This window comes from Chionomys nivalis, chromosome 7 (genome assembly GCF_950005125.1).
Source record: "Chionomys nivalis chromosome 7, mChiNiv1.1, whole genome shotgun sequence".
NCBI classification, from domain to species: domain Eukaryota; kingdom Metazoa; phylum Chordata; class Mammalia; order Rodentia; family Cricetidae; genus Chionomys; species Chionomys nivalis.
In genome coordinates this window covers 83,065,128-83,288,750 of record NC_080092.1, presented here as the reverse complement: position 1 = coordinate 83,288,750, position 223,623 = coordinate 83,065,128, and the positions used below count along the sequence as shown (strand labels likewise).

General features: G+C 49.6%; 7 protein-coding genes across 22 annotated transcripts in view; 4 read left to right on the top strand and 3 right to left on the bottom strand.

The window, feature by feature from the left end:
- Positions 1 to 8,313, top strand: part of Arhgap27 (Rho GTPase activating protein 27) — a 29,386-nt gene extending 21,073 nt beyond the window's left edge. For all 4 annotated transcript variants that reach the window (XM_057774892.1, XM_057774891.1, XM_057774894.1 and 1 more), the window contains 14 exons: positions 76 to 258; positions 447 to 527; positions 598 to 681; positions 912 to 979; positions 1,260 to 1,350; positions 1,974 to 2,078; positions 4,425 to 4,523; positions 5,442 to 5,547; positions 5,696 to 5,818; positions 5,891 to 5,989; positions 6,158 to 6,235; positions 6,338 to 6,472; positions 6,563 to 6,668; positions 6,781 to 8,313. In XM_057774892.1, coding sequence (XP_057630875.1) covers positions 76 to 258; positions 447 to 527; positions 598 to 681; positions 912 to 979; positions 1,260 to 1,350; positions 1,974 to 2,078; positions 4,425 to 4,523; positions 5,442 to 5,547; positions 5,696 to 5,818; positions 5,891 to 5,989; positions 6,158 to 6,235; positions 6,338 to 6,472; positions 6,563 to 6,668; positions 6,781 to 6,958 — 1,536 coding nt within the window. In that variant the 3' untranslated portion in view covers positions 6,959 to 8,313. The remainder of the gene's footprint in view (positions 1 to 75; positions 259 to 446; positions 528 to 597; positions 682 to 911; positions 980 to 1,259; positions 1,351 to 1,973; positions 2,079 to 4,424; positions 4,524 to 5,441; positions 5,548 to 5,695; positions 5,819 to 5,890; positions 5,990 to 6,157; positions 6,236 to 6,337; positions 6,473 to 6,562; positions 6,669 to 6,780) is intronic.
- A 58,895-nt stretch (positions 8,314 to 67,208) lies between these two features.
- Positions 67,209 to 114,631, top strand: Map3k14 (mitogen-activated protein kinase kinase kinase 14). 2 transcript variants are annotated; one of them, XM_057776697.1, is made up of 16 exons: positions 67,209 to 67,284; positions 90,782 to 91,056; positions 92,076 to 92,145; positions 93,635 to 93,845; positions 93,925 to 94,542; positions 95,581 to 95,718; positions 103,319 to 103,448; positions 103,630 to 103,761; positions 104,229 to 104,333; positions 107,457 to 107,620; positions 107,979 to 108,129; positions 109,333 to 109,665; positions 110,106 to 110,212; positions 110,527 to 110,671; positions 112,772 to 112,872; positions 113,181 to 114,631. In XM_057776697.1, the coding sequence occupies exons 2-16, from the start codon at positions 90,801 to 90,803 to the stop codon at positions 113,343 to 113,345; spliced, it is 2,826 nt and encodes a 941-aa protein (XP_057632680.1). In that variant the 5' UTR covers positions 67,209 to 67,284; positions 90,782 to 90,800; the 3' UTR covers positions 113,346 to 114,631. The 2 variants fall into 2 exon arrangements, with proteins under 2 accessions (XP_057632680.1, XP_057632679.1); XM_057776696.1 differs by lacking the exon at positions 67,209 to 67,284 and adding an exon at positions 83,141 to 83,191.
- Positions 114,632 to 116,048: 1,417 nt separating this feature from the next.
- On the top strand, positions 116,049 to 135,755 carry Spata32 (spermatogenesis associated 32). Of its 4 annotated transcripts, none has more exons than XR_009057347.1 (7): positions 116,049 to 116,177; positions 124,616 to 124,670; positions 125,842 to 125,899; positions 126,174 to 127,015; positions 135,023 to 135,166; positions 135,565 to 135,636; positions 135,726 to 135,755. XR_009057347.1 is itself a non-coding variant. In XM_057773301.1 (5 exons), exons 1-5 carry the CDS (start codon positions 116,165 to 116,167, stop codon positions 127,624 to 127,626), a joined length of 1,056 nt encoding a protein of 351 aa, XP_057629284.1. In that variant the 5' UTR covers positions 116,049 to 116,164; the 3' UTR covers positions 127,627 to 129,706. The 4 variants fall into 4 exon arrangements, 1 of the variants encoding a protein (XP_057629284.1); XR_009057346.1 differs by having other exon boundaries at positions 126,171 to 127,015; XR_009057348.1 differs by lacking the exon at positions 116,049 to 116,177 and adding an exon at positions 124,104 to 124,186 and having other exon boundaries at positions 126,171 to 127,015.
- Positions 135,317 to 137,107, top strand: LOC130877079 (uncharacterized). The gene is made up of 5 exons (XM_057773985.1): positions 135,317 to 135,398; positions 135,565 to 135,636; positions 135,726 to 135,838; positions 136,070 to 136,632; positions 136,858 to 137,107. Exons 1-5 carry the CDS (start codon positions 135,317 to 135,319, stop codon positions 137,105 to 137,107), a joined length of 1,080 nt encoding a protein of 359 aa, XP_057629968.1.
- Fmnl1 (formin like 1) lies at positions 137,075 to 163,721 on the bottom strand. 8 transcript variants are annotated; one of them, XM_057774076.1, is made up of 28 exons: positions 163,279 to 163,719; positions 154,604 to 154,687; positions 153,763 to 153,876; positions 152,890 to 152,963; positions 152,520 to 152,603; positions 151,690 to 151,815; positions 151,412 to 151,429; positions 148,732 to 148,840; positions 147,673 to 147,749; positions 147,423 to 147,516; positions 145,391 to 145,465; positions 145,027 to 145,137; positions 143,634 to 143,783; positions 143,010 to 143,111; positions 142,584 to 142,839; positions 142,067 to 142,339; positions 141,765 to 141,889; positions 141,056 to 141,258; positions 140,264 to 140,498; positions 140,099 to 140,167; positions 139,466 to 139,546; positions 139,256 to 139,385; positions 138,982 to 139,145; positions 138,629 to 138,730; positions 138,386 to 138,466; positions 138,030 to 138,150; positions 137,669 to 137,767; positions 137,075 to 137,504 (listed from the first exon to the last, which is right to left on the bottom strand). In XM_057774076.1, the coding sequence occupies exons 1-27, from the start codon at positions 163,405 to 163,407 to the stop codon at positions 137,676 to 137,678; spliced, it is 3,279 nt and encodes a 1,092-aa protein (XP_057630059.1). In that variant the 5' UTR covers positions 163,408 to 163,719; the 3' UTR covers positions 137,075 to 137,504; positions 137,669 to 137,675. The 8 variants fall into 8 exon arrangements, with proteins under 8 accessions (XP_057630059.1, XP_057630065.1, XP_057630057.1 ...); XM_057774082.1 differs by having other exon boundaries at positions 153,793 to 153,876; XM_057774074.1 differs by lacking the exon at positions 137,669 to 137,767 and having other exon boundaries at positions 163,279 to 163,721.
- A 34,608-nt stretch (positions 163,722 to 198,329) lies between these two features.
- Hexim2 (HEXIM P-TEFb complex subunit 2) lies at positions 198,330 to 203,779 on the bottom strand. Of its 2 annotated transcripts, none has more exons than XM_057775941.1 (3): positions 203,650 to 203,779; positions 202,957 to 203,057; positions 198,330 to 199,319 (listed from the first exon to the last, which is right to left on the bottom strand). In XM_057775941.1, the coding sequence occupies exons 2-3, from the start codon at positions 203,017 to 203,019 to the stop codon at positions 198,441 to 198,443; spliced, it is 942 nt and encodes a 313-aa protein (XP_057631924.1). In that variant the 5' UTR covers positions 203,020 to 203,057; positions 203,650 to 203,779; the 3' UTR covers positions 198,330 to 198,440. The 2 variants fall into 2 exon arrangements, with proteins under 2 accessions (XP_057631924.1, XP_057631925.1); XM_057775942.1 differs by having other exon boundaries at positions 203,744 to 203,759.
- A 13,818-nt stretch (positions 203,780 to 217,597) lies between these two features.
- On the bottom strand, positions 217,598 to 221,109 carry Hexim1 (HEXIM P-TEFb complex subunit 1). Its single transcript, XM_057776412.1, has one exon. The coding sequence runs from the start codon at positions 220,337 to 220,339 to the stop codon at positions 219,269 to 219,271; it is 1,071 nt and encodes a 356-aa protein (XP_057632395.1). The 5' UTR covers positions 220,340 to 221,109; the 3' UTR covers positions 217,598 to 219,268.
- Between the last annotated feature and the right edge of the window lie 2,514 nt (positions 221,110 to 223,623).

Genomic DNA, 223,623 nt, shown 5'->3' with positions numbered 1-223,623 from the left:
TAATAGGTGGATCTGGTACAAAGTTGGGGAGGCAGGAGACAGAGAACCTCTGACTCCATCTTCTGCTCCCTGCAGCCCCCGACTCCTGAAACAGACTACCCCGAATTGCTGAGTAATTACCCCGAAGAGGACTATTCTCCTGTGGGCTCCTTCAGTGATCCTGGCCCCACTTCTCCCGTGGCTGCACCCCGTGGCTGGTCCTGTCACATTACCGAAGACAAGCAGACGCTGTACACCAACCAGTTCACTCAAGAGCAGGTGGGACATCGCTAGCAGCCGAACCTAGACAACCTTGCTGGCACGGCACTCCCCAGACTTCCTCCACTAGGACCTCCCCTCGAGACTAAAGGGCAGACCCACGCCACTCAGTCCTAAGTCTGGTACTCCAGCACCTAGTACCATCCTGGACTCTGGGCTGAGGGTCCTGACCATTCCTGTGTCCACAGTGGGTGAGGTTGGAGGACCAGCATGGGAAGCCATATTTCTACAACCTAGAGGACTCCTCTGTGCAGTGGGAGCTGCCCCAGGTAAACAGCTGGGGAAGGGAGAGCTGGGGAAGGTGGAGGGGATGATGGGTGACAGTGTCTCTCTCCCCAGGTCCCCATCCCCGCCCCTCGGAGCGTTCGCAAATCAAGCCAGGATAGTGACACTCCAGCCCAGGCTAGCCCTCCGGAGGAGAAGGTGGGGTCAGGGGTTGATGAAATATACCCCTCCCTTCCCTGTAAGACCCAGCGTAGAGGGGGCATGGAAGCCCTGGGGGACATCACCCTCCCTCCCAGCAGGTGGGAGGATAGCAGGGTGCGGTGAGCCTCAGGCCTAGCCTGTAAGGGAACATCCAGCTGAGGAGATGCTAGCGTTGTTCCTTCCTGCTTTCCTGTCATGACCATTTCCCCTTCCCCTCATTCTCTTAGATCAAGACCCTGGACAAGGCCGGAGTGCTCCATCGTACCAAGACAGTGGACAAGGGGAAGAGACTTCGGTGAGGGCCTGTCCAGACCCCAACCGTGGCAGAGTGGGCGGTGATGATACGGTTCCCCAAGTGCTAATCTCCCTTATGCCACGCTCTTACCAATCCTCGTGGTGAGGTGACCATGCAAAGTCCTGTGAGGAAACCGAGGCACCTAAGGTTCCTTGCCTGCCAGCTATTACGTGGTGGGGATGCAATTCTGTGGGGCCAGTGCCCCAAGCTCTGAGGACTGGGGTGGGGGTGAGTCCTCTAGATCTCAACCCCGCCCACCCCCACTTCCCTCTGTCCTCAGGAAAAAACACTGGAGTGCCTCCTGGACGGTGCTGGAAGGTGGCGTCCTGACCTTCTTCAAGGACTCGAAAACCTCAGCTGCGGGCGGCCTGGTGAGACCTGTCACTGAGCAAGGGAGACCTTCTGCTCTTGTTTTCTGAGCTGGCTTAGGAAAGGCTGGTTTAACTTTTTTTTTTAAATATTTATTTATTTATTTATTTATTTATTATACAATATCCTGTCTGTGTGTATGCCTGCAGGCCAGAAGATGGCACCATACCTCATTACAGATGGTTGTGAGCCACCATGTGGTTGCTGGGAATTGAACTCAGGACCCTTGGAAGAGCAGGCAATGCTCCTAACCGCTGAGCCATCTCTCCAGCCCAGAAAGGCTGGTTTAGAAGATGGGTTCCCAAGTACCAAGGTAGCTGGATAGTGGCAAAGAGGGACAATGCTGGCAGGTTCGCCACAGTACAAAGCACTCCAGCTACTGGGCCCTGCAGAACAGGGTCCTTGGTGATAGACAGCTCCAGTCTGGAGAGCTGGGAGGCTGGGGCCTGGCATACCTGCTCACAAAATGGGATTGGGCTCGTTCCTCTTTTCCTTTCTGCTGGCTAGCAGGTCCTAGGACAAAGATGCTCTAGGATCCTGGTGTGTCGGTCCACGTATTTTAGCAAGCCCGTCTGGGTGAATACCCCTTGTAATTTTGCCTCCTCCATTCCTTCCTTCTCCACAGAGGCATCCTTCCAAGCTCTCGACCCCAGAGTACACAGTCGAACTGAAGGGGGCCTCTCTCGATTGGGCCCCCAAAGACAAATCCAGCAAGAAGAATGTGTTAGAGGTGAGTGGTAGGATTGGGGGAAGGGGCCCCTAAATCCCACTGCAGACAGGGCCCAGGAATGGGGTCCTACAGAAAGTGGGGCTGGAGTGCTCAAGACTCAAAGTCAAGGCTGCCCCATCTTGGGTTCATCGTGTTGTCCGAAATACCCACTCTGGCGTATAGAGTCCATAGCCCTTGCCACTGAGGGTAAGAAGCAGGTCTCTGGGAGATAAAACTGCCATCCCCAGAAGGACCCTCTCTCAGCCACCAGTCTGAGACTGAGAACTGAGTCTAGCTGCTCACTGTGATGGGCTGAGCCAGAGACCTGCTTTCACTGACCAGAGCCCAGACTCTAGTTTTTATTGGGTCCCCAATGAATAGTCTAGTGACAAGTTGGTCTGGTTTCCCAGCAGGTAGAACAAGAGTACTCTGGCAAAGGCCCCGTAGTACCACGCCCTTCACTGTTGGGGCGCGGGGGGCGGGGGTGACCGTCCCTAAGAGCAGTGAGGCAGAACTCCAGAAAAGCACAGGCAGTGAGGGGCAGAGGAGATGGCTTAGTGAGTGAAGTACTTGTCACACAGACTCAGGAGCCTGGTTGGTGGCACAGGCTTGTAATCCCAATGCACGGAAAACAGACATGGATTCCCTGGGGCCTGCTGGCCAGCCAATCTAACCTAAATGTTGGATTCCAAGTCAGCAGGAGACCCTGTCATAAAACAACAACAAAGTAGACAGCACCTGAGGAATAACACCCAGGTTTGAACTCTGGCTTCTGCCTACACATGCGTGCACACAATACACACAAGCACAAAAAACCCTTTGATAGTGAACTGGTAAAAACCACCACCACCAAAAAAAAAAAAAAAAAAAAAAAAAAAAAAAAAAAAAGTAGCCATTATCTGTCAAAAACAAGTTAGGGATGGTCCAGGATGGGGAGGAGCTAGGAGCAAACAGTGAATAGGTGATGCTCTGGTGGTCTCTGAGGGAAACTTAGATCTATTTCTCCAGGCAGCAAGTGAGAAAAGGGACAGTGATTGATCACATAGATCTTTCCTGTTAGGGGTAGGGTCCTCTCTAGGTTCCTGGGAATCCAAACTGTCCTAACTCTTGGTTCTTTTTTTTTTTTTCCTAAAGATTTATGTATTTATTATGTACACAGTGTTCTGTCTGTCTATATGCTTGCTGGCCAGAAGATGGCACTAGATCTCATTACAGATGGTTGTGAGCCACCATGTGGTTGCTGGAAATTGAACTCAGGACCTCTGGAAGAGCAGTCAGTGCTCTTAACCTCTGAGCCATCTCTCCAGCCCCTAACTCTTGGTTCTTAAAGAACTTTCTAATGTGTAACTTTATGAACCTGGGCTCTAGAGGGATATGTGCCCTTCCAAAGAGCTCCATGGAAGCTAAACCGGCACCTTGGGTCTGCTTCTGATAGCTTATTATGAAGAAAGTCAGACACACAGTCCAGACATTCTGCAGGGAGCTTGCATGCTTCATTTCTGATGATTTTGCAAGCTTTATTCAGGTCTATATTTATTTAAATGTGTGAAAGTTTTGCCTCCATGTATGTGTGTATATATGTATGCATGTGCACCACATGTGTGCCTGGTACTCCACAGAAAAGGGCATTGGATTCCCTGGAACTGGTGTTGGAACTGGATGGTTGTGAGCCTCCTTATGGGCGCTGGGCACTGAACCCAGGTTCTCCGCAAGAGCAAGAAGTGTTCTTAACGGCTGACTGAGCCATATCTCCGGCCTCTGAGTTATAATTTTAAAAGGAGAACAACCAAAAAACCATTTTCTCTGACTCTAGAAGTCATTCCCCACCGTCTGAGCCAGGTTCTGCCTCACTCTGGACCAAAGGGCTAGATTGATACGTACTTCCAAAGCTAGGCATTGCAGCTGGGACAACTGTGTTTAGAGTCAGCCAATCACGATCTATTTCTACTCCCTGTAGGTTTTTTTTGGGTTTTTTTGTTTGTTTGTTTGTTTTTTTTTTTTTTTGCATTCCAGCAGCCAGACTCCCACAGGAATTTTCTATCACTTTGCCAATGCCCTGGGGGAGGCCTGCTGTGTTCGTGTCAGGCAGCAAGGAGCCCTGCAGAGCTCTGATCTGTCACTACTGGCTGTGTGCTCCCAAAGAAAGTGACCCCACTTAGTCTGCCTGTCACAAACGTTGTTGCCACAGCATTAAACAAAGAGGAAGACTTGGATCTGGCTTGAGGCCTTTGCTCTATTAGGCTCCGAGTCTCTTGGGGAGGGACAAGTCACCTCCCTCTCAACACACACACACACACACACACTCCAAGCCTACTCCCAAGACAGACCCAGGGAGCAGGGGTAACTGACTGGCTTGTGTCCCTTCAGCTGCGAAGCCGAGATGGCTCAGAGTACCTGATCCAGCATGACTCGGAAGCCATCATCAGCACCTGGCACAAGGCCATAGCCAAAGGCATCGAGGAGCTGGTAGGTAGAGCCTGGGACCTCCAGGGCTGACTGACAGGGACGTGGGCCTTTTATGCAGGACCCCAAGCTATGCACCCAGAACCTATGACACCAATGGAATGGTGCCATTTCTGCAAAAGCAGCCCATCTGCTGGTGAGAGGGGCTGTCCAGAGGCACGTGACTCCCGCTCTGGGCTGGTCTTGCAAGATTCCACGGGAGGGTACAGCCACAACCCAAAGGAACTTCTCATTATAAGGCAGGTGGAAAAGTACATAAGTACCCCAAGAACCGGACTCAGGCAGCAGTGACAGCTCGAACTGGAAGATGAAGGGTCAACAGATTGAATTCAAGGCCTCGTGTCTGCTAGACAAGTGCCCTGCCCAAGGTCGAGCCATAGCCCTGGTAGTGTCAATCATGCATTGTGACGATATAGTTTAGTGACAGAGGACTTGCCCAGTATGCAAATGGTCCTGAGTCTGGTCCCCAGCTGTGACAAGCAAAATCTACAGCTATTTAGATGGAAATGACCTCATAGTATTTGATTCTTGATTTCATATGAGTTAGCGCTGGGTCCAGATTTTGATTGTCCTAATACAGCAGGAATCCAGATGCAGGAGGTATTGGTGCGATCAGCAATGGTTCAGCGAGTTTATGAGTGAGAGCCAGTCTAGCGGGATGTAGAGAGTTGACTGAAAATTGTGAGGAGGTCAGGAACTGGGAGGCTGCTGAAGACGGCCTGGATAAGAAAGAAAGGGAGAGGGCAGAATGACCTCGCAGCTCCTGGAGGACTCTGCAGCCAAGGAAGGTGGATGTTGATTCCGGAACTTTAACCTGCCAAGAGAAATCCATCTCTTCCTGGGACGTCTCTGGGCTAGAGCTTCTCGGGAGAGGCCCCAACTGGCCCCAGGCCTGGCTTCTCTGAGGCTGTCTGATTCTAGTCCACAGACCTGCTCCAGGGGGTGGAAGGTGAGCCCAGCAGTGCTGATTTCGGGTCCAGCGATCGCCTGGGAAGCTGGCGGGAGGAGGATGTGCAGCAGAATGCAGGTGTGCAATGGGGTCAGGTGGGGAGATAACCAGAGTCCCCTCTGGGGGGGCCGGAAGTGATGCCCTGGCTAAGTGATGCCCTGGCTAAGTGATGCCCTAGGGCCAATGCTATCACTGCCACCTACTGACTGAGTTCGGTCTGTGACAGCCTCACCTTCCCCGAGCCCTGGAGGCCTGGAGAGCGACTTGAGCAGGGTCCGGCACAAGCTCCGTAAATTCCTACAGAGAAGACCCACTCTGCAGTCTTTGCGGGAAAAGGGCTACATCAAAGGTACCTGCGACTCGCCGGGATCCGGGCTCAGGTGGCACGGGGCTGGGCGGCGCTGACCAATCTCTCCTCCAGACCAGGTGTTTGGATGTGCGCTGGCTCAACTGTGTGAGCGCGAGAGGAGTCCCGTGCCACGCTTCGTGCAGCAATGCATCCGCACTGTCGAGGCCCGGGGTATGTACGCATGCACAGACAAGGCAGAGCTCCATGGCCGGCTTCTAGGAGCAAAGGGTGGAGATCCTTGGGGGAGCACAGGGTCGAGGAGAAGCAGATGGGAGGATCCTGAGTAGAAATTGCTAGGGTCCCTAGCCCTTCCAGGCTCAGCCATTCCCCTTCCCACAGGGCTGGACATCGACGGGCTGTACCGCATCAGTGGGAACCTGGCCACCATCCAGAAACTGCGCTATAAGGTGGATCACGGTGAGGTTCTTCCCCAGTCCCTACTCTGGGGGCTGAAAGCACAAGTGGATGCTGACTGCCTCTCCCCACCCCCCTCCATCCCCCGGTCTGTCCCCACCGCAGATGAGCGCCTGGACCTGGACGACGGGCGCTGGGAGGACGTCCACGTGATTACGGGCGCATTGAAGCTCTTCTTCCGGGAGCTGCCAGAACCCCTCTTCCCCTTCTCGCACTTCCACCAGTTCATAGCAGCCATCAGTGAGCGGCTAGGGAGAGGACGGGTGGGGAGGTCGGCCCGCCCTTGTCACAGCCCGCAGACTGTCACCTCTGATTCCTTCCCTCACCCAGAGCTGCAGGACCCAGTCCAGCGCAGCCGCTGTGTACGTGACCTGGTGCGCACGCTGCCCACCCCCAACCACGACACGCTCCGACTGCTCATCCAGCACCTGTGCCGGTGAGCACGCCAAACTTCCCAGGGCCAAAATGGAGGGCGCTGGTCGTGGCTGTGGCCCCTGTTAAAAGACTCCCCAGCCTCTGAGCTCTTGGCCCCACTGTTTCCACTGCAGGGTGATCGAGCATGGCGAGCAGAACCGTATGTCCGTGCAAAATGTGGCCATAGTGTTCGGGCCCACTCTGCTGCGGCCTGAGATGGAGGAGGCCAGCATGCCCATGACCATGGTGTTCCAGAACCAGGTGGTGGAGCTCATCCTACAGCAGTGCGCAGATATCTTCCCGCCGCACTGACTGCGGACCCTGGGTGGCTGGAGGCCATGAGGCTGGACCTCCTCTGAGGCTCTCCGCTTCCCACCCCGCTGCACTGTGACTTCTACATCCCTCAATTCAGAGGGTACGGTGACCCCCTTCATGACCCCAGTTCATGAAATGTGATTTCTCCCTGCTGTATCCCTATTTGGGGTTCCTTAGGGCCCTTTCTTGATTACAGCGCCGCCTATTGTGCAAATGCGAGAATGTTCCAGGGAGTCGGGGCGGATGAGTGCTTCCTAGGGCCGCGGTTGGGAGGAGATTGGATGAAGGCATTCTGGCTTCCACAGGCCTGCATCTGGCCAGGCCTTGATGGAGACTCTGTAGGCCCCGCGCTATGCAGGAGGTCCTGCGCTAGTCATGAAGCAGCTACGGACACTGTCCCTGCTGTCAGGGGAGGACTGATCCTGGCCGCCAGCCCAGGCCACTGACTGCTTTCTTCAGCCTTATGCTCCCTTGCCACACTGCTGCAGGCCACCTGCGGGCTTTTCCTCCGGGCTTTTCCTCCGCGTTGCTCTCTCCCTGGGCCACCCCTGTTCTCTCCATGTTCCTCATGCCCACCACATGCTTACCCCGCGCCCACTATGCATGATTCCAGGGAACTGGGGCTTGCAGCAAAAGTCAAACGACTTCAGGTTCCAAAGGTGATCTGAATCCCTGCAAAGGCTCTCGCCACAGCAAACCCAGCCCCTAGAGGAGGAAGTGGTTCCCCGCCCCCTCTGCAGCACTGCGGATGGGCAGAGCAGAGCAAACCACCAGGAGCACCCTGCATGGGCTGGGGGGGGGGGCGGGTGTCCCTTCAGGCAACAGGGAACCTACCACAGCTGTTCTGGGGGAAGAAAAACAGCACAAATAGAAGCCCCCAACCTCTGCCTGCACCCTGACTGTGCCTACCGGGTACTCACTTGCCGTGCAGAGCTGGGAGGTGCCCACTGGAGAAAGGTCACAGCCTCGGGCACAGAGAGTTGAGCACGTGTCAGCTTCCCCCCTCCCCATGCACACACCACCTCAGTTTATGGATCTGAGCCCCTAGCTCCACCAACCCTCACTAACTCAACAAACAATAATAGCTAATATTTATTGAGCGTTCATACCATGCCAGCCTTTTACTCCGATTTCCCCCTTGTTTCTTGCAGTCAATATTTATTGTGGGCCCTCGTGTGCCAGGCACTGTGCTCTGGGGCTTTCTGGAGCTTAGGGCCCAGTGAGTAAGGCTGAGGCAAGCCCAGCCCTGATGCTAGCAGGGCCAAGAAGAGAACAAATGGAGGCCTCCCACCATACACCTCATATTTAAAGTCTTAAGGCAACCTAACAACTGCTAAATAAAATACGTTTATTCTCCTACTTTGGCGAACGTACTTCAATAACGGCCTGCAGTGATCTTCAGTCTGTCTACATCCCACCCCACTGTACAGCTAAGGCTGGCCTTGAACTTCTGATCATCCTGCCTCCGCCTCCCAAGTACTGACATTGCATCACCAGGACCAGCAGCCACCTTTTCCTAATTATTTGCCAAATGAAGGATCTCTGGGTTATGTCCTCTGGTTGTGACAGACACTACTGCACACGTGTGTCTGTGGCCACGCTGGCTTAGTTAGCTTGTGTTGCCATAACACCACAGACTAAGCGGCTCAGTCAGTAGAAATGCATTTCTCACGAAGCTGGAGGCTGCATGTTCACGGTGAGGCTGCAGCAGGGTGGGGTGGAATGAGGACATCGTTAACTTGCAGGCAGTGCTTTCTTGCTGTGTTCTCAAATGGCCGTGAGGCTAAAGGTCCGGTGCTTCCACACAAGGACTCCGATCCCCACATCAATCACTTAAACTGTGGCGCTCCCCAAGGCCCCATTTCCAGTCACGTCACACTGGGGCTCACGCTTCACTGTGACTCAGGGAGAGTGTGAGCTTCCGGTCCGTAACTCGCTTTTCGGTCCTCTTGGGTATTGCAGCTGTTGCTGGGTCCCTCCATGATCCCTGCATCTTACTTGTTGGGGACCTCCCCTGCCATCTTCATCAGCAGCTGTGCTTTCTCCCATCACTGGCTTTCAGGAACTCTCCTCACAGCCCAGTCTGCCTCTCTCCCTCTCACAGATGGCTGGCCTCTGCCCTCAGCAATCATGGAAACCCAGCAACCACAGTGAGCCCCAGAACAACCCCTCCTCTCCTTAGCTCATCCCTGGGAATGGCGAGTTGCTTTTCTTCCCCTAAACATGCCCACGGTTCTCCATGCTTCTCCCATATTGAACTGCTGTGCCGAATTGAAGTCACCAGGAAATAGAAGCAGGGAGGTCAGCTTGGTGCCGACCGACCCCTGCCAAGAGATGAAGGCCGCAAGACTGGGCCCCATGTCTAGACTCGGCCAAGCTCCCAGAAGCTCTGGGTGAACTTACACATTGTCCCTCCTGTGGCAAGAAGCCAGGTCTGTCAGCTGCTTAGTAACCACCCACATTGCCTGGTGGACAGCGCAGACCTGGGCATCTCCTTTCAGCTCTAGGCATATCCCAGAAGGTCAGATGAGAGCCATTGGTCACCACTCCTAACAAGCCCGACCTACACCCTCTGGGGAAGCTGATGCTTCAGTCAAGGAGGAGAGGAGATTGTGGTACCCACAGTATTCACTACCACCCATGGGAAGATGCTCCAGTCACGGTCACCCTAGGAAACCCTCCACCATACACCTCTCTGTAACCACAGCCATCCCGCCCCCCGAGACAGAAGTTTTAGTTTATTACATTGATTTGTTCTCATACTGTGTACGTGTGTTGAAGGGGCATGCATGCTACAGCATGTGCGTGTGGAGGTCAAAGGACAGCTTGCAAAAGGTGGTCTTTTCCTTCACCATTGGGGTACGGGGGTTGTAAGGCTAGACGGCAAGTGGTGTCCATTTTCACTGTCCTCCACCCCTGCACGGCACAGACCATCCTGTGGATTCAGCAACACACCCATGGTGATAGACACCTTGCGTCCCCAGGTTCAGTGACTTCCTGTGACATGCAGGCCTTCCTGGAAACATCTCTTCCTCTGTCCCCTCATGTTCCTCCCTCCTCTGGCCAAACATGGGAAGAAGGAACGCTCAGAGCAGACCCTGTTCCCTGTCCCCACTCCCAGAATGACACCCGCAGCATCAGTGATGTCTGCCCTGGGACAGACCTCAGACTAAGCCTAGGTTCATGGCTTTCCCCAAAGCGAGTCCCTCTCTCGGGTTTCTCTCCCAGGAAATGGCTCTACCATCCCACAGGTGGCCAGGCAGACAAGCTAAAGCTTGGGGAAGAGGGCTGACTCCCTCCAGCCCATCTCTCATCCTTGGCACATCCCTGACCAACTCTCCTCCCTCACCAGCCTGGTCTCGGGAGCAAACACCTGCCTGGACTACCACTTAGCCCCTTCTGCATCCCATGCACTGAGCTCCCCCACCCCAATTCAGCCTTGGTTTAATAACGCAGCCCTGATTATCTTATTGTCCCAACTTAAAACCTCAGATTTGAGTCCGGTGAGGTGCCTCATCGGGTAAAGGCGTCTACTGCCAAACCTGACCACTTAAGGAGAAAACTGAGTCCCAAAAATTCCCCTTCGACCTCCACATGCATGGATACACAGTGAGATGTGTGCGGCTTGCCCAGCCCTGAACCTAGTATGGAGACATTTGTGAAGTCACATTAGTCTTTCTCCCCCAGTTCCTAGGCTAGCTTAGGTTCTGGAGAGTGACAGAGTGGTCCTGTCAGACATAAGCAGAAGGGGACTCTGGATGGCAAGAGGGCTGGAAGGGAGCTTGCTTTCCTGGGGTGTCTGCAGCAGGCCTGGAGGGGTGAAGGAGCCTGTAGATTTATTGTTGTTGTTGTTGTTGTTACTAAGAAGTGGTGAAGGTGGAGGACCAGCAACAGCTTCATCCCTGCACTACTCAAATGCACCACCAGGTGGAGATAATCAGAAGGACCGTGTGGCCAGGTTTCCTTCCAGTGTGGTAGGTACAGTGTTGAGACAGTCACATGACTGGCCTGCAACTTGCTATATAGCCAAAGGTAACCTTGAACTTCTGATCCTCCAGCTTCTACACCTCAAGTGCTGGGATCGCAGGACACCAAGATCCTTTCTCCCCCTCCTCTCCCTCCAAGATGTATTTATTATTGTGTGTCTGTGTATCTGTGTGTGTGTGTGTGTGTGTGTAGGACATGTGTGCAGGTGTGTGATGAGGAGGCCCGAAGAGAGCATTGAATCTCCTGGTACTGAAGTTTCAGGCCATCATTAGCATCCAACCCCACCATGCTATCTTCCACCCACATGAACCGTGGGAGGCCATGACTCCTTCCAGCCGGCTGTACTACAGGGCTCACCTACTCCACTGGCCTTTGCACACTCTTTATTGTGAATCTTTATGTAGAGTTCGATATTGTGTCACCAGCACAGATTCTCACAGCCATCACCACAATCAAAACAGAAGTGTTCCACCGCTTCAAAAACCCCATTTCTGCCAGACCTGATGGCACACACCTTTAACTCCAGCGCTCGGAAGCTAGAAGCCCATGGCTCTCCATAGGTTGGAGGCAAGCCTGGTCTACATAGTGAGTTCTAGGCCAGTCAAAGCTCCAGAGTGAGACCCTGTACCAAAAAAAAAAAAAAAAAAAAATCCACTCTTGGACTGGAGACAGTTTGCTTTGGTGAGTCAGGAAAGGAATTCCCTTTTACTTTATTTTTATCATTTTATGTACATGAGTGTTTATGCCTGTGTGTATGTATGTGCACAGAAAAGTGGGCATCTGGGACTGGAGTTACAGTTGTAAACTGAATGGGACTTGAACCAGGGTCCTATGCAAGAACAATAGTGCTCTTAAGCGCTGAGCAAACTCTTGGCCCCCCTTTCAGTTACCCCTTTATCCTCACATCTCCCTGATTCTTTCCCACTCGGCTTCTTCTCTAACCTGGTTCTTCTCCATTTCTCATGCCTGCCTTTGAACCTGTCGTGTAGAGCGACTCACACAGCACATAACCTTTGGGGACTGGCTCTCTGCACTAGGCAGGAGTCACTCAAAAGAGCCAGCCTAGAGGTTTATGGTCCCCAGGTCTGCCTCTGTTAGGTTTTTTTTGTTTTGTTTTGTTTTTTGTTTTTCGAGACAGGGTTTCTCTGTGGTTTTGGAGCCTGTGCTTGAAGAGTCGCTCCCAGCTGGGAGTAAAGGATAAAGGGAGGTGAACCACTTGGGAAGCCTCCGGGGTCCAGATGAATACTTCAAACCAGTCCCCAACCCTGGCAGGCCACGTGTTTCCCCCCCACCCCTACTCCACACCCCACCGTCATCTCGCACCCCCTACCCCCACCCCGAAGCCCGGAACCAGCCTAGCTTTTCACCTTTTTCCACCCCCACCCCTACTCCACACCCCACCCTCATCTCGCACCCCTTACCCCCATCCCGCAGCCCGAAACCAGCCTAGCTTTTCACCAGGCACTTCCCTGTCCCGTGGGTGATTGGGATGCTTGGAGCAGAGCTGCCAGCAGGGGGCACGAGAGGTCTTTCACCCGAGGGGTAATTACACAGACACGCCCAGAGCTAGAAGGGGAATTTTGGTACTTGTGTGAGCTAAGAGAACCCAAGTGTCTTGTCCACTGTGTCTTAGCCCCAAGGAGAGACAAAGCTTGGAAATGGAGAAGGGGGGTGACCCTCACAAGAAGGTGGGTGTTGCTCAGGCTGCCTAAGCACCTCCTCCTATCCACGCTAATTCATACCTCCATGTCTCCCGATGCCCGGTGGCTTATGCCCTCCTCTTTTTGTCCTGGTACTGGATCTCTGTTTCTCACACCACCCCGGGCACCTTCTTCTCCAGAGGCCCCTTCACTCCGAGCCTTCTCTAACACGCTAAGAATGCATCCGGCCTGGGCGGAAGATTTTCATGAGCTTTGCCACCAGATGACGCTGTAGATCAAGAGAGCCCCGCCCTCAACATCGCCAGGGCCCTGGAATGCAGAACCTCTGGTCCCTGTCCAGTTGGTGGCACATTGCCGAGTGACAGGTACCTAATATCAACCTCTGGCCTTCACAGACACACACACACACACACACACACACACACACGATCGCCCAGCTATGCAAACATACAGGGGCACCCACAGACACATGCACATACATATATCATGCACAAATGTGAGTCCCTGTCCTCTGTGATTGCACAGTGGGTACTGTGTGCATGTCAGTCATAGGTCATAGTAATAGAGCCTTGCTCACGCACTTTGCTTAACTCTAATTCACACACCTCTCTCCCTGAGAGACTTCCCTTTCCTCTCTGGTTGCCCAGAGCCTGGCACAACAAGGGGTTAAAGTTTGATTGAAAGGTCAGTTATCCAATCTTAGAAACTCCCTTTCAGTCACCTGTTTCCACCACAACTCATTGCTCCAAGGGCTGGCTGGCTTTTGGGTCTCTTCTCCTCCCCTGAGTGTTGGCCATTGGCCCCCTCACTCTTGACAGGCTCAGCCACCCACAGGGTTGTAACTGCAGCCCTTCCGTCGCCAGGTCTCAACCAAGCCTGCAGTCCAGACCCCTGCATCCATGACCACTGAGGCCCGGGTGTGCTCCTCCAGCTGCAAAAGGAAGCTTTCCCTCCTGGTGGAGCGAGGGAGAGAAAGAAGCTTGGGAAATTCTTCAGAAAGGTAGAAGAATGCACAAGAACTTTGCAAGGGACACAGGGAACTCGAAATGTCCCTTGTATGATTCATCTGACCCAGACTGAAGCGGGCCTTTTCATGATGCATCCGCCTGAGGCACCCATACAACTGAAAAGTAACCCCAATAGTCATTCTCCACAAACAAGACTCAGACTTGGGTGGTACAATCTCTTTGGGCCATTGTTGGTGCCCCATGCAAGGTAAGTACACCGGTGCTCATAACTCCCCAGGAAAGACTGTCCAACACTCCCACTGATTCCTCTTTGCTTTTCCAGGCATTGCCTTTTCCAGTCCATCTTCTTCATAAACTGGAAAGTCAATCAGAACAAAAATTTTTGTCTGTCTGACACGCTGCTGCACCCTGTGACCCACACATGTATGAATGAACCATGCGTCTCCAGGTCATTTCCCCGGATCGATTCCATCACCTCCCTCCCCTCTGCATGCTACTCCAGTCTTCTAGCTTAGAGCCCCCGGGGCCAGTCCAGGAGGTTCTCTGCCCTCCTTGCCACCACCTCACCTCACAGTGCACATCTCACAGACCCTCTCCTGTGTTCAGCCCCCATTGCCCCCAGCTCAGGAGCCCCCACCTGCTGCCACACAACCACATCACCACACGCCTTTCTGCCACACCCGATGCCAGCCAAGCAGCTTTTCTCAGTTGGCCATCTCATTCCACCAAGGCCTCCCGCAGACCCTCTTTGCATCCGCTGAGCACGCTGAGCACTTGCTGGTTTGGCAGTGTAAACTACAGGGGTGCCAGGACCTCTATGCAGACTGACAGTGGCACAGTAGGTTAACAATGATCACGGGGCTGCAAAACTGGGAAGTTGTTTCTTTTTTAACTCCGTGAAACTTTCCCATTACATCAAAAAGAAAGTTTCCAGAGGTTCTTAGAATCCTCTTTTTACTCCCTTCTTATTTTCTAGATTTATTATTTTGGTTTTTTGAGACAGGATTTCTCTGTGTAGCCTTGGCTATCCTGAAATTCACTCTGTAGACCAGGTTGGCTTTGAGCTCACAGAGATCCTTCTGCCTCTGCCTCCGGAGTGCTAGGATTAAAGGAGTGCACCACCATTGCCTGGCTTATTATTTTTTTTACTATTTTCTTGATGTGATTATGTGTGTGTGTGTGTGTGTGTGTGTGTGTGTGTATGTATGTATCTCTGTGTGTATAAACTTCATGTTGGCTTTTTTCTCAATAGTTCTCCACTTCACCCTCTGAGACAGGGTCTGGTGATTGAACCCAGCATCTGCTGATTTGATGAGCCTGGCTATCCAGTTTGTCCCAGGGATTCCATGTCCCTGCCTCTTAAGAGCTGAAATTACAGCAGCTAGCACACCTGCTTGGCCTTTACATGGGTACTGGGGATTCAGACTCTGTCTTCACACTTTCAGGCCGAGGACACTGAGCCATCTCCTCAACCTTCTTTTCATTTGCTATACTCTTTGGTGGTGAATATGAACCAGGGCGTTGACCATAGCTGCCCACTAGCAAGCTAGCTAACTAGAATGTAAGAATGGTATATTCTGGTTTTAATCTACTTATTTTACAGCACCTATGATATTTGCTACAGGGGTTCTAGTTACAGCAATATTGTACCAGAAAGTAGAGTTCACTGGAGAGATCATAACATAGATCACGTCCATCAAAAGATTAATATTGGGAATATACAATAAACTCTCATTTGCCTGTAGGAAATTCAATAGAAACTGTTGAAAATCACATAGAAAATCTGTAAAACCACTCAACGCTTCATGAAAGAGGATGTGTAAAAGGCTAATAAATGTGTGTTGATTTCCCAGGCCAGGGAGTCTAGCCTAAATCAGTAAGACATGCCTGGGAGGGATACCTGAGGTTGTGGTCTCTCTCTCTTTCTCTCTCTCTCTCTCTCTCTCACACACACACACACACACACACATACACACACACACACACACACACCACATAATTAAAAGAAAACAATTACTTAAACTTAGGTTTTTCAAAAACTAAATCACTGAAAGAAACGTTAAGAAAATGGAAGTTTAAGACACTTAAGCACCTAGCTGGCAGAATGCCCATGGCAGACAACTGGGGAGCCTGGATCCCTGGGATAAAATTCAAGTTGTCCGGCTTTCTGGGCCCTGCCATGTGTTATGGAGAAAGTTCAGCTTGGTTGGTGGTTTGAGTTCAGATTTGTTTTTGTGTTGGGGAGCATGTTTTGCTTTGGTGGAGACAAGGGCTCACCATTCAGCCCTGCCTGGACTGGTACTGATTATATAGACCTGGCTAGCCTCGAACTTGAGATGATCTTCCTTCTTCTGCCTCCCAGCATTGGTTTACAGACATGTGTCCTCACACCCAGCTAAGAGCAGGATCTTGAGACCTATATATTTACAGGAGGAAAGAAAAAGCAGGTCTTCATATGATGCAAATCCATGCAGGTTTTTTTTTGGAGGGGGTTGGGCATAGTTCCTCTTGCATGCTCATGAGACCACTAGACATGTATCCCTGCATTGGGTTCTCACCTCTCTACGGAGAACTGGACCACGAGATGTATTGTGGGTGAGCAGTTGTCACGATGACTTCATCCTCAAAGGTTAGGGATGCCCCCAAGTCATCCCAGTTCCCTTTAGTGCCCTATATGGATAGGTCACCCAGAAGAGCACCTCCGAATTCTACTTAACCTCTTGGTAGCTCAGCAGCTTCCCTAGAAACCAGGTGCTCACTGTTGAGAAGATGGAGTATTTTAAGCTTTTGGGGGTGGGGTGTGCAGGGAGTAACTGGCTCACATATAATTTCATATGTTTGCCCTTGAACTTTGGTAAATAGAGTCAGACCCTCTTACTGAGAAAAGAACCATGGTTCAGTAGATAAGATGCATGGTCACAGCCCGAGGACCTGAGTTCGGTACCAGGACCCACAGGGTGGAAGAAGAGAGAGGACTGAGAACCAATTCTGATAAGTGTCCTCCATAGTGATATTTTATTTATGTTTTAATAAATAAAGCTTGCCCAAAGATCAGAAGGGCAAAGTTAAGACACTAGAGGTCAAGAAGTGGTGACACACACCTTTAAATCCCAGGATTTGGGAGACAGAGGCAGATAGAGCTCTGTGAGTTCAAGGCCACCATGGGCTACACAAGATCAATGCAGAAACAAATCCAAATGGTGGTGCCTCACACTAGGGAGTCCTACAGCTTTAATCCCAGCACTAGAGAGAATATAATATGGGAGGAGAGAAAGACTTAGTCTGCTTAGTCTGTGGTCGCTCAGCCTTGGTAGAGGTAAGACTTAGTAGCCTAGTTGCTTTGCTTTTCTAGTTTTCGGGTCTGTCTCTGGGTTTGTTTTTGTTTTTGTTTTTTTTTTGTTTTTTTTTTTTTTGATTTTTCGAGACAGGGTTTCTCCGTAGCTTTTGGTTCCTGTCCTGGAACTAGCTCTTGTAGACCAGGCTGGCCTCGATCTCACAGAGATCCACCTGCCTCTGCCTCCCAAGTGCTGGGATTAAAGGCGTGCGCCACCACCGCCCGGCTCTGTCTCTGGGTTTTTATTATTCATCCTACAGTTCTGCATATACACATTGTGGCATGTCTATGCACACACACAATAGGAATGAATGAATGAATGAATGAATGAACATAAAATTATTTCTAATGGGCATGGTGGTGCATGCCTTACATCACAGCACTCGGGAGGCAGAGGCAGGTGGATCTCTGTGAGTTCAAGACCAGCCTAGTCTACAAATTAAGTTCCATGACAGTCATGGCCACAGAGAAACCCTTACAGGCAAAACAGCAAAAAAAAAAAAAAAAAGAAAGGAAGGAAGGAAGGAAGAAAAGTGCTATTGGAAAACGTGCACGGCCCTCCAGATCCAGCACGGCACTGTGTGTCCCTTCATCATTCTCCCAATACCCCATGCTCTCCCCACATACACGAGCATTGACGCTGTACATTGTCTTTACCTCTTACATTGTCCCTAGCCACAACTCTTTTACTGCGGAGTGCAATTCACAGGCACGGTGAGCTTCACACATGACTGTGGTGCTCACAGAGTAACATGGGAGAGGCAGGAATCCCAGCCTCCTACACGGAGGCCGATGCAGACAGAAACTCGCCCATAGGGTGATGACGTGTACATTCAAGGGTCAATGGTCTGTCGGAGACAGAGGTGATTTGGAGCAGTGCAAGTGTGAGGGAATGCTTCCTGGAGATTAGTGTTCGAGGATGTTTTCATGTGGTTGGTGCTGGGGATCAAACTCAGGACCTTTTGTGTGCTGGGCAAGCACTGGGAAGGGGCAGGGCCTGGAGACAAGACACAAGGCTAGCCAAACAGCAGGCAGTGCAACGGGAGGCCTTGTCCTCCCTATTTCTCTTAGGAAACCCCACCTACCTCACCTTGTACTTCACCCCTAAAATCCTGCTTCCGGCACCCACTGAACACCTACAGCAGACCAGGTGTGGTATTGATGCAGAAACACCTCCATAGGCGCACTACCTGTTTCCCAGAGGACTTCACATCTATCCAGAATGGTACCTCGTCCTTACAGCAACAGATAGGAACCATGCCCCCTCCCCACACCCATCTGTTAAGCTATGTGTTCATTTATTTAAAACAATATATACTGAGTATTCAACATATGTCAGGAGCTCAATATGTAATGGCAGGAAGCCCGGAGAATAAGAACCCCCCATGGGGAGGGGAAGATAAATGCATAAACCATGGAGTCAAGCTGAGAAAGTCAGTTCCATGGTAACACAACAAACAGGGACATGGTAGGGAGTGACTAGGGCAATTGGCAGAGCAGGCTCTCTGGAAGGGATACAATGGGTAAAGCTCTCTGCAAGTACAAACAAGAGTTAGCCGGTGTCCTGGCTCCTGAGGAACAGAAGGAAGGTGACTGATATCTGGAATGTTCTATGCGGATCAAGAAAGAAGTGGAAGGTGAAGAGGAAGCCAGCAGCTGGCATGGAAAAGGCTTGTGGATTTTTGGATTCATTTTGCGGTGGGATGTAAACCCATTGAAAGGTTCCACGGAAGTGAACTGATGCAGTCTGGTTGACTTTGTGTCTTTGGGGACTGGTTTTGTGATACTGTTGACAGGACCCAGGGCCCTTGACATTGCTGGGCAAGTGATCCACCTACCCATCCAGCCACCTCTGGTTGATAGTCAGCAAGACTGCAGGGCTGAGCAAGGAACAGCGACATCTCTGGCATCTCTAGCCCCAGTCTATGCGGAGACAGAAGTGTGAGGACCAACTGCCTGCCGGAGCCTTGGCTATTCTCCACCTGCACACCCCTAGCCTGGCACTTTTGTGTCCTACCTCCACCCTTTTCTCCCAACTCTCCCCACTTTGACTTGCTCTGTGGGTATTTGCATCAGGACATCAGAGAGTTCCCAATGCACACTTGTGTTGTGAGACATATGAATGATTATACTGTGCATAGATATGCCACTGAGATTGGTTTAATTAGACGCTAACTGGCCAATAACTAGACAGGAGGTATAGTTGGGACTTCTGGACAGAGAGAGTTCTGGGAAGAGGAAAAAAACAGAGACATGAGAAGACATGGAGAGGAAACAGGGGTACAAGATGGAAGAGAGGTAAAAAGCCACGAGGCAGAACATAGGTTAATATAAATGGGTTCATTTAAGTTATAAGAGCTAGTTGGGGACAAGCCTAAGCTAAGGTTGAGCTTTCATAATTATTAAAGAAGTCTCCATGTCATTATTTGGGAGCTGACTGGTAGGACAGAGAAAGACTCATTACACATTTGAGACCAGGTACCTAGGCCAGGTGTCCTGCCTCAATCCCTTCCCATTGCCCCAGCATAAGTAAGGAGACCATGGACCCCTAGAGCAAGGCTCTACTTGGCAAAGAGGCCATGAAGAGGGTAGCAATGGCCTGGATTTCAGCGAGAGGGTGATTAAAAATGCTAGAACATAAATATCAGCACGGGACATGAACAAAGAAGAACATGGAGCTTAGAAGTTTGATTCAGAGAAAGTAAGCGGGAAGGCAAGGGACTGGAAATCCAGGGCAGAACAACTGGCAGTACTGCCAAGGACCAGGGTGTGAGCGTGGGAAAAGCACTCCACAGAGGTGAGAAGGTCAAAAGCGTGTGTGCCAGAATCATCAGGAATGAGGCTGGGGCGAATGCCAGGCAGTGAGCTAGGAGCCAAAGCCCCAACCAACCCCCGTCCTGAGTGGGAGTGGCTGGGACAGAGTGGAGGCCATCACAAGACATGGGTGACTAGGGTGTGTTTGGAAGAGCCAGAGAGAGGCAGGTGCGGTGATGAATACCTCTAACACGAGCCCTTGGGAGGCTGAGACAGGACGATTATGAGTTTGAGGATAGCCTCACAGAATTTCACACACACAGTGAAATTCTGCCTCAAAATAAATTTTTAACTGGGGCCTGGCTTCTATCCTATCGCTGCAAAATAAATAAAGACAGGCCGGGAGATAGAAGGGGAACAGCTTGGAAGCCGCAGAGAGGAGCAGAAGGATCCCACCCCCACATCTCAACCCTGAGGTGTTGGAAGTCACCTGAGAAACAAAAGGGACTGCAAAGGAGTCCAGAAGGAGGCCTAGAGATGGAGCTGCGTCAAGATGGGGCCACTCTTGGCGGATTCTGCACCTGGTTGAGACAGAGGACCAGTCAGAGACCCTGATGGCAGAGAAAAGATACAGAGGTTTTGTAATTTATTCTAAAACGCCACGAAGAGATGTCATGCCACGCGACAGGGCTCACATAGGAGATTTATTGGAAGAGGAGATGGAAGTGGGCCGTGAAGGGGGCAGAGATCAATCCCTGGGGACAGAGTGGTAGAAGAGAAAGGCTGGGGGTGGGGTACTGAGGTGGGCAAGGCCCACCTTTACAAAGGGAAGGCAGCGAATATGCACAGGAAGTGCTCTTAGTGGCTAGAGCTGAGGATGTATTCTGTCAGGACCCCAAGGGCAGGCCAGTACAGTGCCTGAATACGAACAGAGGTCCTAGGTCGCAGATGTCCAGGGGACGCTGAGGAGGATGGAGGTTCCCAAGGTGAATGGAAGTCACAAGGCTTTGGTACAGATTAATCAGCTTTTCTAAAAGTGATTTGAGCTGGAACCAAGGACCTCCCAGCATCCCCAGCAGCTGCTCACCCTTTCTCCACCAGTCAGCTCCTTCTTAGCCTCCTGGTGTTTGGTAATGGCTGTCAGCAGGTCCCTTAGCTCCGACGTTGACCAGAACATTAGTAGTCACTGCTGGGGGTTTCCCTGAAGCACAGTGCCCTCACTATGTTCACAGAGCAGCTGAGGTGTCCCTGAAGAAGTTGAAGGGAGCTGAACTACGCTTGAGACCCATCCTCCTAGCCTTGTTTCCCTAGAGACCCAACCTGAGGCCATCTTTGGCAGACTACCCCCACCTGGCTAAGGTGGAAAACCAGTCAGGGCCCTAGTGGGGTGAGAAAGATGTGGAGGCCCCAAATCTTCTACCTGGTCCACTCGGCTTTGAGGAGAGAAAACATGGACACAGCAGACACAGCATCTCACGGGAAGAAGGCCCAAAGCACTTGTGTACCAGATTAATATTTTATTATTGTTTGGTGTTCATGCATGCATGGGTTTGTGTGTGTATGGGTGTGCGTGTGTATGTGTGCGTGTAGAGGTCACAGGACACCCTCAGGTGTCATCTTCGGGAACACTGTCCACCCCTTTGAGACAGGGTCTCTCGGCCCGGGGCTCACCACTTTAGCTAAGTAGACTGGCAATAAGCACAAGGGATCTGCTTGGTTTTGCCTCCCCAGAGTTAGGATCCCAAGCACATGGCACCAGGCCAGGTACATGGATTCTAAGGCTCATGCTAGCCAAGGAAGCTCTTTATGGACTAAGCCATCTCCCCCAGTCCCCAGAGCTGTCAAACACAGCAAAGATCCTTGTGCCCAGGGGGCCCCTACTCCCAGAAGGATGGGGCAGCAAGACGAACTCCTAGGCAGTTGGGCTTTTGCCAGGAGCTGGCTAGCGAGCATCGGGAATGTAGGGCTCATAGGCACCTCAGCCCCTAGGAAATGAAACTCCTCCAGGGCCTCATTTGTTATTTGAGGCTGGCTGTCAGTAACTCCCCTATGTGATGCAGAGAAGGCCTGGTGAAACCGGCCTGGGGGATGTGGGAGAGAGAGGGCCACAAGCTTTCTGGTGACCCTGCGTGGGGGATTCCCAGGGAGGGAGAAAGGGCCAGGCACTCACAGGGCCTTCTCCTTTAGCTCCACCTCTGGTGAGGGAGTGGGGACTTGGCAGGGAATCAGCCTGGGTTTTGGTGGCAACACCACCAGGAAAGATCTGTGTGACCTACAGAAGTCACTTCCCTCTTCTGTGCTGTTTCCTCATCATCAAATGTCAGGTCGGTTGATCTTTATGGTCCTCTCCTGCCCTGACACCACCAGAGACCAGTCACACTGAACCTGCACCCAGCCCCTCCACCCAGAGCCTGCAGGCTGGAAGAACGCTTTGCCCTGCGGTTCCACAGACCCCCTCCAAGTCATCACCTAGCCTCAGCTCCACCTGACCCAGCTTGCTGAGAGTGGGTGGTACCACTGCTGAGCCCCGCCCCCTCCCACCGCCTGCCCTCCTTCCCTGGGCCAGTGGATCCTTCCCAAGATTTTTCTCAGTGCTGCTGCCAGCCACTCTCCGGGTGGGGGCAGCAGGGGGAGGGAGAAATGGGAACATATGAGCCACTACCCCCAGACCAGTGTGGGGGCCATGGTGGACTGGCATTGCAATTGGGACTTCTCGGAGCTTGTCACAATAATTACTAATCGTTGTGGGAATTTAATACTCTGTTTCCTTGCCAGACTGGAAGTACCAATGAAGAGGGCACCAGGGCTGGTTCACTGCTGTGTCCCCGAGGCTTGCGACTGTGACTTGCACATAGGAGGTGTCGATGCCAAATACTGTAACTGCTAAAAGAATAAATGAATAAACACCCCATGACGTCGTCATCGTTATTATTGGCGGTGCTGAGGGCTGAGCCAGAGCTTCATGAATGCTAATGTACAGGCTCTGATACCGAGCTAGAGCCCAGCCCCTCGACATTTATCGACGTTTATTGTTTACACACCAGCTAATATATACTGGGCATTAATTCCATGGCAGGATACATTTGCCACGCTTAGCAAGAGACAAATTCAGAATGCCCGGTTAAATTTGTTTTATTTTCTTTCCAGAAGATTCCATATATTTATTATTGAGCTTAACCACTACTGTAGATCAAAGAAAAAGAAAAATCCAATTCTCAACTGAACATTCCCAGCTATTAAGACAGTATAAACTTTTGCTTGATATGGTAACATTGATTATTAACCAAGAATATTTTGAATTTCAGTTAAATAATGAACAAGTTATTTTTTTGTTTTCTTTTGTTTTTAATATAGCCGTGTACCACGCAATAGGAGTCCGGTGCTGTATTGGGTAGCCCTGGGTCAAACTCACACCATCCCTAGGACAGAGGGATTACTATGTGTTACTGCTCCCCTTAACAAATGAGCGTTCAGGGACACAGAAGGGGTAAGTAACCTGTCTAAAGTCACACAGCTAAAAGGTCACTAAACCAAGGCTAGACCCTGGGCAGTGAAAGGTCTATTTTGCTTGTTCCTTTTGTAGCACTAGGAATTGAACTGAGGGCTTGTGATTGTTAGGTTAACAAGAGTTCTGCCATCGACTTAACTCCTCAACCATTTTGTCTAGTTTCACTAGGGGTCTCATGGCTGGCCTCGAAGCCTCAAAGCCACTGTGTGGCAGAGCATGGCCTTGAACTCCTGATCATCTTGCCTCAGACTTCCCAATCGCTGGGGCTACAGGCACGCCCCACAACACACAGCTCCAGACCTTTGTTCACTTTCGTCTTAAAACAGAGTCTCACAGAATGACATCTCTCCTCTCAAAATAAGAAAGTACTGGTTCTCAAGTTAAATGTGCATGACCAGAAAGACATGGTCCACCGTGGAAGTGTTTTTGTGGGGATTTTATTAGTTACAAGACAAAGTTGTAACTCAAAACAAGTACCAAAAACTTTGTGGCACCACAGGTAGGTATGCCCAGCAAGTGGGGGAACACCTCTATGGGATTCAGACGGTGTCTGAGGACACTGTTATGCTTTTGGGATGATGGAAGCTAGTGTTTGGTTAAGAATACATTTTAAAGATTTTGATAGTCGCAGATAGCTGTTAGGTCAGACATGGGGTGGGCAGTGAATGACTTTCTAAGTGATAAAAAATAGCCCAGGACAATTTGGTTCTGGTCTCTCTTCCAAATCACAAAGTTTGGTTATTTAGTCTTTAACATGGGTCTAGGCTTCTCTCTCTCTCTCTCTCTCTATATATATATATATATATATATATATATGTGTGTGTGTGTGTGTGTGTGTGTGTGTGTGTGTGTGTGTGTATCAACTTCAGTTCACATTATCCTCAAGCTTCTGACTCCTGAGTAGCTGGGATTATAGGTCTGTGCTACCTGAAGACTTTAATCTGAGCTGGGAGCTCTTCCGTCCCAGTAAGTGCCCAGAAGTAGGGGCACAGAGCTGGGCTCTGGAATCCAACAGGGAAATGTACCAGACATGAAGAATGCTATCTTGGAGGGGGACCAGAAGGACAGGGTGACGAAGGCCCCAGGTGGAGTGGGGCAGAATCCTGCAGCAGTCTTGTGAGCTTGGCCCTGCTCTGTGAAACAGATATGAGCAGAACCAGTGTCTCCAGTTCCAACCCCAGGACCAGACTGTTTGGAAACTCACAACTCCCGAGGTTTTAGAAAGAAACTTTAGCGTTGGGGACATAGCTCAGTCAGTAAAGTGCTTGGCATGGAAGCATGGAACCTGAGCCTAATCCCAAGAACCCATATGGAAAACATCAGCTTGGTGACTCACCTCACCACTGGAGAGGCAGAGACAAAGGGTCCCTGAGATAAAAACCCCAGGATTTTCTGGTTGCCAACTCTGGGGTCTCAATGAAAGAGAGACCCTGCCTCAAAAAACCAAGTAAAAAACTGCCTGAAGAATGACCTCTGGCCTACATGTACATATAGACACACACACACACACACACACAGACATAAACGAAAGGAAGGAAAGCAAGGAAAAATTCTAAGCTTCTTGAAGTGGGAGGATGGCCTGGGCTAGAAAGACCCTGTGTGTCGGGGAGGGAGTGAGGAGAAAAAGAGAGGAGGAATAGAAGTTGCCCGTGTGCCCTGAACTTTCCAAAGGCTGAGATGGCCACACATCCGATGTATATTACATAGCACCTTCGGACTGCTGGCTGCTCCCGTCTGTATTCTAGAACAGGTCCTTCTCTGCTGCAAACCTCTCCAACATCCTCATTAAGTGGGGAAGTGAGGACCATAACTTTGCCCCTTCCCACTCCCCAGTTAGTTTAAGAGTCGGCATCCTAAATTCCTTCATGGATTCTGGATGGGGATTACAGCGTGGGTGTAGCGGTACCCGGGAAGAGACTGGCTGCAAGCGGAGGTGGCGGCTAAGGAGTTTCCAGAGAGGAAAAGCAGAGGCTGCAAGCCGGCGGGACATGGCGGGGCGAGCTGCACCCCCAATCCTGTGAACGGGCGTTCCTGGGCTGCCTGCGCCCTGAGTCACCGGCCCGCGGTGGAGTGGAGCTCAGGAAGGCGGCGGGCCAAGGGCAGCGGGTGGGTGGCGGGAGGCCGGCGAGGGCACGACCGAGCTTCTGTGACTCAGAGAGACCCCCGCGGGTGCAACCGGGCCAGACTGTTGCTGAGCCTGGTGGGGGACGCACCGCCTAGTCCCCAGCTCCTAGGGGAACGCCCCTCTGAGATCAAGGGATTTTCAGCAGCCTCCAAAATGGACCACGGAAAAGAATAGCACACTGCCGTTTCTATGTATCTTGTGCTATCCTTTTCGATGTTTTGTTCTTGTTTAAGATGGGTTCACTTTGTAGACCAGACTGACCTTTGAACGTCCAGTGTTCCTCCTGCTTCAGCCTCTTAAATGCTGGAATTATGGGCACACACCATTACACCTGCTTTAATTTTAATTTGTCTTTTACATAAGACATTCATAGTTAGAAAATGTAAGCTAACAGCGGTCTCACAGATAACTGCGCACCTGTTTTCATATCGGCACTGCTCACATGAGCCAGAGGGTGGAAGCTTCGAGCGAGCAGGACCCGTGTGTACAGACGAGCTGTATCAGCTATCATTAAGACTGGAAAACGAAAACAAAAAACATGCCTTCAATCCCAGCACTCAGGAGACTGAGGCAAGAAGATTGCTCCTGTTCCAAGCCAGCCTGGGCTACATAGTGGGTTCCAGACTTGGCCTCCAGAGTGAGATCCTATCTCAAAATAAATAAATAGACAGCTAGATAGGAAGGCAAGATGAAGATGGATAAGAATACAGTCCGATGGTAGGTATGGTGGGGACGCCATAGCTGAACAGGATGGTAGGTATGGTGGGGACACCATAGCGGAACAGCACCTCAAATGCTCTTAAATACCAGTTCCGTGGGGCAGGAGAGATGGCTCAGCGAGAAGATCTCTCACTGCTCTTGCAGGGGACCCGGGTTCAGCTCTCAGCAACCACATGGGACTCCTAACAGCCTGTAATGAGGGGATTTGAAGTCATCTGCTAGACAGCATACACCAGCAAGCCCATGGTGCATATAAACTCACATAGGCTCACAGATACACAAACAAATACATAAATTTTAAGAATAAATTTAAAAATTAAAGAAAGCATTTTTGAAATGTAACAAGAATGAAACTTGAAGATCTGCTAAATCAAGCACACACACACAGACACACACACACACACAAATAGTGGGATTCCACTTGTATGAGGCGCACAGGGTAGCCTCGTTCACAGAGGGCAGAAGGTAGAATGGGATTTGCCAGTGGTCTGATCTAAAGTGTGGCATGTCAGTGCAGCAAGATAAAAAGATCTTTGAAAATTGATGAATAGTTCCGAGTGAGTGCTCACGGAGGGAGGGGGAGAGACTAGGAGTTGATTTAATACCACTGAACTGTACACCTAAAACTGGCTAAGCCTTGACGGGCGTGGCTCAGCCTGTAATCGCAGCCACTTGGGGGCTGAGGTAAGGAGGTTGACTTGAGCCCAAGAGTTTGAGACCAGCCACAGCATCATATTGAGACCCTGCCTCAACAACAGCGATAAAAAAAAAAAAATGACTCAAGGGTTAAGTTTTGAGCATATTTTATAATTTAAAAGACATCATGAAAAGGAAAAGTCCTTTCCCCGTTCCACCTCCAACTCATCTAATCCCAGCCCCCAACACCTGTTGTTACCAGCTTTGTACAAGAATCCTTCCAGAATGATGTAGGCACAGACAAGCAAGTCATATAGACATGTATTAGCACAGAGGTGTAAATACAAACCCATGCACAGGGTCTCCTCCAACACTTTCCCCCCTTTTAAAAAATGCAAGCAGCTGCCTGAGCTGTGCCTTGCCTTGTCTATTAAAAATGCAACTTGGAGACCTTTCTAGACCTTTGCTTCACCGGCTTCCTCATCCCCTCCCCCACCAAAACAGCCCTGTTAAGAGTGAAGTCAAGATGGCGGGTGGTGGCACAGGCCTCTAATCCCAGGCAGAGCTTGTGGGTCTCTGTGAGCTTGAGGCCAGCCTGGTCTACTGAGTGAGTTCCAGGAAGGCTCCAAAGTTACCCAGAGAAACCCTGTCTTGAAAACCAAAACCCAAAAAAAGTGAAGTCATCCACAGTAAGGATACTTCCTAGTCAACAATCTTCAGCATATTCACAAAGCCATGCAACTGTTACCACCGTCCAGTTTGGGCGTATTTCCATTGTCCCATCAAGTCCCTTTGGGTTCGCCGTGGTTCATCCCACTCCCATCCCAGACCCAGCTGACCACTGATTCAATGCCTCTGTCAGCTTGCCTTTTCCTGAATTTTCATATAAGTGGAATCAAGCATGTGGAATTACATACTTTTGGAATTATTTCTTATTGTTGCATATATTTAATTATTAATTATTCAACTTTGTTCCTTTTTACTGGCAAGTAGTGCTTCATGACACACATTTCATATTCTGCATATCTCTTCGCCAGTTGATGGACATTTTGATGTTTACAGATTTGTCATGATTATTATAAACATTAATGTTTAAGTCCTTTTGTGGGTATATACTTGTATGTCCCTTAAATAGTGTCTTAGGGCTTCTATTGCTGTGAGAGACACCATAACCATGGCAACTCTTATAAAGGAAAACATTTAGTTGGGACTGGATTAGTCCTTTGTCAGTATGGCGGGAAGCATAATGGCATGGAGGCAGACACGGTGCTGGAGAGGTAGCTGAGAGTTCTCCATCAGGATCAGCAGAAAGGAGACACTGGGCCTGGCTTGACCATTTGAAACCTCACAGTGCATGGCCAGTGAAACACTTGTTCCAACAAGGCCACACCTCCTCACCGTGTCACTCCCTATGAGCTGATGGGAAAATGGGGGCTATTGCCATCTAACCCACCAATGAATAGAATTACTAGGCTGTCTGGTTAAGTGTATCTCTGTGTGGATGCGCGTGTGCGCGCGCACATACATGTGTGTTTTGCTGGAGATAGAACCCAGGGTCTCAAGCGTGCTAGGCAAAGCACTCTGCCACTGAACTACTTCCCAGCTCCAAGATCATGAGTTTTAAGAAAATGCCAAATTGTTTTCCAACATCATTAAGCCATCTTAGGAGCAGATGACAGCCCTAATGTTTCCATATTCTCACTGAATTTTTTTAAGATTTGTAGCCAAGCCAGAGTATGTGCAGTGGTATTTCATTGTGATTCTGTGTCTCCCTAACAATAGATGCCATTGGGCATTTCCGTGTACCAATTAACCATTCATAGAACATTTTTAGTAAAACATCTGTTTTATTTAGGGTTTTGTTGCTGCGAAGAGACACCATGACCGTGGCAACTCTTACACAGGAAAACATTTAATTGGGACTGCCTTACAGTTCAGAGGTTTATTCCATTACCATCGTGCTGGGAAGCATGGTGGCAGGCAGACCTGGTACTGGACAAGGAGCTGAAAGGTCCTTTTATCTACCTTGAAGTTTTTTCTTTGACCTCATTTTCTGTTTTTGTTTCCTTCTGTTTTGTCTGAAACAGATCTAGCTGAATAGCTCAGGTTAGCTCGGAACTCACTATGTTGCCCAAGGCTATCACCCTCCCAGGTGCCGGATGACAGGTGTGCGACACCACACCTGGCCATTTGTCTCATTATTACTGAGTTATGAAAGTGCATCCTTTTGTAGCTCAGTAGTAGTCCGTCATCTACATAAGCCTTAGTTTGCTTTATTTGCCTCCTGTCAGTGGATCTCTCCCTCCCTCCCTCCCTCCCTCCCTCCCTCCCTCCTTCTTTTCCTCCCACTTCCCTCTCTCCTTTTGCTGCTGAGGCTTAAACCCAAGGACCTTGTACATGCTAGGTGAACCTTCTGCCATTCAGTTCCATCCACAGCCCCAGATCCATTTAGGTAATTCCAAACACTCAGAGGGTGGCTGCCCCATCAGCAGGGTTAGAACATGGAAGCTGCCTGGCTTGTGTCCTATGTCCCTCAGGGTAGAAATGAAAGACACTGTGGTTTGTAAGAGACTTGCAGGGACTATAACCAGGACTGGGGATGGGTCCTGAGATCCCAGGTTTCTCTTTTGGAAGCTGTCCACTGGGGGCACAGGAATAAGGGGGTTGTACCAAAAGGGAACAGCTTAAGAAGCCAACAATGTGGACTGGCTCGATACAGGGCAGAGGGAGACGAGACCAAAAGGCCTAGTGTGAGGACCAGGAGGCCAGGTCTGGCTGCTGCAGCCACCAGTGGACTGGGAAGTCCTTGGAGTGCTCAGTTCTGTTCCCAGCAGTGGATTTTTGCGTTTGTCTGGAGTCCCATCTCCACTCGAGAGCACCCCAGGGTTTACGAACCATGAGATGTGTCGGTCACCATTCTGTCAGCAAAAGGGAGCCCCTGGTGCCTGGCTCTGTTGTACTGTGATGACTCACCTCTAAATCTCCATGGAAACCAACATGAACTTCTTCACACAGGTGTTGTTTTCATCCATGCAAGGCAAGATAAAACTAGCAAATCTCCAGGTCAGCTGTCTCTTGCTCAATGACCCAGGGATCCAGGAAGCCACTGTAAGAATGGTGGCTTTAAACGGTGGCTCTACCCTTTAAAGCTGTGATCTCGTTGGCTGTGGAGGAACAGAGAACACAGGACCACTAGAGAGCATGGACCACCAAGGGGGATCTAGTGCCTGCACACTGGATATCCCTCAAGGAAAGAAAACAGAGTCACACAAGGAACACAGACTTTATGCCAGATACCAAGCACGGCTTGTGCAACCCTGGGAGATTTACTGTGCCTCTCCGAGCCTTTCGTTCCTTCTGTGCAAAGTGGAGATGAAGCAAAAGTCCCTACTTCATGAGGCTGCTGCAAAGCCAGATGGGCTCACTCTAATGCCCAACGCATGAGGAGCCGCTAACAAGTAAATGGTTCCAGTTAACTCCGTATGGGAGATGTTGAGGATACTGTGGTTCAGTAGGAGAGAAGTAGCCTGCCTCACAGGAGGCCTGGGTGCAGTCACTGCTGGGAAGAAGGAAAGCAGGAGGGAAAAGAGGGGAGAAGGGAAGAGGGAACTGAGAAGGAGGGGGATTACATAGGACATCAACAAATGCGTTAGACACATGGACTCTCTAAATCAGCAGCCCCCTTTCCTGCTTCTGCCTGGGGTTCCATGCTCTCTTCTCTCGTGCTTCTAAGAGAGTCCCTTCTAACTCCTAACCAATGAATGTGTCTTCTTCCTCTATCCAGGGCACACACAAAGCCTGGTGGAGCTGAAGAAAGGACCTTGATCGTCAGCTGCAAACAGTGAACCGGTGAGATGGGGCCTGTGTCCCCAGACATTGCTCCCACTCCCACTCATGACAAATAGGGCACCTAAAGAATGGGTGCCTGCCATGTGGGTATTAAGTTTCCTGAAAAGCTTCTAGGTGACTAGAGGAAGCAGGGCCCGGAACGGCTGAGTGAAGAGGAGGGGGTGGAGGGCAGCCCAAGCCACTTCAAAGATGGAGAAAGCGTGGAGCACCCTTGATACAATGGAGTAGAAGACAAAGCCTCACTTCGCAACAGGCACCCCCAGTTCCCAAAGCGAGGCCACAGGACTGGAGAGGACTCCGCCATCCTTGATGGCAGGGGCACCAACATCTGATCGTCCTTCCTGGTACAAGTTGTCACGGGAAACCGTTAGGAAGCTGGGACATTTCCAGGCCTCTTTGGCCCTGTGACAGGTTCTTACCAATGGAACTAAATTAGCATGTGTCATGTCTAGGCTCGGTGTGTGTGTGTGTGTGTGTGCCATTCAGAGGTGGAAATCCTATGTCTTCCTCTACCCCTCTCCACCTTTCTTTTGAGACAGTGTCTTCACTGAGCCTGGCACTCACCCACCAGTTCAGCTAGACTAGTCAGTGAGCTCTGGAGTCTTCCTGTCTCCCTCCCACTACCATCCGAGGCTGAGGTTACAGGCAAACCTTGGCACACCCAGCTTTCACATGGGTGTGAGGAACTGAATTCAGGTCAACAAGCTTGCAGAGAAGCACTTTACCTGTTGAAACAATCTCCCCAGTCCCCTGGGCCTGGTTTCTTCAGCTCTCACAGAAGACTCTTCATCCCCACAGGTCTGGTGGAGAAGGGAATGACTTACAGCTTCAAACGTGAAATGTTCGGTCTCTCAGTCACTGCACGGAGGACATCCATCTGCCAAACTGGTGAGCCGGTAGTGACCAAGGGACCAACACACCATACTGGGGGTCTGTTTGTTACAGCCACTAGTGTGGTCTTAACATCCAGTGAGCGTGCCTTTCTTTAAAGGGCTTTGAGTGCATTGTGAAGGAAAATTCTCTTGTCATCCTCTCTTCCTCACCCACGCTCTTCCCATCGTGACAGTGATGGGACCCGGGCCGGGTGGGGTTGGGGCTTGTCTGGGTTTTCTGCTTCTTCAGAATCTTTCCTCATTGCATGAGCTGGAAGTTTTGGCTGCTTTGGGAGACGTGGGCAGCTGACTCTCTAACTGGGTGGAGCACCGTGAAGAAGCGGAGCTGGTGGCAGTCAAAGGGAAAGAGATGTGAGGCAGAAAGGAGCTGGGCTGTGTGCTTAAAGTAGGGAAAGCCCAAGTTTTGGCTCCCATCCCCGCCCCCCATCCCCATCCTGCAAGCAGAGACAGTCAAAGGAGGGAGCGATGCAGCTCCTAAAAGGGCAAACTATACCATCTCTACCACTAAGCTCCTTACCACTTGGTCCTCAAGGCCACGCTCATCCTAGCCCACGCTGGCAGCTCTGCCTGAGGGCTGGGGAGGTAGCACATCTAGGAGAGTTCTAGGGACAGGTGGGCTCTGCCAGGACCTCAGCATTGCCCTGACTTCTCTTTTCAGAAGAATGTTGAGGAAAAGGCACCTGCTAGGGATAGGGAAGTCAGCATCCCACCCTGCTACTCCTCCGGCCTCCCTCCCGTCACATGACTAAACATGACCGCCTTCCTCCCACCTTCTCAGAGCTCCTGCAACTACCAGTAACTGTCACCTCTCTGGCTCTCACTTCCCCAAACCTACAATATCCTGATGTACTGTCTTTTCTGCTACTGTTTTGATGTTTAGCTCTGTGACTAACGATAGAAGACATGAGTTACACAATTTCCAGTCACTGTGGGACCTTTACGTTGTCTTATTTTACTGGTTGAGACAGAATCTCCTGTGGCTCAGGCTGGCCTCAAACTTGCAATACATCTGGGCTGGCCTTGAACTCCTGGTCCTTCTATCTCCGCTTCCCAGGGGCTGGGAATACATACAGGACGTACCACCACACCCAACTATAATAAGATTGAAAATATTTTTGAATCCATTTGTTTTTGTGCTAGCTCCCCCCTCCCCGCCACCACCACACACATGTACAGCACACATGTAAAGGTCAGAGGACAACTTGTAAGAGTCAGTTCTCTCCTTCTACCACAGAGTTACTGGGGATGGAACTCCGGTCACCAAGCTTAGGTATCAAATGACCTTACATGCTGAGTTCCTTCTGCCCTACAATAGTATATATTTTTTTTTAACGAAACTCAAAATCCATAGGAATAAGTTTCACAAGAGATGTCTCAGACCTCTACAGTAAAGACTAAGAAAGGTTGCTAAGAGATATTCAGGAAGACCCAACTCAGCGTAGGATGTAGCTCAGTGGCAGAACACTTGCCCAGAATATGCAAGGCCTTGGGCTCTATCCCTTGCATCTGCACGTGTGTGCACGCATGCACACACAGAGAAAAATCTTTCCACAGACTGTTACAACAGTTGCGCGCTTGTTTATGCAAAACCAAACATCAGCACCTTCTTCCTTACGCCATTCATAAAAATCTTAGAAATCAACCAGAAACTAAAACTGTGACTTTTCTAGCAGAAAATGCAGGGGTTTTCTTTGGGGCTTCAAACAGGCAAAGAGACCTAAAATGTGTCACAAGAATCAACACGTATTTTTTTTCAAGATTGACAAATTAGACTTCATCAAAACTAAAGCACATACCTTTAATCCCAGCACTCAGGAGGCAGAGGCAGGTGGATCTCTGTGATTTCGAGGCCAGCCTGGTCTATAGAGCAAGTTCCAGGACAGTTAAGGTTACACAGAGGAACCCTGTCTCAAAGGAAAAACAAAAACAAAAACAAAAACAAAGTTAAAAAGTTCTTTTTAAAATTTTTATTTCTATATCTTACTTATTCTCTCTCTCTCTCTCTCTCTCTCTCTCTCTCTCTCTCTCTCTGTGTGTGTGTGTGTGTGTGTGTGTGTGTGTGTGTGTATACATGTCACAGTGAATGCAGAGGTCAGGGGAGAGGACAAAATGAGTCAATCAGCCTTCTCCTTCCAGGACATAGGTCTCAGGAATCGAATTCAGGTTGTCATCTCACCGGCCTGAAATAGAAAAGCTGTATATACATCAAAGGCATCACCCAAAATGCTGGACAAACGTCACACTGGAGCCGTGGTTCTCAGCCTCCCTAATGCTGCAACCCTTTAACACAGTTCCTCGTGTTGTGGGGATCCCCAACCATAAAATTATTTCCTTGGCTACTTCATAACTACAACTTTGCTACTGTTATGAATCGTAGAGTAAGTTCTGATAGTCAGGATATCTGATATGAAACTCCTGTAAAAAGGTTTGTTTGATCCCCCAAAGGGGTTGTGACCCACAGGTTGATAATCCCTGCACTAGAAGAAAGTAATTGGAAGGTATACCTGACTTGTAGACAATGAGACTTGTAAACAAGATAAATAAAGAATGCCTACAACTCATTAACAAAAAGATCAAGAGCTGTCTTTAAAATGGGCAAAATGTTTGAATAGAAACTTCATAGAGGAAGATAAACCAATGGCCAAGAAACACACAAAAAACCATTCAACATCATCTGTCATCGGAGAACTACAAAATAAAATCTGCAATGAAACACCAAACCCGCCCACCAGGATAGCTAGAATTAAAGGCTGATACCAAGTGCTGGCAAGGAAGTGCATACTGGGGCTTCTCGTGCACTGTTGGTAAGTCTGTGAAAAGAGACGCTCTACATAAGGACGTGGCGGTTTCTTTCATAGCTAAACCGATAAACAGTCTTTACCTAAGTGAAAGATGCATCTAAGAAAGGTTAAAGCTTTCTGTGTTCAATCTCTTCTTGGAACAGCCCCGGTGACTCCCTAGAGAGTGGAAATTCTCCTGATAGGATCTTCTGATGGATGTGTGACTCAGCAATAAAAGAGGTCAATGACCAAACACGAGCCCCAACATGAATGAATGTCCTGCAGTGATGACTTAAAGAGACACAGAGGTTTTCTAACCTGATTCAATTTCTGTGAAGACCCAACACAAATGAAACCAATATAGGGCAAAGCGATCAGAGCAGCCTGGAGTCAGCCGGAGGAGCATCCTGGAGTGTTCACACCGTCTCTTGATAGGAGTTTTGGTGACGTGGTGCAGGCATCTGCTGCCGACTGTGGAAATAAGATCTGTGCACTCTGTATGTGATTTTTAATCTTAGAAACAAGCTACAGAGAGGACTGGAGTGCAGTTCAGGGGCAGGGGTGTAAGATATGTGATGCTGGGAGCTTGAACCACACACGCATGCACAGCGTCATTGAACTCCAACGGTGGGGATCCTGAAGGGATTAGAAACGGAATGCATTGATCTCCATGACTTTCTGTACAACCGTTAAGACAAAAAACAAAGTGAATGATGGTGGATGGATAGCAGCTAGGAAGGAGGACGTGTAAAAATATAATCAAGCAATTAGAGCAAACTAAAGTTGATAGGATTTAGGTGATAAGTATGTAACATGTATGTTCACTGTTTCCTTTACACTTTGTGTGTGTGTATGGATGTTCGCATGTTTAACATGTGTTTGATATGTTTCTTTTTCCTATGTGGGTTTTTTGGGGGGAGGGGCTGACTCAAGCCCTCATGCGAGCAAGAGAAACTCTCAGCCACCTGAGCCACCCCCCCCGACCCTCTTCATTTTTTTACCTTGAAATTTTTCATCATAGAACTTGCATGCAGTGCCCAAGGAGGTCAAAAGAGAACATCAGAACCCCTGGAACTAATCTCACAGATAATTGAGAGCCACCACGTGAGCGTGGGACCATGTGTCCCCTGGGAGGACAAGGGCTCTGTCTCTGCAGCCACGCCACTTCCCTTCTTAAGAGACCATCGAGAGACTCGGCTTTGCATCATTCCCCAGCTGCTGGTGCTGAGTTGCAAACCTTTCTCTCCCATCAATTTCTCCTCTAGGCTCCCTGAGGCTCTAACACAGTCTCATTCTTTTCTAGAAACTTCCTCGCCTACCTCCTAGCTCTAACAGAGCCCAAACTTCCCCCGAGAGGACACCTTCACCAAAGGATGCTGGTTTCTCTCTTAGTCTCCAGCCTTGGAGGCAGCGGGGACAGCGGGCAGGTGCTGTCTTCACCCCCATTTTCTCTTCTCCCCACTAAAGAATCCTTTTATAGTCACTGGCTGCGCCATTCCTCATCACGCTGTCTCTTCTTGACTGGCCTCTCAGTTCACTGTCACAGGCTCCTAGACAGTCTCCTCTCACCCTCCACCCTGTCAACATTTGCGATCTCACCTCACTTGGGTGGTGAGAACGCTGGCTTCTCGGTCACATGGCTTCCTCATTTCCAAAGATCTGTTACTCCATTCCAAATCAGGGTGAATTCTAGCCCCTTCACACCGCCTACGCCAGGCCTTTCCCACCTCTGGTCTCTCAGTTGTAGCATCCTATACTCAGACGCCATTTTCCACCTCTCCCTCCTTTAGCCTCACCCTCCTCTCACACCAGTGTTCTATGGAGAAAACGTACATAAAGCGGCCATTCTATTCCTCCTCCCAAGTCCTTCTCATTCCCTCTTCCTTTCCCACCAAGCACCCAGCCTTCTGAGCTGCTTTATTTTTTCTTTTTTAATAGCATTTTTGGCCTTCTAACTGCAATGAAACCATTCTTTCTGCTTGTCATCTCTCCACCCAGTAGAACGTGTGCTCTGTGAGAAGTCAGCCATAGTCCCAAAGAACCACAAAAGCAGCCTTGGGCTGCTGACCTTCAGACTTCTATTTTGTGTGAGAGAAGTAAACTCAATCTTATTTCTAATAAACCATTGCATTTGGATTTTTCTCTTAAATCAGCTGAATGAACCTTAAATGATGTTTGATCTGGCCTGCGAGGGAAGCTGCAGGCAACATGAAGACAATGCCTGGATCTGTTTTGCTTCAAAGTGCTTGGCGGAACAGAGATGCTACGTAAATGCTCACTGGTGTGGCACGACACTTGACAGCAGCCAGAGGCGTAGACACAGCACACAGAGGGCCCAGCCTGAGCACCAGCCTGGATAAGATGGGGTTCCTGGGCTCTGCCTCTGAGGTCTCGGGATGGAAATGCAGGGCAGGAGAAAGCGCAAGGAGGCGAGAGTGCGGATTTGTGTTTGTTTTACTTCTGTTCGTGAATTGACCAGATTACTGGATCATGGATACAACTGGAGCGCATCTCTGAGATTCTCCTTCTTTCTGTAATAGTTTATTAAGATACAATCCAAGTCCAGGCCACAGTGGCACACGTCTTTAATCCCAGCACTTGAAAGGCAGAGACAGGTGGATATCTGAGTTCAAGGCCAGCCTGGTCTCACAGAGTGAGTTCCAGGACAGTAAGGGCTACACAAAGAAACTATGTCTAGAAATAGTACAATTCATATTCCATATAGTTTACCAAAATAAGACAGAGTTATTAGAAAAGGACCGGGGACAGGAAGAGCTGAGGGGAGGACAGGGAGCTAGATCTTCACCTTCTGCCCTGAAAATAAACAGACAATGCTTAAACCCGAAGCTTCCAAAAGTGCGTGATCCACGCGTGCTTTCAAGGACCTAGAGGAAGCCGCCAGGCTCGTCAGCAGAGCCACGTGAGTCACATGCTCAGAAATGGATAAGTGTGGAAAGCTAGGAGTGCACAGGACCACAGGCCGGAAAGGCTTTGCAGAAAGCCTGGTCTGAGGCACATGCCTGCAATCAGGACCCAAGAGTCTGAGGCAGAAGGATTATAGTGAGTTCAAAAGCCAGCTTGGGCTATACAGTAAAATAATTACCTCAAAAAAGAAAAAAAAAACCCAACCTAAAACAAAAAAGCAAACAGATGAATAAGTAAATGTTAAAAGTTTTTGCAGACATACATATCAAATATAAAAGCAACTCAAAGAACTGGGGACTCAGTTCAGTCGGCAGAGTGCTTGCCTACTGTGGTTTCATATATTCAATGCTTGGCTCTCAGTGGAACTGTTTGGGGAAGGATTAGGGGGTGTGGCCTCATTGGAGGAAGTGTATTCCTGGAGGTTTCAAAAGTCCACAACAGGCCCAGTCCTTCTCTCTCTGAACCAGATAAGGTGTAAGCTGCCTGCTGCCATGTTCCCTGCCATGATGGACATAGGGTAGCCTTCTGAAACTGTAAGCAAGTTCCCAGTTAAATGGTTTCTTTGGTAAGTAGCCTTGGTCATGGTGCCTCTCTGCAGCAATAGAACAGTAACTAAGACAGCTAACACGTGTACAGTCCTGGCCTTGACACCCAGCTCTGACGTAACTGGTCTGTGGAAGACATCTGCAGATCCCAGCCCTCAGGAGTTGGAGAGGAAAGATCAAGAGTTGAGCTATTTAGCAAATTCAAGGTCAGTCTGGGATAGAGACCTGGCCTCAAAAGCAAGCAAACAACAATGACAATCTCGAAGTGAAGAAAGGCATAAATAACAATTGTTATGAAATAAGATGCTTACTTGCGGTCATCAATCACATATGGGATTTGCAGTTTCTCCATTTCTACGAATTGCCTAACACTTTTTTTTTTTTTAAGCTTGAGGAAATTTTATTTGAGTTTAAGAGAGACACACACAGCAGGCAAGCTGTCACGTCCGCAGCCACGGAGCAGAGGGCGGATGGAGAAGAGGGTGGGAGAAATTCAGTTGTAAGGGAAGTCAGCAAGCAGAGACATGGCAGAAAAAGAGAGCTGATGAGTAAGAAAGCCCAGAATGTCAGGGAAAACATGCCCAGGCCTTGGCCAGTGGCCAAAAGGACCAGAAGGAAAGAAAAGTTAAGCTTTCCTGAACAGCGCCACAGGGGAAAACCTCTGTTAAGTGACTGCCACTTTTCACTCTCCCACTGGTGCGCTTTGACGCTAAAACGGTTTTAGTATCATTTAAAATTTTATTTTACATTAATCATGTGTGTCTCTACGTGTGCACATGTGGGTAGCATGTGTGTCTGCAGGCACATGCTTGTGTCACAGCCCATGTGTGGAGGTCAGAGGACAAATTATGGGAGTCTCTTCTTTCCTTCCACCACGTGGGGCCCAGAGATCAACCTGACATCCTCAGGCTTGGCAGCAAGCACCTCTACCCTCCACTGAACCATCCACCAGTGCACAGTTGATTTTTGAAACTTGTGATCTTATTGAATTTGCTTAGTGGTTCTAACAGTGTTGGGGTCATTGCCCCAGGTCGTCCTGAACTTACAGCCCTCTTACCTGAGCTCCCAGGTGCTGGAATTGGAGGCTTGTGTCACCGCACTTTGATCTAATAGTTTGTTTGGGTGTGTCTTTGTGTAAAGGTTGTGTGTATGTGCATGTGGTGTGTGTCCAAGCTTGTGTGTGTGTGGTGTCTGCACAAGTTCAGGTGTGCGTGTGCCCAGGGAGATTCCCGTCTCCACCCACCTACCCAGCCTCGGGCCAGCATACCTGGCTTTTCTGTAGGTGCTGGGGGTCTGAACTCTATGTCTCTGGCTTCTGCAGCAAGCACTTTACTTTGAAACCATCTCCCAGACACCCTAAGAGGTTGTTGTGTTTTTTTTTAAAATGGGTTCCTTATTCTAATTTTCTGTTTTTTAATAAAAGATCAAGTCATCTGAAAATATGGATGGTTTCACTTCCTAAAGGTAAATCCTTATTTTAGTCCTGAAATGACGGGAAAGGCATTTGATCTTTCACCGTTAGGCATGATGTTAGTGTTCGTTTGTTTATATGTTGCTTCTCCCTTCCTCTCTCTCTCTCTTTCCATCCCCTCTCTCATTTTCAGTGCCCTTTATCAAAATGAGGAAGTTCCTTACTCTTCAGTTCTTGGTCTGGTGAATGCTTTCTCTATGACAGGGTATCGGATTTTGTCAATGGTTCTTTTTTTTTTTTTTTTCAGTAAATATTGAAAGGATTACATGGCGTTTGTCTTCTAGTCTGTTGACATGATGGATGACATCAATTGATTCCTGGATGTGAGACCAGCTTTGAGCCCTGGGATAAAACACTTGGTCATGGAGTGTAATCCTTTTCACGGGCTGCTGGGTTAGACTGCTAGTGCTTTGCTGAAGATTCACATTGATGATAATAATAACATAGCTTGGTCTAGTTTTCTTAAAATGGCTTTCCCTGGTTTTAATGTTGGGGTGTTACTTGCCTCATGAAATGAGCTGGGGGGGTAAGTAGATTTCTTTTTTGGTGTGTGTGTGTGAGGGGGGGGCGGGGGGAGAGATTGAGGTGCACATGTTTTTGTGGCAAGATTTTTCTGCGGAATCCCAACACAAATGTCTACTCACCCTAGATAGGGAACCCACAGCAGACCAAAGTTCAACTTGGTGAACCAATGGGCTTTACTGGGGTTACTTACAGAAATACAGGTGAGGGGTTACTTAGAGGAGCTGAGATTATTCAAACATAGCTGCACCACCAAGGACCACTCCAGCACGGGTGGCAGTTCACAAAGCTAGGATCCTGAAGCACACTGCACAGCCTGCAGGCAGCTCAGCAGGTTGGAGCCAGGTGCCTCAGTTGGTCTAAACCAATTCTGGCAGCTCAGCTGGTTTCTGTTTCTTCCAGACTGCAGGTGGTGGTCTTCAGCTTCACTTGACTTCACTCTCTCTGAGATAGACTCTCAGTTTTTATTGGTTACTCAGGCAGGGAGGGGCCTACTGATTCTGGTCAGTTTCAGGGACTTCTTCCGGTTCTTTTGAGTTGTTTGCCTTCCTGCTCAAGGAGCTCTCCTGCAGGATGCAATGTTTCAGTCTTAGAGGAAACTATTACACCACGTGTGCGTGTGTATATATGTGTGTGTGTGTGTACATGTGCGTGTATGCACATCTGGAGTCCAAAGTGTGTGCATGTGCGTGCATGTGTGCACGTATGTGTGCATGTGTGCACGTGTGTGCGTGCACATGTATGTGTGGAGTCAAGTGTGTGCACACTCACATACGTGGAGTCCAGAGGTGGACATCAGATGACAGTCACTTTCCACCAGAAGATTCCAGAGTCCTGGGCCCCAGAAACTGTGCCTGGTTGGAGGGCTCTAGCTAATCCACACCCATTTAATCCCAGAACTCAGAGCCTGGATCTCTGAGTTTGAGGTCAACCTGGTCTACAGAACAAGTTCCAGGACAGCCAGGGTACACAGAGAAACCCTGGCCAAAATAAAAAAAGAAGAGGAAGGAAGGAATGAAGGAAGGAAGGAAGGAAGGAAGGAAGGAAGGAAAAGAATGAAAGAAAGAAGGAAGAAATAAAAGAAAAAAGAGAAAGAAAGAAGGAAAAAAGGAAGGAAGGAAGAAAAAAGAAAGAAAGAAAGAAAGAAAGAAAGAAAGAAAGAAAGAAAGAAAGAAAGAAAGAAAGAGAAAAAAGAAAATGCCCTATAGACTTTCCTACAAGCAATTCTTTTTTTTTTTTTTTTTCGAGACAGGGTTTCTCTGTGGTTTTGGAGCCTGTCCTGGAACTAGCTCTTGTAGACCAGGCTGGTCTCGAACTCACAGAGATCCGCCTGCCTCTGCCTCCCAAGTGCTGGGATTAAAGGCATGCGCCACCACCACCCAGCTCCTACAAGCAAATCTTATGAAGGCGTTTTCCCAGCTGAGAGCCCCTCTTTCTCAAATGACTCTAGCTTGTGTCAAGTTAACATAAAACTAGCCAGCACAGTAAACAAACACACAGAGCAGACTTGCCCAAGTTGACTGAACTAGAAAAGTAACATTTCATAATCCAGGAACCTCAGAGGCTCTAGCCTGTTCAAATCCACAGTGAATATCTACCTGGGGACTTAAAGCATGTATTGTTGCCTTTCCCAAACTCTGTAGTCCACACTTCCCTTGGTTTTGGAGAAGCACTCCACAGCACTGATGTTCCCTGGTACACTTTGGGATGCTCAGTCCCAGAAGGACTTAACTATCCCTGCAGCCTAATGAGAACTTTTTTCTCTCAGAACTCTCCTCTGGCCTGAACTGTGTCTGCACTGTTTCTATCCATCCGAAGTTGGCCTGGGCCTCTATTTGGCTTGAGTGACTTAGGCATCTCCCTTCAAAACTTTCAGAAGGTGGGGGCTGGAGAGATGGCTCAGTGGTTAAGAGCATTGCCTGCTCTTCCAAAGGTCCTGAGTTCAATTCCCAGCAACCACATGGTGGCTCACAACCATCTGTAAAGAGGTCTGGCGCCCTCTTCTGGCCTTCAGTCATACAGACAGAATATTGTATACATAATAAATAAATATAAAAAAAAAAAAGAGCTTTAAAAAAAAAAAAACTTTCAGAAGGTATCCCAAACTCAATAGTCAGGATAAATGAATATTTGGAAGTCATCTTGATAAGATAACCTGCCAGGCAGGCAGTGGCACAGAGGTGGGACCCAACAATACAACAGGTACTTAATGATCCCCATGGCTGTGCCTGAGCACCGGCCTGTCTGTGTGGTCAGGCCTACAGTCTTTGTCCCCATGGCTTGTTCCTGGGTCAGAGGAGGAACAGAGCCTTTCCCCTCACCTCTGAACTCGTCCCTGGAGAAGCAAAGACTTCAGAGCCCCATGGAGAAGAGGCCCGATGCTTTTTCCTTACCTCCCAGCTTCTAAGAGCATCTAACCCACGACGAGGCACAAGGGAACTTGGTCACTGCAAGTTCCTGTCAACTGGGTGGATTTCATGAAGAAAGCTATCCCAGGACTCAGAGCAGCATGGGAGGAGAGGATGTGTGTGTGCACATGTGTGTGCATGTGCACGTGTGTGCATCTGCCAGTAGAGACCAGAAGTTCATGACATCAAGTGTCTTTTGTCAGCTGCTCTTATTTTTTGAGACAGGAATTTCTTTCTTTGTTTCTTTTTTCCTTAATTATTTTATTATGTATATGAATATTTTGCCTGCATGTGTGTCTGTGTACCACCTCTGTGCCTGGAGCCCAAGGAGTCTAGAGAGAGCACTGGATCCCCTGGAGCTGGAGATGCTGATGGTTGTGAGATGCCGTGTGGGTGCTGAGAATTGAACCCCCATCCTCTGGAAGAGCAGCAAGTGCTCTTTAACTACTGAGCAATCTCTCCAGCCCGGAGGAGAAAGAGAGGGTCTTCTGTAGAACCTGGAGCTCCCCATTTAGCTAGGCTAACTAGCCAATGAGATCTAAGAGTCCTTCTGTTTCCACCCTACCCCCATGTTCCCACCCCCACCCCCACTGCTGGGGTGACAGATACAAGCTACTGAGTCAGGCTTTTACGTGGGGACTGGAGATCCAAATCCAGGTCCCCATGCTTGTGTGGCAGGTACCAGCCCCCTGGGTAGGTTTTTTTGTTTTTTATTAGTTTGTGTTTTGCTTTGTTTTGTGTTTTGTTTTTTCTGATTCCTCACTTTGAGTGTGTTGCCAAACACAAACTGAAGAGAAAGGGTAAGGAGGGCTACGTGCCAAAGTGTTCCTGGAAAAAGTCTGCCCTTTCGGGAATATCCTTCCTCTTTGTATCCAATCGAGCTTGACCTCAAATGTGCAAGCTGTAACGTTCATAAGAGTTGGGTTGGCGCCTGATTGGGCTCCGGCTAAGTGTTGGTGGCTTGTGCAATCACCATGGCCTGATGAGGTTCCAGGGCTGTGAGGACCTCAGCCCTGACTTTGGAAAAACATTGAAGTCAAGAATAGTTACCCAGGAACAACTTCCTGGCCACGCCCTTCTGTCTGACTCCAGGATGCGCCAGGGCTGCTGCTCACTCACTCCTGTATCTCATTAGAAGCCCTTTGTAAGTCTCCCAACTCTTCCTTGGAATTTCCAGTTCTTCTCTGTTCCAAGTGCTATAAAACCTTGTCAATCAGCTAGTAACCAGAGGAACAAGAGCAGACAGAGTTCCCTTGAACTACAGTACCTCCATGGTGAACTGCAAAGGAAAGGAAACACTGAGCCCTCTCCCCGTACTGAAGATAAGCCTCCAGCTGATCACACAGGAGACTTTGCAGTAAAATGCTGCTCTCCATGGCCTCGGCTTGTCGACACCTCGTAAATTTACTTGAGTTGCTTCATAGCTCTCCAAGCACAGCGGGTGTCTTCTGGGAAGGAAACTCTGCAGTCACTCGGTTGTGTTAAACAAATAAACATCAGAAAGCAGGGCATGATGGGCCCTAGGGAAGCTGTGTAGATGCGCAGGCTAGAAGCTGCTAGAAGCCTGGTCCTTACATTCCGAGCTCTCCTGGGACTGTCCTGTCCTGGCATAGAGGGTGACAGATACTGGAAAGCAGAGGAGGAAGAGATGGGATTTGTCCTTCTTTCTGTGGGTCAGAGCTGGGGTGTGGTGAGCAGTGCTTGTCTAAAATGCTCAAGGCCCTGGGTTTCGTCCCCAGCACACACACATGCACGCACACACACACACCAAACACGTGGAGCGAAGCCAAGATTAGGACAGGCGTCTCCAGACATCAGATTCCATCCACTTCCCTTTCCCTCCAGGACCAGCCCTGTATCTCTATTCCCCAGCTTTCTCAGAAGGCAAAAGAAACTTCAACAATAGCATGTGTGGTCTGTGAGTTCTTCCTCTCCACATTCTATGTCATCTATAGTCTGCACACCCCAAGAGATTTCTTCTTCCATCGGCTGAGTTTCAAGCAGCTGAGAAGACACCCGAGAGAGGATAGGATGCCTCTAACGCCAACACTAAAGGAGGCAGCAGTCCTCTCTCTCTTGGTGACACGTTAGAGTCACCAGGGGTCCTTCAAAAAGTACCCATGTCGGCTGGAGAGTTGGCTCAGAGGTTAAGAGCACTGGCTGTTCTTCCAGAGGTCCTGAGTTCAATTCCCAGCAACCACATGGTGGCTCACAACCATCTGTAATGAAATCTAGTGCCCTCTTCTGGCCTGCAGACATACATGCAGACAGAACATTGTATACATAATTAAAAAAAAAAAAAAAGTGCCCACGTCCAGGTCATACCCCGGTCTGATTGCATCACAATCTCTCAGGGAGGAGGCTGCTTCAGGGTTTCCTAAAGTTCCCCAGAGATCCAAGCCCAGTTCAGAACCATGGAGTCAAAGGATTCTGAAACAGGTGGAGCCAACTAAGGGTGGCGCTCCTTTGACTGTAGGTGATGAATAACTGTCTACCGTTTATGTAGACAAAGGTGTGCGATCGCCGGTAAGGGCAAGGCCCCTCTCCTTTTAAGGCCTCATCTGAAGAACAAATGTCTTGACAGGGCTACTTGAGGGTTAAATGATAAATATTTATAAGGGCTTGGCTCTGCTCCTGGCACACAGAACACATCCAGGAACTTGTCTTGATTACAGTGTTTACACTGTTGTTCTCTGTGAGGCCTGCCTAATGAAACCACAGCTCCTCGATTCTAGGGCTGTGTGCTCTCCATGTTTGCTTATATCTTTTAAGGTGAGGTGTGAGTCAGGAGAGAGCTCACAAGCAAAACTACTTCCTGTCACCTGAGTTTGAGCCCAGGAATCTACATAAAAAAGTGGACGTGGTGGTGCGTGTCTGTAATTCCAGCACCCCTACATCGGAGATGTGAAGTTGAGGCTGCAGAATCATCTGGAAGCTTGCAGGACGGCTAGCCTAGAGTGCGCAGCAAGGCAACAGAACGAAGGGGAGACCTGCCTCAAAAAAGTAGAAAGCAAGAACCAACTTCCAAAAATTGTTCTTGAACTTCCACAGGCACACTGTGGGACATGCATGCCTTCACACACACATGCACGCATGCACGCACACAAAATAAACTATTTTTTTAAGTGAGATGTGTCTTATCATTGATGGTCACTAGTATTTGGTGACACATAGGACATGACACTCATCAGTGCCAGGCACCACAGGCCATTTCTGCTCATGGCTATCCTTGTTTTGTTTTGTTTGTTGAGACACAGTCTCACTATGTAGCCTGGGTTGGCCGCCCTTGATCCTCCCACCTCAGCCTCCCAGATAATGGGATTACAGGCCTGCATCAGTACACCTAGCAAAAGGAGTATCTTTCCTCATGTTGCAGATTGGTAAACTGAGGCCTAGAATTCAAGTTCTTATAGTCACTTGAAGATTGGACTGGGAACCTTGGGCAAGTGATTAAGCTCCACTGGAGTCCCCTGAACAGAGCAAAGTGACCCAGATCACCGTGCTCACATCCTGCTGCTTCCGCCTAGAGTGGCTCTGAGTTACCGTGGCCTGTCTCACTCAGGCTACTTGGCTGGTTTCCCTCTTCTCTTTCTGTGCTGCCCCCCAGATCCTCCCTCCTGACCGCCACCAGAGATCAGTGAAGCTTCTTCTCCAGCTCATTTGACTTGATGGGGCCTGAGCCAACAGCACGGTATCTGTCCTCTCCTGCCAGTTCAGGTGTGTCAGGCTTCTGACCTTGTCTCTGCCCTGTCCTGAGTCGGCTGTCCTGTGGGTCTCACTCATCCTGTCACCAGAACAGTGTCCCCACCGCCCCAGGCGTCCTGCCGAGGGCTGTGTATGAACGGCCTCTTCTCTCCGCAGCTGCCCATGAAGCTAAGTGGAGTTCAGATCCCCATGCTGCTTGTTTATCTAACGCAGAGGCTCTTTCTGTAGCCTAGACTGGCCTGGGATTGACTTAAACACGTAGCAAATGTCTTCCCTTGGCCTCCCAAGAGCTGGGATTACAGATGTGAGCCACCATACTGGGCTCATTATCCCCACGGTGAACCTGGGACTCAAGTGGCTGAGCTACTACGTGCCTAGATGAAATACCAACCTAGACTGCCCAGACTAGTGTTTCTGCTAAGCCCTTCCTCCAACAAGGAAATGTTCACTGCATCCATTCGGCCAGGTACCTCCAGAGGGCCTGGCACTCTGAAGTGGTGAGCTGGGCAGGTTAGGAGGTGACCCTCAGGGACCTCCTGAACCAGAGGACAGAGGACTCTGTCCACCCAAGCTCACACACCGTAATGGAGCAGCTCCCCATGCTGAAGGCTGTAAGGGAAGCCAACAGGAGGCTGGAACTGGGAGAAGCCACAGGGCTTGCCTCGCCAAAGTGGCAGGAAGTAGGGGAAAGAGGCCAGGAGAAAGGCCAGCTTGATTCCAAGGAAATCAAGGTTGCTCAGACACTGTGCCCTTGGGAGAGCCACTGCGTGGCCCTCAGGTGAGGAGGAGAGCAATGACAGGATGAGGTCTGAGTCCTCAAGGCTCCTCCACCAACAGCAAATTCTGTCACAGCACCTATGGGCATGATGACAGGCCCTGCCACCTCACCCAGCCTTCCCAGCAAAGGAGGAGCTGAGCCGCAGTCAAGGGCTGACGGGCCAAGGACCATGTGTGCCACCCAGCCTCAGTCGGTTCTCAGGAAATGAGGAAATAAGGAGGCAGCAAAGTGGATTAACTCAGCCAGAGGAGCTGGAAAGCTTCCATCTGAAACCTCCATGAAATCAAAACCTTAGCCCAGACCAGCGCTGCCAAACGGGAGTCGGTCTCACCATACTCGTCTCTCGCAGGCCCTGAGTCCAGCCTTTGTACTTAAGCAATTAACACTCAGGATTCTTTCAGCCGAGCCAAAATCTGCCGGAACATTATACAGGAGATGACTTTTGACCGTATTTCTATTTGTGAAATGACATAGATCTAAAGGTAGCAAACTGTTTTCTAAAAGGAAATGGCGGCACGTGCCTTTAATTCCAGCACTCAGGAAGCAGAGGCAGCCAGATCATCATGAGTTCCATGCCAGCCAGGATAACACAGTGAGACCCCGTCAAAAAAAAAAAAAAATTGCCAGGTGTGATGGTACACACCTATAATTCCCAGAACTTGGTCCATGGAGACAGAAGGGTCAGGAGCCAAAGGCCAGTCTCAACTACATAATGAATGTGATACCAGCCTAGGCTATATAAAGGTCCCACCTCAAAACTAACAACTAAAAATAAATAAGAATTATGGGGCTAGAGAAACAGCGCAGTTGGAAAACTGCTTGCCATGTAAGCGTGATTCTCAGCATCTATGTAAAAAAACTGTGTGTGATGGCACACACAGAATCAGACATTAGATCAGAGGCAGGCAGATTCTGGGTGCCTCCTGGCCAGTTAGCCTAATCAGAGAGTCCCAGGTCCCCAGAAGAGAGAGGCTATCTCAAGGAAGCAAGGTACACAATTCCTGCTGAACAACACTCAGGGTTGACCTCTGACCTTCATACACACACACTCACATATGTGCACCTACAAGACCTCTCTCTCTCTCTCTCTCTCTCTCTCTCTCTCTCCCTCCCTCCCTTCCTCTCTCTCCCTGTCTGTCTGTCTGTCTGTCTGTCTGTCTCTCTCTCTCTCTCTCTCTCTCTCTCTCTCTCTCTCTCTCACACACACACACACACACACATGCACACAAATTAACAACAGCCCTAGGATATAAAATGGCAGCTATATCTAAAGTTACTTGCCTGTTCAGAACCTGTACCTGGAAGGAGCCTGCACTGTGGTGCCAATGAGAGCTCAGCTGTAAAGATGAGCGGGGCCATAGGAGGGAGGGGCTACATCCAGATAGCCCAGCTCAGCGTTAGTTATGAGAGCCCAGGGTTCTGTCCCTGCCTTGAGCAGCCTGAGCCCCAGCCCCGAACAGGACAAAGACACACAGATCAGATCATCGAGGACATATCGGCAGACAGCAGGAGACCTGGAACACCTTCAAGCCACCCATCCATACAGCCTAGCAAGGTCCTAAGCCTTCCTAGGGTTACTCCATCCTCTGACCTCGTCACAAGAGCTAAGTGCCCCTACAGCACACCTGAAGCAGATGTCCAAGAGGAACAGGCAGGAGAGAAAGAAGCCATGGGAGATGTGGGGGTATCTTCACACCCCAAAGCAAGATGCCCTGAGTCTAGGGTTCTCTTCTGCATGAGCTCAGAGTCTCACGCATTGTGAAAAGAGCGAGGGCTTCCTCAGGTCAGGCCCTGGTCAAACACTATTCCCGAGGAGCAGCAGGAGGCTCCAATTTCTCCACCCTACGGGGGAAACTGAGGCTCAGTGAGGCTATGCTTTGGGTAGAGCAACACCCCCTGTGACATCTGGGGATGGGCTTCTGTGCTTTATGGCCTTGTGGGTAACACAACTTCTAGGGGACCAGAGAATACTGGGAACATCTCCCATGAGGCTGACTTCTCCAACGGACCCAGACGGCATGGTGTCCAGGACCCACCAATCCCGGTGGGAGTGGGGGGGGGAATTACCTTTATACCAACATGTTTATATAATATATTTTAACCTTAAAAATTATAATTATTTACTTATTTCTGTGTGGGGTGTGGGTGTGCGTGCATGCATGTGTGTGCGTGCATGCATGCATGTGTGTGCGTGTGTGCGTGAGCGTGTGTGTGCGTGAGCGTGTGCGTGTGTGTGGGGGGGTGTGTGTATGTGAATGCCATGGCTTGCATGTAGAGGTCAGAGGAAAACTTTCAGGAGGACTCAACTCTCTCCTTCCACCATGTGGGTTCTGTAGATTGAGCTCCGGTCATCAGACTTGGCAGGAAGTTCCCTTATCCACCAAGCCATCTCACCAACTCCTCTATAATAATACACTCTTCATTGGTGTGAGCATGTGTGCATGTATGTGCATGTCTGTATGCAGCTGCATGTGCACATTTGTGTGTATACGGATGGAGACCTTGTTGGGTGTTGTTCCTCAATAGCCCTCCGTCTTGTTTTTTGAGACAGGGTCTCTCACTGGGACCTGGGGCTTACCAATTAGGCTAGGCCAGCAGGCCAGCGAGTTCCAGGGATCCAATACTCTGGATAAATGTCTCCCGTGCTGGATCACAGGTGTGTGCAGACACCACACTTGACTTGTTTTGTTTTGTTGAGACGGGGTCCTACGTAGTCCTGACTGGCCTGGAACTTGCTATGTAGACCGGATTGGCCTTGGACTTAGAGAGTTCCACCTGCCGCTGTCTCCCAAGTGCCATGCCTGGCACCACACTTGGCTTTTATCTGGGTCCTGGGGATCAAACCCAGGCCCTTGCATTTGCATGGCAAGTACTTTATGGCCTGGACCATACCCCCCCCAGACCCTTTTAATTTTGTTTTTAATGTGTGAGAGAATTCATAACGGTGAATGTCACAGGTGACCCTTGTTCCCATGACTCTGTCCTCACACACGAGGGGAAGGACACAAGCAACTTCTTACTTACAACCTTGCCTTGTTTTGATTGATTAACAAAGCCAGGGTTCACCTGATAGAGCTGAAGCTCTCAGCCAGGCCCAGGCCACTCCAACAAGCCTGCAGAGCCCCACCCCACACTCGCCTTATGTCCTTCCCCAAATCCCCTCACGCCTCCTTGCAGCCCCGAGCTGAGGAAGGTTGGGTCCCAGATCCTGGCAGAGCCCAATTTCCTGTTTTTCTCCAAGTGGACAAGGTCAGGCTGCAGCTGGGAAGCGATGCAGGGACCACAGAGGGCAAAAATCCTAGCCATGCGGAGGAAGGAGAGGCTCTGAACCACACTGAGTCCCTGGGTCCTTCTTTCTCTGCGTAGAGGCCCCACCGCTCTGACAGCCTCGCAGAATCCTGCAAGGCCTCCGGGTCCCCTCTGACCTGGGTTTCAGTTTGCTCATCTAGGAGATGGAGTGAGTGAGTCTACAGGAGCTTCCTGCTACTAAGAGGATCCCAGTTAGACAAGTCAGGGACATGGAGGGCTCTGTCCACCATAAAGACCCCAGCGGCCACCGGCACAGTAAGGGCCTGTGACAAGCAGCTGCAGTGGTGACAACGGCACATGTCGGCCGCATCCCGGCTCTGTGCAGAGCCTTCCGTGACATCTCATCGTCACAGAGATCTCTGAGAGCCCCCCTCCAACATATGAGAACTTTAGGAGCCCGATTTTGCAAAAGAGAAAGCAAGGCTATATGCAAAGGAGCTGGAGATCAGCAAATGTGGGCCCCGTGCCCACAGTCCAGCCACCTTCCGCCTCATGCCGCTGGTGTGACAAGGTCTGGGGGTCCGGGAGTGCCTCTGGCCGTGAACTGTGGGGCCTTGATGGAAGTGGCTGAGGAGTCCCCCTGTGAGAACAGCAGGACACTTTTCTAGCTGGTACCAGCAGAAACCAGGGTCTTCTGCAAAGAGTCAGCCCATAAGCATCAGGCCATGCCCTACTCCCACTACCTATTCAACACCACTCAGTGCCTGCTACATGCTGGGCTCATGCCTCCTCAGGATGGCCTTCCTCTTTCAGGGTGTAGAGCCCAGACTCTCCAAGTTCAAACCCCAGCCCTGCCAGTTACAAGGTGTAAGACTTTGGGCAAGTTCCATGATTCACTTTGTCTCTATCACCTTTGGAGAATGGGCATAAGTGAGGTGAGGTGGCACACATCCCGAATCCCGACATTCAGGGAACTGAGACAAGAGGACCACAGTTTTACCTAGGCTAGAGGATATACAGTGAAATTCTGTTCTGCTACCCCCACCCCAAATAGTAACAGTGCTGAGCTTGTGAGTGTGGGCTAATGAATTAATCCGCCATGAGCTAATGAATTAATCCGCCATGAGCTAACGAATTAATTCGCCATGAGCTAACGAATTAATCTGCCATGAGCTAATGAATTAATCTGCCATGAGCTAACGAATTAATCCATCAGGTAGCCAGCAGCAGCCTCTCCCGTTTCCATCTCGACCCTTCTTACCTCATTGACCCTCATTTCTCCATTCCTCACCACTCGCTCTGCCCCAGCCCCCCTCTGTTTCCTTCTCACTCGTCTTTTCCCTGAGATGCTCAGCTGGCTTCCAGGAAGAGAAGGCACAGGCTATGTCAGGATCAGGGTGGCGAATGGGCCCACATGAGAGAGCAGGGCTCCATGCTGCACAGAGCCCAAGGAAATACTTGCCCCCCATTTCCTGACAAACCCTCTTGGTTTGAGTCATCATGGCATTGCTCCTAGCCAAAGACCCAACCCCAAACACAAGAAGTAGCTAGAAGCTGGGTAAGCCCAAAATTCAGAAGTTTGAGGCAGCAAGATTATGAGTTCGATGACAGCCTGGACTACATAAGGGAGGCTCTGTCCCAAAGAAGGGAGAAGTAGCAATAAATGACTAAGGAAGGACCCTTCCACATCCATCAGAAGCAAGCACAAGGCGACTTGATTAGAAATTCAGGGGCCCATGAGATGTGGGAAACAAGGGACTTAAGTGTTGACTGAACCAGGCCCAAGGTTTCACAAGTCCAGACTTTCTGGCCTGAGCAGGAAAACTCTGCTTCTCCATTTTTATTTATTTATTATTTTGATTTTGAAAGATCAGAATTTGCTATGTAGCTCAGGCTGGTCTCAAATTCACTACAATCCTCCTGCCTCAGCCTCCTAAGTTCTGAGATTACCTGTGTGGACTTCATGCCCTGTTCAGTTTTTTTCCCTTCTTTTTTTCTTTCTTTGAGAAAGCCATGGGTGGCTTGGAACTCCTGTATAGAACAGACTGGCCTTGAACTCACAGAAATCCACTTGCTTCTGCCTGTCAAGTGTCGGGATTAAAGACATGAGTCACGACACCAGATTTTAGCGTTTTGTTTTTCTTAAACTTTGAAATCACTTTCCTCATCCATATATTCCGTTTGGGGCTTCTCAAAAACGTCTGTAGCTGATCCTCTCTCTGTGGGTTTTCCTCCACTTTTATGTGTTTGTTTATATAGTCACCTGTCTTCTTCGAAACTCCATGTTGCCGGCCACCTCACCTCAGAAACAAAATGAAGTTAGCAGTTAGGAGAGAGACGGCGATAGCATGGGCCAGGATGGAGACAGGAAGTGGGAAGTTTGGCAACAGTGAAGACCTCCTGATAGTTTGGATGAGTGGGTAAGAATGATAACCACTCCCACCTTATCGCAAACGTTGGGCTAGAATACCGGGAAAGTGGATACTGTGTCTGGGACATGAAATGGTAATGGACAGCCGTGGAACCCGAAAAAGCAAAGGAGACAATGAGGAAGAGCAGTAGCTTGTTCCTATGTCTGGGAGCTTCACGCCACCCCACGTCCACACAGGAAGCAACCAGGACACCCAATCAGGTGTCCCAGATGAAGCACCTGAGCCATCCCGGGCATACGACTAACGTCTACCATGGAGGTCTGGGCATGATAACGTACAGTTCCCCTGCAGCTGGTCTGCGGAGGCACCTCCCAAGTCCTAGGCTCTAGAAAATGCTCTGGAGATATCTCAGCTGCCAGCTTTCTTTAGAGACTGCCTTCAGCGGCAGAAAGCAGCTTCATCCAAGGCTCGGCCAGCGGCCAAGGACTGATGTAACACAGATGGTACTGAAAAGCCACCTTAGCCCCGAGCTCCGTGGGGTTAGCCGAGGCTTTCATCAAAACTGCATTCCGCCTAACTTCTCCTCTGCCCAGCCTTGCTTCTGCCTTTTCCTTGTGACTGGCGCCAGTCCCCAACGCCTCCTACAGACTTCCTACACGCTTATCTCCAGCCCAGGTTCTGTTGGCTGGGAGAGCTCAGCCTCCGTCATCACCTATTCTCCGGAGTGTCCCAGGTAGGATGAGACCTTACGCGCTCCCACGTGCTCCCACGCGCTCTTGGAGTCCTCCCGGTCACTGCTCACCGTGTTTACTTATTTAATAGTACTGTATCGAAACCATTGAGGTAGAGAAAGTGTTAAGTCTCATCACCGATTCTGCAGAACCCAGGCCTGTCACAGCAGGTGCTTAGTAAATACTTGTTGAGGGAATGAATAAACCATCTTATCTGAGAATGGCAGGGAACTGCTCTGAACAGCTAAAATACAAAACAGCCAGCCGCAGCTTCTGTGCGGCTACACCCCCACACAGGCACCTGCCATGACCACATTTTTTTATAATTTATTTTATTTTATGTGCATCGGTGCTTTGTCTGCATGTATGTAAGGGTGCCAGAACTGGAGTTACAGACAGTTGTGAGTTGCCTGTAGCACGATTAATAAAAACCCAGAGACAGATATTGGAGTTCAATCTGAAGGTCAGAAAAGCAAGACAACCATTGGCTCTGACCTCTACCTCAGTCCAAAATGGGGATTCTGCCTCCAGGAATCTCAGAATGAAACTGAGATTGAAACCTGTCTCCTCCTGTCTTGTATTCTTCCTCTCTAGGGCTGGGATTAAAGGCGTGCTCCACTACTGCCTGGTTTCTATGGCTAACTACTGTAGCTACTGGAATTAAAGGTGTGTGTCATTCTTGCCTGGTCTGTTTTACTCTCTGATCTTTAGACAAGGTTTATTTATTAAAATACAAATGAAGTATTATTAAATTTCCCCTTTTGTCTAAAATAAAAAAGACTATAACTAATATAAAAACTATAAACAATAAGTACAATGACTATATACAATATATACAGGCAATAAATACATCAACAATGCCTAGCCCATTTGCATTTGACAAATTCCGAGAAAATACTCCATATCTATCCTATCTTGGTGAGTCCAAAATCTTGTATGTAATTTGCTTTCTATTATAGCTTGCTTTCTGCGTCTGTTAAACAAGTAAAACTATAACTATCTAGTCTTCGACTCCCTCAGAGACCTAAGAAGGAAATAATATTAACTGAGTAAGCAGGAAGTGCAAGCAAGCTACTTCCAAAAAATGTGAGAAACAGCTGGCTGCCTGGACAGTCATGCAAAGTACCTCTGCAATGATGGGGCATCTGTCTTTAGCCTACAGGCCTAGCATATCTGACAGAGTATTCTGGGAAGCAAGGCAGAGTCAGTCACCAGCCAGACGCAGAAGAAGCAAGTTGAGAATGCCTTCCTGAAAAAGGTACCACGTCACGTGGTTAAACATACGCAAGAAGTATGGGTTAATATAAGTTGTAAGAGCTACTTAATAACAAGCCTGAGCTAATAGGCCAAACATTTTATAATTAATATAAGTCTCTGTGGTTTCTTTGGAATTGAACGGCTGCAGGACCTGGCAGGACAGAAACTTCTGTCTACAGCTGTCATGTAGGTGCTGGGAATTGAACCCGGGTCCTCTGGAAGATCATTCAGTGCTCTTAACCTCTGAGCCATCTCACCAGCCCCGTGACCACATTTTAAAGATGAGCTTTGAGAGACAACAGTCTTGGATGGCTTGCCTACTCCAGACCAGATGAGTAGAAGGCTAGGTGCAGATGGGAAAACACCTACCTTGTAGACTTAACTCAGCCAGGCACAGCAGGTAGTCACCTCCCCACGCCACTGAGGCTCCCAAGAGTTCTAGCTCAGCTCTTAAGAACTGGAGCTAATCTGGTGAGCTGGCAGTGCCTGGGAGAGCTGGCAGGCCTAGTCTCCTCTCTGTCCGTCCTCTTAGCTTCCCACTCTCATCTCCTCTTAGTAATACACTCTCAGTAAAGCTCACTACGGAGCCGGATTCCAGGAAGTCCAGGTTGAGCAGGCTCCTGACAGCATTCATTCTCAATTCCTTTTTGCATCTTAAAGGTCCCTGAGCCAGAGCTCAGCCCCGTGACCTTCCAGGCAGGATCCTGGCTACACTTTCTGCAAGGTTCCCCCTCCTCGCCATATACTTCTCCCTTCTTGGGCCTTCTGAAAATCCTAGAAGGGTACCAGGAGAAAGGACCTCATTGATAGCAAAAGAAGAAACTGAGAAACCGTGGCCCATTCAACTTCTCCCACCTGCCTCCATTATTAGGTGCCAAGTGCTGTAGGACACCCTTCCCTCCCCTGACCTGACCAGTGATGAAAGAAAAATGTCTAGCTGTCCTACCAAAGAGGGTTTGGAGGTATCACTGGCAAGTCACAAAGCCCAGGATAGGAGAGTGAAAAGCAAAGTGCTTCTCATCCCACCTCCATCAATCGAGGGGCTGCAGAATTTCCTAAAAGGATGAAGGATTATCTGGAAAGACTATCAAACTAAGTGTCTGAGAACAAAGAGATCGAGACGGAGCATAGGAAGATCTCACAAAGAGATTCGGGAGGGTTTTCTTAGCCTGTGGTTTGTCCTGTAGACACAGTGGTGTAAACATACATGGAAGTGCACCTTGGGGGATGGGATCCTCTTCTCTCCCTCGCTGGGCCAGCAGCACAGAAGCCTGCCTAGGCGGATGGACCGTGTCTGGGCCAGCAGCACAGAAGCCTGCCTAGGCAGATGGACGGTGTCTGCCCTCCCGCACACCGTGCCCGTCTATTGCTTTACTCACTTCTTTCTTTAGCAAAGAGCTTTAGCGCTGTGTCAGCCCGCAGTGGAGCAGCGGCTGTCCCCACGATGTGTGTGACACAATGTCTCAGCAGAGTGGGAATAAAATGCCGTATGCGCAGGAGACAGGACTAACACAAGGAAGCAGATGAGAGGCCTCAGCTCAGGGAGGAGGTCAAACCGATCTTAGCTAGGTGACTTGGAGGACAGCACCTCAGATTCCCCAGGATCACACATCTGGCAAATGCTCACTTCCCACTGCACTCCCCATCCGTATCAACAAACTGGGCTGGAGTCCCACCTCTGCCACTTTCTGGGTTAAGTAGCCGCCCCCCCTCCGCCAGGTACCTCGCTAAATTGTTCTCTGCACCTGTTCCCTCATCTATCTGTGAATGGAATATAAGAAACCTGCCTGGACTGTATGGAAAACCAAATGTATTAGCATAACAGTTCTTTCTGGGTATTTCTAGGACCCTCTGAAAGTCCCAGAACCCTTCCAAGGGCCATAAAGTCAAAACTATGCAAGACACTGAGACAGCATTTTATAGCATCATAAAAATCAAATGTAGGTATCAACCTAGCTGCCTTTGAGTATGTTCATGAAGGAGATTTAGGAAATGTAAAACGTGCCATTCTTTTTACTATTCTCTCTCTCTCTTTTTTTTTTTTTTTTTGGTAAAATAAAATTAAGTGGGTCAGAGAGGTGGCTCAGTAGTGAAGAGCACTGGCTGCTCTTCCAGAGGACCCGGGTTCAACTCCTAGCACCCACATAGCATCTCACAACCATCTATAACTCCAGTTCCAGGGGAGCTAATGTCCTTTTCTGGTCTCCTTGGGCACTGCATACGCATAGTGCATAGGATGAGATAAAATTCATTCACATAATCTAAAAATAAATAAATCTTTACTGCTATTTATAAAGGGTGTATACGGTAGTACACCCCTATAATCCTAGCACTTGAGAGGTAGAGGCAGGAGGGTCAGAAAATCAAGGCAAACTCAGCTACACAGCAAACTCAAGGCCATCCCAGGCCACAGGAGACCCTGTCACAAAGATTTTCCTGGAGAACCAATTACTAAATATTTACTTTCCTAACACCAGATAAAAATCAACATAAACAAAAGGTCTGGTCGTGGGGGGTCTTCAACAATTTCCTTACAAACTAGCAGGTCTGAGAGCCACTGAATCAACATTTAGAAAATGTTCCCGCCAGTGCCAGACGGCTGGTAGGTCGGTCCTTGGTCGCTGTGGGCTGTTAGTCACCAGTTTTGTCTGCTCAAAGGCTTGGATTTGCTGGGCGTGGTGTGCGTGCCAATAATGCCTGCGCTTGGAAGATGGAGACAGGAGGTAAATAGTCATATACATAAAACATAACCACTCATAGACATAAGATGCTAAAATAAAAACAAATCTTGAAAAAGCAAAAGGAAACTGGGCGGTGGTGGAGCACGCCTTTAATCCCAGCACTCGGGAGGCAGAGGCAGGTGGATCTCTGTGAGTTTGAGGCCAGCCTGGTCTACAGAGCAAGTTTCAGGACAGCCGGGACTGTTGCACAGAGAAAACTTATCTCAAAAAAACAAAAAACAAACAAACAAAAGGAAGTCTAAGAAGTAAGGCATAGTGCACATGCCTGTAATCCCAACACTCAGTGGGGGCAGAGGACCGGAAGTTCACAGCCAGTCCGGGCTACATGAGACTTTATCCCAAGTATCAAACACAGCAACAACAAAGGATGAGGTACGCTGCACTGGTAGAGTACGTGCCTAGCAAGTGCAGAGGCCCAGGTGCAACCTTTAGCCTCACCACCAAAAGGGAAAGGAGGTTAGCAGGAGTCAGAGGGAGGAACAAGAGATGGAGTGGTACCGGAGGGAGTCTTTCTTGATGTAGGATGGAAACCGTGAACCCCTGCTAGGAATGTATCTCCCCTGTGAGTACAGCTCCATGACTAAGCACTGCATCTCCTGGCTCTGCCCTCCGGTGTCCAGAGCTCACCTGATGCACAGCAGGCACTCAGTAAATATCTGTTGATTGCATGGATTAATTAATATGCAAAATGAAAGAGGTGCAGGTTCGCTGAAGCAGTTCTTACACCAGGAGATGCACGGACTTAGGTAAGTCTGTTAAGGGGGAACCAAATAAATCCCATTCCAGTCACACAACGGAAGAGGATGCAGATTGTGACAGTTGCGTGTGTGTGCAGAACTCACTGATGTTAGTGAAATGAGCACAGTATAGATTAGAGCAGCTGGGTAAAAGTGAGTGCACTTCCAATAATTTATATTTTTGCATTTTATTTATTTTGTGTTTGTGTGTTGGCTTGGGCATGGGTGTCAGAAGACAACTTTTGGGAGTCCATTGTCTCCTTCCACCATGTGGGCTCCAGTGATTGAACTCAGGTGGTCAGGCTACATGGCAGGTATTTTTAGCCACCAACCCATCTCGACAGCCCCACCTTCATTAAATTTTAAAAAGTGCTTATGAAGGTCTGACAAGATAGCTGGGTGGGTAAGGTGGTTGCTTGTAAGCCTGACGATCTGAGTTTGATCCCCAGGAGGGAACAAACTCTCAACACTTGTCTTCTGACATATGATATGGCAGGTCGTACACATACACAATAAGTAAATGTAACAGGGGCTTATCAATGCATGTCGTATGTTTGTAGATTTATAAAATATATTGGGGAAAATGAAAGAATCAGGTAAAAATGGCCTCTTCAACAGAGGACACCAGGGACCAGGGGTGGAAGAAACAAGTTTGTTCTTCTTCTGCAATGTGCAGTCACACCCACTGTTTAATAGACAAGAAACACCAAGGATAATACTAAAAAAAGAGAAAAAGAAAAACAAGAATTGGAAAGAGAATTAGCTTTGCATGAGTCCAATGTGATTTAGATCTGTGGCCTGCTGCATACCATCTAGTGTACCACAAGGGGAACCCTGTGCCCCTCTGATGGGAAAGACCTGTCAGCGTGTCGCTGGGTACTGGAAATACTCTTGTCCCCACAGACTAGTGTCTGCGCTGAGTTCTGAATCCGAACACCTGGATTTCCCCTCCATCTAATTGAGCATCCTCTATCTTATCTGAGTAAAACATATCTTGTTCCCAATCAGCCCTTAGCAGAGTCACGCAATCTCTGACTGGCATTCCTGGTATGTGCTGCAGCCCATTTTAAGTCATCCATCCCTTTCCGCAGCTGTCTTAGGGGAGGTTCCCTTCTCAGGAATCAGGAGTAACACTGTCAGTGCACCCAGGCTATAGACCTGGCTGTCCTTTGTCTCCCTGTGACCCTTTAATCCTAAGATGCACGTACTGAAGGACATATTAAGCAAGGGTTTTGCCTCAGCGTCCTTTCTGCCCATGCCTACTGGGATGGGGTTCTCAAATTGGCTAAATCCTAGAAATCTCACGGTGTGTGCCAATAATGAGTATCGCAGAATCTCAACTCCAGGGGATTAATCATACAGTCAGGAGCTGAGGATAAGAAATACCAAGGAGGTGAGCATCCCTGATTGCATAACAGTCCTGTGAGGTTGCTGGACACTCGGGGGCCTTGGGACTTTCTACTCTGTAACCACAGAAGTAGAGTTTTGTCTATTGTTGTATGTGGTGTGTACATGTGTGTTCATGTGTGCTTCTCTGGTGTGAGAAGTCCTTCTGTCTATGTGTTGCTTTTATTGATTAATGAATAAAGAAGCTGCTTTCGGCCAATGGCTTAACAGAACATAGGCAGGCTGGAAGAGAGATACAGAAAGAGAGTAGGCGCAGTCAAGAGACGCCATGGAGCTGCCAGAGGAGAAAGATTAAGCTGACAGCTGGAACCTTGCCAGTAGGCCATGAGCCTCGTGGTAAAATATAAAATAATAGAAATGGGTTGATTTCAGAGATAATAGTGTGGTAGAAATATGCATAAGCTAATAGGTCAAACAGTATTGCAAATAATATAGATTCTGAGTGATTATTTTGGTTCTGGTCAGCAGGGAACAAACAAGCAGCCTCCCACAACTCTGTGTGCGTGTTTGTGTGTGTGTGTGTGTGTGTGTGTGTGTGTGTGTGTAGAGAGAGAGAGAGAGCTGAGAGGCAGGTATATTTCTCTATTGCTTCTCACCTTACATCTTGAGACACGATCTCTCCTTGAACCCAGAGCTCACTGATTTAGCTAGATTACCTGGCCAGCAAGCCCGTGGGATCCACCTGCCTCTACCTTCTCAGCACTGGGAATACAGACAAGTCCCACCATGCCCAGAATTTAACGTGAGTGCTGGAAACCTGAACTCAGGTTCTCATGTTTATGTGGCAAGAATTTTTCCAGCTGAGTCATCTGGCCCTGTTGTTTGGTTTTACACTTACATCATAATTACATCTATATGTGTGTCTATGTGAGGGTGTATACACATACATGTAGGCCCCCGTGGAGGCCAGAAGAGGGCATTTGATCCCCTGGATCTGGAGTTGCAGGTGACCCCCTGGATCTGGGGTTGTGGGTGACTGCTAGCCATCTGACATGGATGCTGGAAACTTAACCCTCCAGAACAATAGAGAATATTCTTAACCACATCATTTCTCTTGCCTTGTGTTGCTGTTTTTATAAACAAGGACTTATGTAGCTGATGCTGGCCTTGAACTTGCTATGTAACCAAGAATGACCTTAAACTTCTGATCATCCTGCCTTTTCCTCCTGAGTATGAAGATTACTGCCACATATCACCACATCTAATCCATCTGGGCTGGGGGATTGAACCTAGCTTCCTCTAACCCTCAGTTGGAGGATTTTTACCCTTAAGATGACTTTTATTCCTATGCTTCCATGCTGCCTACACCCTAGAAAGAAGAAAGAGAGTAGGGCAAAGGACAAAAGACAAAAGGATACATGCTAGCTGAGTTGGCTCCTACAACCAATCCAAAGACTTCCTTCACCTATCTCCCTAGCTAGGACTGGGTAACATAGTCATCCTGGCTGCAAGGGAGGCAAGGAAGCATTCAAACCAAATAAGTCACCACTATAATTAAATAAGAGTTCTGCTCATACACGAAGGAGAGAGTGGGAACCTCTCGAGCAAATGACGCTTTAAGCTAACACTATATTAAGCTGGAACTTAATCAGCAGGCAGTGGGAAGCCGCTAACATTTTTGAGTAAGAGAGATCAGCACATAGCCCGTCACAGTGGTGCACCCTTTAATCTCAGCTCTAGGGAGATAGAAGGAGGTAGATCTCTGTATGTTCAAGGCCAGCCTGGTCTGCATATCAAGTTCCAGAACAGCCAGAGCTATATTACTGAAAGCCTGTCTCAAACATAAAAAAACATAAACAAACAAAAGAAAAAAGAAAAGATTGACACAGAAAAGGAAGCAGGAGAAAAGGAAGAGAGAAGAGAGACAAAGGGAAGTTCCAAACACAAAGGGAACTGCTTGACAAACAAGTCAGTGTGGCTTGGCACGAAAAGAGGCAATGGAGATGGGGGGGGGGCACTGGCAGTGATGTCATTAACATAGAGCAAAGTAGAGCTGAAGCCGCCAGTGGCCAGAGAGCTAGAGGACAAAAGCGTTCTCTGGGTCAGCGGCAATTCTAGTTTGGAGCTCAGGATGAAAGTCGCTCCTGAAGGTATCAATTTAGAAATCAACATCAAAGAGAAGACAACAGAAGAGGCAAAGGAACTGAAACGATGCATCCAAAGCCAACAGAATCCTCTGCAGAATCTTCTCCCCAATGGCTCATGGTCCCAGCATCCTAGATGTGCCCTTCATCCTTCCCTGTTCACATGGCCCCAGCATCCTAGATGTGCCCCTCCATCCCTGTTCATATTCCACTCTCCATAGTTTCTCAGTACTGACTCTCTCTATCAGGAAGCCTTCTTTGATCTGTCCTATATGACCTTCCTTCACCCAGCAGCTCCTCCGTCCTTGACCTTGTACTGCTAATCCCCCCATGAATGGCAGCATCGTGGTCTCACTTGTCACCATCACCAAGGACTTAGTCAAGGGCCGGTTGTATGCTATGTGCTCAATTAATGTTTGCTGAATGATTTAGTGAAGCCAGGAATTGACGAGAACAAGGGAAAGAATGTGGAAAAGCTAGGGGTTTGGAACGAAAACTTGGGGAGTGTTCCCATGGTAGAATGTGCTTAGCATTCATGAAGCCCTGAGCCCAAAACACACCAGAGACCAGAAGTTCAAGAGCATCTTTAGCCTTGAATACAGAGACCCTGTCTTTAAAAAGAATAAGAATGAGGTGGTTGTGGTGGCACATACTGTTAATCCCAGCACCTGGGAGGTAGAGGCAGGTGGATCTCTGTGAGTTCGAGGCCAGCCTGGTCTACAGAGTGAGACCCTGTCTCAAAAGAAGGAAGGCGAGAGGAGGAAACAGACATAAAACATAAAAGAACTGGCCCCAAATGTCATGTTTGTCAGGAGTTTGTCCCCTTTGACTCTCTCTTTTAGATCACACTTAGTCCTTTAGGACAGTCTCTCCCTCTGAGAGGTTACCCACACACCTAGGCTGTGTGCCTTACCGTCCAGCCCTCACTCTCTCTGAGGCTAAGCCCTATAAACTCACATGCCAGCCAGAGGCTCTGGTAGGAAACTAGAAAGTGGAAGACAAGGAAAATCTAGGCTTTCTGTCCATCCTGAGTGGGAGCTGTGGAAGTGGGTGTGTCTGCCATGTGGTTCCCCGGCAGCTGACTGCCCTGCCCTGTCTTACCTTCCCACCAGGGGGCAGGAGTGGATTCTTGGTCACTGTCATCTTCTGTCGGCCTTTGCCATTCTTTCATCTCCTGTGTAACTTATTCCTCCATGAAATACTGTTTGAGCTTAGAATGGGTCTGCTTGCCTGGTACAGTAGGCTCCATCCTTCCATCATCGTCCACCCAATACCCAGGATGACTCAAGTCCTCATCTGAAGTGACTTAGATCAGGGACCAGTATAGAGGCTCAGTGCCCATCTCCCAGGCTGACCTATGGGTGCTCAGCACACCACACTGTGCAGCAGAGGGAGACGGGAATTGAGACGAGGGCACTGAACAGGAGCTGAGTTAGTGTGTGATCACAGAGAGAAGTGGAAGAGGGCAGAAATTGTATTGCAAGGAGAACATACAAATGGAAGACACTGGAAAACAGTGTACAGGAAAGCTAGGATGGGAAGGTGCTGTTTGGTTGGTTGGGAGCTTGGTCGCATTCGTGGGATGAAAGGAGGAGGCTAAAGGAGCAAACTGTTTTATGCAGGAGATGCTGGGGCCTTGACTGTTCACATGAGCATTAAAGCCACCAGAAGGGTCAGAGACGGTACGGATTTATTTATTTATTTATTTATTTATTTATTTATTTATTTATTTTGAGACAGGATCTGGCCCTGAACTTCCTATATAGCCAAGGATGACCTTGAACTTGTGATCTTCTTATCTCTATTTTCTGAGTGCTAGGGTCGCAGGCCGTGCTGTCATTCCTGGTTTCTGTGGTGCTGGTGCTGAGGGCTGAACCCAGGGCTCCATGTCTGCTAGGCAAACATGCTAACGGTCAAGCCACGCCTTTAGGGGCTGTGGATGCTGAGGGAGGGAGGAGAGTTAGAAGGGAAAAACCAATCAGGAACTGAGAAGAAAACCAGTCAAGCCAGGAATCCCTTCGATGGGATCAGGGAGGGGGTCTCAGGCAGGTATGTTCAGGCCTGCTTTTGGTAAGGTTATCTTTGTCCAGTGCCCATCAGAGACCCCCCATTTATACAGTTCCATCCTTGGCCAAGACTCAAACCTCTTCTCCCTCTCATCTTAAACCTTCTCTTTCCCACCAGTTCTGTAGTTTATGGCATGTGTCCCTTCCATCACCCCAGGATATGATAAGATGGGCCAGCAGGCAGAGGTTAGCAGGAGGAAAGGGGCAGTGTGCCGGGAAACGTGGAACAACTAGTTTGGATTGGGGGTGTGCTCAGGTGTAAACAGTCCCACTATAAGGTACCAACATGAGGTCACAGTCGGGAGAAGAGGGACTGTAGCTATGTCTCTGTTTCCTCCACTGCTTTCCCATCCCCCACCTAGATGTCTGAACTGAAGGCAGAGAATGGGATTGGTCCAGACTAGGGACCAGCAATAACATCATGGCTGCAGCGCAGGCAAGTCCCTAGTGGGAGGAAGAATGCCTTCTCCTTCTGGAATGTCTGACCCTAGGCCTAGGTCCTCTCTCAAGTCATCCTCACGCCGGCCCTCACCTGAACTCGTGTTCACAGGAATGTGTGCCCAAGACCCATGGGAACCAGGTGATTTGCCTAACACCTTCTCACTAGACATGGCCTCCTATTGTAAATGTACTAAGGCCAGAAGACAGTTTTCCTTCTCGAAGGCAAACAGGAAAGGACAAATGACCCAAAGACAGTATTGTCTCACCACTACATCGATTCCACAGAACCGATGGGGTACTTGCTCCTCGAGTCCCAAAGTCTCTGGGGAGTCCTGCCTGCAGGGGGTGTGGATCCTGGGTCTGCTGGTGCAACAAAGTGACCCTGGGCAAGGCACTTCTCTCCAGACTTCAGTTTGTTCAGCCACGGGATGAGGACAGCAATAACACGACAGGGATTCTCAAGTAGGGACAACTGCTTCTCATGGGTCAACAACATCCAGAGTCCTTTCTATTGTCACAGAAGGTGCGGGAGGGGAGCGTGTTCTCCTAACCTAGCAGACTCTGTCAGGAATGCTCTTAAGCATCCTACAATGACAAGGTGACAGGGCTGCCTGATGGGTGACAGTGAATTGGCCAATACAAAATGTCAAGACTGAGGTTATCCGGTGAGCTTATGCACACCACACGCTTAGTGTCCGGTTCACATTCTTTCGTCTGTGGGTTGACTGAGGACAGAGTCTTACGTAGCCCAGGCTGGCCTCAAACACGCTCTGTAGGTGAAGATGGCACTGAACTCCTAATCCTCCTGCTTCCCATCTCAAGTCATACGCCACTACACCTAGCTGGCTTATGTCCTTAACTTCTTAAAAGCCAGAGGCTGAACAAGTGAGAGCCAAGCGTCATGACAGACATGTAAAAATGCTATGATGCAATCCGTTCCTTTGCATGCTGACTTTAAGAATTACTTTTTAAAAAGAGAAACGTAAACAAACACAAAACAGAGGCGCTGGGACTAGTAGCACATGCTTGTAATCTCTGTCCTAGGGAGGTGTAAGCGTGAGAAGAGCGCACAGGTCTGTGGTCTCGGTACTGGGGGGGAGAAAGCATGAAGGCCCAGGCTGGCCGGGGCTAAATACGGAGTTATCAGCCACAGAGGCCTTACCTAGGGGAAAAGAGAAAGAAAAAGGATCAGGAATGGAGCTCCATGGTAGAGTACTTGCCTAGGGTATGCAAGGCCCTCGGTTTGGACCCAAAATAGATCTGCTGTGCTCTCGGCCTGGCATAGTCTAACCCTTGTGTTTCCAAACCTGAAATAGATGGGATGTAAAACCCCGCGTACAGAGAACCCAGCACTGCCCCAGGTGTGAGTCGCCCTGTAAATGTCAATTATTTTATTTAAAGCCGAGCTGAAGCCGCACAAGTGACTCAGGGCTAGAAGCCTGGCCAGGCCACTATGACTTACTAGACCAGGAGGAAGTCCGTTCTGCCCCAAGTCTCTCCTAGGACGGTGGCTATTTCGAGATTCAGAGACACCCCAGGGGCCACTGCGAGAGGGGAGAGGGGCATTTGCATCTCACCTCACATACTGTGGGAAGAGACAGGGGAAAAGCAGCTGCAGTCGAGATGCCCTGCTTTTCCCCGGTGCTCTCCTTGCTAGGTTTGTTCTCGCCTGTGCAAGGTGACCTCCTGCAGATCTTCTAGTCAACGGTTTACTTCTCACCGTAGGGTTAAAGACCCAATCACCTCGACGGAATAGGAGATGCATGGAAGGGAACCAGGACCGCAGAGGGGTCGAGAAGAACTAGTAGAGCCCAGAAACACTGGCCGTCCTAAAGAAGGAAGGGTGAGAGGGAGATGGCAAAAGTGAGCCAGCCCTGCAGGGAGCGACTGCAGAATCTGGGCCCGCTGCCCACATCTTTCCTGAGAAGTGCTTTGCCCAGAGGCAAGCAGGTGGTGGGAGGGAAAAGACAGACACCCAAGACCTGATACCAACCTGTACATCTGCCCAGCTCTGCCTCTCTTCTGAGTCACTGAACTGCCAAACCTCGGGGATGACAGGAGCTTCTCAGAAGCCCCCCGGTCCAGCTGTTTTCTTGCCTTACCACCTCTCTCAGCTGCTCCCTGGAAGAGCCCAGTATGTCCCAGAGACTGTCTTGACTCTGTGGAAGCCACAGCCTGACATGTTTCTAGGAGCCATGCTTGCCATGGTCGAGAATAAGACAGCATGGGCTAGGGCCGTGAGCAATTGCAGGCCTTGCTCTAACGTATTTTTGGCCGGAGGGTGGGGGAAACTCTTGGGTTGTAGGCTGTTTGTTTTTGTTTTCAAACCGAAGTCTGGCTATGCAGCCCAGACTGGCCTCAAACCTGTCATCCTCCTGCCTCAGTCTCCGGAATGCAGACCAGATTGTGGGATTTCCACACAGTCTAAATGAATAGCCTTTCCTGTGTCCAACAACAGATGTCTGCTTGGACATATCTCCAGAAAGCAGAGAGGTCTGCAAAGTGGTCACAAGCAGACAGTGGCCTGGCCCTGGCTCAAATCTTTCCAGACAAGAGGTTCCTTTTTTCCCAAGGCAGTCTTGGATGGGGCTGCCCACTCCCACCAACAGCCAGTCCCTGCATCTGCAGTGAGAACTCCTAGCGGAGACCCTACGGCCCCAACACATCTTTCACTCTGGAAACTAAAAAAAAAAAAAAAAAAAAAAAAAAAAAAAAAAAAAAAGTGATTCCTTATTACCACTAAATAGAAGCTTGCTGTACAGTAGAAAGTTCAATAGTGAAGCTAAAAAAGAAAAAAAAAATCCATACATTCCCTACACTTCCTCTTGCCCCCATCAAAAGGGCACTGTGGACACCGTTTCAAACACCAGGTCTTTCTGGCTTTGTAGTCTAGGTTGGATCCTGTGCGTAGCATTCACACCACACAGCTTCCCCTGGGGTGGAAAGAGATTGAACCGCACATCTGCACGCTCCTGTGTTTCAACACTAGACCTTTGGTCCCCCGCGCTTCTCGAAGGCAGGCACGGTAACTTCATCGTCGGACACCTTACAGCACCAGGCACACACTAAGGGTTCCATAAATGTCTTTCTAGCTCCACCAGGATCCCAGAAAACAAGCACACCGTCAAAGATGAATTCAAGACCTTGGAGGGAGAGCGCCCTGCCATCTCCAAGGTAACCAAAGCCGAAGCCGGGAATGCCCACGCATGCGTACAGTCGCCCTTCCTTCCCGTAACCTCAAAAAGAATGCAACCCGTAAAAAGATTTGCCAGAAGCCGAGAGCGCATGTGTGTGGTTCCACCAACATCCAGGCCTCCTCCGCCTACTGCCCGCCCGTCCACCCAGCCGTCGCCTCTAGAAACCCTGGCCGGAAACAGTGTCCATTTTGGGAAAGACCGCGCTGGCCAATCGCTGCTAGGGAGTGGGGTGCAGACCGGAGGGTAGGAGACGCCTTATTGGCTTACATGTGGGTGTAGGAGGGATCAAGGGTCGCGGTGCGGCCAAAGAAAGGAGGCGGGAAGCTCGCAAAGTTGCAGCCACGGGGAGAGGCGTGGCCCGGGGCGGGGCTAGACTGGGGGCGTGGCCTGGGAGGGGCAGCTGGGCCCCCCGAGCGATCGCTGGTCGGCGAAGCGCCACATTCGCTTGGTTGAGGAGAACGGCGCTCAGCCGGTAGGTGACTGGGCATAGCCCCGAGACCTAAAACGGGGCGCTGAGGGCTTGAGCGGGCGGGGACGGGGCGCTTCTCAGGCCGGGGCCGGGTTGCGGCCTTGCTCTCCGCGAGGGCTGGCTGAGATGGGTGGCCGGGTGTCTGCGGTCTAACCAGCTCGCACGCGCCGCGCCACCAGCGCCACGCTCGCAACGCTGTGCTCGCCCGGAGCTTCCAGGCCGCGCACCCACGGGTCACACGCTCGCCCGGATCGCGCGCGGGGACTGCCTTCCTCCCCTTCCCCCACATTCGTGCCATCGAGTTCAGCCGCCCCACTACCAGACCCTGCTCCTAGGTGCCCCCTTGAGAGAAGGAGAATGCTCTGCCTTTCCTTGTGAAGTGCTTGGGGTCACTTGTGCTGGGAGAAGGAGCCGAGACTGCCCTAGCTACTCGGCGGGGCACTGCTAGTCGCCCACAGTATCGCTCCTCTTCGATGATCCTGACCCTTCTGTGTGATTCTATGTTCTACTCGGGACTTTTGGTGTCTGTTTATATGTACTAGTCCCATCTTGGAAGCTCACCGTAGTAGCTCTGGCAGCTTGCAGCCACCTGTCACCAAGTAAAAAGAAACATTTGTCAGAGGCAGAGATTCCCACCTGCTTCGGAGCCTCTTCCGTGTTTATTAGCTTCAGAAAAGGTCTCTCTCTCCCCCCGTGCTCATTAACTTCAAAATAAGTTTTTTCCCCTTAAGTTGAGATTAAAAGATGGCTGTCAGCAATAAAGGATGAATAGTGGTGTCCATGGATTGTAAAGGAGAGGCTGAGTGAAGAAAGGTTTCAAAAATCAGTGTATTAATGGCAGGGGTTTTGTTGTTGTTGTTGTTAATTGGAGACAGTGAACACTAGTGACTTGATTAAGGTCTCTAAAAGTGAAGGAAACTAAATGATGAACGTGGCACCAAGTCGAGTGAACTTTGGAACACTGGCACTATGGCTAGAAACATGGGCTTTCTGAAAGATTGGGAATCCTGACATCAGCCATGCAGGGGTTTGCTGAGTGCCTTTCCCCTGACAGTGGTAGGTGTGGTAAGATGGATGGAGTAATATCCAGTTAAGTGGAGTACCTGAACCAGGTTTGGGTCGTGAAGGCGCACATACCTTGTCTGAGGCCTCAAAGCCATGACTGAGGATGAGTTCTCAGGTCTCTGAATTCAGACTGCATAAGGTAACTAGATAGATAAAGAGGGGGAGATCTGGGGTAATATTTTTTTCTCTTAACATGAAAGGTTGCTTTGAAGGTTGTTGTCTTGCTTATGATGTATGTGGATTTTCTCTTGTATCTGAAGTGATGTCAAAGGCAATTCCTTTGGATGGATGCCAGCTTTCTGAGTTTTTTTTTTTTAATGCCTTTAAGACATCTTGAAAACTAGGCATGATGGCACACATCTGTAATCCCATCACTTGGGAGGCTAAGGCAGGAGGATTACTGCGACTTGGGAGGCAGTGAGGACTTCATAGCAAGATCTTGTCTCAGAACACCGGAAAGAAAAAAAAGAAGACATCCTGATTTATTTGGAAGAGGGTGGTGAATTTCTCAGAAGATCTCATAATAATAGTTAATATGTCTGACTTTAGAAATAAGTACCCAGCTGTACATGCCCAGAAATATATCCCAGCAGTCTGTGTAATTAAACAGTACCAAGTGGTCATTTTCTGATTGTTCCTGGGTAGAAGGAGCCGTTCTGAGGTAGGGTTTTGTTGGTTTGTTTGTTTGTTGCCTCTGGTAACTGTTAGAGTTTGTGTGATTGGCACCACAGAGACCCTGGCAAATGAACTCTCGTCTATTAAACAAAAACGTCTGGTTTTGCCGTTCAGCCTCGGCAGATAGAGGTTTGGTTCCTCATTTTGGTTCTCCTGATGAACACTGATTCCTTTGTGATCAGATCGGAGTGTTTGTTTGAGAGAGGACAGGACTCACCCTGACTGGCCCCCACCCCCCACCCCGGGCAACTGCCAGAAGGGTTTTCTGTGAAGGAGAGGGTTCATCATTAGCTAGAGGCTGGAAGGAGACTGGAGGGGTGTACCATAGATAAAAACATAAATCTGGGCTTGTTGGTTTAGGCCATTGTGCCCCTCTTTGGAGTTTTATGTTGTCCCCTTGGCCTCTGAAGTCACTTTTAGGTTCTTTTTTTTTTTCTCTCTCTCTCTCATCTCCGTGGACAGAACATGGACTTCTCCCAACATCAGCTTCTGCCGTGGAAAGAGCTCACAGGTTCATCCTGGGTGGCTTGACAGATGTTTTTTTCTGGGAAGAAATAAGGAATCTGAACCAAATTCAGTCTAAGTGAAAGGTCAGCCTGCTTCCCATGCAGGCAGCAGACATTTCCACCGATGGCTTCCATCATCTCAGTGCTTTTTTTTTTCCTGGCGAAAGGTTAAAATGCAACTAAAATTCTGCTTTCGTGATTAATAAGTCACTACCGCAGTTGTGTGTGATGCTTCCTGTTTGCCCCCATTTTAGTTTTTCAGTTAAACTGGAGGCATCTAGGCACTCTGGGCACTTTTGATGGCACCAGCGTGAAGTGGGTGTGGAGCGGGGCGGTTTGGAGAGTGGATTTGAGGAGCTATAAGGATAAGTCAGCCCTCTGCACACCAGGATCCCGAATAAGGGAAAGGAATGGAGGCGAGTGTCTTCACGGGTCGGGTGAGGGTAGGGTGAGCATTTCAAGCGTGAGCATCCGGGTAGAGTGAGCACTTCAAGTGTGAGCACCCTGCATTCACTTGGGGGTGCCGACTGCAGGACTGACGGCTGTGGGGCAGAGCGGGAAGACTGGGTGGAAGGTGGGCAGCATAGGAAGGCGGGCGCATAGGCAGTTCTGTGCAGGGCATTGAGGTAGGGGCCTGCATTCTGAGCTTCTCTAAACTGCCTGAGTGACAGGACTAAGGATGTTTTCCTCCAAAGCCTGTGCGTTCTTTTATTCATGCTTAAATTGAGGCTCCCTTCGCCTCTTGCTGACTTAGAGTCTTTCTTCTTGAACTCCCTGGTAGAAATCCTTTGGAATTATGTGCATAGGGAATAATTTGGTAGACAGCCTTTATATATATACACAGTATAGGGTAAAGATCTTTAAAATGAGTACTAAGTAAAACAGACACTAATCCTTAGGAATTTGGTGTCGTGACTAGAATCTAAACTGACTTTTCTTGACATACACTTCATCATTTTAGGATACTCGTATAAGTGAGTGATAAGTCGCTCTCCTCAGAAAGTCAATTTTGAACATAATTAAACCAGGGCTTCAGCCATCATAACGGTTTTTAATTGTTATCACTGTTTACTGACTGTTGATACTGGTCATTATGAAAACTGTACCTATGCTCGGTTTCCAGATGTAGAAACTAAGGCAGAAGGCGCAAGCGGTCTGCGCAGTGGGAGAGCCTGTCATAGTGCCACCACATCTGTGTGGCAGTTTATGTTGTCAGACAGACCTGAGTCAGGGCCTGGTCTGCCTGTGTCTGTCTGTCTGTGTACCCTCGAGCATGGAGTGCCTCATCTCAAATGGGATCAGAAATGTTCATGGGCTTTGAGCATACAAGAGGAGCGTATGCTGGGCTGCGCACAGTGGCTGTCACTGCTGGTGGTGGTTGTCGTGGTCGCTGTGACAGTAGTCGTAGCAGCCGATTGCTACCTTGTAAGATCTGACTTCTCTAAGCCAATATGAAGGAAAACTGGGGTGTCTGACAGATCACTTGTTGTTTTCAGCCAGCCTGGATGGGTGAGGTGTCAAGTTTTCCCACACATTGTTATATATAATCATTGTGTGTGCACACATGTGTATCACAGCGATCAGAGGACAGTATGCAGGAGTCACTTCTCTCCTTCCTCCGTGTGGCTCCAGAGAGCAAACTCAGGTCTTCAGGCTGGGCTGCAGGCATACTCATTCACTGAGACATCTCACTAGCCCCTGGTGCCCCAGGATTACTATACACCCTGCCCTAACTGTACTTCAGAGAAGCCCAAAAAGACTTAGGATCTGTCTGGTCAGAGTTCAAAATCCTATATAAGGTTACCTGCATGCCTCTCAGGACTCTGGTCCAAACAGAACTGGGCCTGTCCGGGAGCTCCCCGATGTCCTCCCTGTGGTTAAGTGGGTCTCAGCATTAACTTGGGGTGAGAAAGACAGCACTCATAGAATATAAACCACTGAGGGCTTGTTCTTTGTTTGGGAGACAAGGAGGCAACATTTGTTTTCTGGGGAGTATGGTTTCCATCAGCACATGGCACCCACCTCTTCTCTCTTAAAACTGTCTGATCTCTATAACCAGGTCTGGGGGCTCTGGAGCTAGAGTCAAGAATGTGCAGGTTTTGCTTCAGATACCACAGGGTTTTGGGGGGGTAGGGAATTAAATTCTTTTCTCCCTCTTAATACAAAACAAAAATGCTGGCTCCCGCCCCACTGACATTCTCTCTAAACTGCATTTGTTTTCTCTTGGGGAAGCTGTCTTGATAGGCGAAGAGTCATTTCTAAAGCGAATCTAGTTTTTAGAAAAAATAAATCACCGGATGTCAAGCCTCGTGAGGAGCTTGCTCAGATGAAAATGAAAGCTGCAGGTCCGGAGTGGCACTTGCCTTCAAGGCTGGAGGTGAAAGCAGAGCGAGCATCTGGACCTGCTCAGTCACTGGCCAGCCCCACAGCCTGCATGTGATAGGTGCCTTAGTCAGTTTTTCAAACAGCTTTTTTTTAGGTGAGGGGAGTGCTTTCTCTGGAAGGTGAGTGACTTGTGCAGGGGTGTAGGTAACAGGCCGTTTGTGCCCCTCCGCCCCCGGCCCCCGTTGCAAAGGAAGTCCTGAGCAGACCTTGTTGAAAACCCCTCTGCCAAAGATCACCTTCATTCCTGCCCAAGGGCTAGGAGCAGGGAGCGGGAAGCCAGTGGGAGGCTCCTAAAGCTTGCTGACTGACAGCCATGTCCTGGTGGGTCATATGGGCAGGGCACAGAGCCCAGGTCAGCAGTGTCACCACTCCTGAGCCCAGCCACCTTGAGGGTGGAAAATGGCTCACGTCCAGTGACAGTTCAGCGTGGCAGCAGGAGCTGGGAAATCCCTTGGCAGAGAGTTAGAGAGATACAGATTGTACTTAGAGATGAGAGATTTGGGGAGAGCCCTTTTCACCTCTGCCTTCCTTTCAGTCACCTGAGTTGGAGGCTCGCGAGAGCTCCAGCGGTTGGGAAGGAAGGCCTGTTGCTCCCTGGGCTTCAGGAAGCTTGGGGTTAGGAAACTGATCACCTTAGTCTCCATATACCAGGTCAGCGTGTGGGCCCAGAGAGAAACAGTGGGGAAAGACCTGAACCATCCTCCCCTCCCATTTTCCAGTGGTCACAGCTTCTGCTGACTCTCATTCCAGAGAGCCATCCATGATCAGAGGATCTTCAGTGTGTCCTTGACTAGTGCACTCAGTGTTAGTCCGCACGTCCAGGACCATCCACAAGATGGACTTGACAGTTCAGGGCCTCGGTAGAACTGATAATCCCTTGCAAGTGTCCCTGTCACAGAGTCCTCCTGAGTTCAGAACTCAGCACCTACCTAAAAAGTCAGGTGCAGCATTGTGTCCCTGTGATCCTAGTGCTAAGGCTCGAGAGTAAAGACAAGAGGATCCAGGGGCCTCCTGGGAGCTCATGCCAGCCAGTCTAGCCAATCAGTAAGCTCCAGTTTCAGTGAAAGAGAAAAAGGGGGAAAAAAGTGGAGAGCCATTGAGGAAACCCCTGACATGACAGTCACCCCTCTGGTGTGCACACATACATACACACATGGGGGTGGGGCAGATGTGCATTAGTATTGTACCCGCCTCTACAAAAGGTTGACTGAGGCCATCCAGCTACTTGGAGGCAGAGCTTTAGCTCTTTGCACTGTGTCTTGTTGCCGCTAGACCCAGGAGCTACCCTAGCGTAGGACTTTTATTTTGTGAAACAGCTCCCGGTTCCCCACAGGAGCGCCGCCACTCTCAGGCTCCCTGCAAGCTCTTGGGCCCTGGGAATGATGGGACCTGCGTGGCTTCTGCTCTGCTTCTAAGAAAAAGTAAACAGAAAGCTCTCTGACTTTCTCCTCTACCATCAGGTTCGTGTGGTCGAAAGGAGGCCGGGGTTGTTAAGAAAATAATGTCTCCACCTTTAAGATACTTTCATTGTCCCCAAGCAGTGTCTTACCTAAACATGGGCCTTGAGTGACAATTGATTGATGGTGAGGTTCCAAAACACTGGACACCAAGGAGCATTTGTGTCTTTCTGCTCCAAATATGTGGCGTGTTGCCCATGGCATACAGGTGGCCAGAAGAGCCTGAGTAGCCGGTGTCACCCCAGCCCGACCTGTCTGGCTCCTCTCCATGAGAGGCTTCTAAGGAAGGGCGAAGCATGATGTCATAGCTGGGTAATGGCCCATTGTATGTGCAAAGAGCTGTTCTAGCTGATCCTTCTGGTGACCCTGGCCTTTCCCTTTACTGACTAGACTCTTCCGGTTGGTATTAGGAATAGCTGGGAGACTTAGAAGGAAAGAGGAGTTTAGCTGACCCCAAATGAGGGGGTGATCGCCAGTTAAGACAATACCAGGAGTGTTCTGCCTGGGGGAGTGAATGTGGGGAACAGCTCCCCGAGCCCATAAGTTGCACCTGTTATGTCCTGTGGTTTGAGTGGCAGGAATAGCTTTGTAGACAGAAATGTAAGAGAGGGGTCTGTGCACCATCCATCCCTGTGTAGGGTGCATGTACAGGTCAGCCCAGATAGATACTATTTGGATCGCAGGGCCAGTAGGCTCGTCTTCTCAATCGGAAATAAATGGGTCACCAGCTCAGTATTTAGGGAAGAGGTTGAGAGGAGAGGTTCAGCATCTAGCTTGCAGGTTTTCCTACAGGGATCAATCAGAATACAGTCATCACCGTGCTCCGCTTCTGCAGCCACCAGACGCCGTCCCCTTGAGCTTACCTTGAGCTTATATGAGTGTGAACACACATATACCAACCCAGGCAAGCTCTCGGAGTCTATGGCCCTCATCTATTTTGTTAATTTTTTTTTAATTTTACTAATGTGTGTGTCTGTATGTATAGATGAGGGATGGGGTAATTATGCCACAGTGCACACATGGAGGTCAGAGGACAACCCTGTGAAGTTGGTTCTGTCCTTCTTCCTTGTTACCTGGATTCTAGGATCAAACTCAGGCCACAGATTTGTGTGACAAGTGCCTTTACCTGCTGAACCATCATGCTGGCCCTTTTTGCTTCCTTTTTTGTTTTATAGACAAGGTCTCACTATGCACTCCTGGCGAGCCCATAATTCACTGTATAGACCAGGCTAGCCTTGACTTTGCAGTCACCCTCCTGCCTCTGCCTCTGCCTCTTGGATGCTGGGATTACAGGCATGTGCTGCCACAACTGTCTGTTCTTTCACTCAAGTGATATTTGTAAAGAGTGTTAACTGCCAAGCTCAGTTAGGTAGAACACATCCATGTCCCACTGACGATGGTCCAACTTACAGTTTCCTGACCTTATGATGCAGAAGCAATTGGTATCCACTAGAAAATTCTCCAGATTTTTAACTTGATCTCTTTCTGGGCTGGTGTTAAGTAATACAAGACCATGGTGAGGCTGGGCACTGGCTATGGGTCACAGCTCCCTGTCGGCATCACTGTCATGAGGGAACATAGCCAATACTGCAAAGTGCTGCGTTTTTCATCTGTAATGATCAGTAAGCTATGGCATTAGGCACAGCCCACACATTTTACTCGACAGTGTTTTCATCTTATGATGGCTTTATTGGATCATACAGCATTGAGCATCTGTTGTTAAAAGCAAGTGGAACCGGGGCACTTCCGCCGAAGAACTCGCCATAGAGGGAAAGTGGGTGCCCAAGGAGACGTGCTGCAGCTTGAGCCAGTGTTGACTGTCCCACAGAGAGCTCCCCTATAGGAGGAGCCCCCCCCCCCAGCCTGCTGGTGTCTAATCTCACTCCTCCTAGAACCCTTTCCTGCTTCTCACCTTGGAAGCGGAGCTTGCTCGCACTCTGGAGTCTTCAGTATACATGTTCAAACATAATGGCCCTGGTGGTACAAAGGTGCTCCAACATACTTAAGCTCAGGAGCACACAGTGCTTGGTGCCATGTAGGCCCAAATCATGTGCAGACTGCTCAAGGCCTGGCCCATGTCAAGCCTTCTGACGACTAGGGTCAGTATGCCAAGATGGTCTGTCAGGGACATGAGAAAGGAAAACTCTTGTTTGGCTTGATCACCATCATATTTCCACTGGCCAGTCCAGCACTTGGAAAATGGTACCCACTGGATAGAGTAGATATTTGTCATCAAATGGAAGTGCAGGATGCAGATCTATATTCCTGTTAGGCCCTGTTGGTCTGAGGAAGACCAGCCATAGGCTTTCCCCAGTTTCCCTCCCTTTGCTGAAGAACCTCTTGAGAACCTACCTGTCATCTCCCACATCGCCCACTGCAGGAGAGAGCAAAGACATGACCTGTTAGTGTAAGTGGGCATGTCTGATGCATCCCTGGCACTCGTGTCTCCAGCTGATCACTCAGGATAGGTTGTCAAAGATTATGTAGGACAGCATCTAAAACTAGGTCATGGTCAGGGCTCCACAGAACAGACCATGTGTCTCCTTCAACACACCCCCATCCCCCTACTTTGGAAGTCTTCTGCAGAAAGCCACGTTGTTTGGGTTTCTTGTTTATTCTGAAGTTCCTCAAATCAGTTCCTCAATTTCAGAACCAGCCACCAGTGACTACAATGAACTCGAAGCCTCCTCCCTTACAGAGACACTGAACCTGGCTTTCTTTTATTCACTAAGGCCTGAAACCAGCCCCACCTGTAAAAATCACATATATAAACCCAGAAAGGAGGGTAATGGTTGTATTTCAGCAGGATTGGCTATGTCTAAGGGATAGCTCCTTGCTATAAATCAGTCCAAAAGATTGAGAGAGAGAGAAAGAGAGGGGAGGGGTTCATAGTTTACAACAGAATTGTTACTTATAATGATGACTTTAAGACTTGGCAAGAACCTGAAATGCATTTTGATTTATCAGAAAAACAGGATTGACACAGTGTGGTGACTCACACTTGTAATTCCACCACTCAGGATGTTGAGAAGATGATTATGAGTTCAAGGCCAGCCTGGGCTACATACCAAGACCTCATTTCAAAAAAAGCAAAAGAGGCCAGGCGGTGGTGGCGCACGCCTTTAATCCCAGCACTTGGGAGGCAGAGGCAGGTGAATCTCTGTGAGTTCGAGACCAGCCTGGTCTACAAGAGCTAGTTCCAGGACAGGCTCCAAAGCCACAGAGAAACCCTGTCTCGAAAAACCAAAAAAAAAAAAGCAAAAGAGAACAAGAAAAAGAGGGAGAGACTGTGGGGTGAGTTAGTGTGAGGCAGTGGGGTAACACTGTAATCTTTGGAAACTGTTGAATGGTGTATACTTCAATCCTCATTTTATGAGAAATCCTAGTTAAAGGAAATATCCTCAAATGCATATTTAAAGGACACTTATAATGCTTTTGCATAATATATAAAAAATATTCTTACTGTTTATTGTATAAAGTGAAGTTCCTGCATTACTGATTCCAGAATGGCCTCTGTGGCCCAGAGGTGCCTTCTCTGGCATCTTTTCTATTTGGTGTTGGTTGGTTGTTTATTTTGGTGTGTTTATGTGTGTGCGTGCGTGTGTGTGCGTGTGCATGCGTGTGTGTATATGTGTGTGTAGTTTTTCTGGGTTTTTTTTTTTTTTTGAGACAGGGTTTCTCTGTGTAGCCTTGACTGTCCTGGAACTCACTCTGTAGATCAGATTGGCCTCGAACTCACAGAGATCCACCTGCCTCTGTCACCTGAGTGCTGGGATTAAGGCGTGTGCCGTCACCTTCTGGCTAGTGTTGACTTTCTTAGTGCAAAGTTTTTGCAAGTTCCACGTAAAATGGCATTGTAACGCTTTTCTTTTTTTTAAGGCTTGTTAAGTGCCCAGTCTCTGGGGTCTAGAGACAAAGTATTGGCCATGTGTTGGCGTGGATGGTGGTGCTCAAGGCTTTGCTACAAAGCAAACAAACTAGTGACCTGGAATCAAGAAGCCCAAAACTAGACTTTATCAAAGAAATAGCCAATTTGGACTCGGTTATAGACTCATTCCAGGATGAGATTCTCATCCCTTGGCCAAGGAACAAAGGCCTGCCACAATTCCACCTTGGAGTTTCTGCTCTCCGCTCCTTTTCTATAACATAGGCTGTCTGTTCATGCTTGGCCATTGAGATGCTTCCTCCCGGGTCAATCCCTGGGTGTGTCACTAACAGATCTGTGGATTGTAGCAGCTTCTGTATTTCAGCACCACCTTTGAAAGCTCGGATCATGGCATAAGAGATTCAGTACCATGGCTGAGTGGGCTTCAGCATACAAGTCCTTCATGTATATCCTACTGCTGACCCTTCCCTGCAATGTGACATCAAACAAATGACCTCCAGACACTCAATTTCATCCTCTATATGAAGGGCGTTGTGTAGCCAGACATGGTGACTCATACGTGTAACCCTAGCTCTCAAGAAGCAGAGGCAGAAGAATTGCAAGTTCCAGGCCAACTAGGATACATAGCCAGACCTATCTCAAATAAATATGAAAATAATAAAAATGAAGGATATAATATTAATGTCTTGCATACAGAGTTGTAAGGATTTAAGAAATAATGCATGCATCACACAATACATGACGATCAGTAATAGCTGCTAGCATGAATTTCTGTTTACATGAATCAGAACATAATTACATGTATGCAGATGACAACAGATGTTGAAAATACCCAAAGATACAGCAAGACAACTAATCCCAGCCCTTCTACTGAGGTCATCAGGTGTCACTAGGTCATTCCTCAGTCCATTCCGTGCTGAGACCTTGCCAGTGGAGACAGAGGGCTCTTTGGGGCCACCCTCGGATATGGTCCTTTATTTACTGATGGGTCTGCCCCTGTGTTCTGAGTTCTCTTTTTCCGCCTCCCTTAAGTATCTGTTTGAGAGGTTCTGCTGACATTAGTGCTGCTGACCAGAGACTGAGGTGGGTACTAGCTCAGCACAGGCAAAGCCCTTTGGGACAGTGTGCATTTCTAGTCAGGGAGAAGACTTCATCACAAGTTTCATCCATCCCTCTGCAAGCCCCACTCGTGGAATACGAGTCACATGCCGGGCCCTGAACTGTATAAATTAAGCATTGTTCTTTGCAGTCAGTCATCCATTAAAACCTGTCTGTGGTTTGAGAATGTCTCTTTCGCAGGCGAGATACCAGGTCTCTGCTTGAATGACTTGCCCCTACCTACGGCTCAGAATGTGAAAGGCCGGTGATTCTCACTCGGCTCTTCCATCCTTGTCTTTGTGTGAATGGCCCTTCTCCAACATTAATTAGTAAGTCATGTGTTGGAATAAATGACTGCCAAAGGCCTTTCTGAATCTAAGATCAATTTAGGACTCATTTATCATTTAAATAAATATAGAATAAATGGCACGTAATCCATCTATCCATTTTCTCCCTGGCTGGCTTAGAAATCCCTTGAGGATAAGGGTATTACCTTAAGCAAATAACTAGGATGTGTGAAAACCTCCTGTTTCCCTGACACCCTGAACCAGGAAAAAAAGAATGAGCCCACTAACAGAGGGTCATCCAGAAATTCCAGTCCCAGGAATGTGCCACTCAGAATTATTTCCCAGCTGTACAAAAAAAAAAAAAAATTGAACAAGGATGGGCTTTTGTGGTACCACTTCTAAGTGAGAATCTGGAAACACAATTCATCCATAGAAGATTGGGTGGATCGTCTGTAACACTGCAGAAGTCCCGTGTGTGTGTGTGTGTGTGTGTGTGTGTGTGTGTGTGTGTGTGTAGTATGTAATGGCTATCTCTTTCTTCCTGAGTCACAACTATTAAAACTTGCAGTCCCCAGGGAGACTATAAAGAGAGAGAAATAAAAACCAAAACTCAGAGCAAGGTGCTCTCCTCTCCAGCCTTCTGTTTCTTTGAGTGGCCAGCGGTTTGGTATGCACCTTTGTGTCTGCATGTTTGGGGTCATCTTAAGTTTACCAGGTACCACTCCCAAACATGCATACATGCCATGCCTCTGCAATTCTTGTCCCCTACCGAGAGATCCTTTTTGGTTATCGCTTGTCTTCATTATGAAAGTAATGTACTACAGAGGACATCAGTGAGGAATATGAGAGGGATGGGTAAAGCCCATCCTCCGAAGGATGCAGAAGGGTGGGGAAGACTTAAACTTCCTATGGTATTCTCTCTCTCTCTCTCTCTCTCTCTCTCTCTCTCTCTCTTTCCCTCTCTCTCTGTCTCTCTGTGTGTGTGTCTGTCTGTATGTATGTCTGTGTTTAATCACTTGAAATTGCTGTCTATAAAATAGAATAACTCACTAAAGAAAATGTGAGAAAATTATAAAAATATTTAAAAATACTAAGACATTAATAAGTCTGACAAGAAAAGAACCTCTGTTTTGTCTGCTGGTGTCTGGATTTTTTTGTTTGTTTTTGTTTTAAGACAGAGTCTCTATGTCTATGTTTTTATAGATGTTGACCTACTATAGAAGGGACCAGAGAGATGGCTCAGCAGTTAAAAGCACTGGCTGCTCTTACAGAGGACCTGGGTTTGGTTCCCAGCACCCACATGGCGACTCACAATTGTCTGTACTACCAATTCCAGGGGATCCAACAACCTTTTCAGGCATTTGCGAGTGCCAGGCATGCACAAGGTGAACAGACATACATGCAGACAAAACACCCATACACTTAAAGTTAAGAAAAAAAAAAAAAGACAACCACACAAGATAAGTACTATTCAGGGCCAGAGTTTGCATAGACTTCTATATACTTTTTCTTTAACATTGTCTCCAGTGATATTTGTTCATATTGTTAATTTTTATAAACATTTTAATGGATGTGCTGTGATTTAATAATTCCCCATATCGATTTCGTTCGGGGTTTTTGTTGCTATGGAAACACTGAGCAGCGTCAGTTGTGCATCTCTTTCTGTATTTCTAGTTGTTCCCTATCAAGACTGCATTTCTAAGTGATAGCTGCATAAAAGTAGCTGTTGTCTAACACGTTACTGTCCCCGGTGCTTTCAACTGTGTTATTGCATGGATGAGTAAAAGTGAATGGGGGTGTGTTTAAAGGTCAAAGTGAAGAGGAAGAAAGAGACTGGGGTGCTGTGGCTTGTCAGCAACTTCCTGGATGGGGAAGGCCTCAGCTTAATCTGTACAGGACAAGCAGGAAGTGTCAGGTGGCCCACACAGCAAGGCCCACTGGGAGACCTGTAGAGCTCAGTAGCTAGAAGGTTGGGGAGGGACAGCAGCCAGAGCCACACCCTGTGTGTTTAGGTGTTCAGATAGATTATAGACCACAGGCTTGGGCCTGGACCCATAAGCACTGCAGAGCCGGCCGACGTCTTTCAGGCTGAAGTTGTCTAAAGGATGTGATGTTTTATGATGAGCTCAGCCCAGTGGGGATGGGCCGAGGTCAGGGAGAGGGTGGAAGTGGCTAAGACCTACACTAATAGAATAGATACGGGTGGTTGCCCTTAGCATCCTGAGGACCTTTAAGGGTGTTGGTGTTTCCTCGGGCCCCGGGCCAGCCAGGGCTGCCAAACCTGTGGTGGGGACTGGAGGACTATAATAAGCTTTATCCCACAAATTTCTTAGCCCTGCCATTGTCTTTGTGGAGTTGGCAGTAAGACTGAATAGTTGTGGGCATGTGAGATTTCTTTTGTATATTATCGATCTGTAAAATGTTAATGATTAATGAACCTTCACATTTCATATCTTCATTAATGGGAAATGCACAAAAGAAATCTCCCTCCAGGGAGCAGGCTTCAGGCTGGCCAAGGGGGGGGGGGAGGTCAAGATCCTTTCAGTTCATTGACGCTTAGAGTGCCCAAGTACAGTACTTGGCGTGCTGCCTCCCCCTAGCTAGTGGCCACCTGCTCCCATATCCTTTGGGAAAGAATTCAGCAAACCTTTCCAGAGCCCTGTAACTTTTACCAACAATAGTCGCCTAGCAGCTACTGTCTGCTCCCTGCCCCCAGGGTCCTCCTCCTATAGCTCTATCCCCATGAATGTGAGGGAATGGAGGGTTATAGCCTCACTCTCCTGGGAATTAGGTCTTGGGGTATAGGAGGACCAGCTTCATTTTCATGATCCCCGACCTTCATCTCCAATCTCACCAACTGCCGCTGTGGCTTCAGCTTACCCACCAGTTCCTTAAAGCGGTAGTGATTCCTACAGAGACTCCCCTCTGGATCACATCTTCCCGGGCCCTCCTCGGCTGGAGTACCGTGTGTGTGTGTGTGTGTGTGTGTGTGTGTGTGTGTGTGTGTGTGTGTTTGCAGTGTGTGTGCTTGTCTATGAGGAGGCCTGAGTTCAGGTATTGTTCCTCAAGAGTCACCCACACCTATTACTTTTTATTGTATTTTTATTTCCTTAGGCCACAGAGTGGGTGTGATGGTCAGAGGGCAACTCGGAGCCAATTCTCTCCTTCTACTGTCTGCCTCAGTGGCAAGCAGCCCCACCTATGAGCCCCACCTTAGTGTTTGAGTCTCTCGCTAGGACCTGAGGCTCACGCTCAAGTCCTCCGGCACATGGCTGCAAGCTCACCAGCTGGCACCTCCCTAGCCCTCCCGCCTGTGTCTCCCTTCCCTTGAGCAGTTCTTGTTCACCCATAGGAAGCCTCTCCCGCTGCAGCTTCTCCTGCAGCTGCTCCGGGTTTCCCTGTGTGCCCGCCCCACTGCATGGCCTCTGTGTCTGTGTCCTAGACCTCCTCTGCTTTACGACATCCTTCTCTGACAACTTATCTGTTACCCCAGCTACTGTGAGCCCCTTCAACAACTGTGCCGTTTTCCTCATTGTCATCATAGCACCCAGGCCAGGGTACCCAGCAGACCCACTCTGTGTGCCCAGGGCCTTCACAGCACTACAGGAAGACAGGACTTACCGACAGAGACCTTATTCATCAAAAGCCTTCTCTGCCTCCAGTCTCTGGCTCTAAGACTCTTCAGTGGGGTCTGTGAGAGACTCTTGTGCCTATGCGCTCTGAGCACTCTGTCTGATATGAGAACCACATGATTTTGGGGGTTTTTGTTTGTTTGGTTGGTTGGTTTTGGTTTTGGGGTTTGTTTTGTTTTGTTTGAAAGGTTGGTATTTTTTGTTTTGTTTTCGAGACAGGGTTTCTCTGTAGCTTTGGAGCCTGTCCTGGAACTAGCTCTTGTAGACCAGGCTGGCCTCAAACTCACAGAAACCCACCTGCCTCTGCCTACTGAGTGCTGGGATTAAAGGCGTGCACCACCAAGCCCAACTCACATGGTTTAGATTAGCATCTGTTTTCCAAATCTTTTCAGTTCTTCTATAAGATGGTGTCTTGTTTCTTTTGTTAGCATCTCCCTGTGGGTTTTTTTTTTTCATACATGTATATAATGATGGTCTTCTTTAAAATCCTCTGAGCTGAGTATAACCTCTTGGCCTCCTGTGTAGACCCAGCACTGAAGAGGTTTAAACAGGATTATATGTTTTTAAAATATTTGTGTGTATTAAAATTAATGATAGATTAACATTTTTATTTCTGCTTCTTTAACTTGCATTATTTATATTTTAGTACCCTGGCTTCCTTTTTCTCCATTCCCTTGCTTCCTGTTACAGTGGCAAAGTTTTCCACCTTCTTTACCCTTTGGGTTTGGAAGCTCTGGTGGTATCTCTGTTCTGTTTGTTTGTTTGTTTGTTTGTTTGTTTTGAGACAGTTTCTCTGTGTAACAGCCCTGGCTCTCCTGGAACTCGCTCTGTAGACCAGACTGGCCTAGGACTCAGAGATTCACCAGCGTCCACCTCTCACGTGCTGGGATTAAAGGTGTGCATCACTACTGCCCCACAGGTATCTCTGTTCTTATGGAAGTTATTCTTAAGCTTTAATGTGCATACATAATTGTAATTTTAATAAAATTTATACATTTTCACAAGTAAAATTTCCCCCAAAATACCAGGTTTTATTTTTCTTCCATTTTAGATGTAATATTTTACTTTATATGTCTGAGTGTTTTGCCTGTGTGTGTCTTTGCACTACATATGTGCGTAGTGTCCTCGGAGGTGGGAGGAGTGTATCAGATCCCCTGAACTGAAGTTACAGATGGTTGTAACCACTTTGTGGCTGCTGGAAGCTGAGTTCAGGCCCTCTGGAAGAGTGGTCAGTGCTCTTAACCACTGAGCATCTCCCCAGCCCCTTGACTGATTTTTTTCAACACACAATTGTTCGTTGAGTTGACCAACAACACATTGCATCGATTCCTGTGCCTGCCTGCTGCTACTTCTTACATTCCATGCCCCTCTTCCGTACTTCTCTTCTTTCCAGAGCACGCCCTTCAGTGGCTCTTTAAGTAAAGATAGTAGTATGTTACCTGCAATTCTTGTTTATGTGCATACGTGTTGTGTATAGATTTTTAAACAAATGACCTATTAAAACTCATCAACTTAAAAACTATAACACCCGGCAGCATGTGGCAGAGCCCTTGGCTTGGAAGTCTGATTTGCTGGTTGAGCCCTTGGCTTGGAAGTCTGACTTGCTGGTTCAGCACTTAGTGACAGACCAGACACCCGCTCCCCAATTCTTCATTCTTGTGCTTCTTGCCTACAGGGGCTGAGCGTACCCCAAATACAAAATAGAAATTGTACTAGCCTTGTAGCCAGTTAATACCTGTCAGTTCCTGGATTTAACAAGAGCCGATGATCCTTGAGCGCCAGGGAAGTGGGCCGCTTCCTGGGTAATGTTTGAGTTCTAAGTCCATGTCAGGTTCTCTAGTTGTCCAAATCAAGCCTTAGTTTCCTCATATGTCAAGTGGGAATAAGAACATCAGCCTTGTAACTGTGAGGCGCATGAACAGTGCAGAACCATCACCACACTCAGACCCGTGTGAGCCGCGTCAGCCCCTGCATCTCCTTAGCTGAGTGGACACTATCAGGAGGCCACCATAACTGGCTTCTCCTGAGGAGAAAAAGATAGGGCAGGTCTGGGCAAGTGCCCCACAGAGAGAGGAGCATGGCGAGGAAGCAGGAGAAGCAGATTTGCCCATGGCTGCCCAACTGCTTTGAGCAAAGGGACCATTCTGGCTGGCTAGGTCCCAGGGCAGGCATGGGGAGGCAAACACGGCAGGAAGGGGAACCAGAATGAAGCAGGTGTGGGGACCTAGGGCACAACTGGTCAAATAGCTGTTTGCAAGGGCAGCTCCCTCCCAGGCACTCGCCCTGGGCGCTCCCTTGCTTCACAAGCCCTCCCTCTTGTTAGGGTGACGCTTTATTGGTGTGGCCTGCCAGCTAGGCCAACTACAGGCAGAAAAGAGGAAGCATTAGGGTGGCACTGGTGTCAGCCAATGTCTTGTTAAGGAAGTTGGGCCACTCCACTTCTGCTGCTTATCCCTCTGGGCATTCAGAGAAGGACACACTCTTATTCCCAGATGAAATTGAGAGAGATTTGCTCGGATCCTTCAGTGAACGTTGTCGGGGTGGCCTCAACGGTTTTGATTTCCCTCTGGTGAAGTGAATATGGAATTCCTTAGGTGAGACTGTGGACACCTCGTTTATGTGACGCGGAAGCATGGACGTGTGGGTGACTCAGTGGTCACAGCCTAGTAAAGGGCAAAGGGACGAACATGCACTTGGCATCTCCTGTTGGCCAGACTAGCCGTGGCCGTTGTGTTCTCTCCCTCTGTCTACTCTGAAGATTCCTGAAAGTCAGGACTCTGACTTCCTGATAGAAGTCTGAGAAACCATTCGAGGTCAGAGCACAGGCTCCAGGTGCAGGGACCAAGTCCAGCACACCTCTAGCTGTGTAACCTAGGCTGGGAACTTCTCACTTCACTGCTGAAAGGAAGGTTAAATAATGCTAGGTGCTTAGCAGATATTAGCCGCTGTTGTTATTGTTCTGAATTGGAGTCAGCCAGCCCTACTGACCGGCCTGTTCTGGGAATTAGGAGGAACCTGAGGCCATTGGCTCCAAGTCTCTTCTTAGTGACCTGGGGTTCTACAGAGGTCCTCAGCTGAGGGGAAGAAGGCTGAGTGGGTGGGCCTCTGGCCACTGCCATCAGCCAGGACAGCTGTTTCTGATATGAATGTTTCTAGCTCTTATATGGTGATGAGGTGTGATTTCATTTGACAAAAATGGCCCTAATGCCTTTTTTTTTTTTTTTTTAAATAAAGCTAGAAGCCGTAACTTCTGTTTCCCAGCCTGGTGTTCTCAGGGTAAATGGACCTGCTAAAAGAGGGAAGTGAAATGATACATTTTAGAAAGGCTGTTTACTCTGAAGGCCAACATTCAAGATACTACTATTGTACCCTTTAATGAGTCAGAGACTCATTTGGCCTAACTCTTATTTCTCTCCCAGAATCCTGGAAACAGATGTGTTTTCCATCTGAGCTCTCCATTGCCGTAACCAGTGTACCTGAGGAGCTGTATTTACAGCTTCTGTCATTGTAATTAACTGTAAACAAACACACATTCCTGGTGGCTAGTATAGATTAGTATGGAGAGGGGTCAAATGGCAGACCTGGTACCAAAAGGCTTGTCAGGAGTAGAGAATCTAGGAGGCAAAAGAGATGGCTTCATGGTTAAGGCGCAGGCTGCTCCTCTGGAGAAGGCAGTTCTAATGCCCAGCGCTCAGATGGTGGCTCACAACCGTCTGTAACTCTAGTTCCAGGGACCGGATGCTTCTTCAGGCCTGCACAGGCACCAGGTGACACAGTGGTGCAGAGACGTGCGTGGAGGCAAGACATCCCTACATATAAAAATAACAGTACAGGTTCTGGGTAGGAAAGATGGCGGCTCAGCAGTGGAGGGCATGGGTCTCCGCTCCCATGTCAGGTGGCACACAGCCACCTCTGACCCCAGCTTCAGTAGATATGACTGCCCTTTAGACCCTCCTAGCTCCCCACGTGCATGAAGATAAAGTCACTTCATTTCTTTTTAAAGGTTCAGACTCTAGCCAGTCAAGGTTGGTGCCTGGTGGCTGCTCAGGAAGCTAAGACAGGAGGACTGCCAATTTCAAGACCCTTGACCATCTTAAAAATAAAAGGATTTCTTTTCTTCTGTTTATATTGTGTGTGTGTGTGTGTGTGTGTGTGTGTGTGTGTGTGTGTACACGCTATGGCGCACAAGTTGAGGTTAAAGGACAACCTGTGGAAGTCGTTTCTCTTTTCTCTACTCTGTGGGTTCCAGGGATCAAACTCAAGTTCTCAGGCTTGGCAGTCCCCCAAAACTGTCTTCTTACAAAGGCCTGGGAGCATCATGTACCTCAGTGACAGAGCACTTGTCTGGCGTGTGTGAGGCCGATTTCGGACGCCAGCACTGAAAGGAGAGCGTATTCTAGGCCCAGTGCCACTGCTCTTCAGCAGATCTAGGATATGTGCATTTTAAGAAGTCATCTGGCACAGCTCCAGACTTTCTGGTTGGAAATTCCTGCACTGGAGAACTCTCTAGAGGGAGGCCAAAAGCAGAATCAGGCATGCGACCCTAGCCCTGACCTGGGAGACATGAACAACCTCCTGGGCCATGGTATACACTTAGGCAAGCGCCATGACCCCATCCCTGGAAAAATGCAAACTGTCTTGCTCCTGTGGCTCCCAGACATCCTTGAGCCCAAACCTAGAAGTGCTCTTACAGACAGAGCCTAGGGTTGATCTGGTAGCACCCCAGCTACTTCCGCCCCTAGATTCCTACAGCCTGATCGAGGCACTGCAAGAGGAGATCAGGTTGGATGTGTGCACCGGACCTGAAAGAGTGCTGGGTGAACCCTGCCTTTTCTCTGTGCTGGCCCTGGGTGGGACTCTGCCTTTGCTGTCATCCTTGGCTTCCATACAGTGAAGCTAGCAGGCGGCTGCATGCATTGGAGGCTGTGGTGGAGCTGAGGAGGGGGTGGGTTGAGAGATGAAGTAGAGCCTTGACCTCATTTAGCCCCCATTTAGGCCAAGAGGTGGGGGCTAAGGGCAAGCCAGTACCAAAAGCCTAGGGATGGGAAGAGCACCTAGCTACGGTCCTGACATTGATACTGATCTGCGTGTTATGGACCAGACCCACATAGAGGTGGGGGAGGAGAGAGGAAGCAGGCCTGTCCATATTTGTGGGAGAGCTGCCATCAGCCAGCGACCTGGAGGCTGTCAGTGAGGGGCTGAGTCATGGTCATGTGGCCCAGGACAGCCAACTGCAGGAGAAGTTCCACTGCTGCTGCCTTAAACTGTCCTCCGCTGGGAGGGTGGGGGTCAGCCCGTGCTCCCTGTGCCATTCTCAGGGCCAGCTGCCATCTGCTGGGTCAGCTTCTCAATGGCCTCCTTGTCATTCTGCCTGCTAGGCTGGGGATGAGTCACTGGAGAGTACACGGGAGGCCACAACCTCAACTTCTCCCCAGGGAGAGCAGCCTGGCGTTTGTCGTGTGTGCTTGGGGATGGGGGCGACAGGGCCCCTGGCCTGCTGCCCAGCTACATGAAAGAAAGGTACTGGTTGGCTGAGTGCCCGCAGCTTCTAAGAGTGCTAGCTCAAGGTGAGCTTTCTACACCAGGTAGAGGTGGGCTTTCCGAGCAGAGTGCAGCTCAGGGACACCCTCTTCCTCGTTCACTGGCCCAGCTCTTCTTGGCGCATGCTTGGGACCATCCTATCAGAAGGTTTGCAAATGTGCCTTTGGCCCTTCAGGTCCCAGTCAACATGAGTCATCCTGATTTGTGTCTTATTGTTCTCTGTACTAAGATGCAGCCATGTACAGGTCCCCCGACTCTTAGGAGCCCTGCGACCACAGAGGACCTTGAGTTTCCCTTCATGTTTGCCTGTGACTTGGGAAACTCGAGGTGCTTACATCCAGCCTGAGGAGCCTGGGGTCCACAGCCTGACCCAGCTTTGCCACACAAGGGTTGACTTCCTGAACAGGGATCCACTTGGGTAGGCTTCAGGTTTTTACAAGAAAGTAAGGAGATTGAAACAACCCTGAGAGTCCATTAAGCATACATCTATTTCTCTTAGATTCGGGGGGTTTCCTAGTTGATTTTTAAATTGCATTTTCCCTGATAAAAAGGCCAAAAAAGGTGGGCTTCATTGTAGGCTTTAAGTCAGTTTTCAGAAGGCCAGGGGATTTGGGGAGGGATGTAGGGAGAAAAGTTACAGTACCAGCCTACCTGGAGGTTTTTGCCCAGTTGGAGGTCAGAACTCCCCATAAATGTCTGAAAGTGACCAAGTGGTGGGATTATTCATTCTGGCCTCCAGAACCAGGCATCCCTGCTGGAGGCTGGAGCTGTTCTGGGTTCAGGGCTAGCCTGCTCTCAAGAGGTAGAGATGCAAGAACAAATAAACAGAACCCAGCCCACCTCCAGGTAGGGCCGACAAGGCCCAGTATTCCTCAGCTCCCCACTATCTCACTAACGTCCAGGTGTGACTGGGCAAAAGGCCAAGGGTCTCAGACAGTTGGCTTCATTTGGTCTGCACGGCTGCCCTAAGAGCAACTAAGTATGAGCTCACTTTAATGGCGTTGCAGCCGGGAAGACCACATCTGTGAGTAACAGCGTTAAGATCAACCTGCCAGCCCAGAACAATTATTAAAGACCTGCCCGCGTGTGGTACCTTCTCAGGCTTTGTCTGAAGCAAGTCACACCCTGCTCTTTAATAAGTCTCTGTCTCTGGACCAGAGAGATAGCTTAGTGTAGTTTAGGGCAGTTGCTGTTCTTCCAGAGGAACAAGGTTTGAATTCCAGCACCCACATGGTGGCTTCACAACTGTCTGTAAATCCAATTCCAGGGTATCAGACACCCTTTCTGGCCCCAGGCCACCAGGCACACATGTGGTACACATACATCATGCAGGCAAAACACCCACACACATAATTTTGTTTTTTAAGTCCTGTCTTGACTGAGGGTGTAGTGCAGTGATTGAACACACGTCTGACATGTCGAATGTCCTGGGCTCAATCCCCAGCATCACACACAAACATTCCTGCCTTTAAAAAGTATTCCAATATTAACTGGGCATGACGGTGGTGCACGCCTTTAGTTCCAGTTGGAGGCAGAGGCAGGCAGATCTCTGAGTTCAAGGCCATTCTGGTCTACAGAGTGAGTTCCCTGACAGCCAGGGCTACACAGAGAAACTGGTCTCAGGAAAAAAGAAAAACAATTATTCCCGTGTTGAGCTCAGACAGCCACTGTTTCTCTCTTGATCATTCTGATGTCTGTGCCGTGGGCACGGGTTGACAGCAGCCCACGGCTGCCCTCTGTTCAGCTTCCTTGAGAAGGCTCAGGGTAGTCCACTTGGAACCCAGAGAGTGGTAGTGTTTCATGCTGTGTGCCCAGATGCCGGTTAGTATTAAGGTTTCTAGTATAAATACTACTCTTACCGTTACCTAGGGGAAAAATACTTAGAAGTTTTCTGCGAATGTTTGCAGAGGAAGCCACTTTTCAGGACCTTCTAGAGAGTCACAAAGAGTTGCAACATTGGGAAGGAGCCAAGTGTTGAGCCCCATTTTTAGGCTGAATGCAGAGGAAAGGTGGAGTCTTCTTTAAAACATGTTTTTATTTGCTCTTTGATGATTTTTTACATGTGTATAATGTATTTTGGTAGTATTCACCCAATTACCCTCTTTTTAAAAAATTATTTTTAGGCCAATGGTAGTGGTGGTGGTGCACATCTTTAATCCCAGCACTCAGGAGGCAGAGGCAGGTAGATCTCTGTGAGCTCAAGGCCAGCCTGGTCTACAGAGCAAGATCCAGGACAGACAGGGTTACACAGAGAAACCCTGTCTCAAAAAAAAAGTATAACAATAATAGTAATAATAATTTAAAATTTAAAATTACTTATTTTTGAATATTGAATGTTAAACCTTTGTGTGTGTGTGTGTGTGTGTGTGTGTGTGTGTGTGTGTGTAGCACATGTATGCAGTGCCCATGAAGGCCAGAAGAGGGCACTGGATCCCGGGAACTGTAGTTGCATATGTTTATGAGCTGCCATGTGAGTACTCCAACTGCTGAGCCATCTGTTCAGCCCACCCCATTGTCTTCTCTCCCTCCCACATCCCCTCCTACTCGTGTGTGTGTGTATGTGTGTGTGTGTGTGTGTGTGCACGCATGCTGCACTGAGATTAACTAGGATCATTTGCCTGAGCATAGGTGTGGGGTTATTTATTGGACCATGGACAATTTATCAGTGGCTACTCCCTGAAGAGAATGACCCCATCCCTCTGAAGGCCCAGCAGAGGAATCCATTCCCAGTGCAGTGCCAGTAGACCAGGGGTCCCAAAATGAAATGCTCGTGAATATTGTGAGCTTGGATTCCTTACTTCTCGGGGTGTTCGGAGAACGAGTACACTTGACCTAAAGAGCCGAGAACCTTCCAGTGTGCCCCCCACCACCACACACATACACAGATGTGTTTCCCCTCCAATCTGTGCCTAACCTCTACATGGGGTCTGGGATTTGGAGTGACCTGGTCTGTGTTTGGCCCCTGTAGGTGAGCACAAGCCTGGGAGATGGCAGTGATGGAAGCGGCCTGCCCAGGCACTCCTGGCTCAGCAGTTGGGCAACAGAAGGAACTCGCCAAAGCCAAGGAGAAGACACAGTCGCTGGGGAAGAAGCCGAGCTGTGTCTACAAGCTTGAGGCTGTAGAGAAGAGTCCCGTGTTCTGTGGGAAGTGGGAGATCCTGAACGACGTGATTACCAAAGGCACAGCCAAGGAAGGTTCCGAGGGTGGCCCACCCGCCATCTCCATCATCGCCCAGGCTGAATGTAAGGATCCGGGGCTGCTCTGAGCACAGTGGCACATGAATGAATGGGCTTGCAGATGGGTGGCCGGCATGAGAGGTCCCCACGGAAGAGCGAGGTCAGAACGGCCACTCTGTGGTGTCTCCAGACACATTTGGAGGTCTAGCCCAGGGTATCTAAGTAGGCTCTGTAAGAGGGAAGGGTAGATCATGGGGACTTAGCAAATAGAGTCTGTGCCCTTGTGACCCGAACAGGGATGCAGCCAAGGGACAGAAATGCTTAAGGACTCTGCAGACGCATCAAGCTGGCCCTTAGCCCTTTGCGCTGGCATCTGGAGGAGCCCAGACAGGAAAGGCCAAGACTCCTAGGAAACCCCTCTAGCCTACATCACTGCCTTCAACCAGAGATGGCTCCACCCACCCCCACCCTCTGCCCCCAAATCAGCACCCTGCTCTTGAGCCTGCTGGGCCAGTCTCTGGGCAGCCAGCCTCAGCAGCTGAGGCCAAAGTCTGACCCCTTCCACTTCTACTCCTGTTGGAATCAAGAACTCCTGGGAGGGCTGGGAAACTCCAGAGTCCTCCGCTGTCCTCAGCACCACCTTCCAGTCCAGCAGGTATCCTGGGCTAGAACCTGGAGAGCGAGATAGCCCATATGTGGTGGCATTCCTCTCCATGTATCCACCCTCTGCTTCACCTCCCCAAGCCCTCCACTTGACTTTTGAGAAGAAATGAGAAAATGGACATGAAATGAGTGTACACATAAACACGTGTGAACATAAATACTTACCAGCTTGTTTATCAGCTGTGGTGTGTAGAATATTCTAGGAAGCTTCACTGTTAGTGAGGCCAGCAGGCTCCCTATGATCCCATTTTACAGACAATCCCCTCTTGACTGGTCAGCTGGGGACGGTGACCCCCCAGTGAGAGATAGGGTGGTGGCCGGGAGGTGAGCCACTAGGGCCTATCTAGAAGGCTCGCCCCAACTGCTAACTTGTCTTCGTTCTCTTCTCCCTGCTAATCTGCCCCCTTTTCCTTGACTTAAAGGTGAGAACAGCCAGGAGTTCAGCCCCACCTTTTCGGAGCGCATTTTCATCGCAGGGTCACAGCGGTACAGGTGAGACAGCAAGCTGCCGCAGCTGGGAGGGAGGGGTCTGACACCAGGCCACCTGCCAGCTGCCTGCCCAGGCCACTCTCACCAGGCCTCTGGCTCCCGGCTTCAGCACCTGGGCTCTGCTCCTGGCAGCGGCCCAGCTTTCCTGGCCCAACTGCTCTCAGCCAAGTCAGCCTGGCAGAAGCTGCCTCTGGCTCCCGTCAACTTGACATTTTATTTTTGTTCTCCTCCAAGTCCTTGATATACCCCTGCTTTCCCATCAGCAGGGAGGATGCCGGGAACAGCAACTTCCAGTGGTGACTAGCCATGAGCACGGGCCAGAGGGAACATACTTGCCATTCTATAGGTCTTATCTGGCCCTGGCCCTCTCCCCGGCCCTGGCCCTGGCCCTGGATGAGAGCTAGGCCAGGTTCGTCTGTCTCCAGGCTCCCCATTCTCCAAAGATGAGATTTGATCACAGTCGGCCCCAGACATAGGCCCTTCTTTCCACCAGGAATTAGAGCATTGGCGTTTGGAAACCGCTAATGATCGAAAGGGGTCAGGGTGGGAAGCTGCTGTTCTCCTTAGGGCTTAGGCATTTCTTTATGTTGCCTCAGACACCTTTTGGCCCAAAGAATAAGGTTTTTGCTGAATCCTCTTCTTTTGGCTGCCTGAGAGGCTTACAGGCTCCTGTCACTCCAGGGGCCGATTGTGGGGGTAAAGTGATGCAGAGGGGCTGTGGCTGAGGCTGTAGCCAGTGCCCCCTCCCCCGCTGTTTCATAGCAGCCCCCTTCCAAACCCTCTCCTGAAACCAGTTCCTTTAACACCTGACAGGGTAGGAGCCCGGCAGATCCTCAGTGGCTCCACCAGCCTAAAAGGGCGTCCATTTGGCAGCTCCTCGTGTCCCGTGGCAGCTAGATATCTCCAAAGGCTAAGGGTAGAGATGACAGAAACAAAACCACTAAGATCTGTCAGAGCTAAGGTGCCTGCCCCAAGAATGGCCCTCTCTGGGTCAGTTCACCCATGGAGCTGGCACCCGGAGAAGGGCTGAGGGTCCACCCCAGCGCCCAGCAATAAGCCTATAGAGCAGCCTGCTGAGGGGCCAGGCATTAAGGCTTAGAAACTGTTCTCATTTAGACCCCATCTCCACCCCATGTGGCAGGAAATACTGTGCTCATTTCCTAAGGGAGAAAACGTGGTATTTCTGGGGCTTAGGAATGTGCCCACACTATGTAAGTACAGAGCTGCCACATCATGGCATTTTGGTCAGTAGTGGGCCACGTACATGACAGTGGCCGCACAGGCCCATAGCACCTCGTAATAAACAGCAGTCCAAGTTTGTGCTGGGATTCGCGTTCCTCACATGCGTCCCCTGTCATGTCATTAAGCATGCATGACTGGAATGATAGAGCTGGGGTTTGCACTCAGAGTCTCTCTGACTCCACAGACAGTCCAACTGTTCCTCTTCTTGCTTTCCTGCACTCAAAATGTGGATCTGCCCCCTTTCTGACAGTCAGTCTGAGAGCCTTGACCAAATCCCCAACAATGTGGCCCACGCAACTGAAGGCAAAATGGCCCGTGTGTGCCGGAAGGGAAAGCGTCACAGCAAAGCCCGGAAAAAACGTAAGAAGAGGAGGTCGAAGTCACAGGTCCAGGCAGGAGTGGCCTTAGCCAAGCCCCTGCCCCGAACTCCTGAGCAAGAGAGCTGCACCGTCCCTGTACAGGTGAGACCCTCCACCATTGTCCTGGTCCCTGCTTTGGGTGTTTGGACTGGGACTTGTGACCCCTGTATTTTTTCTGCAGGAAGATGAGTCTCCACTAGGCACCCTCTATGCCAGAAATGTCTCCCAGTTCACCAAGCCTCTGAAGGAAGCAGACCTCGGGCACCTGTGCTGTAAGAAGCAGGGTGAAGGCCTGCGACCGGTGCTGCCCCGACCTGAGCTCCACAAACTGATCAGCCCCATGCAATGTCTAAACCATGTGTGGAAACTCCACCACCCGCAGGCCGTAGGCCCCCCACCCCATTCTACTCACCCTTTCCCCTACAACAGACTGCCCCATCCCTTCCCATTTCACCCTCTGGAGCCCTGGAGACCCTATCCGCTGGAATCCCTCTTCCTGGACAAACTAGCCGGTGTAAGTGGCCAGCAGCCCCTGCCCGGCCCACACCTAAGCAAACTGGCCTATGGAGACAGCCAGAAGCCCCTGCCCGGACCACACCTGGAGTCCAGCTATCCATCTCGAGGTGCCCAAGAAAAGGTTCCTGTGGAGGAGTACCTGGTCCATGCACTACAAGGCAGTGTGAGCTCAGGCCAACCCAACAGCCTGGCCAGCCTGGCTAAGACATGGTCATCAGGGAGCTCCAAGCCTCAGAGGCTCAGCCCTGAAACTGAGGACAACGAGGGTGTCCTGCTTACCGAGGTAACCAACCCCCTAAACTCCCGCACCCATATGTCCAATAGCAGCCACCTTTCTGGCGATAGGGGTGGGGGCGGAGCTTGCTTTGGAGACAAAGTGTCGCTGTAAGCCAGCAGGCCCTGAGGAAGGGTTCCTTCACACAAGAGTCACTCGTGCCCATGGTAATAAATCAATTTGCTCACTGGGGATTGAATCGGGATTCTGTTACCATGACAAAATGCTAAAACAGTCAACTTCAAAGGTTCATTTGGGCTGAGAGTTTCAGAGGTTTTGGGCTCAGTACATTATGACTGAGCACATGATGGAGCTGACTTACTGACATCACACAACCAAGAAGCCGAGAAGATGAAGGGTGTGATCCCGACATTTGAAGGGTGTACCCCAATGGCCTAACTTCTTCCCATTAGGCCACACCTCTTAAAGGTTCCACCCAACCAAATGCCACAGAGTGATCTCAGCTTTACCATATGCAGGCCGTCCTAAAGCCGTCCACCCGCAGCCTTGCTTCCCACAGCCTTTCCAGATGTCTCTCTTCAGTCCTTCTGGGTAGTTTCCCTGTGGCTGAATTGTGTGCGTTTGATGAAAACATCCTGGCGAACAGAAGGATGCCGCCCGCCCTCTCCCCCTTCCCTCCCTTTTCCTTTAGTTCTCTGTCTAGTAACTTTGCAACTTGAAGCATCTTGTTCTATTGCTGGGTTTATTCTAGTCACTTTTAACATTGTCCTTAGCTCGGTTCTCTTCCCCCTTCTAGTTACCGAGTTACATTGTTCCATTATCAAGGCAATTCAGCTTTTCATTCCAGGGCTCATCGCCCCCACTCCCACCCCCCACCCCCCACCCCTGGGCAGTCTGTGAAGGTCACCTTTGCCTTCTTATTCCTCTCAACCCCTTTGGTCTGTCTTCCATACAACCCCACCTGAGAGCTGGTAGTATGTCTGGGTGTGACTGTTCAGCACCCGTAACTCTAGTAAGGACTGCTAGCTGGAGAGCCTTCCTCACTGTCCTGGCCATTGGAACTGACTCCCTCCTTTTCAACCCTAGAAACTCAAACCAGTGGATTATGAGTACCGAGAAGAGGTCCACTGGGTGACACACCAGCCTCGTTTGGGCAGAGGCTCCTTCGGTGAGGTTCACAGAATGAAGGACAAGCAGACCGGCTTCCAGTGTGCTGTCAAGAAGGTATGCCACACCCAAACTTCCAGCACTTGGGAGGCTGAGGCAAGAGGATAGCCATGAATTCTAGGCCAGCCTGGACTATGGTATGAGACCCTGCCTAAAATTTTTCTAAAACATACATAATTGGTAGAACATCAGAGAGTTGGAAGGGAAACCACACGAGGGCTGCCGCATTTGGTCTCAGCAATATTGTCAACAACAGTCGTGGGGTGTCCAGTGCTCTGCCTTGATGGTTGGGTCAGCTGGAGTTGGAAGGGAACAGTCTGTCACATGACCTGGCCTGCTCGCTGCCCGAGGTATGCATATCTGTGAGAGGCAGTAGAGGAGCACGCAGCTTGGGTCTGGATACAGCCCTGGCCGCTGAAGACGCCAGGGCCTGTAGGGGCAAGTCCAGACCTGGAAGATTCTCCAAGTCACAGACAGTGTGTGCTGAACAAAACCCTCATGCCACATAGTGGGGCCTGGCACAGGTGGTGAGAGTGGTGACCTCCACCTGCCAGGTGTCTCCTGCGAGGAGGCTAGACACTGGACATTACACCTGCCTCCCATGGCCAAGTCCTAAGGGACTGGCAGGCCAGCATGTGGAAATGCACTGGGCTGGTGACAAAATCAGGGTCCAAATCAAAATGGGTCACAGACTGTAGCTTTGGAGAGAGGAAGGAAAGGAGAATCCTGTCCTAAGGACTTGATGAGCAGCAGAAAGCTCGAGACACCTCCCGTGTGGCTTGCCCAGGAGCCCTGGAGCTAGGCTTCCCCTGCCATGTCGCATTGTCCCAGCTGCGGATCCTCAGATCTCAGTAGTGTCATCTCTGCTCCCTCAGTGTCTGGCCTCAACCCCTGCTTTGAAGGTCCCTGCTCTATTGGAAGTCTGCCTGTCCCTAACCAAAAAGACTAAGAACCTGAATTTATGTGGATCATTTTGGGAAATATTAGTTGAGGGATTTTGTTGTTCTGTGGGGAGTTGACCAGGCGAAATAACTGGCTTTATATCAGACACGCTGATCCCCAAAAGGAAAAAGACCAAGAAATCAAACCACCAAGACCCAGCATATTTTAGGTATCATGCAGAATGAGCCCTGCCACTTCCGTCAAGGCTGCCCTTAGCTTTGGGGATGTCTCCAGCTGGGATGTGAATAAACCTAACTTCCTGGGTTTATACTTGAGCCAGGCTGTGGCTGGTGTCAAACCTGAACGTTAGAGTGGTGGAAGAAGAATCTGTTCGTTTTACCTCAGAGTTCATACAGACATGAAGTGGTCGAGTACCATCCTCACCCTCAACACAAGCACACACTGAAGTCTTGCCAGCGTGGGTCATCTTACACTTGGATGCCAGGACCACAGGCCTAACCTCTTTAGCCACAGGTCCCCTCCCCAGTCTACCAGAGAAGGCTCAGTTGTCCTTTCCGAGGGGCAGGGGGAGGTGGAGGAGAGTGGGAAGTGTCCTAGAGATGGATGCCCAGCCCTGGGAGCTTAGTCACCAGCTTCTCAGCTGTCCCTCTGCTGAGGTCCTCAGTCCCAGGCAACAAGGTAAACAGTCTTAATACATTCCTCTTGTCCTGTGTCCAGGGCAGTTGTCAAAGCTCCAGGCAGAAGGCCTGGACTTCCCAGGGTTCTATCTGTCCACAGTCAGAGCTCCTACCTCCTTCGTCCAGCTCGCAGTGGAGCAAACAGCCCATCCTTTCTATCGGAGGAGAGGCTTACGGCTTGCAGTTTGTCCTGTACAGTGTTCAGTTCTAAGAGCACATGAGGGCTAAGTCCCCTGAGCCGGGAAATATAGATCATCTTGGGGCATTTGCCTAGCAAGTATGAGGCCCTGAGTTCAAATTCCGATACTACATACACAAAAAGTTCCCAGAGTTCCCTGGCAAAGGCTTGGTGAGTAGGGACAGGAGACATGGTCTGGGAATCTGAGGTCAGGCCCATGTCCCTTTAGTGCTCCTGGGAAGGATCCTGGACATGAGAGGTTACATAATACCAGCAACCCCTTGGTCTTCCTTCTAGAACATCCATGAGCTTGGGTCATATGCTTATTGGCCACAGGTCTAGCCCTTAATGTGAAATTTTGTTTTGTTTTTAATCTTTTATGGTTTTTTTAATTAATCTTTTTTTTTTTTTTTTTTTTTTTTTTGGTTTTTCGAGACAGGGTTTCTCTGTGGTTTTGGAGCCTGTCCTGGAACTAGCTCTGTAGACCAGGCTGGTCTCGAACTCACAGAGATCCGCCTGCCTCTGCCTCCCAAGTGCTGGGATTAAAGGCGTGCGCCACCACTGCCCGGCTTAATTAATCATTTTTATGACCTATTTCTGTGTATGTTCGAGGGCACGCATGACATGAGGTAGATGTGGAGGTCAGAGAACAACCTGGAATAGTCAGTTCTCTCCTTCCACCGTGTAGACTGAACTTGGGGTTAGCAGGAAGCAAGCACCTTACCTGCGGAGCCATCTTTCCAGCCCCCCTTTCATCTTTAACTAAGAACAAGTGCAGCCTCTCCACAAATGAAGTGATGCCAAGCAAATTTCCCTGCTCCCCACTCCTGTCCTCAAAAGTGCCATCTGTCATTGTCTTTATACTCTATGTAGAAATTTGGCTGTTTCTTTTATGAAAATGAGATCCAGTCCTAGAGGTTAGCCCACCACCACCCACTGAATACACCCTAGGCAGGATTTCTCCTTGGTTCACATAGAACGGTCAGGCTTTTTAAGCAACCAGTATATAAGTTCTCCCTGCCAGAGGATGGACTTACAGGATCCTTAAATCCTTGGGACTTGACCCAGAATGTATTAGCGGCATGGGCACAGTTTGATGGCAGAGGGACTGTGTCGCTCAGCAGATTCTCAGAGGACAATTGCCATCTGCCCTCAACAGGGTGAGGAACTGTTTGTCTTAAGACATCTGGCCCAAACACAGGATTCTGGGAGCCTCCCTTTGGCTCTGAACTAGAATAGTGCGGCACTGGCCAAGTCAAACCAGCTGTCGTGGAGCACCTGCTCTGTGCCAGATGCTGTGCAGAGACTGGGGACAGAGCTGTGGATCCAAAGGAACTGGTGTTTTGAAGCTTTATTTGTGAGTGTGCCCCAGCGTGTGTGTGGGGGGGGGAAGTCAGTGCTCTCCTTTCAGTTAAAGGCAGCATGCACTGTATGTAGGGTGTGTGTATGTGTGTGGTATTGGTGTGTATATATGTGTGTGTATGTGGTGTGTATATTGTGTATATGTGGTGTAGGGGGATGTATGTATTGTGGTATGTGTATTTATATGTGGTGTGTGTATGTGGTGTGTATATTGTGTGTGTATGTAGTGTGTGGTATGTGTATGTATGTGTGTGGTATGGGTGTGTGCTGTGGTGAGTGTGTTGTCAGTATTGAATCAGGGTCTCACACTTGCTAGCCAAGTGCATTCCAGTGAGCTCTGTTCCTAGCCTCCCCAGCTTCCTTCACACTGCAAATGCTGGGATCACAGGTGTGCAACGCCGCCTGGCTTTCTGTGTGGCTTCAGAGATCAGATCCAGATCCTCAGGCTCGCTCTGCTGGCACTGTCACCTGCTAAGCCATCTTCCTGGCCAAAGCTGGAGTTTGTAGCAAACCCAGGCTTTTACGTAGTATACTGTTGAAGCAGCGTCAGCTGTGAGCCCTTGTCTAGGAGCGGCAATCGAAGGGGACTGTCCGGAAGAGTTCTTAGGCATCTTTGTCCCATCCTGTAGTTTATAGAAACTTTCCCATAGTTTATATTCCTGAGATCTTCAGAACTGTAGAGTTCCTTGCACCCCCTTTTTATTGACAGAAAAATAGATTTAGTTTGCTAAAGAAAATGAGTTTCAAGGAGGAAAAAGCCACCAGGCACAGTTGCCCGGGGAATGAAGTGGAGGGAAGGACGTTTGCACTTGGCAGTACATCAGTGCTGTCTGCAGGCCTCCCTGGAGATGCTGCTTCCGAATATATGTAAATATGGCCAGGTGTCAAGGCTGAGCCCGGAAAATTCTTCCAGCGATACAGCAGCTGGCAGCCCTAGGGCCAGGCCTCCCCAACCACAGTCTTGGTTGTGGCACTCTGTTCTCAGTGAGCTCTTTGTGCTGACGTCAGATCCCCATCAGTGAAATGGGAGTGACCATCTACCCCTCTGTGGACTATGGTATAAAAACAGTGCTGAGCAGTGCCTGGCGTAGGTTAGTGAACTTTAAACGTTAGTTCCGACTCAGAGCCCAGCACAGCCCAGCACTGTCTTTGAGCGGGAGGACGCTGAAGAGTCAAGAGCTGGTTTCCGTGGTTTCTGGCCATGAGGGCAAGGGGCCTTCCCCGCTGGACTTCATGGGATGACTGCCCTTTTACCTTGCTTCTCACCTAGACTGCAAAATGACTTTTTTTTTCTTTTTTTGAGATTTCCCATCCCACCAACCTTGGTCTGTATTGGGAATGATTCAGCATTGCTGGGATGCTAGAGCAATGGTTCTTTTTTTTTTTAATATTTATTTATTTGTTATGTATACAATATTCTGTCTGGCTGGGCGGTGGTGGTACCCGCCTTTAATACCAGCACTTGGGAGGCAGAGGCAGGCGGATCTCTGTGAGTTCAAGACCAGCCTGGTCTACAAGAGCTAGTTCCAGGACAGGCTCCAAAAACCACAGAGAAACCCTGTCTCGAAAAAATATATATATATATTCTGTCTGTGTGTATGCCTGAAGGCCAGAAGAGGGCACCAGACCCCATTACAGATGGTTGTGAGCCACCATGTGGTTGCTGGGAATTGAACTCAGGACCTCTGGATGAGCAGGCAATGCTCTTAACCTCGGAGCCATCTCTCCAGCCCTAGAGCAATGGTTAACCTGTGGTTCGCGGCCCTTTGGGGGCTTGAATGACCCTTGCACAGGGTCACCTAAGACCATCTGCATATCAGATATTTACATTGTAATTCATGACAGTAGCAAAATTAGTTATTAGGTAGCAATGAAAATAATTCTGTGGTTGGGAGTCAGCACAGCATGAGGAGCTGTACTAAGCGGGAGTCACAGCATTAGGAAGGTTGAGAACCACTGCTCTAGAGAGTGAGTTAGGATGGCCCACCAGCCTGCTTCAACATCCTGGGCCTCTTAGTCATGTCTTCATGGTACCCAGGCCTCTTCTTCAGTCCTATTCTTGGAGGTACACGAGATTTGACATGTGCCACTTTCTGGTGTTTATTTGGTGTGTTTACATTCATTAAATGGTTAAGTATATCCTAAAACTTATGATCCATTGAAAAACAAGTTATATAAGTTGGAAAAAAATGTGGCATTTTTTTTCGGGGGGGGGGGTGTCGAGACTCAGTACCCAAGTTGACCTAAACCTTAACTACATAGGTGAGACTGGCCTCAAACTTGTGAACCTCCCTCCGAGTTACCGTTGGTGCAGTGAATGGGCCTTCCTGAGCACTCTACAGTTTCTCAGACATCAGAATCAGACTGGACAGTCCCACCTTTCCTGCCTTCCATCGTCCCCTAAAGTTCTTTATGTCACAAGCGCCAAAGGCCTCGCTTTGTGAGGATTTAACAGTGGTCAGTGTGGGACTTGAGCCATCTCAAACAAGGAGCCCCACAGGCACTGGACATTCCCATTTTCTCCGATGCAGAATCCTGAGGTACCTTTCGAGGCTCTCTGGGGAGCCCTAGGAAGCTTCACTTCACATTTTAGGAGTGATTAGCGGAGGGACATTGCAATTGGAAATCATAGGTGAATCGGTTTCAGTCAAGTTCATCAGTGTGTTAGAGGAAACACGGATCAAAAGTCAAAGTTCATGTGGGCTGAATGATACCATACTTTAAGTAAGCAGAAGAGAGGCATTTTCCATTGATAGGCAGAAGTCCAAAAAACCCCACATGGGCAGAGCTCCTGCTTGCCCTGTCAGCAAGTCTGGAAACATAAGCTGGGCCGGACTAGTCTGTCACTGCTGTTGCCCCCTGGCGGTGCCGTTGCAGAGGCCCTACAGCAGCCAGCACGTTCAGGATAGGATTTTGTCAGCTCTTTGAGTTGGCCAAAGGAAGTGGGAAGCCAGCTCTGCCCGAGTGTCCTTGTCACCAAGCATGGACGATCAGAGTGGGCAACCCCCATCTCTCTGAATCCTCACACTACCCTGGAGCAGACAGCGTGTCCCCACCTTTTTATGAATGGCCTAAACAGAATCTAAGCACAGAGACTGTATCCATGGCCTAATGCTTCCTGCCATGCCAAACTGTCGGTCCCCACAGATAGGAGTGGGTGACTGCAGACTTCCACATCGCAGTAGGAGGGGCGCTGGCCACCCCTTCCCCAGAAGCCTTCTGTGTACTCAGACGCTAGGGAAATCGCTACAGAATAAACGGTAATATAGGTACAGGCCTGTCTACTTGGATAGTTTAGTCCTTCGGGAAACCACTGGGGCTAGGGAGATAGTTCAGTGGCTGACGTACATCATGAGGACTGGAGTTCAGATCCTCAGAACCCACATAAAAGCCAGGCAAGCATGGTGACCACCTGTAATCCCAGAACTCGGAGGCAGAGATAGGAGTTCCCTAGACACTAGGCAGAATTAGCGCGCTCTAGGTGCAGCAGAGATTTTACCTCAATAAAGTAGAAGACAACGGAGGTAGACACCAGTGTCAGGCCTCACAATACATACACCGTACACACACGGGGAAAAGAAAAGCAGGTAGTTATAATAAAATTGCTACAAGGGGGACCGGAGAGGTGGCTCAGCAGTTAGGAGCACTGTCTGCTCTTCCAGACGATCTGAGCGTGGTTCCCAGCACCCACAAGGCAACTCACAACCTCCTGTAACCCCAGTTCCAGGGGACCTGGCGTCCTCTTCTGCTCTCCTTAGGTTCCTATATGCATGTGGAACAGATACGTGCACACGAGCACACACACATAAAGTTACAATTTTTTAAAAAACAAAATTACTACAAGGGATGCCAAGGATCCAGTGTGGTGGTTCTCAACCTTCCTAATGCTGCAAGCCTTTAATACATACAGTTCTTCATGTTCTGCTGACCCCCAATCGTAAAATCATTTTCATTGCTGCTTCATAACTGTAATTTTGCTACTGTTATGAATCGTAATGTAAATATCTGATATGCAAATGGTCTTAGGAGACCCCTGTGAAAGGGTCACTCGGCCCCAAGGGGTCGCGACCCACAGCTTGAGAACCACTGATCCAGCAGCTCCTCACAGAATCGAGCATGGTGCCATTTCCTTATTATCCTAGTACTAGGTCTACTGAGGCAGGATTGCAAGTTCAAGCCGACCTAGGATACATAATGAGGCCCTGTCAGGGCCAGAGGGTGGGGAGTGAGGATTAACCTCATGGCCTAGAGATTTTCCAGACCATTGAGCTCGGGGGAAAGAATGTGTTTGTCAGATTGAGGGTGAACAGCATTCCAGGAACCTGGAAGAAGTGTGACTCTTTTTGATAGTAGGCACTGTGGAACTGGAGTCTCACACCAGGGGGTTATACATGGCACACAGCTTAGACCCTGAGGACCTGGCAGGCCTCCGTGGTCCTGCTTGGCCTGGACGTCAATTCCGGGAGCAGTACCAGCAGGATGTAGACCCCAGCCTGCCCCCCCTCACCCTGACTCCAAGTCCTCTGGGTTCTTTCAGGTTCGACTTGAGGTGTTCCGGGCAGAGGAGCTGATGGCCTGTGCTGGCCTGACTTCACCCAGAATTGTACCTCTCTATGGAGCTGTGAGAGACGGCCCTTGGGTCAACATCTTCATGGAGCTGCTAGAAGGTAAGCAGACCGGTCCTGTTTTTTTTTTTTTCTCTCAAAATTTAAGACCAAGAATTAACCCCAACTTTGCCCTTAGTCTCTAGTCAGTCCGCACGTACCTCCTAGCCCCCTTCGCTCTTGCCCTTGGCTTGCACGGAAGCCTGGGAAAGCCCCACATGAAGACTGGCTGTTCATTTCCTAGGTGGTTCACTAGGCCAGCTCATAAAACAGAAGGGCTGTCTGCCCGAAGACCGAGCGCTCTACTACTTGGGCCAGGCCCTGGAAGGGCTGGAGTACCTCCATATACGAAGGATCCTGCATGGCGATGTCAAAGGTAAGGCCTTAGTCACCAAGGTCCTGGTCCCGACAGGCTCTTCCTCAGGTCTTTCTGCCTGACTTCCTCCAAGCTATGGGCCTGAGTCAGCCAGCAGGGCTGTGCGTAGTGGGGAGGGAATGACGTCCTCCGGCCCTCAGTCTGGCACTGTCGTCTCCATGGTTCACAGAAAACGGAAGACTAAATTTCTGCCTCCTGATAACCTCGGGGGGAGGGCAAGGTGCCAAAGAGACCACTCCCTGGGAGAGTGGTGGTGCCTGTTGCAGTAGGCCCATCCATGGCAGCCCCACCCCACCCCCTGCTTTCCGTGACTAACTAGACTAATGGGAAGCAGCAGCTGCCATGGAGGTCTGGCCAGACAGCTGCCTGACAAGAGGCCAGGTCAAGCAAGGCTAGGGCGGGCTGGGGCCTGGAGCCTGCAGTGACTCACCTGTCCCCTTCTCCCTTTCCCTGGGTGCTGCCTGCAGCTGACAATGTGCTCCTGTCCAGTGACGGGAGCCGAGCTGCCCTCTGCGACTTTGGCCATGCTTTGTGCTTACAACCTGACGGCCTCGGAAAGTCCTTGCTCACGGGTAAGGCCCCGTTCCCTACCTCATGATCTCGATAGCCAGTGGCCATCACTCAATATTAGTCTTATACCCCTGTGCTTTCCCTGTGGGAATAAACGTTGTGACCACATTATGGCCCTACATAGAATTCACCCCACAACCACCCTCAGTTATTGCAGGGTTCTGGTGGTGCATAAATACAGTAATAGACATCAGATGTTCTTGACTGTGTGACCTTACACAGCAAGGCCCAAAAGGCCAAAGACCCTGCCGAAGGTCCAGGCTTTGTGGTCCTGGCTGGCCTAGAACTCATGTAGTCTGCATGTGTCTGTCAGCGATATGATTTCTTCCTTCTGGCTCTGTAAAACTCCACTGTGCATATCACCACATGCTTGTCCATCCATCTGTTGACAGGTATGTAGGCTGGTCCCATGTCTTGGCTAGTTCCAAATATTGTGAACAGTTCGGTGTCTCACACCCTGTTCCCTCACTGTAAAAACAATCCCTGCCCATTGGAAAATACTCACTATAACAGAAAAAAGGAAGCATTCCTACCTATTCCTCTTCCCCAAAGAGAAAACCATAATTTACACAGTTCCATACATTTTTTATGCCTTCTTAAAACCATTTTAATTCAATTCTGTAACCTGTTTTCTCCACTAAAAAGTATTGAATATAAGTAAGGTTCATTTAAAAAAAAATTCTACTTTTTTTGGTTTTTTAATGTGTGTATGCAAATGTATGCAGGTGTCCTTGAAGGCCAGAAGAGGGCATCTGCTCCCCTGCAGCTGGAATTCTAGGCACTGTGAGCCTCCTGATGTGGGTGCTGGAAACAGAACTTGGTCCTCTGGAAGAGCAACCAGAGCTCCTTGCAGAGCCGTCTCTCTAGCCCCCAAATGGTTCTCTTTTGGCCAAAGGGAAAATAAGCTATTAGAAGTCTGAGCATCCCTCTCCAAAACTACTCTGAAGCTGCAGCTTCTGGGGTGTCTGTTAGACTCGGGCACACTGGCAGTGTGGAGGAGGCCTACAGCCCACCGCATTGTCGTACACAGACTTGGGGCCCATCTCCAAGACTGCCAACCCATTCGTTGTATATTGGAAACATTGTTAGATTTAAAAAAAAAAAAATGAAAACCAGAATGCTTCTGCCCTCTTGTTTTGGATAAGGACACTCAAAGCCTGTGTCCCGCACAGGCAGTGCAATGCTAAAAGCTGTATGGGTGATTCTATTGGTCTAAACTAAACATCTCTCTTAAAATGACATTAGCAGTTCTTTCGATAATTCATTGCAAAAATAATATCCTTTCTCCTGTTTTTTTTTGGGGGGGGGGCGGGTTTCAAGACAGGGTTTCTCCATAGCTTTTGGTTCCTGTCCTGGAACTAGCTCTTCTAGACCAGGCTGGCCTCGAACTCACAGAGATCCGCCTGCCTCTGCCTCCCGAGTGCTGGGATTAAAGGCGTGTGCCACCACCGCCCGGCTTCTCCTGTTATTTTTTAAGAATATTGAGCAAAAATGTCGACTTTAAAGCACCAGTATATAAACACTGTTAGGCCAAGCGGTGGTGGTGCACGCCTTTAACCCTAGAACTCAGGAGGCAGAGGCAGGCGGAGCTTGAAGTTCAGAGTCAGCCTGCTCTACAAAATGAGTTCCATGACTACATAATGAGATCCTATCTAAAATAATAATAATAATAACAATGTTAGTCAAGCCTGTAATCCCAGCTACTTGGGAGGCTGAAACAGGAAAATTGCAAGTTCAAATCCAGTTTTAGCAACTTAGTGAGATCCCATCACAAAATAGTGAAAAGAAGGCAGGCTATTGCTCAGTGGTAAAATGCTTGCCAGGCATGCATAAGGCCCTGGATTCAATCTCAAAAATTGGAAGGAGCTGGGCGGTGGTGGTGCACGCCTTTAATCCCAGAACTCAGGATGCAGAGGCAGGTGGATCTCTGTGAGTTCGAGGTCAGCCTGGTGTACAAGAGCTAGCTCCAGGACAGGCTCCAAAGTTACAGAGAAACCTTGTCTCAAAAAAAAAAAAAAAAGAAAATTGGGCCGGGCGGTGGTGGCGCACGCCTTTAATCCCAGCACTCGGGAGGCAGAGGCAGGCGGATCTCTGGGAGTTCGAGGCCAGCCTGGTCTACAAGAGCTAGTTCCGGGATGGGCACCAAAGCTACAGAGAAACCCTGTCTCGAAAAACCAAAAAAAAAAAAAAAGAAAAGAAAAGAAAATTGGAAGGAAAAAATGATTACATCATTTTTGTGCATATGAATTTCCTGGGTTTCATATGGAGCAGGTTGGAGTTTTGTTTATTTAGCATCTTTGTTTTATTTTGTGTTTTTATTTATTTTATGTATCTGTTATTGATGTGGCATTCCTAAACCATTAATTATATGGAAACAATGCAGCCAAGGTAAACATAAGTGGCTCATGCCTATAATCCTAACACTTGGGAGGCTGAAGTAGAAGGATTCCTGTGAGTTCAAAACTAGCCTGGGCTATAGACTGAGATTTTGTTTCAAAAAAAAAAAATAGCCAGGCATAGTGGGGCTTTAATCCCAGCACTTGGGAGGCAGAGGCAGGCGGATCTCTGTGAGTTCAAGGCCAGCCTGGTCTACATAGCAAGTTCCAGGACTACATAGAGGCACCGTGCTTCAAAACAAACAAACAAAAGAGCAAAACCATGATCCAGTGAGCTGGCTCAGCAGGTAAAGATACGTACTGCAGCCGGGCGGTGGTGGCGCATGCCTTTAATCCCAGCACTTGGGAGGCAGAGGCAGGCGAATCTCTGTGAGTTCGAGACCAGCCTGGTCTACAAGAGCTAGTTCCAGGACAGGCTCCAAAAAACCACAGAGAAACCCTGTCTCGAAAAAACCAAAAAAAAAAAAAAAAAAAAGATACGTACTGCAAGTTTGGTGACCTGAGTTTGGTCCCCAGAGCCTAAGTAAGGATGGATGAAGAGAACCAACTCCACAGAGTTATTCTCTGCCCTCCACAGGTATGTCATGGTTCGTATGCGTGTGCACACGTCCACACAATAAGAATGTAATTACTTTTAATGTAAAGTACGTCACCTGGGGACCCAGGAATTAAGTATTGTGGGCACTGCATTCATACATAACGATTCTGTCTCTGGCGCTGCTTTCTCAGGGGACTACATTCCTGGTACAGAGACACACATGGCCCCAGAAGTGGTGATGGGGAAGCCCTGCGATGCCAAGGTGGACATCTGGAGCAGCTGTTGCATGATGCTGCACATGCTCAATGGTCGCCACCCCTGGACTCAGTACTTCCGAGGCCCGCTCTGTCTCAAGGTCAGTAATGGCCCCAGAGCATCTGTGAGAGGTGACCAGGCCACAGGCCTGTGAGGTTTGTTCTTCTGTGGCAGATGGGAGTAATGGCAGGGGTCTTCTGCCATTACTGTCCACTGGGCTACTTCACCAGCCTCCTTTATATTAGGCCTGGGAGACATGGTGTCTTGTTGCCAGGCTCTGTCCTGCCCTATTTGGATCCATATTTCCCTTTCTAGAGAGACTCTCTCCACTAACTGTGCCTCAGCCCTCTCCCTTCTTGGAGTAGATCCCCAGACTAGCATAGAATTGTGGAGAGTAACAAACAAGGCTGTTAGCCAGAATAGGGAAACAGGTCTTGATGTTGTGTTTTGGTCTCTAGATTGCCAGCGAGCCTCCACCTCTGAGGGAGATTCCGCCTTCCTGTGCACCCCTCACAGCCCAGGCCATCCAAGAGGGGCTGAAGAAAGAACCTGTCGACCGAGCGTCTGCCGTGGAGCTTCGGGGGAAGGTGGGCCAGGCATTACAGCAAGGTAAGAGCCTTGTTGGCCTGAGCTGACAGCAACCCACGAGCAGAGGGAAGGTCAGAGCTGGGAGCCTCAGTTTTCCATCTTCCCTCCAGTGCTGGGAAGATTGAGGCAGTAGTTAGGGCCGATGCCAGACTTGAGAGATGGAGGAGGCTGGCCTGTGACATGGACTCAGAGTGCAAATTAAAACCATACCCATAGTCACTCAACTATAAAGGACCAGAAGGTTGCTAGCACCGAGTGCTGGGGGACTGTGGGGCAGCCAGACTCCTGGTCACTGGAGGGCATAGACAGGAGGCTACAGCCATGCTGGAGGGAACCTGTTAGCACTCAGGCAGACCTTCGTACACCTGGGACCAACCCCTCCGCTCCTGGTGCGCTGCAGCCCTGATATTAGAGGGAGTTGAATGTGATTAAGAGTCCCTCGCGGGAGAGCGGAGAGGCGGGTGAATGGGGAATGGAACATTGCCCAGCACTTACACCCACTCAGTACTCACAGAGTATCAGGAAAGCTCTGAAAGCTGCAGGCAGTGAGTGCTAAGGGAAGAGGAGAACCCATAAGAGGAGGCCTGGCACACAAGAGCACTATTGCAAGTTAAAAATCAATAACGAAAGCAACACACATTTTAAACTAGGAGTGATGACTCATGCCAGGAATCCCAGCAGCTAGGAGGCAGAGGCAAAGAGGATTGCTGGACTTTGAGACCTGAGATATAAAGTGAGACGTCGTTTTTTTTTTTTTTTTTTTTTTTTAAAAATCATACACACAAATAAAAATAAATAAAAAGGGACTGCTAAATGTGACGGTAACACCTTTATTCCCAGCACAGCCTGGGCTACTGAGGAAGGCCCTGTCTCAAATAGGGAGGAGGGAGGTCAAGTATGGAGCATAATAGAATGTAGTCCAGCAGATGGGAAGGAAACCAGCAGTAGCTGAAGGAATAAATAGTGGGACTGGAGAGATGGCTCCACAGTTAAGTGTACATACTGCTCTTCCAGAAGACCTGAGTTCAGTTCCCAGTACCACCTGTGACTGCAACTGATGCCCTCTTCTGGCCTTTTGTGGGCACTGCACTCACATAACCAACACATACATACATACATACACACATAGTTTAATTGTTTTTCATTGATGGTCCATCCTTGCCCAGGCTGGTGTCTGCATCCCTGCACGTTTCCCGCTCACCTCGGATGCCTTCTCTCTTACAGTGGGAGGTCTGAAAAGCCCTTGGAAAGGGGAATATAAGGAACCAAGACCTCCACCTCCAGACCAAGCCACCTGTCACCAGACCCTACACACCCCACCGAGGGAGAGCCCACCAGCCAAGGCCAGCACAGACGGGGCCTCTGAGCCTCGGCCTCCTCTGCCTCCAGAACCACCAGAACAGAGCAGAACTCCAGCCCTGAACCTCAGCAAGGAGGAGTCTGGCACATGGGAACCCTTGCCTCTATCCTCCCTGGACCCAGCCCCTGCCAAGGGCCCCAGCTTCCCAGACCGGAGAGCAACAGTCCCAGAGCTGGAGCTGCAACAGCTGGAGATGGGTAATAACACTTGACTGTGGCTGTGCACAGGTGTGCTCGCGCGGGAACACACACGCACACACACAACAGCTGGAGATGGGTAATAACACTTGGCTGTGGCTGTGCACGGGTGTGCTCGCGTGGGAACACACATGCACAACAGCTGGAGATGGATAATGGCACTTGGCTGTGGCTATGCATGGGTGTGCTCACGCGGGATCACACACGCACACACACACACACAACAGTTGGAGATGGGTAATGACACTTGGCTGTGGCTGTGCACGGGTGTGTTCACGCAGGAACACACATACCCAGGATTTTTGTTGTTGTTGTTCCCAGCCTCGCCTTTCTTCCACCCCACTCCTGGCAGGCCAGCTCCTGCAGGTTGTGCAGGAGGAACCCTGGGAACCTAGCGACTTCTCCCCCTTCAAAAGCCATCTTCCTCTTTCCCCCTGCAGAACTGTTTCTCAACAGCCTGTCGCAGCCCTTCTCCCTGGAGGAACAGGAACAGATTCTCTCTTGCCTCAGCATCGACAGCCGCTCGCTGTCGGAAGACAGTGAAAAGGTGAACTGCTCAGCAGCTGGGCTTGGGCTCGTGGGCGGGGCGGGCGGTGACGTCACCCCTCCTTTCTTGGAGGGACCCTTGCTCCCCAGACTGAGACAGTATGCCTTCAGCACACCTAGGAGTCAGGAAAGGCTTTACGTAAGAGGAAAGTGGGGAGGGCAGCTTTGGTACCACACAGAAATGCACCTTCCCCATCTAGCCTAGGACAGGCAGGTCCTGACCTAAGAGAGGCCCAGGTCCTCTTGTCCCGACCAAGGGCAGAGACAGTTTCCTGAGTGCAGGACTGAGTGTGTTCCTGCTCTTCTTGTGTTCAGAACCCATCAAAGGCCTCTCAGAGCTCACGTGACACCCTAAGTTCTGGCGTGCATTCGTGGAGCAGTCAGGCAGAGGCAAGAAGTTCCAGCTGCAACATGGTGCTGGCCCGGGGGCGGCCCACGGACACCCCAAGCTACTTCAATGGTATGGTCTGCTTATCCCCTCTTGCCAGCCCACTCCTGCCAGAGACTAGGGAGGGGTGGATAGAGAGCTCACTGGCCTCTCCCCATCACAGAGGGGTCAGGGAGGAAGGTGTGTGCCGCCCAGAACCTTACATCTTTGCCTGGAAAGTTGGGTTTAGACCGAAAGCCCTGCCTACTCACAAGGCTTTCCAGACAAGGAGTGGAGAACAATTGTACCCCCTCTGGCTACCAGTAGAGCTGCAGGAGGCTGGCAATATGGGGAGGAAAATGACCAGAAGCTGGGTGGGGAGGAAGCAGCATACCCAGGAGCATTTGATCGGGAAGTCAGCAGTGAGGGGTCATCTCCTGAGATCTGAAGAAGTTAGACAATGAGAAGACACAAATGCCCCTTTTCAAGCTTGGTTGCACAGCTGTGTTAGAGGTGCACCTTGTCAGTTCATAGGTACCAGCCCTCCTCAGGGTCCCTCTGACTCACATCAGGCCCCATAGCCATGGCAAAGGCACTTTAGCTCGGAGACACTTTACGTTGCCTGTCGTCTAATTTAAGAGCGTTGAGAATGGAAGCATGATGAGCCCGCTTCCTGTCTGGACTAAAATTGGGATGGTATGACTCAAAGGAGCTAATGCTCAAGATTCATCAGAGATGGCAGAGTGTAAGCTTTAGGGGTGGTAGTACTTAAATAAAACGTTCACTGAGTCAAGATGGGTAGCCTAATTTGTCTGTTACAGATCTAGATTTCTCTCCTTTTTTTTTTTTTTTTTAGAAGAAAAAAAAAACAACTCTGTTGAGTCTTGAATTTTCTGGAATTGGCATGTTAGTTAAAAAATATCTGCCAGGTGTGGTAGCGCACACCTTTAATCCCAGCACTCAGAAGGCAGAGGCAGGCAGGATTCAAGGCCAGCCTGGTCTACAAAGTGAGGTCCAGGAAGGACAGCCAGGGCTGTTACACAAAGAAACTGTCTCAAATAAAGAAGAAAAATAAATAAACATAAAAACTATTTAATTGTGCCCAAAGTTCTCAGAAGGGACTCACAGGGGCTTAGAGGATGCTCAGTGGTAGGGTGGCTGTCTGACGTCCTTGACACTCTGCCAGAGAAGCAGCAGGGATTGGGGTCTTAAAACTCATCTGTACCCCTTTCCTGAGAGGGTTTAAAATGGATTCTAGGAAACTACAATTGCACACAATTCATTATATTATTTATCCATTTTCACAGAAAAATGTGGAGTAGTCAGGAGTATATTAACTGAAAAGGACTTTGAAATGACAAAGTCACTTGCCACCCCTCATCAAATAGAGGGCTTTGCCGAGAGGTTCAGTTAATGCCACTTTTAGGAAGATTAACATTAACCCCTCGTGGGTTTTGCTGTGGCTGAGGATTGAACCCAGGGCCTTTGTGCGTGCTGGCCAAGTGCTCCACCACTGAGCAGACCCCCACCCTGCATGTGTTACACTAAAAGAGGAAGTTAGTCTGTGCTATTTGGGTTTGTAGAAGACTTTAAAATGGCCACATGTCACCACATCTGCCTCAGTTGACTGAACTTTAAAAAAAAAAAACAAAAAAGGAGGAGGAAGAAGATAGCTGGGCAGTGGTGGCACATGCCTTAACCCCAGGCAGAGGCAGGCGGATCTCTGTAAGTTCAAGGCCAGCCTGATCTACAGAGTGAGTTCCAGGATAGCCAAAGCTACATAGAGAAACCCTATCTTGAAAAACTAAACAAAGGGGAGGGGGGGCTAAATGAAGGAATTATGAAGAGTAAAAAGACAGACAGACAGACATGGTGATAAACCAATAACTTAGTCAAGGGGAGGGCATTGTCTTCCGTGCCTTTTTGCTGTCCATCCTTTGGAGAGCATTACTTACCCCTGGAAGCTGACCTCAGCTCTTAGCAAGGTGCAGGCCAAACTCCAGGCGTTGCTGGCCGGGAAGTATTATTAGGGCCCCTTAACCTGAATTTCCTCTCTGCGGCTTCAACCCAGCCGGACTGCTCCACTCTGTGAACGCAGCGTGACTCCACAGAGGTTGCCCCTGCCCGTCCCGGGCCCCTGCTCCCTGGGTGACCAGCCACTGCTCTGCCCTCACTGTCAGCCTTGCCTTCTAGGCGTCAAGGTTCAAATACAGACTCTCGATGGCGAACACCTGCACATCCGAGAATTCCATCGGGTCAAGGTGGGAGACATTGCGACTGGCATCAGCAGCCAGGTACGGACACAAGTCACACTTAGGGACGGAGTTCTCCAGGAGGAAGCCTTTCAAAAAAATAGAAATGGCACCCTGGAAGATAGGGGTCCATGCCTTAGCTGTCCCCGGGGTCCCGGGGCTGTTGAGGGGGGCTGTTGAGGGTCTCTGAACCTACAGTTGGGCTAGGAAGGACTCTTCAAGTCCTCCAGAGTGAAGGACAGGCAAGGCTCTCCGGGCCACCGTTTGGCTGCAGGTGCCCGAGCATGTTTGGGGACCATCCATTTTACCCTCCAGCTGGGTTCTCACCGCCACTGCTTTGCTCCCCACAGATCCCAGCCACAGCCTTCAGCTTGGTGACCAAAGATGGGCAGCCTGTTCGCTGTGACATGGAGGTGCCCGACTCAGGCATAGACCTGCGGTGCACCCTGGCCCTTGATGGCAGCTTCACCTGGAGCTGGAGGGTCAAGCACGGCCAGCTGGAGAACCAGCCGTAGTCCTGTCTTCCACCACCAGCTCCATTCTGCCCACGGCAGGCTTCCTTTGAATCTCAATACTCAGTGCTCTGAGATGCTGGCTGAGTCTGCTCAGGGAGATCTGCCAGCCCCTGGGTTAGCAGTGAGACCAGGGCTTGCAGCAGCCACTGGAGCAGGTAAAGCGCCTCCCAGGATTTGCCTCCTGAGTGCTGCTGGCCTCTGGCAGGAGAAACCCTTCACTCATGAGGAGACAAGGAGGAAGACGGGTCTCATCCCCCAGGAAGAGAGCCAGTGCTCTCTGTGATGCTCCAAACGAGACCCTCGTGGATCAGTCAGCACCTGCCACCAGTTGGGGTGCAGCTTCTAGCCTGATCAAGAAGAACAAGTACCTAGGAAGATAGATCTGGGTTCCCGCCTGCCTCATGTAGGGCAAGGCCTCAGGTGTGCCTGCCCAGGGGCTCGTGGAGCTTTCGAGCCCTTGTCTGGCCTCCCTGGCCATTGACTAGTGTGAGACAGAGCAGGCAGGAAGGATGCTAGCACCTTGGTAGAATGCACCACACCTTTGGGTTATTGTAGTCCAGGTCCTGGGTTGAGCTTGTTCAACCAAGGACCATAGAAGGTATCAAAGAGAAGCAAGTCTCAGGCCTCAGGTTTGTGGCTGCTGGACACCACTCGTCCTCGGAGCATCAGGCCTCACTGAGGCCTGCCCTTTGGCTAGCTGGCACCTAGACCCTCATCTGTGGAACTGAAGGATGACATGAGACCTAACAGGAATGGTCTTCAAATGACAGATGCTAAAGAAAGCCACAGATGCAGGACTTGCCATCCGCCAAGGCACATAGACAATACCTGGCACGCCAGCTTCATGGTGACAAGACACTGTCAGCAGCACTTTGCACTCTGATGACCTCAAAGCACTTTTCTGGCTGCCTTCCAGCAGAGCATTGGTTCTGCATGGGCACAAGCAGGCCAGGGGATGGGGAAGGGACTGTCTTGCCCCTTCATCCACACAGGCTTGACTGCCTCAAGCCTCCTTCAGATTTAAGATGAGCATCCCAGCCCCATTGCCCTAGCCAGGCTTTTCCTGGTCAGGGTTGGACTCATGTAGCATTAAATTAACTGTGAATCATTGTGGGGAGGGGCACAGAGACCCCCCCCTCTGGAGAAGCTCATCCCCTCCACCCCCAGCCAGCCAAGATAGATCCTGTCCAGCAATTCGCAAGGCTACTCCTGGCCACAGCCCTAAAGAACCGCAGCCATGGCGCTGCATTTGGGGTGTGCCTGAGTTCTGTAAAGCAATAAAATTTGGGGTGATGATTGTTTGTAGGCTGTGGTGTCTCTTGTGCCTGTCTGCTTGCAGTACTCCACAACCCTAACAGCTGTTGGGGTACATTCCTTCAAGTCTCCCCATTGTTGGAGGCAACGACTGGCATCAGCCCTTGAGGGGGCTGTTCCACCTACCACTCCCTGGGCTGCCCTATCTCTTGTAGCTAGCCAAACTCCTGGGTGGAGCGGAGGAAGCCTCTAAAAAACTCCCCACCAGCACCAGAGGGGAGGGGCTTGCATGCCCCAGCACTACCACCCACAGTCTCCTGTCCCTGAGGCCTGACAGCCAGAGGACTTGCTCTGTATCAGTTAAAACATTGGCATGGGATGGTGATGAGTTTCCCAGCGTGAGATCCTCAGTCATGGAGCAGTGTCTGATCTGACTCCGGTCCCTAGAAAGAGATGACTATGCCCGTGTACACCTGTAATCCAGCCTTGGGCTACATGGAGAATTGGAGGCTAGCCTGGGCCACATTGGACTTTGTCTCAAGATGAAAACAGTTTTCTTAATAGATCTGAGACAGGGTCTCACTGTGTAGCCCTGACCGTCCTGGAACTCACTATGTGGATCAGGCTGACCTCAAACTCACAGAGATATCCCCCCCCCACTTCCACCTCCCCAGTGCTGGGATTAAGTAAAGCTTTGTTACTGGGTCTAGTTTAGGGGGGAAAATTCAAGCTAGCTGAAGTGATTCCGGGTAAACGGGCTTAAGAGCAAAGCTGAGGATCTGAATTTGATCCCCGGGAATTGCATGGTGGAAGGTGGCAACCAATTCCCAAAAGTTGTCCTCTGACCTCCACATACTGGCCGTGGCATGCAAGTGTTCACACACACAAATAATAAATGTAATGGTAAAAAATTGTAAGATCAGGGGCTGGAGAGATGGCTCAGCGGTTAAGAGCACTGCTTGCTCTTCCAAAGGTCCCCAGTTCAATTCCCAGCAACCACATGGTGGCTCACAACCATCTGTAAGGAGGTCTGGTGCCCTCTTCTGACCTGCAGACATACATATAGACAGAATATTGTATACATAATAAATAAATAAATATTTTTAAAAAAAATTGTAAGATCACCCTGGTAAGCAGCGCATGGATGTGTGTGCGGCACACATGTACAGTTTAGAGAGAGATTCGGCTGTCCTTGGAGGAATCCCAGACCCTCAAAAATACAGGGGTTTTGTGGCCCGCTGAGGTTCCAAGCCTTGTCCTTACCCAGGAGTGCCGTCCACATACCTGGTCTACTTCAGAGTGGCCAGCTGCCCTAGGTCTGATTCTCGGTGCCCTGGCTGTTCCACCTCCAAACCCTTAAAGATCCTCGGCTGCTCCCACCCACATCCTTGGCATGAATCTTCAAGTTTCCTGCCTGTCAGATCCCTGGCCAAACGTCACAGAAGCCGCAGCATCACAGGCGCCAGCGCCCCCAGCATCTCCAGCGCCTCTCCACCTGGCTAACCAAAGAGCGCACTGGAGGCGGAGGGGCAGCGGCCCGCCTCCCGGACAGAGCCTCCGTCAGCATGGGGGTGACAGGTGGGAACAGGCGGCCGAGTGGTGGGCGGCGCCAGAAATGGCGGGGGTGGAGGCGGAGAAGGGGAAACAGTGATGCCGCAGAGTTGGCCTGGGGAGGGGAAAGGAAAGCTGACCCCAGCCAAGCCCCTCTGGGTGCCTTTGATTACTGCTTCAGGCCCGCGCTGTGCAGAAAAAATGGGGGCTGGATCGGTCCGGGGTCTTAATGAATTTTGTTCAACGGGATCACATTCGCGGGTACAAATGCACATATTTGGCAAAGCTAAGGGTTGGGAATTTAAGACCTTTGCAAAGGCGGTCGCCGAATCCACCTTGCATGAGACACTGTGGAGGACCGGAGACCCAAAGCGAGTAATGCCGCCACTTGCAGAGGGTCTGGGGCGGGAGGGGAGTCAGCGGGAACCACGTGCTCTGAACGGTGGGCCTGGAGCTACCGGAAGAGCAGTGAGGTCTAGAAAACCTCTCAAGAATTGTTGAGGTCTTACGTCATCGCAGTGGGAAGCCGAGAGCTCTGACGAGTGCGGGTGTGGGTGCGTGCTGTTTTAAAGACTGTGAGATTTAAGGTCTCTTTCAGGAAAAACATGGTCACAAGCTTGAAAGCACCGTGGCGTAGAGACAATGCCTGTCCACCTCTATCCTAAGTCCCTAATACAGTGGCCAACAGCTGAGTTTCAGCCCTTCCTTATCAGCTTTATCAAAGAAATAAATACACCTGACTCAAGCACACTGGAGAATTTATTCGCTGATTAAAAAAAAAAAAAAACAAAACAGTCAGTGGTCCCCAGGCATGTCTCAGAGCAGCTACAGGCCAGGCCTAGCATTTTAACTTTTCTCAACAACAACAAAAATTCTAGGTAAAAAAACGAATCCGAATTTTAAAACCAACCATTATTAGTGCCTCTGCTGCCTGTATGAGTTTCTTCCTCTTATAAATTGCTGGGGTTTCCCTTTAAAAGTTTGTGAGCCTGGAGGTGATGGTGCATGCCTTTAATCCCAACACTCAGGAAGACAGACAGGAAAGAAGTTCTCTGTGAGTTCAAGGCCAGCCTGGGCCTGGTCTACAGAGTAAGTTTCAGGATAGCCAAGGCTACACAGAGAAACCCTGTCTCAAAACAACAACAACAACAATAATAATAATGTATTTGTGGGACAGGAAGCTATCATGGTGGTCTATCTGTGGGACAAAGAGCTAGCATGATGATGTATTTGTGGGACAGGAAGCTAGCATGGTGGTTAAAACATCCACTGTGCAAGTGTAAGGACAGGGTTCAGATACCTGGAACCCACATAAATGCCAAGTGGGTGAGAGGTCCAGCCTGTAATCCCAGCCTCCAAAGGTGGAGACAGGAGATGTCCAGAGCAAAGCTGGCCAACTAATCACATCTGTGAGCTCTGAGTTTCACAGAGAGACCCTGCCTCCATGAACAAGGTGGGAGAGCACCGAGGATGACTCCTAAAGTCAGCCTCCAGCTTCCGCATGCCCAGCACCCACACACACATAAACATGCACACACCAACTCCAGCTTCCACAAGCACAATACCCACACATTCGCAAACATGCATACACACACAGACATGCGCAAACACATACACACATGCACGCACACACATACATGCAAACATGCATATACACACAGACACATATAAACACATGCAAAGATGCATACACAACACCCACAGATACACAAACACGCATACACACATGCATGCAAACATGCACACACACATGCCTACACACATGCAAACATGCATACACATACCCACACACACATAAACATGCACACACCAACCTCCAGCTTCCACATGTACAGCACCCATACACACATACACACACACACACACAATTGAAAATGAATTTGTGAATCAGTTGTACCTGACGTAAGCATCGGCCACAACAAGGATTGTTCCAAGACTGGATCTGCCCAATATTCATAAAACTTTTCCAAGTCAATGAGACCCTTCATTAAGGGGAATTTTTAACTTTTTTCTTCTCCAACTTCTTTGTTCTTTCTGGGCCTCCCTTCTAGATTTCATAAACAGATCTGGGTGGAGAAGATAGCTGTCGGTATCTTGCAAGCATGAGGATCTGGGTTCAGTCCCCAGAACCCATGGAAAACAGCCGTGGTAGTAGTGCCTATAACCTCAATGCTGAGAAGGCAGACAGGAGGATCCTGGCTGACCTTATAGCCAGTGAGAGAGCCTGTCCCAAACAGCAATATAGATGACTCCAGAGGAAGGACACACGCACACATGCATGTACACGCATGCACACAGATGAAAAAAAAGCAGACTCTGTATTGATTCTCTTATCTCACTAAAGCTTGGAATTTGGGGTCCGCTTTCTGGAAATACTATAGTTTTCCAGTGCTATTTCCCAGAAAGATTTCTCCTTCAATTCTTTTTCATAGCATCCTGTTATTTTTTTATATGATATGTTTAGTGTTGTCCTTGAATCTCTGAAAATGACCAGCTTCTCTTCTGAGTACTCTTATGTTTCTCAGATTATCTTTGGTGTCCTGGGATTGCCTTTTCATCTGCTTATTGACAGATTTGTTAAATATTTGGTAACCCTACGTTGCCCCTATTCAAGAATGAAACCATTTAAGAAGCTCACTAGGACCCCTCCAATTGCAGGTTTTACTGCCTGGCCATTGTCACTTAAGGGTGGCAACCAGGCACATCTGTGGGAATTTCAGCGTCTTCTGATGCCTTACCCTTCAACCCTGGGCTCCCTTCCTTCATTCCTCAAATCTCTGAAATGCTCTTTTAAAAAAGAGATTTATTATGTGTGCAACTTTCTGTCTCCACGTATGCCTGCATGGCATCAGACCTCATTATGAAATGGCTCTGAGCCACCATGTGGTTGCTGGGAATTAAACTCAGGACAGTTCATTTCCAGCTCAATTCAGAGCCAGTGCTCTTAACCTTTGAGCCGTCTCGCCAGCCCCCTGAACTGCCCTTTCTTGTGATCTTTGATTTTCCTCCTTAGTTTCTGCATGCATTCCATCAGATCGCATTTCTAGTCTTCTGCCTACCACACTCTAGAAGCAAAAAGAATTCTCTGATGGTTCATGGGCTTAGTTAACCATTACAAGTTCATATTCATATTCTCTCTCTCTCTCTCTCTCTCTCTCTCTCTCTCTCTCTCTCTCTCTCTCTCTCCTTTCTCTCTCTCTGGATTAAACATGGAGTCTCCCAAGTGCCCATCAGATGCTGTACCTCCGAGCAGTATCCCAGTCCTCTCTCATCTCCTCATGTCTTTAAGTTCCATTTCGAATACCCAGTCATGAGGAGGAAACAGCATCACACTGTTGAGGATTCTCTCTAACTGACATATTAGCATATTATCCTGTTACCACTTGAAGGTAGACTTGTGACAAGTTAAAGATGCATAGTCTGTCTTAAAGCAATCAAACTAACAAGACAGAGTCGTAGCTTTGAAAATACAATAGAATCATACAGATACATAATCTAAAGGGGACATTTAAAAAAGCGGAGTGACACATGGGAAACAAATAACAGAACAATCCGTTCAGACACAAAAGGCAGATGTCACATAGCTTCCATCTTTATTTTATTTATTTATTTATTTTTGGTTTTTTGAGACAGCATTTTTCTGTGAAACCTGGCTACCTTGGAACTAGCTCTTGTAGATCAGGCTGGCCTCGAACTCACTAAGACCCGCCTACCTCTGCCTCCCAATTTCTGGGATTAAAGGCGTGCGCACCACTGCCCGGCTCACATAACTCCCTTCTAAAGCAAGTGCTTAGCAGGGACAAGAGTATTAATCCGGGTTCAGTCTCCCCCTACACACACACACGCACACGCATGCACACACACACAAAGTCACTTCTAAACAGCAAAGATTACCTAAGTAGACAGAAAACATGATACTTGGTCAAGGTACACAGCTGTATTGAGGGAGAGCTTGCTGGCATGCACACTCTGGACTCAATCCGCAGTATCAGGAAAAAGAGAAGAAAAAACAAGACTCAACTAAACGCTGCCCTCTTAAAGTTCACTTTAAACAGAAAAATACAAAGCTTCACAATGGAGTGATAGCTCCTGCTAACGCTAATCCCCAGTAGCACGAAAGTGAGACTACAAAAAGAAAGCCGGAAAGCTGTATCAGTATCAAAACAGGTTTCAAATCAAATAATAGCAGAGATAAAGGAGATCATTCACAGTGATAAAGAGGTTCCTTATCAAGAGTAAAGGTGCTTGACACCAAGCCGGACAGCCTGAGTTCAATCCCTGGAACCACAAACTAGAAGAAAACTGACTCTTGTGAATGTCCTATGACCTCCATATGTGCTCAAGCACATGAGCACGCACACACACGCACACACACACACACGCACACACGCGCGCACACACGCACAGCATAGTAATTAACAAATGTTAGTTTTCTAATTATAAAAGGAAATACTATTTATTTATTTTGGTTTTTCAAGACAGGGTTTCTCTGTGTAGCTTTTTTTGGAACCTGTACTGGACCTTCTTCTGTAGACCAGGCTGGCTCTGCCTCTCAAGTGCTGGGATTTAAAGCCTATGCACCACCACTTCCCAGCAGGAAATACTTTTTTAAAGACTAGGAAAAGTAAAAGCAGGCATGGTTGTTTATATCCACAATCCCTGCAGTCACAAGGCAGAGATCAGAGGACTGCAAGTTTGAGGACAGCCGGGGCAACATAGTAACTTCCAGGCTAGCCTAAGCTACATAGAAAGACTGTGTCTCAAAAAACTATACCACTAGGGAATGGGGTGTAGCCCAGCAGTTGGGTGCTTGCCTGGCATTCACAAAAGCTTGGATCTGAGTTCCAAACCTAAGTCAGGTGTGGTAGCCCCTGCCTGCCATACCAGCAACTTGTTCAAAGCAGAGACCAGAAATTTCAGGTCATCCTCAAGTACACAGCTCTTACAAAGCCAGCCAGAGAAGCATTAAACTCTGTCTCGATAAACAAACTATAAACAAATTATATGTGTATATATGGGAAATGAAATTAGTAGCAATACTATTATCATTTAAAAAAGAATATCTAGGGCTAGAAAGTGAAAATTTTGCCTAGTATATGCAAGGCTCTGAGTTCCATCCCCAGGCCTGCAAAACAAAAGAACAAATAACTATCCTAAAGGATTGTGTTCCCTTTCAGCACTTCAAAATACATGAAGGAAAACTAATATAATGTCCAAGTGTGGCCTACAGTCCCAGCACTCAGAGAGACATGAGGATCAAGAGTTCAAGGACAGCTTTAGTCATGTAGGGAGTTTGAACCCACTTGGGCTACATTAGATGCTGTCAGAGGCAGGAAAGAGAAGGAGGGGAGGGGCTAGAGAGGCAGTTCTGCCGTTAAGAGCACTTGCTGCTCTTGTGGAAGACCCAAGTTCACATCCCAGCATCTAGTCAGGAAGCTCACAACCATGTACAACTCCAGCTCCAAAGGAATCCAGTGCGCCCTCTTCTGGCTCCCACTGGCATCTGCAGTTACACGCACATACCTTTGCATAGCATACATGCATACACAAAATTAAAAAATAGTTTTAAAAATAAATATTTAGCCAGATATCAGTGGTGCACACCTTTAATCCCAGCATTCAGGAGGCAGAGGCAGGAGATCTCTGAGTTCAAGGCCTGCCTGGTCTACAGAGCTAGTTCCAAGATAGTAGGGCTACACAGAGAAACCCTGTCGCAGAAAGAAGATCTACAAAAAATATCACGCTCTTGATAAAACGTCTTGATAAGTCAAGCATGGAAGCACACGTCTTTAATCCTGGAACTTGGGGGGGGGGGGCCCGGTGGGCAGAGGCAGGTGAATCTATGAGTTCAAGGCCAACTTGGTCTCCATAGAAAGTTCCAGGTCAGTCAAGGCTACATAGAGAGACCCTGTCTGAAGTAACAACTGGAGGTTAGTGAGATGGCTCTTCAGTTAAGAGCACACACTGCCCTTGTAGAGAATCCTGGTTCACTCCCAGCACCCACATCTGTTGACTGACAATCTCCTGTATATAAATGCATCTCCCAGGGATCACACACCTCTGACCTCTAAGTGAATCTGTTCTCAAGTGGCATACACACAGATAATTATTAAAATAAAATATTTTAAAAGTCTTTTTTAAAAAAAAACAGGAGTGAGTGCTGGAGAGATGGCTCAGCAATTAAGAGCACTGGCTGCACTTCCAGAGGACCTGGGTTCAATTCCCAGCACCCATATGGCAGCTCACAACTGTCTGTAACTCCAGTTCCTGGGGATCTGGTACATTCACACCAGTGCACATAAAGTTAAAATTATTAAAAAAAATTGACCAGGCACGATGGTATATTCTTATAATCCCAATATCAGGAGGCAGAGGTAGGCTGATCTCTGAGTTTGAGGCCAGGCTGGCTGGTCTATATAGTGAGACGCTGTCTCAAAATGATGATGAAGGAGAAGGAAAAGGAGGAGGAGGAGGAAGATGATGATAGGAAGCCAGGTGTAGTGATGAACACCTTTAATCCCAGCATTCAGGAGGCAGAGGAAAGCAAATTTTTTTGAGTTCAAGGCCAGCCTGGTCTTAAATGGTGAGACCCTGTCTTAAATGATAACAGCAATCATAAAAATAATTATTATTTCTAAAAATCAGCTGAACAAAGGAGGAAAGAAAACTTCAATGTGATAAAAGGCATCTATGAAGAAAACCATGAGCAGCATGATAAAGATGGAGCACTGGGTGTCCCCCACGAGTACACGGGAATGAAGCAAGGCTGTCTGCCCTCGTTCCACAATTATATAGTGGTCATTCCCACTATATAATTATATAAAGAGGAAGAAAGGACAAGGAGACACCAGACATGAAAGGAAGAGACAGAGTGGTCTGGATTCACACACATTCGTTTTGATGTACAAAGTCCATGACCTCTCTAAAGAAAGCAGTCAGAACGCACGGCTTTCCAGTACGCCCTTAGGACCTGAGACAGTATTTCTAGAACATTAGCAACAACCGGGCATGGGAAACACCTCATATATCACAGATTGTCACTTGGCTTTTCTAACAGAACGCTCCTAAATCAGGCACAGAAGTCCTAAACTGAGTCAATGTCAAACTTTGTCTGCCAGACCCCGTGCTGCTATGAGACTTACGTAACTGAAATTCACCGGGCGGTGGTGGTGCACGCCTTTAATCCCAGCAATCGGGAGGCAGAGGCAGGCGGATCCCTGTGAGTTCGAGGCCAGCCTGATCTTCAAGAGCCAGTTCCAGGACAGGCTCCAAAGCTACAAGAGAAACCCTGTCTCGAAAAACCAAAAGAAAAAAGAAAAAAAGGAAAGAAATTGTAATTCTTCTGCCCATACCCAGCTGCAGTCTATGGAAGGGACTGAAGTTGTGTGGTGATCAGATGTCCAGAAAAAATGCAAAGTGACCAAGGGAGACTCTGTGGTTGGGCAGGAAAGAGTCCTGCTCGGGGCCAGATGGAGCTGAAGCTGAAGAGATGCAAAGGAAGCCAGACGGACATGTTGGGTCAAGGAGGCAGAGCTGGCCTTGGAGTTCCTTTCTATGGTGCTTCTCCGAGAGCCTCCCCACACAGCTGACCTACGATCCCCATCTGAATCCTAATGCCTAGGACCAGTCGTGCAAGGGCCACCCCTTCCATCCCTAGGAAGAAGCCACAGCTCATTCTCGTGATTCTGATACAATCCCGGGAGCAACGCTTATCCGAAAAATAATTGTTTCCTACTCCACCCTAGGCTCATGGGAACCCACTTTGCATAATGCACCGAAGCCATAATCCCCCCACCAATGCTTATCACTACCAGGGGAGCAGAGGCTGAGACAGCTTGGCGCCCCACTTCTAAGGAACGAGAGGTGGCTTCTGTATTAGATAGCTTCTGGCTATCCCCTGGCTCCAAGACGCCCCCAGAGACTCAGCTTCCTAGGACTTCCAAGGAGTGATTCAAGCTCACCACACAGCAGTGGGGAGCTAGCATGACCTGGGATCAAGTACTCTGAGTGGAGGCCTTGGCCTGGATCAGTAACAGGTGACCAAAGAGAGCTTGGGAAGCAGCAGAGAGGAAGAACGGAGTCGGGTGGGAGAGTTCCTCACGGTTGTGATGGGTTCCTGTGGAGGAGAGCAGAGCAGAAAACAGAGCTAATTCTTAAGCCTGAATTCAAGTCCTTGACTGAACAACCACCAGCTCTGGGAAGCCTGGACAAGGAGCACCCACTGATGCTTTCTGTGGTGACCATGAGATGCAGGGCTATCGGCACCCACACTCGTTGAGGCAGGGGATAGATCCAAGAGCTGGGACGAGGCCAATATGGCAAGTGGAGGGTAGCAGACACAGAAGACGGGGTGGTGAGGGAGCGATAATGTCGGGTGGGCTGGGGGGGGCAGGAGCACGTGGCACCAGCTCCGGGATCATCCCCCACCCTGATGCTCCCTGTCCTTTGCTTTTCTTCTGGGCCAGGTGTCAATGCATTTCCCTGCTGTGGCAAGAGTGCTGTGGACATCGTGGAGAAAACGTGAGGACCAGTCCCTACCAGCACGGGGCCTTCCCCTAAAACCCCAGGCTCCCGGACCTTTCCCCAACACCACACACCCCCACCCAACTAGCGTCTCCCCTTTGTAGCTCCTTTCCAAATCTCCTCAGGAGCAGAGTCCAGGCCGAAGGCTGGGGATGCCTGTGATCCCATCTCTGCCTCCAGCCTCCAAACCTGGCAGAGGGTGGATGACTTAGAGGCAAGGCTGCCTTGGTGGGGGCAGACAGAGCTGTCCAAGGTAGGAAAAGACAGGTGCCTGAGGAGGGAGCAGGAGTTTAAGGGTGGAGCACCAGGAAGGAGTGGGGGCTGAGAAGAAGCCAAGGGGCCCTGCACTTCCCCCAGTCTCCATGGTTTCTCAAATCTACCCATTGGGAGTGGGGCAGGTGAGTAAGGGGCCTCTCCTTGTGTAGGGAGCCATTTTCAGAGCACCCTGGCTCACCCAGAGCACTTAACTAAAATGAAGATTCCCAGCAGGGCGGTGGTGGCGCACACCTTCAATCCCAGCACTCAGATTTAATCCCGCATGTAGATCTCTGTGAGTTCGAGGCCAACCTGGTCTATACAGTGAGTTCCAGAGACAGAGAAACCCTGTCTCCAGACCACCTCCACCAAAAAAAGAATGAAGATTCCCAGGCCCCTCCTCCAACCAAATGGAGTAGAAGAGTATATTGGCAAGCTCTTCAGAGCTTCTGAAGTTTGGAGAGTCTTAAGAGTGCCACCATGTTAGGGGGTAAAGTGTCCAGGGCCCGAGTTCAGATATCCCACAGCTGAACATGCGAACACTGTAACCCCAGAGCTGAGAAATGGAAGCAGGAAGATCCCAGGGGGTCACTGGCCAGCTCCTCTAGCCAATCAGTGAGCTCCGCGTTCAGAGAGAGATCCTGTCTCCAAAAAATGAGACGGAGAATAGCTAAGGTAGACACACGAGATCAACCTCTAGCCTCCACATTTGTATGTGTGTGTGTATACATCACACACACATGCACACACATGCATGCACAAAGAATATGACACTCTAGAGCTGCTAATGAAGCAGGGACAGTGGGGAGTAGCGCAGGGGTCTTCTTGCCCACCCGTGTACAAAGCCAGAGCTCTGAGGACCCTAGAGGATCCCCAGGGTCTCTGTCACCCATTTGGATCCCTTATGCTTCAGGAATGACTATCACCACCAGCCCCACATCCATAAAGAAGAGGAGGACGAAGAAACAGAGGTAAGAGTACCACACTTTATGCAGAGGTCGCAGGCAACCTCTGATGCTTGCCCTTCTGGGACTGTAGTACCGGGCCCCACATATGCCTTCACCGTATCTTCTCTGCGCTTGCTTCTTTGGCCCAGGCAGGTCTCCGAGAAGCAAGTGGAGGCAAGGGGTTGGTAGTGTGCCACACGGGATCAGGACAGGGGCTTGGTGTGGGGGGGGGGGGGACCCTGGGGGGAGGGGTGTCCAGCTCCTGTTGCCTCAACTTCCGTTTGAAACCTTTCAGCAGAAAGCAGAACTGCCCAGGAAGGAGACACCGCTCAAAGGGCACCCAGACCCGGGCCCAGTGCCACAGCTGGAGGAGATGGCGCCAGTGGTACCCTCTAAGCCCACACCTGAGGCCGAAGGGGAGTATTTCACTGAAAGCCCGGAGCAGGAGGGCTCCAGGATCGAATCCCTCAAGCCCTATGAGGAAGAGCTGTCATCCAGGCCCTGGAGCTTCATCGCAAACTCGAGCAACAGGGAGGATGAGCAGATGTGCCCCACCCAGTTCCGCTCCATCCGCGTGCAGACCTCCAAACACCTCTTCTGGGCGAACAAGCTCATCCAGGCGTCAGAGCACAGCCTCCAGCGGGCCTTAGAGAAACATCGCAAGAGCCCGCGGGAAAAGAAGTCTGTCTGCATTCCCCAGGTTCTCACAGACTGTGCCCCACTGCCGTCAAGTCCCCGGGTATCCTGCACTACCCTGCCCACAGCCATTGGCCTGGCAGATCTGATCAACTTCGCATCCTCCCTTGCCGTGGCCTCCTCCAGCAGCAGGGACTTGCCTAATCTAGAAAATATGATCAAAAGTACATCTGAGAAGTCCCAGGAGACGTCTACAGAGCTTTGCCAGCCGGTCCAGTCCATCCAGTATGCCCAGGCTACCCAGATTACCCAGATATCCTCGGAGAAGCAAGAGAAATCATCCAAAGATGTGATGACTCACGAATCTTGGACTCAAGAAACCAGGAACGTAGCTTGCTCTTACCTAGATTTTAGCAAGACAGGGTTCAAGAAGGCCACCATCGAAGGGGAAGTGAAGTTTGTCCAGGCACCACCCTCCCCCCAGCTTCAGGAAGCCAAAGAAGAGTGAGTGACGCTGCCCTGCAGTCCTTCCCCGGGGCCAGCATGTGGGTGGGGATGGGCTCGGGTCTCACATAGCCAGGTGGGGTGTGCAACAGTGGAATGGAGGGGAGGGGAGGGGAGGGGAGGGGCCGAGGCAGGGGACAGGGGCAAACCCAATGACCTCACAAAGGCTGCTAGGAACAGGGTTCCGGTGACCTGAGGTGCGGTAGCAAAGCCAGGGCCGGAGGAGGCCTGGGGACCATGGAGGGTGAGCTCTCCAGGGCTAGGACAGAAACCTGGGTTTAAAATGGGCAGGGCCACGTTGCCTCAGGAAACAGGTGTGTTTCATGCCATCTGTCTCCTGAGAGCACAATGGTCGCATCTCTAGGGTGCAGGACACTTCTGTGAGTGAGCGTAAGGGAGCTGGGCTTCAGAGCCCTTGACCTCTGATGACATGTAGACATAGAACAGAGCCCCAGCTGCCCCACAGGTGCAGCGGGGGACCCCCAGACCCTAAGACCCTAGTGACACTGTCTCTTTTATGTTGCAGCTCGGTGCCGGGAACCAAGAAAGGGAATCCATTATTGCTGAAAATCCATTTTAAGTTGTCGTCCCCTTCACCCCAGAGAAATTAGACAAAAGCATTAAAGCCTCCAGTGCTGGCCCTGCTGAAGACTCTTTTTTAAGGGGCTGGGATCAAACCCAGGGCCCTGAGCATACTTAGGCCAGCATCTTACTCCTGGGCTATATCCTCATCCCTTGGACGCTGGAGACAGTGTCTCCTTCTGTATCCCAGACTGGCCTCAAACCCTTGGTCTGCCTACTGCAGCCTCTCGAGCGATGACATTGCAAGGACATACCATTCTGCCTGGGCTCTGGCTCAGGTTTGGGAGGACCAGCTCCTCCTAATCACTGAGCACAGCTGGCTGCTATATTCTGGAAGCGATTTTTTTAGGGATGGCACCTCCACTTTTGAGTTCCCCGTGAGCCCGCCCATCCCCTGAGAGTTCTGGTCCAGCCATCTTGACTTTGCTTCCTCCCTGAAGTGTCTCTGCTTTTCTTCCACCTACCAGACCATTAGGCCACCTCAGAACTCCATCCCAGGCTTCAGTTTCTTAGGCCTAAATCCAGGGACATGGGGGCGTGAAGATGTGGGGGAAGGGGCCTCCCTGGAGGTGGGGCTGACCAGATGAGAGAATAAATCCAAGGAGAAGTCTTCCTGTAGCCAGTGAGGAGACCTGGGGAGGACGTTGTTTGGCTTGAAGGAGGGAAAAGCTGAGGTTGATAGACTGATCTTTTAGAAGGCTACAGCCTCAAGCCAGAGGTAACTCCAGATGTAGGGAGATCCCATGTTGATGACATACCCAACATGGCAGCCCAGAGGAGTTCCCACACACCACCAGCCAGACACTAGCATAAGACATCACGCCCCTGGACAAAGGCCCAGAAGAAAGGCAATATGAGGGAGTTTCCACTTTTGGCAAAGGTCAGAAGGCCTTTTAGAAGTAGATTTAGAGAAAGAGAAGGGACCAGCTTGCTCCAGAGACAGCTGTGTGTATGAGATAGGTAGGGTGGGGGGCATCTCACTCTGTGCAGCCCAAGCTAGCTTCAACCCTGTAGCAGTCTCTCTACCGTGGCCTCGTTTCTGTGTCTTGTGCGTCGGAGTTTACGTTGCCCTAGCTGGACTGCCTCAGATCCATAAGGAGCCTCTTGCTGTACCTCCTGAGTGCTGGGATTCCCGGGGGAGGCTTGCACTGCCACAGCAGCTTTTGTTCTTGTCCTTGTCATTGTTGAGACGGTCTCGTTCTGTAGCCCTGACAGGCTCCTGGGTGCTAGGATGAAAGGCAGGCACCACCACGCAGCTTCTTTTTTCTCTTGAGACAGGGTACTGCTGTGTAACTCAGGCTGGCTTTGAACTCGCAAAACTGCCTGCCTTAGCCTTCAGAGTGCTGGAGTTATAAGAGAAGCATGCCACCATGCCCAGCCCTGGTCAGGCTTCCTAACAAGGAGAAGCCCATCAGGAGCCTAGGAGGAGGCTGAGCTGGGAGCTAGGGATGGGGCAGTGGGATTAGGCAGCAGGAAAGCAGGCCAGAAGGGAAAGGGGCCGGAATTGAGGGTGGGGAACAAAGAGAAATGGAAGATTTCTGGCTAGACTGTCATGCAGTCCTTAGGATTTGCCTTTAGAGTTTATTGTTTGGATGGGGTTTTTAAGTGTAAATTCTATTTTTTTAAACAGAGGTGGTGGCAATCCACCTCTTATCCCAGCACTTGGGAGGTGGAGGCAGGAGGATCTCTGTGAGTTCAAGGCCATCCTGGTCTACAACAAGTTCCAAACCAGTCAGGGATATATCAGGAGTCTCTGTCTAATTACCAAACTCAAGGCCAGCCTGGGCTAAGCGGCAAGCACAGACAGTACCTGTGTATCCCTCCTCTGCCCCAGCCCCTCAGCTTAGAGCACAGGGACATCCTGAAGCAGAGCCACATGGTTACACAGACCCACACTGGCTCAGCATCACCCAAAGCCCAGAGAGCTTCATTCCCTCTTGCAGTACTTTCTGTGACGCATATATGGCACGTGTCTTAATGCAGTGTCATAAAAATAGTTTGCCCGTCCTGAATACCCTCTGCGCTCCGCCCACTCATCCTCCCCTCCCCTCCAGCCACCCACTGATTTGTCACTGGTCCCTTTTGCTTTTGCCAGAATGAACTGGAACCTCATGCAGCCTTTTCAAGCAGGTTTCTTTCCCTTTGTAAGCAAGCAGTTAACTCCCCTCCGAGTCTTTTCTTCACGGCTTGACAGTTCATTTCCTTTTAGCACTCAATAACATTCCATCATCCAGATGGACCCGTTTGTTCTCCCAGCCACCTACCGAAACACCTCAGTGGATTCCACGTTTAGGCAGTTAGGAAGTTGCCATAAAGATCGCTGTGTGGATTTTGTGTTTTAAAATCATCTGGATAAATGCCAAGGACCATGGTTGCTGCTTATTAGTGTTGTAAAGGTGTGCTCAGGAGCTGGGGAGGTGGTGCAGCTACCAAAGGCTGGACTCGCAACCCAAACATCACGATGTGTTCAGTATTTGTAAGAAAGTTGAAGTGATGTCCAGGGTAACTCGATGCTTTGCAGCCCCAGCACAATGTTCCTCATCCTCATCATTTGGTGGCGTCTCACTTTACCGTTCAGTTCTCTAAAGATCTTATATCCTTGCAGATGTGCATCTTTGATTTGTTAAGGTGTCTGTTCACATCGTTTGCCCATTTTCATTGAGTGATTAATTTTCTCATTGTGGCGTTTTAAAGGTTGTGTGTTTATTTGGTGTTAACAGTCCTTTTAAATGTGTCTCCGAGTCTATAATTGGCTTCTAATCTTCTTCACACTGTTGGCAACTCATTGTTGGTTGTTCTTTGTTTAATTTTGAGACCGGGTTTCTCTGTGTAGCTCTGGCTGCCCTGGAACTTGCTATGTAGACCAGGTGGGCCCCGAACTCACAGAGATCTGCCTGCCTCTGCCTCGAGAGTACTGAGATTAAAGGCATGCACCACTACACTATGCTTAATTTAAATAGTTTATTACATTTATCATGTGTGGTATTGTACAATTCTTTTTATATGTTGTTGACTTCAACTTGCTTATATTTTGTCAAAGATTTTTGCATCTGTGCTGGAGATGGCTCGGTAGTTAGCACTTCCTGCTCTCCCAGAGGACCTGAGTTCAGTTCCCAGCACTCACAGTTCACAACCACCTGCATCTCCAGATCCAGGGGATCAGATGTCGGGAACTGAACTCAGGACCTCTGGAAGAGCAGTCAGTGCTCTTAATCTCTAAGCCATCTCTCCAGCCCCTGAAGACAATTTTTTTAAAGATGGGGTCGCACTATGTAACCCTGCTGGCCTGGAACACTCAGTGATCTGCCTGCCTACGCTTCCCAAATGCTGGGATTAAAAATCATGTGTCATCACACCTGGCCAAAATAATTTTTGTTATTGTTTGTTTGCTTGTTTTCTTTTGCTTTGTTTCTTTGAGACAGGGTTTTACTGTGTAGCCCTAGCTGTCCTGAAACTCACTCTGTAGTCTGGGCTGGAACTCACAGAGATCCACCTGCCTCTGCCTCCTGAGTTTAAAGGTGTGCACCATTATGCCTGGTGGCTAAAATAATGTTTAAAAATGAGATTTTTCTATGTATGTTCTCGAGGAATATTGTAGTTTTCTGAAAAAGTCTTTTTCTATTTGGGGTGCAGGGTAACAGCCTCCCAGGGTGAGTTAAGATACCATAGAGAAGGGATAGTTCTTCGATAATTTTTTTTTTTTTTAATTTTCGAGACAGGGTTTCTCCATAGCTTTTTTGGTTCCTGTCCTGGAACTAGCTCTTCTAGACCAGGCTGGCCTCGAACTCACAGAGATCCGCCTGTCTCTGCCTCCCGAGTGCTGGGATTAAAGGCGTGCGCCACCACCTCCCGGCTAAATGTTTTATTTTAAAAAAAATCATTAGAGAATTTATATGGGCCTTTCTCTTCTGTGGAAGGATGCCAATTATTGGTTTGATTTCTTTAGTAGACAGAGGTCTGTTCAGATTATTTCTTCCCATGTAACTTTTGGCAGCTTCTGATTTTCAAGAAATTGGTCTACTTCATTAAGGTTATCAAACTTATAGGCAGAGTCATTTATACTATTTCTTTATTATGCTTCGAATATCCATGAGATCATTAGTGGTGGCCCTTTCACAAAGCTATTAATCCTGCCCTCCCATCTTTTTAGTTATGTAGTGACGTGTGTGTGTGTCTGTGTCTGTGTGTGTCTCTGTGTGTATATGTGTGTGTCTGTGCGTGTCTGTGTGTGTATGTGTGTGTGTCTGTGTATGTGTGTGTCTGTGTGTGTCTGTGTATGTGTGTGTCTGTGTGTGTATATGTGTGTGTATGTGTGTCTGTGTGTGTATATGTGTGTGTATGTGTGTCTGTGTGTGTATATGTGTGTGTGTATGTGTGTGTCTGTGTGTGTATGTATGTGTGTGTGTCTATGTGTATGTGTGTGTGTATGTGTGTCTGTGTGTGTATATGTGTGTGTGTCTGTGTCTGCATGTGTGTCTGTGTGTGTATATGTGTGTGTGTCTGTGTGTGTGTCTGTGTGTCTGTGTCAGGATAGTTTGAAGGAGTCTGTTATCTTCTTCCACGTAGGTCCTGGGGACCTTTGAACTGAAGTCATCAAACTCGTCAGCAGGTTCCTTTACTGCCCTGTCTACCTTATTACTCTTCCAAAGAACAAGATTTTGGCATTTATTATTTTCACTATTGACTTTTCTGCTTTCGATCTTAATTTTTATTCACGTTTTTATTACCTTAATTCTACCTGTGAAGTGAGATGCACTTCTTTTTCTCGTTTCTTGGAGTAGAAACTCTATTGGTTTTAGATAATTCCTTTTCTAAAAATGCACCTAACACCACAAACATCTCAAAGAAGTTTTTGCTACATCCCACTATTTCAAATAAGTTTTTTTTTTTGCTTAGTTTGAGGTTTCTTCTTTTATCCATGCTTGTTTGTTTGTTTGTAGACAGGTTCTCATACTGCCCAGGCTGGTTTCAAACTCACTATAGAGCTGAGGATGGCTTCGAACACCTAATCCTTCTGCTTTTGCTTCCCAAGTGCTGGAATTATTGACATGCACCACCATGCCTGGCATTGTCTTGTTTTAATAATGTGCTTTCTCTTCTCCTCTCGACAAGGTCTTATTATATAGGTCAAGCTCACAATCCTCTTGCCCAGCCTCCAGAGTTTTGAAATTAGGGGTGTACATCACTATACCTGGCCCCATACGTTGTTTAGAACTGAGTTATTTAATCTCCAAGTATTTAGAGATCTTCTGGCTCTCTGCTGCTGGCTTCTAGTTCCATTCATTAGTGATCTGAGAGTAAGCATTGTTTGATTTCTAATGTTTTTAAATATTAAAGTTTCATGGAATGACTTAAAATGTGGTTAATGGGTTTACACTGGACAGGAGCCCATGGCCCCCCGTACCTGGCTTTGGGATTCTGTGGCCTGCTTTTCCTGGTGCGCCTCTGCCATCTTGATTCAGATTCAGAGCGTAACCACAAATTCAGGTGCCTGGAGGGAGGCAGAGTCTTGGGGAGACTAAAGGAACGTTCCAGCAGGAAGTCAGCCTATGAAGGAGGGTTGACAGCCCTCAAAAGGCAAAAGCCAACACAGAGGCAACCTCCGGGCAGCCTCAGAGCCTGTGACTCTGCCTTTCAGGCAGCAGAGGCCAGAAGACCAGAAGACCCCCATCGACACTGAGAAGGTACAGGAGACTGGGCTGGAGCCGGGTCCTGAGTTGGAGGTTCACATCCTGTGCCTGACGGAAAGTCCCTCCCTACAGAGCTGTGGATTCAGCCTGGCCTGAGGACCCTGGGGGGGCGGGGATGGACCTGCTCACCCACAGCCCTTGTCCCCTAGGTCCCCTGGAGTCTATGCCCTCCAGTTGATCAGGCTGTTCTGCCTACTCCCTGTCTCCAAGGTCTCCACAGAAGCCTCAAAGTCTCCTCACACGAGATACACGAGAGGAGCAGGCAGGCAGGGTGCAGAAAGGGCGGCTGCAGCTGCAGACAAGCCAGCCGCTCCAGTCAGAGCTAGCAGCAGCCATGGCCACAAAGGAGGACCAGACCGTACTGAGGGCAAGGGAATTTAAGGACCCCGAAGCTAGCAATTCCTACTGGTCAGGCCCGGATACCAAGTCTCAGAGGTGAGGGTAGGAAGTGGAGGCCAGGCTTGGGGTGCTGGTTTGGGGGCAAGGCCTGCTTGGCCCTGGAATCTCTTGAAGCAGGTGTTACATGTCTAACTCCTTTAACTGGCGCAGTTCCACCGATGACAGCATGATACCCCTGACACCCCGGGAGCTGGCAGGTAAGGGACCGGAGGTGCAGAAGTAGAGAGGAAATTATGGAGGGATGCTCAGGACAGAATTGCAAGAAGTTGCCTGCCCTGAGGTTAGCATATGTATAACCCTTGCAACCCTTCCTCCATACCAATCTGATTTTTTCTTCTCTATAGCCCAAGGGTTCACTGGTGCGCCCCAGAAGTGTGTGTGTCTCTGTCTGTGCATCTGTGCCTCCGTGTGTCTGTGTCTCTGTTTATCTTTTTGTCTGTGTCTGTGAAGAAAATAAGGAAAATAAAACTAAATGTATTTTAGATAGTTGGAGAGATTTATCTGCATGGATGGGACAGGGTTTAAAAAAAGAGGAGTGGACAGGAAAAAAAATTCACAGGGGCTGGCCTGAGAGGTGGGACGTAGGATAGAAGGTGGTCCTCAAATGTCACACCTGATGTTGACAGGGACCCATCAAAGAAGAATCATTTTCTACAGCGGTAATCTAAGAGCCTGTTTATATACCACATCTAGTGGGGCTCCCATGCTGCCACAGAGCCAGACTCTGGCATATAATCTTGGATGTGAATTTAAAAAAAAAAAGATTTTTAATTTTAGGTGTGAGGGGTGCGTAGTGTTCACAGAAGCTAAGGGGCTCCAGATTCCCCTGGGGCTGGACTTACAGGCAGCTGTAAGCCACCCAATAAGTAACTCAGGCTCTCTATAAGAGCAGTATGTGCTCTTAATCACTTTGCCAAATCTCTAGTCCCACGTGAGTTTTTAAAATATTTTTCTACTCGTGTGCATGCGCCATGACATTCATGTGGAGGACAGAGGAAAACTTACGGCAACCAGTTCTCTTTATCATGTGGGTCCTGGGGATCAAACTCAGGTCGTCACGTTTGACAGCGAGCACCCTTACTTGCCGAGCCCTCTCTCTGGCCTCTACACATGAGCAGTAAATGCTTTTTTGTAAGAAAATACCCAAATAGAAGATTTGGACACAAAGCTAGAATAACTTAAGAGCCAACCCGCAGCAGGACACCAGGTCGCTGCTGTCCATTGTAGTGAATGTTCTAATAACGAGTGTGTCTCAACCCCAGTCCCACCCAGCACAGTCACAGGGCCACCACACAGAGGCCTCACCTCGGTGACAGTCCCCTCTCTCCACCCTCAGCCTTCCAGGACATCTTCAAACTGTTCAGCTGCAGCCCAATGGGCACCGTAGACATGCACAGCATGAAGGTGGCTCTGCGCAACGTGGGCATCCAGCTGGGCCCGCAGCAAATGTGTGAGGCTCTGCGGCTGGCCGACTTAGATGGTGGGTGCCTCGTCTCTGCCTCCGTGCTCTCCCTCCTCTGGGCAGCCGCGGGATGAACGCTACCCAGAGCGACAAAATCTTTGTCCCGGGCCAGTTCTTTTTTTAAGGTTCCCTCTTCCAGGAAGCACCCCTATCTCCCAGCCTTTGTACATGGCTACTGAGTCAATCCTCATCTCCCGGGGCAAGAGCGGTTTCTCTCCACACCTGCTAGAACCCTTTGGCTTCTACAGAAGTATGCTAACAAGTGCTGCTAGTACTTTATTAAAACCTATTTTAAAGAGATAAATGGTTTAGGGGAGGGTTGTGATCACTCTCAACATATATTTAAACTCCTAACGTATCTACAGGACAAACTTCCCCAAAGGGCAAGTACCCACTGCACCCTCTTGTCTCCCCAGGTGATGGAATCGTAAGCTTCAAGGATTTCCTGGGTGTTCTCACTGACAACCACCGCCTGGCTCAGTACATGGGTGAGGGGTTAAGGTGATTGGCAGTGTTGGGGGGGGCGTCTTGAATGAGGACAGCCCTCCTCACCCCTGCCTGTGTTTGTTGTACTCAGGTCTAATGAAGAGCAATCGGGTCTGTGAGCCTCCGGGCCTGCAGACCCTATTCCTCGAGGTGCTGTTCAAGCTGCTGAAACAGGGCTTTGTGCCCTCCAAATCAGGGCAGGAGGTGACAAGGTGGGCATAGCCACCCCTAGCTCCCAGACTCAACATTCTGAGAACTGAGCCCATCCTTGCAGAGAATCCCCTGATATTCCTGCCCCACCCCACCCCACCCCCACCCCCACCCCCACCCCCACCCCGAGAATGCCCTGAGTTCTGGATCCATTTCCTGGGCCCCAGGTCATCCTTAGTCAAAGACAAGTAGCTTCCGGTCCTCCTTGCTTTCTCCACATGTAAGATGGAGGAGATCGAAAGGGGGTGTCTGAGCCCGCTGTCCTACTTTTCTCCTCCAAGCTACTATTTAAAGAAGCAGCGGGCTCTGCGGCTGAGCACGTGCAGTAAGAGCCGGGCGCGCGGCCAGGGTCGGCCTGCGCGTGCACACACGGGTCTCACCTTCTTCTGCCAGGCGGCGCGCCTCAGCGGCCTCTCCAGTACCCAGCTGGCGCGCTCCCTGCACACACTGTACAGAACGGGTGCGCCCCCAGCCAGCCGCGGGCGGGGGGGTTGGGGGTCCGAGGAACAGAGGGGGGACCCCGCGGAAGGTGGAAAGGATGCTCCAGGTCATCCGCAGCCTAGCCCCACCAGCTCCCGCGGGGGGCCCTCCCAGTACTGTCCCCGCCTCCTCTGGATCCCCCTCCCCAGGTGGGCGCAGCCCCTACGCTCAGATTCCCAACCTGACCGGGCGCCAGCGACCAGAACGCAGGATCTCGAACCGAGCCCCAGGCTCCGACGTTCGCTTCCCCAAGCCACATCAGCCAGGCCGCCCCAAGCTCCCTCCCAACCTGGGACCACTCAGCAAAGGTGAGACTCAAGCGCAGGCTAGATCGTCCGAGGAGACTCTAAGGACAGGGCAGATTGGGCGGAGGCGGGACAGCAGATGGGGCGTGATTGGCAGGCAGTAGAGGCTGCCATAGAGTGGGAACTGAACCAAAAGAAATGAGGACTGCAGGGGCAGCAGGAGATGCACCCAGTTGTTGCTGAGCATGCGCCTGGTCTCTATCGAGTTGCCCTCTGGATCTTGCGCAGGTCCCCTCCGTCCTCCCGCCGGGCTAGCGAGCCAGCCACTGGAGCAAATGCGCCCCTCGAAGCTGGCTCTCTCTCCGCCAACTCTAGTGCAGAAGCACCCCTCCTCCCCTTCGCCAGCCTGTTTCCAGAGATGTGCTATGAAGAGCTTGTACAAGTAAAGCGTTTGCTGAGCGAAACTGGCTGCGCCTTCTGGGGTCAGGCACCGAGTCGACGCGCATCTTTTGCAAACATCTTTATTAATCTTGTATAAAAATAAGGTTCAAGGAGAGTCCTCCGGGCTAGGGCAGCGGCGAGGTGCACTTTATAAGTTACAGACCAGGCTCGCGCTCAGGCTAAGTATGGCTATTGGAGGGAGAGGGTGCTGCAAGCAGCCTTTTTTTTTTTTTTCCTTTCTTTCTTTTTTCTTTTCTGGTTTTTTTGTTGGTGGGTGAGGGGCTTCAAGTCGGCCAGAGGAGCGGATGCTCGACCCAGCCGAGCTAAGAGTCACCTCCTTGAGTTCCAGTCTGCCTACAGCCCTACAGAATCCACCAACGGAAACAGTGGCTACAGCGAGAGGTCAGCAGTGACCTGAAGTGGGGGTCCTGGGGGTCGCCGGCGAGCACTTCGGCGTCCTGTGTCTGCCCGGATGTAGGGCTGGTTCCGAAGATCTGGAAGCCAAAAGAGACACGTGGGCACAGGCTCATTCTTCTAAGGATCTGATTTTGCTCACGTGGAAGGGGACACTAATTTACCTCAATCAAAAACACCACCCCTAAGACATCCCAGCCATGCAGGGCCAGCACTGGAATCACAGGCCAGGCTGTCTAGGTACCTGGAAACTAGAGAGGCATTTCCTCTCCCAGGCTGGCCTCACAGAGGAGCCGGGATGTCCGCTTGCCGGTGCGGGCGGTGAAGGGCACTGTCTTGAGCACTGAGATTTTGAAAGTAGAGAGAGAGAAAGGAAAAACGGAAAAGGTAGCAAGAGGCATGAAGGACAGGCATGGTGGCCCATGAGGAAGAGGCAGGAGAACTTCTGTGAGTTTGAGGCTAACCTGGTTTACACAGCAAGGAAAACCTGGGCTATACAGCGAGACTCTGAGGTTGAGGGGAGGCGGTGTGGTGGGGGGGGGAAACAGAAACAGAGAGTGACGTAACAGACTGAAGGCAGGACAGAGATCTGGCTACGCCCTCACCTGTGATGATGTCTTCAATGGCCCCATCTCGGTCACTCTCGTAGATGAGTGGCTCTTTCTGCTGCTTCCGTTTCAGCTCAGAGATGAGGTCCATCTGTTGTCGCCTGGCCTTGGGCGGAGACTGAGGAGATGAACAGCTCTAACTTTAGGATGCTTCTCACCCCACCCACTCCAGAACATCTGTGCAGCTCCTCAGCAAGGACAGGCAGCTAAAGCAGAAGGAACCTGAACCCTCTGCTTCCCCTGGCTTCTGGGGCACTCTCCTTATCCTCGGGTGGGATCTATCTCAACATAAGGATGAAAGGAATGCTACACATTCCTGTACCCCGGTACTGGGCTAGGGGACAGCAGCCTACCTTGGGTGCTGGAGGCTCTTCCCTGCCTGAGGTATCTGCAGCCGCTTCCTTCTTCCACTGCTTCACCTCTTGTTCTGCTTTCTGAGGGCACAGGGCAGGTCTTAGTGAGGAGGGTCCTTCCTTTTTCCCTGTCCCACCTGGGACAGAAGCAGTCCCCACTCCTCCCTCCGCTCTGAGGGAGTGGCTGCAGGGCCCACACCTCATGCATCAGATGCACCCCGCCCACCCGCCAGACACTTGTACCTTATAGGCCTTGGTGAACCGGCTGAAGAGGGAAAAAAACATGGAAGGGGATGTGGTCTTGGGGTTTTCTCCAAAGTACTCCACTACCGACTCATAGGCCTCCTGAAAGAACAGCCCATCAGCCCCACTAGCCTGGGCCCCTTGGAGCGTGACCGTGCTCCATGCCCCTCTTCCTGCCTGAAGTATCCACAACCACTTCCATCCACTGTTGCATCTCTTGCCATCTCATCTTCCACACAGGGTGGTCCCTTACCCTTCCTCCATCCTCCCAGGGTTCTGCCTGTAGCCACACCCCTCCAGGCCTTGGCTCCACAACCCCACCCTAAGGTTTCAGTGCTCCTGTGTCCCCCTACCTGAGCCGTCTTGCTGTCTGCTAGAAGCTTGTCCATGGTGGGGGAGTTGGTCCTCAGGAACTCTTTGAGCACCAGACAGTCATCCTGCCGCACAAACTCTCGCTGTGTCAACTCCAGGCCTCGCTGCAGGGAGCGCACGTCCCCCAGGACACTGTCCAAGGACACTGGGATAGACAGGATGGAGTCAGGGGACCAGGCAGCATGCACACAGTTATACCTTGTAGTGTCCGCTTCCTAACCCACATGAGTGGCCCAAGACCCCAGTGCTCTATACCTGAGCCTGCCTTGTCCAAGAAATGCAGGTCGCTGTGAAAGCCCGTGAGTTGTGGGTACTTCTCAGCAATGACCTTCACCAAGTAGTGCAGCAATGTCTGTTTTCGGTCCGTCGACTTCATCTCCAATAACTGGACAAGGTTCTGGTGTAAGTCATGGACCACCAACCAGACAGCAGACCCCAGACCCCACACCAGGAGCTCCCGCTCACCGCATCCAGACTTTGAAGTCGGAAACCATAGGCTGCCCCCCGCTTACTGCTGTTCATGTAGTTGCCAAAAGCCAGGACAATCTGGGAAAGGCAGAGAAAGACTCAGGGATCCAGGCTGGGAAAATTCCTTGAAGAATATTTCTCAGAAAGGATGAAAGGTGGCAAAAAGTCAGTCCTCCTGCTCATGCCCTCCTGGATGGACCCTTCAGTCCACGACACACGGAACATGCACACCTCGTCTGTAGACACCATGAGTACACGCTAACGCCATCCTTCACTAACCCACCCCAAAACTGCCTTCCCAACATCTCCCTCCTCCGTCCCTAGACAGCCACGTATTCTGGTCTGCAGACACAGCACTGAGCAGCTGCAGTTACCATTCCTTTCACAAAGAATCCCTAGAGGGACTTAGCCCTGGAGCAGGAGCTCGGGCACACTCTGCAGGCGTGGCCCAGGTTACGACTGCCGACTCCCACTTCCCACCTTAGCTTGTCTGTCGGAGCACGTATGTGAGAAACGGGAATGTTCTCTCTGCTATATCCCAGGCGGAGAGGGCCTGAGTCTCCCTTCCGATGCTACTTAGACTAGGCAAGGCTAGGCCCCACTCCCTAGTCCCTTGCCCTGGGCTCTCACCTCCAAGATCTGGCGAAGCTTGTCAGAGGACTTGATGGACATTGAGGCTGCGATGATGGCGTTCAGTTGCTAAGGGTGGAATGAAGATGAGGCTAGCTGGAGCCACACTGCCTCCCTCCCCCCAGCCCAGGCTCCACCACACCACCCTGCCCGTCCTGCCCACACCGGCATGAGCAGCTGGGCCGTGTCTGGAAAGTTGCCCAGGAAGGTGAGCGTGTTCATGCGCTCTGGCAGTCTCTGGATGCGGCTGAAGCGCAGCATGAAGCGATCCTCTTCTGACAACTCCTCCATCGGCCGCTGTTCCTTCTCAAACTTGGCTATAAGGCTACGCTCGTATTCCGTGGGCAGGAAGCGGGTCAACAGCTCCAAGAAATCCAGGCTGAGAGTCTGTAGGTCATACCTGCGTGAGGAAGCAGAGGGACAGTGGGTTTTGTCCCATACAAGTCCCAGAGAAAAGGAAGGAACAAACAAGCTTCAACATTTAGTATCTGCGGACAACTTCAAGGAACAAGAGATAGGAGTCAAGGGAAACTGGGAGCTGGAAAGCCCCGGTCCTATCATACAGCACTGGCAGATGCTATATATAAATCCTTTGGCCTGGTTGCCCATGCTGGGCAGAAGCAGGAAGTGAGTGGAGAGGTCTCAATCTGGGCATGTACAGTCTTAGCTTTCTTGGCAAGAAATGAGGAGGACAACGTTCCCTGGGGTAAAGCTTGGTGGGTTCCATCGCACTGCTGGAGTTCTTTTTTCATTTGCTTGTTTTTTGTTTGTTCTTTTCAAGACAGGGTCTCTCTATGTAACAGGCCAGGCTATCCTGGAACTCACTTTGTATACCAGGCTGGACTCGAACTCACAGAGATTTGTCTGCCTCTGCTATTGCTGGGGTTATAACCAGGCTCTGCCTGATGATCCTAGCCTAGCAAGGGGACTGGGCCTCACCTAAGGGCAAATACTCACGTCTCAATGGCTTGACAGATTCTGTCTGCCCCTAGGTTGCCCTTGCGTAGGGTGATAGCCAAATTCTTGGCCCGGTTGGCCTCAATGAGGGTTGCCTTGGTGGGAGCTTTGTGGGCCGCTTTCCCCTTCAGGGTGCTGAGGTCCAGGCTGGGGCCTTGAGATCTGGTCTTGAACTGCTCCTCGAAGTCATTCATGTCTAGCTCCTACGGATGTAAGGATGAGACCGCTAGGCTGAGTAGGCCAAGATCTGCCCACACTCCTGGCTCAACACTGTGTCCAGAGCTAAGGCTGTAGGTACAGCCTGACAGAATGCCACCGGCCAGAATAACCAGTGAGCTGGCTTGATCACAGCCTTGACAGGAGATAACAGGAGACAGAGACAAACACCACACAGAGGACCCAGATTCCCAGCCAGAAGTTAACACCGAGAGAGGGGCTAAGCAGCCAGCAGTAAGAAAGATTATTCTGGGCAATGAAATCAGTGTAAGCAATGGCTCAGAGAACAGGAAACCCATTCCAAGGTGAAACCGGAATCAGAAGGGCCCCAGGCTTTAGTTATCTGTGGGAAATGGGCAGAAAGGAGAGGCCACACTCAGGGAAGAGGAAAGCCCACAGCGGTCAGGATACTGCTTTCTGGGCTTCCCCATCCTGAAGGAGAGGACCACCCATATGCCCAACATGAGCCTGCAGCCCTCTGGTGCCCACCTACCTGTAACACTTTCTCATCATTGAGCTCAGTGAAGACAGTGCCTGTGATCTGATTGGGTTTCAGCGCCACCCAGTTTAGCAATGGCATCCGGAATTTGGTCTGGATGGGTTTCTTGGCCTTCACCCCTGGGAGCAGGAAAGAGTGGTGAGTAGTTCAGACACTGGAGGGAACTAACCCAGTCAGGCCTAACAAGACAGGCAGGAGGCAGGCGGCAGGAGGAGACTCCTGGTAAAGAGGGGGGCCGTGGGGATCCTGTTACCTCCCCCAGCCCTAGAAGATCTGAGATGGTCTATTCCACTTACCTGGGCCTATCTCTGGGTCTTGTCCTCCAAGGGTATCAGGGGGCCCTCCCGGAGGTGGTGGGGGTGGAGGTGGCACTGGTCCATCAGTACCAAGTGGGGGTGGAGGGGGTGGGGGCGGCAGGTCTCCAGGCAACGGTGGTGCAGGTGGAGGCTCTGCGCAGCCTGGCAGGGGCGGGGCCGGCGGGGGTGCAGAGGGAAGTGCTTCCTGCTGGGACTGGAGGTTAGGTAGTGGCGGTGGCGGTGGCGGTGATGCTGCTCCGGGAACCGACTCTGCTTCAGGTGGGAGATATGAGCCCAGAGAGGGCGTGGAAGGAACCCGTCAACTTAACGGCGTGGGGAGGGGGTTCCTTGCCACCTCCCTGCCCAATGCATGCATCCAGAACCCACTTCAACCCACCCGCGCGTACCTATGCCACCCTTACAATCCAAATCTCCTTATCTTTCAGAGCCAGGTATATCCCTAGGATACCCTTCCCTGCTCTGGTCTCTCTCCCCCAGCATGAAGCAAACTGTGCACCTGGGCTAGGAGAGTCAGTGGGCACCCCCGGAGTTGGTGCATTGTCACCGCTTGGTGTCGCCACCGCTCCTGGGAGGATCTCGATGGAGACGACATCCCCGGGCCCCCGCAGGATTCGGATTAACCCCTTTTCCTCAAGCTCCTCCACTTTCAGTTCTAGAGCTGAGGGTCGTCGCACCATAGTAGGGGCAGGCACTTTCTCAGGCTCAGGGATACGTCTGGCAGTGCCCATGGGGGTCGATTCGCTGAAACGCTCCTGCGAGCCCCAGGAGAAGGATCAGTGCCCACCGGCAAGCTCTCTGGCATAGAGCAACCCCGCCCCAATCCTCTTCTGGGATAGAGTGGGATGTCAAGCAGAAAGGACTCCTTGGGAAGCCTGGCCCCGCTCACACCCCAGCCTGGACCCAGCCCACACCCACAGCTCACCCTCAGGGTCTCCAATTCCTTGCGGGCCTGGCTTAGCTGCTTCTCCAGTTCAGCGATCTTGGCCATGGAGTCGTTCTCTGCGTCCCGAAGCCGCTCTGTCAGCTGTGGCACCAGCACATGGTGAGCTACCACCCGCGGCCAGGCACTGGCACCGCCGGTGAGGGGGCGGCATCAGGCAAGCCTGCCTGGAGGGCTGGGGGTGGCACCCACATCCGCCTGCCCCAGCGTGCCAAGGGTGGGCCAAGCCTGGCACTTGAACCCAAATAAATGAAGAGGGGAGACCAAGGCACCAGTGCGAAGAAAGCTGGCAGGGGACAAGACTGTGCTGAGAGGGACCCCAGGATCTAGTTCACTGGAGTCGGGTTTGGAATCTGCGCAGGGAAGAGGCGCCTGCCTTGCGCACAAGTCCCACACAGCGTGGGCGCTCCCTGAAGACTCATTGAGAAAGACACCAAAAGGACTCCGGATTTGGATCGAGGGCAAACTCAGCGCCCAGGCAGACTGCCGCCTCCAATCTACACCCAGAACTATGTCTTCCGTTCAGTACTTGCTACACGAGAGGAGCCCCGGGCAGCCTTCCTGTGGGCCTACTGTGTGGCAGACTAGGTTGGGAGCGGCTCTCACCGTTGCCACCTGCTCCTGCAGCTCCTCCATGTGCTCCAGGACTGCGTTCTTGGTCTCTGTGTCCTCCAGCAGTGTGCCCACATCGAAAACGTTATCCAGGTACGCCTGGATCTGCACCTGCAGCTTGTCACTCTCGGTGAGCCGGAGCCTCTGTCCCCAGACAGCAGGAGCACGGTGAGGTCCGAGGTGGTAGGGGGTTGTCTACCACCACTACTACCTGGACTCTAGTGACATGATCCACATATCACACAATTCACTATTTTAAGATGTGTTACCTCTTTTCTAAAAGCTCAGTACTCCAGACGGAAACCCTACACCAGCTAAGGTTTCTTTCCCATTATCTCTTCCCCAACCCCTGGCCGCCATGAATCTACTTTCTACCACAATGAATTTAGCCATTCTGGACGTTTCTTATTTTCAAAAGTCATATATAATATTCATCTTTTGTCTATGTGTGTCCGTGTGAGAATTTATGGGCACCACATGAGTTCTCAGAGACCAGAGAGCACATCTGATCCCCTGGAACTGGAGTTACAGGAGTCTGTGAGTCTCCTGACATGGGGGCTGGGAACCACAGAGGGTCCTGGGTTCCCTGCAGGAGTAGTAAGTGCTCTTAATCATTAAACCATGTTTCTAGTCCTTTCTTCAGCCTTTTGTAACTGGCTTCTCTCTTCTTTCACGGCTGAGCCATGCGGAAACTTGTATCAGGCTACGTTCCTTATTCCAGATGAATCTTATTCTACTGTGTGGCTAGACCAGCCTTGCCTCCTCTTGCCATTTGCCAGTCCTGGCTTCAGGAAATCCGACCCCAAAGGCCCCACCCCTCTAGAAAGCCTCCCAAAGGAACCAGGCCAGAAGCATTGGCTTCTCTGCTCATCCAAGACCCAAACTCAGCCTGAGGCAGCCCCCCTCTGTGCCCAGCATCTCTGGGCATCCCATCATGTGCTGGAGTCAGGGCACCTGACTGAGCTGATGCTCGTGGGTCACACCCAGAGCCTCCTGAGCCTGTTCTGGACATCAGTGACAGATGTCGTACTAAGTATCCATCATGTAACAGGAACTCCTCCACACATTCAGAGTCTTTACCACCTCTGTGATTGACAGGCTCAGAAGGATGAACAGATGTGTGCAAGGTCACACAGCTAGCAAGGGGCAGAGGTAGGATTCTGTTTATTTGTGGGCTTTTATTACTGAGGGTGCGAAACCCAGACTGAATTTGAACTTGAGACTCTCCTGCTTTGGCCTCCCAAGTGATGTCATTGCTGGCACGTATCACCAAACCCAACTCTCAGAGCCAGGATTTGAACTCAAGACCTGCTAATTACATTAACTATATACTCTACAGTGAGTGGGTAGTTCCGTCAGGGGGGCAGGGGTGGACAGCAGGGCTCACCTCCAAGTACAGGTCCAGACCCAGGTGAGTGAATTCATATTGCAAGAAGACACGGAAGTTCATGTTCTCCACTGAGTGGACCACGATGTTGATGAACTGCATGCAAGCCACCTGGGGGCCAGGAACACCAGCGTGCTCTCTTCCACTTCCTGTTTGTCTCCAACCCTCCCTCCTCCTCTATAGTTTGCAGTCCACTAACCCGGCCTTGTAACCTTCCCCTTGGTCCGGTCCTTACTCGCCTGACACCCAACCCTTTCCCTCTAACAAACTTAATCCTTACACTTTGCTGGAGCAAAGCCCTGAGCCGGCCACCCAGGTCCCAGCAAGGCTCAGCCAGTCCTCAGCCCCAGAGCTCTGAGCTCACCAGAAAGTCAATGTTGCTGTCTTCATTTCGGAAATATTCCATCAGCTTCTCGAAGCGGTGCTGCTCTCCGCACACCTGGAGAGGGAGAATGGCAGTCACTAAATAATGGGTCACACCTCCTGTGCCATCTCTTGGTTGATGCCCTTGTGTTCCTATAGGTTCCTCTCTGATTGCATCTAAGCGTGGCCACGTCACTCTCCTGCCCCAAACACCACTCCCTCTCCCATCTCACACACCCAACTACCCTGGCTACACCAGCATCTGGGTGCACGTCCCATGTTCTATCCACCCGGTGGGCTGGCGAAGAGAACCACCACACCCAATTCCTCGGCTTCTTCAAAGCTTTGACCTGCCAAGTTTCAGCCTCTCAGTGAGGCCTCCCCTGCGACCAGTTCTGTCTTCTGTGGGAACCTTTTTCCCATAATATGGAGCATTTTCTAATACTACATTAGTTACTCCTTGAGAAGCTGTTTCCTGACTTTCATTATAGGCATGAGCATGTGTGTATATGTGTGTGCATGTGTGCAGAAGCCAAAGATCAACCTCAGGAATCAAACCAAGGTCCTTAAAAGCAATTTTTTGTTTTGAGATAGGGTTTTTCTGTGTAGCTTTGGCTATCCTGGAAGTCACTCTGTAGACCAGGATAGCCTCAAACTCAGAGATCCTCCTGCCTCTGCCTCCCAAGTGCTAGGATCAAAGACATATGCCACCACCGCCCGGCAAATCCATGTTTATTTTTTGTTTTTTTAGGTTTATTTATTTGTTTACAGTGTTCTGTCTGCATGTATGCCTGCAGGCCTGAAGAGGGCACCAGATCTCACTACAGATGGTTGTGAGCCATCATATAGTTGCTGGGAATTGAACTCAGGACCTCTAGAAGAACAATCAGTGCTCTTAACCTCTGAGCCATCTCTCCAGCCCCCCAAATCCATGTTTTTAAAAAGTATTTATTAATGTATCCCTGCATGAATATGTGTATAAAATGCACATGTGGGTGCCTTCGGAGGCCGCAGAGAGCATCGGATACCCTGAAACTGGTGTTGCAGGTGGCTGTGAGCCTCCTGATGCAGGTGCTGGAATCCAAACCCAGGTCCAGCCTCACACCATGTTTTCAGAGGCAGGGTATCTCAGCGGCCTGGTGCTCACAGAGTAGGCTAGGCTGGCTACCACTCGGCTCCAGAGAACTGCCCATCGCATGCCACTAAAGTTGGTTCTATTCTTTTTTTAAGATTATTTTATTTTAGGTATATGAGTCTTTGCTGGCACGTATATGCAAGCATGCCTGGTGCCTACAGAGGTCGGAAAAGGGTATCACATCCCCTGGAACTGGAGTTGTGGGCAGTTGACAGTTGCGGGTTGCCATTTGATTCCTAGATGGGACTTTCTGTTTTTGCGACATAGTCTCACTATGTAGCTATGTATGGCCTGGTTCCCATAAAGATCCACGTGCCTCTGCCTCTGGAGTGCTGGGATTGAAAGTGTGCTACCATGCCTGACAAACCTGGCTTTTTATGTGGGCTCAGAGATTCAGGTCCTCATGTCTACATAGTAGGTACTGTATTGAATGTGTACCATTACCCCAGCCCTCTCATTTCTTTTGCTTGCCAGTGTATCCTAAGGGCCTGCTTCTGTGTCTGGTACACAGTCAACCGTCAGTAAACACTCATGAACAAATGAATGAACATATCAACCAGCCCTTTTTTGTTCTTTTTTTGAGATGGTCTATGTTGGGTTGGTTTTCATTTTGGCACAAGTTTGGGGTGTTTGGTTTTGGAGCCTAGAGGCTGGCCTTGAACTCACTGTGTAACCAATGATAACCTTGAAGTCCTAATTCTCCCGGCTCTGGGATTACAGCCTGCACCAGCATGCTTAACTCATATCCAGCTGTAGAAATTGATTTACTGGCTAGGCATGGTGGTGTACACCTTTTATCCCAGCACTCAGATGCCCTATCCAGAGGCCACAGTTTCTGGCAACCAGACTCCAAGCAGTACCAGAAGGGCAAGTAGGTTTGGGATGGTGAATCCGGTACCTCCTTGAAGTTGTCAAAGGCTGCAAGAATGATGTCGTGTCCTCCCCGCACCAGGCACACGGCTGCCAGCAGCTCCAGCACCAAAGCCTTGGTTCTGGAAAAGAAGGGGCAGGCTAGTCCCATAGCATGGTGAATAGTCTGGCTAGAGGACAGGGGAGTGGAGGTGGGGTGGTCTTGGCAGCAATCCGGAGGACAGGGGACCGAGTCTGCAGGTGTGGAAGCAAGAAACCTTTTAGGGTATGGAGCTCACCTGGGGTTCTTGTTGTTAAGGCTTAGAGCGATCTCATTGACACAGGCTGGGTGGTTCATAACAAGGCTGAAGCCGGACTGTGGAGAGAAGGGAGGTCAGCACCTCCAGGCAGGTCCCCAAGATTGCCAACACCCCCAGCATAGTCTGGGCCACACTGCTCTGGCCTCTCATGCCAAAGTTCTCCACATCCAAGCATAAACACTCTTCTTTAAGAAGCGGCCCTTTTTTAAAATTCAAGACAGGGTTTCTCCGTGTAGCTCAGACTGTCCTGGAACTCGCTCTGTAGACCAGGCTGGCCTCGAACTCACAGAGATCCGCCTGCCCCTGACTCCCAATTGCTGGGATTAAAGGCGTGCACCACCAGTGTCGTTTGTCTTTTCAAAAGTCATTGTCAAACACCCTGGATATAACGAGGCCTTGCAGGCATGTTCTTTTGACATACGGACATATGTGCAAAGTTCTCATCTAAGACACTAGACAAACATGAAATAGAGTGACTTTTTAAAAATCACACATGCGGCCGATCAATGGTGGTGCACACCTTCAATCCCAGCACTCGGGAAGCAAAGGCAGACGGATCTCTGTGAGGGCTACACAGAAAAGCCCTGTCTAAAAACAAACAAGCAAAAATGACACACACACACACACACAAGTCTCACAATGTTTTAAGAAAGTTTACGGCTTTGTGATGGCCTGCAGCGCACAGCTATCCTCAGCTGCATGTGGCCCCAGGCTACAGGTTGGGCACAGCTGCAGGCTGACAAAGCAAAGACACTGGAGCCTCACCAACTGCACCAACCTCTCAGTGCCGTACCTCAGCCCATTCTCCCACAGACTCCCCTACCCAACCCTCCTTGATCTCCACCCGAAGCCCATAGTCACCCCCCAACCACACCCAGGGCCACTTCAGCCGACCTGATATGAGGTTATAAAACCGAGGGCTTCCCCTCAAAACTTATCAGCCTCAGGCCCCCAGGCTTCCCAGGTAGGGTTCCAGGGGAGAGTGACCATGGGGACAAGCCAGCCCCCTGAGACCCCGACCCCATGCCACCGGCTGACCTGATAGTTCATGATGGCTCTCAGACACATAATGCACACGTGGACGTCATCCTTCTGGCTGACGATTCGGGAATTCCTCAGGGCCTTCCTACTGTGAGCTGTTGTCAGCCTGGCGGGTGTGGAAGAGGCGGCAGAGTCAGAGCCCCAGCCCCTAGCTTCTCGCTCCCCACACCAGTAAAATGTCCTTTGGAGTGAGGGGGGCATATCTGGAACTCAAGGTAGGCAACCTTCCTCAGGAGCTGGCATGCTGGGGGGAGGTAGTAAGGTCGGGAAAGGCTGCAAAGGCTCTTACAAAGACTTGGCTTCTGTGAGCCAGGCATGGCGGTACGTGCCTGTAATTCCAGTGTTTGGGAAGGGACAGCAAGAGGATTGGAGTTCAAGACCAGCCTTGGCTACATAGCAGGGAGTTTAAAGCCAGTCTACATTATGTGAGAGCCTATCTCAAAAAAGAAAGAAGGGAGGAGGAGGGAGGGATTAGAGTTGACTTGTGACTGGAAGGGCTCAAGGACAAAGCTTGGAAATAGCGCGACACCAGAAATGTCTCCACAAGGTGGCGCTCACATCCACGTGGCCTCTTCCCTCTTGAGAGGCAGAGTAAACTCAAAGTGCCTAGATTCAAGAACATTCTAGCTCACTACTTAATAGAGAAGTATTTAATCTCACTACACCTCACTTTCCTCATTTGTAAAAGGAATGGCAACATTAGTCCCATACTAGGGGAAGTAGGGGGGATAAGACAAGGTCTCATGTAGACAAGGTCTCCTTAACAGGTTTACACCACCACACCTAGCAATAGTAGATACCTTCCTTGTGTGTACACGTGTGTGCAAGCGTGTGTGTGTGCAAGCGTGTGTGTGTGTAAGTGGGTAGGTGTGTGTGTGCAGACCAGTCAAGCTTGAGTATCATCCTTCAGAAGTTTTTCACCTTGTTTGTTGTTGGGTGTGTGTGGTGTGTGTATACACGTGTGCCTATGTGTGTATACACTTCAGTGCGCATGTGAAGGCCAGAGGTTGATTCCTTTACCAGTCTTGACTTGGTTTTGAGACAGGGTCACTTATTAAACCCAGACGCTCCATGTCTACTAAACCTGGCAGGCCAGCAAGCTCCAACAGTCCTTTCGGTCGCCCCAGCACTGAGAACACAGGTGCGTGCAGCCATGCCCGATTTCTATATGGGTGCCAGAGATCCTAACTCGGGTCCATGTTCTTGTACAGAGGCACTCTGTACCTGGCGCTCACCAATTAGCTAAGCTGTCTGGCCACTGAGCCCCAGGGACCATCCCGTCTCTGCCTCTCCAGGGCTGGGATTATAAGCACATACCACTGTGCCCAGCTGCTTTCAGGGGTGCCAGGGACTCAACTCAGGCAAGCACTTTACCCACTGAGCCAGCCCCTCGGCCTCAATAACACCCTCCTCACAGGCTTGTTGGGATTATGTAATAAACTGCAGCCTGGCACCTAGGAAGAAGAATATGGAGTGCACGCTCTCTATTATTTTTGGCCAAAAGGAAAAAAAAGCGAGGTTTTCATTTTCCAGCCCCGAGTCCTCCAGCGGAGTCCTCCCCACTGCTGTTTGCCACATCAGCCTTCCTATCACTGCTCCAAGATGTCCCAGTCTTTGTTCATGCTATCCCCCTTCCCCATCGCGTGCCATAAGGCCACTATCCATCTGTCAGACACCGGTCCAGCGTCACCTCTTCTGGAAATCTTCCTAGTACCCGCAAGCCATGGGCACCTCCCTTCTCAGAGATCTAGGTCACATCTAACTTGTCCTTCCACTAGACTGTGGCCCTGGAAAGCAGAATGAACTGTCTCATTGGCACTCACCACTAATACATGCTATATAAGTATTTAGTGTCTAAAAAAAATGGTTGTTAAGTGAATGAACGAAGAGGGAAAGAAACACATGGTGAGATCATGGGGCTCAATATACAGTTGCCTCGCATACCTGAAGTCCTGGATGCAAGTCCCAATGTCAACATGTGTGTATGCATATATACACATATATACGTGTGTGTGTGTATGTGTGTGTGTATTTTGTGGGGCTGCAGAGATGGCTAGTTGGTAAGTGCACTTGCCTACCAAGAAGACACAAGAAGACCTGAACTTAAATCTCCAGCACCCATATAAAAGCCAAGCTTAGCTGGGTCAGCTACTGGCACACACACAAATATGGACCCATACATATACACACACAAATAAGTAAACATATGTTTGGTCCCTCAGACCTAACACAGGAGGACACACACAAATACCCATACACTGACCCACACATACACACACACACAAATAAATAAGTAAACATATATTTGGTCCCTCAGACCTGACACAGGAAGACACACACAAATACCCATACACTGACCCACTTATACACACATGCAAATAAATAAGTAAACATATATTTGGTCCCTCAGACCTGACACAGGAAGACACACACAAATACCCATACACTGACCCACATATACACATATGCAAATAAATAAGTAAACATATATTTGGTCCCTCAGACCTAACACAGGAAGCTAATGCTCCAGGGTCCATCACCTTCCCCTTCCCTGTATCCCGACAAGACGGCAGAATGTCCTGTGTCAGGATGAGGAAATCAATACACAGCAGCTGTCTTCCAACCCACCACCCCACAGAGTCGGGCCCCATGCACCTGCCCCCGGGTGACTACGTACCGGGGAGAAGGGGGGCACCTGGAGGCCGCATAGGAAGAAACAAGGGGTTAGATGAGTACAGAGAGATCCTACCAACCCCAAAACCCCCTCCTTATTCCAGTCCCCCTCAGATTCTAGTCTCTAGATGCCACCACCTGAAGACTTAATACACTGGTGTCCAGAAGCCAAGACTCTGAGCCCCATGCTGGACTGCACCTCCCACTGACCCCCAGGTCCTGGTTAGATGTGGCAGGTTAGATGCGCTTCGCTCCCCTCATCCCATCTGGGGCCCCACGTACTTGATGGTCAGGCGATTTTTGGGCACAGATGAGGGTGGTGCCTTGGTGAGGTCTTCCACGGACTGGTCCAGAGGCTTGCTTTTCTCTGCAGTAGAGGCCACAGTGTCTGTGCTCTCCATGTCGTACCTGGAGGTGCAGTGGAAGGAGCTTGGAGGTTCTTACCACAAGGACACCTTTTGGAGGTTTTTGTTTGTTTTGTGCTGGTTTGGTTTGGTTTGATTTGGTTTGGTTTTTCGAGACACGGTTTCTCTGTAGCTTTGAAGCCTGTCCTGGAACTCACTCTGTAGACCAGGCTGGCCTCGAACTCACAGAGATCTGCCTGCCTCTGCTGGTGAATCCCGAGAGCTGGGATTAAAGGCGTTCACCACCACCGCAGGCTCACAAGGGACACTTAAATAGGGGACAGAGGGACATGCCAGGCAAGGCAGGTTTGCAAGAGAGGCTGGGGCAGGAAGAGGAGGCTATGTTCATTCATGGCTCTCATTTTTGTTTGTTTTGGGTTTTAATTTTTGAGACATCTTCTCAGTCTGTAGATCAGGCTGGCCAGAACTCACAGAGATCTGACTGTCTCTGCCTCTCAAGTGCTGGGATTACAGATCTGAGCCACCACAGCCTGGTTCATCTATGGCTCTTTGCTGAACACGGTGAAGGGAGAAGGAATGTCCCTCCTGGGCAAGGACGGGCCATCTGAAGAACCGTCGCCCAGGGCCAAGTCCAACTTTCCTGGGACAGGGCGAGAGATCAGTTCCTGTTCAGAGGAGTAGCTGAGGCCCAGGAATGTGTGATCGCGACTCTGAGGGGCAGCCTAAGGGCTGGGAACAGTCACTTACGTGACAGAGCATTGGGCGAAGGCCAGGTACTCAAGCAGGACATCCAGACCACGGTTCTCTTCATTGAGGAACTCCTGCACCCACCTGCAGAGGACAAGGTTCAATGAGTTACAGCCAGAAAGAGTTCTGTCCAACTGAGCAGCAAGCAAAGCAAAGCCCACTACCCCAGATCGTAACACCATCCCCCACCCTCAAGAGACTCAAGGATACCAGGAGATGCTGAGGGCCCGAACGGGACCCACGGCCCAGCTGTGTGTGTACAACTAGCACAAGAAACAGGGGAGAAGGAAATGGACCACAGGCTTAGCCCGTGATGGAGGGGCTGGAAAGCCCCAGAGGCTTCCCGGAGGCAGAGTTTTCCTAAACTCACCCAATGTGGTTTGTCCTCAGGGATGTCTCCAGCTCCCGCAGCACCTGTGTAGACTCCTGAACTCGCCTCTTAAACTGGGGGCCGAAAACAACGAGTCTGTGGGTGGAGCCCAGGCTCCCACAGTCCTGGGGCAGCAGCCAGAAGTACGCACCCCCACCATGCTCTCAGACTCCCACAGTCCTGAGGCAGCAGCCAGAAGCATCCACCCCCACTATGTACACAAGGCCTTTCACGTTTAGCCTCCCCCACCACCTCCACACACCTGCCCAGCAGAATGAACAATTGTGGACTGCATGCCCCCATCTCCAACGTGGAGGGCACAGCCACACATGTTTGAAGATGCAGAGTGCCCAGACATACCTCCACACAGAGATATAGTATACATACACACTTGTACATCTCTACACAAACATACTAGACATAGAAAATTCAAACACAAGCACGCACATGCACCCAGGAGACCCTGAACACGTACACCATTTTCTTAGGTATGGGTATGTACATATTCGTTCATTTTTCTCCCTCTCTGTCTTTCTCCCATACATGGACTCAGGGATACACATGACAACAAACATACCTACAAGCCTCAAAGTACACACATCTAACACATACATAATCTATGCATGAATATACAGGGTGCACATATGTACATACAAATACACACAGGAATGCCCATGTAAGCACCTGTAGGATACACACACACACATGAGTCTATGGGAAAGCCTGCCTGGGGTACTCAGTCCCTGATAATTAAATCATAGATGCATACTTATACATGAACTCACACAAGGCCACAAAAACATATATGCAGCTGCTCCAGCTGTTTAGAGGGTACAGGATAGAAAGAGACAGAACAGAAAGGAAGATATATACCCCCAGATTGGACATCCAATCAGCTGCTACCTTTCGGCTGACCCCACCAGTATCCAGGTAGCTCTTCAGCTTCTGAATGTAGGCTGAGGGGGGATTCTTGACTTGAAACCGCTCCTGGGGAGATGGATGGAATATACAGAGAGTCAGCCAGAGCAGTCCAAAGACCACTGTTGTCTAAATTGCTTCTGGAATACCCAAAGTACAAACTCTGGACACATGAAACACTTTAGCCTCGGGCCTGGTGTGTGCCTCTCCTGGGGCCAGTGGACTAGAGGCCAGTCCTGCCACAGGCCTGCCTGGGGGTATTCATTCAGGCCTGTCTTGCCCTTCCTGGACTAGAGTGGAAAGTTCAGGTAGGAGCCAGCTCCCTGGCAGGTAGAGAGCCCATCTCGAGGACACATGTCCTGCCCCTCCGCATAGATAGATAGGTACCTGTGTGTGTTCTTTTCCTATACTCCGCTGCCCCAGTCCCTCGCACAGGGGCCACAGCAGAGACACACCCCCGCCCCAAGGCTCCTACATCCCCAGCCCAGAACCCTCAGATGTGCCCAGATTCCCTCTTCTGCCTTCTACTCTGCAGTCTCTGAGCCTAATCTCAATGGTTGCCGCTTGCTCAGCATGCATGAGGTCCTAGGTTCAGTCCCCAGCGGAGCCATGGCTAGTCCTCTAAGACACACCCTGCTGATGACCCCTGAGGTTTCTGATCCTATCTTCCAGGGGAGGACAGAATCCTACAAGGTCCCCTAGCCATCAGGGTAGACATTATCCCCTGGGCAGCATGGTGGGTCCCCTCTCCTGCCAGCTCCTGCATCCTCAGGGCAGGCACTTCCGGGTCACCCACCTGGTCACAGATGAGTTCCCACTTCTTCTCATTGTCGTACTGGCTCAGCAGCTGGACCTTGTCTGGAGGCAGGTTCATACAGTTCTGGGGAAGCAGAAGACAAAGACCCCTGAGTCCAGGACTCCCCCATCTTCAGAAAACCCACAAAGCTCCCTCAAAGACACACATCCTCTCATCCTAACAGGTAAGCAGCAATGTCCAGTGAGGAAACTGGGGCCCCTAGAGGTAGCCCACCTTCCCCAAGGCCCCAGGCCCGAGCTGGAAAGGGATGGGGGAGGGGTGGGGAGGCCCTCCCACCATCCATATCACCTTCCTGGCACACCTGGCATGAGGCAAGAGTGTGCATTCCTCAGGGACCTCCAACACCTCTAGGCTCCATTTTCCTCACTGGAGCTAAGGAGATATGATCTCTGCCCCCATCCGAGCAAGGAGCCAACGGGGAAGCCATCTCCAGACAGGCCCAGATGGAACCTGTCAGCAGGGTCTTAGACTAAGCCCAGATCACCAGAGGGTGGAAGGGACTTAAGGCAGTGTGTCAGTCACCAGGGAGTTCCAGAAAGATGTGTCACAGCAGCAGAGGTGGGGGGATTTGAGGGATGGAAGTCATCCCACTGAGGAATAGGCAGAACGCTGGGCCTGCGGTTCTGGTGGCCCAGGCTGGGACTCTCCCACACCCTGCAGGATCTGAGCTACAGCAGCCATACTCTCCCCAGGTCCTCTTCCCCTAGCTGCACGCTCTTGTCACCACAGTCAGATGAGATGTGCAGTTCAGCCAGGACTCTGGGTTTAAGTAGGTGTTAACAGCCAAAAGTAGGGGCCCCCGTGGACCTAAGGGCAAGCCCAACAGACCTAGAAAACAAGGTCAGTTCACCCCAATACCAGAAAACTCAAGTTTAATGAGAACCTAACTATATGTCAGCCCCCCAGTGCCAGTTCTTGCTCTCATGGAGACCCCAGTTTAGCCTGGATCTCCACTGGGGATATGGAAACCCCCAAAGAGCCCAACCCAAAGTCTGGGAGTTGTCTGCCACCCCCTCTGGTAGTTCAGGCTATATACTCTCTGACCCTTGGCTCCGAGAAGAGGCCATTGCTGGAGCAGAAAGAGAGCCACACCCACTCCAGACTCCTCGGCTAGCTTCCTCTCTTGGGTGACAGGCAGGGTTAGGTCTGGGGTTCTGGCCAGACCTTACCCCAAAATCACTGCCTTGACTCATCCTCGGGAACAGGAAGCTGGGTATTATCAGCCCCCATTGCCTAAGCCTTCCGGCTGGGGCCCTGTTTGTGAGGTGAAACTGCCCACCCACCACACGCCAAGGTCAGCCAGGGACTGAGGTCATCCCTGTCCCCATTGCGAAGAAACTGCACCAGACCAGCTCCTGCTGCACGACAGAGTCTTTCCAAAAGGGGTCTGATGGCGGTGGGGTGGGGCCCACTCTACCTCAGGGGCCTAGGAAGCCACTTCTCCCTCTGTCTGATTTATCCCCTACCCAACAGAGACAGAGCTGGGGGCACTGAGGCTGGGGAAAGAGGAAGTGGGACCCAGCCCTGCCAGGACCCAGGGCCCTAAAGCTGGGGTCAGTGCAGAGGAGGGAGATGAGGAGAAGCTGAGCCCAGGTCTCTGAGTCTTAGAAGGACAGCCTCTCTGATGTGAGATGTCTGAGGTCTCACTTACCTTGGAGACCCACTAGGCTCTGGAATGACCCAGTAGTATTTCTTGTTGGTTTGTTTGTTTGTTTGTTTTTCGAGATAGGGTTTAACTATGTCCTGGAACTCGCTCTGTAAACCAGGCTGGCTTTGAACTCACAGAGATCCGCCTGCCTCTGCCTCCCGAGTGCTGGGATTAAAAGCCTGTGCCACCACCATCCAGCGGTAATTCTAATTTCAATAACAACCCCAACAGTCAGGCTAAACAAGTAGCCTCACCTAAATGCATTTCATGGCAAACACTGACCTCCTCTTGTCCTGACCACCATCTCTGGCACTGTTAATATACTCATCTCACAGAGAAGGTACAGATTAGCTCAGCAACCCGCCCAAGGTTACCTTACGAAACCAGTAAGACTGGGGGCTGACTGACTTTGAGCCACAGCCCTAGTTCATACCCTCAGGGCCACTCCAGAGATAGTGTTAGGGACAGACAACCTCTTCAGGGGGCCGCCTGATGTACCTGTCTCAACAATGGCAGAAAGCAGGGTGCCCCTTTGCCCCTTCCCTACCTGGGACTCTTTAGGCCCCGGGCCCACGTGCCAGCCTGCCAGACACTCTAAATTTAGGCTCAGAAATCAGAAATAGCTCTGACAGCACCGGCACTCATTAGCAGCTGCTCCCTGGCTGTGGCTGTGCCCACCAAGGAACTGGGTAACCGGGGAGCAGGAGACGGGCCAGCAAGCAAATGCCACGCACTTAGGGTGAGGTAGGGCCATGCCAGGCCCTTCAGCAAGGGCACAGTCCGCTGAGCAGGTGCTGGGGGATAAACAAAAGACTGGCTGACTTGTTCAAACAGGACAGGGAAGGGATGGGTAGTCCATGTGTACGGATGGCCTCCCGAAAGGATGGAGGAGGGGAGCTGGGATGCAGAGGGACTGGGACTGAGTTCAAACGACCCACCTAGCCGGGCGATGGTGGCGCACGCCTTTAATCCCAGCACTCGGGAGGCAGAGGCAGGCGGATCTCTGTGAGTTCAAGACCAGCCTGGTCTACAGAGCTAGTTCCAGGACAGGCACCAAAGCTACACAGAGAAACCCTGTCTCGAAAAACCAAAAAAAAAAAAAAAAAAAAGCCAAAGGACCCGCCTAGGTGGACTCTGAGCCCACCTAGTCTGACAGTTTATTGGCCCGTCAGCCTCTGTTTCCTCCTCCATAGAATGGGCACAGGTTGGTCCCTCTCATATTCCCAGAGTGCCTGCCAACATTCAGAAGCTATGTTTTGATATAATATTATTCTCTGGTGACCCACCACCAGGAAGGGGCATCTCATCAATGTGGAGCACAGGAAATAGGAGGGGTTTACAGAAGATTTCAAGGTTGGGGGGATGGTAAGTGAGCAAGGATATGAAAACATCTGGATTGCCCGAAGCTGGCTCCAAAGTTTGGCCAAATCTGTGCTGGCCCTTTTCCTACAGTCTTGTAGGCCAAGTGAGGAAGCAAATGGGTTAATTTGATGGGGTGTGGCTAAGCAAAGGAACTGATACCTGACATCTGGCATAAGCCTATTATAATCCCAACACTCTGTTAGCTCCAAATTTGAGGGCAGACCGGACTACATAGTGAGACAATGTATAAAAAATAAACAAATAAGAGCAAGGTGGTGGTGGCGGCAGCACACACCTTTAATCCCAGCACTTGGGAGGCAGAGGCAGGCAGATCTCCTGGTTTGAGACCAGCCTGGTCTACAGAGCAAGTTCTGGGACAGCAGCCAGGGGCTACACAGAGAAACCCTGTCTTGGAAAACAAAAATAATATTAAATATAAAAATGATAATAATAAATAAACGGAACTGATTTCATTCGCATTCCTATTAGACTGTTTGGAAACAGGCTTCTCTCCCTGCCTTGACCTCTGGAGACTCCAGAGGCTGAGTCCAGCTTCAGTTCATCCCCACCCAGCCCTGCAGGCTCTTCCTATGAGCCTGAACTCCTGGCACTGCCTGCTTTGTTGACTTCTGAGACGCTGTCCCAGGAGACTGAGGACTCTGGCCACATCTGGACGCTGCCACACCCGATGATTTCGCTTTCAATTTGCACAGAATCTAGGCTCCATCCCACCACCCCACCCCTTCCTCACAGCCCAGCCCCTTGATGTCCAGGAAGCTCCTGAAAGTGGACCCCAATTCCAGTGTCAGGTAACCCCCCCAGCTCAGCATGACAGGCCCAACCACCAAATCTACCTCCAGGCCTGTCTGTGTAGCTGCCCACCCCCGGGAGGTCTCAACCTTGGCCTTCAAGCTGTCAGCACACATGCAGAAGCAATCAGTGGCACCCATCACTTAAAATCCCGGATACTGGCTTGCAGGAGCTCTTACAAGCAGTCCCAGGCTTAGCGGAAACCTTGCTGTCACCCACCCTGCATCAGGAGCTAAGAACTCCCAAAGTCACCATTTTCTTCAGGGACAAAGGTGAGAGCCAGGACACCAGACCTTGCCACGCAAATAATCTAGGCTAACAAGAGAATAACGATAACAATAACAAATTATTCCCTAAACACTCCTCAGGCCTCAGTTCCCTTCCAAGTATTGTAGATCTATCGTCAACTCATTTAAACATCAACAAGCAAACCAGTTCCTACAGTAACCCCATTTCCCAGATGGGAAATGGAAGCCCAGAGATATTAAGTCACTTGCCCAAGGAGACCAAGTTAAAAAACTCAAGGTTTGTCCATTCTTCCCCCTCGACCACTATAACGCCTCTGTCCGAAGTAATGGGTTTCTGGGGTCCTGGCTGTAGACACTAGCCCCAGTCCCCCATCTGAGGAACCAGGAACAGCCACAGTAGCTTCCTGCCACCCAGCACCCTACACTTCCTGTTGTTGCCCACACTGGGTTCTTACTCACTAGGGGAACCCCCCCAGCTCACTATCCGTGTAGGGAAGTAGAGGCCTCCCACCCCCTTCTCGTGTGCACACTGCTGCCGGTGGCCACCACCGTTAGCATCATGCTACTCCACCCTGCAGGAGAGTTGGGCCCTCCCTCTCGCGGTTTCCGGCCACCAGGCAGTTTTCAGTCTAGGCCTCATTGCTTCTAACCTGTGCAATGGCTGAAGCTATTCTGAGTCTGAGATAGCTGAAGACCTAGGGGTGACTCAGTAATGCATGGCATCCTGGGACATTCCTGGTGGGGAGGAACAAAGGGCCACAGGAGGGAGAAACCCAGGACAGCTCCCCTCATTTCCAGTAGAGAGTATTTTACTGACATTTGCACCTTGCTAAGCTCTGTACTGATCCCTCTACTTAATCTTTTACCTCAGCCATCCTACGAGGTCGCCATATGCCTATCATCTTCTCTTACATGTAAGGAAAACTGGAGCTCAGAGAGGCGAACTTGCCCAAGGTCACACATGAAATAAGCAACAAGGATGAAACTCGTCCGCCAAACGGCAGGATCCCCAACCCCAGTCCCTTGAAAGGCAGGGAGAACCAAGCCACCTTCCAGAATTGTGTATTCCCAAGAAAGATGCAGAGGTGGCCCCAAGGGCAAACACACATGCTCCTGCTCACCTCATCCAGCTGGCCCTGGATGCCATTGTGAATCATGCCCACTACATCCCTGCATTTGAGGTCAGCATGTGCTAGCCCTGCCTGCTGGAAATGTCATCTATGGCCTTTGCCCAGCCCAGCAGCTAGCCACAAGGCCACACCCCAGTGAGATCCACTGAGAAGACAGTCCAGAGGCAGGAGGCACGGGGACCAAGTGATAACACCTCTGTCACTGACCAACAAAGCAGAGATGTCCAACCTGTTCTCCACCACCAGCCCCAGAAGTGGGAGGCAGAGCACCAAGGACCTATATTCTTCCTGGAGCTGTCCCGATTGTCCCAAACTGCCTGATAAAGTACCCGTGTCCTGGATGCAAGAGCCCCTCAGGAAGCTAGACTCCTGCCTAGCAAACCCCTTCCACATAGTACAGCCCTGCTTGGGTAAGGTATCACTCAGCTTCACACAGACATCCCCAGGCACTTTCCCATCGCTATTCCTTTACCCCAGGTCCACAGGCAGATCACAGGAGCCCTGTAGCCATACGTAGCACTCCGAGCAAACCGAGACAGGGTGGCTTGCCATGCCAACCCCTCACCCTGCATGACTCTCAGAGAAGACAGGGAAATGCTGGAAGACACCCAGCCTTGGGCATGGGCGTAGGAGAGGCGAGAGCTCAGAGCCTGGCTGGCTGGTGTTCCCACCACCATAGGCCTATGTAGTGAGGCAACCATCGCTCCTCCGCGGTTGCTAAGGCAGCAGCCAAAAACCCTGGCTCAACCCGCTCTTTCTCCCCAACCTGATTTCAAGCAGGGCACCCCCCTCTCACACAGCCTTCTTGAGAAAGTAGTACCCCATTATTCTTAGTGGGAAAACATCTCTTTACTCCCCTTGCCTGGCTGGTGGAAACACTCCCAGACCCATAAAAAGAGAGCCATGGCTAAGAGAAGAAGGGGGCTGGAGAGATGGCTCAGTGGTAAAGAGCACAGACTGTTCTTCCAGAGGACCTGGGTTCAATTCCCAGCACCCACACGAAAACTCACAACTGTCCCCCAGTTCCAGGGGATCTTACACCTTCACGCCAATGCACATAAAATAAATTTAGAGGAGCTGGAGAGACGGCTCAGCGGTTAAGAGCACTGGCTGCTCTTTCAGAGGTCCTGAGTTCAATTCCCAGCAACCATATGGTGGCTCATAACCATCTGTAATTTGATCAGGATCCCTCTTCTGGCATGCAGACAGAACACTGTAAGCAAAATAAATACATAAATTTAAAACAATAAATTGAGAAAGAAAGAGAAAGCACTTAGGGAGTTGGGAATCCTACTCCCTTCCAGGGATGAAGGAGCTAAACTGAAATGACAGGTTCCCTGGGGCCATGTGACCGGGAAATTCTGTCCCCCATCAACACTGGGCGCCCATAACAACTTCTGGTTCTTTTCTTAGACATCACCTAAAGACTGAGCCCCAGCTGCACCGTAGCCGTCAGACGGAGCCACACCCACTGTAACTCCTGTGTTCACCAAATCTTTAGCCTTGGGTCGCCCCAAGCGGAGAGCAAGGCTGTTAATCCAGGTAGAGCTCATGACCCTGATGTCGAGGGAACCAGAAAAGCCAGTTCTAAACCACCTGGTGAGCTGAGGATAGATTTACCCACCCAGGGAGGAGAAGGGATATGTTGAGTTCCAGGGAACCTGAAAGGCATGGGTACCCCTGTGGATGCTGCTGCCCTAGACTTCCACTGAGCCACGAAGACACTCTGGAAGATCCGTCTCCTGATCTTCCCTCCATGTCCCGGCCCTCAGAGAGGTCCAGCTGCATTTCAAGACTAACTCATCACTTCAACCACAAGTCCAGCCAGGGCAATCAAGCCCCACCCTTGCTTCAGAACATCTCCACTTGACTTTTGGAATTTCCACTGGTCTGAATTATTCAGAAGGCTCCTCCCCACTAGAGTACATGACTGAACAGATTGGGACCCAGTCTTACCCCCATCCATAGACACACACATAAAGGGAAAGATGACCCACGGTCCAGCTGTGGGGCTAAACTCATCACTAACTCAGGCTCCTTGGAGGGCCCCTCCCCCACTCGCTCAGCTCTGCTGAACTTGGTCAAGGTCTGGATTTGGGGAAGATGGAGTTAGAGGCAGGTGGAGAGATAGGGAAGTCCAAGGCTTGCTAGGCTGGTCTGAAATGCCCCTCAGAGGCCCTGCCTTCACAGGGACAGGCCCCACCCCATCTTACAGATCCCCAGGCTCCTCTTGTCCTTCTTCTGGAGAGGAAGGGAGCCAAGATTCTCTGGAACTGTTGGGAGGTGCCCCTTTGGGACCATGCAAGGGATCTGGCAAGTCAGGCTGAAGGACTGGCTAGCCAGAGAGGGGAAATGCCGTCTAGGGGACAGTGTGCCAGACTTCTGTTTCCAGAGTGAACCTCTCCTGGGCTCCCCACCCTCAGACCTGCAAGAGCAGCCTACTGAGACTGCCAAGTGCCTCCAGGAAACAGTCCAGCCTTACTCCCTGTCACCCAGAGTCCAGCAAGGGATTGCTAAGAGTAGACAGGCCACTGGGCAGCCACCTACAAAAGAGCAGGAAAGAGTGCTGGGCTAAAGAGGGGGAAGTGAAAACCAGCAGCCTTTCCCCTTTCCTACCCTTCCTCTGCCTCCCACCCATCTTAGGGACCTCTGACTGCATTGGGGTGCCCACCCTACAAGAAATACTGTAACTGCTCCAGGCTCAACCTGAGCTGCTGCGGACTCCCTCCCCCAGGGACCTAGACTCCAGCTCCTCTCCATCCCATCCCACCCTCCCCTGCCCCAATTTCCCAAGCTGGTGACAGCCAAGGGGGAGGGGAGCCTTCCAGACTTTTGTTCCACCCCAAGCCAGAGTGCCCAATCCACCCTGACCCGCCCTTGCTAATGTTACTCCTTTCAGTGGTTAGGAGGGGGTGACCGTGATGGATGCAACCTATTCCGGGGCATAGGGGATGGGTAAGAAACACGAGCGGAGGACTTGAGTCCAACTCCTAGGCCAGGCACACCACAACAAACTAGGACCAAAGACTCCGCTAGGGCTATGGCTTCCAGGAGGTTAAATTATAACCCCTTCCATCTTTGACCCTGAGACGCTGAAGGGCGGGCACTCAAGACCCGCACCCAGCAGCTGGGCCTGCGTGCAGTGGAAAAGGGGGCGCCAACCTCCCCCCACCCTGAGCGCGTTCGGAACCCAACCTCACAAAACATTTTTGACACCTTTAGACCTAGGAGCATGGGGGGTGGGGTGTCCCTTAAGAAGGCTTACTGGAGGTGGCTAAAGAAAGTTTTTTGGGGGGACAGTGTTAAGTCACTCTGAAAGATGACTGTCACTCCCACCCCCTGGAGGGGCAGCAAGTGGGCTAGGGATCTCCAAGCGGCATCTGAATCCCAAGAGGCGGGGACGCATACGGAGTCTCCGTCATCCCAGGCTCCTGGTGCGCACCAGGTCACACTCACCAAGACCCGCGTGAACCTCTCTTCCAGCTCCCCGGCCGCCGGCATCGGTTGCTTGGGGGCGGCTGGCTGCTTCGGGGGCGATGCTGTGGGGCCCGCGGGCTGCTCGGCGCTGCCGGCCGCATTGCCCATGGTGGTCCCCACCCAGCCAGCCAGGCGCCTCCAGCCTCGGAGATCCAGTTTTCCCAAGGGGTCGTGGACTAGGCTCCCGGAGTCGGGGGCGAAGGGCAGTAGCGGGTGGCGGAGCTGGGCTCGGCTTCTCTCGGCTCAGCAGCGCGCAGGGGCCGGGGTGCGGCGTCCCATCGCGGCGGCCCGGTCCGAGGGAGCGGGCGGCAAGCGAGGCTCGGGGAGGAAGTCGGGCTGCAGGCGGCCGGGGCCAGAGGGTTGGGCCGGGGGCAGGAAGCTGCGGCGCGGGCTCCCCCCTCGGTGATTTTCGAACTTCTGCTGCCGCTCCCGGTGCGCGCAAACCGCAGTTCTCCGCCGCGCACCCGGCCCCAGGGGGGCGGGCTGCAGGGAGGGGGCAGGCGCGGGCGCTGGCCGGGGGTCCTCCGCAGCCATGGCACGCCGGCCGGGGGCTGCCGAGAGCTGCACCTGCCGCGGAGGGGGCGGCCGCCGATGCACCTGCCCGAAGCCGAGCCGACCCAGGCGAGGCCGGGAATACAGCGGCGTGCTCGCCAGGCGCCTCCGGGTCCTAGAACCGCAGCTCTCCGCCCGCCTAGGGCCGGGCCGTGGGGGTCTCTGGGCCTGGGCCTGGAGGAGGCAGATTCCCAAGCGGAAGATTGTCCAACCAATGCACGCGCGCCTTGGAGACCTACGGTGGCGCTGCGGTGGTGGGGCATAAGGGCTGCGGGGGTCCCCCTCTGGGGTCCCCGACTAAGGAGGTGGAAACCCCCTTCCAGGCCCCCCACCTCTGTGTCTTCTGTTGAGCCCAAAAATGAGCTGAGGACCAGAGGGAACCATCTGCAAACAGGTTGGAGGACACAGACCTAGGTCAATCGAGAACTGACCAGCTGTGATTATGCCAGGCATCCTCCGTGGCTTTAGACTGGGGGCTTCCATGGGAAAAGAAGGTTGGAGAACATGGAGACCACTGTGCCAAGGAGAAGCCGGGCATTAAGAAGGATTAAAGCCAGCTGCTAGGCTGGGAGAGAAACATGCATCGCAGAGGGGAGGAAAATCTTGACTCTGTCACCATCAGGGACCTAAGCTGGCCTCTCTCCCTAAAGAGTAAGAATCCTGGATATCTGACAGTTATAAAAGATGTCTGTGACAATGACCAGCAAAGGTAGGTATGGATATCTTCATTTCAGTTATGGGGGAATGAAAAACAGAGAAGTCAAGGGACTTGTCCAAGGCCACACAGCTAATAAGAGCAGAAACAGGCTTCTTCACCCCATGTCCAAAATCTACACTGCCTTGGTCTCTCCCTCCTCTTAACTAGGATGGAAGAATAGACAGAGAGGTAGACCTTCAAGACTGAGGCTCAAGCCGGGCGGTGGTGGCACACGCCTTTAATCCCAGCACTCGGGAGGCAGAGGCAGGCGGATCTCTGTGAGTTCGAGACCAGCCTGGTCTACAGAGCTAGTTCCAGGACAGGCTCCAAAGCCACAGAGAAACTCTGTCTCGAAAAAACAAAAACAAAAAAATAAATAAATAAATAAAACAAAAAAAACAAAACAAAACAAAAAGACTGAGGCTCAAATTCCAGCATGAATTAGCTCCTCTAGTTCCCCACTTAATTTGTGGGGCTCTCAAGTGGGCCCCTCCTTGTACTGCCAGGCCATGGGATGGGGTGCCCACACTGAATGAGCCCTGGCCTTTTTCTGTACCAGATCAGGAACCCTAAGTGGTTCATTCCCAGCTCTCATCCTCAGAGCCAAAGGATTTCAGCAGGAACTGGGAAATTAATGATCTGATCACAAACCAGCCCCTTCCCCCAGACCGACCTGATAGAAGCCTCTTCTGCCAAGGTCACCAGCATCGCTGGTATAGAGGGATGAAGTTCCTATTTCCTGGCCTGACCAGGGGCGTCCAGGGTAGGTGGAAACAGGGTTTCCTTGGGCCTGCTGGGAAGATGACCTGTCCTGTGGCCACTGCCATCTTCCTTAGCCTTGCCCTTGGGCCTTGCTTGCAGTAAGTGGTTGGGAGATCTTTTGTTTATTTATTAAAGGCTTTGCTTCCTGGTTCTTCCATAGTTGTCTCTTTCAATTCGTCAACAAATGTTTCCTTCGCTCCAGCTGTGTGCCCAGCTGTCCGCTTAGCGCTGGGGTTTCTGGGACCATTAAGGAGTCCCTACCTTGGGAGCACTCATGGCCTGTGAGGAACAGATCCAGTACCTCTGGGAGAATAGCTGCGTTGAAGGGCCTGTGGGATTGGCGTCCATGTTTCCTCTTGCCCATCACTACTACTTTAAGGGGCATTGAAAACAGGGCCTCTAATGCAGTAATTGCCAGCCTGTGTCCTCATTGCCAACCACCTCCCACCCAAAACCTGGTGGAAATAAAGCCAAACTAAAAAGGGCCTATTGTGTGGAAAATTACACGAGCAAGCCTACATTATCGCTCCTGTTGACGGGGAATGTGAGCTGCCAAAGAGATTAATCAATTGTTACCTATTACATTTAGTTGGCTTGACAGGAAGCAGCTTCCCAAATCATGGACCACAATGGGGAAAATTCTACCAGACAGGCTTGGTTGTAAAGTTTGGGGACGATGTTTCAATAAGTCTGTGTTGCCCCCTACTGTGAGCAGGTGGTATGACAGCCAAGACAGAGTGAAGGTGTGGGGTGGGATGGTCACAGCCAGCATGGCATTTCCAGACTGTTGTTACGTTGTGGTCTCTAATGGAAGAAATATGTGGCCATTGGGGACATTCAGAACTCAGGTGACTGAGTCTATTTCCACAAATAGTCAGTAGATGTCTCTTTAAAGAAAAGGGTAGGCTATGGGTGTGGCTCCGTGGTAGAGTGCAAAGTGGTAGCATGCCCAGAGCCCTGGGTTCAAGCTCACTACTGAAAGAGAAGAGAGGAAAAGGAGAGCCTGGTGAGCAAGCATGGCAAAGCATGCCTGTAGTCCTAGCATTCTGGATGCTGAGGCAGGAGGATAGTGAGTACAATGAAGAAAAACGGGGCTATCTAGCAAACCCCTATCTCATAAATGAAAAGGGGAGCCAGGCATAGTGGTGCATGCTTTAGATCTTAGCACTTGGAAGGCAGAGGCAGGTAGATCTTTATGAGTTCAAGGTCAGCCTGATCCACATAGTGACCTCCAGGCCAGCCAAGGCTGCAGGATGAGATACTGTCTCAACACTACCATCATCGCTCTCCCCCCAAAAAGAAAGCTGATTGCTCTCCCAAAGGACCTGGATTCAATTGCCAACACCCACATAGTAACTAACAAACATTTGTAACTCCGGTTCCTAGAACTCTGACGCCCTCTTCTGGCCTCCACCAGCACCACATGCACACAGTGCACAAAAATTCATGCAGGCAAAACACACACACATAATTTTTTAAAAAAATAATAAAGTGGAGGCTCAGAAAGATGGCTCAGCAGATAAAGATACTTGCTACATAAGTCTGACCTGAGTTTGACCTCTGGGACTTACCTAAAAGCGTAACAGAAGCCGGGCGGTGGTGGCGCACGCCTTTAATCCCAGCACTTGGGAGGCAGAGGCAGGCGGATCTCTGTGAGTTCGAGACCAGCCTGGTCTACAAGAGCTAGTTCCAGGACAGGCTCCAAAACTACAGAGAAACCCTGTCTCGAAAAACTGAAAAAAAAAAAAAAGCGTAACAGAACCCATTTCACATAGTTGTCCTCTGACCACCATACACTCCATGGCATACATACAATAATGATTAATAGCCAGGCATGGTGCACCTTTAATCCCAGCACTCAGGAGGCAAGGGAAAGGCTAATCTCTGTGAGTTCAAGGCCAGCCTGGTCTACAGAGCGAGTTCCAGGACAGCAGGGCTGTTACAAAGCGAAACCCTGTCTTGAAAAAAAAATCCAAAATAATAATAATGGTAATAATAAATTATTATGGCTGGGCAGTGGTGGCGCACACCTTTGATCCCAGCACTCTGGAGGCAGAGGCAGGTGGATCTCTGTGAGTTCGAGGCCAGCCTGGTCTACAGTGTAAGTTCCAGGACAGGCACCAAAGCTACAGAGAAACCTTGCCTCAAAAAAAAAAAAAAACAAAATAACGGGGCTGGAGAGATGGCTCAGTGGTTAAGAACATTTCCTGCTCTTCCAAAGGTTCTAAGTTCAATTCCCAGCAACCACATGATGGCTCACAACCATCTGTAATGAGGTCCGGTGCCCTCTTCTGGCCTGCAGACATACACACAGACAGAATATTGTATACAGAATAAATAAATAAATATTTTTTAAAAAATAAATAACTTTTAAAATAAGGTGGAGAAAGGTAGAGGAAGATGCTGTACATTGACCTATGGCCTCCACATATACACACATACGTATGCACACTTGAGCACACACAGCTTAGGGTAATAGTGCAAACCTATAATACCAGCACAGGGAAGTGGGAGGCACGGAAGATCTGGTGTTCAGATTCAACATCAGTTGCCTGCTGAGCTGGATGCCAGCTTGGGCTACATGAAAGCCTAACTTAAAGTGAAGAAAGAAGGAACAGTGTTAATGAATGTATCCTCGCAGAGATATTTGTTTGTGAACAGTGTGTATTGCATGCATGTGTTTGACATCCTACAGTGTCTAACACCTTATTTCCACTTTCTACGTTTGCTTGTGCAACTCATTCCATTACACCCCTCCTTATGAATATTCAGATTATAGCAGTTCATCTGTTATTATTATAAACACTGAGCTCTCTGTCCCTCCCTCTTCTCTTTCTCACTCCCCCCCTTTTCCCTTCCTGCTCCCCTCCCTCCAGGACTGCCCTTGGATGCCCCATTCTCCATCAGCCTGCCTCAGTTTCCCAAGTGCTAGGATTACAGACCTAGGCCACCATGTCCCAGCTGGGCTTTAAAGTTTTTAATAAATATTTACTGAACTGCACCAAAAATGTTTGACCAAGTGGCAGCAATACCAATGGATGAGTGTGGTACCTTGAATGAGAACAACCCCACAAGCTGATATGTTTGGATCCCTGGTCCTCAGTTGCTAGAACTGTTTGGGAAAGATTAGGCGGTAGCGCCCTGCTAGAGGAGGTATGTCACTTTGGGTGGGCTTTGAGGCTTCAAAAACCTCCAGCCATCCCCAGAGTGCTCTCTGCTTCCTGTCTATGGACTTGGATGTGAGTTCAGCAGCTGCTCCAGGACCACGCCTGCCTGTCCACCCTATGCTCCCCACCGTGAGATAGATGGACTCCTCTCCCTCTGGAACTGTAAGCCCCTTCCTTCTGTAAGTTGCCTTGGTCACGAGGTTTTATCACAGCAGTAAAAAAAGAAACCGATACAAAGAGAATACCCGTTTCCCCATATCCTCACAAACACGATCTAGTGGCAAGCCTTCTGACTTTAGGTGAGGCCTCTCTGGAAGTCACAGGATCTACTTCTTTCTTTGGACTGCAGATTTCTCCAAGGCAGGGACTGTATCTTTTCTATCCCTGTGTGTTAGTTTTCTGTCAATCTGACACAAGTTAGAGTCCTCTGAGAAGAGAAATCTCAGCTAAGAAAAATGCTTCCATCAGATTGGCCAGCAGGCAAGTCTGTGAAGCATTTTCTTCATCAATGACTTATGTGGGTGGGCCCAGCTTCAAAAAAGAAGGAGGAGGAGGAAGAAGAGAAGGAGAAGAAATAAAATAAAATCACCTATGCTATATCATCTTTCATCTAAGAAGTGAGGTATTAGTGAGGGTAAATATTTATATTTATTTGAATTTGCATAGAGGAAATACTAACGGTGGCCTGTGGGTGCTGAGGAAACCAGGGGGCAAATCAAGGTGGGAGTAAAACTTATCAATGAATTTCTTTTTTAATTTTATGTGCATTAGTGTTTTGTCATGGGTTTTGGGTCCCCTGGAACTGGGGTTACAGACAGGTATGAGCTGCCATGTGGGTGCTGGGAAGTGAACCCTGGTTTCTGGAAGAGCAATCAGTGCTCTTAACTGTTGAGCCATCTCTCCAACTCCAGAATTTTTTACTACATAATTTTAGTTGTTGAATCCTATATATTTACTGCCTATTCAAAAGCTAAATCAAAAGCAAGTTGTGGGGGGCTGGAGAGATGACTCAGCGGTTAAGAGCACTGACTGCTCTTCCAGAGGTCCTGAGTTCAATTCCCAGCAACCATATGGTGGCTCACAACCACCTATAATGAGATCTGGTGCCCTCTTCTGGCCTACAGGCAGGATACTTGACTGACTGACTGACTGACTGACTGACTGACTGACTGACTGAATAAATAAATAAATAAATAAATAAATAAATCTTTAAAAAAAAAAAAACAAGTTGTGGGGGTTGGAGAGATGGTTCAGAGGTTAAGAGCACTGACTGCTCTTCCAAAGGACTCGGGTTCAATTCCCAGCACCCACATGGCAGCTCACAACTATGGGTAACTCCAAGGCCAGGGCATCCAGCCAGAGCCACCTTCTGGCCTCTGGGAGCATTGAATGCACATGCAGGTAAGACACCCATACACCTAGCATGTAAACCATAAACCTTTAAAAAAATAAAAGCAAACTGTAGTCTAGGGAGTTGGCTCAGTCGCTAAGAGCACTTGCTGCATAAACATGAGCACTTGAGTTTGTAACTCAGTGCCAAAGGAAAAACAAAGCTGGGTATAGGTATACAAACCTAAGTTCAGTGCTGAGAAAGACAGGAGACAGGGAGGCGTCTAACGGCTTGCTAGCCAGTCAGTCTAGCAAAAAAAAAAAAAAAAATTGCAATATCCAGGTTCGGAGAGACCTTGTCTCAAGGGACTAGACGCAGACACGTGACTGCCTCTGGTCTAGACATGGACACAGAGAGAAGCACACACACACAGGCACATAGGCACGCACACACACAAAGCAACTGATACCAAGCATTCTAGCACATGTCTGTAATCTCAGTATTTGGGAGGCTGACATGGAAGGATTGTGAGGTTAAAGTCAATCTGGGTCACATGGTGAACTTGAGGCCAGTCAGGGCTACAAAGCAAGAGTCTGTTTCAAAGAATGGAAAAGAAAAAGAAAGAAGAAAGAAAGAAAGAAAGAAAGAAGGAAGGAAGGAAGGAAGGAAGAAAGAAAGAAAGAAAGAAAGAAAGAAAGAAAGAAAGAAAGAAAGAAAGAAAGCCAGAGCTGGTGGCCTACGCCTGTAGTCCCAGTTATTCAAGATGATGGAAAAGTTCAGGGCTTTGAGGGGTACTCCCCATGTCCCCCCTCAGCTGAGAAGCTATTGGCAGTTTATGGCTACTGAGAAAGGAAACCTCTTTTTTAATTAATTTATTTATTATGGGTACCATCTCCTTATAGATGGGTGTGAGTCATCATGTGGTTGCTAGGAATTGAACTCATGATCCCTGAAACAGCAGTCAGTGGTCTTAACCTCTGAGCAATTTCTCCAGCCCTCATGTGACATCTTGCCGGATGCCCCAGACCCCAAGTGAATGACTCTACACCCATGTGATTAGGTCAGCACTAATTGGACTTGGGGAATTAAATAATAGTAATAATAATAATAAACATGACGTTGGGACAGAGATGCCCAGATTTCCTGCCTCAGTCTATATCAAGAAGAATGTGGGAGCCGGGCGGTGGTGGCGCACGCCTTTAATCCCAGCACTCGGGAGGCAGAGGCAGGCGGATCTTAGCATGCACAAGAGCTTCCACCCAACAACACAGAAGAAATTTAAACCACCTCCTCTGAACTGATTAATCAAGCAGAAAAAAAACAAGCTTCCCCAGAAATGGACCTTTTCTTGGTTGGTTTGTTTGTTTGAATTTTTACTTTTTGTGTATGAGTGTTTCGCCTGCTTGTGTGTATGAACCACACCCCTGTCTGGTGTCTGCAGAGGATCTCCTGGAACTGAAGATGAGGGTGGTTTGAGCTACTATGTGGGTGCTGGGAATTGAACACTAGGGCCCCTTGCAAGAGCAGACAGTGCTTTAACTTTAACCCCACTCACTTGTTCCCTCCTTCCTTCCTTCCCCTTCCTTCCTTTTTCAAACAGGGTCTCACTGCGTCACCCAGACTGTCCTCAAATTTTCCATCCTTCAGCTTCAGCCTTCCAAGTGGGGTTATCTGTGGAAGCCGCCACCACACCCCGTTTAACCCCCAATCCTAACCTTAAATGAAATGTCGTAATCTTTGAAACCGTCACCCTCGGAGGCAGGTGGCATATCTTTCTCAGTGACACATCTCACACTTGCCATCCTCCTGCCTCAGCCTCCAAGTGCAGAGATTACAGGTGTGCGCCATCTGTCTTAACCAGCTCTGCCACCGCAGTCAGAAGAGGGAAATGGGACTAATCCATCCTGAACCCCGAATCTCACATAAACTAGTGCAGAAAGGCTGTGTCTCATAGCCTGCCACACGCTCAGCTGCTGGGCTGCGTGGAGAAGAAGGGCTGAGGGTCACATGTAGAGGACTCGGCATACACTGAAGGGTTAATAAACACTGAATGAACCTTTATGGAAGGCCTGTTGCACACGGACATTAATGGAAGCATCTCATTAAGGTAGTCCTCAGAGTAAGGGGCAAAGACTGCTAATATTAACCTCACTCTGGTTTGAATGAGTCCCCCCGAAGGTAGTGTGTTGGAAACTTCATCTTCAGCACGACTTTGGGAAGTGGAACTGTAAGGGGTGGCTAAAACAGACACCTCCTGGACAAAGCAAAGACGTCATCACAGCAGAGGTTCCTGTTAAGGGGTGGCCGTAAGCCCTGTGGATGCTTTTGCCACGTCATGGCTTCCCCCACATTGTAAGAAGGCAACACTAGAGGCAGCCCTCACTGTTGGAGCGCTGATCTCCAGATCAATTATAAACAGCCTTGGGTATTCTGTTATAGCAGCCCAAAACAAATAAGGCAGCCCCATTGTTCACAGATGGAAAACCTTGGGCCCAGGGAGACCGGATAACTGGTCCAAGGTCAAGAAGATGGCATATCAGAGACAGGAGATAGGGAAGAAATAGACCCAGGGTCGGGCATGGTGGTACAATGTCTTTAATCCCAGCACTCAGGAAGCAAAGGGTCTCTGTGAGTTCAAGGTCAGCCTGGTCTACACAGAAAGCCTGTCTCAAAAAAAAAAAAAAAGGAAGGAAAAAAAGAAAAGAAAAGAAACCCAGGCCTCTCTGTGAAGGGCGCCCTGCCTTATGAGGAGAGGTCTGTGTGAACACAGGCTAACTTCAGGCCCACTCCTCACCCGTGTGTAGGCCCAGGTGCCTAGGGTAACCTACTCCTCCGCTATCCAACATGGAAGTCACTGGCTCTTTGCCCAGCTCCAGGGACAGACCTGTCAGGGTAATGAGGGAGTGAAGAAACACAGACAGACACACAGGAAAGCTGAGGTCGAGAGAACTGGGCTCTCTGATGCAGAAACTGAAGCACCTTGGAAGCCCTGCATGTTTATTATATAGAACAGAGAGGCGGGGTTATTGCATCTGGTAAACAAGGAGGTGGACACAGGTAAACAAGGTTCAAGGATCAAGGACACAGGTTTGGCTACTCTCAGTAGGAGCAGCCGGTAGGGGGAGCGGTTTCTGGAGGGGAGCAGCCCGTGGGGGAGCAGCCTCTGGAGGGGAGCAGCCCATGGTGGGAGAGCAGCCTCTGGAGGGAAGCAGTCCTCTGGAGGGGAGCAGCCCATGGGAGGAGCAGCCTCTGGAGGAGAGCAGCCCATGGGGGGAGGAGTCCTCTGGAGGGGAGCAGGTTCTGGAGGGGAGCAGCCCATGGGGGGAGCAGTCCTCTGGAGGGGAGCAGTCCTCAGGCTGTAAGTTTTTGGGAGGATAATAGAGAATAGTTCTATCCTAGCACACGCTATCAACATCCACAAGGGAAGGGGCTCAGGAGTGGGTCCTGAACATGGGCTGTGCCCAAGTCAACAACACACATTCACTCAGGACTTAACATAGTCAGGGCTTCCTTCATTCCCCACAACTAGACACATGTGATTGAAATTTTTTTAAAGATTATTTATTTTGTGAATATGAGCATTTTACCTAAATGTATGAGTATATACCATATGTGTGTATAGAGCTCAGAGAGACCAGAAGAGGGTTTTGGATCCCCTGGAACTGGAGTTACAGATGGTCCTGAACCACCATTTGGGTGCAGGGAGCTGAACCCAGGAGTGAGTGCTCTTAATCATTGAGCCATCTCTCTAGCCCCTGGCTATTGAAATATGAATGATTCAAATGAAATAAAATTTAAATTTCAGGTTTTTGGCCCCAGTATGTCATATTTCAAGTGCTCAACATCCCCTGTGAGCTGTGGTACCATACTGTACAAGGCAGATAGAAACCATTCCATCGGCCAGGCAGTGGTGGCACACGCCTTTAATTCCAGCACTCCAGAGGCAGAGGCAGGTGGATCTCTGTGAGTTCAAGGCCAATCTGGTCTACAGAGCGAGTTCCAGGACAGGCTCCAAAGCTACAGAGAAATCCTGTCTCAAAAAACCAAAAGAAAAAAAGAAGGAGAAGAAGAAGAAGAGGAGGAGGAGGAGGAGGAGGAGGAAGAGGAGGAGGAGGAGGAGGAGGAGGAGGAGGAGGAGGAGGAGGAGGAGGAGAAGAAGAAGAAGAAGAAGAAGAAGAAGAAGAAGAAGAAGAAGAAGAAGAAGAAGAAGAAGAAGAAGAAGAAGAAGAAGAAGAAGAAGAAAGAAAGGAACTTCTGTTGGAGCCCCAAGGAATAGGCCTGGAGTTTATTCCAGGGGTTAATTCCAGGCACAGGCCTGGAATCCTGGCTCTTGAGAGGTGGAGACAGGAGGATAAGGAGTTAAGTTCGTCTTCAGCTACACAGTGAATTTAAAGCCAGCCTGACCTATAATAACAGGATCCAGTCCTCTTTCCCACCCTCTCCCCAAAAACGAATAAATTCTCTTGGGCACTGGTGGTCTAGCAGAAGCAGGATGCCCAAGGGACTACTTACTTATGGGGAAGGATACAGTTGGGAGAACCGAGAGTATACCTTTTCTGCCTTGCTGTAAGGGCAGAGTCTACCTAGGAGGTTGGGAGGACTTCACAGTTAAGAATGACATTTGAAGCATGGGGACCTTGGGGGAGAGTTGAAGGGGGAAGAGTAGAGGCAGGGAGGGGAGCAGAGAAAAATGTAGAGCTCAATAAAAATCAATAAAAAATAAAAAAGAATGACATTTGGTGTAATAATTGATAGGAAGGAGAATGGCGATTCCGGGGAAGACAGCACAGCAGCAGTGGCCTACTGGGAGAAGCACCACTTTTGATATGACCCCCAATGAGGGGGTGGGGCTAACGAGGGATTGTGGGAATCTGAGTCTGAAAGAATCCGGAAGGCCTAAGGCAACGTACTAAGGACACAAAATGGCCCTGGCAACTGATGGGGACAGGAGCAGCAGAAAGATCAGTCACATCATCAGAGCCTCACGTTAGGAGCAAGGGCAAGAACTGGAAGGAAGCTGGGTGTGGAAGCGCACGTCTTTAATCCCAGGACTCGGGAAGCAGAGGCAGGAGGATTTCTGTGAGTTTGAAGCCAGCCTGGTCTACAGAGTGAGTCCCAGGACAGCCAGAACTGTTACACGGAAAAACCCTATCTGGGGAAAAAAAAAAAAAACAAACAAACACACAAAAAAGAACTGGAAGGAAGAGGCTTGGCAAGATGGCTTAGCAGGTAAGGTCATTGTCATTGACTGATGACCTGAGTACAATCCTTGTGGCCTACATGGTGAAAGGGGAGAACTTGCTCCAACAGTTGTCTTCTGACCTCCACGTGTGCTCTGTGGCATGTACATCCCCCTACACACAGGCATGCGCACACACAGGCGTGCACACACATGTGCACACAGAGGCATGCACACGCACGTGCACTGTACAGGTAGGGAATTCAGAGGACAACTAGCAGGAAGTCTGTACTCTCCCTCCACCACGCAGTGCCTGGGATGTCAAACTCAAGTTGACAGGCTTGGTGGCAAGTGCCTTTGCTTGATGACATGGGCCTTAGGTCTCAGCACTCAGGAGGTAGAGGCAGGTGAATCTCTTGTGAGTTTAAGGCCAGCCTGATCTACAATGTGAGCTCCAGGACAACCAAGCTAAAGCGACTATGAACGTACTCAGCGGCAAAGCACTCGCTAGCATGTGCAAAGTCCTGAGTTCAAGACACTCCGGCCCCAAGTTCTGCAGACAAAAAGCAATCCAAGCCAAGAATCTCCCAGAGTTAGAGATTTTATTTTGGTTTTTCCCAGCCAGAGCTAGCTAGAACCAGCAGTGTCCTCGCAGCACAGGGTAGAATGAGGGGCACAGGTGGCCGGAAGGCAGAGTCCCCGCCGCTTCGGAACATTCCTTCCTAGGCTGCCGACATTTCCTGATCTGACAGCTGGAGTGGCCAGGGACCCAAGCCAGCAGTGACTCACCCACGGGTCCCTGCAGGGAGGGCCCGGTCGGCAGGTGGCACTGTTGAGTCGGCGCTGGAAGAACCTGACTGAGCTCCACCGGGACCTGGAGGGGGTCAACCCTTGGATTTTTCTTCCAGAACCCAGAGCCCCGGAGCTGTGAGTAGCCTTGCTCATCCTCACCCGGACCTGGCTTCTGGTCCTCAGCTTTCCTAAGCCTTCGCTCCCTACCGTGGATGCCCCAAGACCACCAACCCCTCACATGATCCCAAAGGAGGACAGGAGGTGTCGTGGGCAGGCTTCATTCAATTGGGGCCCTAGAGCCGAAGAAGCAAATTAATCTTCCCTTTCCCTCCTCTCTAGCCTCCCACTCCCTCCTCCCCTCCCTGCTCCCTCCTTCTTCCTCCCTTCCCTCCTCCTGGGCGGCTCTATCTAGTGGTTCAAAACAAACAATGTTTTCAGCCCATCCCACGCCTGCCCTGCTGGGGCCTATTCAGAGTTTTAAGCCCTGGACTCTAGTTCCTTCTGCGGGATCCAGGGGGCAGGGTAGAGATGCGGAAAGGTTGACAGGCTGGTCTAGGTGCTGGGGTGGAGGAGGGGCTGGCAATGCCCTCAGCCTTCTGCAGTCTCCAGAGCAGGGACTTTTCGGTCCAGTTCTCCGCTGGTGAAGGGGACTAAGTCCACCCACCCCTGGCCTCCAGGAAGGACTGGCCATTCAGCGCCTTCCACACCCCTCCGGGTCTCCCTCTGGACATTTACGATATGCAAACAAGCCCCACAGATCTTGATCGGGACCATCAGAGGTGCCAATATCATAAGGTGACTTGTCCAAAGGTCCAACTCCAACCTGTGCTTTTCAGCAGCACCCCAACATAGCAGGGCTCTTCGTTCCTCCTTGTACACCTGGAATAAAGTTCCCTTTGCTGAGTTTGTCTCACCAGTTCCGGTGTTTGTCTTCCTGGGACCGCACTTCTACCAGACTGGGGGACAGGAAGGTCAGGGCCCTGCAAAAGTCTCACAGCGTGTTCTTAAATTCTTTTTTTTTTGTTGTTTGTTTGTTTGTTTGTTTTTTTCGAGACAGGGTTTCTCTGTAGCTTTGGAGCCTGTCCTGGAACTAGCTCTTGTAGACCAGGTTGGCCTCGAACTCACAGAGATCCGCCTGCCTCTGCCTCCCAAGTGCTGGGATTAAAGGCGTGCGCCACCACCGCCCGGCTTAAATTCTTTTTTGTTGTCTTGTTTTGCTTTTTTGAGACAGAGTTTTGTTGTATAGCCCTGGCTGTCCTGAAACTCATTCTGTAGACCAGGCTGTAGAGATCCCCCTGCCTCTGCCACTGCCTCTGGGATGCACCACCATCACCTGGCTCTTAAAGAAATTCTTTAGGTGGCAGACTCTGTCCTTAGCATCTAAGAGGCTCCTGAGCAGAGGAGGGAGAGGGGAGGGAAGGAAAATGGAGAGAGGTGGTAAGGGGGAAGGAGAAAGAGATTATTTTTGACTTCTTCAGAGTCAGTTTCTCATGTACAAAACACATTTAACATAAACACACTGGGGCATGGTAACCCTGGTTGTGTGAGTCTTTAATCTCAGCACCCAGAAGGCAGAGACAGGCAGATCTTTGTGAGTTCAAGGCCAGCCTAGTCTAGTGAATTCTAGGCCAGTCAGAGTGAGACTCTGATAAAACAAACAAGGAAGCCGGGCGATGGTGGCGCACGCCTTTAATCCCAGCACTCGGGAGGCAGAGGCAGGCGGATCTCTGTGAGTTCGAGACCAGCCTGGTCTATAAGAGTTAGTTCCAGGACAGGCTCCAAAAAACCACAGAGAAACCCTGTCTCGAAAAACCAAAAAAAAAAAAAAAAAAAAAAAAAAAAAAAAAAAAAAAAAAAAAAAACAAGGAAAACCCAGGTAACAGCAGCCCCTTCCCAAGGGAGCTGACATGAGGGTAAAATAAAGGATGTATGAACTTGGCCAGGCAGTGATGGTGCACGGCTTTAATCCCAGCACTCGGGAGGTAGAGGCAGGCGGATCTCAGTGAGTTCCAGGACAGCCAGGGCTACACAGAGAAACCCTGTCTTGTCTCCCGTCTCAAGAAAAACCTAACAAAAAAAAAAAAAAAAAAAAAAAGCATCGTAAGCATTTAAACAATACTTTTTTTTTTTTTTTTTTTTGGTTTTTCGAGACAGGGTTTCTCTGTGGTTTTGGAGCCTGTCCTGGAACTAGCTCTTGTAGACCAGGCTGGTCTCGAACTCACAGAGATCCGCCTGCCTCTGCCTCCCAAGTGCTGGGATTAAAGGCGTGCGCCACCACCGCCCAGCAACAATACTTTTCACTTGTTTTTGATTTTGGAGTTTTTGTTTGTTTGGGTTTTGGTTGCTCTGAGACAAGGTCTCACCCGGTCTAAACTACTTCAAACCACTGTGTAGCTGAGGCTGGCCTCCAACTTTTTTTTTTTTTTTGGTTTTTCGAGACAGGGTTTCTCTGTGGTTTTGGAGCCTGTCCTGGAACTAGCTCTTGTAGACCAGGCTGGTCTCGAACTCACAGAGATCCGCCTGCCTCTGCCTCCCAAGTGCTGGGATTAAAGGCATGCGCCACCACCGCCTGGCTGGCCTCCAACTTCTGATCCTCCTGCCTCCACTAGTCTAGGAAGTGCTGGTATACTGGGCCTGCAACATTGCACCTGACTTCCCAACAAATTTAATTTTTTTTTTTTTTTTTTTGGTTTTTCAAGACAGGGTTTCTCTGTGGTTTTGGAGCCTGTCCTGGAACTAGCTCTTGTAGACCAGGCTGGTCTCGAACTCACAGAGATCCGCCTGCCTCTGCCTCCCGAGTGCTGGGATTAAAGGCGTGCGCCACCACCGCCCGGCAACAAATTTAATTTTTAAAAGGTAAGGAAAACAAGTAGCCAGGCCAGGTGTGGGCAGCATATGCCTGTAATCTCAACATTTAGGCAAGAAGATAGAGAGTTCAAAGCCAGCCTGAACCACATAGCAAAATGAAGTCTTGTGGATTTTGTTGCTTGCATTTTTGTTATTTGTGTTGAGACAGGATCTCACTCTAGCCCTGGCTGGCCTGAAACTACCATGTAGACCAGGCTGGCCTCAGAGATCTGCCTACATCAGCTTCCCAAGGGCTGGGAATAAAGGTGTGCACAACCACGCCTGCATTTCTAATTTTTGATTTATTATGAATGTGTATGTACATGGTATGCATGTGAACGTGTGTGCACGCACGCCATGCCCGTGTGTGGAGGCCAGAGGACAGTTGTGGGTTCACATCTCTCCTTCCACTTAAGATGTCAGGCCGGAAAGCAGGGCCAGCGCCTTATCTCACGAGTCATCTCACTGGCCCCATTGCTGTGGTTTGAGGGTGGCATGTCCGCAGAGGCTCATGTGTGGAAGGCCTGGTTCCCCACTGGTGGGTGCTTCTGGAATTGGTAGCAGCTTTAGGAGGTGAATTCTAGCTACGGCAAGCCGGTTACTAGGCGTGTGTTTTGAAGATTATGCCTGAGCTTGCTTTCTGATTCTGTCCTACTTCAGGTAAGCAGCCTTCTCCTCCTCCTCTTCCACCACCACTCAGCACCTCAATGTTCTGTTACCCCTTGGCCCAGAATCAACAGAGCCAAGAATAATGGACTGAGATCTCTGGAACCATGAGCCAAAATAAAGAATTCTGCCCTTTAAGTTGTTTTTCCTGGGTATTTGTCATAGAGCCAAAATAATGAGCACAGGAGGAAACAATGGCAACCAAAAGGAAAACGTAAGTGTCCAGAGCTGGAGATGTAACTCAGTGGCAGCGTGCTTGCCTTGCGTGCGTAACCCTGGGCTCGATTCCCACCGCTGCATAAACTAGGCATGGTAGCACATAGTAGTGTGTTATGGTAGATCACATCCTGTTATCCCAGCATGTGGAAGGCAGAAGAAGGAAGATCAAAAATTTCAAGTCTTCCTTAGCTACATAGGAAGTTCCAGGCCAGCCTGAGATACAAGAGATTCTGTCTCATTCATTCATTCATTAATTAAATGTTGGGTAGGTGCGGTAGCCCATGCCTTTAGTTCCAGCACTCAAGAAGCAGAGGCTAGAGGATCTCTGAGTGGCAGGCCAGCCAGGACTGCAGAGTGAAGGGGGAGGTGTGGGGCATGGGGGTCTGGAGAGATGACTCAGCAATTAAGAGCACTTAGCTATTCTTAGAATTTGGATCCCAGCACCCACATCTGGCAGCTCACAACTGCCTGTAACTCCAAGGGATCTAACATTCTCTGACACCTGAAAGTACCTGCACGTACATGCTATACACAAACTCATGAAGACACATAAATAAAAATATATTTTTTAAGTCTAGCATACAGAGATCTGAGTTTGAGCTTTCGGAGAGATTGAAAAATGGACGGTAGGGGGTAGAGAAAAGAAAAAGGATAAAAAAAGAAAGTCAATCCCCATAAGAATAGCTAAATTTCTGGGCGATGGTGGTGCACACCTTTAATCCCAGCACTCAGGGAGGCAGAGGTGGGTGGATCTCTGTGAGTTCAAGACCAGCCTGGTCTACAGAGAAGTTCCAAGACAGGCTCCAAAGCTACAGAGAAATCCTGTCTCGGGGGGGAAAAAAAAAGAGAGAGAGAGCCAGTACCCTCTTCTGACTTCCATGGGCATGTGGTACACACATACATGCATGCAAACAAAACATTCATACACATAAAATATCTTTTTTTAAAAAGAAAGAAAAGGGCTGGAGAGATGAGCATTGCCTGCTCTTCCAAAGGTCATGAGTTCAATTCCCGGCAACCACATGGTGGCTCACAACCATCTGTAACGAGGTCTGCTGCCCTCTTCTGGTCTACAAGCACACACAGACATAATATTGTATACATAATAAATAAATATTAAAAAAAAGAAAGAATGAAAAAAGCAGACAGCACCAAGTTTTGTTTAGGATGAGAAGCAGAGTTCTCATACTCATCCAGGCAGTGGCGCACGCCTTTGATCCCAACACTTCGGAGGCAGAGGCAGGCGGATCTCTATGAGTTCAAGGCCAGCCTGGTCTACAGAGAGAGTTCCAGGACAGCCAGGGCTACTTATAGAGACAAAAATGAGAGAGAGAGAGAGAGAGAGAGAGAGAGAGAGAGAGAGAGAGAGGTGGGAAGGGTCAGACAGGTGGACATGGTAGCTCAAGACTATAATTCTGGTCTAGGAATGCTAAAGGAGGAAATTTTGAGACCAATTAATTTTGAGACCAGTTTAGGCTACAAAATGGGATCCTTGCTTTACAAAAAAAAAAAAAAAAAAAAAAAGATTTAATCCTGTCTCCTTAAAGAAGACTACCTTCAGAAGTACTCTGTATGCATGTGCATATGCATACATGTGAGTGCATGTAAGACCAGAGACTGGCCGGGCGGTGGTGGCGCACGCCTTTAATCCCAGCACTCGGGAGGCAGAGGCAGGCGGATCTCTGTGAGTTCGAGACCAGCCTGGTCTACAAGAGCTAGTTCCAGGACAGGCTCCAAAACCACAGAGAAACCTTGTCTCGAAAAACCAAAAAAAAAAAAAAAAGACCAGAGACTGACATCAAGCGTCAATCTCTCCCCACCTTGGTTTTTGAGATAGGGTCTCTCATGGAACCTGGCACTCACCACTTGGGCTGCACTGGCTGTCTAAATGCCCCAGATCCTTCTGTCCTTCTCTATGCTGCCAAGTCCGTCCCTTTATTGGGGTGCTGGGGGTGCAAGCTCAGGTCTCCATGCTTGTATGACAAGCATGTCACCTCCTGACCCATCTCCTCATCCCCCACAATGCATCTGAAGAAGGTGTGCTGGACAAACCCATAATCCCAGCCCTCAAGAGGCTAAGTCAGGATTGCTTCAAACTCCAGGCTCTGTCTCAAAACAGTCAATCCTCACCATGCCCGCATCAGGACCTGAGTTTGATCCCCAACACCCTACCCTAGCAGGCTATGGTGGTGTGTGTTTGTAATCCCAGTTCTGGGAAGACAGAGGCAGGTGGGCTCTGGAGCTTGCTGCTAGCCAAGACTACTTGGAGAACTCAGGCCAACGTGAGAGACCCTGTCTCAGAAAGCAAGGTGTGACTCAGCCTTTGAAAGAGTGTGCCATGCTTGCAGAGGACCAGGGTTTAGCTTCTAGCATCCACACCGGGCAGCCCATTAACTGCCCTTAAATACCTGCAGGCGATCGAATGCCTCTTACTTCTGCAGGCACCTGTATACACACTTACACCAAAAAAAAGAAATAAAATCTTAAAACCCCAAAACCAAAAGTGAATAGTCTGGAATGATACCTGAAGTTGACTTCTGGTCTCTAAATACATGTGTGTATGCACACAAACATACTTAAAAATAAAGCAAGGAAACCATTTGAATTCCTTGTGTATATTTTAGCACCTTCTTTCCTATTAAAATAAAACCCATTCTGTATTTGGAATTTTGTACACACATGGCACATCATTCGTATATTCACATTTTGGTTTTTGGTTTGTTTTTTTTTTTGTCTTTTTTTTTTTTTCCTCTAGACAGGGTTTCTCTGTAGCTTTGGAGCCTGTCCTGGAACTAGCTCTTGTAGACCAGACTGGCCTCGAACTCACAGAGATCCGCCTGCCTCTGCCTCCCAAGTGTTGGGATTAAAGGCGTGCGCCACCACTGCCCGGCTACTTTTGTCTTCTCAACCATACTCCACCTTCTATATTGAGGCAGGGTCTCTCCCTGAACTTGGAACTTGCCGTTTCAGCAAGTCTGGCTAGCCAGCTGCCTTCTACAAGATGGGATTACAGGTAAAACACCACACCCACCAAGCTTTTTTGAATGTGGGTTCTGGGGATCGTGAGCTATAGTCTTATACTTATCATGGGAAATGCTTGACCCACTGAGCCATCTCCCAAGACACGTGCGCACACCACACACACACACACACACACACACACACACACACCCTCTCTTTGATAGTTTGATAGAAGCCTTGAACTTGGGATCCTTCTGCCTCAGTTCCCTAAATAACTGAGATTACAGGTCTATAATACCATGCCTAGCTAAATTTCTTTAATTATGAAATATATTAACCAGACAAATATCAAGTATTCAGAAAAACAAGATGAGCACAATGGTAAGAACCATTTAGCACCAAGAGATAAAGCTACTAAAGCTAGAGTGTCTAGATCCCAGCACCCACACAGGAGAATCATGAGTTCAAGGACAGCCTGGGGCTGCTTAATGGGGTCCAGTCTCAAAACACTAAGTTGCTAGGTGTGGTGGCACACACCATCAGTCCTAGTACTGGAGAGGCAGAGGCAATTCCTATGAGTTCGAGGCTGGCCTGATCTGTATAGGGAGTTCTGGCCCAGATGGAGACCCTGTTTCAAAAAATAGAACAAAACTATAGTAACAAAAAAAAAAAACCCTCATCAAAACTCCCCTCCCCCCCACAAGACATATATCTATATGATACATGTAACCTGATTCCTTGTGTGTGCTGTGTATATATGGTGAGGTGTCTGCGCAAGTGTGTACAAATGCATGTTGAGGTCAGAGGTCAATCTCAGATGTCATTCCCATGGTGTTACCTACCTTTTTTTTTTTTTTTTTTTTTTTTTGGTTTTTCGAGATAGGGTTTCTCTGTGGCTTTGGAGCCTGTCCTGGAACTAGCTCTGTAGACCAGGCTGGTCTCGAACTCACAGAGATCCGCCTGCCTCTGCCTCCCGAGTGCTGGGATTAAAGGCGTGCGCCACCATCGCCCGGCACCTACCTTATTTTTTAAGGCAGGGTCTTGGAACTGGCCTGGAACTCGCTAGAGGTTAGGCTGGCTAACCAGAGAGCCCCAGGGATCCACCTGTCTCCACCTCCCCAGTGCTGGGGTTTCAAGCACAAATCACCATGCCTGGCTTTAATTTATGTATTTATTATTATTAGTGTGTGTTCTGTATGTATGTGCACATACACCCACAAAGGACAACTTTTCACTGTAAACACCTTGTTGACCAAGCTGTCTTCCCAGTTCCAGCTCCCCTGATTTATTATTTGAGACCCTGCCTCATATATATCAGGCTGCCCTGGAACTCTCTAAGAAGCTGAGGATGGCCTTGAACTCCTGATCATCTTCAGCCTCCTGAGTGAGGGGTTCATAGGTATCTGTCACCAAGCCAGGTTGTAACTGGATTCTTTTGTCTCTTTATGGGACAGAAATAGAAGCTCTCTGAGACACAAGCTCATGAAAATGGGACATCGCATAGATTTGCATGCTGCAAGAGATAGATGCAAGGAGCAGGCTTCAGCACACCAGAGAAGCCACTAATTACAAGCACATTTTGTCTGCTCTTGGGCCCCAAGTGGGATGCAGCCTCTGAGAAAAGCACTCCCCAGCACTCAGAACCCAGCGAAGCATGGCCAGCTCTGAGAGCGGCTTCCAGGAACGCAAATGGCAGCTGCCTAATCTGCAGGGAGCTGCCTGCGAGGCTGCTGCAGCTTCCCGGCTTTGCGGGTCTTGCTTCTGGGGAGGAGAAGAGAATTGGGCCTTAGTTCTGGAGCAAACTGATGATTTGCTGAGCCGCAGAGCGAGCCCTTGGAGGGTTGCGAACCGGCGCCTCTGCCAGCGGAAGGTGCAGGGAGGCCACGGTGGTACAGTGGTCTGCAGAGTGGATCTTTCGCCCGCACTGACAGGCATGAAGGTGAGGTCTGCACTGGGTAACCTGAGGAGGGCAGAGGTGTACGTTCTGAGCGCTGATAAAATTACATTGAGCTGGAGCACCCAAGCTGACATCCCGTCCTCCCTGCCAGGCAGGCTGAAATCAAGGGAAGGGTTCCTTGTTCACTTGTTTATCAATCTAATATTTAAAATAAACCTATCTGTAGCCGTGCACGGGTAGTCCATGCCTGGTGGGTGGTCCATGCCTGGTGGTTCGGTTCAGGCTGAGTGGAGGCAAGATGATCAAGGTCTTCTTTTGACACACAGCAAATTTGAGACCAGCCTTGGATACCAGAGAACTTGTCTCAAAAGTCTATTTGTGGGGCACTGGTGGTGCAAACCTTTAATCCCAGCACTCTGGAGGCAGAAGCAAGTGAATCCCTGAGTTTGAGGGCAGCCTGGTCTGCAGAGAGAGTTCCAGGACAGCCAGGACTATACAGGGAAACCTTTTCTCAGCCGCCTCCCACCCCCACAAAAAATGTTAACCAAAACAAAATAAAGTCTATTTGTTGGCCACTGAGATAGCTCAGTGGGTAAAGGCACTTGTCAAGGCTGACCAAATCAGATTCTGGGTACTCACACATTAGCAGTGACCCCAGTCTTGTCCTCTGACCTCATGTGCATGCAGTGACACAAATAAGTAAACTAAAACTTGTAAAGATTTATTATTTCATTGTGTGTATGGGGGTGTGGCCACAGAAGCCAGAGAAGGATGTTGGATCCCCTCGGGTTGGAGTTACATATAACTTTGAATCACCCAATATGGGGGCTGGAACCTGAATTTGGGCCATCTGGAAGAGAAACTAGTATTCTTTTTTTTTTTAATATTTATTTATTATGTATACAATATTCTGTCTGTGTGTATACCTGCAGGCCAGAAGAGGGCACCAGACCCCATTACAGATGGCTGTGAGCTACCATGTGGTGGCTGAGAATTGAACTCAGGACCTTTGGAAGAGCAGGCAATGCTCTTAACCTCTGAGCCATCTCTCCAGCCCAGAAGCTAGTATTCTTAAGCACTGAGCCATCTTGAAAAAAATTTTTGGGCGGTGGTGGCGCATGCCTTTAATCCCAGCACTCAGGAGGCAGAGGCAGGCGGATCTCTGTGAGTTCAAAGCCAGTCTGGTCTACAAGAGCTAGTTCCAGGACAGGCTCCAAAGCTACAGAGAAACTGAAACTGAAACCCCCCCCTCTATATATATATTATATATATGTGTGTGTGTGTGTGTTTCTATATATATTCTATATATAGAGAGAAAGAACAACAACAAAAACTCTATCTGTATCAGTCCCTGTGTAAGACACTGGAACGAAAAGCACTACGGGAGGGATTTTATACTCAGGATTCCAGTCAGGAGGACAGATCATCAAGATTCAAGTCATCCGGGCAACAATGAAGGGACATACCAGCAGGCCCGAGGAGGGTAGGATGATGTTCATCTACTCCCGTATTGTAGTCCATTTGGTCCCGACAAAACGCCACAGGCTAATTCAGGAACAGACGTAGCCAGACATGGTGGCACACACCTATAAACCCAGCACTTGGAAACTGTGGCAGGAAAATGGAGAGTTGTTCTTTTTTTTTTTTTAATATTTATTTATTTATTATGTATACACTATTCTGTCTGTGTGTGCTTGCAGACCAGAACAGGGCAGCAGACCTCATTACAGATGGTTGTGAGCCACCATGTGGTTGCCGGGAATTGAACTCATGACCTTTGGAAGAGCAGGCAATGCTCTTAACCACTGAGCCATCTCTCCAGCCCTGGAGAGTTGTTCTTAATCTCAGCCCCACCCCGTCACCAATCCCGTTCAGACTGGTGGGTTGAGAGAGCCCTTCAGTCTGCGCCCCTGTGATGTAAGCCTCATTCACTGGGTCCCAGTGGCGTGAGAGTCCAGTGCATAGTCGGGCCTGGCTGGAGTCTGTGATCTCAGTGCTCAGAATGATGAGGCAGAAGGATCTGGAGTTCTAGGCCAGGGCTACAGAAATGGCTCAGTGGGTTTACGAGTGCATATGGCTCCCATACAGGACCTGAGGGCTTAGCGCCACATAAGGCCTTGGGGGACAATCCCTGCACCAAACCAGAAGCAGACGTGACCCTCTGCGGGAATCATGCCCAGGCTTGACTGGCTATTGCAAAGCAAAGAGGGATTGGAGAGAGACACACCTGGTGCGCGTCACTGTAAAGTGAAGAGCTGGCCGCTCAGCCCAGTGAGCCCAGACTGCCTCATCTCTTACGAGCCACTTGGCCTTGGACTACTCGCTCTTCAGCTCCTTCCTCTTTCAGTTTCACAGGCCAGGCTGGTTCAATGAAGGTGAGGCCTGCACTGGGTAACCTAAGAAACGCAGAGCTGTAACCTTCCTGAGCGCTGATAAAATTTATTGGTTCAATTCACAACAGAGGCAGTAACTAAGGGTGACCTTGATTTCTTTATCCTCAGGACTCTGCCTCCAAAGTGCTGAGATTACAGGCAGAGCAGGCAGAGCCACCATGATGACTTCAATATATACGGTCTGTCTGTGGGGATCAAATGGCAAGACAAAAACACAGCTTATCCTGGTTGGCATCTAGCAATGGCTGGATATTGCTACTTGTTGCCTGAAGTACAACTTATTCCTCATGGGTCCCTACGTGAGCCCATCCAGTTCTCTGAAACGCAGTATCTCCATTTGTGAAGTGGGGACCTCGCAATCAGGTCCAAAGAGAAAAACATCATGATGAATAAAAACATCATGGACTCTCCGGAATGCTTCATAAATGAAGGGTGGTATTTAAAAGAAGGCTACAAAGCTGAGAGGTGGTGGAGCACACCTTTAATCCCAGCACTTGGGAAGCAGAAACAGGCAGATTTCTGTGAGTTCGAGGCCAGCCTGGTCTACAGAGCGAGTTCCAGAACAGGCTCACAAAAAAAAAAAAGAAAAGAAAGAAAAAAAGCTACAGAGAAACTCTGTATCGAAAAACCAAACAAAGACTGCATGTGGGGTTGGAGGGACTACTCAGTGAGTTAACACTGGCTGCTCTTCCACAGGGCCTGGGTTTGATTCCCAGCAACCATGTGGTGCCTCACAACCATCTTCAGGTGACTGGATTCCCTGTTTTGGCTTTTGGCCTCCACAGGCATAAACATGGTACACAGACATATACACAGGCAAAATACCCATATACATAAGATAAAAATTTAGGTCGGGGCCGGGCGGCGTTGGTGCATGCCTTTAATCCCAGCACTTGGGAGGCAGAGGCAGGCAGACCTCTGTGAGTTCAAGGCCAGCCTGGTCTACAAAGCAAGTTCTAGGACAGTCAAAGCTATTAAACAGAAAAACCCTGTCTTGAAAACCGCCCCCCCCAAATTAATAAATAAAGTTTTTTTTTTTAAATATTTATTTATTATATATACAATATTCTGTCTGTGTGTATGCTTGCAGGCCAGAAGAGGGCACCAGACCCCTCTACAGATGGTTGTGAGCCACCATGTGGTTGCTGGGAATTGAACTCAGGACCTTTGGAAGAGCAGGCAATGCTCTTAACCTCTGAGCCATCTCTCCAGCCCCTAAATAAAGTTTTTAAAAAATATTTATTTATTATGTATACAATATTCTGTCTGTGTGTCTGCCTGTAGGCCAGAAGAGGCCAAAAAATATCTCATTTCTTTCTCTTTTTTTATCTTCTTCTTTTAAAGATTTTTTTAAATATTTATTATTTATTATGTATACAATATTCTGTCTGCGTGTATACCTGCAGGCCAGAAGAGGGCACCAAACCTCATTACAAATGGTTGTGAGCCACCATGTGGTTGCCGGGAATTGAATTGGTAGAGCAGGCAATGCTTTTAACCGCTGAGCCATCTCTCCAGCCCTAATAAATAAAGTTTTAAATAATCAGAAAGGAAGGCTACAACTAAAAAAGGCTATTGAAGTGGCTGGGAACATAACTTAGTTAAACGCTTGCTGCAAAGGCATGAGGACCCGAGTTCGGGTCCCGGCACTCATATAAACAGCTTAACAGTGGCTGGGACCTATAATCCCAGAACTGGCTGGCAAAGAGACACGAAGATTTCTGCAGCTCTCTAGCCAGCCAGCCTAGTGAGGTCTGAATTCAGTGTGAGACCCTGTCTCTGGAAAGAAGGTGTCTTAGTTGGCTTCCCACTGCAGTGTAAACCAAAAGCAGCTTGAGGAGAAAGGGGTTTATTCAGTCACTGAGGGAAGTTAGGGGCTGGAACTCAAGCAGGAGCCGAGTCAGGAGCCACAGGGGAAAGCTGCACGTTCCCCAAGGCTTGTTCCCCAAGGCTTGTTCAGCTCGGCGTTTTATACAACTCAGGATCACCTGCCCAGAGGTTGGGCCACTGAAGGTGGGCTGGGTCCTCCCACATCAATCATCAGTCATCAAGAAGATGCTCCCCTCCCCCCCACCCCACCCCACCCCCGGGCCGGGCGGTGGCGCACGCCTTTAATCCCAGCACTCGGGAGGCAGAGGCAGGCGGATCTCTGTGAGTTCGAGACCAGCCTGGTCTACAGAGCTAGTTCCAGGACAGGCTCCAAAACCACAGAGAAACCCTGTCTCGAAAAACCAAAAAAAAGAAGATGCTCCCCTAGCCGGGCGGTGGTGGTGCACACCTTTAATCCCAGCACTCGGGAGGCAGAGGCAGGCGGATCTCTGTGAGTTCGAGACCAGCCTGGTCTACAAGAGCTAGTTCCAGGACAGGCTCCAAAGCCACAGAGAAACCCTGTCTCGGGGGAAAAAAAAACAAAACAAAAAAAAAAACAAAACAACAAAAACAAAAGAAGATGTTCCCCAGACACACACGCCCAAAGGCCCAAAGGCTAATCTGATAGAGGCAATCCCCCAGTTGAGGTTCCATCTTCCCAGAAGACTGTAGTTTGTGTCAAATAGACAAAAAAAAAAAAAAAAAAAAAATCAGGACAGCAACTGAAGACACCCGCATTGACTCTGGCCTCCACGGTCATATGTGCACACATGCATCACCCCCACACATACACCACAGAGACAGAGAGAAGAACAGACACACACAAAGAGAAAGCAATGTCCTGGTTAGTTTTATGTCACAAGATAAAGTCATAGGAGTAGAGGGAACTTCAACTGGAAAAAAATCTCTGCATAAGATCAGGCTGTAGACAAGCCTACAGGGCATTTTCTTAGATTGATGCAGGGAAGGGCCCAGCCCACTGTGAGTGGGGCCACCACTGGCCTTGTGGTCCTGGGTTCTATAAAAGAGCAGGCTGAGCAAGCCGGGAAGCATTAACCCTTCCATGACCTTTGCATCAGCTCCTGCCCTTTGGAGTTTCTAGCCTGACTCCCTTTGATGGTGAACTGTGGTATGGAAAAGTAAGCAAAATAAGGTCTTTCCTCCCCAAGTTGGTAATGGTGTTTCCTCACAGCAACAGACTAAAACAGGAAGGGGGAGGAGGGGAAGGAATGAGGGACAGAAATCCAAGTATGGATAGCCTATGCCTAGCCCTTCCTACAGGAAGAGAAGCAGGAGTTCAGGCCACCCTCAGCTACGCAGAGTTCAAAGCCAGCCTGGGCTACATGAGACCCGGTCAAAAACAAATAAATAAGTAAATATCAAACCTAGGGGGTGAGGAGATGGCTTAATGATTGAAAACACTGGCTGCTCTTCCAGAGGACCCAGGTTCAATCCCTAGCTCCCACATGGTGGCTCCCAACTGTCTGTAACTCCAGTTCCACAGGTCTGACACCTTCACATAGACATACATACAGGCAAAATACCAATACACATAATAAATAAATAATAGCCGGGCGGTGGTGGCGCACGCCTTTAATCCCAGCACTCGGGAGGCAGAGGCAGGCGGATCTCTGTGAGTTCGAGACCAGCCTGGTCTACAGAGCTAGTTCCAGGACAGGCTCCAAAACCACAGAGAAACCCTGTCTCAAAAAACCAAAAAAAAAAATAAATAAATAAATAATAACAAAACAAATAAACAAAAAAAAATCAAACTTCAAATCTAGAGCTATAAACTCCATGTGACTGTGTCCACAGAGCTTACGGAGTAAGTCATTCCCCTTCCACCAGTGCCTTAGAATGGAACCTCATTTGGAAATCAGGTCTTTGCTGGGGTAATCAGGTTAAAACAAGACTATTAGGGAGGGCTCTCAGGCAACAGGACCAGTATCCTAAAAAGAGAGGATCTGGATCAGAGACAGATGCACATAGAGGAATGAGGACCTGTGAAGACAGAAAACAGGAGGCCTGGGGATTAGATCAGTAGCAGAGTGTTTGTTTCGCTTGCATGAAACCCTGGGTTCCACTATTAGCACTGGGGGTGGGGTGGGGTTGGAAGGGGCTGGAGCAGTACATTTACAAGATAAGGAAGATCAAAAGCTGGGGCCTGGAGAGATGGCTCCTCAGTTAAGAGCACTGGTTGCTCTTCCAAAGGATCCTGTTTAATTCCCCAGCACTCACGTGGCAGCTCACAACTGTTAGTAACTCCTGTCCCAAGGGATCGGACAGTCTCACACAGAAATACATGCAGGCAAAACACCAATACACATAAAATAAAAATAAATTAATTAAAGAAAAAGATCAAAAGTTGCTAAGAAGCTGACAGAAGCTAAAGAGGAGGCTAGGAAGGGCCCTTCTTGTACGGGTTTCACAGGGAGCAGTTCAGACCCTGGCCTTAGGATTCTGAAAAAATTCATTCTCTTCTGCTGCCCCAAGCCAGAGGCTGGTCCCTCGTCACAGCCACCTTGAGACACACACACATCCAGTGCATTTGCTCTTGAATAAATACACGGTGCTACTTATATTCCTGACGACACATGGCATCTTCTCACTGGCAGGCCTTGTGTCCAGCCAGGAACATGAGAATGTGTCCTTTGGGTTCATCTGTGCCCTTAACCACTACACTTTAAATCCCTGGAGAGGGGGCTGGAGAGATGGCTCATAGGTTAAGAGCATTGCCTGCTCTTCCAAAGGTCCTCAGTTCAATCCCCAGCAACCACATGGTGGCTCACAACCATCTGTAATGAGGTATGGTGCCCTCTTCTGGCCTGTAGGCATACACACAGACAGAATATTGTATACACAATAAATAAATATTATAAAAAATAAAAAAAATAAATCCCTGGAGAGCTCCTCCTGGCTCCCAAGAGACATCCATGCCCTGGCCTCCAGGGGAGGTGGAGAATGTGGGAGACACTAACAAAGGAAGCAAGGCAAAGGAAGCAAGGATGGATGGCATCGACTCTGGAAGTTCCAGTGGGCTCAGGTACAGCACTTGCTCCCTGGATGCCATCTGCAGAAGGTCTGGGGGAATGCCCAGACCAGAGGTTCCTGACCACAAAAAGCAGAAGTCACCATGGTGGCACACGCCTTTAATCCCAGCACTCAGGAGGCAGAGGCAAATGGATCTCTGATGTTCAAAGCCGGCCTGGTCTACAAAGCAAGTTCCAGGACAGTCAGGGCTCAGGGCTCCACAGAGAAACCCTGTCTCGAGAAACCAAAAAAAAAAAAAAAAAAAAAAAAAGTTGATGAGAAACAGGGAATTTCAAACAACAGCAAACGGAGTTTTTAACAGTGTTAGGGCCCCAACTGGGTGAGCAGTTGGAAAAATAAAAGTATTTGTGCAAATGTCATTCTGAATCTGAAATCCTGAACTGGAAGCCCTGCCCCACAGGCCAAGGCAGCTGAGGTGTTTAGGGAAAGCCCATGGGAGGGGTGTGGGTGAGCATGGGCTAGAGACACAGTCTGTGTGATTGTCAAGTAAGGGTAGCTGGGCCAGGGACCCAGAGAAAGAGAAACCAGGGGAGAAGTGGAGGACAAGAGCCATGGAGAACTGGGGGACAACAACATCTGCTTGGGAAGACTCTGCTTCCTCGTCACCTGCCCTCAAGCCTCATGTGGTTCTAAAGGGCAATAGGGTCTGGGGCCTGAGGGATCTTCCGCCTGGGAGCTGGCCAGCCCAACCACACAACTACAGGGCTAGGCTCCAGATACAACCTGAGGGAACCTGTCTGGATCCTCCCACTGAGGCCCAGGAGTCACAGAGGTTCAGAAAGACAGGACTGGGGAGGGAGCCCGGAAAGAGAAGGCGCCATTGGAAATTACACAGAGATTCCTTTCCCTCCTTCTGTGAAAGCTAGGGCTGTGACAGAGGCAGGCCAGAGGCCTGGCAGGTCTGTGTCCTCCCCACAACCTAACCTCTGTAGTGATGCCACCCTGGAGCCACAGGGGCTAGAAGGGAGTGGTGGATGAACCCATTTTCCTTATCTAAGGCATATGCCTTGAGGGCTGACCTGGGGTGTCCCAGCTTGGGTGAGTTCCGGAGATGGTCCCCAGAGGCAAGTGGTCTCTGGAATGTCCCTGACCACAGGCAGCTGGGATTTAGTAGCCAACTGGGGACCAGCTGCTCAGCTTGTCCCCTACCAGGCAAGTCTGGGCAGATCCCAAGATTGACAAGGAACTCTCTGTTTGGGGAAAGGGGATGGACTTTGGGCCATAGAGAAATTGGAGGGAGGACAAACTATCCCCTGAGCTTCCTACCCTGACCTGCAGGAAGGTCTGGCAACCCCTCCCAGCTCCTCAGAGGACAGTATTTCGGGCAAAGGGGAAACCTAGAGGAGATAAGGGGCTGAGGGAGTGAGAAGAACTCCCAAGAACCACTTTGGAATGGAGTTATTTATGATGACGCAATGCCCATGGGCTCTTCCATTAAAACACTGCCCACACAGCTGGCACTGGGCTAAGCCCTCAACTTGCTTTCTCTTTAAAGAAGGGGAACACAGTGGTCAAGACCTCAAGCTATAACCAGAAAAAACTGCCTGCTACCCCCTTCCCCTCCAGAGCCAGGGGCGTGGCCTTGGGCAGCTTTCTCAACCTCTCTGGGCTAAGGCGGCCACTGGGCCACATCACAAGTGACTGACCCCAAACCTTAGGTATGAGTCACACTGTCCCTGAGGCCATATCCACTGCCTGGACTTGCAGTGAGGACCTAAGAGGATAAAGATGGGGCATACATTTTTCAAGTCAGGCAGCAGAGCCTTGCCCAGAGAACCCAGGATCTCAGCCTGGGCTGTAACTCCTGCCTACACCTCACAAATGAGAGGCGCAGTCCCTGTGACTGAAGAGGAATCTCCTGAGGACTGAGGACCCCTGGCCCAGAGCTCCTCCCTCCGTAGTGCCCTCAGGGAGACTATACTTTGGATCTGGGCTCCCAGTCTCCTGCCTAGATGTACTGGGGAAGCGACTGGCATGTTCAGGGTGGTGTGGCTATGGGTATTGGAAATCTGTCTAGACTGAGGAAACGCTCAGGCACCAAAAGCAGGTGGATGGCTTTCAGGGCTAAGAAAAGGGGGACGGGCGGAGAATAACAGGGCTTCAGTTTAACTTTATGAAATCGGTAGTGGGGTGCTGGGATGCACACATTATGAATGGAAAAGTCACTGAGTTGCTCATTTGAATAGTACATTTCATGTTATATAAATTTACCAAGTATTTTTGCTTTGCCTGTGTGCGTGGTGTGTGTGTGAGAGAGAGACAGAGAGAGAGAGAGACAGAGACAGACAGAGAGAGAAGAGACCACATGTGTGCAGGTACCCACAGGGGCCAGAAGAGGGTGTCAGATCGCTCTCCCGGAGCTGAAGCACAGACAGCTATGACCCCCTCAACATGGGTGCCGGGATCTGGAGTCGGTCCTCTGGAAGAGCAGTAAGCCCTCTTAAGCACTGAGCCATCTCTCTGGCCCCCCATTTTTGCTTCTTGGGGACAAAGTTTTACACTGAGATGGGTGACATTGACCTTCTAATTCTTACAAGTGTCAGCCACGATTCCAGGTTCCTGAGCTGCTGAGCATCTAACCCGGGGCTTCCCGCACACTGAGCCTTCTACCAGCTGAGCTACAGCCCTGCTTCCCCCTTGTATTTAACAAAAGATAATGGTACCTAAAGTTCAAAGACTAGAGGGAAGAGCAGGGATAGCAATTGCACAGGAGGAACTGAGTTCTGAGGATGCGACAGAAACAGGTACGAGGTTGTGGGGACGGCAGGGGAGGATGCCGGAGGCTGCAGGTACAGGAAGCTGAGTTTCAGAGCCCCAGGTGTCTGCTTCCCCTCCCTGACTGGAAGCTCCTGGTGGGTGGGGGCAGGGACCTCACCCTTTTCTCTGTTGTTTAATTTCCAGAGCAACATCACAGGTTCTCCTAAAAATCTGGCACTGATGGAATGAAATCGAACACGTTAAGCAGCAGAAGGTTGGTCACTGCCCACACCAGAGAAGCCAGGCTGGCTGGCACTCACCACCTCCAGGCACTGGGGAGACTTCCCAAGACCAGAGGGGCCTGCCCAGAACCCTTGGTAGCTCAGGAGACCCAAAGGGTAGCGCCCCCTAGTTTGGAGTGGGGGAAGGGACTGAGGAAGGACCATGGGTTCCTTTGTCAGACCCAGGAAGGAGAGTGGGGGCAGCTACAGGAAGTAGGGGGTGGGAAGCTCCCTCCGGAATCTATCCCCCCCCACACCTCCTCCCCTCCTCACTTGCACAGATCTTGCACATGCTCAGTGTGTCCATGAATTGGGTTGGCTGGGGGAGGGCACTGGCTGGCACCCCCACTTAAAGGGCCAGTGCCAACCTTGCTGTTCTCAAGAGGGACAACAGAACCAGCTACTCTCCCATTCTGAGTTACTCCCTACATTGGCGATGCTTCCTCTAGAAGCACCCATCACCTCTGTCCATGTTTCTACCCTTCGTAATTGAGCCCACTGCAGGGAGGATCTGCCAATGGGTATGGGGATTGCCACCTGGGATCACAAAGTCCCAGAGAGAGTGAACCAGCCAGGCAGGCAAGCAGGCATGGCGGGATGCTTGAACCATCAGCTCCACGAGGTCAGAGGGAAGTGAGCCTCTGAGCTTTACTCTGGAAGCCAGTTTTCCCCAGCTGTGGGGGTGAGAAAGTGGCCTCTGTTGTACACTGGCATATACAGGCCTTCCTCCCGACCTGGCTGCCAAAGAGAACAGCAGAAAGGAAAGTGGAGGTCACATGAAAGGGGCTCACACCTGGCTTTCAGCTCTCCCCAGCATCAAGTTCTCAAGATGGCTTCTTCTCCTTGCACTGCTGACCCTAAGACTGGGGGGCCAAGCTGGAGGCCAGAGCCAACAGGACTTTCTAGGACTTTCTTCAGGCCAGACCCTTTCCAGATCACACCCACCCTTTGCTTTGTTTTCTTCTTGCTCCACCCTGTCCATTGTCACCCCCCCCACACACACCCGCCCTGTCTTCCCAGCCTTGGGGAAATTAATTCACCTCTGTGGTATCCTGGCCAAGAGCCCTTCAGCCATTTTGTGTGTATGTAAGGGGCGGAGGTGGCTGACAGCTTCCCTCCTTCACACTCCTCAGCTCTTCAGCTCTCAGACCAAGAGGGGCCAGCCTCCTCACCTGCCCTCTGCCCTTTACCCAGCAACTCGCAATCATGCTGCACATGGACCACTCCACACCCTCCCCCCACCCCCCACATCAGCAGCCCTTTGGAATCTTTTCTTGAAACCTGTCCTTGTTACACACACACACTTTGCCTCTGGGTAAACAACCTTGTCCTGGTCCCCTCCCTCAGTTCCCGGGCTCTGTTCTGAGGAAGCAGCAGCTGGGAGGCTGCAAGCCTTGGGTCCCAGGCTAGTATACTGCAGGCCCCTGGCAGGCTATCCTGGAATCTGGACAGTCACTTCCTCTCTGGATCTTGGGTTTCCCATCGGCAAAGTGGGACAACCGTTCTGGCTGATGACAGTCAGGGAATGCAAGAGAAAAGTGCAAAACCCTTGACCAGGATTCTGGAGACAGATCTCGCAGCCCCAGGCTTTGCTTTCCCTGGAAACCAATCCCTCCTTCCAGCAGGCTGTAGAAGGTGCTGGCCAGGCCTGGGTGGGGCAGGACAGAAATAAAAGTTGTCCTGGCAATACACAGGGTTTGTCAACATTTCCAACCCTAACAGTTCCCAGCCCTGAGCCCTTCTCTTGCCCGATGTGGTTGTTCCAAGCCTCTGGAAGGGAAAGTTGGCTAAATCCTCAAGGTCTCTGCTCCTCCCTGTGCCTGGGCCAGAGACAGGGGCTCACTGGTGAGCTAAATTGCCCTGTCACCACTGAAGTTATCCTCAGCACCAGCCAGAGATGACACAGGGATGGTATCTACTGGGGTGAGGGCGGGCACACAGCATCTCTGCCTTCTCTATCCTGGCTCCCCTAGCCCACTGCATCGTGCAGTTGGTTCGTACTTCACAGTGAATTGATCACACAATTAGGCCAACAGGAGGATGCCAAGGGAGGCAGCAGGAAAGTCCTACAGAAAAGCTCTGCTAAGGATCCACTCGCTGTCCCCTCTGTCTTACAGCAGGGAATCTTGAGTGTTTACTTCTAAGTGCTCCTCCCGGAGGTAAGGGGGATGAACCATAATGACCAGCTTAGGTTGGAAGCTAGGGTGGGAGGTTATCAAGATCAAGGAAGCTCAGCCCCCTGAACTGTGCTGGGGGATCCTGGGAACAAGGTCCGAACAAACTCCAAGCTGGAGCCTGCTCCTCCAGGAGGGTCTCATTCTGTAGCACAGGCCGGCTTCAAATTTGTGATCCTCCTGCCTGAAGATTGGAATTGCAGGCATTGCTCGCAGCCCCACTATCACGAGGCAACTGGAATATCAGGTTCTAGCTGAACCTGGGGCTCCTGACTGAGTCCTCTATCCCACATCTGACTGACTCCCTCAGGATGATTACTCCAAGACTCATGAGTGTGGTCCGGGTGTCCTGGAGAAGCAATGGGAACCCGTCTAGAAGCTGACTGTCTCCTCAGGCTTGGAGCAAGGGGAAACTGAGACCTCTCTAGGACAAGGGGCTTACAACATGCTTCCAGGATGCTGGGTAAATGTACCTGCTGCTACTAACCTATGTCCCCAGCCCACAAGGTTTTCGATTATTTGTTTTTTGTTGGTTTTTTTAATTAGGATTTTGTATTAATGTGTTTGTTAATATGCATGTACATGTGTACGTGTGTGCGTGTGTGTGAGCGAGAGAGAGAGAAACAGAGGTCAAAATACCCATACATGGGGCTGGAGAGATGGCTCAGAGGTTAAGAGCATTGCCTGCTCTTCCAAAGGTCCTGAGTTCAATTCCCAGCAACCACATGGTGGCTCACAACCATCTGTAATGGGGTCTTGTGCCCTCTTCTGACCTGCAGGCATACACACAGACAGAATATTGTATACATAATAAATACATATTAAAAAAAATACCCATACATATAAAATTAAGTTTTTAAAAAAATAAAAAGGATGGGCTGGAGAGATGGCTCAGTGGTTAAGAGCACATACTGCTCTTCCTGAGGATCTGAGTTCAATTCCCAGCACCCACATCAGGCAGCTAACAATTGCCTGTTGTAGTGATATTTCATTTGTATTTTAATAAATAAAGGTTGCCTGACGATCAGAGAGTAAAACAGCCACCCTGGTCAGCCTTACAGAGCTGGCAGAGATGACACACACCTTTAATCCCAAAAACCACATTAGTTTGCCGTAGAAACCGGGCAGTAGTGATGCATGCCTTTACTCCTAACACTAGAGAGGAATATAAAACAGGAGGAGACAGCTCTCAGGATTCCTGAGAGGATCGCCATTTCGAACTGAAGTAGAGGTAAGAGCCAGTGATTGGCTCTTTTGCTTTTCTGACCTTCAGGCTGAACCCCAATATCTGTCTTTGGGTTTTTATTAATCGTGCTACAGTGTATAACCCCAGCTTCAGGGGCATCTGACACCTCAGACATCTGTCCACACAGACACATAATTAAAATAATAAAAATAAATCTTAAAAATAAGATAAAAAGGAATTTGGAGTCTAAAGCAGGGCCCTAGTGAAATCAATTCTAGCCACTCCCAGTGGTTCTCACATGGCCATTTAATTCCTCTTAAAAAGTAAGATGACATCAAAGACCCAACCGTGGAAATGACAAGGAAAACCCTGACCTTGCCTTAGCAGTTCTCAAAGGAGGGAGGGATGCAGGGAGTAGCTTTCATCTGTCACCTGCCTCCTTGTGACCCAGCTGGCCCACGTGGGTATGAAATAGGGCCTCATCCTGGGGACCGCCGGTCCCTTCTGTGGCTGGCTTCTGGTCACAGCAGCTGCCATCTCGGCTCCACATCTCGTTCTCCTGCCGAAGCCTCTGGTTTTCAGTCCGGAGTCTCTCCACCTCGGCCGCCAGCTCTTCCACCTGTTGACAGGGCTGCCTGCTAGGGCGCCCCTGCAGCTGCTGGAGCCTCCGAGTTTCCTGCTCAGCCTGCGATAGCCGCCTCTCTAAATCCAGGTAGTCTCGCACCAGCTCCTGCTTGCTGAGGCGCTGAAGGCTCTCAGTGTGGTACCGCTCGTAGGCCTCAGAGAAGTCCCTCTGCTGGAATTCCCCGTGAGCTCGGCCCTGCCCATCACTGTCCCCTGCTTCATTCTCCCCACTGGAGGAGCCTGGGTGGGACAGCCCGTGGAGCACATCCAAGTTAGGCTCCTCCAGGTCACGGTCATTCATGAGGAACTGGGTAGTGTTGTAGGGTGCCAGGGGCTGGCCTTTGGCGAACATCTCCTCACGGACACGGGAGGCCCTCTGGCTCTGCCTCTCATCTCGCTGCTGCTTCTCAGCCCAGCTCAGTTCTAAGTACGGCCGCCAGTGCCTCTTGCGCTTTGATGGCCGCCTACGGTGCTTCTTTCGGGCCAGCACCGCCTCCACTGAACATCTCCGTGGGCTCTGGGTCCGAGAACCCCTATTGTTACAACCTGAGCCAGCCCCAGCTGGAGCAAAACCTTCATCCTCTGAGTGTAGCTCCTTTCCCGATGGCAGAAGCAGGGAACCATCAAAGTCGCGAGGCTCATGGGCTATCTGGGGGCTCGGCAGACCAGCAGAAGTCTAGAGAGAGGAAGAAGGGGAAGTCACAGGCAGCCTTTCCCTGGGAGTAGAATCCTTCCCAGCACACCCAGCCCCTCTCACACCGGCCTCACATACTCACGATTTACTTAGCTAACCGGTCTTCCAGTAGGGAGAACAGACTTTCAGTGACATCTCCCTGTCGCTGGCCATCTCTTTTTTCTTTTTGACATAGCATCTTCAAAGGCCAGGTTGGCTTTGAACTCATTTGGGCAACCAAAGACGACCTTGAACTTTCGATCTTCCTGCCTCTACCCTCAGAATGCTGGATTATGGACATATGCCACCAAGCCTGGTTTATGCAGTGCTGGGGATCAAGCCCAGGGCTTCATGCATGCTGGGTAGCCATAATTGAGCTCTTTACCACGGCTCATTTCAATGTCCAGAACCAGACCTAGAACAGGCATTCCACAAATGAAAGCTAGGGGAGCTAGATGTGGTAGCCCATACCTGTAAATCCCGGCATTAGGGTAGCTAAGGCAGGAGGATCAGAACTTCAAGCCAGGCTCAAGGATAGCCTGGGCTACCTCAACACCTTCACAGGTACCCACACTGAGAAAGAATTTATACTTGGGTTTAATGCTCTGCTCTGCTTGAAATCGAGGTCTTCCTACTGTAACCCAGGCTAGCCTCCAACTCACCATCCTCCTGCCTCAGCCTCACAAGTAGCTGGGATTAATAACAGGTAAAGGACACCGAAACTAGCTCTGAAGTCAATAACTTTATTGGAGCCGGAGTTACACATGCTCAGCAGACACAGTGTTACTCAGCTGTATTCCTAGCCCTTGAACTTGGTTCTGAAATAGAGTCTCACTAAGTTTTCCAGGCTGAACTTGAACTCACTCTGTACCCTGGCAAGTCCTGAATTTATAATCCACCTGCCTCAGCCTCCAGAGTAGCTAGGATTAGACCTGTGTTACCAGGCCAGGGGTTGAGTTTACTAGCTTTTGAACAGGGATTCCCTGCCCCCCACCCCCCTGAAAATTATATAACTAAACCTGCTTCCAGCTCTTTGCATGGCTGACCCTTTCCTGTTCCCCATGCTTCAGTTCTAATGCTGTCTGTCAAGTGATGCTCCCCATAAAGACCTCCAGAAAGCGGCTCTCCTCCCTCCCCTCCCAGCTACTCTGTCATGTCCCACAGGTAATGTCACAGCTAGCACCTAGCATATTACTATTTACCATCTGTCTTCATTCCCTGAGAAGGTGCCACTTTACCCCTATGCTCAGTAAATACAAGTTTGTTTCTCTCTTTATGTGAGAAGCATCAAGAGGTCATAACCAAGGAGAGGCTACAGGGAGATTTTGGTACTTTGAAGCAGAGAAAGAATCTATCAGGCCCAGCATTACGAGACAGAAGCAAGTGGATCTCTCCATCTGAGGCCAGTCTGTCAAGTTCCAGGCCAGCCAGGGCTACACAAGGAGACCTTGGGAGAGGGGAGAAGGAAGGAGTCTTGTGTCTGCAAAGGGCATCTGCTTATCTGTGTGGTGAGGGTGGGAGCCCTGGGTGTAGGGGATAGGGTACAAATTGCTCCAAGTTTGTGGTTTGGGAGCTTTCTAATAATAACCACTGTTATTCACGTGTTGTTTTACACAGCACAAACGGTATCTGAGCTGGGGTTCCTTTGTAGAGTTTCATTCCATTCAATTATGTGTGCGTGCAGACGAACCCTAATGACAGGGCTTGAGTGTGTGTATGTGTGTATTTGTGTGTATGTGTGTGTAGGTCAGAAGATAGCCGTGGGAGTTGGTTTTTCCTTTCTACCATGTAGATCCTGGGGGTTGCACTCAGACTATCAGGCTGGGTACAAGCATTTTACCTGCTAAGCCATCTTGCTGGCCTCTGAGCAGGGGATTTTAGGGTTTACATTGGGGCAATAAACTATTTGCAGCCCTTTAAGAGCAGGGGTATGTACAGGTGTTGCTGGATTGTTTTTGGGGGGAGGGTTGTTTAAGGAGCAGTCTTACTTGGTATTCCAGCATAGCCTGGAACTCATTCTGTAGACCACCCTGGTCTCCAATCCTCAGCGGTCCTGCCTCAACCTCCTGAGTGCTGGGATTATGCATCTGAAGCATCATGCTGCCTGTCTTATGATGTGTTTCAGAGACAGAGCCTAAGGGAAACTCTAGGGGTGGAGATAGGTTGTGAGCTGTTTGGTCTTCCCCTTCGCCTGTAGGAAGACCACCGATCATACATGACTGGCCTTGTCTCATCTCTAAGATGGATCTGTTGCCCATCCTAGAGAGACAAAGTACTGGGCATAGAAACCCAGGATGGCGTATTTGTATGTTTACTGTCATTTACCTGTCCCCAGCCCTCAATCCCCTAGTGATTCTTGCCCCAAACCAGCTGCCTCTCAGTTTACCTGCTGTCCCCATGCAGTCCCTCCATCGCATTTTCACTGTGAGAAATAAGCTCTGTAACCTGCACGAGTCACTTGCCCTTCCTGAACGTTCTAGCCTTGACGAGCTATTAGTTTCAACGCCTAAGAAACCCTGGAAACGGCTAGGTAGGAGGGGCCAAAAGCCACTCTGAGCCAGGCATTGTGAGAGGCACATATAATGCCAGCACTTGGGAGGTGGAGGCAGAGGCAATGGATCTCTGTGAGTTTGCGGCCAGCCTGCTCTACAGAGCAAGTCCCAGGGTAGCCAGGGCTACACAGAGAACCCCAGCTCACAACCTATCTCCACCCCCAAGAATTCCCCTTAGGCTCCATCTCTGAAACAAAACAAACAAAAAAAGAGCAAACAAAGGGCTGGGATGCAGCTCAGGGATAAAGTGCTTTTCCAGCATTTGGGAGGCCCTGGGTTCAACAACAGTTCTCTGGGTCTTGCCTTTTTGATATTTTGGAAGTGTTGGTAATGAGAGAATGGGCCAAGGGGGCCAATGAGAGCCAGCATGAACTGGGGCGCTAGGGGCTCCTGTTCAGCCCATAAGGTTTCATTTACTGGGAGCTTTAGGGTCTTTCTCTCTTCTGAGTCCCCCTCCCACCCCGTTTTTGGCTTTTTTGTTTTGTTGTGTTTTTTTTAGATCAAAACTCTTTTCCTGTTTCATTCTTGGTTCTCGGCCCGGGGGAAAAAAAAGTGCAAATATCCAACCAAGTTATTTTGACCTTGAAGTTCCTAGTCATTCATTAAGTGAGAGGCAAGGTCTTCTGTGTTTAAAGTGGGATTTTGTTGTTTGTAGGCCGCGTGATTCCGGAAAAGGTATCGCAGCTCTCAGAACTTTAGCTTCTGTCAACTGGAAATAATTCCTCCCTTGAAGGGTTTTTAGGAATTCGTGAGATACCACTGAGTCACAGTCTGGCCTACTTCCCAGAGCACAGTACAAGCCTCACTGACAACACTGGCTTTCTAGCTGGGTGTGGTGATGCAAGCTGTAATTTTAGCACCTGTAAGGCTGAAACAAGACCCTGGTGGCAAGTTCAAGGCCAGCTGGGGACTCATAGAAAGACCCCCTCCTTCCCCATCACAAACAACAAAAACAAAACAAGATACTGGTTTTCTAAATCTGCCAGCACATTTGAAACAACAACAATTAAAAAAAAAAAAAAAAAGGATTTCAGGTGTTTGAGCCCATATTCAGGGTTTTCAGGTGGCCGGGAGGGGTGGGTACTTACCTTCGCCTCCTCCAGGGCTGCTGGTGACTCTGAATTACAGTTGCTATGGTTCAGAGTGGCCATCTTCTCCTGTCTCAGCAGATGCGTTGCACTAGTGTTACCTGCTTGTGAACAACAACAGAAACCTAAGTCCTCAGGCAGAATCTGGTTGGTCAGGCCCTGTCTGCCCCAGCAGCAGCAGCCATTTTGTGGCCCCAGAGCTGCTTGCCTTCACTTTCAAATGAAGGCTCCAAAAGCTGCTCCTGTACCCTAGTTTTCAGACCTCTGGTCAGCAAGGGACCAAATGGGACCGAGAGACCATCTTTCCAGTCCTGTTCCGTAGGCCCCAGGCCTCTACTCTCCTAGCAAGTGAAGACCAGGCTGGCAGTTAGGAAGGTAGGCCTAAGTTTTGTCCCCTGGACAGGGAGGTAGGAAGGAAACTGCTTGGGGAAGCTGGGGGTGGGGATCTGTGACTCCTGGAAGCCCCTGTCTTGACCGCCCTCAACCTCTCCAGGCTGGGACCTGGGCAGAACCTACAGTTTAAGTCTTTGCGTTTACAGGGTCTGATGGCTACCCTCTTGCCTCAAGGGACGGGGAAATGGGGGAAAGATACTACATGCAGCTGAAGGAAAAATCAAATGGGATAAAAAATGGGTTTCTTGGAGGAGGGGGAAAAAGTCATGGAAGGGAGGTTTTAGCAAAGGTGGGACTGACCTATTTGCTGTCAAGGGCTTAGTGTACACCACTACTTCTGTGTGTCTTTCTGTGCGACCGCCTGTCCATGAAATTCTCAACGCCTCAGCCCTACCTCTTGCTGCAGTAGCAGCAGCTCTGACCAAGCCGCTCAGGCACTAAGATGGGGGGAGATAGGGGGGGGGGAGAAGAGGACAGCCTGGCAGCGCAATGACTGCTGGGGGTTGTAGTTCTTCCACGCTAGGAAAGCAGCCCAGGATACCTTCAAGCTCCCTTACGTCAACAACCATACCCAGGAACGCCAAAACCTATCTGCTTTTGCGTGGACGTCCCGCGCTCACCGATCTCTTCTTTGATTGGGTCGCTTGCCTGCCAATCTCCTCACTTTCGTCAACAACGAGCTGTGCGGAAGCACAACTGGACCCGCCCTGTCAGAACTCAATTAAAGAGTTCATTGATGGCGTTAGTCTTTACCAGGAAGAAAACTAGATCCGGCCGGGAGGGGCGGGGCTTGCGCGCGGAGTGATCCGTAGCCTTGAGGAAGGCGACGAGCAGCTCGGTGGCCGCCGCCGCCATTTTGGGCTGGGAGGAGGCAGCGGAGGGACTCGCTGCGCAGTGAGAGCACCCCATGGGGGGTGGTCCGGGCGCGGGGAGAGGCCGGGCCGAGTGGGCTGCCTGAAGTGGCGGTGCCGGGAGACGGCGGGGAGTTGTGTCGGGGGCCGGGGAGGGTGAAGGTTGGTGTCTCCCCGGCCGAGCCCAGTCCTCAAACCGTCCCGGCAGCCCCGCAGCCTCGCCTTCGAGAGCGGGGTTTTGGGGTAATCACCGCGTATTTCCCGTGATCCCAACAGAGGAGAGGCCAGTAACACGGCTTCCCCTTTGCTGTGCTTCCTCCGGGACGCGGATCCTGAGGCCAAGCTCTGCCAAGGCCTCTCCCCACCCCCATTCATTTCTGGGTATGGCGGCGAGGCCCGGCGTAGCTGGACCCCCAATCTGAAGGACGAGGTGGGCGCGACGCCAGTTGGAGACTCTGGCTCGCGGGGATGGGCCGAGGTTGCAACTCTGGCCTCATGCCCTCCGCGGTGCTGGTCAGCTGGAGGCTCGGAGGGCGCCCAGCCTGATTGCACCCACCTCTCCCCACCCCCATACACCAAAGTCCATCCCACCTCTCGGGGCTGCGAAAAGCAACAGCCCTCTGCTATAGCAACCACAAAATCCCCTGGGACCAGCTAGACCCGGGCGCGTGGAAAGCTCGACCTCAGTGCTTGGAAATCTCTGAGCTCTCTTGCCCTCAGGATTTCTCCCATCGAGCCCCGACTCCCACAATGGCCTGACCTCGAACGTCACCAGCCACTTTTGGAAACTTCTAAAGTGGGCTGCCCCACTTCCAAAATTTTACGACAAAGGGATGGGGTTCTGCCCTTTGCAGGGTTGGAACAGAAAATAATTTCAGAGTCACCACGGCCCAGTAATAGCAATGGAGTGGCCCATTTCGGATGCTTCAAAAACATCTGTTTGCGTTTTGAAATCCGAGCCGTAACTTAGGGGCGAAATGGCTGTACTGCAAGGGAAAGGCAAACTAATTCCAATGTGCTCTTTGTAAGCCTACACAGTGTCCAGTGTGAAGTCTTGTTCCACAAACGAAAGAGTTTTCAGTGCCAGTGTTCCTTTGTTCTAGAGCCATATCTTCTGGAGATGTAGAAAGTACTTAAGTAGAAATGGCAGTTTTGATCTATTTCATGTGTGTGGCATATGGGATATAGGGGAGACATTCTTTGAAAGAATAAACTTACAATTTAAAATTAGAGCTGTGCCGGCATTTAAAAGGCTGGCATTTGATGTGATGTTCACTTACTGAATTGCAGACCAAACATCTTGTTTCCTAGAGATTTCCAGGCTACACCATCAAGACACCTTTGTAGTTCAGCTGTCACTTCACACTGTGTCCAGGGAGGCGCTGGAGTAGGTGGTTAGCCATTGGTATCTGTGGGGACCGCGGAATGAATTTTACTGCCAGTTATAGACGGTCAAATTCCTAGGCCTTTGCTTTAACAGTAGGACCCATGAAAGTTTCCTCAGGGTTGAATGCCTGCGCCTTGTATGAATAAAAAAGGGCTTTCTGGCTGGGTATGGTGGATCTCTTATGGATTTGAGGCCAGCCTGGTCTACATAGAGAGTTCCAGGCCAGCCAGGGCTGCACAGACTCATTTGAAAATACAATAGTCTTATGTGATGACTTCACAGTTGTAATCAATTTCGCCCTGCCACACAAACAAAAAGCTACCAGGTCGGCATTGACTAGGGTTCTTTGGGTTTTTTTGAGATGTCTTCTTCTAGCCCAGGCTGGACTCAAAATCAGGGTAATCCTCCTGCTTCAACTACTAGAGTGCTGGAATTACAGGTGTGAGCTACTATACCAGCTTGTTTTTTCCCCCTCCTACTTTTGAAATGGTTTCAGTTAGCCCAGACTGACCCTGAACTCCTTGTGTAGTTTAAGCTGGCCTTGAACTTCCTTCCTCCACTTCCTAAATTCTTGGATTATGGGCATGTACCACCACACCCAATATTATTTATTTACTTTCTTTGTGTGTGTACATGCACACACGTGGAGATCAGAATTGGTGAGAGTCAGTTCTTGTATCACCTGGGTTCCCAGGGTCAAAACTCCTGGTGCCAGGCTTGGCAGCAGGTGACTTTACACAACAAGCCATCTTGCAAGCCTCCTAACGGGTGGTTAGGTTTTGTTATTGTTGCTTGCTTGCCTTTTTGAGACCGCGTCTCTCTGTTTAGCACAAGTTGCGGTGGAGCTATCAGCTTGAGCCCCTCAGGTATTCTCAGGTGTATACTACTGCATTCAGTGGTGACTAAGATTAATTAATTAATTTAAGACAGGGTCTCCTATAGCTCTTGCTGGCTTTGATCTCTTGTGTGTCAAAAATGACCCTTGAGCTCCTGGTCTTGCCTGTACTTCCTGAGTGCTGAAGTCGTATGAGCGTACCATCATGTACCGTTTCTGTGCTATTGGGGATTGAACCCAGAGCTCTGTGCACTCGAGGCAGCATACCACCAGCTGAGTTTTAGTCCCAGCCCCTAAGAGTTTTTAATTCAAAATGTGAACTACATTTTTTTTTTTTAAAGATTTGGCCTTGCTCTGTAGTCCAGGCTGACCTAGAACTCCATAGACTTCAGTGGCCTTAAATTCATAGCAGTCCACTTTCCATAGCCTAGGATTACAGATGTTAGCCAAATAGTTAAATAAGCTGGTGTAACTATTTCTCAATGAAACATCAGTGCACTGTTCATCCTGTAGTTTCCTTTGTTCACTTGACCCTGATGAAGGCCTGATATGGTGGCACATGCTAATCCCAGTAGTTGGAAGGCAGAGGCAGGAGAATTACCCACAATTGGAAGCTAACCTTGGCTATAGAGTAATACTGTGTCCCCCCCCCCCCCAAAAAAAAAAAAGAGAAGAAAATGAAGCCAGGTGGTGGCGGTGCTGGTGGTGGCACATGCTAATCCCAGCACTCAGAAGGCAAAGGCAGACAGATCTCTGAGTTCGAGGACAGCCTGGTCTACAGAGCTAGTTCCAGGACAGTCCAGGCTGTTACATAAAGATACCCTGTCTTGAACTCCTCCACCCCTTACCCTGCCCCCCAAAAAAACGGGGATGTAGTTCAGCGGAAGAGCGCTTGCTTAGCATGCTCAGGAGTGGAGAGGGATTGGGGGATGAGTTAGGGAAAGAAGATAGATGATATTAACTTGGTAGCTGTTGAGTTAAAGAGTCATAGGAGCTTAAAGGAGGGTTCAAGTTATCTTTGTGGTTCTTTTTTCAAGAATTTATTGGAGGAAGACCCTAGACTCCTATGATTCATCCTCCATTGTGAAGCAATCTAGTTAAACTTTGGATGCTACTAAGTGGCAGTACTAGCCCAGGTGCAGAAATGTGTTACTCATTGAAAGATGAAGCCTTAGCAGTACTTAAGGATGACACATGAGCTTTTCCATTCCTTGATTTTAAACAGTTGGGAATAGCTGAGTGTGTTGGTTCATGCCTGTAATCCTTATACTAAGGAGGCTGAGGTAGGTGGATTGTCTTATTGGACACCAGTCTGAGCTACAGTGAGACCCTATCTTAAAAAAAAAAAAAAAAAAAAACAGTAGGAGAGAGAGACAACTCTGCCTTTAAAGTGTGCAAGCATGAAGACCTGAGTTCAGTCCCCAGAACCCAAGTCAAAAGAAATTGCTAGGGGCCTGAACAATGCTCAGTAGTCAAGAGCACTTACGCAGGGTAGTGGTGGCACATGCCTTTAAACCCAGCACTCTGGAGGCAGATCTCTGAGTTTGAAGCCAGCCTGGTCTACAGAATGAGCTCCAGGACAGGCTATAAAACTACACAGAGAAACCTTGTCTCGGAAAAAAAAAAAAAAAAGCACTTACGCTCCTAGTGGACTAGGGTTCCAGTACCAGGGCCCTTCTCTGACCGCCATGGGCACCAGGCATGCCTGTGATTCACATACATCCATACATTCATGCATACAAACACTCAACAAATGTGTGAGATGCCAGGTGTGATGGCGCATTTTTTTGATCCTAGCACTTGGGAGGCAGAGGCAGGCCAATCTCTTGAGTTTGAGGTTAGCCTGGTCTACAAATCAGGTTCTAGAACAGCCATGGCTACACAGAAGAAACCCTATTGGGGCAGGGGATGTTAGGGAGGCAGAGAGGCAGGATCCTTGGTGTTTGCTGACCAGGCAAACCTGAGTGTACTTGGCTAGTTACACTAGTAACTAGTAAGAAACCTCATCTCAAATAAGTAAGTGTATGTCTGTGGGAGGTGGCGTCACAGGTTGCCCTCTGGCCTCCATGTGCATGTGTAGCCACATCTCCACACACATGTCCCTGCATACACATACACAGAATGAATGTCAGAAGTCTTAGATTACAAGGTGAAGTAGAGTGGCCTGAAAATCCTAAATGCCTCAGGCTCCTGAATCCAAATGGCGAAACACTGCTTCCCTCACAGGTGTCCTAGAGTGACCACCATTCTGTACCTGTGTAGACATCCCTGTCTCCTTCAGAAATAGCCTCTTCTGAGCTCTGAGGGTAGAGTGCTTGCCTAGTGCACATGAGCTCCTGTCCTTCCCTCCCCCACCAATACAATTATTAGTGCACATATAAGATCTGCCTTACCAGTGCATATACAAAAGAGAGGCCATTTAAGGAAACTGAGTAGGGTCGGTGTCTTATGGCACCAAAGCAGTTGGTACTATAAGGTACTTGACATTTTATATTATTTCTATTTACTTGACTGGCCCACTGCTGGAGACCAAGATGCTTCTCCAAATTTCCAAATCACTCCCAGTTAGCAATATGCTGATCCATCCTTCCATCCAGCCAATTTTTTTTTTTTTTTTTTTTTTGAGACAGGGTCTCTCTGCATAGCCCTGGTTGTCCTGGAATTCAATGTGTAGACCAGACTGGCCATGAACTTAATATGTAGTCAAAGCTGAACTCAGTTTCTGGCCTTAGCTCTTAGAGTTCTGGAGTTAGATGTGTACCACCAGGTGTTTGGTTTTCGTTTGTTTGTTTTTGTTTTTTTGTTTTTTGTGTGTGTTTTCAGATTTTTGAATGCTGTTAGGCTAAGTGTACGTTTATTAAGAACTACAAGGAAGACGTTCCTTTCAGTCCCAAAGTTAATGCCATTATCCAGATATACAGAATTACATGTTTAAAGTAGCCTCCAGAGGCAGGAAAGCTGGTCTCTGTAGTGGGAGCTGCGGGTTGTGTTCCTGCCACCCCAGCTTCTGGTCGCCTAGCTAGCTCATACCCCAAAATAACAGCACACAAACTGTATTCTTTTAAACACTGCTTGGCCCATTAGCTCTAGCCCTTACTGGCTAATTCTCATATCCCGATCAACCCATCTCTAATAATCTGTGTAGCATCAGTCATACCGGGAAAGATTCAGCATGTCCTACCTGGCGGCTTGCTTCATTGCGTCTGCTTCTGAGAGGAGCTGCCCTGAATCTGAGCTCATTTCCTCTTCCTCCCAGCATTCTGTTCTGTTTACTCCACCCACTTATGTTCTAACCTATGAGGGCCAAGCAGTTTCTTTTTTTAATTAACCAATGACCTTCCTCCATCAGGTCTCAGTGGTGAAGAGCGTGCTCTTTTAGGGGGCTCCAGTTCAATTCCCAGCACCAATATCAAGGTGGCTTACAACTGCTTGTCATTCCGCCTTCACACTTGTACTCATGTTCACACACCCCTACACACACACATGATCAAAAATAATAAAATATTAAAGTAGGCTTCAGAACTCCATTAATTTTCTGCCGTAGCCTCCTAGAGGCTAGATCAAGTTCTGTTCATTAGGGGAGATGCTGGTCATTTCCCTCATATTTTATATGAAGTACCCCAAAATTCTTATATCTCACTTCATTGTAGGAGAGTTTTTTGTTTCATTTTGGTTTGGTTTTGCCTTTATTTTGTTTTGTTTTTCAAGACAAGGTTTTTTTTTTTTTTGGTTTTTTGAGACAGGGTTTCTCTGTGGTTTTGGAGCCTGTCCTGGTACAAGACAAGGTTTTACTGTGTAGCTCTGGCTGTCCTGGAATTCACTATGTAAACCAGGCTGGCCTCAAACTCACAGAGATCCACCTGCCTCTGCCATGTGCCATCTGTGGTCTCACTATGTGTTCCTGTATGGCATTGATATGCTTGCCTCTTCCAAGTGACTGGGATTTAGGAATGTAGTCCTTGTTCACTGCAGACCAGTATCAGTTTGTATGTGCTGGAGAAATGACTTAGTGCTTAAGAGCACTTTCTACTCTTGCAGAGGACCCAGGTTCAGTTCCTAGCACCCACATGGTGATTCATAACTGTGTGTGACCAGTTCCAGGTGATCCATCACACTTTTGGCCTCCTCAGATACCAGACATGCACATGGCGCATAAAACATTCATGTAAATTAAAATTTCAAAAATAGAGATGGGCTTAGTGGAGCAGCCTTTAATCCTAGCACTTGGGAGGCAGAGGCAAGCATATCTGAGAATTCAAGGCCAACTTAATCTACATATTGGGTTCCAAGCTAGTCAAAGAAAGCTACAAGGTAAGACCCTGTCTCAGAACAAAAGGCAGGGGGAGAGGGGCTGGAGAGATGGCTCAGAGATTAAGAGCACTAGCTGTTCTTCCAGAGGACCTGAGTTCAAAACCCAGCAACCACAGGTGGTTCACAACCATCTGTATTGAGATCTGGTGCCTTCTTCTGGTGTGCAGGCAAACATGTACGCAAAACACTGTATATATAATAAATTTAAAAGAAAGTCTTTTTTTAAAAAAGGATAGGGGCTAGGTGTGGTGTCAAAGAGCTGTAATTCTAGCATTAGGTAAACATGAGGCAAGATGTTCAGAGGAGTTCAAGGCCAGCTGTGGCTACATAGTGACATCCTGTCACAACAGAACTGGATAAATATATACATCTGTTCAGATGAGACCTTAGAATTCCCTTGTGAGTTTTTATTTGTGTATGTGTGTGGTGTGTGCCTGTGTGTACAGGTGTGCTTAGACGTCAGGTGTCTTTCTCTCTTGCTTCCCACCTTATCTTTTGAGACAGCCGCTCACTGAAACCAAAGTTCCATGGCTCTGGGGAGCCCTCGTGTTTGAGGATCAGTCACTTTACCCACTGAATTATCTTCCCAAACTGAATTTTTGCTATTGAAAAAACTGTTTAAGGTAGGTGTAGTTTGGTTTTTTTTGTTTGTTTGTTTTTTGTTTTGTTTTTCGAGACAGGGTTTTTCTGTGGTTTTGGAGCCTGTTCTGGAACTAGCTCTTGTAGACCAGGCTGGTCTCAAACTCACAGAGATCCGCCTGCCTCTGCCTCCCAAGTGCTGGGATTAAAGGCGTGCGCCACCACTGCCCAGCTAAGGTAGGTGTAGTTTGTACTCCCAACACTTGGAAGGCTGAAGCAGGAGGATTGCTGAGAGTTCAGTGCCAGCCTGAGGCACACAGCAAGTAGTAGGGCAGCTCATGTCACAGTGAGACTCTGTTCACGTTTGTTGCATGGAAACGGTCTCTGTGCAGCTCTGGTTGTACTGGTGCTTGCTGGTAGACCAAGTTGGCCTGGAACTTAGAGCTATCCACCTGCCTGCCAGAATTAATAGTATGCACCATCTTGTTCTTGTTCGGTACAGGGAGGACTCTTCCAAAAAGAAAAAGAAAACAAAATTAAAGCCATTGGCACTGCTTTTGGAATTGGACAAATCACACTAGATTTTTCAAGACTTAGTATCAGCTTCCTGTAGCAGCTCAGCTTTTTGAGTTTTGTTGACATGTAAAGGCTTGTTAAAGAGCTAGAGTTACTGTCCATGTTGGGTAATTTTTCATAATTGAATCTCATCTTTATAAGTAAAACTCAGGAAAAGTTTACTTAAGTAGTTTTGTTTTTCTGGGACAGAGCCTAGTGTAGACCAGATTGGCTTCAAACTCAGTAGATAATTGAGAATGACCTTGGACTCCAGACTGTGCCTCCACTTACAATTCCAAACACTGAAATTCAAGATTGACACCACGCTCTGTTTGTAGGTTGCTGGAGAGATGCTAGAGACTGAACCCAAGGACATCTGTGTGTTCTACAAGCTGAACTAAGTCCCCAGCTCTTAGGAGGTTTATAAGAGATAAATTACCAATCTGTCCAAAACAGTCTTTGTTTCTTCAATAAGAACCCAAAGGTGCTGGGTATAGTGGTGCATGCCTTTAATCCCAGCACTCAGGAGGCAGAGACAGGTGGATTTCTGTGAGTTCCAGGAGTTTCAGGACAGCCAGGGCTACAGTGAGATCCTGTCTCAGAAAAAAAAGAAAAGAAAAAAAGAAAAAAATCAAGAACCCGAATGGTAATGATGCATCCCTTTGATCCCAGCATCCCAGCACCCCAGGTAGAGGCAAGCAGATCTCTGTGAGTTTCAGGATAGCCAGAGCCACACAGAGAAGCTCTTGTCTCAAAAAGAAAAGAAAAAAAAAAAAAAAAAGCTTTTCTGAGCCAGATGTGAACCAGGCTACTGGGGAGGCTGAGACCAGCCCAGACAACATGATGAGACCGGTCACAGTAAAATAAATTAACAAACAGCTGCTTGTGGTGGTGCATGCCTGTAATCCCAGACAGAGGCAGGGGAATCACTGCAAGGTCAAACATAGTTTGGGCTACATAGTGAGTTGTTCAGGCCAGCAAAAGCTACATAGCAAGGTTCTCTCTCAAAAATTAATTACTTGCCGGGCGGTGGTGGCGCACACCTTTAATCCCAGCACTCGGGAGGCAGAGGCCGGCGGATCTCTGTGAGTTCGAGACCAGCCTGGTCTACAAGAGCTAGTTCCAGGACAGGCTCCAAAACCACAGAGAAACCCTGTCTCGAAAAAAAAAAATAATTACTTAGTTAATAGGATTAAATTTGAAAATATTTCCAAGTGTGGTGGTATGAACCTCTTATCCTAGACAGAGTTCAGGAGTCTAAGGCAAGGGTGTTGCAAATTTGGCCTATATATAGCAAGCCTCTCAAAAATAAATGTAAATACTAGGGTCCAGTGAGATAGCTCAGTGGCGTTCACTAACGGTGGCCACTACCAAGCCTGATGACCTAAGTTGGATCCTCAGGATTTACATGGTAGAATGAGAGGACACCTGGTGTGTCTGCAAGTTGTCTTCTAACCTTCACTTGAATGGTGTAGCATGCCTACACATACACAAATACAAGACCCAGAGAGGTGGCTGAGTGCTTACTGGAACTTGCTATTCTTGCTGGGTTTGGTTCCTAGCACCCACATGCCCACACACAACCAACCACCTGTATGTAATCAGGAGTTCTGATGCTCTCTTCTGGTCTCTGGACACTAGACATGCATGCAGTGCACTTACATACATGCAGGCACACATACACATAAAATAAATCTTTAAAAATAAATTCACTTTTTATTTCTTTATATATCATTTTATATTTTGTGTGAGAGTAACGTGGTACTTTTATTGAAATTATGGTGTACAAATGTGCAAAGTTAACTCCCTTCAAGAAAACAGTTAGTGCCAAGTATGCTGGCCCATGCTTGTAATAACCCCAGCATTCAGAAGACTAAGGCAGGATTGTAATGGTTTTGAGGCTAGCCTGGGGTAGAGTGAGACCGCATCTCACAATAGTAACAAAAGTCTACAAATTCAAGTGTACTTTAGGGCCTCCGTATAAGTACTTTATCAGTTATAGCTAGTTTTTTTATCACATTGTATTTGTCAAACATGAGGCATGTAAGTAGGGCAACATATGTAGGCGTTTAGAATTGCCTAAAGTTCTGTTTTGGTTTTTGTTTGCTTGTTTTTTGAGACAGGGTTTCTCTGTGTAGCCCTGACTATCCTAAAACTCGCTTTGTAGACCAGGCTGACTTTAAATTCACAGAGATCTGTCTGCCTCCACTGCCTGGTCTTGGTTTTGGTAAACACAAGATTTTACTATGTAGAGCAGGGTGGGTGGTCTTGAACTCACAGACATCTTCCTCCCTCTGCCTCTGGAGTACTGAGTGCTGGGATTAATGTTTGGTTTCATATAGCCATCCTTTGATAAAATTTATTTTTTTATTTTATTTTCTAGACAGGGTTTCTCTGTGACTTTGGAGCCTGTCCTGGAACTAGCTCTGTAGACCAGGCTGGTCTCGAACTCACAGAGATCCGCCTGCCTCTGCCTCCTGAGTGCTGGGATTAAAGGTGTGCGCCACTATTGCCCAGCTGATAAAATTTTTTAAAAGATAATATTTTTATTAATTTCATTTATGCATTCAATGTTGTAATTTCATTAGTCTCCCTCTTAAGTCCATCCAGATTACCCACACCACCTCCCAATTATTTATTTATTTACTTACTTTTTGTATCCCACTGATCCCAGTTTGTGCTTCCTATATATTTGTGAGTGTGAGGCTATTCTAGCATGGAGGACTTGCTAGGGGGCCACATCCTTAAACAAACAAACAAAAATAACAAATCTTCCTCATCCAGAAGCCATCAGCTGTCAGCTCCTGAGCTAGAGGAGGCGTTATGATTCCTCTTTCCCTTGTGCAAGAACGTTGACCCCTTGATTTTCTGAAGGTACACTGTTAGGTTGTAGGACTTTTTTGTTTTTGTTTTTAGATTCTTTGGAGTCTTTTGTTTCTCTGTCTCCTGTGTCCCCAGACCTGGAGATTAAATCCAGAATCCTTGTTGAAGCTGGGCAAATACTCTACCACTGAGCTTCACCCCCAGCAATTTCTCTGACTTTGACGTCATTAGGGAAAGTATCGACTGTTTTATGTTTTGTGTGTGCTAGTCAAGTACTCTAACTGCCCTGTCATTGATCTACATCACAGAGCCATGGGTTGGGGAACTAAACTTCTACCATGCAGCAGCTCCGGCTGGCTTCAAACTCTTCTGTTTCCCAAATGTTGGGACTCTAGGTATGCAAATTGCACCTGGCGTTAAAGTATGTTTATTCATATTTTCCCCAAGCAAGGGATTTTTATTCTGGGTGAAGTGAAAAGTAAAACACTGATCAAATATGCAACTGTACTTGGTAGAGCCAATAACAATCACCGCCTATCTCACGTTTTTGTTTTAGTGTGTTTTGGAGACAGGGCTCCTATAATCCAGGCTGATGCTATGTAACCAAGGATGACCTTTAATTTCTGTTTGCCTGCTTCCACACCCCAAATGCTGGGACTACAGGTGTTCATCACCACACCCAGTGAAAGTAGAGCAGTTTTTAAAAAGATTGGAGTGTTTTGCCTGCATGTATGTATGTGTACCACGTGTGTGCATGCCTGGGTCCATGATGTCAAAAGAAAGGATCAGTTCCCTGGAACTGGAATTATGGATAGCTGTGAGCCACCATGTGTTGAGAATGGGACTTCTGCAAGAGCAACAAGTACTTTTAACCTCCAAACCATTTTACCTATTACCTATCCTCTCTCTCTCTCTCTCTCTCTCTCTCTTTTTTTTTTTAATTCACCTGCCTCGCCTCTGCCTCTGCCTCCTGAGTGCTGGCATTAAAGGCATGCACCACCACTACCTGGCTACCTATCATTTCTTAAATTTCTTAATGACAGTCTTGTATATATGATTGTGTGGCTGTATATCTGTGGCCGGCGCACATACACTTGTGGAGGCTGTGGCCGGCGCACATACGCATGTGGAGGCTGTGGCAGGCGCACAAATGCATGTGGAGACTGTGGCAGGTGCACAAACGCATGTGGAGGCTGTGGCCGGCGCACATACGCATGTGGAGGCTGTGGCCGGCGCACATACACATGTGGAGGCTAGAAGACAGTTTATTTCACAGTCATTGTCCACCTTGTTTACTTTGGTATGTTCTTTATGTTCATGAGGTCAGAGGATACCGTCAGCCATTTTTCCTCAGGAGCTGTCTTTTTTTTTTTTAGATAGCCTTAACTGTCTTGGAAAATTCACTATATAGACAAGACAGGTCTTTAACTCAAAGAGATCCATCTGCCTCTGCCTCCTGAATGCTGGGATTATAGGCATGTGTCCTCATGACCAGGCTCCTTCCTTCCCCATTTCCTCAGGGGAAAGTCTCTGACTGGGACCTGGGACTTACATTATACTAAACTGACTAGTTGTCACAAGCCCAAGGATCAGCCTCCTTCCCCAGTGCTAGAATTGATAAGTGCAGGCCCCCACACCTGATTTTTTTATGTGGGTTCAGGGAACAAACTCAGGTTCTTTTTTTTTTTTTTTTTTGGTTTTTCGAGACAGGGTTTCTCTGTGGTTTTGGAGCCTGTCCTGGAACTAGCTCTTGTAGACCAGGCTGGTCTCGAACTCACAGAGATCCGCCTGCCTCTGCCTCCCAAGTGCTGGGATTAAAGGCCAAACTCAGGTTCTTAAGCTTTATGGCAATCAGTTTACCAATTTAGCTATGTCCTGTCCCTTCCCCCTTTTATTATTTTGAGACAGGGTCTCACATGGCCAGCCCAGGCTGGCCTAGAACTTGGTATGGACAGGAAATGACTCTGAACTTCCGGTCCTCCTGTATCTACTTCCTGATTGGTGGGATTAAGGGCATGAGTACATGCCTGGGTTACCAAACCCAGGACTCTCTACACGATAGGGAACCACTGTGCCAACTAAACTACATTCCCAGGCCATTATTTAAGAGAAAATCTGTTTTTCAGATCTAAATTAATCTTGAATTCTTTGGGTCTGTCCTCTAAAACTTGAAATCAAAAGGATTCTACCTTAGTGGTCTCAATGTTTTTGACTGTCCCAAGAGAAGTTCTGTCTACCTGTCAGTCCGGGCCTCAATTTCCTCTCATTTATAGCCTTAGTACAAGAAAGGGAGCAAACTGAAATCCCTCACTTGCAAGCCAGGTCTTTTGAGCAGCTGTTAAAATGTAGGCTGGGGTGTGTGGGGGGGTGGAGGATCGTTTGTCATCACAACCTTGTTACTACAGGTAACTCAGCGGCTTCTCTGCTGGAAGAGCAGTAGTCTGTGTTTCAATCTAGAAAGTTTTAGTTAACATTTATTATTCCAAGAACATAAATAGCAAAATGTTAGTGCCTTTGAAACATTGAGACAAAATTTTGCATAACCCAAGGTGAAGTGGAATAATTTAGAGACACTTAAAACTATTTGTGTGTATGTTTAAAACCCGGATGTAGTTTTCACTTCAAAGTAGAATGCACACTTTTCCTAGTGACAGATGCATTTAAGGTCTTCCCAGAGTGGGGTCTGGAAAGTCCGTGTTTCTAAGAGTAGAAGAAATAGGTTGTTTCTAGCTGAATCTTAGGGAAACGATCTCACTGCTGCATCCTGCTCTGGTGCACTCAAATGAGGTATGGCTTTGCATGGTAAAGCCAGAGGGCACTATTGCTGCTTTCTGCCAAACAGCCGGTTTTCTAGGGCTGCTGCATGATGTCATAGAATAAAAAATTAAAAAAAAAAAAAAACACGGAAACTCTTTCAAAATAGATATTTAATGCAATCTTTAGGTCAAAGAAAAATTGATTTTTACAATTTCTGCAGTAGACCGCCTGCCAGAATGGGACCAGCATCCTACTGGCACAGTTTCCCCTGATTTACTGATTTGTCTGTGCTGCTTATGCTCCACTGTGGCCATTTAGCTGCCAGAACAGAGGATACCCCTCCCACTCTGTTTAGGGGTTCTTAAAGAATTGGGCAACCTCCTGAGTTTCTTGAACCAGTGGCTGTTTGTAAATATATATCTCACAAGACTACATACAATTAAATGGGGTGCATGGACCCCCAAGGCCCCCTGTGGTTTTTAAGGCTCCAGGTTAGGGAACCAGTATGCTAATAATTTGAACAATACAATTGCCCTAGGGAAACACTGACACAGGTCAGGTGAAGGAGGGTTACATTAATTATGACAAGAAAGAACAATGGTTGAATTTATTTTTCAATCTGCTGTATGAACTAGTTCTCAGAGCTTTCCTGCATTTAAGAGAAGTCCCTAACCTAGGCAGCTGTCCAGCAGCCTAGGAGACTGAGACTAGCTGTTGTACTGAGAACATGCAGGGTTTCTGCTCATCAACTCAGGGCCTTAGGCCCTCTTTGTAACCAGCTTTACTTGCAGCAAGGGGCATTTCAAATTTTAGTTTGATTCTAATGGATAGTCCAGCTTTTCTTAATAGAGAAAAATACTTTTAAGTATAGGACAATGAAGCTAAATCCTTGGATCACTTAGCCATTTCAATCCAATATTTTGTCTCTAACATGTTAACATAAAGAGTTGCCCCACAAGTTTATTTCTTGCTTGCACTGAGAAAGTGAGTTTACCTAGGTCTCCAGGACTCCTTAGCATTATTGGAGTTGGGGGTGAGGGCTTAGAAGAAAGCCAGGACTACTGAAAGCTGGGACTTGTAGAGCTGGAATGATGCCTCCAGTTCTCTAACAAATTGCCAAATTAGGTTTATTCTTTGGTAACCACACTTCTGAATGGCCATCGAGGGGCAGATGCTGGGCTTATGTTTGTAGCCACTTTCCATCCCCCCAAATATCAAGCAACTCATAAAGGCATTAGGAAGCAAGCACAGTATAGTACTGAAGATAAAGCAGAATGTATTTTACCTGAACTGCATTTTGAAGCATACTAAAACCATAGGGTGGGGGGCAAACCGAATTTCAGGTAGTTTTGCAAACAGTTTTTTTAACCCTTCCTCAAAAGTACAGTCACACCAATCAACACGATTTTGAATCTCTAGAAATCACACTGAAACTGTTACATTTACAAACATTAAATTTATTATAACTAGAATGAATTAATGGGTCTCAGATTTGGCCACCTCATAGCTCCGCTTAAGGAGGGGATTTTTTTTAAACAGAAAAAAAATGCATTTTAACTTGGTCAAATTACTTGCACATTAAGAAACAACGTCTAAGAAGGAAAACAAGAAAAGCAACCCTTCAGTTTCACATAATTAAAGAACAGTTGAAAGCACACAAGTAACATCATGGCTAAATTTACCAAACCAAAGCCAGGGGGATTTTCTCTTCTGATTATGTGTCATAAAAAGGTCCGCTGTCTTATATACACATGTATATAATGTTACATTCCAGCACTGTAAAAAGTCCCCTTTGCCCCCTCCCCCCCCAAAGTTTTCAGTCTAGTCGCCGAACTTGGAAAGCGGCGCTCGCTCCTGCTGCCGGTGTAATTCGTTCTCGGTCAGTAACTGGAGGTTCTCGGCGCGCAGCCGGTCCAACTCCAGCTCCAGCTCCCGCACTCGCGCATCGACGCCACCCAGCCGCTTGCTCTCCAGCCGCAGTCGGTTATTTTCGTCCTCCTTGCGCGAGAGGCACTTCTCCAGCTCCAGGTACTCTTTGATGAGCTCCTGCTTGCTCATGTTCTGCAGGCTCTCGGCGTGGTACCGTTCGTACGTCTCCGAGAAGTCCCGCTGCAGAAACTCGCTGCCGTCCCCTCCCATGCCATCGCTGCCCCCGTCCTCCTCACCAACTTCTTCCACAAAGTCCTCATCGCTGGTGTCGTCGGATTTGGCGGCTGCCCGCTTGGGGTAGAGGCCGGTTTTGAGGTCAGGCTCCTCCTGATCGTGGTCATCCATGAGGAACTGCGTGGTGTTATAGGGCGCGACCGGCTGGCCCTTGGCGAACATCTCAGCTCGAACCCGCGAAGCTCGCAGGCTCTGCTTCTCGTCGAACTTTTTCTTCTCCTCCCAAGTCAGCTTGTAGTATGGCTTCCAATGCCGCTTCTTCTTGGAGGGGCGCCTCCGATGTTTTTTCTTGCCCAACTGTCTCTGCTGCTGTCCCCATGCCTCCTCGCCTCCAGCGGCAGAAGCACCCAACTTGGTGGCCTCCGAGTCATGACCTGGCAGGACAAGGGACTCGGACATCGGTTCCCCCTCCACCGATGGGGAGGCACCGCCAGTAGATAGGTCCTCCCCGTTCTGGCCCTTCTCGCCCGTTTCCAGGCAGCTTGATTCTGGATGGTCATTGGTCTGCAGTGGGGGCGGCGGGAGCTTCAGGCCCCCTTCTCCCTCCGGTCCCGGACGGCCACCCGACTGCGGGGACGCTCTCGATTGCCACCTACTGTCCTCCTTAGGCACCCGTTCCTCCGCGCCTGGGGGGCGCTCAGAGTTCTGCTCCCCATGGACAACAGCAGCACCTGTACAGTTGCTAGTTGGAGGCTGGTGTTGATGTTCTGACAAGAGTGGCTCGGCCATGGCTTTAGTAGAGTCCTCTTCAGGAAGTTTGAGAAATTTTGGCTTAAGAAAAAAAAGGCTTTTCTTTCTTTTCAGAGAATGTCCAACAAAGTCCTCTTTGGCCGGTAATTTCTGCAGTGACTTCTTTCGTCCGTCTTGTCAGCAAACTCAAATCGCAACTTGGAGTTAAGTCAATAAAGGGTTAAGCGCTCACAAGCGTGGCCAACTAGCAAGTCCAAGAGGATGCAGCGGCAGGCACAGTACGTAATGTTCAGACGGGTGGGCTTCACGCCTCCCCGCCGAGCGCTCCCACGATGGAGGAGTTGGTGGGCAAGAAGGTGAGGCTTAAGTCCAATGGGTTAAACCCAGCCCCGAAGGGGTTAAAACTACCCGATGACGCTGCCTCCGAGGGGCCGAATCCACAAAGGGTTAAATCCCCTGCCGCAGAGCCCACAAGGGGTTAAAGTCCCAGAGCCACCTCCTCCCACTTCCACGGGTGTCGCTCCAACCCGAGCTCCCAGTTCCCCAGGCCGGGCCGGAGCCTTAGCCGAGGACAGACAAACTCATCTCCCCTCTGGCTCGATGCTCCGCTCAGTTCTCCTCCGCCTCCTCCTCTTTTCCTCCCTCCCTCCTCCCCCTTCAGACAGCTCTTCTTCCGCCTCCTCCTCCGGCTTCCCCTCCCAACCTGACTTTCCACCTGCCAACTTCCAACTGCTGTCTCCTAGCCCTCAGCGCCTCTTATATATAGAAGCTTGCTAGCCCCGCCTGTGCGCATGCGTAACGGAGTCCCGCTGTGGGGCTGCCGGGAGTCGTAGTCCTCTTCTTTCCGGCCCGCCGTCCTCGCGCGCCGTGCAACGTAGCCAATCGTAGAGCGCGTAGGGGGCGTCTCCCAGGCCGCCTCCTTCCATCGCTTTGCAGTCGCTGAAGAAACGTGAGCGGTCATTGGGCAAGAGTTATTCGTCTCTCTGAGGGGGGAAGACCAATCGCAAGGGAGATGGGGCGGATTCTGGACCATACCATTGTGCTTCAGGAATACAAGAAGATTCCATGACCTTTGGGAGCTTAGACAGAATATTTTTATTAAAAGATGCGCTTAAAAGATCAATGTCGTATTCTGCTCTCAGCGGAAAGGTTCGGATAGTTATAGACGGTTTTCAACTAGTGCAAAAATGGTTTGTCCCTAAAAAGTAGTCCCTAAAGTGTAAAAGAGGATTAAATCCTATAAAGAGAGATGTTGGTCATGATTACTGATATTGGATTCTTAAAATTATAGTAATGTCTCTGAGGCAGGTGACGAGTTCCTGGGAGACAGATAAGCGGAAGGATATTGTGGACAAATATTTATTTAAAAAACAAAACCCGAGAAGCGCATGAAGAAGTAAACAAATGAAGAATTAAGAAGTGCCGCCTTAAAGGCACAGTGTGTCGGCCTGCCGTGCATCAGCCTCACGCTAGGCCTCGGGAGATGAGAGGGCGGGTTCGAGTCCTGAGTGACGTCGGCCCCCCAGGCTACCCTGGGGACCCTTGGGTGAGAAAAGCCGCCCTGGCCAAGAGCCATCTCCACACCAGGAGCGAAAGCAAAATGGACATCCGCGGCCTAACACTTCGCCTGAGCCTCACCGAAAGCGCGTAATGGGGGCAAAGGAGTCACCCCGAACCCCGGATTCGGCCGACGACAATGGCCTCCCTGGGCCTTGGCTTCGTCGCTTTTGAGACCGCAAACCTTTCCCTAGCAGCGACAGGAGAGTTCGGGCCAGTTGATGCACATCTCTGTCGGGAAGGGATTCAAAAATCAATGCGATTCCGAAAGGAGCACGGTTTTGTCCAGAGATGAGATTGGGGGAAAGAGGCTTGGAGAAGGAGGGCTGGAGGCCTTCGCTGAAAACGGGTGTGCTTGGCCCCGAGCCGTAGGGTAGGTTGGGGGTGAAGTGGGGTCCTGTTTCCCCTTAAAAGGAGTTCGGACTCTGGTCTTTCACTTGAAGGGCTCTGAGAACTCTCTTTAATCCCCTTGGTGTAATTGCTGCGGCTCCCTTTGCTTGAGTACCTAGTGACCCTTGCTTATTTCTCCCTACATCCCAGCCAGAATCCAGTAAGAGTGTACGCATGGAACTATTTGACCACCACAGCCATGTGAGACAGGCCAGGATTTAGCCTCCATTTTAGATGTAAGAAAGCTCTAAGACTTGGAGAAATAAAGTGACTTATCCAAGGTCACCTGACCACTAAGTGGCAGATCAAACTAGAGGTCCTGTCTACCTGACACCCAATACCATTTTTATTTATTTATTTTGTCAAAAACACAAAATCCAAGGCCTGGAGAGCTGGCTCAGCAGATAAGAGCGCTGGCACCCACATGTTGTCTCCAGATCCAGGGGATCTGATGCCTTCTATGGGCACCAGGCAAGTACCTGACTCATACATACACACAGGAAAAAAACACTTCAGATATGTAAAATAATAAAAAACATTTAAAACCGGGCGGTGGTGGCCCAGCACTCAGAGGAGGTACAGGTAGGCAGATCTCAGTGAGTTCAAGGCCAGCCTGATCTACAAAATGAGTTTCAGGACAACTAGGACTATTACACAGAGAAAAAACTGTCTTTAAAAAAAAAAAAAAAAAAAAAAAACAACCAAAACCAAAAAAATTTTTAAGACAAAACACAAAATCCCCCTTCCCCCATTTCCTCAAGAACCCTGGACTTTATTTCCAATAACTTCAAACGGTTGCAAACAATGCATTTAGTAGTCATCTGCTAGGCCAGAAAAGAGCTTTAGAGCGTTAAGTTGCTCAGACTACAGTGAGCAACCCAAGCACAGCAGCTGAGATTGCAGGTAAAGGAAATCTGTGTGGCAGCTTTGTGAGCCTAGCTGTCCGGGGCTGGGCCGTCCGTGGACAGGCCTTCAGGAGCAGCTGACTGGGATGGAGCTTAAAGAACATTTTACTTTGTCTCTGTTGTGTTTGAGGCCAGGCCTCATCCTCCTGCCTCAGCTTCCACAGTAATGGCAACTGTAGGTGCATGCCACCTCCCAGGGTGTAAAAGAGTTGAGGAAGCCGGGCGGTGGTGGCGCACACCTTTAATCCCAGCACTTGGGAGGCAGAGGCAGGCGGATCTCTGTGAGTTCGAGACCAGCCTGGTCTACAGAGCTAGTTCCAGGACAGGCTCCAAAACCACAGAGAAACCCTGTCTCGAAAAACCAAAAAAAAAAAAAAAAAAAAGAGTTGAGGAACTTCAGAGTGGTGGGGTGGGGCAGGGGGATAGCAGTTGTAGTGCAAGGCTGTCTCCAAGGGGAAGCAAGAAGGAATG

Coding starts and splice junctions, on each gene's coding strand:
- Map3k14 (XM_057776697.1), top strand. CDS start 90,801: ATGGCAGTGATGGAAGCGGCCTGCCCAGGCACTCCTGGCTCAGCAGTT. Junction 110,213..110,526: donor TGTCGGAAGACAGTGAAAAG/GTGAACTGCTCA, acceptor TCTTGTGTTCAG/AACCCATCAAAGGCCTCTCA. Junction 112,873..113,180: donor CGACTGGCATCAGCAGCCAG/GTACGGACACAA, acceptor TGCTCCCCACAG/ATCCCAGCCACAGCCTTCAG.
- Spata32 (XM_057773301.1), top strand. Junction 124,671..125,841: donor GTGGACATCGTGGAGAAAAC/GTGAGGACCAGT, acceptor CTTATGCTTCAG/GAATGACTATCACCACCAGC. Junction 127,016..127,541: donor CTTCAGGAAGCCAAAGAAGA/GTGAGTGACGCT, acceptor TTTATGTTGCAG/CTCGGTGCCGGGAACCAAGA.
- LOC130877079 (XM_057773985.1), top strand. CDS start 135,317: ATGGCTACTGAGTCAATCCTCATCTCCCGGGGCAAGAGCGGTTTCTCT. Junction 135,399..135,564: donor ACCCTTTGGCTTCTACAGAA/GTATGCTAACAA, acceptor TTGTCTCCCCAG/GTGATGGAATCGTAAGCTTC. Junction 135,637..135,725: donor CCGCCTGGCTCAGTACATGG/GTGAGGGGTTAA, acceptor TGTTGTACTCAG/GTCTAATGAAGAGCAATCGG.
- Fmnl1 (XM_057774074.1), bottom strand. CDS start 163,407: ATGGGCAATGCGGCCGGCAGCGCCGAGCAGCCCGCGGGCCCCACAGCA. Junction 143,784..145,026: donor GTCTGGACCTGTACTTGGAG/GTGAGCCCTGCT, acceptor GTCTGGGGACAG/AGGCTCCGGCTCACCGAGAG. Junction 140,168..140,263: donor CGGCCCAGCTGCTCATGCCG/GTGTGGGCAGGA, acceptor TTCCACCCTTAG/CAACTGAACGCCATCATCGC.
- Hexim2 (XM_057775941.1), bottom strand. CDS start 203,019: ATGGCCACTCTGAACCATAGCAACTGTAATTCAGAGTCACCAGCAGCC. Junction 199,320..202,956: donor CAGCCCTGGAGGAGGCGAAG/GTAAGTACCCAC, acceptor TCCTCTCTCTAG/ACTTCTGCTGGTCTGCCGAG.
- Hexim1 (XM_057776412.1), bottom strand. CDS start 220,339: ATGGCCGAGCCACTCTTGTCAGAACATCAACACCAGCCTCCAACTAGC.